Source organism: Lygodium microphyllum, chromosome 5 (assembly GCF_053477565.2).
Source record: "Lygodium microphyllum isolate KBCC chromosome 5, Lygodium_microphyllum_v1.1.10, whole genome shotgun sequence".
Taxonomy (NCBI): domain Eukaryota; kingdom Viridiplantae; phylum Streptophyta; class Polypodiopsida; order Schizaeales; family Lygodiaceae; genus Lygodium; species Lygodium microphyllum.
In genome coordinates, this window is record NC_141139.1 from 76,095,504 (window position 1) to 76,383,861 (window position 288,358).

General features: G+C 39.3%; 1 protein-coding gene across 1 annotated transcript; it reads right to left on the reverse strand.

Annotated features, from left to right (window-relative positions):
• Positions 1–266,129: 266,129 nt before the first annotated feature.
• On the reverse strand, positions 266,130–267,265 carry LOC148036009 (dirigent protein 19-like). The gene has a single exon (XM_087679057.1). It carries the CDS (start codon positions 267,222–267,224, stop codon positions 266,532–266,534), a length of 693 nt encoding a protein of 230 aa, XP_087535183.1. The 5' UTR covers positions 267,225–267,265; the 3' UTR covers positions 266,130–266,531.
• Positions 267,266–288,358: the final 21,093 nt, after the last annotated feature.

Genomic DNA, 288,358 nt, shown 5'->3' on the forward strand with positions numbered 1-288,358 from the left:
CCTTTATGGGTTGTTCACGCGCACTACTTTGAAGGAGGAATAGGGAAGGAGATTGAAGCAAATGATAATGGAGATTAATAGAGATGCTAAAGATTGATGTGCAGCATGGAATTGAGAGCAATGGAGGCTCCGTCCACTGGCCACACAGTCATTTAATGCATCTTGGGTTTCGTAGAAACATGGTATGACTATTTTTTATGAAGGAAATATTGAAGCTTTTTTGACATTTTATGATATAAATGATGTTCTTATGTGATTGAAGTGCTGGTTGCATCATGTTTAATTATTGTCTATCAAAAAATTCTAATTTCATAATAATTTACATGCGCTATTTAAATCTTGCAAAATCCAAAATGTGGTTTTTAAGGGTAAAATGATGGTTTTGTCGTTTTGGATGGGTGAAATGTGTTTCTATGGAAAAAAATGAAAAATAAAATTGACTTTTATTATATTGAAATGATTGGTATAATTGAAATCAAATAATTATAGTGATTATTATCAAATAAATGTTTTAAAAAGAGAATATATGGAAAAAATAAAAATACGCTTCATAAAAATTAAAAAAATGTAAAGAGTGTGAATGTATGGTAGTGGCGGAGCATGAGGTTTAGTCTCATTTTGTCCTATTTCTTTGTCAAAGTTCGTGATTTATCGCTTTTCATGCATTAAAACATGACAAAATAAATCCCTACATCTATGCAACGTTAGCACTACCTAAAAGTAGGGGGTGGGGTGTTTGAATGATGTGATTTGGGTGCTCTTTATTGCTAATTTTGCTTATGCATATCATGATATAGGGTTCGTAGTATTTTAATTAAGAGGATAGTAGCATGAGTGTTGTCTCGACGCTATCCTTACATCGTCTTAATGAGTTAGTAAATGAGCATTTGAAAGCCTGGTTATGCACCACACATTTCTAATTGAAAATTATGTTTGAGTACATTAGGATCATCCACTTTTTCATGTGCATATTAATAATGGTATCGGAATATGAAAAACTAGATGCATAGCACTTATTTTCCATTATGATGACCTACACTTGAGTGTGTGAGACAACCTAATCTGTAGGCTAGTCTATCGGTTTTGGGAATTATTTGGTAAGGACACATGGTATCTCTTGGAATACATTCAAAATGAAAGAGTGGAGCTTGTATCATGTGTACTTTATATTGGAGCAACACATCTTGGGGTCAATCTCCAAGGTGTAGGAGAGTCATAGTGGAGTCGCAGCAATCGGTCGAGAGGTGCTTCCCTATGTTTGTGCTACGAGGTATTATGCCTATATATTATGGGATCTCCCTTTGAGGAGAAGGGATGGTAAACGTTGGACTATAATCTAATACAAATGCAGAATTGACATTAGCATTTAGTGTAGAGTGAGTCTTAGATATGGCAGGTCGTGCATCAATAAGAGGCTATTTTGGAGGTAAAACGGTTAAAGATAGGGAGACTAGAGTTAGTCTTGTGGTTAGAAGTTCAGCTATTTTTCAAGTCATGCTTTCTCTTTCTTCTCTCTCTCAAGCTTTTGGTTGAAGCTTATATGGTAGCTACTACCAAGAAACCTCATCTCTTGCTTCTTAGTGACTTGATTCTTTCTTGAAGCTTGGGGCAAATGATCTTGCATGGTGCTCAACAAATGGAGTATACTTCATGTAGGATTAAACTAGGCATTCAACTAGTAGCATCCAATGCATTTTTTAAAAGCAATTTATGTTGAATTGTTGCATGCATTCTCTTCATCTTAGTTGTTCATGCTTCATTTTCTATTCATAAAGCTTCATTTGGCCAATTTTAGAAGGCAAGGTAGCTACTATTTGGTCCTCTAAAGTTTCTCTTTCATCTCCTTCAAACCTAGCTATGGCAGAATAGAGCAGTAGCTTCAATGGTAAAAAATCTTGACAAATCTCACAAGAGTATGGTTTTTCTTTCTCTGAGGCCTTGTTTTTGGATATGGAGCATAAATGGCAACAAGATTGACCCGTTTCTTTGTCTCTTTAAGCTTTGTTCACCTTTTGATGGGCTATAGACAAAAAGCTATCACTAAAACTCTTTTAATCTCTTAAGATTGTTAGAAAGAAGAGTTGCAGCATTGGAATGTGTGCACAAGAGGGAGAAAGAGGCTCAAAGTACAAGAACAAATTCTTGTTTAATAAGTTGCTCAAGGTACAACTTGGGTGCACTCTATCTCACACTTGATAGTGACCCATAGGCTGTTTATATAGCCTCTGCCAAGCTAGGGTTAGGGTTTTTCCTACCCCTAAGGCTATTCACACCCATCTGCCCTCATACTCCCTTGCTTATAGTGGGTTCCTATGCCTATCTTCTAACACCCCCCCCCCTCAATGCTAGGGTGGCATTGGATTACAAGGCATGTAAGATGTCCCCCCCTTCTTGGGATGCCTTTATGAATCAGGCTTACAAGAGTGTTTTAGGTAGATGATTTAAAGAGTCAAAACAGTTGATCTTCAGATGGATTGGAGGCATAGTTGGCCACCAATTCTTTGGGTACATCAAGAGTGTTGGGGCATTTACTAGTGATATGCCCTGTCTTCTTGCATTTTTTACATTTCATTTTCTCGGGATACTTCTTCCAACAGTTGTTTACAAGATGTCCTTTTTTTTTTACAAAAAGAACATCTAGTGAGAGTTGTATGTACCAATACTTGATCAGGGAAGTTGAAGATGCTTGACTGTTGCTGCTTTCTTTGTGGTTCCTCTTTTCTTCATCCAAACAAGATTGAATGGTACTTGCCAATGTAGGATCTGGAATGTTGGTGAGAGTGGTTACAAGAGTAGGAAACACCTGTTTTACAGCTTTTAGGAGAATAGCAATAGCATCTTCTTCATGTATTAGATCTTGTACAGAGGCAAGTTGTGCCATAAGTCCCTTCATGTGAGAGATGAATTTTCCCAAATCTTCTCCTGATCTATATTCCAAGCTAAAGAATTCAATTTTAAGGAAGATTTTAGTATTTTTACAAATGGCTCCATAGAGCTTTTCAAGCTCATCCCATTTTTCTTTAGCAATGTTTAGTTGATCAACATGATGAATCAAGGACTCATCTAAGTGTAACATTATGATTGCTTGGGCATGTTGGTCATCCTCTATATCAACCAAATTTGCAGAGTTTACAACTCTAGTGCCTTGAATGAGAGGCCAATACCCTCTCTCCATCATTTTGTACTTTATAAGTACCTACCATGGGTGGAAATATTTGCCATCAAACTTTCGAATTTGAGGACGGACATCAGCATATGTTGTGGCCATTGGGAAGGTCTTACCACTTGTTAGGACAAGGGCAGTGTCTAGTCCCTTACAAATTTTCCACTGAATGCGAAAGCAAATCAAACAATTGAAATCAAAGTTGCAATGAAGAGAAAGGCTGAAAATCATACAGATGTAATATTTCAAGGTATGACTATGGTGGTCCTTTCTTATGTGCAATCTTCTTCTGAGGTTTAATAGTCTTTTTAGGTTTTAATGAAGTAGACCTAGACTGGACTTTAGTCTCCTCCTTGTGGTGTGGCTTAGTGGATGAAGCTTGTGTTGGACAAGGTTGGTCTATGATCTCAATGCTTGTTGCTGATGATTCTGAGGAGAGTACAATGACACTCATCCTTTTGATTTCATTGACCAGTGTACTTGAAACAAAGTCACTCAAGATATCCAATACACTTCTAGTGTATGATGGTCTATGTGTTTATAATTGTACACATAGCCTTACAATTTTAAGCAGAGCACTTAGTTTTTTTCATTTCCTGATAAAAGCATTTAGATTGTGTAGGTATTAGCAACAATGATGATTTAAACAAAGTGCCTTAGTGCTTACAAGCACTCATTTGTAGCTCATGTTGCTAGAGATTGTAAATGTCAGTCTTAATGAGCTTAATGTTGACTCTTCGAGTAGAGGAACTTCTGAAATGAGATTCCCAGATTAATAACACACTCTGTAAGAGTTGACTCAGTGATTAAAATCATTGTTGATGACCAAACATTGAAAAATTTTGAAAATGGATGATTCTTGAAGCTCCTGGCTATGGCTGCCAGAGACCCATAGTTAGGGTTTTGATCATTGCAGGCTGTAGGAAATGAATTAGTAAAACCCTCTTAGGTGAGTATAGTCCTCTATAGGGGCTACAATAGCCCTAAGGTAGCTGGCATTATTGTGCCCTGAACCAGATGAACTTCAGCTCGAATCAGGTCACTGTGAAAACTGCGCCAGATCTGTGATTTCTACAATGTCAACCACCACGTCGACTAATTCCTGCCTTTGTTGTGCTAGGTTGAGTCGCCTTGAGTTGCTGAAGAGTTACTCAGAAGGAACCATGAGCAGAAACTTCTTCCTTCATTCTCCATGAGTCCTCCATCAGAGGTGGGTCTGGTTTGGCTATGGAGGTAAGAGGTAAAAGATGAAGATGATGGACAATCTTATGCACTTAATGAGGCTAAGGGTATAGGAAGCTGAGGGGATCATAGGAGGCTATGATACCATGTTAGAAAGAAGAGTTGCAGGATTGGAATGTGTGCATAAGAGGGAGAAAGAGGCTCAAAGTACAACAACAAATTCTTGTTTAATAAGTTGCTCAAGGTACAACTTGGGTACACTCTATCTCACACTTGATAGTGACCCATAGGCTATTTATATAGCCTCTGCCAAGCTATGGTTACGGTTTCCCCTGCCCCTAAGGATATTCACACCCATCTTCCCTCATACTCCCTTACTTATAGTGGGTTCCTATGCCTATCTTCTAACAAAGGTTACTCAAGAAATCTGTCATTCATGGCCAAAGGACATTACTCTAGCAAACATTGAGGTGGAAAATTGAAGATTTGAAGAAATTCTAGCATATTGAGCCTTTTAAAGCTCATATTGGAGATATATTTTGGGGCTTTCTTCAAGAAGCTTGAATCTTCAACATTCAAGTGTTCAAGAAAGCTCAGAGTATTGATTATTCGCGAATTCAATCTTATTCAAGGATGCATGGGTTAATTTTCTGGATTCATGGAGCTTCATGATGGATTCATGGTTATTGGACTGAAACTTGCATCAATCATCTTCTTCCAGCTTGATCAAGGTATTTCATTTGCTTAATCATTGAAATCTCTCAATATCCACTTGCTTTTAGGCTTTTGCACTTGTTGATGGGAGATTTTTGATTAATTAATTCTTTGAATTGATCAATAGATCAGAGATTAGTGCTCTTCTCATTGATTAGAACCTATTTCATTGAATTTCAACATTCATTTCAATCCTATTTCAATGTCTTCATGCATAATCTTGATTTCATTGTATGATTTTCTTTGCCCAAGATTGAAATATTGTAAAGAGTAAGTACTAGCAATTGGTGAGTCATTAAATTGCATTGGTAAGACCCTCAACCAATACTTATTTTTTCATTCCTTGATTAATCAACATCATATTTGGCCACATGACTAAAACTTGATCCATATTTGAAAGTGAGACTTGGGAAGATAGCTTATATAGCATTTAGGGTAGACTCCACCTTTAAGTAAGACAAAAAGATTTGACTATGTGATCAAATAATAAAAGTATTAGGGATTTCCAAAGTGCATGGAAATTTCTAAATGTTCTAATATAGTGTTAATCATGCATATCATTGAATGCTGAAATAATTTTTTAGTTATTCATTTCATCTTTGATTGACTAATTAGAATGTTATTTCCATGTTGATATTTCCACTGAGAAAAAAGATGGATGCTAGGGGAGATAGTGGGACAATAGAGAGGTGACTCTTTCCCACTATTAAAGATCCCAAAGGGGGGAAACCAATTGACCCGAGGGGAACTTTGTCCAACTCCCAATGATTCAAAGACTGCGTAGGGAGTCAGTCATGTTGTTATATCCCTCACCACAAGTACCACGAATGGAGCTATTAAATACATAAATATCTCAGATAGGGTAGCATTGTTTGGGACACTATTGACCAACCATAGGAATTACAGGTTTGCTAGATGAGGAATTTCAGCCATTATATTTCCTACAGTAAGGGTCAAGTGCATTAACTAGAAATAAGGCATTTAGGTTTTCATTTGGTGACTTTTTAGTCATCTATAGGCATTATAGGTCATTTCAAATTAGTCACAGGTCTTACAGAGGGTATCACACTCAAAAAGTGATTTCAAACCACTCTTGAAAGGTTTTTTACTTGGTTACATGTATTATATAGGTAATTTAGAGAATTTCCAAGACCTCTAGATGGTATTGCAGGTTATATTAAGCTCCTATAGGTCATACATAGGGTTGGGAGACCTTATCTTTGACTTAGGGAAGGTGGATTAGACAAACTTAGCACTTAGATTTCTATGCTTGCGGTAGCACAAATGGTAGACAAACATAGTAGAATAAATAGTCCTTTCATCCATCAGAAAATAATTCTCTATCATGTATTGTTAGAAATAAAGGGAAACCGCATAGCACTTATGAGATTGGGGAGACTTTTTTTAGAGCCAATAAATCAATTTTGAGCATTCACGTGTCAAATCCTTCTCAAACTACTAGAAATCAGGTACCTATTCCTCCATGCAAGTTTCAAACCAACTATCATAGGAGTGCCTCTAATATTTCAAACCCCAATGGTAGTTACATTGACATGCAACCCTAAGTAACTAATAAATAGCAAGGCTTTGTTGAGAGAAAATTCTATGATAAGATTGTTTTAACCAAATATAGTGGTCATTCATAACCATTGGTTGATTTGGAGGGGTGGACTTCCAAGTTAGAGTCCTATTTTTATATTTTCCCTAGTTCAGATGACCAAAAGGTTCATTTTGCTATTCTTCACCTAGATGACTTTGCTCATAAATGGTGGAGGTATATAAAGAGGAAAAATCAACATGTTGATAGTTGGGAGGAATCCAAAGCTAAGATGGCTCAAGTGTTTGTATCTCCTATTGAGAAAGAAAAGTTGGGAGGAAGATAGTATTAGTTGGACCAAAGAAGCCTATCAGTAGAGAGTGTGAGCCTTGATGCAAAGTTGCATACATATATCTATGGTCTAGAGAATGATTTTTCAGCTGATATTATGGCCTAGAAACCTACCATACTATTCTATGCTTTTGAGTTAGCTGAGAGGTATGCTCGTAAGTATATCAGGGGCATTCCTATGCAGTTTTCTCTTGGACAACAAAGGACTATTGCTAAATAGGGTAAATTTGGTAACATAATTTTGGTGAATTTGGGAACTTTCAAGTCCCATTTTGTATTATTTAGAACATTGGGACTCAGAAAAAATCTACCTTCAAGTCACCCAAAGCTACCATCTAATACATAATTGGAAACCTTATGAAAAAAGGAATATATTGAGCTATTGAACACATGTCTCAACACCTCCCCTTGGTGTCTTATTTGGATACTACAAGGTGGTCAAGTGGTCAAATTAGTAACAATGATTGATTATCCCCCCTCATTTGATGCATTCTATCGCTAGTCCTAGTAGGCGGTTGGGCTCTTTGCCTTCATGTCTTAAAAAATGGTGTCTTGTCTCTTTGTCTTGATTGTTTTCCTCCATAAAATTTGATTATCATTTGAACCTACATGCATCTTCATGATGTCCAATCTTATTATAGTGATTGCATTTAGGTTGGATTTGGGTAAGGTGTTTCAATCTACATTATGTGCTTATGTGTCCTTTTATTTATCACTAGTAGCATTACTTGGGATCCTTGTATGTAAAGAATACTTTGTCCTTACTTGTAGATAAGTTGACCTGCCCTTTCAATTCCTTCTCTTTCAAAATAATTGAAGATATACACCCTTCAAGGTTAAGCGTTTCATGTGTAAGGAGTAAATCTTTCAAGCATGCATATTCCTTAGGTAGGCTTACAAGTAGCATTGTTATTACATCCTTTTCAAGAACTTTAAGTTGGATAGCTTCAAGTTGGTTGATTAAACTTCTTAATTTTGATACATGTTTTACAAGTAGATCATTGCACTCATAATGCAAACCATAGAAATCCATTTTTAAGTACATATCCTAATTTAATGCTTTTGCACCAAAAATTTTATTCAATTTTTCCCACACTTCCTTGCTTTAGGTTTTGTTTTTCTCTTTTCTTAAAATTTGTTTTTACTTTAATTTTTTTTTCAAAATAAAAAAAACTCAAATCATCTCCCAAAAATATATATGTATTGTTTTCCTAGTTGTTTTATATTGTAGATACACATCCCTAGCACATTAGGTGTTAGTTGCATAGTTCATTACATGCATGGTTAGGGTAATCCTTTCAATGTTGTGGGGTCAAGAAATTTAAGATAAGTAGATGGTTGTATATGGGAGAACAGAACCACAATGGAGATACACAATGCTAGATGAAAAGAGTTTTCTTAAGGCACAATGTTGTAGTAAGGCAAAGTGAGTATTTTGGAGAATCAATTAATGCTTTTTCCAACTATCTTTTGGAGTTGCAACACCAATATACATATACAGGTTGTTTTGTGCCTAACATACACATAATTGTTTTTTCAAAATGAAAGGGAAGGAGAATGATCAATCTCATTAGTTAGAATTGCTTCTATTTGAAGAAAATGAAAAACTCAAAAGGAAAAAACACAAAAAATGAGAATTTTCATCAATAATAAAATTAAATACATTTGAGAGTCTACCCATGAGGGATGGGACATTAGCACTAGGAAGTGAAACACGATTGTAAACCTTTTGGATAATATTGTATCTCAAGAGAAACATTTGAAATATTTTGGAAGATTTCTTAAAAATTGGATATTTGCTTTATATATTTCAAAAAGGCATGATTTTGAGTTAATCAATTTCAAAAATGGCATGAAAACTTACAAATGTTTTTAAGTTTTATTTTCAACTTCTTAAAAGAAGTGCTTAATTTTGGCCATCAATATATATCAAATCTGAAGACAAGAGGTAACTTTATAGTGAATTTCTAATTTTTGGAACATTTTGAGAGTCTCAACCTAAACTTTACAATGAATTTTTTAGAATGGTTTAAAAGTTATACATGTGAAGAAAACACTTGAATTTTTCTAAATCTAATGTAAATTAAATGCAAGTCTCAATAAATGCACCTTCTAAGTTTGCTTCCAAAACAAAATAAAGTGAAAGATGCACTATAAAATATTGACCTTCAGTACTAAATTTTTTAACGTTACACCTAGTTGCCCTACAAAAATGGTATACCTATTTACAAACTTGATGCAATGCATTGAGTTGCCTTTAGAAAATGGTGAATTTTCACATGAACTTGATGCATTGCATCAACTTGCCCCAAGCAAGGCTACCTTTTCATACCAAGTTGATGTAGTGCATCAAGTTGTCATGCAAAAATGGTAAAGTTTTTTACTAACTTGATGTAGTACATCAAATTCCTCCATAAAATGAAAAATATATGATGATGTTCTACTTCAAGTTTTCCCCATAACCTTACTAACTTTATACAATACATCTAGTTTCCCCAAAAGAAGATGGTAATCTTATACTCCAACTTGATGCAATGCATCAACTCATCTTACAAAAAAACATGTTTCTTGGAATCACTTTTAAGATTCCCTTACGAAATACTTAGAATTTCTTTTTGATGTTGAAAAATTAAGAGAATTTCAAGTACTTTAAAAATCCAAACTAGATTTAAAAAATTATTAATATTATCAAATAGCCAAATTTTCTAGCTTACCAAAATTCTTATTCAAATACTTAAACATGAGACAGAGTCCAAAACCCTAAAGTTTTATGAGAATATATGGTGATGTTAAAACTATAAGCATAGATAAGTGTTGAAATTTAGACAATTTGAGTCTAACTCTTAGTTATGGCATTTCCTATTTCAATGAGACTAGAAAAAATACAATTTTTCCTTAATTTGACAAAAATTGATCTATCAACATGAAAAGTCATAATTCTATTCAATGTCTTAGCAACTCCACCATCCTTGTGTTCTTACGTTGTATGCAACCTTCTCCATTATGGTGACCTTTTACAAGCATTTAATGAATCACCATGTTTGTATGTGTGGTAAGAATAATAAAGACAATTATTCATCATCACTCTCTATGATGCAAATAATCCAACTATGAAAAAGTTCATTAGGTGGGTTTGAACATTAGAAAAATAATTATGAGTGCATAATTTTCTATGTTACATATGTTGTGCAAAGACTTTTGTAATAATTGATGATCATACTATAGTTGAAGGACAAAAAGAAATATTCAAAAGTAGAAAGATAAAGGAAATCCTATGCAATGTTTAATACTTGATATTGAGATCCAATTGAATATTTAATATAATGTAAAGGAAATAAAATGGAATATTTAATATTAATCAAATGATTAATTAGTGCCAAAATCAAGGGTTTACCACCATGATCCACTTGGACATGGTGTTGAACTTAAGATCAAACACCCCCAAATTCTATGTTTTGATCAAAATTGGCTTCTACCTCCGAATCTATGGCAGCCTCTTTGAAAATTTGAAGATGCAACTAGTGAAGAACATTAGTTCCAAGTCTAGAGATTTTATATATTTTTGCTCATTGCACTTCAAATTAAGGAAAATGGATTTTCATAAAATTAAGGTGGTGAATATGGTCTTTTCAACATTAGTCTTTCCCCTTATTAAGTATACTGTTCATCCTCCTCCTCATCATCATCATCCAAAAGTGCTTCTAGTTTCTCCTACTTCGTGCTCATCCATGGACCATAATCTCCCTCTTCTTCATTTGATACCATTATTGTCATCATTGGATATTGATCGTTGAGTTCAAGAAATATTTATTTGAATTAAATTTGGAGCTAGAAATTACATCTTATTCCATGAATTCAGCCAATTACAATGGTAGACCATGAGGTGCATTAAAAAAATTTCAAATTTGTTTCTTTGGGAGAGTGCTATGATACATTACATTAGTATTAAGCATCAAAGACCCCTATTTTGGAGTTTTTTTTCGTTCTATTTCATTTAGGAAAATATTTTTGGATAATCTAAGACACTCATATTTAAAAAAACACATTTTTCATCCTAATTTGATGCATTACATTGGCATTGAGTATTCGAGCTACTAGACATTGCAAAACCTTCCAAATTCATCATTTTTGTAGTGCAACTTGTCATTGCATCAAAATTGTGTGTTATAGTGTCATAAATCTATATTTTATATTTTTAAAAAATTACTAGCACACATGAAGGTATACAAAGAAATAATGATTATTCTATCTAGTACATGATTCTTTGCACCAAAAGTATTCGTAATTTCCTTGGCATCTACAATCTAAAAATCCTAGAAAATGTGGCTTCTACCAAATATGTAAAAAATAATGTCCAATAAGCATTCACAGTTCAACTTTGGTATTTAATATTTTACTTAAGGCATATATGTTTGGTTTAAGTATTCTAATATGTTTTGTTTTTAGTCTAAGACATACATCCTTGTAAATACTAAACTAGCTTTATATGCTTACTTATATTGCGAATGTAACGTGTCTGCCTAACCACTTGCGGGACACATCTTAGCAGCCCATCGGGAGAGGAGTCTAGAAAGCGCCACCTGGCACTCGCAAGGAATGTCACAGGGTTTGTGATCTAGGTCTTCCCGAGTCTGCCCCAAAGCAGAAGTATCCGACCGTTCCCACTTAGGACCGACCTGAAGTCAGGGTTTTCTTCCTATTAGCTAGGAAGTAGCTAGCGTCGAGCTCCAGATGACCCACTTTGAGTAGGAACAACAGAGTCGAAGCAGATTTATGCTGCACTTGGTTCATAAAGAATGGGAAACAAGAGAGATGCACCACTCAATCTCTCTGTGCGTAGGGCATAGCCCCATTCCAATCCCCTAAAACAGCATGAATCGGGTTCTAACTTAACAATACCTAAAGTAATCCGACGGTAAATCCTTGTGAGAAGCCTCCCAATTCTCTGGGACCACCCAGCCGTAGGACGGACCCGTTGGGGGATTCTGTCCACCCACTTCCCTTGATAGCTTTAGTTGTCTAATTAGGTCCTACCACATTTATGTGTGACATTTAAAATCAACTTCATTAATTAAGCCTTTTAGGGCACAGAGTTCATTCACGTAATTTACAACACATACACAAAAACAAAACAAGCAGTCCTTTTATCAAATAAGTTCCTTAACTTATCTTTAAGTTAATCTTTGTCTCCTGCCCATACAGGAGAATTATGTATCCCTTCTATCCAATAGAAGTACCCGATCCAAATCTCATGACACCGAAATTTCCATCCTTTATCTAGAATAGGGTCTTCCAACATCCCAAACATTGGGCTCACCGGGATCTCCAACTCCATTATGGACAAGCAAGGGGTGTCTAGAGCTCCACCTGACCCACAAGCGGTCTAGGAGTGAGACGTCATTTCCGTGGTTGGCCTTTTCACTACTCGACCATCGGCCTGTGAATCAAGCAGTGCCCTCTCGGGATAATCCGCGATTGGTGCCCCAAGAGGGACACCAAGGAAAAGGGAATTCTCTTGCAAGAAAATCTATCTTCTAACATCAACAAGCTTTTTTATAGGTTTTATATGATCACAATGAAGAAAAGAACACTAGGCACAACAAATCTTCATGCAGCATCATGTAGATCTCCCACGAATTTGATAGAATCAACCATATTCTTCAATATCTTCACAAAATCCATCAATATAACAAAGAAAGCAAAGGAATACACCATCTTTGAATGGAAATACATCACATAGTATTCATCTTCAATATCTTCATAGTCTTCTCTCTCAATCTCTCACATACAATCACTCTGTTTTAGTAGAATTGGCTATCTCTGACTCTCTCTCTCTCTCTCTCCATCAATAATACATCATCTCCTCACTAAAATCTCTCATAATCACTCTCAATAATCCTTCTTAGGTTGTGGATACCCCTCCCAAGAGGTATGTCTGATATGAAGAGTCACCAGAGCCACTACAGTGTCCTTTCATAGCTCACTACTATCACTTCACTTCAGTCTTCACTTGAGTCTTCAGCAGCTACTTCTTTCAGCTCTTTTGCACTTGTATTCACCTCTTTCCAAGGCTAGAAAACTTTCCCAAGCTACACTCTCATCCAACAGAATACATACAGAAGCATACAGAACAGTCACAGTACAGTACCAGAATAGCTACAGTATAGAGACAGTACAGAGACAGAAGCTCTATAGAAGACCTACAGAAGGTTACAGAAGGTCATCAAAACCTCATAACTCATACTCAAACCATTCCAAACTCTCAAAAACTATTCAATAAGCTTTCACAAGATCTCAGTATTCATCAATCAATACTCCATCCCTCCTTACAGAAGACAATCAGAACAAAACAGAAGCTATACAGAACTAATTAGAACCAATCAGAACATCACAGAACCTCATATCTCCACTAATAAACATCATGAACTTCCAAAACACAATCAATATCATCCAAAACACTCTCAAATCACTTTCAAACCAATCAATCATCTCATAAAATCAACCATTCAGCTCTCAAAAACAACAAAAATCAGCCAAAAAACAAGTCATTTCAACACTCAACATATCCCCACACTTAATAAGGAAGCGTCCTCGCGACCCAGGAAAAAGGAAATACAAGTTCATTCAAAAGCTCAACTTTGATCTTCAATATGTCTTCAAAAACAATCCATCCAACCACGACCCCAACTTATCACCTGTATCTGATATAAAAAATACAATGAAAGGAAAACCCTTTATACATTAATACTTCTTATCAAACTGAAAATCACAACAAACTTGTAAAGGATATAAGAGTTTTCTGCTTCTTCTTCTTCTTCTTCTTCTTCGTCAGCATCTTCAACTTTTCAGCACGACCCCATCACCAAAATTCTCCAAAAATGTAGCTCACACGAAATCCAATCCAATAGGAAACCACCACGTTCTGTTTACATAAATAAACTCACAACACAAAAACTACACACAACACAACCATCTGAATGACTCCTCCAAAAAGAGAGATTTTCATTAAAAATCATCCACCATACATTGGAAATGTATCAATGAAGATGATCCCTCTTGAAAGATTGATGATTTCAGAAACGATCCATAGACAAGGATTCATCTACAAATGTTTTGGGAGGATTCTAAAAAAACTGAAGACAGCACATCCTTTCCAACAAGACAAGGTATCTACTAGGCAAACAAAGGGCATGAAAATACAATATATCCAGTTGCTGGGAATCAATGCTCACATTGACATTCATGCACAACTTTGGAATAGGCTTTGAATCATTATGAGAATGCCTATGCATATACGCCAGATACCAAGCAAAGTGAGCAGTTAATCACACCGAAGGATTTGCAGACTGTGAATACTACTGAGCAAAATGAATATAGTTCCGATAAGCTTGACTGGCAGCTGTCCATTCTCCTCGAATTACTGGCCAGTTGATCTGAGGTCCTGTAAGGGAATCATTCGAGCTCCATCCCCTTCTTCTGGAAATCTGATGATCAAACCCGTCATAGTCACTAACCAACTGAGGTGGTTGAGATATAGAAGTGTTAGGAGAGGAAAGTGGAATAAGGAAAAGTGGATGAAGTGAGGGGTACGCAAAATCATAAAAGGAAGAATGATTTAAAGAAGGAGTGGCTGAAAATTGTAGGGAATCACTTAAAAAGGGTGTTAACTGATAAATAGGAAAGGTAGAAGGTACATGAATGGATGGAGAAGGACATGGTGGAGAAGGGAAAAATACTCTATCCTCAATAAAAGAATAGTATATAAAAATGGAAATTTGAGGGAAAGATGAAGGTTGGAAAAGAAGGGGTAAAATAGTTGTGGAATTAGTTTGACAAAGGGAAAGATATATATGATATCGGTGAGCCATTTGTTGGTAATACAGGAGGGTAGGAAGAGAAGGTCCTAAGATAGATCTTCTATGATAGGCATCAAAGAAGGTAGAATCAAACGGATTATGTTTGGAAAGATAAGCTAAGAGATCCACCCTCAGTTGATTAGTACTCTGGGCATAGGTAGGGGCTGTGTTCAGTCTTTGATTCAGGACCACAGAATCAATCATGGTATGCCAAGAATTATCAGGGCAATTAGCCACTTTGGAGGAGTAACTCTGGAACATGTCAGCTATACGCAACTCCAAATGGTTGACATACAAAACAGCTTGTAAAACCACGTCTCCCACATACCAAGCCATATCCACCTCATCTGGAATTAACAAGTCTCCTCGTAGATACATGTATAACATCAACATGGTAATTGTCGTGACAGAATCTTCAAACACCATCCTTACCACCTCTGTCATCAGCAACTCATCAGACCAAGCCCCACTCCATCCATCCTCTGGAAGAGGTAAATCCATCGTGGAAAGCTTCATGTAGAAGGCCAACTTCTGTAATTGGTAGTGGACAAAGAAAGAATGGTCCGAAGGAACATATTCTTGAAACTGCTCAAATGTAGACCATAGCAAATCCATCCTGGATTGCAATCTTTCCACTTGATCTTGGAAGAGAGGACACAAGGTAACCTGTCGTTGAAGAGCTGCCAGGTCCTGCTGTGAGAGAGAAGGGATCAAGGGAACATGAGGGCTTGGAGGAACAGACCGTGACTTTGCCAGTTGATCTTGCAACTGCTTGATTTGGGAGGCTTGTGATTCCACTGTGTCATTAGCAGTCTGTAAGGCTGAAAGTTTGTCATCTAAAAGAGTTTGGAACTCCTGAGCTTCTCTGGACATCCTCTCCTTCTCCTCTGAAAGGCTAGTAACCTCTGATTGAGCCTCTGTTAACTGAATCTTCAAAGAAGATATCTCATCTCTTTGGGTGGCAACCAGTTGGGTTTATTGCTCCATCTGATTAAACAAATCTGTTAGGGTATCCTTAGCAGAGGCTAACTCGGATGTTGCCTTATGCAACTGGTCCTTAGACTGCATCAACTCTTCATAAAAGGAAGCGTATAGCTGTTGAACACAGGCTGTCACTCACTGACAATTCAATGGAACTCTGAATGTCTTTACAGAGGAAAGGATTTGTATCTCCCGAGACTAGACTATTGAGTGAGGGTACTGATATATCCAACGAACCTTCTCGATGTGCTCTGAATAGGTTATTACAGGTGAGATACCCAGGGAGATCACTGCCAGAGGTAGCAGGAATGGGCACTGAAGGAAGAACTGAAGGAGCTTTATCCACTACCCGCTTCAAGCGTTTGCACTGTATGACCAAGGGAGGCGGAAAATCATCATCCTCTATATCAATGGGTTCAGACTCATCTGAAGGTGGAGGAGGAGGTACTAGATCTGATGGAGGAGGTGGAGGCACACTCTTCTGTAAACCTGAGTAGGTCAAGAAGGCAGACAAATACGATCCATAGATAACATTAGTAACATTGCCCCTGGTGACTTTCATGAAATGTTGATCCATTTTAGTGAGTAGATAAGTGCTCCAATCAATAGCTACTCCTTTCAACACCATCCTGGAAGCTGTGAAAAGCTCTTTGGACAAGTACTGGGATGGCGTTTTGGCAGGCATAAACCTGTCCTGGAGAAACTAACAGACCATCTTCCACACAAGATAAGTGATCATGGAAAAGAAAACTCCTGAAGAGTTGATCACCTTCTTAACATCCAGCATTTCCCTTGTCTGCTTTTGTAACAGCTTCAAAATCTCGTCATTAGAGAAAAGCTGGCGAGTGGTAACAAAGGGTTCACCTTTGGAGGGAAGAGACAGAGCTTTCCCTAGGCCTCGAGGTGTCAAAGTCATAGAAATACCCTGGACCAGTCCCGACTTCTTGCTGTAGGAGGCCAGAAACTCATCACACATCGATGGATCCTCTGGAAGCAATGGAAAGGAGGTAGCTACAAAAGCAGCGAGTCCCGCCTTCGTGAGAGGCTCAAAAGTGAGTAGGGATGAGTAATTCCTACTAACTAGTGGGACATACTGGATAGGGGGAGGAGCTTGAGAAGACGCCATTCAGATGGTTACACACACACCACAAACACAGACAATCAAGGAGAATGGCTACAAAGCAACAGAAAAATACCAAGGATAAGATAACAACCAATATGATAAAACGCGACTCGACCAACTATCCCCAAGCAAACCACAACCTAGAAAAAATTCGACATGACCTCGAGACATATGCGACCGAAAGCTTCATGTTATGCAACATGCAAACACCCAAATCCCCATATCAGGCAATTTAAAAAAAACTACACACCGTACCCTTAACCGTAACAAAGACACTGAACCAAAACATAACAACAACCCACACACATCCAGACCACAACTTTTAATAATCAGGGTTTGACCATGGAGAGAACTCCAAAGATTGCACGTACCCATCCCATGAAACCAGGTTCATTAAAAAGGGAAAATTAAGTGCAATGAGGGGGGAATTAATTTAATGAAATGTTCATTTTAATAAATTATTAAGAATGGGTGAATTTTTATTAAGTGATAAACCTTAGCAAGAAAACGGCGGTTCCTTGTTAAAAAGTTAATTACCAATTATTAGGTGAAAGCGGTGCTTTAATCCGAATCCCGGACTGCGATACCCAGACTGGGTCTCTAAATGCAAGTTCATTTATTAAAAATTAAGGTGATGTGGAGCGCTTTTTTGCCAGCGTATGCTCTTGTGACGGCTGGTTCATTTTAATTAAAAATATTAAAGTGCCTCTTTAGCGCACTTAGCGCGTGCTAAGTGAACGGCGAGTTTATTTTTATGTTTTAAAAAAATGGTGTGTATAGCGCGAACGCGCGTGCCATGGTGGTGTTTAGGGTTCATCATTCTTTTTTTTTGTGTTTTTTAAAGAAATTAATCGTGATGTTTGGGGGTAGCTGGAAAAAAAATAAAAAAATAAAAGGAAAAATACCTGGTAGTGGGTGTATGTAAATGCAAAGAATGCGGTCTCCTCAATCCAAAAATATCTGGATTTTTTCTCTGGAGGGTTAGTGGGTATGTGGATGAAAAATGATTTTTGATTTTAGTGTTGTTTTTGTATTTGTAATTTATTTATTTTTATTTGAATGAATTTAGGTGTTACATGAAGTAGTTTGTGAGCTTAGAAAATATGCCAAAAAGAAGTAAAATGTTAATGGAATTTTTAGAAATTTTTCGAAAATGAATTTGGAAATTTTTAGCATTTTTAAGGAATTGTTTTCATTTTGTGGGGTATTTTAAAAAGAATTTTGGAATTTTAAAATGGTCGAAAATGTTTTTTCTGAAATTTACAGGTTGAGAAAAATATGGCCATGGGTTGCATAAATAGTAGGAATTTTGCTAGATTTTTCTGTTTTTTTTTTTCAAAAATTTTAAATGGGTTTGTGGAATTTTACAATATTTGGTTTTGTGTTTTTTTTTTGTTTTTTTGTTTTTTTGTTTTGTTTTTTTTTAGTGTTTTTAAAAGGGTTTGCGGGTTTTTGAATAAAAAATCTGGGAAAATACCCAGAAATAAGCTACGTGGCAACTGCGTGTCCGCAACCAACGAACAAGCTCCTGTACCCGCGCACGATCAATCGCGACAAGCTCAAGCCCCCACACGCGCGTACACAACAACGCGTGTGTGGGCGTCTCGAGGGTGTCGGCGGGTGGGACGGGGGTTTATGGAGGGGGTGGGGTGAGCTGCTGCGGGTAAACAGGGGACTGACAGTGGGGTAGGGGAGTTTTGTGGGTTAACTGCGGGTGTGGGTTAGGATACGGTGTGAGTGTGTGACGGGGGGCTTGCACGGAGGTAGGTGTGTGCGGGTGTTGGTGGGGGGAAAGGGGGTGTAGATGGGGTAAGAGGGTTGGTGTTTGGTTGCAGGGGGGGAAGGGGGGGTAATGGGGAATGGGTTAGTGTGTGTTTATGGGGGGGAAAGGGGGCTTATGGGGAATGGGTTAGTGTGTGTTTATGGGGGGGAAAGGGGGCTTATGGGGGGGGAAGGGGGGTTTAGATAGGGGTAGGTGTATGTTTGTGGGGAATGGGGGGACAGGGGGGAGGGTGGTGTTTCGTGTGTGGCAGGGGGCCTAGGTGGGGATGGGGTGTTGGTGGTGGGAAAGGGGCTTAGAGGGGGGTAAGTGGGTGGGCTGCACGTGGCAGAGGGGAGAAGAAGGAAGGCAGCGGCCTGGCGGGAGACACGGCGCGCTGTCGGCGGGCAGTACGGCAGGGAGGAGAGAGCGTCGGCAGAGGCGGGGAGGAGCGCTCATGGCGGGCTGTCGGCGGGCGCAAAGGGCGAGGAGGGGGCTTGCAGACCACGAAGGCGGCACGACAGCGGGGGGGCATAGGAGTCGGCGGCGACGTGTCACGCAGGTGGTACGACGGCGCTGTCGAGGGCGGCCTGCACGGGGCGGAGGCAAGGGCGAGTGGGGGGCGCGAACGATGTCCACGGCGGCAGCACAAGCGGGGACCGTGCTGGCGAGGGCGGGCATCCAGGCGCTGCAGGCGGCGTGGGAAAGGGGAGAAGAGGGAGGTGGAGGAGGGGAAGGAGAGGAGGGGAGGGGAGAAGAAGATGGAGGAGGGGAGGGAGGTGGAGGACAGGCGGGAGAGGAGGGAGGTAGGAGGAGGGACACGTAGAGAAGGAGAGGGAAAGAGAGGGGGAGGCAGTTGGGATGGGGAAGGGGTCGGGAGAGGGGAGAGGGAAAGGTGGGGGTGGGTAGGGGTAATGGAAATGGGCAGGGTAGGGGTAGGGGTAATGGAAATGGGCGGGAGGGGTAGGGTGGGGGTGGGTAGGGGTAATGGTAATGGGCGGGAGGTCATATGGTGGGTAGGGGTAGGGGTAGGGGTAGGGGCCCAAGAAGGAGGCGTACCCCCGTCCCGCGCGCGTGCGCGGGGCGGGGTTAAAAAATTTACCGTGACGGGATTGAAAGGGCACCCGGATGCTGGGACGAGTCACGCAGACGCGATCAGGGCGTGTTAAGACGCGTAAAATCGAAAACGAGCGCGTCACGCGCGGGACGGGCGCACCAAAACTCATAAAAATAAAGAAAATTTAATAACTCCCAATCCGATCGTCAAAATGAAATGGCGTAAAAACAAAAAGGGGGCAGGACGATAGGGGGAAGACAAGGAAAATGTGCATCGGGAGTTCCGGAAGGGAAAAAGGGCGGTCATGTGCAAAAACGCAAAAAACGGGTCAAAAAATGCAATTAAAATTTAATATCGAAAGATCCATGCATCGGAACGAGGTGCAGGAAAAAGGAAAAATGTGCAAAAAGACGTGCCCGACAATCCTATCACATCAAAACATAGTTCTGACTAAGATAAGACGTGTTCACATGGGAAAAACCCAAAAAACTGACCCGAAAATGGAATCGGAAATGAATATTGGACGAACCGCTTGCCGGAATGACAGGCAGTAAAAAGGAAAAAGGTCCGCAGGAAGGGATCGCACAGGGTTATCATGTTAAAACGCAGTTTCGGTGGAAGTAGAAGGGGTTAACATGCAAAAAAACACCAAAAATACGCCCGAAAACACATTTAAAAATTAATAATAAAAAATCCAGAAGTCGAAAGAGGGTGGAGGAAAAAGGAAAAAGGTAGGGGAAGGCACGGGGGACACGGCTATCAAATCAAACTGGAATTTCGATGAAAAGAGGGTAGGTTCACATGGAAAAATGTCAAAAAGACGTACGAAAAAGTCTTTAAAAACCGGAAAATTAATATTGGACAAACCGTGCATCAGAATGACATGGAATATAAAGGAAAAATGTCAGGGAGAAAGTGGTTGTCAGGGCTATGATGTCAGATCATGTAGCGGAAGTAAGAAAAGTGCGTTCACATGGAAAATCAGCTAAGTTGCGCAAAATGCTTCAAAAATTAATAACTCGAAAACCGTGCACCGGAACAGGGGTAGGTAAAAAGAAAAATTGGTCAGTTCAAAGGGATGAATAGGGCTATAAGGTTGGATGTGGACTTCGGTGAACAACAAAAGCAGGGAATGAAGGAAAACTGCAAGGGAACAGCCCCAAGGGTGGATGGAAAATGAATGGGTGGTTGGGAAGGGACCCCATTAGGGTAAAAAAAAGTCATGGCATACAGGCATTAGCACGTTGAGGCATATACAAAAGGATACGCAATGTAGACACGCAAGGACGTGTCTCCACACTTAAGACCTTAACGGTTAGGGTTAACCGAACAACAGGGACCTAGGACCACCTAACAGACCATCCACTAACGTCCCCACACTGAAAACATGAACGTTACTAAGAAACAGAAGTGGTAGGGTTAGAAAAACTTGGCCCATGTTGTCGAGAATCAAGGTTGATTGTCGATGGCACGTCCTGTGTCGTTGTCGGCTGCTGGAGGTACTAAGGCATCTTCTCGGCACTCGTCCTTCATGGCAGGGACCACGTGGCAGCACCCAAGGAGGTAGTTGGTTAAAGCAATCGCAGGAAATTTGTCGCACAGTCACTCAAATGGAATGAAAGAACTGTCACTTGCCCCATGACTAATATCACTCGAGGAAAGCAGGATGAAAACCCATATCTCATACCTAGGTTAGGAATCGACAAGGGAATGGTGCAGAGGGAGTATGCCAGGGTGCACAGTTGATGGTGCATTAGTGCGTCCAACCCGTCTGGCATAAGTGCAAGGAGGAAGGCAAGGGAGCCTTACAGTGCAGTGTACAGAACAGGGTGACATGTCCTGTGATGACAGAGAGAGACCCACCCCGTGGGTGCATAGGGAAACGGAAATATACCTAACTCCAAGTGTCGTAACGTCCCTCAATCTCACCTCTCGGTAATTGATTGAAGAAATTCCAGTCACACTCAGCCCACCCTCTGTCTCACGCTCTATTGATAGATACAGGAGGGCAGCCTTTTCCTGAAACCCATTGATGTTATCCTCACAGTCACGTGTGCAAAGGTTGTATGCCTTGTGCGCATTTGATGGTGCAACTGTGCATCCCGCCCTGTGTCGGCATACGGTGTGAGAATGAAGGCCAGGGAGCCTTATAGTGCAGTGCACAGAAACAGATTGTGCTTTGTGCATTGAGAGGCCCATCCCGTGCGTGCAACACTTCATTCACACTACTCACCTCTCATTTGATTTGAAGGGAAAAGACTGGTCTCTCGGCCCACCCTCTGTCTCACACTCTGTTGATAGTTACAAGGGGCAACCATACTCATTTCCCCATCCGGTTAGGATGAAAGCTCGCGTCACTCGATTGTTTGTTGATGAAGATCGCGTCATTAGTTGTTGAAGAGGCGTACCCAGGGAGGTAGCCAACAAATCGAACGTTGTGTTGGATAGGACATGTCGTTATCTAGAGGACAGTTAGACATTCTACAGAGAGACCCAGGACATAGCGTACCAAGGGAGGCAGCTTCGGAATTGGATCCTAGGGATATCACTTGATGAATCCACTTTCTGGACTGCTGGGTGTTGCCACCTTTTCCACAGCCAGCTTCCCGCCCAAGGGTGTTTGCCACCTTTTCTTGGAACGAGGCCTACTATGACAGAGAATTGCTTCCTTTTCTCCCATAACAGATTTTTTTTTCTTTTTTTTTTCTTTCCTCTCTTTTCTTTTTCTCCTACTCCCGAGGGTGTTTCCACCTTTTCTCGAAGAATAGGTCGGCATGACAGGGACCGAAGTCCTTTTCTCCCATAACTGATATGTATATTTTTTTCTTTTTTTTCTTTTTTTTTCGATTAAAGCAAGGGAATGGTAGAGAAACCATTTGTCAGAACCCACCTCGCCACTACTGTTGGTGGAAAATAGAGAATAAGAGATCAGGGCTAGAAGGTGGGGCTGAGGGGACAGAGGGTTGCGTCCACTTCATGAGTGGCTGAAGAAAGGCTATCAGAAGTAGTAGCAAAAGAATGAGAGTGCCACGCCAATGAGGGAAAGGATCAGGTGACCGTGATTGTCAAGATCCCCAAGGAAGGAAGTACTTCTTCAGACGATATCCATTGATCAGGAAGGGATCATCAGAGGCATCAACGGTCTGCACTTGGACAGAACCATTAGGGTTGACGGCAAGTACCTTATATGGGCCCATCCACCACTGTTGAAGCTTGCTAGGGAACTTGCCAAATCGTGAATCATAGGCTAGGACCAAATCACCTTCGTTGAACTCCTTGTGCTTGATGAAGCTGTCATGGTAAGCCTTACGTTGAGCTTGCGTGGCTTCCATGCACTTTAGAGCCATCCTACGAGTTTCGTCCAAACATTCCAGGTGCAGGAGATGGCGTTGCAGTGAATCATCATCCCCCAAACGCTCTTTGATAGCCACTCTCAAAGAGGGCAATTCCAGTTCAACAGGGAAAACAGCTTTTGTACCATACACCAGCTGGAAGGATGTCTATCCTGTTGCTGCTTTATGGGAGGTTCTGTATGCCCAGAGGGCCTCTGTAAGTCGATCATCCCAATCATGACGATGTGCGGCAATCGTTCTTGTCAGAATCGAGCAGAGGATACAATTGGTGACTTCGACTTAGCCGTTGGCTCTGGGGTAATAAGGAGTGGACTTGCGATGGCGGATCCTATACAACTCTGTCAACTCTTCCATGACTTTATTAATGAAATGAGTGCCTCTGTCACTTACCAGCTCTAGGGGACTGCCAAAACGGGTGATGATATTCTCGTACATGAATGGGGCCATGATGTTACCATCGTCCCGCTTTAGGGATTTAGCTTCATACCACTTTGTAACATAATTCGTACATACAAGGATGTATCGGTTCTACTTCCTTCTGGTGGGAGGATCGATTGGACCTACGAAGTCGATGCCCCACTTCTCAAACAGCTTCAACGGAAGGATAGGTTGCAGTGGCATGGCACTTGTTTTGGTGGGTTTCCCCATTCTCTGACAAGCATCACATCTTTTACAGTAATCATAGGTATCCTTATGAATGGTAGGCCACCAGTATCCTGTTAGCAGAGCCTTCCTGGCTGTAGCTTCTCCTGCAAAGTGGCCTCCACACGGCTTGTCATGACAAGCCTTAAGAACAATCCCAATCTCACCTCTTGCAACACATCTTCTGAGCACTTCATCGTTGCATTTTTTGTATAGTGCACCACCTAGCAGGGTGTAGGGGGCTGATTCTAACATAAGCTTCTTCCTTTCCCGACTAGAAATGCCAGGAGGGTACTATTGGGTTGCCAACAGATTGGCAATGTCTGCATACTAGGAAGTTACAGTTTCTACCAAGAATAGGGAAGCATCAGGGAGGTCTAGATCATCCTGCTCCTCGTCTACAGTCTGTGGGATACGCGACAGATGATCAGCCAGAACATGGGAACGACCAGGCTTAGTAATCACCTCAAAGTCGAAATCCTGGAATAGAAGGAGCCATCTCATCATTCGTCCTTTCACATCTGCTTTGTTCATCAGGAAGGACATGGCCTCATGATCCACATAAAATTTAAAGTGGGTGGACAACAGGTAGTGGCGGAACTTCTCTAGGGCAAACACCATTGCCAAGCACTCAAGCTCTGTCACTGTATAGTTCCGTTCCCTATCAGTGACTTTTCGGCTTGCATAATAGATGGGTTGATCCAGCTTTGAGGAGCCCTTCTGGCAGAGAACTGCGCCTAAGCCTTCAATGGATGCATCAGTGTATACATGGAACTCCTTCGTTCAATCAGGAGGTTGTAGAATGGGTGCCTCAATTAGACATTGCTTCAGAGTGTTGAAGGCTTTGTCACATTCTTCCGTCCAAACAAACTCTGCATCTTTCCTCAGAAGCTTGTGCAAGGAGGTTTCCTTTGTTGCAAAATGGGCTATGAACCTTCTGTAGTAACCCATATGGCCTAGGAATCCCCTCAACTATTTGAGGTTGGTGGGTGCTGTCAGAGCTGCGATCTTTTCGATCTTTGCAGGGTCCATTCATATCCCTTGTGCAGAGACAATGTGGCCCAACAGAACTCGAGAAGAGACCCCAAAGATGCATTTGTCGGGTTTGAGGGAAATCCCATACTCCTGGCATCGGTCAAAACATTGTTCCAGGTGTCCCCAGTGTTCACGGATCAAACTATAGACACAGAAGTCATCCAAATATACCTCAATAAAGTCGTGCAGATGATTTTGGAATGCGGCCATCATGACTCACTGGAAAGTACCAGGGGCATTGCAGAGTCCAAATGGCATCACTCGGTAAGCGTAGGTCTCCCATTCTGTGGTGAAGGTTGTTTTGGACTGGTCTTCTTCTGCGATTTGGACTTGGTTGTATCCACTGAACCCATCTAGAAGGGAATAAAGCTCATGTCCTACCACTGTGTCCAACAGTTGGTCTGTGAAAGGAATCGGAAAGTGATCCTTCTTCGTCTTGGAATTGAGCTTGCGGAAATCCACACATATTCACAATTTGCCATTCTTCTTGGGTACCACCACGGTGGGTGAAACCCATTCACTATTTGCCACTGGATAGATGAACTCAGCTTCCAGAAGCTTCAGCCGCTCTTCTTTCACCAATGTGGAATAATTCGGGTTCATTCGCCTCTATCGTTGCCGTACTGGCTTGGCATCATGCCCCAAGTCAATATGATGCTAACATATTGTGGGATCAATCCCCTTTAGGTCTTTGTAGGACCATGCAAACACGTCCAAATTCTCTTTCAACAAGTTGTACAAGGTTGACAACTCCTCTTCTGGTAGGCTGCTACCCACCTTCAAGTTGCATTCAATGCCTTCTGTATCCACAAAGGTTAACTGCCTTTCACCTTTGCTTCACGGATGAAGGTTCGACAGACTGCTTCTGGATACAGATCCGACTCCTTCAAGGGAGTGATGTCCTCTTCGGATGTCCCACTAGAACCAACTTCTTCTTTTGGTGGAGACTTAGGTTGCTCCTTGAGATGTTGAAATGGGATTAGAGTCGTTTCGGGTTTGATTTCATGATTAGTTACCTCTTGGCTTGAAGACTCATCTTCTGATGACACATCCAGGAACGTCACATAACAGGGACCTTCTGATGCCTGTTGGGTTTGTGAGACTGGTGCTTGTTGGCACGGTGCATCATCATCATCTTTCTTTGGCAAGGATGGTTGAGGACGGCAAGAGCCACTGTTGAAAGATGGCTTGGTCTTCTTCAACCATTTCTTATAAAGATTTTGCATATGAGAAGATCCATTTACCAGACCAAATGGTACCATCGCCATTCTGTCCCATAGCATGAGCTCGTCTGCTTCTGATGCTTCTGGAACTTCTTCTTCAAATGTATCCTCTTCAAGTGGGATAGACTCTTCCATCTCGCTTTCATAACTGTCTTCTTCAATATCATATTCATCCTCTTCTGTCTCTGTCTCTGGCTCTAGCTCTGTCTCTGTAGGAGCTCTGTAAGAGAAGAACAGGTTCTCTGTTTCAGCTTCTACCTCTGTCTCTGGCTCTGCTATGGCCATGTAACAGGGAGAGTAGTACATCCATGCTTCTATCTCACTGTCAGAAGTGATTTCGGAAATCGTTCCTGGTTCAGGCAGGAAGTATTCTCCCATTGATAATGGCTTTGCATCTTTTGGGAGTTGGCTTACAGTATCCACTGTTAAGGAACGTGCCACTGTTTCCTTGGGAAGGATCTGTTTGACAGCATCTTCGTCTGCTGATATTCCATCTGTAGCCTCATTAGGGGAGTTAGAAGATAATTCCAAATAGGTGGATCCATGTCCTTTTTGAGAACCATATAGCTTCAGCACCACTTTATTAGGTCCTCTACCCAAGGTCAAGGTTCCTTTGAACCAATCCGTCCTTGCTCTGGCTTCAAAAAGCCATGGTCTGCCCAGTAACAGAGGGTAGGATGTACCATAAGAGTTTGGCTTCACCACCAGATAGGTTAGCCAATAATCTTTTCCAGCCACTGTAGTCTTCACATATGGGAGAATGCCCAAAGGCTTGATTTTGCTCTGATCCGCCAGTCTGATGAGCCATTGGGTTGGTTACACACCTTGTAGGCCTAGATCCTTCATTGTCACATCCATCATAATGTTCACTGATGAACCACCATCAATCAGTGCATTTGCAATAAAGCAGCCTTCTATCCACACGCCAATCTCTGGGGTACCTGGATCTAGGAAGGCGTTAGCTACATCCACTTCTTTTACAAGATCTGAAGCTTTGTTGGACTTTGTTGCTGTTGAGGGAGCAATCCTTAAGCCACATCTTCTTGTCAGTATACTTTTGAATTTTTTTCGGCAACTGGGAGACAACATCAACAATTGTCAGAATGTAAGGTTTGGTTTAAAGGTATCTAGATCTCTGACTAGATCGTATTCCTTAATAGGATCCACTAGCTTCTCTAACCGGTTAGGAAATGGGGCAACGCCCATTTTCATCTTCCTTGTTTCTTCCAACAGGGAAATCATGGGGACTTCTTCTGCCACTTGTGGCACCTCCTCCTCTTCTATCTCCTGGACCTTTGGTCCTGTCTCTAGAACTGTCTCTGTGACTCTCTGTGGCACTGTAGTGCTCTGTACGGCACTGTCAGGCTCTGTTCTGTTCTGTTCTTCTAGTGGAAGATTGAACTTCACTGTTATGGTAGGAGGATTGTTTTCTTTCTAGATAGGTGGTTCCTTCTTCTTTGCACGTGTGATGGCAGCAACTTCCAATTCCACTAAATTGGAGGTAGGCTCTTGGGCCTTGGCCGGATTATCAGTAGCACTATTTTTCACTGGGGCTGGGCTTGGATAGTCTTTTGCAGTGTGGCCTTCTCCTTTGCATCGACTGCATAAGGGCTTGTAATCCATTGACCTTCTGGGATTTGGACAGTTTGGTGAAATGTGTCCCTTTTCTCCGCATCTGTAACACTCCACTTCTGATCTCTGACCACCGCCAGACTGTCTTCCTCTGTAACTTTGGGATGGAAACCTTCTTGGACCGAAATTAGGACCAAACTCTCTAGGCTTGGGTCCAATATCCTGTGTTGTCATTTTGGATTCCAACAAGTTGAATCTTGCGTCTTCTTCCTTTCGTCTCCTATCATGCATCTCCTTCAGAGAGCAAATATCCTCTGTATGGTTCTTACGTAAACAGTAGGAACAGAAGGCTCCAGGGATGGTTGGTTTTCGTGTACATTCAGTGGCTAAATGGCCTGCTTGATGACACTTACCACACCAAGTATTTGACCGCATCACATCTCTTCTTGCTCCTGCAATGTTGGATATGCTAGCGGTATTCACTTTCAGCATCTGTAGATGTTCTGTAATCACATCTATTAACTCCTTTTTGATATTTGCAACTGAGTTGGATAAGTAATCCTTCAAGCTTTCTCCTCCTAAGGTACTGGCAGTAGGGTTTTGAGGAGTCTCTGTAATCACTGCATAAACAGATTGGGCTGATGAAGAGGGGTCTCTGTTCTGATTCTGATTCAGAGCTCCTGTTTGAACTGTTGGCTGTTGGCTCCAGTTGGTAGGGTTCCAATGTTGCAGCTGATTTGGCATTGGGGAAATTGGTTGGGACCATTTTTGTTGTGGTTGAACCATCATTTGAAGCATTGATTGTGGCCACTGTGGATTTGGTGCACTATACTGTGATACTGAGGGCATTTGTTGGTAGGGGTAGGGGACTGTCCCTGGGACTGCATTTGGTGGATACATCATTCATGGCATCAGAGGAGGTAGGACTCCTCTTCCTAGATTCATCGCTAATCTAGCTTCCACTTCATTGTACAGTCTTGCACCTTCTGTTGCAACTTGCAGTGTGGCTGGTCTTCGCAGCTCCACAAACTTACGGACTTCTGGTTGTAATCCTCTGAGAAACACCCCCTTCTGAATGCCATCATCTAGATTATGGTTAGTCCACCTCTTCAAGATGGATTCCATTCGTGAGACATAAGCTTCTACTCTTTCTCCAGAGGACTGACTTAGGTTCATAAATTCCTCTCGCATCCGCTCTTCAAAACCTTCACGCCTGAATTTAGTGAGGAAGGCTAACTTCAGTCGTCCCATGTGCCAAAAGTTCCTGCTGCTTGTCTCTCATACCATTGAAATGCCGCGCCCTTGAAAGTGGCAGGGAATATTGCTAGCCAATGCTCAGGGGTTCTGGCATTGTTAGCCACACATGCTACCATAAACTCCGCTACATGAAGATCGGGGTCTTTATTGTACTCTCCCTTAAAAACTGGCAATGGGACTACATTCGCTGGCCTGTCATCAATATTTCTAGGAAGGGCTTGATGTGCCATTGGGACTTCTGTAAAGAGTTTCGCAAGGGCGTCAAAGGCGGCTTCTGCTACGAGCTCGTTCTCGGCTCTGATTTTTGCTTTCTCTCTTCTCATGTACCTCTGGACTCGTTCTAACGCTTGCCTCTTTATTGCGTCATTCATCAGGGGGTTGGCTTCACTATGTTGTTAGTGCTCCACAGAGGGTTAACAGAAGGCTTCAGTCTCTGGAGGACTCTCTTGCCAACATTTCTTCTACTTCTTCCTTTTCAACGTCCCTGAATTCTACTTTCACACCACTGCACAGAGGAAGGTATTCGGTTCTGAAGGTATCAAAATGCATACGTCTGAGCATTGTGGTGGTGCCATCATCATAGTAATGCCAGCTTCTGATGGTTTCAACAGTGTATGTTGTGAAGAACACTCTATCTACCAACTTCCAGTGGGTTACTAATTGAACAAACATAAGATTATCACTGCACCAAGCATCCCATGTATCTTGCTGTTGAGCATCCACGAACAAATTCCAACTCTTTTCCTTCTTGTCTTTGTGAACCTCTATAGACCAAGACTCCTAAAGCTTCTTCACAATCTCCCACTTGATGATAACTGGAAACTTCTCAATGAATGCCAAATCTTCCATGTATGGTCATTCTCTCTGTTTCTTCTCTTCAGTTTGTCCCCAAACAGTTTGCCACCAAGATGCAAGTTTCTGCTGCTTCAACAGGAAGAGGAAACTGTCCACCACATAGAAAATGCATCATGATAGTGATGTCTTTCCGCCATTGTGGGATGAACTTCATTTGGAAAGTGGCTCTGATTATGAGAAATTCCAACTCTTCAGTGGAAGAAGGAACTTTAGAAACATCCATTGAATTCTTCTCTTCTTAGCAATGCCATTTCCTTCATTTTCATCCTCTTCTGGTGCTTGTTGATGGTAAGTTTCCCCGGCTGCACACCAAAACCATGGTGCCCCAAGAGGAACACCAAGGAAAAGGGAATTCTCTTGCAAGAAAATCTATCTTGTAACATCAACAAGCTTTTTTATAGGTTTTATATGATCATAATGAAGAAAAGAACACCATGCACAACAAATCTTCATGCAGCATCATCTAGATCTCCCACGGATTTGATAGAATCAACCATATTCTTCAATATCTTCACAAAATCCATCAATATAACAAAGAAAGCAAAGGAATACACCATCTTTGAATGGAAATACATCACATAGTATTCATCTTCAATATCTTCATAGTCTTCTCTCTCAATCTCTCACATACAATCACTCTGTTTTAGTAGAATTGGCTATCTCTGACTCTCTCTCTCTCTCTCTCTCCATCAATAATACATCATCTCCTCACTACAATCTCTCATAATCACTCTCAATAATCCTTCTTAGGTGGTGGATACCCCTCCCAAGAGGTATGTCTGATATGAAGAGTCACCAGAGCCACTACAGTGTCCTTTCATAGCTCACTACTGTCACTTCACTTCAGTCTTCACTTGAGTCTTCAGCAGCTACTTCTTTCACTTCTTTCAGCTCTTTTGCACTTGTATTCACCTCTTTCCAAGGCTAGAAAACTTTCCCAAGCTACACTCTCATCCAACAGAATACATACACAAGCATACAGAACAGTCACAGTACAGTACCAGAATAGCTACAGTATAGAGACAGTACAGAGACAGAAGCTCTACAGAAGACCTACAGAAGGTTACAGAAGGTCATCAAAACCTCATAACTCATACTCAAACCATTCCAAACTCTCAAAAACTATTCAATAAGCTTTCACAAGATCTCAGTATTCATCAATCAATACTCCATCCCTCCTTACAGAAGACAATCAGAACAAAACAGAAGCTATACAGAAGCTATACAGAAGGTATACAGAACCAATCAGAACATCACAGAACCTCATATCTCCACTAATAAACATCATGAACTTACAAAACACAATCAATATCATCCAAAACACTCTCAAACCACTTTCAAACCAATCAATCATCTCATAAAATCAACCATTCAGCTCTCAAAAATAACAAAAATCAGCCAAAAAACAAGTCATTTCAACACTCAACAGCGATGTGATCTTGGAGATGATCCACGCGTGCAAAATATCCTTCCTTAATTAATCCAATTAAAATTCAAGCACAATCAAAGAAATCAGCTCTAATATCATATTCTAGAAAAACATTCATTTATTCCCGTGGCAACTTGTCATTACAGACCCCTTCCATGCATTTGCCATCGACACAAGCCTTGGAATATTTATCCAAATCACAATGCAACAATCCCTTGATTGAAAGAAAAACATTTAGGGTGTTGTTCAATCAACCAACAAAACTAATTGTATTTTTCCCAAACAATACAATAATAGACGCGACAATAATTCCATCGCATATTCACTCTCCTCCTTGGGGCCAAAGAGTAGAATTTACTTAATATTCCCTCCTTTAGCCTAAGGCATATGCTAAAGGTTCCAATACTATACATGACATAAGTCCTATCATTCCAATGCAAATTAATCAATCTAGCAAGAGCATTTATACCTCTTCTCTAAGTGACAATTATCTTTTAGCATTTTCCTACTATGCAATATTTTTTCTTGGCTTTATCTTCCTTTCTCCTAAGGCAAGGAGTCGCATGTCATCGATATAAAGTTTACATAATCTCTCCCATGTATGTACCGTGTATATGCATTTGCAAACTTTAAACAATATTATCCTCAGTAAAGATTAATCAAAGACTCATCGATGCTCAATACTTTTGTGTCCCATATGTTGCTTATGCTATGCATGGATTCATCACATAGCAACTAGGTGCAATTTAACTCCCTTTGATACAAGCACTTCACAAACTTCATCTTTGAATATTTGAGATGTGATTTATCCTTTTCAATGACCTATTCTAGCACCACAAGGTACAAAGCCTAATGTATCTCTTGTGAGCATTAAAATAAGCACCTATTAATCTGAAAATACATTACTTATGACCGGTCCCGCAATTGGATTGATAGTGATGCCTTCGCCCGAAGCTCTGTTGCTGGTTGTAGGATTGTCATCCGCATGCGTCATTCTTTGCTTGGAGGCTATCGTCTGCAAGTAGACTCAAGAGATTAACAAGGGGGAATAGATTTGAGATGGGAGAGCGTAAGAGAAGATAGTTAAAACGAGGATCGAGATAGAGGGAAATTGTGCAGCCTCTTGGGGTAACTCTTCTCTCTCTCTCTCTCTCTCCCTCTCTCTCTCTCTCTCTCTCTCTCTCAAGATCTCTCTCACAATCCCTTGGAGGGGTATATTCTCTCTCTCCCTCTCTCTTGCAACCTTTCGGGGTCTCCTTTTGCTCCCTTGTGCCTCCCCATGCCTCCTATTTATAATGAATTAGAGAGGAGGGGATAAGTCTGAGAACAAGAGTGGAGGGGCTCTTAGAAGACTCGGTAATTTTATGCTCATATCATAAATCTGATGGTTGCATTGGCTCCAAAAGGGGGGTAAAACTCCAAGACACACTTGGTTAGAAAGCTCTTAATTCACTCCTTCTTCTTTTCTCTATTCAAAGTGCTGTCTACTGCCTATAGACTACGATCGCGGCGCGCGCGATTTTGTTAGTCACTTTTCTTTATTTCTCTTTTTATAAAATCTCCAAAACTAACTAAAACATCACTTGTCTTTTCTTTTAAATGACTTTTAGTTCTATCTTTTTAGGATAATATCTAAAATATAATAGTTTTTTTTCCCCAAGAATCTAATATTTTTGGACCATTCAAACTATACACATTAATACTAGTGATTAATATGGGTCTGTAATATTCCGATTTGCTAAAAGAAACACACGTGTGAACTGCCTCAAATGAAAATGAAAAGTGGATAAATGATTTTTTTTTAAATTCCCCCTTATCCCCCCAGCCGACTGACGAGCTGGAGGGGAAGGGAAATAGAAGGAGCAATTAAGCTCCTTGGTGGAGCTTGGAATGAGGGGGGAAGCATGCATGATGACACGCAGGGAGGGAAGATCCCCCTCCCCTCCCCTATTTTAATGAGGGGCTACAGGCTGAAGAGGGCCCCGGAAGATCAAGAGGACGAAGCTGCCGTGAATGTGTGAGGGTGGTCGTGAAGAGGGGAGAGCCAGGAAACGGCCGACGAAAGTAAAGGAGGGCTGCCAAATACCCTGTGCTGCTGCCATGACGAAAGGAGGGAGGGAGTGCCGCCATAATGTCGTGCTGTCAACGTGAGAGAGAGAGAGGGCCTGAGGGAGGGAGAAGCCGAGGGACATAGCCGTGCGTGCTGGTGAGGAGCCGCCATGATTTCTTGCCACCTGGACATCGCCGTCGACAGAGGCCCTGAAACCCCCCCCCCCCACGTGGCGTAGAAGCCTTAGAAGCTTCCTGGGGGAAGCTTCTAAGGGGCCTCTTAAGCCCCCTTTCCCCCTTAAGCCCTTCCTAGGCTTTGGGAACAAACCCCCCTCCCCCCCCCCCCCCCCCCTCGGTGTTTTATTCCCCTAAGCCCCTTTTTTTCACCCCCCCTCATAACTCTTTTTTTTTCCCACAACTCCCTAAGATTTCTTCTTAATCCCCCATATCCCCATTATTATTTTTTTCCCCCTGAACTTCAAAATCCAAATCATCATCATGGCCTCGGAGGATATCCCGTAAGGGAAAAGTAGCCGTGAGATAAAAGATAGGGAGGGAAAGTAGAGGGAGTGAAAAGAGGGAGTGAAGGAGGAAGAGTGGGAAAAGATAAAAGATAGGGAGGGAAAGTAGAGGGAGTGAAAAGAAGGAGTGAAGGAGGAAGAGTGGGAAAAAGATAAAAGAAAGGGAAGGAAGGAGAATAAGTGCTTTCTATTCCTTCTACCCCAAGTCAAAGTCCTCCAAGGGTTCTTGTGGTTGCAAAACCACACTCACCCATAAAGGCCTGAAGGAAGAGGCAGTTTCAGTTACCCCCGACTACCTGCCTAACCCTAACCAAGGGGGTTGTTCACCGCGCCAGGAATGTGGACCGAACCCCCGCGAGAGGTCTCTCCGTTGAGCTCTACTTGGAGTAGGAGGACGCTTGGGTGCCAGGGGGGGCTCTGGCCATAAATCCCTCGCCTTCCGGGTCCTGCACAAGAGGCTAACGTGACTCGGGATTGGATCTCGAGGCCCGCATACTAGTTTAGGGTAGAAGCTTGGAATAGTGATCCCTGGGGATTACTGGATAGCCTTTGGGCGGATTATGGACAAGCCTATAGGCGGAACTCCTTGTATTTCAAAGATAAAATGATGAAATGTAAAGAAAGAACTTACTTGATATTGTTTTTTTTCTATGTCACCTGATAAGATTACGTGAAGGAACCAGTGCTTAACGGGATTAATTAAAGAAGCTGATTGTTATATGTCAAATTAATGTGTTAGATAATTACATAACTAAAACAAACCGAGGAAAGTGCGGAGGATGGACCATGGGTCCGTCCTACGGTTGGGGGGTCCCGGTTAGCCGGGAACTTTTCTCAAAAATCTCAAAGAACAGCGGGATGATCATCAAAACGAATAACGAGAGCGATGACCTAGAGTTACGTCTTACCCGATTTATGTTGTTTTAGGGGAACGGAATGGGACTATACCTTATGGCAGAGAGGTTGAGCCTTGCATCCCTCTCGTTTCCCATTCTCCTTCAACCAAGTGCAACGTGAATCCGCTTCGGACCTGGCATTTCTGCATAAAGTAGTTCGCTCGGGTCTGACGCTAGTTGCTGTTAGCTAATGACCAATCAGGAAAACCCTAATTCCGATCGATCCTAAGTGGGGAACGGCCAGGATACTTCCGCTATGTGGCAGACGCGGAAAGACCTATTTTGCAAAACCCGTAACATTCCATGGAAGTGTCGGGCAGAGTTTTCTAGACATCCTTTCCGATGGACTGCTAAGACGTGTCCTGGATGATACTAGGGGACACGTTACAGTTGGTATCAAAGCCGACCAATAACGGAATTGCTTTTATAAAATCTCAATTAAATGAACTAAAGAAATTGCTGCTGTCCAAACATTTCCTTACCTTCAATGCTGTCTTGCAGAGTTATGAAGCGTGGAATAAATTTTTGGTATTTCGGGTCATGTTTATGACTGCAATGCATTCTCCACTTTATAGACAAAGAATTGGGATGATGAACATCCTGGAGCAGATTTATAATCCATCACCTTTATACATAGAACGAAGATGGACGGGGTCTTCAGGAATCTACTATATAGCCGCCCACCAGTTTGCTTATCTACAGACCAACCTAAAAAGGATCAAGTGGTTGGAAGACTTTAAAGTCGTGAAGCTGTTCATTTTTGTGGAAGCTCACGTAAATTTGACTTTACATATTCAAGGTCGGAGGGTTGAAATGAACTCATATGTATATGAGGAAGTAACCCGTGTAATCCCAGCCGACAGGATTAAAGTGTTGGGCCGCCATGAGAAGTATTGATTCCAACGGAAAGGGTATCCTGAACTTCCAATGAATTATCGATTCCTAAAGATCCATGACCCAAAACCCTACTATTACACAGTTCCTGTAGACAAATGCAATACAACGTTGTTCTCCCCAAACTAAATGTAATGATTGGATTATCATCACACGAAACGTATAAGGCTATGCCCATGTAAATACAAATAAAGACTTCTTTTTATCAATATCTGGCTCTGCATAAGAGTTGTTAAAAAGTTAAGTAGCTTCATTATTTATGAGATAGCTGAACTAAAAATGAAAGATAAGCTATCATCGATTATCATATAATAACGTTAAGAAAACTTTTATCCAGGCACAACCCCAGGTACAGGTTCCAAATTCGCCTCCTACATCAAGTACTGCTGTGACCCAGGAGAAGAAGTTCCTCCTCAAGCAGATAAAGCCACCCGAGTTTGACGGGAAAGGCAAATTCATCCAGGCTGATGCTGAAATTTGGATCGAATCCATGGAGGATTATTTTGAAGCAGCTGGTACTACACCTACCAATCAGGCCATGCTCGCCAAGTTAAAGCTCACCGGCGAAGCCAGACTTTGGTGGAAGCAATGGTGCAGGGATCAAGGGATTTCAAAGGGGTCCGTTACTTGGGAGAAGTTGAAGAAAGCCGTGCAGGGAAGATATTTACCACCTGCATATCGTACGCAGAAAATGAATGAGTTCTACGAGCTAAAACAGCTAGGACTCACTCTTGACGCATACTACTCTAAATTCGTCTCACTTTTAAAGTATGCGTCACAGATGGACATGACGCAGCAGGTGTCCAAATTTTGTGCGGGCTTAAATCCACCCATAAATACCCGTCTCAAATCTATGCGTCCATCAGATCTTCAGGATGCACTCAATCGAGCGGTGCCTATAATTCAGGAGGTGCAAGCTAGACCAAGGGGTAACAAAACTTGGTCCTATAGTGACCCAAACAAAGGAGCATTCAGACCTCAAATGAAGAGAGTTCAAGGTCACAATCAGGGACAAAGGAAGAAAGCAAGGACAAATAACGTCAACAACTTTGTTCCTACTCAAAGTAACGGCCGAAACCTCCGTTCTCCACTGCAACGAACCCGATCACTTCAAGAGGCAAAGTCCCAAGCTCAGTGGAGGACATCGTCAAACGCCTTTCCAAGGTGCAAGCCGCGGACAAGGAGCCGTTAATCGTGGAAGAGGAAGAACTGCTTGCATTGCCAATAGGCAAAGATGCGAAGAAGAAGAAGAGGAAGATCCGACTATGGAAGCTGAATTCGAAAAAGCGACAGTCCATGCCGCTTTACACAAGAAAGGGCCGAATCGCCAGTTTTCGGTAATTCAAACACCGTCAGACTATCAAGGTAAAGGTTTCAGAACCTTGATTGATTGTGGCAGTACACATTCCTTTATCTCACCAGCATGTGCAAAAAGTTTAGGAATAACCACAATAGAAGCACCTACCCTGCTTGTGGAATTGGCAAACGGTCGTGAGGTAACTTGTACCAGGCAAACTGCTAAGGTGGAATTCTTTCTGGGAGGAAAGAAGACCTCAATCAAATTCAGAGTCATGAATTTAGGTATCCATGAGTGTCTACTTGGGATGGATTGGCTTAAGTCTAATGACGCCCACATCCACTGTGGAAAGGGTCAAGTTTCCTTTCGAAACTCAGAAAGGGAATTTGTCACAACTCAAGGTGAGGCAGGAGTGCCAAGAATCCAATTAGCCAAAGTATCTCGGATCATAAAAGGAGTCAGAAAAGGATTACCCGTTTACCTGATCAAACTCAACAAGTTAGATCAAAAGCAAGAGTCTCATGAAGGACCTTCTTGGCTAAAGGAATACGCTGACGTATTCCCTGAGGAATTGATTGAACTTCTGCCTCAAAGAGAAGTAGATCATGAGATTAGGCTAGTGCCTGGAGCTGCACCAATTGCAAAGAGACCTTATAGAATGTCCATACCAGAAGCAATTGAGTTGAAGGAACAACTCAAGCAACTGTTAGATCAGGGTTACATCCGGCCTAGCAACTCACCATGGGGCGCTCCAGTACTATTCCAGAAAAAGAAAGATGGGACACTTCGACTATGTATTGATTACCGAGGGTTGAATCAATCAACAGTCAAGAACAAGTATCCTATTCCTAGAATAGATGAGCTTCTTGATCGTCTTCAAGGTGCAAAGATCTTCTCCAAGATTGATCTCAGGTCAGGTTACTATCAGATAAGCATCAAGGAAGAAGATATTCCAAAGACGGCCTTCAATACAAGATATGGGCAGTTCGAGTTCCTGGTTATGTCATTCGGGCTTACAAATGCACCTGCCACCTTCAATAGATTAATGCAAGATATCTTTAGACCATATCTTGATGATTTCGTGCTTGTCTTCTTCGATGACACTTTAGTCTATTCTAAACAGGAAGAAGATCATGAACCTCAACTTCGGATGTCCTTGAGACAATGAGGTCTCATAAGCTGTATGCAAAAATAAAGAAATGTGCATTCTTCAAGTGTCAGATTGAATATCTGGGATTCATAGTATCATCAGAAGGAATATCAGTAGACCTAGCCAAGGTCAGAGATGTGCTTGAATGGCCAATACCAGTATCCGTCAAAGAGATACGTAGCTTTCTTGGATTGACAGGATGGTATAGGGTCTTCATCAAAAACTATGCTTTGATTGCAGCACCTCTTACAGACTTACTAAAGAAGCAGACTTCCATTACATGGTCAACTTCCGAACAAAATAGATTCGACAAATTGAAGCAAAGTTTGGTATCAGCACCTATTCTAAAACTTCCTGACCTCAATAAGGAGTTCAAGGTAGTAACTGATGCTAGCATTCTTGCCTTGGGGTGTGTACTTATGCAGGAAGGTCATCCAGTAGCATACTCTTCAAGGAAATTGAAGAGTCATGAAAAGAATTATGCCATGCATGATCTAGAATTACTAGCTATCATCCATGCTCTAAAGCTTTGGAGACACTACCTGTTGGGTAACAAGTTTATGCTAGTAACCGATCATAAGAGTCTCAAATGGATTTTTACCCAGAACGAGCTCAACATGAGGCAACGTCGGTGGATTGAGGTATTGGAGGAATATGATTTTGAAATCAAGTACCGACCAGGGAAGGAGAATGTAGTTGCCGATGCACTCAGTCGCAAGGCATTCCTAAATTCCCTAATCTTGCAGAATCCATCAATGGCCAGATCTCTGGCTACAAACGTATCTATGCCAAACAACCCTATACTTGAACTAGCTAGAGAGGAAGCATGCCATGATTTGGCCTACCAAACAATGATAAAGGAAATATCTACCAAGGAGCAGAATCAGAAGTTGCAAGCTAAGTATCAGGAATTTTCCATTGATAATGGACTTGTCTACTATAGAACAAGGCTGTGTATACCAGCAAGCCAGTCACTTAAGCAGAAGATATTATGGGAAGCTCATGATTCTCCTTTCGCAGGACATCCTGGCTATGCTAAAACTCTTAATGCAGTTAGGAAGAGCTACCATTGGGAGAAGCTTAAAGGTGACGTTCTCAAGTATGTCACTGAGTGTTTGTCTTGCCAATGTATCAAAGCCGAACATGTCATGATGCTAGGGAAACTGCAACTGCTTGACGTTCCCCAAATGAAATGGGAATTCATCAGTATGGATTTTGTTGTGGGCTTACCCCAAGTCCAAGGAGGATACAATTCCATTATGGTTGTGATTGACATGCTTACCAAGGTTACAGACCTGATTCCAGTAAAGACAAATTATAAAGCCTCCGACATTGCAAGATTGTTTATCAAGGAGATATTCAAGCTACATGGGTTACCTAGAAGAATCATTAGTGATCGAGGTTCTCTCTTCACATCACACTTCTGGAGAGCTATCTTTGAAGCTATTGGGACTCAAGTCTGTTTTAGCACCGCCTACCATCCCCAAACGGATGGCCAAACAGAGCGAGTAAATCAAGTCATCGAGGATATGCTTAGGGCATATTACTGTCGAGAGCCGAAGAGGTGGATTCAATACTTGCCTTTGGTTGAATTTGCCTACAATGCTTCTTACCAGCAGAGCATTCAAATGACCCCTTTCCAGGCATTGTATGGTCATGATTGTCGAAGTCCCCTAAACTTTTCTAATCCAACCCTAAGAGCTGAAGCTTCAAGACAAATGTTGGAGGACATGGATGATCAAATAAGGTCAATAAGACAAGACATACAAGCGGCCAAGGATAGACAAAAGGCATACGCAGATTTGAAACGTCAAGAAAGAGTCTTCTAAGAAGGAGACATGGTCTTCATTCATGTATGCCCTAAAAAGAGTTCCCTATCCCTAGGAGAATGCAAGAAGCTAAGTCCAAGGTATTGTGGGCCGTACAAAATCCTCAAATGCCTAGGACCCAATGCTTATAGATTGCAACTCCCTCAGAATCTAAAGGTTCACAATGTATTCCATATCAGTCTCTTGAAAAAATATGTACCTAACCCTAATCATGTACTTGATGACCAACAAATTGTGATGCCTAGTCAAGGAGTCCTTGAACTAAGGCCGGATAGGATCTTAGATGTTAGGGAAAGACAGTTAAGATCTAGAACCTTAAGAGAATGCCTCATCCAGTGGAAAGATTATCCCGAAGAGGATGCCACTTGGATAGATGAAAGCTCTCTCAACCATCAATATCCCCAGTTTATCTCGAGATGAGGACATCTCGATTCCTCCAAGGGGGAGAGAATGTAATATTCCGATTTGCTAAAAGAAACACACGCGTGAACTGCCTCAAATGAAAATGAAAATTGGATAAATGAAAAAAAAAAATTCCCCCTTATCCCCCCAGGTGACTGACGAGCTGGAGGGGGAGGGAAATAGAAGGAGCAATTAAGCTCCTTGGTGGAGCTTGGAATGAGGGGGGAAGCATGCGTGATGACACGCAGGGAGGGAAGATCCCCCTCCCCTCCCCTATTTTAATGAGGGGCCGCAGGCTGAATAGGGCGCCAGAAGATCAAGAGGACGAAGCTGCCATGAATGCGTGAGGGTGGTCGTGAAGAGGGGAGAGCCAGGAAATGGCTGACGAAAGTAAAGGAGGGCTGCCAAATACCCTGTGCTGCTGCCATGACGAAAGGAGGGAGGGAGTGCCGCCATAACGTCGTGCTGTCAACGTGAGAGAGAGAGAGAGGGCCTGAGGGAGGGAGAAGCCGAGGGACATAGCCGCGCGTGCTGGTGAGGAGCCGCCACGATTTCTTGCCACCTGGACATCGCCGTCGACAGACGGCCCTGAAACCCCTCCCCCCCCCCCCCCCCACGTGGCGTAGAAGCCTTAGAAGCTTCCTGGGGGAAGCTTCTAAGGGGCCTCTTAAGCCCTCTTTCCCCCTTAAGCCCTTCCTAGGCTTTGGGAACCAACGCCCCCCCCCCCCCCCCCCCCCCCCCCCCCCCCGTGTTTTATTCCCCTAAGCCCCTTTTTTTCACCCCCTTATAACTCTTTTAACCCTTTTCACCCCCCCTCATAACTCTTTTTTTTTTCCACAACTCCCTAAGCTTTCTTCTTAATCCCCCATATCCCCATTATTATTTTTCCCCCCCTGAACTTCAAAATCCAAATCATCATCATGGCCTCGGAGGATATCCCGTAAGGGAAAAGTAGCCGTGAGATAAAAGATAGGGAGGGAAAGTAGAGGGAGTGAAAAGAGGGAGTGAAGGAGGAAGAGTGGGAAAAGATAAAAGATAGGGAGGGAAAGTAGAGGGAGTGAAAAGAAGGAGTGAAGGAGAAAGAGTGGGAAAAAGATAAAAGAAAGGGAAGGAAGGAGAATAAGTGCTTTCTATTCCTTCTACCCCAAGTCAAAGTCCTCCAAGGGTTCTTGTGGTTGCAAAACCACACTCACCCATAAACTTTTTTTTCCAAAGAGATGGTGGAATTCTAGAAGAAAGTGAAAAAGGCTATCTCACATTCGAACTACGATGCCGCCTAAGAAAGTCCAAGGTGTAGCTGCGGGAGGGTCATCTCCCGGTATCCATGTGGATATCTCACCCCAAAACCAGGTTTTTCTTCTTGGCTTTAATTCGATTTTAAGTCGATCATGCAAAGAGAAATTGTTAAGGATAGGAGATATTTGTTCGAGTTATTTGTAACGAAGGAGTTTAGCTTATGAATGATAATGTATAGAACTTAGTTTTCTTCAAATTGCATCAAGCATTATAAATTATGAGCAAGATTATCCATTTACTATAGTAGTATATTTTAGTTAAATCCTAAGGTGTAGAAATTATATCTTGCACCCTTTCGCAACGAATCATTGTAAATGGTTAAATTCATGAAAGGTTTCTTTCGATGCTCAAATTACTAGGAAGTTATCTTTGCTAATTGCACATCTTAGCAAGGCAAATGTTGTATTTGGCATGAGTTCATCTGTAAGGAAAACGAAGTTAAAATTAAACTGTATTGACTGGAAAGTAAATTGTCACAAGGATAGCAAAACCGTGACAAGACGATTAATATTACCTCCCAAAAATTATCCAAACCAATCTAAACATAGAAATATTCATACCCTAAGCACTTGACTATTTTCCTTATTGTAGGGTCAAACAAATTCGTAAAGATAAAGAACTAGGGCTATCCTCGAGATCCTTAAAAAGAAACCCTAGGCCCGACATACGTCAGCTTAAAGGATCTAAAACGGATTGCTCCATCGTAGGACTTGCATAGCAAGTACGAAATCATCTAGTTTTGTGATTAATTCACAAGGAGAAAGGGTAAAAACCCTCATCAAGGATGGCAGATCCCTACGCAAGTTATCTTGAAAAAGGACGTATTTTTGGATATCCTTCTAATTAAGGAAAGTTGTAAACCAAAAACTAGCATATCTAAGGAACTTTAGGGTTGACCAAGTTGGGTTAATAAGGTACGCCCTACACCAGAATGTAAAGGATCTTGCCAATTTACAAGACACCTTGGAAACGAGTGCTGATACACTCAAAAGGAAAGAACACTTCCTTAGCAGTTTGCCAAGCAACACGGTTGATTAATGGAAATGTTTGTGCTTGCTAGAGATTTTAGGGCTCTGTTTGAATTATGAATTACAAATTAAATGAGTACCTATACTTCAGGTTAAAGGCCTGAAGGAAGAGGCAGTTTCAGTTACCCTCGACTACTTGCCTAACCCTAACCAAGGGGGTTGTTCACCGCGCCAGGAACGTGGACCGAACCTGCCGCAAGAGGTCTCTCCGTTGAGCTCTACTTGGAGTAGGAGGACGCTTGGGTGCCAGGGGGGGCTCTGGCCGTAAATCCCTCACCTTTTGGGTCCTTCACAAGAGGCTAACGTGACTCGGGATTGGATCTCGAGGCCCGCATACTAGTTTACGGGCGGAAGCTTGGAATAGTGATCCCTGGGGATTACTGGATAGCCTTCGGGCGGATTATGGACAAGCCTACGGGCGGAACTCCTTGTATTTCAAAGATAAAATGATGAAATGTAAAGAAAGAACTTGCTTGATATTGTTTTTTTTCTATGTCACGTGATAAGATTACGTGAAGGAACCAGTGCTTAACGGGATTAATTAAAGAAGCTGATTGTTATATGTCAAATTAATGTGTTAGATAATTACATAACTAAAACAAACCGAGGAAAGTGCGGAGGATGGACCATGGGTCCGTCCTACGGTTGGGTGGTCCCGGTTAGCCAGGAACTTTTCTCAAAAATCTCGAAGAACAGCGGGATGATCATCAAAACGAATAACGAGAGCGATGACCTAGAGTTACGTCTTACCCGATTTACGCTGTTTTAGGGGAGCGGAATGGGACTATGCCTTATGGCAAAGAGGTTGAGCCTTGCATCCCTCTCGTTTCCCATTCTCCTTGAACCAAGTGCAGCGTGAATCCACTTCGGACCTGGCGTTTCTGCGTAAAGTAGTTCGCTCGGGTCTGACACTAGTTGCTGTTAGCTAATGACCAATCAGGAAAACCCTAATTCCGATCGATCCTAAGTGGGGAACGGCCAGGATACTTCCGCTACGTGGCAGACGCAGAAAGACCTAGATCACAAAATCCGTAATATTCCATGGGAGTGTCGGGCGGAGTTTTCTAGACATCCTTTCCGATGGACTGCTAAGACGTGTCCTGGATGATACTAGGGGACACGTTACAGGGTCATAAGTCCCCTTCACATTGTACTTTTCGTGAAGGGTGGCTACGGTCCTTATCAATCCAAGAAAAATGTCAAATTTATGACTCTTGATTTTTTAAATATATTTTTAATTGAATGAAAATTATTAGCTATTAATGCTAGTCAACTTTTACCTTAGTTAGTCTTTAGTTAGTAATCTTACTAACTTATTAATTGACTAACTAACTTTCGAACTAACCAACTAACTTTTATTGCGTGGAAATATTACAGCGAAGCTCATTTCATAAATATAGAAGAACATTTCAAAGTGCATTTTGAAATAATTTATACTAAAGAAAACTTAGTTCATAGTAGCCAAATTTTTGTCAAGGGCATTTACATGTTTGGCTAACAATAAAATATATAATTATGCACATGCCACCCCTTGGGAGTCCACCTCATAGAATATGTAAGATAACACATGAGTTCAAAGGAAAATGTATTTTATTTAGTAAAATTTATAGGTTAATATTTATAAAAGGGATTTTTAACTATAATTTGAAAAAAACCATAAGTTTAGTAAAGTAAAAGGGGTCATTTTATGGTCTTATAGCACGTAAAGAAAGGGTTTTTATTAATACCCTTTGAATGCATGTTATATAGATAATTTCTTATAGGTGCACCCCCCAAGATGCCACCAATCAAGTACCTTATTGTTTGCTAGTTATTTTTGTCTTGTACACTTCTACTATAACTTGGTCTAGATTATTGCATATAAGGGGTACAAAAGTTTCTTCCCAATTATGCCCATATCATGTTTTTTTATTTAGCTTCATAAAATTGTTCAAAACAAGGTTTAAATATCTAATGCAAAGGAAAGCTTTTAAAAACAAACATTTCTATGTGGTTGTTACTCATTTTTTAACAAATGTAAAGAAAAATTAAATGTTTTTTATAGATAAGTAGTTTATTATATCGATGTTTATAGCCAAGTAGTTTGTTAAATGTTCAAACTATATTTTCTACAAAACTATAGTTTATACTCCCCATGAGAAAGTTATAAATGCTTCTATGTTTTAAGTCTTTAACTCTTTAAAAACTATTCACATCATGGTTACTTATCTATGAAATAAAACAACTTTTTAATATGGTTTCTAAAAGAGCATTAAAATCTAAATGAATGTGAGCATGAAGCTTCGACACCATTTTTATAGGGATCAAATAACACCAAGTTTTGAATCATAGGTAAAACTGAACATGAGCACTGCATCCTATTATACCATGATTCAGTCTTTACAAAGAGCCATCATTTCAACATAGAAGTCATTCTGTAAAACTTAGAATTGGTAAAAAATTATACTCTTTCTTGGATTGGCCTTAAGAAAGTAGGTCATTACTTTTTTTAAAACTTGAAATTCATACTTTCTTCTAGATATGATGTGTTACATTTAGACCACTTTCATGAAACAAATCAAACTTGTTCGATTTTGGAGAGTCTCAAAGGGAATCTCCTAGGAGAAACATGCAAGTTACCCAAAAGATTTGCAATAGTGTTGTGAAATTTAGGGAATGTTATATGTGTATGACTTGGTGGATTTTTAGTGTATGCGTAACCAATTCAAAAACCAATAGAGCTTAATCCTTAACGATGTGGGATAGTTAACACAATTCTCTTTGCAAAACTTTAACAAGAGTTGTATGAATGAAATATGCTAATTTGGTGAGTATTTTTTCTTATGTTGTCTAAACATGGTGGATTGATATCATGTGTTAGATTAGATTCCTCAAATGAGGTTGCTAAGCTAAGATGACTAAAAGCTCAATGTAGTGATGCATTCGACAGACTCGTGAACCTTTTAGGTAATATTACATCTCAAGGGAAACATTTGTTTTCAAATATTCTCTAAAAAACTTACTAAATTCAAGGAAATGATGAAAAATCATATGTTTTTGAGTCATGTTTTTAAAAAAGAACCCCCAAAATATCAATTTTTTATAAATCACGACTTCTAAAATTTTAGAAAGAAAGCTAAACTTTAGCGCATTTTAGCTATTGGGTTGGAAACTAAGTTCACATTCTAAACTTTTGTTCCTTATTTTTTGTATAGTTACAAATCTAAGCATGAATTTTCCCTCCTTGAATGCTTTATCTATTCATTTTTTAATATTAGAAGGCATTGAATGAATAGTGTAGGCCACAACAATTGAGACTAAAGCACCTTACGTGTTGTAGTGTCCCCATTGAAATGTCCTCTAGCAATTTCATCATGGGATTCTATAAGCACATCATGCACCTCATGCTCACAGACGCATCTCCTCAATAGTCGATCTTGTCCTAATCGGTAGAGTTGGTCAGCAATTAATTGATAGGTTTGAATCTTGAGAATGATATATTCTAGCCTAGCTTTCTCAATCGGACATTTAGGCAATCCATGCTCTAGGATGTGGACTATGTTATCTACTCAATAATGTGTAAGGTCTACTCTAAAGAAATATCTTCCATCACAGGACATTCTAAACCGATGTGTATTAGGAATGCCTTGTCCAGTAGTTGCTTCTCTTATGGTTATGTGAGACATATAGTCTGCCATGTAATATTGTTTTCCCTTACATACTACCGCAAAGAAGTCAAATTCTAATAGCAAAAGTAACCATTGAGCAATGTGTCCTATTGCATAGGGTTTTTTCACTAGATAAAGCAATGATTGATGATCCACAAAGAATGCAAAAGGTGTAGCTAGAAGGTAATGTCAAAATTTCTTGACAACAAACACCATACTTAGTCCTTCCCTTTCTTGCAGAGTGATTTATTTCCATGTTAGTGAGTTGATTGCTTGCAAAGCTCACTAGGTAATCCAAGTTATGCTCTCTAGGAGGTTGGCACAATATTGCTCCAATGGCAAACTTTGATACATCAATGTGCACATGGAAAGTAATGGACCAATCTGGGGCTCGTAGAATAGGTGTGGTCGTAAGAGCCTTTTTTAGTTTTTCATAACCACATTGACACTCCTTAGTCCACTCAAACACAATCAACAAGTTGTAAAGTGGTCATGCAATGAGTGCGTAATTCAACACAAACCATCTATAGTAGCAAGCATGAAACTCCCTTGTAGTTGGTTGGTGGTGGTAAATTGACAATCACTCTAACTTTGGAAAAGGTAATAGCAATACCATTTTTTGAGACCACATGACCTAGGATACATCCTTACTTTACCTAGAATTGGCATTTTAAGGGATTCAGAGAGAGATTGTATTGCATACACTATTCAAAGGCTATGTAGAGTTTGCTATGGTGCTCTTCCCAACTCAAGTGAATACATAGTTCATCTACTACTAATACTTCTAGCCACTTTCTAAGTATGTCCTTGAAAATAGCACACATAAGACATTGAACGATAGTAGGCACATTACTCAACCCAAATGGCAGCATGAATCAAGGTTCTATCCTAACAATTTCTAAGGTCGAAGATGGTAAACCTTGTGAGAAGCCTCCCAGTTCTCTGGGACCACCTTGCCCTAAGACGGACCCGTCGGGGGTTTTGCCCACCTGTTTCCCTTAATAGCTTTAGTTTTCTAATTAGGTCCTACCACATTTATGTGTGACACTTAAAATCAGCTTCATTAATTAAGCCTTTTAGGGAACATAGTTCGTTCCGCATAACTTATAGCACAGACACGAAAACAAAGCAAGCAATCTTTTGACAAACAAGTTCCAACAAGTTCCTTAAATTATCTTCAAGTTAATCTTTGTCTCCTGCCCATACAGGAGAATTATGTATCCCTTCTGTCCAACAGAAGTATCCCTTTTGCCCTGTAGAAGTAACTGGTCCAAATCACATGGCACCACAAATTCAATCATTTATCTAGAATAGGATCTCCCAACATGCCCAGACATTGGGGACCACGGAGGTCTTCAACTCCATTCTAGACCTAGCAAGGGGTGTCCAGAGCTCCACCTGACCCGCAAGCTGTCTAGGAGCGAAACATCATTCCCATAGTTGGCCTTTTAACCACTTGACCTTTGGCCCATGAATCAAGCAGTTCCCTCTTTGGGTTAATCTACGGTGCGATCATGGAGGTGATCCACTCGTGCATAATATCCTTCCTTAATTAAATCCTTTAGGAATCTAGCACAACAAGGCATTCAACCCTAATATCATTTTCTAAGAAAACATTCCTTTATCCCCATGGTAACTTGTCATCATAGACCCTTGGCATGCATTTAGCATAAATCACAAGCACTTGGAACAATCATCCAAACAACAAACTAACAACTAGTTGAATGTAAAATCATTTAGGATGTTGTTAGATCAACCAACAAAAAATCAATTGTATTATTGCCAAACAATGCAAGAATATTCATGATAACATTACCATTGCATATATATTCTTCCCCTTGGGATCAAAGAGCGATTCTATGTAAAATTTACTTAACACTTGTATGCAAAATTTTTAAGGTCATGATTATGCCATCCATAACCCCTAACCAATTATTCCTTGTAATTGCTCTATCAACGAATAAGTCATATGCAACTAGGTGCAATTAACTTTCCTTAATACATGCACTTTGCAAGCTCGATCTTTTGAATATGTGAAATAAAATTTATCCCTTCCGATGACCTATACTCGTGCATCATAGTATGGGGCCTAACGTATCTCATACAAGAATCAAAACAAGCATCTATCAATTTGAAAATACATTACTTACGACCAGAACCGTAGTTGGATTAACAGTGATGCATTTGCCCGAAGCTTCGTTTCCAATTGTGGGATTGCCATCTACACGTTACATTCTTCTCTTGGGGGCCATTGTCCGCAAGTAGACTCAAGAGATTAAGAAGGTGGAATAGATTCGAGATGGGAGAGTGTAAGAGAAGATGGTTAAATTGAGGATCGAGATAGAGGGAATTGTGCGGTCTCTCGGGGTAACTCTTCTCTCTCTCTCTCTCTCTCTCTCTCTCTCTCTCTCTCTCTCTCTATCTCTCTCTCTCTCTCTCTCTCTCTCTCTCTCTCTCTCTCTCTCAAGCTCTCTTTCACAATCTCTTGGAGAGTATCCTTCTCTCTACCTCTCTCTTGCAGCCTCTCGGGGTCTCCTTATGATTCTTGTGCCTTCCCATGCCTCATATTTATAGTGAATTAGAGAAGAGGCTTTGTCATCTCATGCTTTGTCATCTCATGCTTTCCAAGAAATTTATTGAGCCACTTTGTGGGGCTTCTTCTCCTTGTCATTGGCAATACTCCATAAGCCTTTCTTCATTAAAATCAATTTGATTCTTGTTTGTTAAGTATGAAATGCATAACCTTTGAACTTAGTAGAACAACTTTCCCCATTAAAAGTCATGCCATTAATGGTGCCTTCAAATTAGTAAAGCAAAAAAAACATCAGTAGATCTGATAAGAGGAGTAATAGATCTATTAGGAGGAGTAGTAGATGTATCAAGCAGCCCATGAGAGTCTTTAGCATGCTTTGGGAATCATAGCAACTCATTTCCAATGTGTTTTCAAGATCTCCATAGTGTGTTTTTAGTAGCTACTCATATATTTCAATTCTATTGGAATAGTAGTAGCATGCCTTGACAACATCAATCATGATTATTACCAGTTGATACAAATCATATATATGAGAAATCAATCTAACAGGAGAATGAGCAGCATTAGGATAGATTGCATAGTCAAAAAATAGAAAAATCTCATTGATCTATAGGCATGATCAATAGTGTGATTTCATGGAAGCTCATTAATGAGCGCACAAAGCAACACATAGTAGTGACCATAGAGTAGCTCATTCTTGCTCATATTCAGTTGGAGTAACTTGAAGCTTAGTTTCTAGGATGAAGATAAGGATATAACCCAAAATTGACTAGCAAGAAGAGGGTAAATAGCACTAAATCCAAGCGATAGCTCCATATCTCCATTTCAATAAGCCATAAAGTAGCTCCTCTTCAATATCTATGAGGATGAGCAAGAAGAGAAGCTTGTGTAGTGGGTAATAGGAGCTCAAGGATCCATAACTATTATTGCTCAAGATACCATGTTAAGATTTAAAAAGAGAATGAGAGGGAAAGTACGGAAGTACAATGATAGAATGAATTTACAAAGCAAATGACTTGTTTATTCATGAAAGATGAGTACCCTTTTACTATAGGCATATAATAAGATGAATCAAGGTTTCCTAAGGAGATGAAGTTTATTGGCTAGAAAACATTCACAAAATGCAATGTGGGTGTAGGGAGACTCTCCCTTAATTGATGGGTACAAATCATATGATAAAATAAATTAGGCTAGCAAATGTGTGCCTCTTGTGCAACCTCCAAAGTACATCATGTGTTTTTGATTTTAAAATATAGTACACGAGCTCTATTTGAGGATGCATTTTATGTGTATGGTCAACAATATCCCTACAATTCAACCACATCTTTTTCCCAATTTGGATTCTTACCCTCAAGATGCTCATTATAAGAACATTGGAATAGCCCTTACCTTTTTTATCAATAGAGATTTACTAATTATCTTAATATTTGGTGTGGTATTCTCTTAAAATGTTAGGATGTTTCTAATCATTGATAATCAAATCATCAATATATATGTAAATTGTATAGGAAAATGTGGTGAATATTTCTGTATACACCCCAAAATTTAAAATGTTGGGGAAATTTTAGCATATTTCATTGAATTTTTCTTTCACATGAATGGCAAAGGAGCCTTCATAACTTGGATATGCCTTAGAAATGTGGGTGACTAAAAAATCTCAAAGTTATAACTCAACCAACTAAACTTTCAAAAATAAATTATAGATAGATAAAATTTAAGACAATTGCGAATATTCATGACTAAAGGGATCCCTAGCCCCTAAGAATACATCTAGTGAGGTAAGTATTTGTTATACATGTGATGGCATGAATGTATGTTATGAAATACATTCTTACACACAATTGAATGATATTGTAATGAAATATGGTTAAATATTTATTAACTTACACCCTTAGATTTGATATACTAGATTCACCTTTACTAAGTAATATGAAAACTTTTTCTAAAAGATATTTAAATCCATTATACTTATTCTCTTAGATTTGATACTCTAGATTCACTTTTACCAAGCAATGTGTGTTCTCTTATGAACAATAATATCTTGTTGGTGATATCATTGTAGTGTTGTTAACATAGTTTCTAGGTCTTTGTCTTGGAGACAATGGCTAGGGTGGACCAACCTTCAAGAAGACATGGACATGCTTCTTATTTACACAAAGTAAGATGAGTATCGATTCTTAAGGAAGGATGCCACCATGATGGAGTATTTTAACATTTCGTGTGATTTACCTAAAGTATGATCTAGAAGAATTTTCTATGAACTTTTCAGATGTACAATACCTTGTGATGTTACAAATGTAAAGGGGAAAAAGATTTGAAATTAATTTAAGGTATCAAAGAATTCCCTTAGCTTTAATTTTTTTTGACATTTCTTACTTTAAGGTAAGATGTTATTTAAATTTTGGAAAAAACAAATATCTCAGTATGAATGAGATGTTAATGTAATGGTTCAGTGTTCACCTAGGCTATCATATAGCACATGACTAACAAAAGCATAGTAAGCCTATATTAGACAACAAAATATCCTACATAACAATATCAATTATATTATCTAATGCCATTTTCTTTGTATGTGTTTCTAAATACTAACAAGAAGAGAGAAATACTAGAATGAGAGAAAGAAGGAGAGGGAAGCCATGAAATAAGCAAGAAAAGGAAAGATGAAGAGATTGCTTTGGTTATTGATGAATGATGAAAAAAATGCAAGTCCCTTACATCTTATACCTAGTCAATGTGACTTGATAATTTATTTTTCCCAAATATTAAATATTCTTAGTCCTTTACATTATATCCCTATCCAAAGGTTTTTGCTCTTCAAAGAAAATGTGGATTCATTACAATGGTTGTAATGATCATAGGTAAGGCAAAGTACTACTTTTTTTTAGTACAAAAGATACAAAAATATTTGGGAAAACTCAAAATATTTGTTGAAATGAAGACTAAAGTATAAGCCTCTTTGACGAACATATCTAGATGTCTTCAAAAGAAATTATTGGCCACAAAATCTTCATGAAAAGATATTTGCATCTAGTAGATAATGTGTTGTGTAAAACAAACCTTGCTAGACAAAATCAAGGATAACTTTTGATAAACCTATCTAAATGAGGTGTACTACATGTCAAAATGAAGTTCTTTTGTAGTACTTTTAGGATATGTAAGTTGCTCTTCACTCTAAGTCAGGGACGAATTAAAATCTATTAAAAAGTAAAATGTTGTCTTGGTACTATCAGTAGTATTACAAAGCTAGCTATAACTAAGTAGCAACCAATTTGTTCAATATGGATGCTGGCCTCCAAGTATCCTCCTCAAGTGGTAACCCTTCCATTTGATCAAATACTCAATGATAGATTTGGAGAAAAGCTTCTTTTTTTACTTCAACCATCCATCAAAGTGGAATATTGAGACTTAGATACTTTCAACAATACTAACTCACCTTCTTGACACTCCATAGGGCATCTCTTCTTATCACCATATAGCTTCAATTGATCTTTGGGATTTTTAAAGATTCAACTTGCATGGCTAAAGCAGAGCTTGCATAAGTTCTAACTCTTATGTTCCATAAAGATTAATCTTCTCAGTGAATAGAACTATAGAAAGGGACACTTTATAATTTTATAAGGCCTTAAGGGGAGAAACACCAATACTAGAATAGATAGATTTATTATAGGAAAACCCATCCAAGTGTAGCCATGAGTCCCACACATGCTATCTACATTATGAAAAAAATGCCTAAGATAAATTTCCAACCACTTATTGACTCTTTTGCCATAAATTTGAGGATGGTAAGCTATAGATGAAGCTAATTTAATGACCATTGAACTAAAATTTGCTTGCCAAAAGTTTGTCATAAATTTAGAGTCCTTGTCATGAATAATGACCTATGGTAATCCATGCAATTTAAAGATACACTCCATGAACTTATTGCCCACTTGTGATACAATGAAATGAGTCTTCATGGGAATGAAATGAGTTTCCTTGGTGAGTCTAACCACCACCACATAGATATTATTGTATCCCTTCTTAGTCCTAGGAAAGCTAGTAATGAAATCCATGGTTATGTATTTCCACTTTCCTTTAGGGATAGGTAAGGGCTGCAATAAACTACATGGCTTATGAGTGTTGTCTTTATTCTTTTGTCATGGAATGCACTCATAGTCTTTATCATCCTTCCATAATCCCTTCCAATGAAAACTCTTAGAAATATTATCATAGGTCTTGAATACACCACCTAAGTGTCTACTTGTTGATGAAGAATACATCTCTTTCATGATTTTCTACTTAAAACAAGAAGTGTAAGGGATGACAATCTTGTAGTTAAACCAAATGAGATCATTTCTAAACAAACAATGAGAGTTTTAATTATTTCTTGTTGGAATTTTTAAAATACATGATCGGGTTCTTGATCCAAAAGATAACCTTCTTGCAACCCTTTAATCCAATCACTACTATGAAGCTCAATAAAAGCTAAAACTTTACAAGCCCACATTTGAGAAAGAGAATCAACCACTATATTATCCTTGCCCCTCATATGGGTAATGTCAAAGTCAACATTCTATAGTGTAGCCATCCATCTATAATACTTAGAAACAAGATTTGATTGGGAGAGGAAGTACTTAAGGGCCTTGGAATTACTCTTAACTCTGAATTGACTACCATACAAATAATAGTGCCATTTGATTATTGCATAGAGAATAGTCAACATTTATTGGTCATTAATATTCATCGCCACTTTGTTTGTATAAGCTTCACACTCTCAAATTCAATAACTCCATGATCTTATAGTAAGATGCACCTATACCTCTTTCACTAGCATCACAATGGATGGTAAGCTCCTTAGATAGGGGTATAAGTAAGTAAATCCTCCAACTAGTTGAAGCTTCTAGGTGCAATGGCATCACAAAAGAAAGCTTCATTCTTGAGTCTACTAGCTAAAGGGGCTATAATAGTCACATAATTCTCAATAAATCTATGGTAGAATGATGATGATAGACCAAGAAGTCCACAAAAGGAAGTAGTATTTGTAGGTTGGTGGCCAATCTCTACCACATTACCTTTTTAGGATCAACCTTGATTCCCTCCTCACTAAGAATGTGTCCTATGTTCCACCTTTTTTTACATGAAAGATCACTTTCTCTCCTTAGCAAAGATCATGTGATGTCTCAACACATCAAATACCTTCCTCATGTGCAATAGATGATGTTCCAATGATCTACTCTAAATATTCCAATGATCTTCCTCAAATACCTTCCAATGAGGAAGGTATTTGATGTCTCGACACATCAAATACCTTCCTCATGTACAATAGATGATGTTCCAATGATCTACTCTAAATAAGGATATTATCAAACAATACCAAGATAAATTTGAAGAGGAATGGTTGCAGTATCTTATTCATAAAGCTCTAGAAGGTGGCTCGGCAACCCAAATGGCATAACCAAAAAATGGTAGAGCCCTTGATAAGTCATAAAGTCTATTTTAATCTCATCACCCTCTCTCATAAAAATCTAATGGTAGCCTAACCTCAAGTCTATGTTTCTGAAATACTTTGCCCCCTCCTTGATACTTGCCCTTTACTGTGATCGTATTGAGGTTCATGTAATCAATGCACATCATGAAAGGAACATCTTTCTTCTTGACCAACAAGACCAGTGAGGTATAGGGTAAAGAAGTATGTTCAATGGATTTTATCTCTAATAGCTCCTTGATTTTCTTGGCAACTTCTTCATGCTCATATTTGAATAACATGTGGATGGATTATTCATTGATTTTGAGTGAGGCTCCAAATCTATGGGGTGATCAAATATTCTTCTAGGAGGTAAAGGTGTAGGCACCTAGAATAAGACTTTGTACTCCTTAAGAAGAGTCTTTAATACTCAATTATTGGGTAATCCTTTGAATTTATCTAATAACTCTTTATTTAGGTGCAATAAAAATATTTTAGAGTGCTTTCTAAACTCCTTCTTGAGATACTTTGCAGTGATAGGTTGAAAATCAGATTTACTATGGATTCCCTACAAATGGATGAGTTGTCCCTCACTAACAAACTCTCTAGTAAAGCTTTGAGAAATCCATAATAATATTGCCCAATGTCATCAACCAATTAAACCCTAATACTACATCTATGGGGTCCATTTTCAAAGCAATCAAGTTCACTTATATATCATAATTTTTGGCCAAATATATGGGAACTTGTGAGCACACTTAAAAGTTGATTTCCTCTTCTCCATTTGCTACATGTATCTTAATGGGTTACTATAAATCAATGGAAAAAAAAATCTAATCTATCAATGGCTAATATATTTCACAAAGCTATAAAAAAATACCATTGTCTATCAAAATAAAGACATATTTTCAATGGATACTACCCTAAATTTGGAGTGTATTTAGGCTCCCACCTAGGTCAAAAGAAAAGCCATCCAAAGGGTCATAAAACTACTCTTGATCAAAATCCTCTTCATGATCTTCATTTTGCATGCATATAATAGTTGGATCCTCATTTTCTTCTTCTTCCACATCCTCAAGAACAATCATAATATAATTCTTTGCCTTTTTGTTCTTGTAGGCATATTTTGAAGCATTATGAGCTAAATATTTTTCCCTTCATTTAAAGCACAGGTATTTTTCTTTCCTCTCTTGAAAGAGATCCATGGGAATGAATTTCTATCTAGATTGGCTAAAAGTGTTATGTGGTCTAAATTTATATCCTTGCTTACTCTTCCTTTTGGGGTTGATTGCTATCGTAAAGTTGCCTTGCTATCTTGTTGCATTGAAATGTGGATATATAGGAACTTTAAGATTGCTAAATGACATGCTTGAGCCACCAAAGTTTCCTCCGAAGTGACCTTGCTTATTTGCAAACTTAAGTTATCCAAATGATAGCTCATATATTAACATTCTTTCTATATTTTGGAGCATACTGCTTAGCAATTCTATTGCCTAGAAGAGTGTGGCTCCAAACTATAGATGTACTTACGCAACTTGACATCATCCTTCACACTATCCATATACATTGTGAAGTTCAAAATTTGATTAGTATACTCTCCTACCATCATGCTTCTTTGGTCCAATTGGTACCATCTTCTAGCTATTTCTCCTTCTCAACTAGAGACATAAACACCTAGGCCATCTAAACCTTAGAGTCATCGCAACCATAAATATGATTGTTTTCTCTCTTCATACCTCCACAATGTATGTGCAAATCCCTCTAGGTGAAGTGTAGCTAAATGAATCTTTTGATCATCTCACCTCGAGTAATTTTTGAAGTAGGACTCAATCTCATATGTCCATTTCTCTAAATCAAGTGGGAAAGCTAACTGCCTAGGGTATTTGGTCAACACAATCTTATCCCACGAAGCTCTTTTTCAACAAAATCTTGCTTCCTTGTAGAAGTTTTTGGATGCTTATCCAAGTAACTTCCATTGTGGGGATTGAATTGTTAGAGGAACGCCTTTGACAAGTTGTCTAAAATCTCCATGTTGCTTGCTATATCCTTATTTATTGAGGAATTGTTGCATGGATACTTGCAATGGGCTCCTTATTTCTATGAGATAGTTCACCAATTTCATAATTGTTGTTAGGAATCCATTTTCCTCCAATTATTTCTATGGTGAGAATTTAAATTTAGAGGGTGAAATTATTGTATTATCTCATCCCTACTCTCTTTATTAGCCATTTGCACTACTATAAGTTGTGATATTTGAGGCGTTAGCTTATTCAAAGAGTCCTTTGTGGATTGGTCATGTGATTGATAGCCTCTTTGGATTGTACATTTGAATGAGCCATTTCTTTCATCATTTGATCAATTTTGGATACTAACTTAAGGTGCTTGACCAAATGTCATGTCTCATGGTTGCACAAAGTGGCATTATTTGCATTATATGTCCCATACTCTTGAGACTTGTAATTATAGTCCTCTCGTGAGTGCTCAACCATAGAATTTCTAGACTCTTTGATTCATTAATGAATGTAATAATTAGTATTATTCTTATCCATGCTTCTTGCAATTTTTGAGTGCTATCTAAGTAGACCTACTCTCACAAAAATTGCTACATCTTTTGATCTTGATATATAAACATGTACTTTTCATTCAAATCTAAGCCAAGGATGAGCTCCTTGAGATGATATATCAAACTATTGATAGAATTATGGGAATATTTTTAATGGATATTCAAAGTAGTCTTACAACTTGTAATAGCCATGGCCAGAGATAAAACCACTTGTAGGCCTTGTATAAAGTGTTGAAACCATATAACAAGTACTATAGGACTTGCATATGCTAAAGGAAACTTGGTATGACCTATAATCAATTTGCATGAATCCAAAATCCATGTACTACCCTGTAATGCTTGGGAAACACCTAAGGATGGCTTGAAATGCCTTTTTCCTTTAGTATCCACCTACAACCTATTATCCCAAGACTATGGTATCCTATAAACTCTCTACACTGATCACAAAATACCTTATTTCTTTATTTCAACTTGTTTCTTCAATGCTTCTCTTTTTGTATCTATGTGAGGGATAGGGTGACAATCAAAGGCTCCCTACATGGGCTCAAAATTACTCAAAGGTGGGCAAAGTTTCCCCTAGGTCAAGTTGCTACACCCCTTCAGGTTTTTTCCTTGTAAGGGAGGGTCACCTCTCTTTTATCACACCATCTCCCTGAGTATCATCAACATTTTTGCTTAATGGGAATTCTCAACATGGCAAGAGCATTCTAGACTAAGAAATCAGGGGTGAAATGCATTTCTTTGAATAAAAGCTTTTATTTTTTATGGTGTGCATGAGTTAAATTAGAATGCTATATTAGGATTGAGGTTTAGCCTTGCAATTCAATAACTCAATGATTTCTTAAGCTTACCCTTACAATTTATTTTGAGAATAACCAAGAATCCAAACACAAGATCAAGGTTATGCAATCCATGAACAATACTTGAAACAATAGCTTGATTAAATTGAAAAAGAGGTTGAGAATCGCTCTATGAGATTCTAATAATTATGGAAGATGTAATTATTTGATTAAGCATTGTATTCAAGCCTATGGATGGAGTAATCTCTCTTTATTAAGTGGATATTAGCTACAATAAATGGGATTAGAGAGATTCTCAACATTAAATTTGATAGATTACCTCTTCAATTGAGTGTCGAAGCTTGATAAATCAAGAAGTGTCAAGAAGAATCAATGTTCAGCCATATGTATCCAAGATATCTTCCCAAATGCTCCAATAGATCCAATGTCAATGGTAAGAAAGAAAGCGACAAAGGATGTAGTAATGAAAGACTTCTAAAATCCTTAGAGTTAGAAATCCAAATACCTTCATAACTTTCTTGCTTATTCCAATCGAATTGACATGGAAAGCCTATTCTAGTAGCTAGTAGAGGATGCAACTATATATAAAACATAGAAAGAGAAATAGCAAGAAAGAAAGAAAACATAAAAAAAGGCTTGTAGCAATTAAATACTTCTAAAACCCTCATAGCTAGCAATCCAATTACCTTCACATGTTTGTTGCTTCTTCCCTTTCAATTGACATGGTAAGTGTGTAACGTGCCTAATTGGCAAGCCCTCAATGGCATGATTTAGTGGTGCATCAAGAGACTTTTTCTAAGCAAAAGAACTTGTTGGTACTCCTTTGAATAACACGGAATTTTTTGCCTAGGCTCTCTTGACTCCACTTGCTAATGAAAGGCTCCAACTGTAATTAACCCATGAGGATCAACCTAAATCCAAGTTCCTAATTTGATAGTAGGGTCACCTATCACCTTTAACTAACATCGATCCTTGAGCCACTACATTCACAAGTCAAGTCAAGCCGAAGTAGATCAATACCACACTTGGTTCATAAAGAGTGAGAAACAAGGGGGAGTGATACATGTCAACTTCTCTACTTGTAGGATATAGTCTTGACTTCATTCTCCTAAAATGGCATTAATCGGGGTTGACAGCACACTAGGCAATCACACATTTGGCCACTTCTTAAGTCTATCACCTTGAAGGAAGACTGTGGGTGGATCCATCAAGGATCTCGCCCTCCCAATTTTCTCTCTACAGGTACTCATTGAGAGTACCCATCTGTAGGGTGGATCCATCAAGGATCTCGCCCTCCCAATTTTCTTGGGGGTTTATTTTAGTTATTTATTCAACCTAACACATTTAAGTTTGATATGTAAAGATATTTTTTCAATTAGCCATTAAAAACTAGTTATTTGACATGTAAATTATGTCACAAACACAAAGACAATGTCAAAGCAATCTTTTGAAAGCAGTAAAAAAAGCAATATACTTGACTCACACCTTCTCCAAGGTACAATGTCAATCCAGAATTTCATCCCTTAATCTAAGACTTGTGTCAAATCTCATGCACATGATCCACCAATCCATCCTTATCTAGCATCAAGGCCTCCTAGCAAGTCCTTCCTAGGTCATGCAAGGGTAAGGAGATTCCTAGAAGCACAAGGGGTTTAGTAGCTAGAGCCTTTCTGGCACCCTCACCTTCTCCTATCCAAGGGTTTCCTATGGAGTGACCTCTTGCATCTAGGGTCCTAACCTCCAACCTCGTCGAATAGCCCCTTGGTTAAGGGCTTCTACCATTAACCTTGGGGGAGATTTAGTGTGTGACTGTGTCAACCATGAGGGCACATTAGCTTTTGTGCAAACACAATCAAGCAATCAACTTATCAACAATAAGTAGGAAAATATTACTTTTCCATAACATCAATCCAAACAATCTCTTTGAATATTCCACAAAGAGATAATTTTCTCAAAGACAATTCAATAAACCACAAATAATATCCTTTGGATGCTTTGCAAAAGAAGGTACATTCCACAATATCCTATTCATCCTTAAGGTGCAATCATATAAAGTGATACATGTCACTCCCCTTAGGAACATGTTTAAGATAATACCTCACCAGCCTTTCTATTAGTCACAATATTTCACGTAATTTATTCTATGCTTTATTATGCACAACCTATGCATAACTTTCTTATGGCCTCACAAGGTATCTACCCTTAGGCACCTCTTCGTAGAAGTGTAACATTTCCATGTGCTTAATAACTAGGGTCTCCAAGGCCTTACCCTTGCAAGTATACTTACAAGTGGGGTTTTGGATTAATTTGTACCATGAGCAAGTTAATTCTGACTACAAAAGTAACCCATTGTTTCCTTAATATTTATAAACCAAAGAAACCTCCTATACCATCAATGATTGACCCTCCCCCATCACTATTATGCAAGTGTACTCACCCCTTTAGGAGTTTGAATTAAGGTTTATACCTTATCTTATTAGAAACAAACAGAATGTAATCCATTATGACCTGACAAAAAAAGTAATGATTAAGAGTGGAAGGAATTTACATAGCCCTTAGTTCATATTGAGCAAGAAATGAGGGGGGATACACGTTGATCCCTCTACCATAAAGTATAGTCTCAACTATGTTTTCCTAAAACTTAGGTCATCAAGACCACCCATCTGTAGGATGGATCCCTCATGGATCTCACCCTCACACTTTCCTTGTAGGTTTGTTTTAGTTATCCAATTATCCTAATACATTTAAGCTTGATATGCAAAGACAAATTCCTTAATTAGCCATTAAACACTAGTTCTTTCACGTAAATTATGTCACAAATACAAAGATAATGTCAAAGTAATCTTTTGAAAGTAGCTATATTAAGCTTGATATGCAAAGATAACTTTCTTAATTAGCCTTAAACACTGGTTCTTTCACGTAAATTATGTCACAAACACAAGATAATGTCAAAGTAATATTTTGAAAGCACTTATAAAACAATATACTTGTTCTACACCTTCTCCAAGGTATAATGCTAACCCAACATTCCATCCCTTCATTTAGAGCTCGTGTCCAATCTCAAGCACAGGATTATCCATTAATCTGCTCGGCTTTCCAGAAAGTCCATCCACCAGGCAATTCCTAGGAGCATTAGGGGTTTACTAGCCAAAGCTCCCCTTGGTACCTCGACCTCCTCCTACCTAAGGATTCCCTACAAAGAGAACTCTCACATCTAGGGTTTGTCTTAACCTTCAATGCAGTTGAGAACTTCCTTAGTGAAGGGATGTTGCCACTAACCTTGAGGGAGGTTTAGTGTGTGACCATAGATCTGCCCATGAGGGTACAAAACTTTTGTGCAAACACAATCAAGCAATCAGCTTATCAGCATAAGAGCTAGGAAAACATTCCTTTTCCATAACATTAATCCAAACAATCACTTTGAATATTTCATAAAAATATCAATAATTCAACAAACCACAAATTACATCCTTTGAATGCTTTGCAAAAGAAGGTGCAATCCACAATAACCTATTCATCCTTAAGGTACAGTCATACAAAGTGATCTCTCTCTCTCTCTCTCTCTCTCTCTCTCTCTCTCTCTCTCTCTCTCTCTCTCTCTCTCTCTCTCTCTCTCTCTCTCTCTCTCTCTCTCTCTCTCTCTCTCTCTCTCTCTCTCTCTCTCTCTCTCTCTCTCTCTCTCTCTCTCTCTCTCTCTCCTCCTCTCTCTCTCTCTCTCTCTCTCTCTTCTTTTGCCCGTCCCTTATTTTCTTCTCTTCCATTATCTTCTTCATCTATTTTCTCTTTTCTTCCTTCTTCTCCCCATTATCTCATCCTCTTCTTCTCTATCTTCTTCTCTTCTTTTTTCTCCTTCTCTTCTTCCACTTCTTGTCTCTCTTCTTCTTTTTTTCTCCTTCTCTTCTTCCACTTCTTGTATCTCTTCTTCTTTTTTTCCCTTCTTCCACTCCTCCTTTCTCTTCCTCCTCTCTTCTTCTACTCTTCCTATCTCCTCCATCTACATCACCCCTTCTCTCCTTCTATTTCACTTCTCTCTCTCTCTCTCTATATATATATATATATATATATATACATACATATATATATATATATATATATATATACATATATATATATATATATATATACATATATATACATATATATATATATATTACCTCTCTCCCTTCTCTTCTTGTTCTTCCTTACCTCTTCTTCTACTCCTCTTCCTCTCTTTTCCAATACATCCCCATCTCCTCCCACTATCTCTCTCTCTCTCTCTCTCTCTCTCTCTCTCTCTCTCTCTCTCTCTCTCTCTCTCTCTCTCTCTCTCTCTCTCTCTCTCTCTCTCTCTCTCTCTCTCTCTCTCTCTCTCTAATTATTTCAGCAGCATGTTGCTAGGCAAGAAAGGTACCAAGATTAGTTTATTAGTCTCCATATTAAGGCATGTATAGCCTTTCTTAACCCTTCATTTTTCCCTCATTCATTTTTCCATCATCTTGATGACTCTTGAGCGTGTGCATGCTACATTGGCTACTAGTAATAAGGACAAGAGCAAAGATGATAGTTGTAATGGTGCTATGACTTGTGCGTGGTGAGAGAAAAGGAAGACAATGATGATGAAGCATTCGATACCATCAATGATGTAGAACTATTCGTTCATGATGCCATTGGATTTCAAGTGATTGAAGGTGATGCTAATGCTAATTATAGTGGCTGACTTCTTCCTTTCATTTCATTTTTAAGAAAATTCAAAGGTTTATATCTATAAGATCCGCCCTCATGCCCCTTATCACATGTGGGAAGGGGCAGAGATATAGAGCAGGCAAATACATAAAAAGAGTAGGAGCAATAGTGAGAAAGAAAGAAAATAAAGAGAAAGGCATGTATGAATGAAAATTACTTCTACAAACCTTAAATTCTTAACATTCGAATACTTCCCAACTCTTTTTCTTCTTTCAATCCAATTGACATGGGATGATTTTTCTTATAGTGTATACAAATACATAAAAAGAGTAAGATTTCTAAAACCTTTAACAATGCATTTAAATAGAATTGATACCTCAAGCTTCTACTAATGATGCAAACATGATAACTCAAGACTCTTCCAATGGCACACAAGAACATAGAGAAAGAGAAGTGCTTAGGGGAGGAAGAGAATAAAGAAAATATGTATTCCTAAATATAAAAATAAGTAAAACTTGAAAAATGAGCATCTAGAGATTATGATCAAGTTTCTTTGAAAATGGGATGTCATTTTTGAGATCTTGATAAAAAATCATTTGGAATAAGATTATTAAATATGAAAGTAAATGGAACAAAGAAAGAAGGAATATGTGCCATAATTATTTAATGCTAATTTGACCCTAAAATTAGAGAAAAAAATTTAATAAGATGTCCTTATTTCTCTATTTTTATCTAAGTAAGATTTTATTAATAATTAATTTACATCCTTACAAGGCCCATTTTGACCTTGATAATTGTTCATGAGACTATATATGTACAAAGTCCACAATTAGCCCTAAATTTTACATTTGAGATTCTAAGGCATTATTCTCCTCAAAGGAGCAGCCCGCTACATATAAGCGGTAGTGGTTCTAATAACTTCAGTGTCACAAGCAGCCCTTTGAGTGCAAGAGGAAGTCTTAGTACTTCCCTTCTTCCAATCAATCGATCCACTTCAAGTGGGGGTGTAGTTTTACTTACACAAACTCCTATTGTCAATCCGGTTGTAGCCATGGCACAACCCATCGCAATTCCAACATGGACACCAGATTTACTGGCATTAGGAGCACCTTTGCCCATCTTCCATGGGTTAGCAGAAGAAGATGGATAACTCCATATAAGGAGTTTCAAATGCTCATGTTCAACTATTGAATCCAAGACAAAGGACACTTAATGATATTCTTCAATATGACATTAAAAGGAAGGGCAGTAGTATGGTATCACGGTCTAGAGGCCATAACCATAACTAGCATTGACCATATCTTCACGGCCTTCTGTAGAGAGTTTGCTCTTGAGAGGGGTGGAAAGTATTGGTTGCATGTCTTGAATGTTACACACCAAGAGCCAAATGAGAATGTCCAGGCATATGCCAAGAAACTAAAGCAAGTTCTTTGCAAACTTAATACTTGTATCCCCATTCCACCGGCTGCACAGTTACAATATTTCCTACATGGATTAGATTTCAACATCTGGAACACTAGGACACTTACTAGTGATATGCCCAATCTCAAAAGAGTTGGTCACCTGTGGATTGGGAGGCAACGTTGACGTCCAATTCCTTAGGTACTTCTGGAACACTAGGACACTTACTAGTGATATGCCCAGTCTTTTTGCATTTATTGCACTTCATTTTGTCAGCACATTTCTTCCAACAGTTGGTAACACCATATTGGGGAATATGGGAATTTCCCATAAGTTTGGGACACATGGTCAAATCTTTGGATGTCATAACTTGAACACTATAACTCCAAATTGAGCGCTCTATAGCTCAATAGATTCCATTTTTCAAGCGCTTTATAATGATAGGTCATATCATATGGTTTTGAAAAATTTATGGGCATGTTATCTGGGTGTCACCTTTTTAGTATTCACAAAATGGAAATTGGGAGATTCCCAAACTCACTAATATTGTGTTTGGTCACAATATGCCTCTTTTTGTGGCAAAAGGAGCACTTAGTAGAAGTTGTATATGGACTAACACTTGCTCACGGGAAGTAAATGCTGAAGACCCTTCAGTATGGTTTCTCTTCTCTTCATCCAAGCATGATTGGATGGTACTTGCTAAAGTTGGATTCGGGATTTTAGTTAGGGTAATCACAAGAGTTGAAAAAACCTTTTTCACAGACTTTAGCAGGATGACAATGGCAACTTCATCATGGATGGGTGCTTGAACAGAGGCAAGATGTGCCATAAGCCCCTTCATATGTGAAATAAACTTGCTTAGATCTTCTCCTTGTTTGTATTCCAAGCTAAAAAAATCAATCTTGAGAAATATCTTGGAGTTCTTCCCTATAGCGCCATAGAGCCTTTCAAGCTCATCCCACTTTTCTTTTGCAGTTGAGAGTTGGTCAATGTGATGAATTAAAGATTCATCTAAATGAATCATGATGATGGCCTGAGCCCGTTCATCATCTTCTACATCAAGGGGATTGGAAGGGTCAATTACTTTGGTCCCTTTTATGAAGGGCCAATATCCTCTTTCCATGATTTTGTATTTGTCCAAGACTTGCCAAGGATGGAAATATTTTCCATTAAATTTTTGAATTTGAGGACGGACATCAACATATGTTGTGGCCATTGGGAAGGTCTTACCACTTGTTAGAACAAGGGTAGTGTCTCGTTCCTTACAACCTTGCCATTGAATGCGAAAGTAAATCAAGGACACCCTTACGAACAATTGATATCAAAGTTGTAATGAGGAGAAAGGTTGAAAATCATACATATGTAATATTTCAAAATATGACTTTGGTGGTCCTTTCTTATGTGCAATCTTCTTCCAAGTTTTAATGGTTTTTTTAGGCTTCAATGATGTGAGCTTAGACTGGACTTTGGGCTCCTCTTTGTGGTATGGCTTAGTAGATGAACCTTGTGTTGGACAAGGTCGGTCTATGATTTCAATGCTTGTACAATGACACTCATCCCTTTGATTTCATTGACTAGGGTACTTGAAAAAACCACACATGATATGCAATACAAGTTTAGGATAGGATGATCTATGTGTTTATAGTTGTACACATAGCCTTACAAAATTAAGTGAAGCACTTAATTGTTTTAATTTTTTGATGAAAAAACTCAAATTGTGTAAGTACCAGTAGTAATAATGATTGAGCAATGTGCCTTAGTGCTTACAAGCACTCATCTCTAGTTTATGTTGTTGCTAGAGATGGTAGATGTCGATCTTGATGAGCTTGATGATGACCTTCCAAGTAAAAGAACCTCTAAAATGAAGTTCCAAGATTAGTAACAGACTCTAGAAGAGATGAATCAGTGATTAAAATCACTATTAGTGACCAAACATTGAAAATTTTGAAGGTTGAAAAAGCTTGAAGCTACCTAGCTATGGCTGCCAGGAGACCCACAACTAGGGTTTTGATCACAGCAGGCTATAGGAGATGAATTAGGATAAACCCTCTTAGGTGAGGATGGTTTACTATAGGGGCTACAATAACCCTAAGATAGCTGTCACGATTGCGCCCACTACAATCCGCGCCAAGAGCTAAGTTGGAGGCAATGAAATTTGCATTGGATTCATGATTTCTGGCAATGACGTCTTCCTGGCTGCCCAATCTCCGCATTTGAAGTACTTTTGCTGAAGTGCCTTGTGTTGGGGATGAAGTCTCTAGAAGGAATTAGGAGCTAATACTACCTCCTTTGCACACACCAACTCCTCCAAGGTTAGGGGGTCTAGCTGGATATGGTGGAAAAGAAGGTAATTGAGATGACAAGAGTTCTTCTTGTGCACTTAGCTATGTAAAGAGGGTGAGGGAAGATGAAGGATCAGAGATGTCTATGATACCATGTTGCAAATCAGAGTTGGAAGCATGAAAGAGTGCACAATAGGGAGAGAGAGAGCTCAAGTACAAGAACAAGATCTTGTTTAGTCAGTTGTTCAAGTTTAGTCAGTTGTTCAAGGTACAACTAGTACACTCTCCTCTACATTGAGTGTGTACTTTAGGCTATTTATATAGCCTCTTGAGGAGTTAGGGTTAGGGTGTCCCCTGTCCTCCAGTCCATTTACACCTAGCTACCCTTATTGTCTCCAGTGTAAGGAGAGTTCCTATGCTTATCTTTCAACAGGCCCAATAAGTGGAGGCCAAGAAACAAACTCGAATGTTGTCCCAGTAGGTCAGTGTGACTGATTCCCAATCAAGTGGTTAGGCCGATGGGAGGGCAGACAGACTATCGCGGCTATGAGTCGAGTGCCTCTAATGTCCTTGGTGAAGTTAAGGGCATGATGAAGCACTACACCGATATGATTTTGAGTAATATAGACAAATAGCTGTGGACATCAATTTCCTTAAGAAACAACAAAATTTGATGGGGAGCTGACGCCCTGAAGAGGGTGCCCCCTCAAGATTCAACTGTAAGTGGTGCAGAAGCCAACATTTCCCTAGGAATTGTTCGAATGTCAAATGCAATATTTGCGAAAAGTCTGGCCACTTAGCTACTACATGTTGGAGTAAGATCAGTTCTCTCCAACAAGGAAGTAAACTGCAATGTCTAGTTAACCATCACACACGAGAATAATCTCTAGCAAGATGAGGGACCAAGACAAATACTGCAAAGAGGAAAGGCTAATGTAGAGGAGTTGCCTCATGGCAGTGGAGTCAGCCTTATTGAGGCCGTACGTTTTAATGATGCTGAAACTTCTAATCTAAGACTCGTAACACGAGGTCAAAAGACTAAAGAGGGTAACAAAGGAACTATAAAACTTGTCGAGGGAAACCCTAAGTAAGATGTTAGGGGAAAGTAAGTTCTAAATCATCATGATATAGAAGGTGGACCTCTAAGGGCAGTTGATAGTAAAGTTGATCTCGATAAGGATAAAGGATTGCCAAGAAAAAAGGTAAAAGTTAAAAAAGAGGCACCAAAGCCAATCCAAAGACCAAAGGAGAGAATGGTTTGGCGAGAGAAGAGAACTTTGGCTAACTATCCCGACTTTGATCTAGCAAGTTCTCTTTGCGAAGTTAAACCTGATGTGAATCTCTTGCAATTGATTAAATTGTCTCCAACAGTACACAAGGAATTCAAGAAAATCATGTATATTGGGTATATTGTAGAACCCTTGGGCATAGCATGAGTGGGAGAAGATTGGTTCGATCATGCTGAAAAGCATTGTCCCACGGTTCCAGCGTAGCTGGATGGAATATTAGTGGAGCATGCTATCGTGGACACTAGAGACTCTGTCAATATCATGAGTTTAGACTTGATGGAGAGGCTAGGTCTAGAAATCCAAAAAGACAACTCCACACTTCTTAGGATGGCTGATGAACAGTTTAAAGAAACCAGAAGGTTGCATCACTAAAGTCCACATTACCGTTGCAAGTGTGAAATGCAATCTGGACTTTAGGGTGATAAGGTTTGTAAGGCGTTCTAGCTATCGAGTTTTGCTAGGCAGGCCATGGATTTTATGAACAGACTGTCAAATTGATATACCGCTAGTCGAGTGATTCTAGGCAGAAGTGCCAATCGTGTAATAGTGGATGCTTACCTTGAGTCTCCTTAGAGTGAGAGAGCTCCTTTATCCTCTACTAAACTAGAAACAGTAGATGATCCATCTAGTAGTGAGATGTCATTGAGCGATGGATCTAAAGAAGGGTCCACTACAGAGGACATTTATCAGATAGCATTGAATGAGCCAATAGAGCCTCAAGATCAAATAAGAGATGCAGACGTTATTGAGCTGGACCTTGGTATGCCAAACGATTCACAACCAATCAAATTAGGTTCCATGCTCAGTTCGAAAGAGAGAGAGAGCTATGTGTCCTTAATTCAAGAGTTCCACGACATTTACTTAGAGGCATTCCTCCCAATCTCTAGCTGTGCATACCATTCCTCTAAAGGAAGGAAGTTGGCCCGTACGTCAGAAAGTAAGGCATATGCCTTTTGAACTAAGGAACGGGCTGAAGCTTCGAAAGTTGCGAAAAGTGGGTTTGATCTTCCATGTTTAGCATATTGATTGGTTTTAACTAGTTGTGATTAGAAAGAAGAAGAATAATCAAATCTGACTTTAGAATTTAGAGAGTTGAATAAGTAGACTGTTAAAGATTAATACGCATTGCTATTTATTGACCGAATTTTTGATTAAATAGTGGGTAGGAAAATATATTCATTTATCGATTGCTTTGCAGGGTATAACCAAATGGCGATTGCTGAGCAAGACAAGCTGAAAATGACATTTATTATTGTCTTCAGTACCTTTGCATACCATGTGATGGCATTTGGTTTATGTAATGCACTTGGTTCATGGCAAAGAATAGCCAACAAGACCTTTGGTGACATCTCCTCAGAGGAGTTGAAAGTATTCATTGATGACCTGGGGGCAGCCACCACAAGAGAAAGGCAGTTGATTATTTTGTGGAAGTGTTTTGAGCATTGCAGACAATTTTGCATAGCTCTCAACCCCCGTAAGTGCATCTTTGGAGTGCCTTATGGGCTACTGTTAGGTCATGTGGTCAGTTCAGTAGGGATTGCGAGGATTTACCCTAAAAAGATCAAGGTCATAGTCGCCATGAGTCCGCCACATAATCCAAAGGAAGTGCATAGCTTTCACTCACATCGATAGGGTATCATCGAGGGTTTATCAATGCCCTGGCAAAAAGAACGTTGCCATTGACGAACCTATTATCCTTTAGTTGTCAGTTTGCATGGAGTGATGCTTGCAAAGTATCTTTTGACGATGTGAAGTAGGAGCTTGCCAAAGCATCTATTTTAAAAGCACCTAAAAGGAGCGAAATGTTTTATATATTTTCAACAGCAACCATGTATAGCATCAGTTGCTATTTGGCCCAAATTTGGGAGGAAAAGTGGTACCATCCGATAGCTTTTGTTAGTCAAAAGTTGGGCATATCAAAATTGGTGGTCATCCACCTTCTAGGATTCATTTGAGTATGTTAAGAGATGTGATACATGTCAAAGACATGACAGTAGAGAGAATGGGAAGCAGCCACTTACTCCGATTATGGCTACCCTTCCATTTGAGAAGTGGGGCATTGACTTTGTGGGTCCTATTACTCTATCATCTTCTACTCAGAAGAGATACATTATAGTAGCAGCTGATTACTTTACAAAGTGGTTAGAAGCATAGGCGACGAGGCAAGACAATGCAAAAGAGACTGCTAGTTTCCTACTTGAGCAGATCATATGCCGTTTTGGTTCACCAAAGGAAATAGTATCAAACCATAGAACTCACTTCCTAAACAATGTGATTAAAAGTCTGACTGAAGCATGGAAAGTTAAGCATAACAAGACGACTCCCTATAATCCGCAAGCAAATGGGCAAGTTGAAAGTACCAATAAGCAGCTTGTGGGTATCCTATCCAAGATAGTCTCCAAAAAGAAATGGGATTGTGATACAAAATTATATATGGCAGTATAGGCGTATAACCACGACGTTTAAATGAGCCACTGGCTGCACCCCGTTCAAATTAGTTTATGGGGAGGAGTGTGTCCTGTCCTTAGAAATTGAATTGATGACCATAAGATTCGCGATCAACATTATTTGGGTGATGAGGATGCCCTATTCGAGCGTTTTATGACTATAGCTTACTTAGATGAGCTCAAATTGTAGAGTTTGTTGCACCAGGAAGTGGCTAAGCATCAGATCAGGCGGTTGCATGATCAAAAAGCGAAGAAATATACATTTAAAAAAGAATAGTTAGTTCTATACTACGATGCACATAGGGAGCTATTTCCAGGGAAGTTGGAATCTAGATGGAATGGCCCTTACAAGGTAGTTAGGATAGGTAAAAATAAGTTTACGGCTTTATTGGATGATCTATAGGGAGTGGAATTTAAGAATAAGGTTAATCTTAATAAGATTAAACCTTATTATTTTTTAGTATGCTAATGCGCTAAATGCATTGCAGGTCCATGTTGGGGCTGATTTAAGACCTGAAGGAGAGCTTAAATTGGTTGATGGAGTAGTTGATCCCTTATTTGGAGCACCCATATCTAGAGAAAAGATATCATCAGGGGAAGCTTATCTAGTGGAGCAAAGGATACAAAGTGATTGAGCAAGAAGACGAAACCTTTGTGTGGGAAATCAAAGTTTTCTGCCATCACTGCTTACAAATTTTGACAAGCATCCTTGTTAAGTTTAATGAAGAAGGTGGAATGCCGTCAATCCATCCTCTAAATATGTTGAATTTTGACTATCATAATTACAAATAGAGGAGTTTATGATGGCTGGCTGTGTAAACCCATTGTGGACGTATACATTGTCGGAGGGGTTTTTGTCGAAAGGTCGAATCCACCGGGGATCAAAAGTAGAAGGAAGTAGAGATAGGAGATGGAAGAGAAGATAGAGAATACCCAAGTGGTAAACACTACAAAAACAAATCACAATGGATTGAATCAATATGTATTGAAAGAACCTAGAATCTTTGCATTACTCAGAAGCAATCTCCAGGCATTAGATCTCTTCGAGCTTCTTTGTAGAACAAAAAGTGCATAAAAATTAATCTCATTCTCTGCTGCTCGGAACCCAAATATGATGGCTCCGTTGGCTTTGAAATGGGGGTAAAACCCCAAGACACCTAGTCACGGATCTCCCAGATCACTTCTTCTTCTTCTTTAAGTTCAATCTGCAATTTTCAACCTGCACGCGATTTCGTCAATTTGTCTTTTTTATGAAAAATCTCTTAACTGGCTGAAAAAGCAACTTGCTTTTTGCATGCCATCCTAATCTAGAAGCTTTTCTAACTTTTTCAGATTTTTACAATAAATAATATCAAATATAGGCTAAAATTATCCAAAAATCCAGTATTTTTGGATAATCCATGCAACTCACACTAATACTAATGACTCAGATCACATTGACTCTCTTGATTAATAAGAAGTCGGATGATGATGCATTCCATACTTTTCACACTGTGTCCTCATAACATCACGACAATGTTATACTTTGATGGAGCATCCATGGACCCTAATAAAAAAGAGAGTGTTGGAATCATTATCCGAGATCCCCGACATAGAGTCACAATGAAATTAGCTATTTATCTCGGGGTAGGATTCACTAACAACATGGCAGAGTATAAAGCCTTGATTATGGGACTGAACATTGCCAAGAAAGGTGGTATTTGGTGATTGTTAGTAAAAAGGGATTCCCATCTGATCTTAAATCAACTAAATGAGACATAAATAGTCCAAAATCCCATCGTTTGCATGTATCATTGAATTGTTATAACCCTACTTGATGAATTTGAGAGTGTATCTCTTCAGTTGATTCCACGTTGTTGGAATCAATTTGCGGATTCCCTAGCAAATTTTTCTTATAAAGAGGACCTCTTCTTCAACTGTGGTCCTAGTCTAGATGTTGTTATTGACAATGAGAGAGGACCTAGTCATTTGTGGGGAGTTTTATTAGACCACACATTATATGACAGGCGATGGTTGATATGGGTAATTCGTAGAGTGGTCGAGACCCATCTACCAATATTATATTGGACCCATAGGTTGATCTGACGACATGTTATGCATACACCTCTTGCTATATATGCAGGAGGGATGGGTCACAACTTGATGCATTTAGTTTAGGGCTAAGAGCCCTATTTTCCCCTTAGAATGGAATGTATTTTCATATATCTGCCTTCTTCCAAGGAGGGCCATATATGCACTAGTTTGATTGATCTCATTAGGCCAAGAGGGCCAATTGCTTTAAGGTTTTAATGTTTGATTTCATTAGGCTAAGATGGCCAGTTAGTTTTGCAATGACATAATTTATTTCTTTAGGCCAAGAGGGCCATAGATCTATTTGGTGCAGGTATGTTTAATGGTTTTTTGTTTTAGTGATTGCATCATACAGGTTGACGAAGTCGCTCGAGGGAGCCTTTCCTATGGAGGAGCTTCTTGTGACCATTCCAAGTGGTTTCGTCCCCTTTTTTGAGTCTTTTCCCTTTTCCCTTAAGCAATTAATGATATATGTGTATGTAAGGGTGCTTTCTTTTTGTTTGTTGGGGACCGACGATCAAGGCATGAAGTCCCAGGTATAGGTTAGTGCAGGCAGTGAAAGACATTTCTTAAACGGGAGTTCTAGTGACCTTGTTCTGTTGACCTGCTAGGCGACCGTTCTAGGAGTTCCTACTAGTGTAAGGAAATTCAAAAAGTCTGCCGGACAAAATGATAATATAAAGGAAAAAACCCCTAAATATCTGAAAGGAAATATATGAATATATAGAGGTGTGTAAAAAGGGGTTCTAACCCATATAAATAGAAAAGAAAAAAAAGGAAAATCCTTGAGCAGTTGTTCATCGCCTTGTGAAGGCCTAGTAGGTTCTTGGGGACGAGACAAGACCCAGGGCTGATGCCTTGTTGTCCTAGGGGTGGCATCTAGCTGAAAGAATAAGAATAAGGAAGGTTGGAGCAAAAATAAAAGTGAGCATTAGAAAAGGATTAAGTGTCGCCTTGTGAGGGGTAGGTATTCTCCTTGGGTCACTACGCTCAGCTCCCTCCTTTTTACATGCTCAAGTATGGAAAATAAACGCCTAAAAGGCCAATGAGCTAAAATAGAATATTTCTTGATCAGGCTATAGGAGTCCTTGCCTAGGAGGAGCTCCGAGTTGAGTTGTCCTTCATTAGGTAGGTAGTTCAGACCACCACTTAAGATGACCTCTTTGGTAGTTCTTTTTAGCTTGGCCATGTTGGAGCAGTCAGTTAGTGACTAGCTTTAGACTCATTATCTGATTATGCTAGACCTACTCCTTGTGGATTTGATGCCTTGGTTTTGACAAAGGGTAGGGTGAGAGTTGTGATGTGTTTTGTTGAGTATTTTTTTGTATCAACTTGATGCTCTTTATGGTTGTGTTTATGTGCAGATCTATTTGTGGGATTCGATAGGCTGAGTCGCCCTATCCCGTGGTTGCTAATGACAGCTGATTTTTTACTTTGAGAAGTGCTTAAAATTAGCCAAAAAATCTAAATTTCAAGGAAAAGATAGATTTTGTCGAAGGCGGCATAGGCAATTGAGTTGATTTTAAGAAGCAAGCAGCCAATGGGTTCCAAAAGTGCTTTAAAGATCCACCGAGCGCGACGGTTGGAGTTCATAATTTCTCGGGATGCCAGAGTGGATCCCGAGAAGTGCCAGGCAGTGCGGGATCTCGAGATGGATATGGAAGATTTTTTGAACCTCGAATTGGATGTCGAACGATCGGGCAAATGACCAAATTGGTGTGAAGGGGTGGCCCAAAAACAAGAATTGAAGGGGGTGACCCTTGGGGCCACCCAAAATCAATTTTGCGGGGCGTGAGGGGGTATTTTTTTCTGCACGGCAGAAAAATAGTGCCGTACTCCCCTCCTCCATGAAAAATTGAGATGGGGGGCTAAAGAACAACCCCCCCCAGCAATTGTAGCAGTGATCTTGTGTCTTTCTTTGCCCTCCATCGACACTCTCCGCTTCTCCAATGGTTGCCTAGACATGGAGATCAAAAAATAGTCTTTCTCTCTCCTCCCTCTTTCTCCCCTTTATGGGTTGTTCACGCGCACTACTTTGAAGGAGAAATAGGGAAGGATATTGAAGCAAATGATAATGGAGATTAATAGAGATGCTAAAGATTGATGTGCAGCATGGAATTGAGAGCAATGGAGGCTCCGTCCACTAGTCACACAGTCATTTAATGCATCTTGGGCTTTGTAGAAACATGGTATGACTATTTTTTATGAAAGAAATGAAGCTTTTTTGACATTTTATGATATAAATGATGTTCTTATGTGATTGAAGTGCTGGTTGCATCATGTTTAATTGTTGTCTATCAAAAAATTCCGATTTCATAATAATTTACATGCGCTATTTAAATCTTGCAAAATCCGAAATGTGGTTTTTAAGGGTAAAATGATGGTTTTGTCGTTTTGGATGGGTGAAATGTGTTTCTATGGGAAAAAATGAAAAATAAAATTGACTTTTATTATATTGAAATGATTGGTATAAGTGAAATAAAAAAATAATAGTGATTATTATCAAATAAATGTTAAAAAAAGAGAAAATATGGAAAAAATAGAAATACGCTTCATAAAAATTAAAAAAATGTAAAGAGTATGAATGTATGGTAGTGGCGGAGCATGAGGTTTAGTCTCATTTTTTCCTATTTCTTTGTCAAAGTTCGTGATTTATCGCTTTTCATACATTAAAACATGACAAAATAAAATCCCTACACCTATGCAGCGTTAGCACTACCTAAAAGTAGGGGGTGGGGTGTTTGAATTATGTGATTTGGGTGCTCTTTATTGCTAATTTTGCTTATGCATATCATGATATAGGGTTCGTAGTATTTTAATTAAGAGGATAGTAGCATGAGCGTTGTCTCGGCGCTATCCTTACATCATCTTAATGAGTTAGTAAATGAGCATTTGAAAGCCTGGTAATGCACCACACATTTCTAATTGAAAATTATGTTTGAGTACATTAGGATCATCTACTTTTTCATGTGCATATTAATAATGGTATCGGAATATGAAAAACTAGATGCGTAGCACTTGTTTTCTGTTATGATGACCTACACTTGAGTGTGTGAGACAACCTAATCTGTAGGCTAGTCTATCGGTTTTGGGAATTATTTGGTAAGGACACATGGTATCTCTTGGAATACATTCAAAATGAAAGAGTGGAGCTTGTATCATGTGTACTTTATATTGGAGCAACACATATTGGGGTCAATCCCCAAGGTGTAGGAGAGTCATAGTGGAGTCGCAACAATCAGTCGAGAGGTGCTTCCCTATGTTTGTGCTACGAGGTATTATGCCTATATGTTATGGGATCTCCCTTTGAGGAGAAGGTATGGTAAACATTGGACTATGATCTAATACAAATGCAGAATTGACATTAGCATTTAGTGTAGAGTGAATCTTAGATATGGCAGGTCGTGCATCAATAAGAGGCTATTTTGGAGGTAAAACGGTTAAAGATAGGGAGACTAGAGTTAGTCTTGGTTAGAAGTTCAGCTATTTTTCCAGTCATGCTTTCTCTTTCTTCTCTCTCAAACTTTTGGTTGAAGCTTACATGGTGGCTACCAAGAAACCTCATCTCTTGCTTCTTAGTGACTTGATTCTTTCTTGAAGCTTGGGGCAAATGATCTTGCATGGTGCTCAACAAATGGAGCATACTTCATGTAGGATTAAACTAGGCATTCAACTAGTAGCATCCAATGCATTTTTTAAAGCAATTTGTGTTGAATTACTGCATGCATTCTCTTCATCTTAGTTGTTCATGCTTCATTTTCTATTCATAAACCTTCATTTGGCCAATTTTAGAAGGCAAGGTAGCTACTATTTGGTCCTCTAAAGTTTCTCTTTCATCTCCTTCAAACCTAGCTATGGCAGAATAGAGCAGTAGCTTCAATGGTAAAAAATCTTGACAAATCTCACAAGAGTATGGTTTTTCTTTCTCTCTGAGGCCTTGTTTTTGGATATGGAGCATAAATGGCAACAAGATTGACCCGTTTCTTTGTCTCTTTAAGCTTTGTTCACCTTTTGATGGGCTATAGACAAAAAGCTATCACTAAAACTCTTTTAATCTCTTAAGGTTGTTAGAAAGAAGAGTTGCAGCATTGGAATGTGTGCACAAGAGGGAGAAAGAGGCTCAAAGTACAAGAACAAATTCTTGTTTAATAAGTTGCTCAATGTACAACTTGGGTGCACTCTATCTCACACTTGATAGTGACCCATAGGCTGTTTATATAGCCTTTGCCAAGCTAGGGTTAGGGTTTTCCCTACCCCTAAGGCTATTCACACCCATCTGCCCTCATACTCCCTTGCTTATAGTGGGTTCCTATGCCTATCTTCTAACACCCCCCCTCAATGCCAGGGTGGCATTGGATTACAAGGCATGTAAGATGTCCCCCCCTTCTTGGGATGCCTTTATGAATCAGGCTTACAAGAGTGTTTCAGGTAGATGATTTAAAGAGTCAAAACAGTTGATCTTCAGATGGATTGGAGGCATAGTTGGCCACCAATTCTTTGGGTACATCAAGAGTGTTGGGGCATTTACTAGTGATATGCCCTGTCTTCTTGCATTTGTTACATTTCATTTTCTCGGGATACTTCTTCCAACAGTTGTTTACAAGATGTCCTTTTTTTTTTACAGAAAGAACATCTAGTGAGAGCTATATGTACCAATACTTGATCACGGGAAGTTGAAGATGCTTGACTGTTGCTGCTTTCTTTGTGGTTCCTCTTTTCTTCATCCAAACAAGATTGAATGGTACTTGCCAATGTAGGATCTGGAATGTTGGTGAGAGTGGTTACAAGAGTAGGAAACCCCTTTTTTACAGCTTTTAGGAGAATAGCAATAGGATCTTCTTCATGTATTAGAGCTTGTACAGAGGCAAGTTGTGCCATAAGTCCCTTCATGTGAGAGATGAATTTTCCCAAATCTTCTCCTGATCTATATTCCAAGCTAAAGAATTCAATTTTAAGGAAGATTTTAGTATTTTTACCAGTGGCTCCATAGAGCTTTTCAAGCTCATCCCATTTTTCTTTAGCAATGTTTAGTTGATCAACATGATGAATCAAGGACTCATCTAAGTGTAACATTATGATTGCTTGGGCATGTTGGTCATCCTCTATATCAACCAAATTTGTAGAGTTTACAACTCTAGTGCCTTGAATGAGAGGCCAATACCCTCTCTCCATCATTTTGTACTTTATAAGTACCTACCATGGGTGGAAATCTTTGCCATCAAACTTTCGAATTTGAGGACGGACATTAGCATATGTTGTGGCCATTGGGAAGGTCTTACCACTTGTTAGGACAAGGGTAATGTCTAGTCCCTTACAAATTTTCCACTGAATGCGGAAGCAAATCAAACAATTGAAATCAAAGTTGCAATGAAGAGAAAGGCTGAAAATCATACAGATGTAATATTTCAAGGTATGACTATGGTGGTCCTTTCTTATGTGCAATATTCTTCTGAGGTTTAATAGTCTTTTTAGGTTTTAATGAAGTAAACCTAGACTGGACTTCAGGCTCCTCCTTGTGGTATGGCTTAGTGGATGAAGCTTGTGTTGGACAAGGTTGGTCTATGATCTCAATGCTTGTTGCTGATGATTCCGAGGATAGTACAATGACACTCATCCTTTTGATTTCATTGACCAATGTACTTGAAACAAAGTCACTCAAGATATGCAATACACTTCTAGTGTATGATGGTCTATGTGTTTATAATTGTACACATAGTCTTACAATTTTAAGCAGAGCACTTAGTTTTTTTCATTTCCTGATAAAAGCATTTAGATTATGTAGGTATTAGCAGCAATGATGATTTAAACAAAGTGCCTTAGTGCTTACAAGCACTCATTTGTAGCTCATGTTGCTAGAGATGGTAAATGTCAGTCTTAATGAGCTTGACTCTTCGAGTAGAGAAACTTCTGAAATGAGATTCCCAGATTAATAACACACTCTGTAAGAGTTGACTCAGTGATTAAAATCATTGTTGATGACCAAACATTGAAAAAAATTGAAAATGGATGAAGCTTGAAGCTCCTGGCTATGGCTGCCAGAGACCCATAGTTAGGGTTTTGATCATTGCAGGCTATAGGAGATGAATTAGTACAAACCCTCTTAGGTGAGTATAGTCCTCTATAGGGGCTACAATAGCCCTAAGGTAGCCGGCATTATTGTGACCTATACCAGATGAACTTCAGCTCGAATCACGTCACTGCGAAAACTGCACCAGATTTGCGATTTCTACAATGTCATCCACCACGTCAACTAATGCCCGCCTTTGTTGTGCTAGGCTGAGTCGCCTTGAGTTGCTGAAGAGTTACTCAGAAGGAACCATGAGCAGAAACTTCTTCCTTCATTCTCCATGAGTCCTCCATCAGAGGTGGGTCTGGTTTGGCTATGGAGGTAAGAGGTAAAAGATGAAGATGATGGACAATCTTATGCACTTAATGAGGCTAAGGGTATAGGAAGCTGAGGGGATCAGAGGAGGCTCTGATACCATGTTAGAAAGAAGAGTTGCAGCATTGGAATGTGTGCATAAGAGGGAGAAAGAGGCTCAAAGTACAAGAACAAATTCTTGTTTAATAAGTTGCTCAAGGTACAACTTGGGTACACTCTATCTCACACTTGATAGTGACCCATAGGCTATTTATATAGCCTCTGCCAAGCTATGGTTAGGGTTTCCCCTGCCCCTAAGGCTATTCACACCCATCTTCCCTCATACTCCCTTGCTTATAGTGGGTTCCTATGCCTATCTTCTAACAAAGGTTACTCAAGAAATCTTTCATTCATGGCCAAAGGACATTACTCTAACAAGCATTGAGGTGGAAAATTGAAGATTTGAAGAAATTCTAGCATATTGAGCCTTTTAAAGCTCATATTGGAGATATATTTTGGGGCTTTCTTCAAGAAGCTTGAATCTTCAACATTCAAGTGTTCAAGAAAGCTCAGAGTATTGATTATTCGTGAATTCAATCTTATTCAAGGATGCATGGGTTGATTTTCTGGATTCTTGGAGCTTCATGATGAATTCATGGTTATTGGACTGAAGCATGCATCAATCATCTTCTTCCAGCTTGATCAAGGTATTTCATTTGCTTAATCATTGAAATCTCTCAATATCCACTTTCTTTTAGGCTTTTGCACTTGTTGATGGGAGATTTTTGATCAATTAATTCTTTGAATTGATCAATAGATTAGAGATTAGTGCTCTTCTCATTGATTAGAACCTATTTCATTGAATTTCAACATTCATTTCAATCCTATTTCAATGTGTTCATGCATAATATTGATTTCATTGTATGATTTTCTTTGCCCAAGATTGAAATATTGTAAAGGGTAAGTACTAGCAATTGGTGAGTCATTAAATTCCATTGGTAAGACCCTCAACCAATACTTATTTTTTCATTCCTTGATTAATCAACACCATATTTGGCCACATGACTAAAACTTGATCCATATTTGAAAGTGAGACTTGGGAAGATAGCTTATATAGCATTTAGGGTAGACTCCACCTTTAAGTAAGACAAAAAGATTTGACTATGTGATCAAATAATAAAAGTATTAGGGATTTCCAAAGTACATAGAAATTTCTAAATGTTCTAATATAGTGTTAATCATGCATATCATTGAATGCTGAAATAATTTTTTAGTTATGCATTTCATCTTTGATTGACTATTTAGAATGTTATTTCCATGTTGATATTTCCACTAAGAAAAAAGGTGGATGCTAGGGGAGATAGTGGGACAATAGAGAGGTGACTCTTTCCCACTATTAAAGATCCCAAAGGGGGGAAACCAATTGACCCGAGGGGAACTTTGTCCAACTCCCAATGATTCAAAGACTGCGTAGGGAGTCAGTCATGTTGTTATATCCCTCACCACAAGTACCACGAATGGAGCTATTAAATACATAAATATCTCAGCTAGGGTAGCATTGTTTGGGACACTATTGACCAACCATAGGAATTACAGGTTTGCTAGATGAGGAATTTCAGCCATTATATTTCCTACAATAAGGGCCAAGTGCATTAACTAGAAATAAGGCATTTAGGTTTTCATTGGGTGACTTTTTAGTCATCTATAGGCATTAGAGGTTATTTCAAATTAGTCACAAGTCTTACAGAGGGTATCACACTCAAAAACTTATTTCAAACCACCCTTGAAAGGTTTTTTACTTGGTTACATGTGTTATAGAGATAATTTAGAGAATTTTCAAGACCTCTAGATGGTATTGCAGGTTATATTAAGCTCCTATAGGTCATACATAGGGTTGGGAGACCTTATCTTTGACTTAGGGAAGGTGGATTAGACAAACTTAGCAATTAGATTTCTATGCTTGCGGTAGCACAAATGGTAGACAAACATAGTAGAATAAATATCCTTTCATCCATCAGAAAATAATTATCTATCATGTATTGTTAGAAATAAAGGGAAACCACATAGCACTTATGAGATTGGGGAGACATCAATTTTGAGCATTCACATGTCAAATCCTCCTCAAACTACTAGAAACCAGGTACCTATTTCTCCATGCATGTTTCAAACCAACTATCATAGGAGTGCCTCTAATATTTCAAACCCTAATGGTAGTTACATTGACATGCAACCCTAAGTAACTAATAAATAGCAAGGCTTTGTTGAGAGAAAATTCTATGATAAGATTGTTTTAACCAAATATAGTGGTCATTCATAACCATTGGTTGATTTGGAGGGGTGGACTTCCAAGTTAGAGTCCTATTTTTATATTTTCCCTAGGTCAGATGACCAAAAGGTTCACTTTGCTATTCTTCACCTAGATGACTTTGCTCATAAATGGTGGAGGTATATAAAGAGGAAAAATCAACATGTTGATAGTTGGGAGGAATCCAAAGCTAAGATGGCTCAGGTGTTTGTATCTCCTATTGAGAAAGAAAAGTTGGGAGGAAGATAGTATTAGTTGAACTAAAGAAGCCTATCAGTAGAGAGTGTGAGCCTTGATGCAAAGTTGCATACATATATCTATGGTCTAGAGACTAATTTTTCAGCTGATATTATGGCCTAGAAACCTACCATACTATTCTATGCTTTTGAGTTAGCTGAGAGGTATGCTTGTAAGTATATCAGGGGCATTCCTATGCAGTTTTCTCTTGGACAACAAAGGACTATTGCTAAATAGGGTAAATTTGGTAACATAATTTTGGTGAATTTGGGAACTTTCAAGTCCCATTTTGTATTATTTAGAACATTGGGACTCATAAAAAATCTACCTTCAAGTCACCCAAAGCTACCATCTAATACATAATTGGAAACCTTATGAAAAATGGAATATATTGAGCTATTGAACACCTATCTCAACACCTCCCCTTGGTGTCTTATTTGGATACTACAAGGTGGTCAAGTGGTCAAATTAGTAACAATGATTGATTATCCCCCCTCATTTGATGCATTCTATCGCTAGTCCTAGTAGGCGGTTGGGCTCTTTGTCTTCATGTCTTAAAAAATGGTGTCTTGTCTCTTTGTCTTGATTGTTTTCCTCCATAAAATTTGATTATCATTTGAACCTACATGCATCTTCATGATGTCCAATCTTATTATAGTGATTGCATTTAGGTTGGATTTGGGTAAAGTGTTTCAATCTACATTATGTGCTAATGTGTCCTTTTATTTATCACTAGTAGCATTACTTGGGATCCTTCTGTGTAAAGAATACTTTGTCCTTACTTGTAGATAAGTTAACCTACCCTTTCAATTCCTTCTCTTTCAAAATAATTGAAGATATACACCCTTCAAGGTTAAGTGTTTCATGTCTAAGGAGTAAATCTTTCAAGCATGCATATTCCTTAGGTAGGCTTACAAGTAGCATTGTTATTACATCATTTTCAAGAACTTTAAGTTGGATAGCTTCAAGTTGGTTGATTAAACTTCTTAATTTTGATACATGTTTTACAAGTAGATCATTGCATTCATAATGCAAATCATAGAAATCCATTTTTAAGTACATATCCTAATTTAATGCTTTTGCACCAAAAAAATTATTCAAATTTTCCCACACTTCCTTGCTTTAGGTTTTGTTTTTCTCTTTTCTTAAAAAAATTTTATACTTTAATTTTTTTTTCAAAATAAAAAAAATTCAAATCATCTCCTAAAAATATATATGTATTGTTTTCCTAGTTGTTTTATATTGTAGATACACATGCCTAGCACATTAGGTGTTAGTTACATAGTTCATTACATGCATGGTTAGGGTAATCCTTTCAATGTTGTGAGGTCAAGAAATTTAAGATAAGTAGATGGTTGTATATGGGAGAACAGAACCAGAATGGAGATACACAATGCTAGATGAAAAGAGTTTTCTTGTAAGAAGCTGGGAATAACAAATAAGTGTTAATAATGTTGATATATGCCATGTCACACTGACATTGGTATAAAAGGAGAGAAGATGTAATTTTTCTCATCTTTTTGACACATTAATACAATTACAAACTTTCTCTCCCTTCTTGCTCACAGCTTCTATGGCTTCCCCTTCTTTCTTGTCTTTCTCTCTCTAAATCTAGTCTTTCTCTCTCCTCATCACTCTTATTCTCTCTCTTCCTGCAGTCTTTCTCTCTCCTCTACAGTCTTATCTCTCCTCTTTCTCTCTCCTTGGTTCTCTCTCTGACAAGTGGTATCAGAGCTTGAGTCTTTGATCCATTATTTTCTTCCATTTTCAGTCCCATTTTCCTATTTCAAAATCAATTTCAAACAAAAATGGTACAAGACAGTGACTAGTGGAGTGCTGTAGGACACCTACAGTTAGCAAGAGACTACATCTAGAGATATCCAAGGTCAGATATGGCGGATAAATGCTTAAATAGCTGGATGTCATCAAATTTTATGCAAAAATGGAGGTAACTAGGGTAAAGGATGGTTAACCGGGCTTAGTTAGAGGCTAAACTACGGTTACTTTTCAAAAGAGAGCTTCTCTTCTCTCTCCTTCAAGCTTTTGGCTGAAGCTTTCATGGTGGCTGTCAAGAAAGTCTCAAATATCTCTCTCTACTAAACATCTCTCTCTGTCAAAGCATGGGGCAAAGAATCTATGTTGCATGAGCTTCAGGAGGAGTACCACAGTTGAGGTGTGTTGCAGATTTCAGCCAGACTACAGCCCAAAAATTGCGCTGAAAATTGCGCTGGATTTCCTGCTCTCTCTTCCCTGCTCAGCTTGCTCCACATCTTCAGCCATTGATCACAACTCTTGAAGGCTTCATCAAGCACTTGCTGGCAATAATCTTCAGCCTCTGAAGCATTCTGATAAGTCATTCTCTTGCTCAAACCCTAATACACAGCAAGGCAGCCATAGCCACAGACATGGAAGCTCAAATTTCTCAAAATTTTGGACCTTCCCGACCTCCAAAGCTTCTCTAAAGCTAAGTACAAGCTGGATAGACTCCAAGATTGAAGACATTGAAGAGATTTCAGCCCGTGCATGACATTGGAGCTCAAATGGAAGGATTATTTTAGGACTTTTCATCAAGGAGCTTGAATCTTTGAGGTTCAAGTGTTCAAGCAAGGCTGGAGCATTGATTCTTCAAGGATTTCATCATATTGAAGTTTGTATGGACTGATTTTATGGAGATTTCAAGCTTTATGACGGATTTATGATGGATTATGAAGAACTTTTGCATCAACGGGGTTGAAGCTGACATCCATCATATTCTTCAAGCTTAATGGAGGTATTTCCCTTTTACTAATCTCTGAAATCTCTCAATAATCCAATTACTAATGGCTTATCCACTTGTTGATGGGAGATTATTGATCAATTAATTCACTGGATTGATCAATAGATCAGAGATTAGTGTTAATTTTCCTCAATTTCAGCCTATTTCATTGAATTCTATTTTGATTCAAACCATTACTCATCATAGGTATCATTTGATCAGCTTGATGCATAACCTTAATTTGTTTTGTTGAATTTCTCTCACCCAAGCTGAAATATTGTAAAAGGGTAAGTACTAGCAATCAGTGAGTCACTGAATTGCATCGGTAAGACCCTTCTCCTATCTCAATTTTTCTAATCCCAATCAATTGCATCTCATGAAAGGCTGAATGAATATTTCAGAAATGCATATCATGTTGATTGCTTAGAACACTAGCCTCTGCCATATTGATATTCCCACCGAGGAAAAAGGTGGATGCCGGGGGAGATAATGGGACAAAAGAGAGGTGACCCTCCCTCAGTATCGAAGATCCCGAAGGGGTGCAACCAACCGACCCGGGGGAAACTTTGCCCACCTCCCGGTGATTCGGAGCCCATGTAGAGAGCCTGTCATGCCGTTTTATCCCTCACACAGGTACATCGAGTGGAGGATTGAAGATTGAAGACTTTCCAAGGACTCAAGTACCTATAGGACCAAAACAGGGTAAAACAGGGACATTTTGTCAAGAATGGAGCAGATGGTTTTATCTACTGATCAAACGAAGTCTTCCATTGATAAGTTGGTGGATTCAACTACTAAAACCAAGGCTTCCATTGATAAGTTAGTAGAATCTAATGCTCAACTTATGGCACAATTTTCTCAATTAATGCAGTTGCAAATGGGATCAAGAGAAGCCAATGAGAGGGCTTGTTCAAACAGTGGCCTTTCAGTCCTACTTCAGCCATCCAACCAAAATGGTCATGGAAATGGGATTATTGGAAGAAAAGGCATTCCAAATAGTCAGTATGAAGTAGGAGAAGCTTCACAAAGGCATGATGACTATTTGGGAAGTTTGAATGGGGCCAATACTCAAGCTTTTGGACTGCATACTCAAAATTCCAGGGGTACTTTACCAACAGAAAGATTACATAGTAATTCTCAGCCACCTGTTGGAAGATTTCAGTCTCAATTTGGAGGTTCTGTACTTGGTAATCCTGATTAGACAATTTTGGGACAGCAACCCTTTCATGAAAGAGAGTTCAAGGACAAAATTATTTTAGCCAAATTTAATGGCCAGTCATCTTCACCATCAGACTTACAGGAATGGACCTCTAAGATGGAGTCCTACTTTGATATATACCCTAAAACTGATGATATGAAGATTCACTTTGCTTCCTTGCATCTAGAAGGATTTGCCCATACTTGGTGGAGGTATATCAAGAAAGAGAATGTACTTATTAAGAATTGGGAAGCTTTCAAGGCACTTATGGCTGAAGTCTTTGTTTCGCCTCTTGAAAAAGAGAAGCTAGCACGGAGATGGTATGGTTTGGAACAAAGGGGCCTAAGTGTAAGAGAGTATACAAACCAATTCCTCAACATGACCATGTATGTGGAAAGCATCAGTGATGAGGCCAAGCTTCACAAGTTTATGTATGGTTTAGAGCCATCTTTGTTAGCTGATGTTATGGCGCAAAATCCTACTTCACTTTTCAAGGCTATTGAGCTTGCGGAGCGCTATAGAAGAAAGTATAGGAAAGAGTTTTCATTTCAACCAAGTTATGGACAGCCAAGGACTGTTTTAAAGCAGGGACAAGTTGGTAACATTTATGGTAGTAATCATATGCCTAGTGGGAGCTTACGGGTACCAACTTATCCTCCATTCAATGCTTCTAGGTCTCAAAGTAATTTCAGGACAGCAAACAGTCCAAAGGTTGAATTTAAGCAAAGTGACAATAAGCCTAAGTCCACTTCAGCTAATACAAATCCCAAATCTATTCCCATGGATCTTTATATAAGGAAAGGAAGGACAAGGGCTTATGTTTCAAGTATGGAGAAAAGTATACACCTGATCATGCTTCAAAGTGTGTATACAAAAATGTCAAGCCAAAGCTTCAGAGTATGCTAGTTTTTGAGGACTTTGAAGATGACATAGATGAAGCTAATGCAGTGGCAATCAATGCTGAAAATGAAGATCTTGAGGAGGACATTGGATAGGAGTACTTTTATGATCCAGCCGACTCTTTTCCTTTTAATCCAGGTGGAAATATTTCGATTGACCCTGGTGGATCTTGTGATGAGTCGCTTGCTGCCACAAATTGTTCTATTTCTATGGATGCTTGGACGGGATCTAAGAGCCCTAATACACTTCGTATGAAGGGAAGCATATGTGGAAAGCCAATGTTCATCCTGATAGACAGTGGCAATACTCATAGTTTTGTCAATAAGTCCATCATGGACAAGTTAAATTGTGTTCCCACAGACTTACAGCAGCCCATTAGAGTACAAGTGGCTAATGGTGAAGAAGAAATCAGCACACAAATTTGCCCATAGGTTTCTTTGCAGTTGGCTGAAAATTTTGAAGTCAAAGTAAACCTGATCACTTTGGAAATGGGGCCCATAGATATTGTAATTGGTTGTGATTGGTTGATGACATTAGGTAGGATCACTATGGATTTCTCACAGTTATATATGGAGTTTATCTCCAATGGACAGCTCATCCATTTACAGGGAATTCCTAGTAGATCTGATTTTCAGCTTATCACCATTCAACAACTCAAAAGAGAGTACAAGAAGCGCTCACAAATATTTGTTTTGCATTTGAACAAGGAAACACGGGATCAGCCCAATAATTCAGCAAATCATCCAGCCTTGACATCTCTTCTTGAGGAGTATAGAGATTTGTTTGAAGTACCTACTTCATTGCCTCCTAAGAGAGCGGTGGATCACCCCATTGATTTGGTGCCCAACTCAAAGACAATCAATAAGCCACCTTACAAACTATCAAAATGTGAACGAGAGGAAGTAGCCAAGCAAATCAAAGAGCTTCTTGAAATGGGATTCATTGAACCAAGTTCTTCACCTTATGCATCTCCAGTCCTATTAGTCAAAAAGAAAGATGGATCTTTCAGAATGTGCATTGACTACACGGATCTCAATAAGATAACAGTGAAGAATATGTATCCTATACCCAGGATTGATGATTTGCTTGATGAACTTAAGGGGGCTCGATTCTTCACGAAGATTGATTTGAGATCAGGGTATCATCAGATTCGCATGAGAGAGGGTGATGAAGTCAAGACTGCTTTTAGGACTGATCGTGGGCTCTATCATTTCTTGGTGATGCCATTTGGGCTTACAATCGCTCCAGCTACCTTTCAAAGCCTGATGAATAAGATCTTGCAACATTTCCTCTTTCAGTTTGTCTTAGTGTTCTTTGATGACATTTTGATCTATAGCAAGACTTTACAGGATCACTTGGCACATATGAGGAAGGTTTTTGATGTGTTAAGACATCATAGGCTTTTTGCTAAGGAGAAGAAGTGCTCTTTCATGCAAACTGAAGTGGAATACTTGGGACATATAGTCAGTGAAAAAGGAATACAGGATGATCCCAAGAAGGTGCAATGCATAAGAGATTGGCCAACGCCTACTGCTACTACCTCTCTTAGAGGATTTCTTGGTCTATCTTCATTCTATCGCCGATTTATAAAGCATTATGCGGCAATTGTAGCTCCTTTGACTGACAGGTTGAAGAAGGAGGCTTTCTTTTGGGATGCTCTTGCAGATAGCAGCTTCACCCAGTTAAAGGAACTACTTACTTCTGCTCCTATCTTAGTATGCCCGGATTTCTCCAAAGAGTTTACTATACAGTGTGATGCTAGTGGCCGTGGCATTGGGGCTATTTTGCTTCAAGAGCATGGAGTAATTGCATTTGAGAGCCGTAAGCTTACAGATAAGGAGATGGCCATGAATGTTTATGACCAGGAAATGTTGGCTATCCTGCATGCAATCAAGAAATGGAACCATTACTTATATGGCAGCCGATTCAGAGTACATAGTGATCACCGGGAACTCAAGTATTTCCTTACTCAATCAAATCTCACTCCAAAGCAACGTTCATGGGTAGCTACATTACAGAATTATGACTTTGACATCACTCATACAAGGGGCAAAGATAACATAGTGGCTGATTCTCTTTCTCGTATGTGGGCCTACAAAGTGTCAGCCATGACAGAACTACATGATGATTGGATTGAAGAACTACAAGAGGCCTATCTTTTAGATGAGGAATTCAGCCAAATCTTTCAGAAATTACAGCAAGGTCTTATGGAAGAAAACTCGCATTACCAGCTTAAAAATGGTCTTATTTGGTGAAAAGGCAAGATTGTTATTCCCTCTACTTTTTCTTTTAAGCGGAAAATTATGGAGGAGTTACATTCTTCGCCTTTAGTTGGACACTTGGGAGTTTTCAAGACTTATGACAGGATCAGCAAAAGCTTTTATTGGAAAGGACTGTGGAAAGATGTCAAGGACTTCGTTATTCTTCTTAGAAATCTAAAGGCCTCCTCTTCTCATCAGCATACATCTTCATTTGATCTTGAGCCTTCCTTAGATTCACCTTGCATTGCTGAAGAAGGGTCTGCATTCTTTCCAACTCCTCCTTCCCATGAGGATTGATCTTTTCATTAAAGATGACTGTGGGTAAGGGTACCTTGTAACCATACAAAGCCTCAAAGGGTGAAACTCCTATGCTCGCATGAGTGGAATTGTTGTAAGCAAACTCAGCCAGGTGTAACCAAGAATCCCATGAGGTTTGGACATCATAGCAAAAATGGCGAAGATAAGTTTCCAACCATTTATTAACTCTCTCTGTATGTCCATCAGTTTGGGGATGATAAGCCGTAGATGGAGCCAACTTAGTGCCCATAGATGTAAATACCGCCTACCAGAAGTTACTCATAAACTTTGAGTCCCTATCATGGACAATCACCTGCGGTAATCTATGTAGTCTAAAAATATGCTCCATAAACTGGTTGGCCACTTGAGAAGCACTAAACTGAATTTTTGTTGGGATAAAATGAGCTGCTTTGGTGAGTCTGTCAACCACCACATAAATACTATTCCACCCCTTCTCTTCTCTCTCCTTCAAGCTTTTGGCTGAAGCTTTCATGGTGGTTGTCAAGAAAGTCTCAAATATCTCTCTCTACTGAACATCTCTCTATGTCTTTGTTCATGCGCACACAAAGCATCATTGAGTAAACTGACTTCTCCTTGTTGTTGAAGCTCTTCAGGGTTCTCTTGAAGTGTGATATCCATCATGGAATCCCTGATTTGCTGAGCATAATCCTCCTGGACCTTATTTTTGCCTTTATGTCCTGCCATATTAGTTCAGTCCTGCAGTACCCCCTGTCAGTAAAATGGCTATAACTTTGGCTAGGAAGCTCCGATTTCAGAAAAAATTTTGTGCGAATCAAAGCTAAGATTTCCCTCTTCGAGATGAGCTATAGCACTCTATAACAGGTTTAGGACAGAAAATTATGTAGCTGGATTTCAGAGTCTGAACTGTCCAGTCCTGCACCCTGTCTAGACCTGTAAGTGCCCTGTTTTGACCCTGTAATGCAAGATAGTAACCCCAAATGGCTACCAAACCCTACAAAAGGGTATATAGGACCTGTGGGTACCCTGTAGTACCTGCACCTGTGCTTCAGCAATGGATGGTGTACCTGTAACCACCTGTAAATACCTTGTAAGTGAACTGTAAATTTCCTGTTTTACACTGTTTTGGTCCTGTAGGTACTTGAGTCCTTGGAAAGTCTTCAATCTTCAATCCTCCACTCGTTGTACCTGTGTGAGGGATAAAACGGCATGACAGGCTCCCTACACAGGCTCCGAATCACCGGGAGGTGGGCAAAGTTCCCCCCGGGTCGGTTGGTTGCACCCCTTTGGGATCTTCGATAGTGAGGGAGGGTCACCTCTCTTTTGTCCCACTATCTCCCCCGGCATCCACCTTTTTCCTCGGTGGGAATATCAACATGGCAGAGGCTAGTGTTCTAAGCAATCAGCATGATATGCATTTCTGAAATATTCATTCAGCCTTTCATGAGATGCAATTGATTGGGATTAGAAAAATTGAGATAGGAGAAGGGTCTTACCGATGCAATTCAGTGACTCACTGATTGCTAGTACTTACCCTTTTACAATATTTCAGCTTGGGTGAGAGAAATTCAACAAAACAAATCAAGGTTATGCATCAAGCTGATCAAATGATACCTATAATGAGTAATGGTTTGAATCAAAATGGAGTTCAATGAAATAGGCTGAAATTGAGGAAAATTAACACTAATCTCTAATATATTGATCAATCCAGTGAATTAATTGATCAATAATCTCCCATCAACAAGTGGATAAGCCATTAGCAATTGGATTATTGAGAGATTTCAGAGATTAGTAAAAGGGAAATACCTCCATTAAGCTTGAAGAGTATGATGGATGTCAGCTTCAACCCCGTTGATGCAAAAGTTCTTCATAATCCATCATAAATCCGTCATAAAGCTTGAAATCTCTATAAAATCAGTCCATACAAACTTCAATATGATGAAATCCTTGAAGAATCAATGCTCCAGCCTTGCTTGAACACTTGAAACTCAAAGATTCAAGCTCCTTGATGAAAAGCCCCAAAATAATCCTTCCATTTGAGCTCCAATGTCATGCACGGGCTGAAATCTCTTCAATGTCTTCAATCTTGGAGTCTATCCAGCTTGTACTTAGCTTTAGAGAAGGTTTGGAGGTCGGGAAGGTCCAAAATTTTGAGAAATTTGAGCTTCCATGTCTGTGGCTATGGCTGCCCTGCTGTGTATTAGGGTTTGAGCAAGAGAATGACTGATTAGAATGCTTCAGAGGCTGAAGATTATTGCCAGCAAGTGCTTGATGAAACCTTCAAGAGTTGTGATCAATGGCCGAAGATGTGGAGCAAGCTGAGCAGGGAAGAGAGAGCAGGAAATCCAGTGCAATTTTCGGCGCAATTTTCGGGCTGTAGTCTGGCTGAAATCTGCAACACACCTCAACTGTGGATGGATTATAAGAAGCTGGGAATAACAAATAAGTGTTAATAATGTTGATATTATGCCATGTCACACTGACATTGGTATAAAAGGAGAGAAGATGTAATTTTTCTCATCTTTTTAACACATTAATACAATTACAGACTTTCTCTCCCTTCTTGCTCACAGCTTCTATGGCTTCCCCTTCTTTCTTGTATTTCTCTCTCTAAATCTAGTCTTTCTCTCTCCTCGTCACTCTTATTCTCTCTCTTCCTGTAGTCTTTCTCTCTCCTTTGCAATCTTCTCTCTCCTCTTTCTCTCTCCTTGGTTCTCTCTCTGACATTTCTTAAGGCGCAATGTTGTAGTAAGGCAAAGTGAGTATTTTGGAGAATCAATTAAGGTTTTTTCCAACTATCTTTTGGAGTTGCAACACCAATATACATATACAGGTTGTTTTGTGCCTAACATACACATAATTGTTTTTTCAAAATGAAAGGGAAGGAGAATGATCAATCTCATTAGTTAGAATTGCTTCTATTTGAAGAAAATGAAAAACTCAAAAGGAAAAAACACAAAAACTGAGAATTTTCATCAATAATAAAATTAAATACATTTGAGAGTCTACCCATGAGGGATGGGACACGATTGTAAACCTTTTGGATAATATTGTATCTCAAGAGAAACATTTGAAATATTTTGGAAGATTTCTTAAAAATTGGATATTTGCTATATATATTTCAAAAAGGCATGATTTTGAGTTAATCAATTTCAAAAATGGCATGAAAACTTTAAAAAAAAATTAAGTTTTATTTTCAACTTCTTGAAAGAAGTACTTAATTTTGGCCATCAATATATATCAAATCTGAAGACAAGAGGTAACTTTATAGTGAGTTTCTAATTTTTGGAACATTTTGAGAGTCTCAACCTAAACTTTACAATGAATTTTTTAGAATGGTTTAAAAGTTATACATGTGAAGAAAACACTTGAATTTTTCTAAATCTAATGTAAATTAAATGCAAGTCTCAATAAATGCACCTTCTAAGTTTGCTTCCAAAACAAAATAAAGTGAAAGATGCACTATAAAATATTGACCTTCAGTACTAAATTTTTTAACTTTACATCTAGTTGCCCTACAAAAATGGTATGCCTATTTACAAACTTGATGCAATGCATTGAGTTGCCTTTAGAAAATGGTGAATTTTCACATGAACTTGATGCATTGCATCAACTTGCCCCAAGCAAGGCTACCTTTTCATACCAAGTTGATGTAGTGCATCAACTTGTCATGCAAAAATGTTAAAGTTTTTTACGAACTTGATGTAGTACATCAAATTCCTCCATAAAATGAAAAATATATGATGATGTTCTACTTCAAGTTTTCCCCATAACCTTACTAACTTTATACAATACATCTAGTTTCCCCAAAAGAAGATGGTAATCTTATACTCCAACTTGATGCAATGCATCAACTCATCGTACACACAAACATGTTTCTTGGAATCACTTTTAAGATTCCCTCACAAAATACTTAGAATTTCTTTTTGATGTTGAAAAATTAAGAGAATTTCAAGTACTTTAAAAATCCAAACTAGATTTAAAAAATTATTAATATTATCAAATAGCCAAATTTTCTAGCTTACCAAAATTCTTATTCAAATACTTAAACATGAGACAGAGTCCAAAACCCTAAAGTTTTATGAGAATATATGGTGATATTAAAACTATAAGCATAGATAAGTGTTGAAATTTAGACAATTTGAGTCTAACTCTTAGTTATGGCATTTCCTATTTCAATGAGACTAGAAAAAATACAATTTTTCCTTAATTTGACAAAAATTGATTTATCAACATGAAAAGTCATAATTCTATTCAATGTCTTAGCAACTCCACTATCCTTGTGTTCTTACGTTGTATGCAACCTTCTCCATTATGGTGACCTTTTACAAGCATTTAATGAATCACCATGTTTGTATGTGTGGTAAGAATAATAAAGACAATTATTCATCATCACTCTCTATGATGCAAATAATCCAACTATGAAAAAGTTCATTAAATTGGTTTGAACATTAGAAAAATAATTATGAGTGCATAATTTTCTATGTTACATATGTTGTGCAAAGACTTTTGTAATAATTGATGATCATACTATAGTTGAAGGACAAAAAGAAATATTCAAAAGTAGAAAGATAAAGGAAATCCTATGCAACGTTTAATACTTGATATTGAGATCCAATTGAATATTTAATATAATGTAAAGGAAATAAAATGGAATATTTAATATTAATCAAATGATTAATTAGTGCCAAAATCAAGGGTTTACCACCATGATCCACTTGAACATGGTGTTGAACTTAAGATCAAACACCCCCAAATTCTATGTTTTGATCAAAATTGGCTTCTACCTCCGAATCTATAGCAGCCTCTTTGAAAATTTGAAGATGCAACTAGTGAAGAACATTAGTTCCAAGTCTAGAGATTTTATATATTTTTGCTCATTGCACTTCAAATTAAGGAAAATGGATTTTCACAAAATTAAGGTGGTGAATATGGTCTTTTCAACATTAGTCTCTCCCCTTATTAAGTATACTGCTCATCCTCCTCCTCCTCATCATCATCCAAAAGTGCTTCTAGTTTCTCCTACTTCGTGCTCATCCGTGGACCATAATCTCCCTCTTCTTCATTTGATACCATCATTGTCATCATTGGATATTGATCGTTGAGTTCAAGAAATATTTATTTGAATTAAGTTTGGAGCTAGAAAGTACATCTTATTCCATGAATTCAGCCAATTACAATGGTAGAACATGAGGTGCATTAAAAAAATTTCAAATTTGTTTCTTTGGGAGAGTGCTATGATACATTACATTAGTATTAAGCATCAAAGACCCCTATTTTGGAGTTGTTTTTCGTTCTATTTCATTTAGGAAAATATTTTTGGATAATATAAGACACTCATATTTAAAAAAAACACATTTTTCATCCTAATTTGATGCATTACATTGGCATTGAGTATTTGAGCTACTAAACATTGCAAAACCTTCCAAATTCATCATTTTTGTAGTGCAACTTGTCAATACATTGCATCAAAATTGTGTGTTATAGTGTCGTAAATCTATATTTTATATTTTTAAAAAATTACTAGCACACATGAAGGTATACAAAGAAATAATGATTATTCTATCTAGTACATGATTCTTTGCACCAAAAGTATTCGTAATTTCCTTAGCATCTACAATCTAAAAATCCTAGAAAATGTGGCTTCTACCAAATATGTAAAAAATAATGTCCAATAAGCATTCACAGTTCAACTTTGGTATTTAATATTTACTTAAGGCATATATGTTTGGTTTAAGTATTCTAATATGTTTTGTTTTTAGTCTAAGACATACATCCTTGTAAATACTAAACTAGCTTTACTATGCTTACTTATATTGCGAATGTAACATGTCCGCCTAACCACTTGTGGGACACATCTTAGCAGCCCATCGGGAGAGGAGTCTAGAAAGCGCCACCTGGCACTCGCAAGGAATGTCACAGGGTTTGCGATCTAGGTCTTCCCGAGTCTGCTCCGAAGCAGAAGTATCCGACCGTTCCCACTTAGGACCGACCTGAAGTTAGGGTTTCCTTCCTATTAGCTAGGAAGTAGCTAGCGTCAAGCTCCAGATGACCCACTTTGAGTAGGAACAACAGAGTCGAAGCAGATTTATGCTGCACTTGGTTCATAAAGAATGGGAAACGAGAGAGATGCACCGCTCAACCTCTCTGCACGTAGGGCATAGTCCCATTCTAGTCCTCTAAAACGGCATGAATCGGGTTCTAACTTAACAATACCTAAAGTCATCCGACGGTAAATCCTTGTGAGAAGCCTCCCAGTTCTCTGGGACCACCCAGCCATAGGACGGATCCATTGGGGGATTCTATCCACCCACTTCCCTTGATAGCTTTAGTTGTCTAATTAGGTCCTACCACATTTATGTCTGATATTTAAAATCAGCTTCATTAATTAAGCCTTTTAGGGCACAGAGTTCATTCACGTAATTTACAACACATACACAAAAACAAAACAAGCAGTCCTTTTATCAAATAAGTTCCTTAACTTATCTTTAAGTTAATTTTTGTCTCCTGCCCATACAGGAGAATTATATATCCCTTCTATCCAATAGAAGTACCCGTTCCAAATCTCATGGCACCGAAATTTCCATCCTTTATCTAGAATAGGGTCTTCCAACGTCCCAAACATTGGGCTCACAGGGATCTCTAACTCCATTATGGACAGGCAAGGGGTGTCTAGAGCTCCACCTGACCCACAAGCGGTCTAGGAATGAGACGCCATTTTCGTGGTTGGCCTTTTCACTACTTGACCATTGGCCTATGAATGAAGCAGTGCCCTCTCGGGATAATCCGCGATGTGATCTTGGAGATGATCCACGTGTGCAAAATATCCTTCCTTAATTAATCCAATTAAAATTCAAGCACAATCAAAGCAATCAGCCCTAATATCATATTCTAGAAAAACATTCCTTTATTCCCATGGCAACTTGTCATTGCAGACCCCTTCCATGCATTTTCCATCGACACGAGACTTGGAATATTTATCCAAATCACAATGCAACAATCCCTTGATTGAAAGAAAAACATTTAGGGTGTTGTTGAATCAACCAACAAAACTAATTGTATTTTTCCCAAACAATACAATAATAGACGCGACAATAATTCCATCGCATATTCACTCTCCCCCTTGGGGCCAAAGAGTAGAATTTACTTAATATTCCCTCCTTTAGCCTAAGGCATATGCTAAAGGTTCCAATACTATACATGACGTAAGTCCTATCATTCCAATGCAAATTAATCAATCTAGCAAGAGCATTTATGCCTCTTCTCTAAGTGACAATTATCTTTTAGCATTTTCTTACTATGCAATATTTTTTCTTGGCTTTATCTTCCTTTCTCCTAAGGCAAGGAGTCGCATGTCATCGATGTAAAGTTTACATAATCTTTCCCATGTATGTACCGTGTATATGCATTTGCGAACTTTAAACAATATTATCCTTAGTAAAGATTAATCAAAGACTCATCGATGCTTAATACTTTTGTGTCCCATATGTTGCTTATGCTATGCATGGATTCATCACATAGCAACTAGGTGCAATTTAACTCCCTTTGATACAAGCACTTCACAAACTTCATCTTTGAATATTTGAGATGTGATTTATCCTTTTCAATGACCTATTCTAGCACTGCAAGGTACGAAGCCTAATGTATCTCTTGTGAGCATTAAAACAAGCATCTATCAATCTGAAAATACATTACTTACGACCGGTCCCGCAATTGGATTGATAGTGATGCCTTCGCCCGAAGCTCTATTGTTGGTTGTAGGATTGTCATCCGCATGCATCATTCTTCGCTTGGAGGCCATCGTCTGCAAGTAGACTCAAGAGATTAAGAAGGGGGAATAGATTTGAGATGGGAGAGCGTAAGAGAAGATAGTTAAATCGAGGATCAAGATAGAGGGAAATTGTGCAGCCTCTCGGGGTAGCTCTTCTCTCTCTCTCTCTCTCTCTCTCTCTCTCTCTCTCTCTCTCTCTCTCTCTCTCTCAAGCTCTCTCTCACAATCCCTTGGAGGGGTATACTCTCTCTCTCCCTCTCTCTTGCAACCTTTCAGGGTCTCCTTTTGCTCCCTTGTGCCTCCCTATGCCTCCTATTTATAATGAATTAGAGAGGAGGGGATAAGTCTGAGAACAAGAGTGGAGGGGCTCTTAGAAGACTCGGTGATTTTATGCTCAGATCATAAATCTGATGGTTGCATTGTCTCCAAAAGGGGGGTAAAACTCCAAGACACACTTGGTTAGAAAGCTCTTAGTTCACTCCTTCTTCTTTTCTCTGTTCAAAGTGATGTCTACTGCCAATAGACTACGATCGCGGTGCGCGCGATTTTGTTAGTCACTTTTCTTTATTTCTCTTTTTATAAAATCTCCAAAACTAACTAAAACATCACTTGTCTTTTCTTTTAAATGACTTTTAGTTCTATCTTTTTAGGATAATATCTAAAATATAATAGTTTTTTTTCCCCCAAGAATCTAATATTTTTGGACCATTCAAACTATACACATTAATACTAGTGATTAATATGGGTCATAAGTCCCGTTCACATTGTACTTTTCGTGAAGGGTGGCTACGGTCCTTATCAATCCAAGAAAAATGTCAAATTTATGACTCTTGATTTTTTAAATATATTTTTAATTGAATGAAAATTATTAGCTATTAATGCTAGTCAATTTTTACCTTAGTTAGTCTTTAGTTAGTAATCTTACTAACTTATTAATTGACTAACTAACTTTCGAACTAACCAACTAACTTTTATTGCGTGGAAATATTACAGCGAAGCTCATTTCATAAATATAGAACAACATTTCAAAGTGCATTTTGAAATAATTTATACTAAAGAAAACTTAGTTCATAGTAGCCAAATTTTTGTCAAGGGCATTTACATGTTTGGCTAACAATAAAATATATAATTATGCACATGCCGCCCCTTGGAAGTCCACCTCATAGAATATGTAAGATAACACATGAGTTCAAAGGAAAATGTATTTTATTTAGTAAAATTTATAGGTTAATATTTATAAAAGGTATTTTAATTATAATTTGAAAAAAATCATAAGTTTAGTAAAGTAAAAGGGGTCATTTTATGGTCTTATAGCAAGTAAAGAAAGGGTTTTTCTTAATACCCTTTGAATGCATGTTATATAGATAATTTCTTATAGGTGCACCCCCCAAGATGCCACCAGTGAGCCTTATTGTTTGCTAGTTATTTTTGTCTTGTACACTTCTACTATAACTTGGTCTAGATTATTGCATATAAGGGGTACAAAATTTTCTTCCCAATCATGCCCATATCATGTTTTTTTATTTAGCTTCATAAAATTGTTCAAAACAAGGTTTAAATATCTAATGCAAAGGAAAGCTTTTAAAAACAAACATTTCTATGTGGTTGTTACTCATTTTTTAACAAATGTAAAGAAAAATTAAATGTTTTTTATAGATAAGTAGTTTATTATATCGATGTTTATAGCCAAGTAGTTTGTTAAATGTTCAAACTATATTTTCTACAAAACTATAGTTTATACTCCCCATGAGAAAGTTATAAATGCTTCTATGTTTTAAGTCTTTAACTCTTTAAAAACTATTCACATCATGGTTACTTATCTATGAAATAAAACAACTTTTTAATATGGTTTCGAAAAGAGCATTAAAATCTAAATGAATGTGAGCATGAAGCTTCGACACCATTTTTATAGGGATCAAATAACACCAAGTTTTGAATCATAGGTAAAAGTGAACATGAGCACTGCATCCTATTATACCATGATTCAGTCTTTACAAAGAGCCATCATTTCAACATAGAAGTCATTCTGTAAAACTTAGAATTGGTAAAAAATTATACTCTTTCTTGGATTGGCCTTAAGAAAGTAGGTCATTACTTTTTTTAAAACTTGAAATTCATACTTTCTTCTAGATATGATGTGTTACATTTAGACCACTTTCATGAAACAAATCAAACTTGTTCGATTTTGGAGAGTCTCAAAGGGAATCTCCTAGGAGAAACATGCAAGTTACCCAAAAGATTTGCAATAGTATTGTGAAATTTAGGGAATGTTATATGTGTATGACTTGGTGGATTTTTAGTGTATGCATAACCAATTCAAAAACCAATAGAGCTTAATCCTTAACGATGTGGGATAGTTAACACAATTCTCTTTGCAAAACTTTAACAAGAGTTGTATGAATGAAATATGCTAATTTGGTGAGTATTTTTTCTTATGTTGTCTAGACATGGTGGACTGATATCGTGTGTTAGATTAGATTCCTCAAATGAGGTTGTTAAGCTAAGATGTCTAAAAGCTCAATGTAGTGATGCATTCGACAGAGTCGTGAACCTTTTAGGTAATATTACATCTCAAGGGAAACATTTGAATCTTTTCAAATATTCTCTAAAAAACTTATTAAATTCAAGGAAATGATGAAAAATCATATGTTTTTGAGTCATGTTTTTAAAAAAGAACCCCCAAAATATCAATTTTTGATAAATCATGACTTCTACAATTTTAGAAAGAAAGCTAAACTTTAGCGCATTTTAGCTATTGGGTTGGAAACTAAGTTCACATTCTAAACTTTTGTTCCTTATTTTTTGTATAGTTACAAATCCAAGCATGAATTTTCCCTCCTTGAATGCTTTATCTATTCATTTTTTAATATTAGAAGGCATTGAATGAATAGTGTAGTCCACCACAATTGAGATTAAAGCACCTTACATGTTGTAGTTTCCCCATTGAAATGTCCTCTAGCAATTTCATCATGGGCTTCTATAAGCACATCATGCACCTCATGCTCACAGACGCATCTCCTCAATAGTCCATATTGTCCTAATCGATAGAGTTGGTCAGCAAGCAATTGATTGATAGGTTTGAATCTTGAGAATGAGATATTCTAGCCTAGCTTTCTCAATCGGACATTTAGGCAATCTATGCTCTAGGATGTGGACTATGTTATCTACTCAATAATGTGTAAGGTCTACTCTAAAGAAATATCTTCCATCACTGGACATTCTAAACCAATGTGTATTAGGTAGGTCATCTAGAATGCCTTGTCCAGTAGTTGCTTCTCTTTTGGTTATGTGAGACATATGGTCTGCCATGTAATATTGTTTTCCCTTATATACTACCGCAAAGAAGTCAAATTCTAATAGAAAAAGTAACCATTGAGCAATGTGTCCTATTGCATAGGGTTTTTTCACTAGATAAAGCAATGATTGATGATCCACAAAGAATGCAAAAGGTGTAGCTGGAAGGTAATGTCAAAATTTCTTGACAACAAACACCAAACTTAGTCCTTCCCTTTCTTGCAGAGTGATTTATTTTCATGTCAGTGAGTTGATTGCTTGCAAAGCTCACTAGGTAATCCAAGTTATGCTCTTTAGGAGGTTGGCACAATATTGCTCCAATAGCAAACTTTGATACATCAATGTGCACATGGAAAGTAATGGACCAATTTGGGGCTCGTAGAATAGGTGTGGTCGTAAGAGACTTTTTTAGTTTTTCATAACCACATTGACACTCCTCAGTCCACTCAAACACAATCAAAAAGTTGTAAAGTGGTCATGCAATGAGTGTGTAATTCAACACAAACCATCTATAGTACCCAGTGCGGCCGAGCAAGCATGAAACTCCCTTATAGTTGGTTGGTGGTGGTAAATTGACAATCACTCTAACTTTGGAAAAGCTAACAGCAATACCATTTTTTGAGACCACATGACCTAGGATACATCCTTACTTTACCTAGAATTGGCATTTTAAGGGATTCAGAGAGAGATTGTATTGCATACACTATTCAAAGGCTATGTAGAGTTTGCTAAGGTGCTCTTCCCAACTCAAGTGAATACATAGTTCATCTACTACTAATACTTCTATCCACTTTCTAAAGTATGTCCTTGAAAATAGCACACATAAGACATTGAACGATAGTAGGCACATTACTCAACCCAAATGGCATGATTATGTGGGCAAACACACCCCATTCTATTGAGAATTCCATTTTATACATGTCATCTAGGTGCACTTGCACTTGGTTATAGCTAGAGAAGCCATCCAAGAAATTGCACGCTTTCTTTCCTGCCACTCTCTCGGGCATGTGCTCAGTGTATGGTAATGGATAATTGTCTCTCTTTAGCGCTGCATTAACCTTTTTGTAATTCACGCACACTGAAATCTTCCCGTTCTTTTTTAGGGCAAGTACTATGGGTGATACCCAGTCTATATGCTCAATCTCAAAAATGAATCTAGCATTCAATAGCTTGTCTATTTCCTTCTTCATTGCATGAACATGCTTTGGATTCATTATGTACGGTCTTTGTTTACTGGTGCCATGTTGGGGGTCATAAGAATGTTGTGAGTCACAATACTCAAGTAAATTCCTTCAAATTCTTCTAAGGACCAGCCAACACATCTAGATACTTCTACAAGACATTAATGAGATTATGCTCCTCTTGCTCAGTTAAATCATCGATTATGTACACGGGCTAAGGCTTTGTCCCCTTACCTTGCCAAGTTGACTTCCTTAACTTTAGTGAGTTCTTCAATGGGTTCACTAACCCATCCTACTCATTTGGCTCCTACTAACACCAATATGCGGTTGCCCTTCCTATACTTAGTGAAGTGTTTGGGTAACTCATATGGTTTCTTTTTTCATTCAACTTCTAAGGAATTGGACTATTTCCTTCTCTCTTCTTTGAGTCTCTTGCGCCTTAGATGGATTGGGAGGTCCCGTTTGGTGCTTTTGGTCCTAGGTGGTCATGGGATTTCTGGATCACTTTTAAAGTTGACTTCTACCTAAGAGTTGAAATCACAACCTTTACTAGAAGAAGGAGTTTCCCTTGGTAGTCATAGCTCTGAGATTGATTCTACTCTAAGTAGTGGCGTAGTGCCTAATCACACTAGTTCAGCTTGCTCATACTTCACCACGTGTAGGTACTCTAACCAAGAACAATCACAATTGACCTTGATAACTCCTCTTTCCACTCTAAAAGAACTATCCTTTTGGGGTTTGGAGTCCGCTCTTATATGCTCAATCACTTGTCCCTTTGTGTCGTATTCTATGGTTTTAGCTTCTTCCTCACTTTCCTCACCATTGGAACAATAGTCTTCATATTCCTCATCTGAGTTCTTTTACTCAGACTGTTCATTATTCCCCTGGCCTTCATTTGTAGGAATTTTTTGATCCGCAATGAGGGTCCAATTGTACAATAGATTTAGGTCATGTACCTTAATCCATTGCCACTCTGGGTTCTCCAGGAGATCCTTAAGAGGTTTAAAGTTTGCAGGTCAGTTACCAACTAACTCTCTAGTTAGATACTCAAGAATTCCATGGAGCTCAAGTTTATTAGTTGGCACATGGTAAGTAATAGAGATGATGAAACTATTGGTCATCATGTAGAGAGGCACTGATGGTGCGGTATCATTATTGGGTAACTAAGAAGCTATGACTCCCTTGGGTTTACTAACTGCTTCTATAGCTTAACTATATGTAAGATGCCCACCCATTGGTTGTCCAGGCATGATTTTAGCGGTTTGTCGAGAAATGAATCTAAGTGTCGCTGCCTGTCACTCCCATGGAATGTTCCGAGTTTTGTCACCTAAGGTTTCCTGAATCCACCTCGCAATGGAACGTTCATGGCCGAACCCACTAGGATCGACCTGAATTTTGGGCTCCTAGTGGCCAAGGTCTCCTAACAGCATTCTAGCGTCGGATACTGGATATCCTACTTTACACAGAGATATCCAAGCCGAAGTAGACCCGTGTCGCACTTGGTTCAAAGAGAATGGGAAACGAGAGGGATGCGCTGCTCAACCTATCTCCCTGTAGGGCATAGTCCCATTCCGGTCACCTAAAACAGCATGAATCAAGGTTCTATCCTAACAATTTCTAAGGTCGAAGATGGTAAACCTTGTGAGAAGCCTCCCAGTTCTCTGAGACCACCTTGCCGTAAGACACACCCGTCGGGGGTTTCGCCCACCCGTTTCCCTTAATAGCTTTAGTTTTCTAATTAGGTCCTACTACATTTATGTGTGACACTTAAAGTCAGCTTCATTAATTAAGCCTTTTAGGGAACATAGTTCGTTCCGCATAACTTATAGCACAGACACGAAAACAAAGCAAGCAATCTTTTGACAAACAAGTTCCAACAAGTTCCTTAAATTATCTTCAAGTTAGTCTTTGTCTCCCGCCCATACACGAGAATTATGTATCCCTTCTGTCCAACAGAAGTATCCCTTCTGCCCTGTAGAAGTAACTGGTCCAAATTACATGACACCACAAATTCAATCCTTTATCTAGAATAGGATCTCCCAACATGCCCAGACATCGGGGGCCATGGAGGTCTTCAACTCCATTCTAGACCTAGCAAGGGGTGTCCAGAGCTCCACGTGGCCCGCAAGCTGTCTAGGAGCGAAACATCATTCCCATAGTTGGCCTTTTAACCACTTGACCTTTGGCCCATGAATCAAGCAATGCCCTCTTTGGGTTAATCTGCGGTGCGATCATGGAGGTGATCCACCCGTGCAATATATCCTTCCTTAATTAAATCCTTTAGGAATCTAGCACAATAAGGCATTCAATCCTAATATCATTTTCTAAGAAAACATTCCTTTATCCCCATGGTAACTTGTCATCATAGACCCTTGGCATGCATTTAGCATAAATCACAAGCACTTGGAACAATCATCCAAACAACAAACTAACAACTAGTTGAATGTAAAATCATTTACGATGTTGTTAGATCAACCAACAAAAAACCAATTGTATTATTGCCAAACAATGTAAGAATAGTCATGATAACATTACCATTGCATATATATTCTTCCCCTTGGGATCAAAGAGCGATTCTATGTAAAATTTAATTAACACTTGTATGCACAATTTTTAATGTCATGATTATGCCATCCATAACCCCTAACCAATTATTCCTTGTAATTGCTCTATCAACGAATAAGTCATATGCAACTAGGTGCAATTAACTTTCCTTAATACATGCACTTTGCAAGCTCGATATTTTGAATATGTGAAATAAAATTTATTCCTTCCGATGGCCCATATTCATACATCATAGTATGGGGCCTAATGTATCTCATACAAGAATCAAAACAAGCATCTATCAATTTGAAAATACATTACTTACGACCATGACCGTAGTTGGATTGACAGTGATGCATTTGCCCGAAGCTTTGTTTCCGATTGTGGGATTGCCATCTACACGTTACATTCTTCGCTTGGGGGCCATTGTCGCCGCAAGTAGACTCAAGAGATTAAGAAGGTGGAATAGATTCGAGATGGGAGAGTGTAAGAGAAGATGGTTAAATTGAGGATCGAGATAGAGGGAATTGTGCGGTCTCTCGGGGTAACTCTTCTCTCTCTCTCTCTCTCTCTCTCTCTCTCTCTCTCTCTCAAGCTCTCTTTCACAATCTCTTGGAGAGTATCCTTCTCTCTACCTCTCTCTCGCAGCCTCTCGAGGTCTCCTTTGTTGAGGTATCGAGCTCCACTCGTGATATGCCAGGGTGACCGTTGTGCATTTATGTCATCGACTTGTTAGCTGCAGATGCAGTTGGTACACCGCCCATGAATAATAGCTAGATGACAGCTATCCTTATCTACTCTAGTTCGTGGCTCGGTTAGTATGCCACCTTAGTTAGTTGAGTTTGGTTTGAGACCCACATATAGGGTTCTTCTATTTCTTTTGTACTTGAGTTCTTTTGGCTTACACAACTAAGAAGAGGCAAACTGTTTTCAGCCTCCACCTATGTGTGTATTCCCCCATTGTGCAAGCAAGAAAGCTACAAGCGAGACTCCTTCCTTCTCTCCCACAATCTTGACATGGTATCACAGCCTTGTTTGTGGCAAGGAGCTCAAGAAAGCAAACCAAGTTCGTGGTGTTCTGGTAAGAGGACCAGTGTTGCTTTCATTTTTCTATTTTGGGAGCAAGTCTCTGCAGGTAGCACAGTCGGGAAGTGCAAGAGTGCATTGTCTCAGATTGAGACATCCTTCGCAGTGTAGCAAGAGGGAAGTATATGCTGCGGGACAAGGGGTTAAGCCCTTGGTTGCCCTGTTTTTTTGATTCGAGGCCATTTCGGGGCCTGTTTTGGAGGCGGAAGGTTTCTACACGCACTCAGGAAAAGGCCCAGTTTTTTGCTGTGCGACCACTATTCTATAGGTCGGTGAAAAGTTACTGTAGAAATTGCATTGTATGCCTGTGCGCAAAGACATTGGGAGTTACAAAATCATCCTTGTTGCCTGTTGATGCAAAATCGTCACTAGGAAGTGACTATGTGGTCAAATACCACTTTCGTCAGTTTTGCAGATTTGCCCTTGTGAGGCTGAAGCTGTGTTTTTTGCAGTGACAGAATTCTTTGTAGTGTTCTGTAATGGCGTCTAATTCTCTTTCACAGATTGTCACTGAGAAGCTTGACAAGAACAACTTCCAAGCATGGAAGTTTAGAATGACGAATTTTCTTATGGGAAAAGGATATTGGGAATTCGTTGCAGGAAATGAAGAAGAACCAGTTCTTTCTGATGTTTCCAATCAACAGCAAATGCAGACATATAAAGGATGGCATAATAGAGCCAGAAAAGTTATGTATTGGCTGTCTATTAGCATTTCAGACTCTATGATTGTGCATATTCAGGATGCAAGTACGCCAAAGGAGGCATGGGATACTCTGTCAAAAATGTATAGCACAAATACGCAAGCCAAGAAAATGCAGCTCAAGCAAGAGTTGCACAATGTGCAAAGAGAAAGTATGAGCATCAATGACTACCACATGAAGGTGAAGAAGATTGCAGATGCACTTGCTTCCATTGGGTCACCAGTGGAAGATGATGATTTAGTTTCTGTGACCTTGAATGGTCTAGGAAAGGATTATGTACAGTTCCGAACATCGATTTCCATCCGTGAAAGATTTCCTGATTTTGAGGAGTTGATTGCTCTTCTAATTTCTGAGGAGCAGAGAAATGGTGGTGCATCTTCTTCAGGAGGAACTTCAAAAGAAGCTGTCTTCTACTCAAATGCTGGAAGAGGTAGAGGCAGAGGTAGAGGAGGCCGATCTGGAGGCCGTGGTAGAAATTAGAATATGCAGCAAACTTAAGAAAACCAATCCTATGGAGGAGAATGTGGTAACTCTAGAGGTAGGGGGAGCCAAAGAGGTCGTGGTGGATGGCAAAGAGGCCAAAATGCAAACAGCAATGTTGAATGCTACTACTGTGGTAAAATGGGTCATATGGCTAAAGACTGATATAAAAAGCAGAATGACATCATGAATGGAAAATTGCAACAAGGGAATTATGCATCTTCTAGTAGACAGGGTGATGACAGAAATGAGCATTTGTTTATAGTGCAGCACATGATCAATTCTGTGACAAGTGCATAAGAAAGCAACGATGTGTGGTATGTTGACTCAGGTGCATCAAACCACATGATAGGTCATGCAGAATGGATGCAGGATGCAAGGAAAATGGAAAAACTAGGATTTGTGGAGACTGGTGATGATACTGCACATCCTATTGTGCAGATTGGAAAAATTCCTTTGTCTATGCAGGATGGGAAAAAGAAATACCTGTCGGATGTATTTCATGTCCCGAATATCACCAAGAACCTGGTTTCTATTGGTCAAATGGTTAAGCAGGGCTTGCAGGTCAGATTTAATTCTCATGGATGCTTTGTTGAGGATATGAAAAATAAAGGTCACTTGATCGCAAAAGGAAAGAAGAAGGGCAGAATGTTTACGTTGGATGCAGACATGCCTCAATTGAGTGCAGCAATGTTTGCACATGGGACCGGTGCAGTTGCAGATATTGATATCTGGCATAAACGCATTGGTCATGTTAATGTACATCAACTTAAATCAATGCAAGCCCAAAATATTGTTGCAGGATTGCCTAAATTCAAGGTTGCAGAAATTCATAAGGTATGTGAAGCCTGTCAATTTGGAAAACAGGCAAGGAAACCATTTCCTAGACATGTTCAAGAGAGTAAGAAGCCATTGGAATTAATCCACTCTGATGTGTGGACTACTAAAGCTGCATCTATTGGAGGCTATCATTATTTTGTCACTTTTATTGATGACTATAGTAGAAAAGTTTGGGTGTATTTTATGAAAAAGAAAAGTGAAGTTTTTGGGCATTTCAAAACTCTTAAAGCTATGGTTGAAAAAGAAACAGGCCTGCAAATAAAATGCCTAAGGTCAGATGAAGGGGGAGAGTACCTCTCAAATGAGTTTGCAAGGTTCTTGTAGGAGCATGGCATAAAGCAGAAATATTCATGTAGTCATACCCCACAGCAAAATGGAATTGCAGAAAGAAAAAACATGCATATTGGAGAGGTATCTCGTGCCATGCTCAATGAAAATGACCTACCAGATTTTTACTGGGCTGAGGCAGTTGCTACAGCAGTCTACATAATGAATAGGACTCCCACTGCAGCAATACATGGCATGACTCCAGAGGAGAGGTATACTGGTAGGAAACCAGATATTTTTCATTTGAAAATTTTTGGTTGCATTGCCTATGTTCATGTGCCAGATGAGTTGAGATCCAAGTTGGATCCAAAAGCTGAGAAGTGCATCTTTATTGGTTACTCTCTGCAGCAAAAAGGGTATAGATGCTATAATCCTTCTACTTGTAAGTTTACAGTGAGTAGAGATGTTGTTTTTGATGAGATGAGTAGCTTGTATAAACCAGTAAATGTGATTGATAATGTAGATGCACAAAAGGTAATGCTGCACAGAATTCACAGCAGCAGTCCACAAGATATTAGTGGACCTGGAGCGTCCTCTAGCAATGGTTCACATTCTTTGCCATGGACAGGCAGATTGAGATTAGGAGAATCTCCTCAAAACAATGCAGATAGTGGTATGCAGGTTTCACGAAAATGAAAAGAGAAGGTAGATCAGCCCATGGTTGATGTGAATGTAGGTCACTCTTATGTGGATGGTGAATCCAGTGGCTCAGAACAGAGCATTGATGATGAGTTGGGTATTCCTTCTATTGTTAGACCTGGAGTAAGGAAGACCAAGAATGTTTTGAGCACCTGGGAGTGAACCTACTTTGCGCAGATCTACCAGAGCTAGGCATCCTAAGGATAGGCTGAAATATAATGGATTTACAGCCATTCACTATGCCTATATGGTCAAAGTGATACAGGAACCAGAACCCACTTCTTTTGAGCAAGCCATGGGAAAAGAAAAATGGGAGAAAGCCATGGATGAAGAAATGGATGCCTTGGAAGCAAATGCTACATGGGAATTGGTACCTTTGCCTAAAGATAAGAATGCAATTGGTTGTAAGTGGGTTTATAAGGTGAAACACAATGCAGATGGTTTTGTGGATAGATATAAGGCAAGATTAGTAGTCAAGGGTTATGCACAAACATATGGAATTGATTATGAAGAAACATTCAGTCCGGTTGCAAGGATGGCAACCGTAAGAGCAGTCATTGCTATGATTGCATCAAAGGGATGGTCTTTACATCAGATGGATATAAAGAATGCCTTCTTGCATGGTGATTTGCAAGAAGAGGTCTATATGGAGCAGCCACCAGGTTATGTGCATGTTGTTCATCCTGAGTTTGTTTGCAGGTTGAAGAAAGTCTTGTATGGCTTGAAGCAAGCACCTAGAGCATGGTCTGACAAGATAGGACAGTATCTTGTCACTATTGGCTTTCAGATTTCCAGGGCAGATTTCTCACTTTATGTGAGAAAAACAGAGAAAGTATTATGCTACTTGTCATTTATGTTGATGATTTGATTATGACAGGTGATAGTGATGAACATATCCTTAATGTGAAAATGCTATTGAAGCAGAAGTTTGAGATAAAGGATTTGGGAGAGCTGCGTTATGTCTTGGGCATTGAGGTGATTAGATCACCAAGTGGGATACGGCTCTTGCAGAGGCAGTATGTATTGGACATGCTGTCCAAATATGGGATGACAGGCTGTAAGCCTATTTCAGTTTCTTTGGAGCAGAATGTGAAGCTGAGCGCAGATGCAGGTGAGCTTCTCGAAGACCCTACTACGTACAGACGCATAGTAGGAAGTTTGATTTATATGACTATTACTAGGCCAGATTTGAGCTATGCTGTTGGATTGGTAAGTCAGTTTATGCAGGCTCCAATGAAACCGCATTTGGATGCGGCTAGACACATACTCAGGTATGTGGAGTCCACATTGCAGTATGGACTATTTTATGAGACTGGGTTTCAGATACAGTTGCATGGATACACTGATGCTGATTGGGTTGGTAGTATTTCTGATAAACGATCTACCAATGGATATGTGTTCTCTTTTGGGAGTGCTGCAGTCACTTAGAGCAGCAAGAAACAGCCTACAGTTGCCTTGTCGAGCACAGAGGCTAAGTATAGGGGTGCAGCAATGGCTGCATGTGAGGTAGCTTGGTTGCATAAGCTACTTTATGATATGCATCAGTCTACAGATAGGCCAGTTGTCATTTATTGCGACAACATGAGCAGTATATACTTGGCAAATAACCCAGTCTATCATGCTAGAACAAAGCACATTGAGATGCATTATCACTATGTGCGGGAGAGGGTTTTACTAGGTCTTATTGATCTAGTTTATGTCAGCACAGTGGATCAGATAGCTGACATATTCATGAAGGCATTGGGCGCAAAGAAGCTGCGCAAGTTCAGAGACCTGATTGGTGTGCAGGAATTGGGATTGAGCTCGAGGGGGTGTGTTGAGATATCGAGCTCCACTCGTGATATGCCAGGGTGACCGTTGTGCATTTATGTCACCAACTTGTTAGCTGCAGATGCGGTTGGTATGCCCATGAATAATAGCTAGATGACAGCTATCCTTATCTACTCTAGTTCGTGGCTCGGTTAATATGCCACCTTAGTTAGTTGAGTTTGGTTTGAGACCCACATATAGGGTTCTTCTATTTCTTTTGTACTTGAGTTCTTTTGGCTTACACAACTAAGAAGAGGAAAACTGTTTTCAGCCTCCACCTGTGTGTGTATTCCCCCATTGTGCAAGCAAGAAAGCTACAAGTGAGACTCCTTCCTTCTCTCCCACAATCTTGACATCCTTATGCTTCTTGTGCCTTCCCATGCCTCATATTTATAGTGAATTAGAGAAGAGGCTTATGGTTGAGAAGAGGTTTATGGCTGAGAAGACGAGCTCTTTGTGGAGGGGGATCTTGGAGAAATCAATGATCTGATGCTCAGATCATAAATCTGATGGTTCCATTGGCTCCAAAATGGGGGTAAAACCCCAAAACACTTGTTAGAACGCTCTTAGCTCACTCCTTCTTCTTTTCTCTATTCGAAGTGTTGTTTTCTATTTGTAGACTGCGATCACGGCCCACACGATTTCACAAATCTCTCTCTTTATTTTTTCTTTTTATAAAATCTCTAAAATTAACTAAAACATCACTTGTCTTTTTTAAATGACATCCAGTTTTAGAAATCACCATATCTTTTTTTAGGATAATATCTAAAATATCTAAAATATACTAGTTTTGCCCAAAATCTAATATTTTGGGCCATCCAAACTATACACATTAATACTAGTGATTAATATAGCTCATAAGCCTTGTTCACGTTGTAACTTCAGTGAAGGGTGGCTACGATCCTTGTCAATATGAGAAAAATATCAAATTTACGACTCTCGATTTTTCTAAATAAAATATTTTTAATTAAATAAAAATTATTAATTATTAATGCTAGCTAGTTTTTACCTTAGTTAGTCTTTAGTTAGTCATCTTACTAACTTATTATTTGACTAACTACCTTTTGAACTAACCAACCAACTTTTATTGTGTGGAAATATTACATTCTTCTCCCCTTAGAGAAATCAAGATGTCCTCATCTCGAGAGAAACCGAGGTATCATTTTGGAACCTATGGGTTATGGGCCCACCATGCTTTTGCCGTGATCCTCTACTCAATCATATGCATGCGGTCTTTTGAAATAGTAACCTATTGTATTTGATATATTCGAGTCTTGATTACAAGATAAAATTTATTGTAGTTACATCTCATGGATATCTTCTAGATTTCCCCTAAGCATCTGGTATATTCTGGATCACTAGAGCTTGTACAACTCGATTTCTTGTAAGTTCAAGTTCTCTTCAAGTTTTGTTGGGACAATTGATGTAGTTATGTCCAATGTTGTGGCACTCAAAGCATCGATGTTTAGGGTGCTTTGGACATTCCCTTTTGAAATGACCTAACTCCTTGCAATAGAAACAGTGCGGAGCTTTATCACTTACGGTCACAAGGTTCTTGGTTGTCCTTGGCAGGAGTTTCTTCTTTAGATCAAATTGTCCTAGGATCCTTTTAGCATATTGGAGTGGTCCTTTATCTCAGAAACTATGTTCCCAGATTGTAATACTAAAGAATACTTCTAAGCTTCGACATTTTGGTAAGACCCAATCTATATTAGTTGAGAAGGAATGACTAAATAAAAATTCATTGCACATTATAACTATCATTCCTTGCCAAAGTATCTCTAATCATTTGCAAGTTCTAGGCTCAAAATAGATGCAACTCATATTACTCATGTTAACTATAGTTACAAGAGTAAAGTTTGTTCCAATACAAGTTGTATTTCATGTCGACAAAATTTCTAGGATTTCTAGTCATCTTGAAGAGGTGTTGTCAGTTCTAGGTCTTTGTCTTCATCTAATTCCTCTATATATCCATAGACTAACCTATGTAGCTTTGTTTTCTTGGAGACTCAATGTCTTTTGGACTTAGATCAGGCCAATCTGCTTGGATGTGTCCTAGCTCATTATAGTGGAAACATCGATGGTAGAGACATCTCCTACGGATGTGCCCTATCTCTCCACACATATGGCATCTCTTACCCAGATCTTGGGTGCCATCTTTGCTACAATTGCCCAATTTAAGTTCTTGGACGATTGGCTTTGCTCAGACTAATGCATCTTGCAAGCCCGTTGGATGCATTGCTTCAAGAAGGTGGTTCAGAGGAGTGTTTAGGCCATGGAAAAATTTGGATACTTGCTGCGCAATATCCATTGGTAGCACATATTTTAGTATGGTCACAAACTTTGAGTAGTAAGCTTCCAAGGTTAACTCCAGTTGCTTGAGCTTGAAAAATTCATTCATCCTCAAAGTCTGGTAGGTTGGCGGAAGGTATCATCCACGTATAGCATCTTTCAGCTGAGCCCAAGTGACAGCAGCTTTGAAAATACATTGATCCTTGCACCATTTCTTCCACTATAAGCGAGCTCGGCCAACTAGCTTAAGTTTGGCTATCATTGCTTGATTGATAGAAGTAGTTCGCGAAGCAGCAAAATAATCGTCCATCGACTCAATCCATATCTCTGCCTCTGTTGCAACGTCTATTCCTTCTCCATCAAACTCGGGTGCCTTAAATTGCTTGAGAAGAAATTTCTTCTCTTGCATGTTAGCATTTATGGGTCCAGGAGGTGCCTAACAATCAAGCCATTCCATTTAGGTTGTTCTATTTAGAATATATCTATGAACCATATATTTATCAATCACGCATCATTACGAAGTTTCGCTCTGATACCAACTGTAAGGTGCCCGCTGTCCAGGCACGCTTTTAGCGGTCTATCGAGAAACGAATCTAAGTGTCGCTGCCCGGCACTCCCATGGAATGTTCCGAGTTTTGTCGCCTAGGGTTTCCCAAATCCGCCTTGCAACGGAATGTTCACGACCGAACCCACTAGGATCGACCTGAATTTTGGGGTCCTAGTAGCCAAGGTCTCCTAACAACATTCTAGTGTTGGATCCTAAATATCATACTTTATGCAGAGATATCCAATCCGAAGTAGACCCATGCTATACTTGGTTCAAAGAGAATGGGAAATGAGAGGGATGCGCCGCTCTGGAGCCCCAAGAGGAACACCAAGGAAAAGGGAATTCTCTTACAAGAAAATCTATCTTGTAATATCAACAAGCTTTTATTTCATTCTTTTGATCATCAAAATAAAGAAAACAGCAATTCTTCACGCAGCATCATAGTAGATTTCTCCCAAGATTTGATAGAATCAACCATAATCTTCAATATCTTCACAAAATCCATCAATAGAAAAAAGAACACAAAGGAATACACCATCTTTGAATAGAAATCAATCACATATTATTCATCTTCAATGTCTTCATAGTTCTCTCTCTCAATCTCTCATATACAGTTACACTGTTTTGATAGAATTGGCTATCTCTTGCTCTCTCTCTCTCTCTCTCTCTCTCTCTCTCTCTCTCTATCAATAGTACATCGTATCCTCACTACAATGCTCTCATAATAACTCTCAATAATCCTTCTTAGGTCGTGGATGCACCTCTCAAGAGGTATGTTTGATATGAAGAGTCACCAGAGCCACTACAGTGTCTTTTCACAACTCACTACTGTCACTGTCACTTAGTCTTCTCTTTAGTCTTCAGTAGATGTTTCTTCCACTTGTTTTAGCTCTTTTGAACTTAGATTCATCATTTCCAAAGGTTAGAAAACTTTCCCAAAGCCACACATACATTCTACAGAACACCTATAGAAGGTCTACAGAACAGTCATAGTACAGCACCAGAACAGCTACAATACAATTACATTACAGAGACAGAGCAGAGACAGAGGCTCTATAGAGGATTTACAGAAGGTTACAGAAGGTCATCAAAACCTCATAACTCATACTCAAACCATTCCAAACTTTCAAAAACTATTCAATAAGCTTTCAAAAGATCTCAATCTTCATCAATCATCAATCCATGCTTCGTAGAGAAGACAATCAGAACAAAACAGAAGCTATAAAAAAGGTATACAGAACCAATTAAAACCTATCAGAACATCATAGAACCTTATATCTCCACTAATAATCATCATGAACTCCTAAACATAATCAATATCATCCAAAACACTCTCAAATACTTCCCTTACAACCATACATCACTCTAAATCCATCAAAAACCAATCATTCAGACCTCAAAAACAACAAAAATCAGTCAAAAATTCAGTCTTTTTTCCACTCTCAACATATCCCCACACTTAGAAAGGAAGCATCCTCGCGACCTAAGGAAAAGAATAATATAAGTTCACTAAAGAGCTCAATTTTTATTGTCTGCCAGATCTTCAATAATCTTGCTAAACCACAGCCCCAACTTATCACCTGTATTTGAAAGAAAAAATACTACTAAAGGAAAACTTCATTATCCATTAACTCATTTGATTAATCATTTAAAAGCCATAATAATTTTTTAAAGGATATAAGAGGTTCTCTTCAGCTGTCCTCCATAGGCTTTCCATCCACCAGCAATCTTTTGAAAATAGCTCTCGAACAAGTATTCACAATCAACACGAACTCATCACATATAATTAAGACAATACATACACAAACACTAACACAACCATCTGAATGACACCTCTAAAAAGAGATATATCATTAAAAAGCTTCCAAAATACATGGCAAAGGCATCAATGAAGATGATCCCTTTTAAAATCTTGGTGGTTTCGGAAGCGATCCATGGAGAAGGATTCATTTACAAATGTCTTTGGAGGATTTTGAAAAAACTGCAAGCAGCACATTCTTTCTAGCAAGACAAGGTATCTGCTAGGGAGACATAGGGCATGAAAGTACAGGACATCCAACTGGTGGGAGTCAATGTTCACATTGACATCCATACAAAGTTTTGGAATGGCCTGTTGATCATTATGGGAATGCCTATGTATGTATGCTAGATACTAAGCAAAATGAGTTGTCAATCTCACCGAAGGATCCAGAGACTGTGAATATTAGTGAGAAAAATGAATATAGTTCTGGTATGCTTGACTGGCAGTTGTCCAATCTCCTGGAATAATTGGCCAGTTTATCTGAGGTCCTGTAAGAGAATCATTTGAACTCCATCCCCTTCTTCTTGAAATCTGATGATCAAACCCATCATATTCACTAACCAACTGAGGGGGTTGAGAGATAGAAGTGGCAGGAGATGGAAGTGGAATAAGTAAAAGTGGATGAAGAAATGCATAGGCAAAATCATAAAAGGAAGAATAGTTTAAAGGAGTGGCTGAAAATTTTAGGGAATCACTGAGGAAGGGTCTTAATTGATAAATAGGAAAGGTAGAAGGTACATGAATGGATGGAGAAGGACAAGGTGGAGAAGGGAAAAATACTCTATCTTCGATAAAAGAGCAATATGTAAATATGGGAATTTGAGGAAAAGAGTGAGGTTGGAAAAGAAGGGGTAAGATAGCTGTGGAATTGGTTTGATAGAGGGAAAGATATATATCATAATGGTGAGCCATTTGTTGGTAATACAGTAGGGTAGGAACAGAGGGACCTAAGATAAATCTTCTCTGATAGGCATCAAAAAAGGTGAAATCAAATGGATTATTTTTGGAAAGGTGAGATAAGAGATCCACCCTCAGTTGGTTAGTACTCTGTACATAGGTAGAAGCTGTGTTCTGTCGTTGATTCAGGACCACAGAATCAATCATGGAATGCCAGGAATTATCAGGGCAAGTAGCCACTTTGGAGGAGTAACTCTGGAACATGTCATCTATTCGCAACTCCAAATAGTTGACATACAAAACAACTTGTAAAACCACGTCTCCCACCAGGCCATATCCACTTCATTTGGAATCAACAAGTTTCCTCGTAGATACATATATGACATCAACATGGTATCGGTCGTGACAGAAACACCATGCGGACCACTTCTGTCAGCAACTCAGGAGACCAAGCCCCACTCCAACCATCCTCTGGAAGAGGAAGATCCATTGTTGAAAGCTTCATGTAGAAGGCCAACTTCTGTATTTGATAGTGGACAAAGAAAGAATGGTCCGGAGGAACATATTCCTGGAATTTCTCAAATGTACACCATAGCAGATCCATCCTAGACTGCAATTGTTCCACTTTATCTTGGAAAAGAGGACACAAGGTAGCCTATCTCTGAAGAACTACCAAGTCCTGCTGTGAGAGAGAAGGGATCAAGGGAACATTAGGGCTTGGAGGAACAGACCATGACTTTGCCAGTTGGTCTTGCAACTCCTTGATTTGGGAAGCTTGTGATTCCACTGTTTCATTAGCAGTCTGTAAGGCTGAAAGTTTGACATCGAAGAGAGTTTGAAACTCTTGCGCTTCTTTGGACATCCACGTCTTCTCCTCTGAGATTCTAGTGACCTCTGATTGAGCCTCTGTTAATTGAATCTTCAAAGAAGATATCTCATCTCTTTGGGTTTCAATCAATTGGGTTTGTTGCTCCATCTGCTTAAACAGATCTACCAGGGTATCCTTAGCAAAGGCTAACTCGGCTGTTGCCTTATGCAACTGGTCTTTAGATTGCATCAGTTCTTCATAAAAGGAAGCGTACAGCTGTTGAACACAGGCTGTCATCACTGACAGTTCAATTGAACTTTGAATGTCTTCACATAGAAAGGGAATGGCATCTCCCGAGACTAGACTGTTCAGTGAGGGGACTGATATATCCAAGGAACCTTCTCTATGTCCTCTGAATAGGTTGTTACAGGTGAGATAAGCAAGGAGATCGCTGCCAGAGGTAGCAGGAATGGGCACTGAAGGAAGAACTGAAGGAGCTTTATCTGCTACCCGCTTCAAGCGTTTGCGCTGTATGACCAGGGGAGGAGGAGAATCCAGATCCTCTATATCAATTGGTTCTAACTATCTGAAGCTGGAGGAGGAGGTACTGGATCAGATGGAGGAGGTGGAGGCACACTCTTCTGTAAACTTGAGTATGTCAAGAAGGCAGACAAGTAGGATCCATAGGTGACATTGGTAACATTGCCCCTGGTTACTTTAACGAAATGTTGATCCATCTTAGTGAGTAGGTAAGTGCTCCAATCAATAGCTACTCCTTTTAACACCATTGTTGAAGCTATAAAGAGCTCTTTTGACAAGTAATAGGATTGCATTTTTGTAGGCATAAACCTGTCTTGAAGGAACTGACAGACCAACTTTCACACAGGATCAGTGATCATGGAAAAGGAAACTCCTGAAGAGTTGATCACCTTCTTGACATGCAGAATTTTCCTGGTCTGTTTTTGTAACAGCTTCAAAATCTCATCGTTAGAGAAGAGTTGGCGAGCTGTAACAAAGGGTTCACCTTTGTAGGGAAGAGACAGAGCCTTCCCTAGACCTCGAGGTGTCAAAGTCATGGAAGTACCCTGGACCAGTCCCGACTTCTTGTTGTAGGAGGCCAGGAACTCATCACACAGCGATGGATCCTCTGGAAGCAATGGAAAGGAGGCAGCCACGAAAGTCACGAGTCCCGCCTTCGTGAGAGGCTCAAAAGTGAGTAGGGAAGAGTAATCCCTACTGACCAGGGGGACATACTGAATAGAGGGAGGAGCGTGAGGCGCCATTCACATGGTAAACACACACACCACAACACAGACAGCCACAAAGAATGCCTGCAAAATAACCAACGGGCTATAAAAAAGGAACCAATCCAAAAAAAGGACACTCATACAAACATAGACGTAACTAACCCAGGTACCACCCTAGACAATACACATCCTGGAAAAATTTTGGCATGACCTCTACACATATGCGACCGAAAGCTTCATGCGATGCAACATGCAAGCACCCAAATCCCCGTATCAGGCAATAAAGAAAAAACTACACACCGTACCCGTAATCGTAACACATGGACAAATCAGACTACTAGAAAAACAAACAGCAAGACTGGACCATAACTTGACCATTAGTGTCAACTAATAGACTTTTACGCGCCCATCCCACGAAGCAAGTTTATTAAAAATGGAAAAAAAGAAGTGCAGTGAGGGGGAATTATTTTAATGAAGGGTTCATTTTAATAAATTATTAACAATGGGTGACATTTTATTAAGTGATAAATCTTAATAAAAAATGGCGATTCCTTCTTAAAAATTTAATTACAAATTATTAAGTTGAAACGATGCTTTAACGCAACCCGGACTTCGATGCCCAGACTGGGTCTCTAAATGCAAATTCCTTAATTAAAAATTAAGAGTGACGTGGAGCGCTTTTTTGCCAGTGCGTGCTCTTGTGAGACGGCTGGTTCATTTTTATTACAAATTAAAGTGTCTCTTAAGCGCACGTAGCACATACAAAGTGAACGGCTGTTTGATTTTTATTATTATGAAATTGTGTGTTTGGCTCGAATGCGCGTGAAAAATGTGGGTGAATAAAGAATTCATTTTAGCAATTAATTTGTGATTAAAGGGAAAATGAAAATAAATAAAGCACAGAAAATAAATACCTGGAAGGGGTATGTATGCAAGGCCTGAAGGCGCACGGAAGAGTCCCCCAAAAAGAATGAATCCAGTAAAAGAAAAGGAAAGACCACTGACGGAACAACAAAGACAAAACCTTAGTGGGTTTGTTGATTGTTATTATTATTTTTTTGTTAATTTTATGATTTTTTTTTTTGGGTTTTGAATTTTAGATATTGTGTATTTGATATTTGAGGGGTATTATGTGTGGTGGTTGGAGTTATGTGGGTGGTTCTCTGGATTTGTTTTTTAATAAATTATATGTGGTTGTGTATGTCTTTTTTTTTTCAAAAGGAAAAATAATTAAAGATGGATATGGGATGAAGGAAAAAAAAAATTTCAGCCAGTTAGGAAATATCTATAATTTTGGGTATGAAAATGAGATGGGGATTTTTATAGTGAAGTGTTATGTGTTGGCCTTTTTTTATTAAAAAAATTAATTGTCTTAAATAGAGGTACCATGTATACAAATATTTTAAAGTGAAAAATGAATGAAAAAATGTCAAGGCAGTTGGGTGGAATTTTTTGGAATTTAAAAAAAAAATTTATGTATTTTTACTAATTTTAAATGAATTTTTTACATTTTTTAGGTGCTTTTGGAATAAATCGTCAAATATGGAATTTTATAAAATTTTAAGGGTGAAAATTTACAGGTGATAAATTTTCAAAAATTTGCAAAAATCTAAGGAAATTTTTAGAAATTTTTTTGAAAATTTTCTAAATGGAAATAAATTTATAAATTAATTAAATCAGTTAAATCAGGAAAATCAGCTTAGTTTGGTAAGTAAGGTCAAATTAAGTCAGGTAAGTCCTGTTAGTCTGGATAAGTCATGTAAGTCAGACTAAGTTAGGTCAGGTTAGTCAAAGAGAACTAGGTTAGTTTGGGTTTGTCAAAGTCAAATAAGTAAGTTAAGGTAGATTCAAACTAACCTAGGGTAGACTAACTAACCTAGGGTTAGTTAGGTTAAGGTGGGAACTAACCTAAGGTGGGTTAGTGTAACTAGGCTAAAGTTAGTTTTACTAAGGTAGGGTTAGTTGACTAGGTTAGGGTTAGCCTAACTAAATTAGGGTTAGTTGACTAGGGGGGTAAACTAACTACAGTGGGGTTAAACTAACTAGGGGTTAGTTTAATGAGGATTAATTAAACCTAATTAAGAGTAGGGTAGTTTAATCTACTTGGGGTACTAGGGAGGAAGGAGGAGGAGGGGGAGGAGGAGGAGGAGGAGGAGGGAGGGAGGGAGTGGCGGCGGCGAGGGCGGAGGCGCCGCGGATTCGGCGGCGGAGATGGAAAACGGCGGCGGTGCGGGCGGCTCACGGCAGGCGGCTGGTCGGCGCACAACGGGCGGCAGAGCGGCCACGGCGGGCGGCGCTGGGAGGGAGGCGCTGAGGGGGGAGAAGGGGGGTAAGGAGGGTGAAGGGAGGAGGAGATGACGTCCTGGCGAGAGGGGCAGAGGGGGCGGGCAGAGGGGGAGTATGGCCAGGCGAGATGGAGGAGGAATAAGGTAAGAACGGGCGGCCCGGTGGGAGGGGCAGAGAAGGTGGGAAGGAGGGGGAGGAGGGGCAGGTGGAGGGTGCAGGAGGAGAACGTCCTTTGGGAGGGGCAGAGGGGGCGAGTAGAGGGGGAGGAAGAAACGAGGAGGGGGAAGGGAGGGGGAGGAGGGTGGAGGGAGGAGGGGATGGAGGGTGGAGAAGGAAGTGATGGGGAGGGAGGAAGATGGAGCGGGGGCGGGAGGAAGGGGAGGCACAGGAGGAGGGGAGAGGGTGAGGGAGAAGGTGAGGAAGGGTCGGGGAGAGAGAAAGAGGGGTAGGAGAGAGAAAGAAGAAGAAGAAGAAGAAGAAGAGAAAGGAAAGAGAGAGAGAGAGATGGTGGTTGGGATGCGGGGGGGAAGATGACCATTGGGGGGAGATAAAAAAATTAATTAATTAATTAAAAAAAGAATTAATTAATAAAGAAATAAATAAAGGGAAAAAGAAATAGTGAGGGAAAGATGGCACGCCCTGTCCCGCGCACATGCGCGAGGCGGGGGTAAAAAAATTTGCGGTGGTGGGACTCAACAGGGCAGGGACGTGGACACGCGAGTCGCGGATGCGATGGGGGCGTCACAGGATACGAAAAAATGAAAATGCACGCATTCATGCGCAAGGCGAGGCACGTGAGAACACGAAAAAACAAAGAAAAATTAATAACTTATAAATCGTTCATCGAAACAAAAGTCCGTAAAAAGGAAAAATGGGCCAAGAGAGGAGGGGAAAATGAGGGAAAAGTAAGAGGGGGTGTCCGGAGGAAAATGAGGGCGCGTTCACATGGGAAAAATGCAAAAAACAGGCCCGAAAATACATACAGGGATTAATATCGGAGAATCCGCTCGCCAAAATGCAAGGCGGAAAGAAGGAAAAAGGTGCAGAAGAACGTGTCCAACAATCTATCACATCAAAACACAGTTTTGACTGAGATAGGACATGTTCACATGGGAAAAATGAAAAAATGGCACTCGAAAACAAGGTCAAAAATTAATAACAAAAAATCGGTTCACCGGAACAGAGGGTAGAAAAAAGGAAAAAATGTGCAAGGGCCTTAAGGGGGTGCACAAGGTTGTCACATCAAAATTGAGTTCCAAGGGGATTAGGAGGGGTTCACATGCAAAAAACACGAAAAATGCATGAAAAAACGCTCGGAAAAATTAATAACTAAAAATTCGGCAGGTGGAAAAGGAGGGAGGAAAAAGGAAAAAGTGGAGGGAAAGGTTGGCAGGACACGGCTATCAAATAAAACTGGAATTCCGGTGAAAATAGGGCAGGTTCACATGGAAAATTGTGAAAAATAAGCACGAAAAAGACTCGAAAATCCTACAAAAATTAATAATGGATGAACTGTACATCGAAATGACACGGAGTAAAAAGGAAAAATGTCAAGGAGAGGGTTAGGACAGGGCTATCATGTCAGATCACCGTTCCAAAGTAAGCAAGACGCGTTCACATGGAAAATGGTTCAATTTACATAAAATACTTCAAAAATTAATAACTTGAGAATCATCGATCGGAACAGGGGTTGCTGAAAAGGAAAAAGGGTCAGTTCAAAGGGATGAACAAGGCTATACGTTTGGATTGGAAGTTTGGGAAACGTAGGGTGCGTTCACATGGAAGGACATCAAAATCAGGGAATGAAGGAAAACTGCAAGGGAACGGCCCCAAGGGTGGGTTAAAAATGGACGGGTGGGTGGGGAAGGGACTCCATCAGGGCAAAAGCAGGGCAAACATAGATGCATTATTAGGTTAAGGCAAATGTAGAGGGATATGCAATGTAGACGCGCAGGGATGCGTCCCCACACTTAAAACCTTAACGGATAGGGTTGACCGAGCAACAGGGACCTAGTACCACACCACAGACCAATCACTAACATCCCCACACTTAAAACATGACCATCATTGACAACAGAAGGTGTAGGGTTAGAAAAACTTGGCCCATGTTGTCGAGAATCAAGGTTGACTATCGATGGCACGTCCACCGTCGTGGTCAGCTACAGAAGGTACCACGGTATCTTCACAGCATACATCCTTCGTGGCAGGGACCACGCGGCAGCACCCAGGGAGGTAGCTGGTTGAAGGAATCGCAGGAAATTCGTCGATGACGAGGAATATTGCACCCAACTCACAATCACTCATATAGAATAAAAGAGCAGTAACTCACCCCATGACTAATATCACTCGAGGAAATCAAGATGAAAATCCATAGCTCACACCCGGTTTAGAAATCGACAAAGGAATGGTGTAGAGGGAGTATGGCAGGGTGCACAATTGATGGTGCATCGGTGCGTCCAACCCGTCTGGCATAGGTGCAAAGAGAAAGGCAAGGGAACCTTGTAGGACAGTGTATAGAATAGAATGATGTGTCATGTGTTTGATGGCAGAAACCCAGCCCATGGGTGCATAGGGAAATGGGAACGTATCTGACTCCAAAGGTCGTAACGTCCCTCAATCCTCACCTCTCGGTAATTGATTAAAGAAACTCCAGTCATCACAGTCAGCCCACCCTCTGTCTCACACTCCGTTGAAAGATACAGAAGGCAGCCATGTCCTGAAACCCATTGATGTAATCCTCATGGTCACTTGTGCAAAGGTTGTATGCCTTGTGCGCATTTGATGGTGCAACTATGCATCCCGCCCTGTGCCGGCATACAGTGCAAGAAGGAAGGCCAAGGAGCCTTATAGTCCAGTGCACAAGAACAGATCATGCTTTGTGCATTGAGAGGTCCATCCCGTGCATGCAACACTCCGTTCACACTTCTCACCTCTCATTTGATTTGAAAGGAAAGACTAGTCACTCACCCCACCCTCTGTGTCACTCTCTGATAGATATAGAGGGCAGCCCATCCTCACATTCCCATCCTGTTAGGATGAAAACTCACATCACTTAAGGGGTTGGTGATGAAGATCATGTCGACTGTTGGTGTTATCAGGATCTTGAAGACGAGCCGTACCCAGGGAGGCAGCCTACAAATCTCGTACTTCAATGATTGGTAAGAAGAGTCGTCTGTTAAGAAGGGCAGACGGATTGATATTGTAGAGACATCACACCAAGGGAGGTGGCTTCAAATTACTTTCTGAAGAGGTTCTGCTGGTGAGTCATCTATCCTGAACTGCGGGGTGTTACCACTTTTTCCACAATCAGCTTCTCGCCCAAGGGTGTTTCCACCTTTTCTTGGAACGAGGCCTGTTACAGGGAATTTCTTCCTTTTCTCCCATAACAATTTTGTTTTTTTTCTTTTTTTTTTCTTTTCGTTCTCTTTTCTCCTTTTCTTTTTCTTTTATTTTCTTTTTTAAATGATTTTTTTCTTTTTTTTTAAAAAAAATATTAATAAAGGGCATGGTAGAAATACCATATATCAAGATCAACCGCGGCACCGTTGTTGGATCAGACGAGAAGAGAACAATGTCGGGTTGAGATGTTTCTACGAGGGGGTAGCAAAACGAGACCGCCTCATGAAGAGAATCATCATGGCTATCAGAAGCACAACAAGAAGGACAGTGCGATGCCCAAAAGGGAAAGGGTAGGTCGACTGTGATTGTCAAAATCCCAAGGGAGGGAAGTACTTTTTCAGGCGATAGCCATTGATCAAGAAAGGATCATCAGAGGCATCAACAGTCTGCACCTGAACAGAGCCGTTAGGATTAACGGCCAGTACCTTGTACGGATCCATCCACCATTGTTAAAGCTTGCCAAGAAACTTGCCGAATCTCGATTCATAGGCTAGAACAAGATCACCTTCTTTGAACTCCTTGTGCTTGATGAAACTGTCATGATAGGCCTTGCGTCGCGTTTGAGTGGTTTCCATGCACTGTAGGGCCATCCGTCGGATCTCATCCAAGCATTCCAAGTGTAGGAGACGGCGTTGCAATGACTCATTATCTCCCAAGCATTCTTTAACTGCCACTCGCAAAGAGGGTAATTCCAGCTCAACGGGGAAGACGGCTTCTGTACCATATACTAGCTAGAAAGGGGTCTGTCCTGTAGCTACTTTATGGGAGGTTCTGTACACCCAAAGGGCCTCTCTAAGTCGATCGTCCCAGTCGCGATGATGTGCGGCAATCGTTCTTGTCAGAATCGAGCAAAGGATGCAATTGGTGACTTCAACTTGGCCATTGGCTCTGGGGTAATAGAGAGTGGACTTACGATGGCGGATCTTATACAGTTCCGTCAACTCCTCCATGATTTTGTTAAGGAAATGAGTACCTCTATCACTTACCAGCTCAAGGGGACTGCCAAAACGGGTGATAATATTCTCATACATGAACATGGCTACACTATTACCATCGTCCCGCTTTAGGGCTTTAGCTTCACACCACTTTGTGACATAATCCGTACATACTGAGATGTATCTGTTTTTCTTCCGTCTAGTAGGTGGATCAATGGGACCCATAAAATCAATCCCCCACTTCTCAAATGGCTTTAGGGGAAGAATGGGTTGCAGTGGCATGACACTTGTTTTGGTGGGTTTCCCCATTCGCTGACAAGCATCACATCTTTTACAGTAATCATAGGCATCCTTGTGGAGGGTTGGCCACCAGTATCCTACTAATAGAGCCTTCCTGGCTGTCGCTTCTCCTGTGAAGTATCCACCACATGGTTCGTCATGGCATGCTTTCAATACTATGTCGATTTCATTTCCTGAAACACATCTTCGCAGCACTTCATCTTTGCCTTTCTTGTACAATGCACCGCCTAGCAAAGTGTAGGGGACTGATTCCAAGAGAAGCTTCTTCCTCTCATGACTTGAGATGCCAGGAGGATACTGTTGAGTTGCTAGGAGATTGGCTATGTTTGCATACCAGGGAGTAAATGTTTCAACTAGAAACAGGAAAGCATTAGGAAGGTCTGGATCATCCTATTCCTCTTCTGCTGTTTGAGGGATCCGTGATAGATGATCGACTAGGACATGGGAACGGCTAGGCTTAGTGACTACTTTGAAGTCAAACTCCTGGAATAGGAGCAACCATCTCATCAGTCGTCCTTTAACATCTGCTTTGTTCATTAAGAAGGACAGGGCTTCATGATCCACATAGAACTTGAAATGTGTGGACAATAGATAGTGTCGAAACTTCTCCAGTGCAAACACCATTGCCAAGCACTCAAGCTTTGTTACTGTATAGTTCCGTTCCCTATCAGTGACCTTTCGGCTTGCATAGTATATCGGTTGATCTAATTTGGAGGGGCCCTTTTGACATAGGACAGCACCTAGCCTTTCAACTAGTGCATCTGTGTGCACATGGAACTCCTTCGTCCAATCAGGAGGCTGTAAATTAGGTGCTTGGATCAGACACTGTTTTAGGGTTTTAAAGGCTTCTTCACAATCATCCATCCAAAGGAAATCAGCTTGTTTTCTTAGGAGCTTGTGTAAAGGGGCTGCCTTAGTTGCAAAATGTGCAATAAATCTTCTGTAATAGCCCACATGGCCAAGAAATCCTCTCAATTGCTTGAGGTTTGTTGGTGCTGTTAAGGCGGCAATCTTTTCAATCTTTGCTGGGTCTGTTCCAATTCCTTGTGCAGAGACAATATGGCCCAAAAGAACTCCTGAGGAGACACCAAAGACACATTTCACGGGGTTGAGAGAAATCCCATACTCTTGGCATCTGTCAAAACATTGCTCTAGGTGTCCCCAGTGCTCACGGATCAAAATATAGACACAGAAGTCATCAAGATACACCTCAATGAAATCATGCAGATGATTCTGGAAGGCAGTCATCATTACTCGTTGGAAGGTGGCAGGAGCATTACAGAGCCCGAATGGCATCACTCTGTAGGCATAGGTCCCCCATTTTGTGGTGAAGGTTGTTTTGGATTGGTCCTCTTCTGCGATTTGAACTTGGTTATATCCACTGAATCCATCCAAGAGAGAATACAGCTCATGGCCTACCACTGTGTCCAACAGTTGGTCTATAAAAGGGATAGGGAAATGATCCTTCTTCGTCTTCGAATTGAGCTTTCGAAAGTCGACACATATTCGAAGTTTCCCGTTCTTCTTTGGTACTACCACAATGGACGAAACCCATTCACTGTTAGCCACGGGATAGATGAACTCAGCTTCAAGAAGTTTCAATAATTCGGCCTTCATTAGAGTAGAATAATTAGGATTCATTCGTCTTTGTCTTTGCCTTACAGGTTTGGCATCAGGCTCTAGATCAATGTGATGTTGGCATACTGTGGGATCAATCCCCTTTAGGTCTTTGTAGGACCAAGCGAACACATCTAAGTTCTCCTTTAGTAGGTCTCGCAAGACCACCAGTTCTTCTTTTGGAAGATTGAGACCCACTTTCAGGTGACGTTCAGTTCCTTCAGCATCTAGGAACATTACTTGTCTTTCACCTTCCACTTCGCGGATAAATGTTTCACGGATTGCTTCTGGGTAGAGATCTGACTCTTTCAAGAGAGTCGTATCCTTGTCTAATGTCCCACTAGAACCGGCGTCCTCCTTCTGAACAGATGATGCATTCATCTATTTAATTTGTTGGAAGGGTATCAAAGCTTTGTTTGCTTTTTTTTTAGTGGTGACCTCTTCCAGACTCAAGGCTTCATCTTCAAAGGATGCGTCTAGGAATGTCACATAGCACAGACCTACTAGAGGCCGTGGCTTTGAGGGTTGGGGCTTCTGTTGGCAAGGGGCATCATTATCATCTTTTCTTTGGACTGAACAGTCAGGACGACAAGAGCCATTGGTAAACTTAATTTTTATGCCTTTAATCCATTGCTTATACAGATTTTGCATACTTTGTGGTCCATTGACCAATCCAAACGGAACCATGGTAATTACATCCAGTACCCTGAGATATTCAGCCTCTTAGGTCTCTGTAGGGACATCAACAAGATCATCCTCTGTCAGAGGGAATTCTTCATCTGCACTTTCATAGCCTACATTTTCATCCTCATCCTCATCCTCTGGAGGCTCTGTCTCTGCTTCTGTAGAGGCTCTGTAGGAGAAGAACAGATCTTTGGTCTCTGCATCTACTTCTGCTTCTGTCACCAGTTCTGACTCTGCTTTTGCCTCTGGCTCTGGCTCTGTATCTGTTACTGTCTCTGTATCCGCTCTATCTCTGTTCTGTAGCCGCTCTGTATCTACTCTGCCTCTGTACTGTCTCTGCTCTGTAACTATACTGACTCTGTCTCTACAACTGTCATGTAACAGGGAGAACAGTACATCCATGCTTCTATTTCACTGTCAGAGGTGATTTCAGAAGTTGATTCTAATTGAGGCAGGAGGTATTCTCCCATGGTCAAGGATTTTACTTCCCTTGGCAGTTGGCTTACAGTGTCCACTGTTAGGGATTGTGCCTCTGTTTTCTTAGGAAAGATTTGCTTAACAGCTTCTTCATCTCCTGACATACCATCTGTTACCTCATTAGAGGAGTCAGTTATTACCTCAATGGATGTGGATCCATTGCCTTTTTGCGATCCATACAGCTTTAACACCGCTTTGTTGGGTCCTCTGCCTAGGGTTAGGGTTCCTTTGAATCAGTCCGTCTTGGCTCTTGCTTCAAAAAGCCAAGGTCTTCCCAACAACAGAGGGTATGAAGTCCCATAAGAATTTGGTTTGACCACCAAATATGTCAGCCAATAGTCTCTTCGTGCAAGGGTTGTTTTTACATATGGGAGGATGCCCAACGGTTTGACTCTACTTTGGTCTGCCAATCGGATAAGCCACTGTGTAGATTGAATTCCTTCCAACCCTAAGTCCTTCATTGTGACATCCATCATTATGTTTACTGATGAGCCTCCATCAATCAATGCATCTAAAATGAAGCATCCTTCTATCCATACACTAATCTCTGGGGTTCCAGGATCTAGGAAGGCATTAGCCACATCTACTTCCTTTACAGGCTCCGGGGCCTTATTGGTCTTGGCTACTGTTGAAGGAGCGATCCTTAGTCCACACCTTTGTGTCAAGATGCTTTTGAATCTCTTTCGACAGCTTGGAGACAGCATCAGCAAACTGCCGGAATGTTAAGTTTGGTTTAAAAGTATCTAGGTCTTTGACCAAGTCATAATCTTTAATAGGATCCACATGCTTCTCCAACTGGCTAGGGAATGGGGCTATACCCATTTTCATCTTTTCTTTTTCTGCTAACAATTGCTGCATCGATACTTCTTCTATTTCTGGAAGTGCTTCAATATCATCTATCTCTTGGGTCTTTGGTCCTGTCTCTGGGATTGTCTTTGTAGCCTTCTGTGGCACTATAGTGCTCTGTACTGTACTGTTCTGTTCTGTTCTGTACTGCTATGAACTTCATAGTCTTGGTAGGAGAGTCATTTCCATTCTGAACCACTGGTTCCTTCTTCTTAGTGTGCGTAACAGCGGCAACTTCCAACTCGACCAAATTGGAAGCAGGCTCTTGTACCTTCTGTTGGCTATTAGTGGCATTGGCCTTTACAGGGGCTGGACTAGGACAGTCCTTTGCAGTGTGGCCTTGTCCTTTGCATCAGCTGCATAAGGGCTTGTAATCCACTAATCGTCTAGGGTTTGGACAATTTGGGGAGATATGTCCCTTTTCTCCACACCTATAACATTCCACCTCTAATCTTTGACCACCGCCAGACTGTTGTCCTCTGTAACTTTGAGAGGGAAACCTCCTTGGACCAAAATTAGGACCAAACTCTGTAGGTTTGGTTCCAATATCATGTGTTGTCATTTTAGATTCCAGCAAGTTGAATCTTGCATTTTCATCCTTCTGTCTTCATTCGTGCATCTCTTTCAGAGAGCAAATATCCTCTGTATGATTCTTTCGCAAACAATAGGAACAGAAGGCTCCAGGAATGGTTGGTTTTCAGGTACATTCAATGGCTAAATGTCCCGCTTGATGACACTTTCCACACCATGTATTAGAGTGCATAACATCTCTTCCAGCTCCCGCAGGAGTGGATATATTGATAGTATTCACTTTCAGCGTCTGTAGCTGCTCCGTAATCACATCCAGAAGCTCTTTCTTGATACTTGCAACTAAGTTGGATAAGTAATCCTTCAGATTTTTACCTCTCGAAGTGCTTGTGGTAGGGTTTTGGGAAGCTTTTGTAATTACTGCATACACTGGTTGGGTAGATCCAGAAGGTCCTCTGCTCTGACTCTAATTCAGAGCTCCTGTTGAGACTTGGGGTTGTTGATTCCAGTTGGTAGGGTTCCACTGTTCTTGATTCGCCATTGGAGAAACTGTTTGAGGCCACTGTTGTTGTGGTTGAACCATCATTTGAGGCACTGTCGTCTGCGGTGACCACACTGGATTAGGTGCACTAGGGGAGGTAAGGCTCCTCTTCCTGGAGTCATTGACAGCCTTGCTTCAACTTCGTCATACAATCTTGCACCTTCCACTGCAGCTTGCAGATTGACTGGTCTTCTCAATTCCACGAACTTGCAAACTTCTAGTTGTAGGCCCCTGAGAAACACTCCTTTCTGGATACCTTCATCCAAATGATGGTTGGTCCATCTCTTCAGGATGGATTCCATTTGCGAGACATAAGCTTCTACTCTTTCTCCAGAGGACTGACTTAGATTCATGAACTCCTCTCGCATCCGCTCTTCAAAACCTTCACGCCTGAATTTAGTGAGGAAGGCCAACTTCAGGTCGTCCCATGTGCCAAAAGTTCCTGTTGCTTGTCTCTCATACCACTAAAACGCCATGCCCTTGAAAGTGGCGGGGAATATTGCTAAGCAATGCTTAGGGGTTCTGGCATTGTTAGCCACACATGCTACCATGAATTCTGCTACATGAAGATCAGGGTCTTCATTGTATTCTCCCTTAAAAACCGGCAATGGGACTACATTTGTTGGCCTGTCAGCAATATTTCCAGGATGAATCTGACTAGGAAGGGGACCTTGAGTTGCCATAGGGACTTCTATAAAGAGTGCTTTTAGGGCGTCAAAGGAGGCTTCTGCTGCGAGCTTGTTTTCAGTTTTGATTTTTGCCTTCTCTCTTCTCACGTACCTCTAGACTCGTTCTAAGGCTTGTCTCTTTATTGCGTCATTCATCAGGGGATTGGCTCCAACCAATTGTTTTGGACTCAACAGGATAGTGTCAGAGGGGGCTTTAGTCTCTGATAGATTCTCTGGCCAACATCTCCTCTACTTCCTTCTTTTCAACATCTCTGAATTCAGCTTTCAAACCACTACAGAGGGGAAGATATTCCGTTTTGAAAGTATCAAAACTCATTCTTCTTAGGATCGTTGTTGCATCATTATAATAATGCCAGCTTCTGAGGGTTTCAATAGTGTATGTTATGAAAAACACTCTGTCTACCAACTTCTAGTGGGTTGCTAATTGAACAAACAAAAGATTATCAGTGCACCAAGCATCCCATGTATCTTGCTGTTGAGCATCCACGAACAAATTCCAACTCTTTTCGTTCTTGTCTTTGTGAACCTCCACAGACCAAGACTCCTGAAGCTTCTTCACGATCTCCCACTTGATGATGTCTGGAAACTTCTCAATGAATGCCAAATCTTCCATGGATGGTCATTCTCTCTATTTTTTCTCCTTAGTTTGTTCCCAAACAGTTTGCCACCAAGATGCAAGTTTCTGCTGCTTCAACAGGAAGAGGAAACAATCCACCACATAGAGCATGCATCATGATGGTGATATGTTTCTACCATTGTGGGATGAACTTCTTGTGGAAAGTGGATTTGATAATAAGAAATTCCAAATCTTCAGTGGAAGAAGGAACTTTGCAAATATCCATTGAATTCTTCTCTTCTTGGCAATGCCATTTCCTTCATTTTCAGCCTCTTCTGATGCTTGTTGATGGCAAGTTTCCCCGGCTGCGCACCAAAAACATGGAACCCCAAGAGGAACACCAAGGAAAAGGGAATTCTCTTGCAAGAGAATCTATCTTGTAACATCAACAAGCTTTTATTTCATTCTTTTGATCATCAAAACAAAGAAAACAACAATTCTTCACGCAGCATCATAGTAGATTTCTCCCACGGATTTGATAGAATCAACCATAATCTTCAATATCTTCACAAAATCCATCAATAGAACAAAGAACACAAAGGAATACACCATCTTTGAATGGAAATCAATCACATATTATTCATCTTCAATGTCTTCATAGTTCTCTCTCTCAATCTCTCATATACAGTTACACTGTTTTGATAGAATTAGCTATCTCTTGCTCTCTCTGTCTCTCTCTCTCTCTCTCTCTCTATCAATAGTACATCATATCCTCACTACAATGCTATCATAATAACTCTCAATAATCCTTCTTAGGTCATGGATGCACCTCCCAAGAGGTATGTCTGATATGAAGAGTCACCAGAGCCACTACAGTGTCTTTTCACAGCTCACTACTGTCACTGTCACTTAGTCTTATCTTCAGTCTTCAACAAGCTGTTTCTTCCACGTGTTTTAGCTCTTTTGAAATTAGATTCATTCTTTCCAAAGGTTAGAAAACTTTTCCAAAGTCACACATACATTCTACAGAACACCTACAGAAGGTCTACAGAACAGTCACAGTACAGCACCAGAACAGCTACAATACAGTTACAGTACAGAGACAGAGCAGAGACAGAGGCTCTACAAAGAATCTACAAAAGGTTACTGAAGGTCATCAAAACCTCATAACTCATACTCAAACCATTTCAAAATTTTAAAAACTATTCAATAAGCTTTCAAAAGATCTCAATCTTCATCAATCATCAATCCATGCTTCATACAGAAGACAATCAGAACAAAACAAAAGCTATACAGAAGGTATATAGAACCAATTAGAACCTATCAGAACATCACAGAACCTCATATCTCCACTAAGAATCATCATGAACTTCTAAACATAATAAATATCATTCAAAAACATTCTCAAATACTTCCCTTACAACCATACATCACTCTAAATCCATCAAAATCAATCATTAAGACCTCAAAAACAACAAAAATCAGTCAAAAATTCAGTCTTTTTTCCACTCTCAACACACTCAATCTCTCTGCCCGTAGGGCATAGTCCCATTCCGGACCCCTAAAACAACATGAATCGAGGTTCTATCCTAACAATTTCTAAGGTCGAAGATGGTAAACCTTGTGAGAAGCCTCCTAGTTCTCTGAGACCACCCTGCCGTAGGACGGACCCATCGGGGGTTTCACCCACCCGTTTCCCTTAATAGCTTTAGTTTTCTAATTAGGTCCTACCACATTTATGTGTGACACTTAAAGTCAGCTTTATTAATTAAGCCTTTTAGGGAACATGGTTCGTTTGCATAACTTATAGCACATACACAAAAACAAAGCAAGCAATCTATTGACAAGCAAGTTCAAACAAGTTCCTTAACTTATCTTCAAGTTAATCTTTGTCTCTCCGCCCATACAGGAGAATAGGATCTCCCAACATGCCCACACATTGGGGGCCAGGAGGTATTCAACTCCATTCTAGACCTAGCAAGGGGTGTCCAGAGCTCCACTTGATTCGCAAGCTGTCTAGGAGCGAAACATCATTCCTGTGGTTGGCCTTTTCACCACTTGACCTTCGGCCCATGAATCCAGCAGTGCCCTGTTTGGGTTAATTTGTAGTGCAATCGTGGAGGTGATCCACCCATGCAATATATCCTTACTTAATTAAATCCTTTAGGAATCTAGCACAACAAGGCATTCAACCCTAATATTATTTTTTAGGAAAACATTCCTTTATCCCCATGGCAACTTGTCATCATAGACCCTTGGCATGCATTTAGCATAAATCACAAGCACTTGGAACAATCATCCAAATAACAAACTAACAACTAGTTGATTGTAAAGGAATTTAGGATGTTGTTAGATCAACCAACAAAAAATCAGTTGTATTATTGTCAAACAATGCAAGAATAGTCGCGGTAACATTTCCATCGCATATATGTTCTTCCCCTTGGGATCAAGGAGCGATTCTATGTAAAATTTACTTAACACTTGTATGCACAATTTTTAATGTCATGATTATGCCATCCATAACCCTTAACCAATTCTTCCTTGTAATTGCTCTATCAACGAATAAGCCATATGCAACTAGGTGCAATTAACTTTCCTTAATACATGCACTTTGCAAGATCGATCTTTTGAATACGTGAAATAAAATTTATCCCTTCCGATGACCTATACTCGTGCATCATAGTATGGGGCCTAACGTATCTCATACGAGAATCAAAACAAGCATCTATCAATTTGGAAATACACTACTTACGATCGGAACCATAGTTGGATTGACAGTGATGCCTTTGCCCAAAGCTTCGTTTCTGGTTGTGGGATTGCTATCTGCATGCTACATTATTTGCTTGGGGGCTATCATCTGCAAGGAGACTCAAGAGATTAAGGCAAAATAGACTCGAGATAGGAGAGTGTAAGAGAGTATGGTTAAGTTGAGGATCGAGATAGAGGGAATTGTGCAATCTCTCAGGGTAACTCCTCTCTCTCTCTCTCAAGATCTCTCTCACAATCTCTTGGAGAGTATCCTTCTCTCTACATCTCTCTCTCTCAAGCTGTCTCTCACAATCTCTTGGAGAGTATCCTTCTGTCTACCTCTCTCTCGTAGCCTCTCGGGGTCTCGTTATGCTTCTTGTGATTCCCCATACCTCATATTTATAGTGAATTAGAGAAGAGGCTTGTGGTTGAGAAGAAGAGCTCTTTGTGGAGAGGGATCTTGGAAAAATCAGTGATCTGATGCTCATATAATAAATCTGATGGTTCCATTGGCTTCGAAAGGGGGGTAAAACCCCAAGACACTTGCTTAAAAAGCTCTTAGTTCACCCCTTCTTCTTTTCTCTGTTCGAAGTGTTGTTTTATGTCTGTAGACTACAATCACGGTGCGCGCAATTTTGCAAATCCCTCTCTTTGTTTTTTCTTTTTATAAAATCTCCAAAACTAACTAAAACATCACTTGTCTTTTTTAAATGACATCCATTACTAGATATCTCCATATCTTTTTTGGGATAATATCTAAAATATCTATAATATACTAGTTTTTCCCAAAATCTAATATTTTTGGACCATCCAAACTATACACATTAATACTACTGATTAATATAGCTCAATATAAGCCTTGTTCACATTGTAACTTTCGTGAAGGGTGGCTACGGTCCTTGTCAATGTGAGAAAAATATCGGATTTATGACTCTCGATTTTTCTAAATAAAATATTTTTAATTAAATAAAAATTATTAGTTATTAATGTTGGTTATTTTTTACCTTAGTTAGTCTTTAGTTAGTAATCTTACTAACTTATTATTTGACTAACTAAATTTTGAGCTAACCAATTAACTTTTATTGCATGGAAATATTACACTATAGTAGTCATCTGAGAATGGCAAGTCAATGGTTGCCCAATACATGTATCCAATCATGCTCATCCTCAGTGAAAGGAATATACTTAGTTTAATATCCATGTTCATGCTTTCCTTGTGAGCCACCCTTTAGCATTGCAAAGATAGCATCAAGGTCAACTAGTGAGGTTTTCCAAGTATCCGTCTCTACTTAAACAGCTTTTGTTTTATTGCCCAAGAATATCAGACCATTACCCCAATCCTCTATCACTCAGGCATTTCTCATCCATATCCTGCCTAACACAATATCATAGTCCATTCCCTTCATATCTATGAAGTTAACAAGAATTGGACTCATGCTGTCTTTAGAGGCCAATCTTTTAGCACTCCAAATGATCTGACTTTTATTTCATTTGCTAGTGTAACATTAATCGTGTAGTTTTCACAGTTGGGTTTTCCCAAGCTTGTAAATTGGCATGTCTAAGCACACTACTCCTGCTCATGTAACCATAATTCTTTTCCATGTGGCATCTCCTAATGCAACAATAGGTAAGGCCCATTGGGTCCTTCTACTCACGGTTTCAACATCTACCATAATATGGGGTTTTGCCTAAGTAATTCTCTTAATGGCAAGGTTATAGGAGTTGATAGTAGTGTTGTGAGAAAATTGCCAACCTTTTCCTTTCCCTCTAACTCAAGGCTTTTTATCAATGTTATTGGGTAGTTTGTCTGTTTATGGTAGCTAGATTCTGCTTGTGCAGTGCTACATGGGGTGTTGATGTGCCTCTTGATTGCAAGTGTCTAGGGGAGACTGGTGGACTTATGTTAAAGAGCTCATTAATCTCATCCTCCATAACAGGCTTTGCATCCTGCACGTGCCCTTGAGCTTCTTTCACCCACTCCTTAACTTCGTTCACAACTTCTAACTGGAGTTTCGGGTCAAGATATTCCCCAACCTTGGCAATTCTCTTTTGCATTATCTTAGGAGCATATGTATTTGCCTCCACATCCCTAGCCTATTTCTCTTTGGTCACTGTGGTAGCACTATCCATTTTAAGTGTTATCTTGGCATACACTCTCTTTCTTCTCCTTTTCTAGCTCTTCTTTCCCTCATATATTGCTTCTAAGTTACTAGGTCCAAGTAATGAGATATCAGCGTGCTTCATTTGAGCTTAGGTCATGACATTGAGTGGGATTGGTGTGGCTTCATCATCAGATATTTTGACACTAAAATGTCCAAGTGGTATTTATGTCACAATTGCTATACTAGTGGAGGGTTTCCTTCTAGGGAAATCATCATATAAATCTGTAACTCCACACTTTGGGCATCCCAAGTTAGCCTTATTCGTATTTGCTTGCTCATTTTCAGAGCAATGAGATGAAATGTTCCTGAGATGACCATAAGTCCAATATGCTAGTGGCTCTTGGTTTAGGACTCCTCATAGACCTCTACCTCTTCCCCTACATAATGCCATAACCTCGGCATTGGCCATCAATATAGGGTTATCCTCCTCATCATAGGAGACATAGGGGTTCACATATGCTTCATCCTCCAGTGGCTCCTCTACAAGGTGTATTAGAGCATCACTTGGTGGATGGATCACTATGGATCAAGGTGGCCTTGGGATTCCCTTGGGGTTGATATCCATCCTAGGGGCAACTAGCTTCTAGTCATTGGACATTGGTAGAGCTAATGGAGCTCCCCTTCCAAATTTGGGCTGCCTATTCCTTGGATAGTAGGGTTGAGTATAGAGTTGTGGATATGGGAGCCTTCTTGGCAATCAATAGTGCATCACCACATCATATCAAAACCTATCGCAACTAGCACAAGGTGGTGATCTAGGGTTAGGATATTCAATGGGAATATGATTCCCACCACAATGCACACATTGCACGTGGGGTCGCACTGGCCTTCTTAATGTCTCTTGTAGCTTAGCCAACTCTAACTTCAGGTTAGCTATTTCCTAGTTTTGGTCTATGTTTTTCCCTTGATATTGTGTGCCGTGGCTTGATTTCTTACTAAGGGTTTGTTGAGAAATGTGCAATCACATCCACCATAGCCTCTTTGTATGGGACAAACAAGACAAAGAAATAAACTGCAAATAAAGCCTTAGACTAGGTCATGTAAGCACGGTTTGTTAAAACCATGGTTATTGAATACCATGGTCCCTTTCCACCTATCTCCACCTACTAATACCACTTATTTTAAGCCTATAAAAGGCACTCATCCCCACACTCATTCAATCAGTTATTATCAATCAGTTGTACTTGCATTATGCTTGGATAATATTAGTTGTTCTTCCTTGTCAATGCTTCTGCCTCATTATGATTGTCTATTTGCTCATCAGTGATCCTCCATAGCATGCATTCTCAGTATTTTAACATGATATTAAAGTGGGTTTTAAGTCAGTGAGTCATCAAGTCACTAATTGAGTCATTTCAGTTTGAATTTCTAGCTCTCTCCACTTTTCCTTGGATCTTTCACCTACCTCCATAGCTACCCACCTTCAGTGGAGGACCTGAAGCTCCCAATCCAGGCCATTTTAGCTCATGCTTCCTTCTAGACAAACCTTCTCTGACTCTAGGTGCTCCTCCCTATCACTTCAAAGGCCAACATTGTTGCTTCTCTTCTCCAGCATTGTGCCTGCAACAGATCGATGTCCAATTTGTGCCATTTGTAGTTCGTACCGTCAATTCAACCTGTATGTGCATCGATGCTGCCCACAACCATAGGGCAATTGAAGCCACACAAACACTCTATTGTGAGCTCAGAGGGTTTGTAAAATGATTGAGTCTACATGCTGGAATAAGAAAAAAAACCAGTCACCTATCAAAACCCTAAAGAGGGCAGTCATAGCTATCAAGCTTCAAGCTCTTGTTTTACTTCCTTCCCTCACTCTTGTGGCTCAAATCAAGTCATTGACTCTCTAATCTACTCCAACACTTAGTCTTCAGCAAGCATTCAAATTATTTACCAACAAGGAGAGGAAATCTTAACAAGATTCTCAAGCACTTCAAGAAAGAGTGTCCATGGACACTCATCTAGTGCTTTTAGCACTAATATCAGTTAACACAACCATCTTTGCCTCTAATCAAAACGATTTTTTGCAACTCCAACATCAAATCAAGGAGGGGAAGACTCAGACTTGCATCAGATCTTGAAGATTCCAACTTCAAGGGCATCATAGTCACTAAATTGCCTAGTATTTCTTGATACTAATCACCTAATGATTCACGTGTGCTCAACTAAAACTGGAATTGTTTGGAGCTGATTTGCTGTTGATCTTGCAATCTCAAAATGGGCAAGGATTCACAAACATCCTGATTCAATGGTGTTGGATTCCATACATGGCAAACTAGGATCAAATTGATCCTAATGAAGAAAGGCTTGCGGTCAATCACAAGTGGTCAAGAGAAGAAACCAAGGGAAGTTGCACTTTCAGTTGTATGGGATAAAAATGATGATAAGGCTCAAGCTATTATCAAGCTCAAACTTGATGACAGCTACATTCATCATGTTGATGATTGTGAAGCCTCTTACGTGACATGGGATCGATTAGAAACCTTATTTGGAGCTCATTCCAAATACTCAAAATATTGTTTACTAATTGAATTTTTTAGGCTCGACATGCAAAATAATAGTTCACTTGCAACTCATTTGAATTATATGGAAAGCTTGTTGACACAACTTGCAGGAATCAACTTGAAGATGGATGAAGACATTTGCATTGGAGTGCTTCTAAAAAGTCTTCCACCTGAGTTTGAGAATGTGTCTACCACATTAACCAACATGCCAAAGCCAAAACTTGTGGACATCAAAGCCATAGGAAAAGAAGATCAAGAACAAAGGAGAAACAAGCATCCCAAGAGGAGACTAACAACTCCTCTATGTGAAAGGGAAGAAGAGTGCAGTCTATGACTTTTGTAAGAAACCTCGGCATATTGAGAAATTTTGCTATGCTAAGAAAAAGTCTCAAAGAGCATATCTTGCTACAGTCAAAGAAGATGAAGACAACATTGAAGAAGAAGGAGAAGAAGAAACCCAAGATCAAAAGGATGAGACTCACCAGTCCCTCTTTTGTAGCTCATTTTCTGATGATAGACTATTTTGAAGTTCAACATGTGGACTTGCCTTATGTTCCCACCATAAGCTCCTAAACTCCTCATGTAGCCTCTGCACACTACAACCTCTATACACTTAGTGGGGCCTTGTAACAGCCTCTAGCTTTGTATGGTTGTTTTTGTTTCTTCCATGTCTACACTTAGCAAGGTCTACTTATGACTGCCTCTGTATACTCAGTGTCTTTTACAGTTGTGATTGAGGAGGGGTGTTGAGAAATGTGCAATCACATTCTCCATAGCCTCTTTGTATGGGAAACTGAAAATAAAGCCTTAGACTAGGTCATGTATGCATAATTTATTAAAACCATGGTTGTTGAATACCATGGTCCCTTTCCACCTATCTCCACCTACCAATACCACCTATTGTAAGCCTATAAAAGGTACTCATCCCCACACTCATTCAATCAGTTATTATCAATCAGTTGTGCTTGCATTATACTTGGATAATATTAGTTGTTCTTCCTTGTCAATTCTTTTGCCTCATTATGATTTTCTATTTGCTCATTAGTGATCCTCCATAGCATGCATTCTCAGTATTTTAATAGGGTTATGGTTCTCTCAATGTTTCTTGAAATGGTGTTCTCTTGTGGTATAACTCTTGAGCTTCTCTCCCTCAGCAAGACATCCATCGTATTGCCTCTTCAAAGACCCTAGCTAAGATGTCCCTTTGCAAGTTTGAATTATTTGCTAAGGCCTTATAGAGTTCTTTGTTTTGGATTCAATTGATAAACATGATGGAGACTACTCTTTCATTGGGTTGCTCCATTGTTGGTGAAATGCTCTTGTAGAGGCTTCTCACGTGAGTGACATACTCTGGGCTTTCCTCTTTGTATTTTTGGCTAGCATTCATCAACCTAATGATGAGTTGTTTGAGTATCCTTCTTTGAAAAATCTTTTAATGAAAACATCCTTTAGGTTTATTGAAGTCATTGAGCTCTCTAGGCTAGTAAACCATGTTCATCCCTTGTCTCTTGAGCAAAGTCCAAAAGCTTAAGCACGTTGAGCAAGGTTCATGAAGTTTGCCTTGCACACCTACTCAAACTTCTCAATAAAGTTATAAGGATCATTACATATATGATACTTCTCAAGTTTCTTTGTAAATATAGGTATCTTGGTCTGGCTTCTAGTGTTTGGGATGATCCCCAATCTAGCTAGGGATACTCCGCTTTGCTCTAGGGCAGTGTTATCCAACAATGGCTTTGTGAGAAGTTCACTCAATGTAATATTAGCCTCTAATTCTCTCTCCCTATTGACATTTCCTTTGACTCTATTTTTGGTTGCGATGGCTAGGACTCATTGGACTTGGTTAAGCTCTATTTCCTAGCGTAGTCTCTAAACACATTGCTCTTAATTGTAGTTGGCCAAGCATTGCAGGGAACTCTTCCTAGCCTCCTCTCCTCCTTGAGATTAGCTATGATTTCATGTGTGGATCTCACATGGTATGCTATTTTCATTTGACAATTGTATCATGATATGAGTTGTTGTATGTCAATTGAAAATTTTCCTAGGTCAAGGTCTTGGTTACCTATGTCTGTGCTAGCACTTGCCATGTTAGCAATGTCTTGAACCACTAAGGTGTCAATGTCAACTAAGGATGCATCTCTAGTTGTGGTTTGTTTCTTTCTTTACTCAGTTATTAGATTTGTTTTTGTGGTTCCAAGGGTTTTGCAAACCCTATTGGTGGGTTTGTTTCTTAGCTTAAATCCCCTTTAGTGTGTTCCTTGTTAATGAAATTACTTCACAAGTGTATGCTTACTCACACACTTGAATGGTGCAATGCAAGGTGAGTTGTGCACCTAAGTGACTACAATGTAATGTGCAACCTGCAATGAAATCATTCATACACCCACCAGACACTCAAATAGTGTCTTTTCTAGGTAGCAAGATATATAACTGATTAGCTAATTTGGTCAATTATTTAGCCTAACAGGGAAATTTTTGGTGTTGGTCAACTCTATGGTCACACTTGTAGGTTTGGGATCCAGCTAGGGTCACTTGATATTTAGCTCACATCCTTTGATATGTTTGGGGTTCTGAATAGTCCCTACAAAAGTGTTCTAGGTCAAGTAGTCTCCCACTCGGATGTCCAAGTTATAGGTCTTTGACTGTTTGAGTCCCAGGTTTGGCCATCCAAGGGGTGAGTTTGGCTTGTGTGAATGGTCAGGTGCGACTCAGACAGGGGTGCTCGTCCGAGCCCAAAAAAACGTATCTAAGTGGACAATTGGGCCATCCGAAGCTATCTAAGTGGACTTTTGGTGTTCTAGTGGATCGACTCGACCATCGAAATCCAAGTGGGGGATGTCTGAGTGGACCTAATGACTTGGCCATCCGAGTCCTAGTGGGGGATGTTTGAGTGGACCGAAGTGACTTAGTCATCCGAGTCTCAATTAGGATTCGGCCATCCGAGGCCTAGAGGATGCCATCCAAGCGATGGAAAAAACACACTGAATGACAAAAAATTGATGACAATGATTTGCTTAATCACACATATGCCTAACTATGATCCTATCCTCATTCATCAGTCACAACAAGAGGGTTTTGAGCATACTTGGAACCACCAAGGGTGAGGACATATGCATTTCTACTGCTCCTTTGGCTTGCTATTCTCCCTTGACCTATTGCTCTCTCTCTTTCAAATAAGCTTTCCCCTTTTTCTTTCCTTTTAGTGATCTCTCTCTGTCTTCCCTTACCATCTATTTCCCTTGCTAGATATTCAAAATCTGTTTTCCTTTATTTCTCTATTCTCCTGTTTCCTGGATTTTACAGAGACTTATCTTTTCCTTTTTTTAATAATTTTTCTCCAACCCTTAATGCCTCCTACTAATGAAAAACAGCATACCATTGATATAACTAATGCTCCTAAATCTTCCAACATCTAACCTATCAAGCAAAGGAGATCAAACATCCTTTGACTCCCTCACTTCCAACCTAAACCAAGCATTGTTTTAGAGGAAACCTCTTGCTCCATCACTCGATTTGGAGCATGCAAGAACTCAAGCTTGAATCCATTGGACTTAGAAATAGAATAAAAATATTCTTGCTATCACTAGCAACCACTGATACCCTACGAACCGCTTATCAAGTGAAGCGTTTCAAGCGAGTGGAAATGGCTACCTCTCACAGTTGTGAATGCTCCCACTTAAGGATGTAGTGAGCTTACCGGTGAATCCAATCATTGTAGTCCTCTTCCATGAATCCTTTGATAGCTCCAGAATTGAAGGCACTAGCTCAAATAAGTGCAATCCCCATGCTCCAAGCTCCAAGCTTCAAAAGAGAAGAGAAGAAGGAGAAGATGAAGAGAGGAGAAGAAGAGCTTCTTCACGGTCCCTCACTCTTACACACTCACTCTTCCTCTCTCACACTCCCTCTCTCATGCACAAGAAGGAAGCAATAGTCACGAGCGCACAAGAAAAGAGGAGAAGAAGGAGAAGATGAAGAGAGGAGAACAAGAGCTTCTTCACGGTCCCTCACTCTTCCTCTCTCACACTCCCTCTCTCATGCACAAGAAGGAAGCAAGAGCAAGAATAAGAAGAGAGCTAATTTGCACACACACCAAAATGAGATTATTCGTTCACTTTTTGGCTTTTATACATGCCCTTCTCCCTTTGCACACCCAACCCTTTTTCCATGATTCGCCATCTGGCCTTGGTCCTCTTTTCTACTTTATTTCCTATTCTTTTCCTATTCTCATGGCTCTTTTACATGCATATTTTCATTTATAACTTTGCATAGGAGGGAGCCTCGCACTTTTTTACAAAGGGAAAAAATGTGATTTATTTCTTATGTGTCTTATTCTTGATTTTTTAACATTTTTCCCATGCTTCTTGGTCTTCTTTTTCCAATAAGCTATCTTTTCATGCTCTTTCATAAGTCTCTTTGCAGCTTGTGATGTTTTTTTTGTGCCTTAGTGCCTTGTGTCATTCCAAGGGTTAATAGTAAGTCACCCAAGAAAAATGTCAATACCCATGGCATACCATGTTCGAATAAGAAAATTGGAATTGCATAGAATCCTTGAGTATCTAGCATAGAAGCTAGCAACAACCCTATGCCAACTTGAAACCTCTTAGAGACCTCATGAAAGAGTCATTGTACAATTGGGCTCTACTTAAGGACAACAAAAACCAGAAATTTGATGAGAAAATAGAGGACGGTCCCTCTGAATGAGAGGATTCTGATGTTGAATATGTAGATTGTGACTTTAGAAGTGAAGAGAGTGATGAGGAAGTAGAAACGATTGATTACAATACGTAAGGGTAGACAGTCAAAAAAATAATTATGAAATCCAAGCCCAAGGAAACTAATGCCTTTAGGCTAGAGAAAGGAGTCATAAAAGTGGACTGTGATTGGACCAGGTTGAAACACCTAGACATGGTGGACTATAAGCAAGTTGTGCTTACCTAACTAGAGTTAATTACACTATTTGAGACTCCTTTAAAGTAGGATCAACTTTAGGAATCTGACCACCCTGTGAAACCCTCTCTTCTAGCAAAGACTGTGAGTTCAACTCAGAGTCCGAGTTAAACTCGAATAGTAACTTGGAGATACCACTACCCTCAAAGATTTGATGCACCAAAGGGGACCTTCTAGTCCACCTAAGGTGTAGAAGGCTAAAGAAGGAGAGGAAAAAGTAGCCCAAGGACTCAGAAGCAAAGCATCAGAAAAAACCACATGAGCTAGTGAAACACCTCACAAAGTTTAAAAAACATGACCAAATAGTGGTGCTACTAGGAGCCAAAAGGAAAGGCCATGCTAGTGGGCCCATCGAGGGATCTACCAAGGTCAAAGAGATCAACGTGTCATAGGAAGAAGACAAGCATTGACTTGTGTTCATAGCTAACAATTTGACAGAGTAGGAAGAGATCACCAAGCTTATTTACCTTTTAAAATAATTCTTTGATGTGTTTATATGATCCATGAACAAGCTAAAAGACATTGATCTAAGTATGTGACTCATAACATCCATGTGGTTCTTGATGCAACATCAGCCAAGAAAAGGCCTTATGCCATGAATCCTAAGCATACTCATGAAGTGAAAGAAGCAATTGACAAGCTGTTTACCACCCCCTGGCCATCTCGACTAGTATGCAGCCACCAAGGGGGCTAAGAACCCCTACTGCCATGCATCCGTGAGTGGTGGGTGGAGTGAGGTACCACCACCACCCCATACTACCTCCCCCTCCCCCATTATAAAATCCCCACCATCAAAACAAAAGTGAGAGAAGGAATGCCATTGCACCTTCCTGAGAGAGAGAGAGAGAGAGAGAGAGAGAGAGAGAGAGAGAGAGAGAGAGAGAGAGAGTGTGTGTGTGTGTGAGAGAGAGAGAGAGAGAGAGAGAGAGAGAGAGTTCTAGAAGGTTTTTATTTCCCCTCCTTAGAGGGAGTCCACACGCACCTCCCCTTTTCCTCTTTTCTGTGAGCTTATTTCCCCCGTTTGCCCCTCTATTTGAGCAAGAGGCTTCTAAAGTTCCTATATGGGGGTTTCCCCTAAAAGAAAAGAAGATCGAGATTGGCCCCCAAGTGAAGAATGTCACATGTAGGTGGCAATACCACAACCAACAACAAAGCTTTAGGTGAGGGTATCACTATTAATACAACTAGTAATACATTTTGAAATTGTTAAATGCTTGCTTTGATTTCCACATGAGATACATTAGGTTCCATACTATATCACATGAGAATAGTTCATTGAAAATGATAAATTCCATCTCAAATATTTGAAAGATTGAGTTTTCAAAATGCAAGTATCAAGAGAAGTTAATTGCACCCACATGCTATGCGATAAATTCATATGTAGCATAAACAACATATAAGGTTGTAAAGTATTGTTGACTCCCCTTTCTTGCAAATAGTAGTTATGCTTTCACCACATTGAAGGTATATGTTGTAGCTTGCACACCTGATGGATTACATGGTAAGCAACCTGGTCTAAAAGAAATTCATTTTAGAAACTCTAGATCTTTGCCCAAGCTCTTGCTAATATCATGAACTAATAGCTCATGCTTGATAGATTGGGATCTTGATGATGTGCATAGTTAGTACAAGAAATGATCATAAGGATTAAAACTAAGATGCCTTGAGATCCGTCTAATAACTACTATTTTCATCAATCCAATTTAGAGTTTGGCTAGATACAAACAACAACTCCAGGCCTCAAAGGCAATTGGAGAGCTCAAGGATTGGAAAACCCTAAGTCGAAGGAAATACCAATACTTTTATACTTGTTGGAAAGAATGTTGGATTATTGATCAATGTAAGTGATCAATAGAACTTATATCTTTTATAGCTGTATGAGACCTTGACATACACCTTAGCCAAAGGGAAGGGAGTGTCAAGTAAAATTTTGCATAGTTTGCTCTCACATCCCAAGGGGGAGAGTGAACATAAGGGAAAAATGATATTGTACTTATTTACACACGTTTTGAAGAAATGCAATGGTCTTGATGGTTGAACAAACATCTGGCACAATAGTTGTGCTTTGAAACTAATTATTGGTTGTGGTTTTGGACAATTGTTCAAGTTCTTGATTAGTTATATAATTTCATGGTGGGGGTCTATGATGACAAATTGCTATGGGGATAAAGGAATGTTTTCTTGGAAGATAATATTAGGGTTGAATACCTTCATTGTGCTTAATTATTAAATGAATTAATTAAGGAAAGGTTATTTTCACGGGTGTATCACCTCCATGATCGCATCACCGATCAACCTAAAAAGGGCACTGCTCGATTCATTGGCCGAAGGTGGAGTGGTGGAAAGGCCAACCACGGGAATAATGTTTCACTTGTAGTTAGCTTGTAGGTCAAGGGAGCTCTAGACACCCCTTCCAGTCCTCCGTAATGGAGTTGAAGACCTCTGTGGCACCCCCAACATATGTGGCATTGGAAGATCCTATTCTAGATAAAGGATGGAAATTGTGGTACCATGTGATTTGGACTAGCTACTTCTGCAGGAGGGCATAAGGGACATATAAATTTTCATGTGTGGGCAGGAGACAAAGATTTACTTGAAGATAAGTTAAGGAACTTGTTTCTCAAAAGGACTGCTTGCTCTGCATTCATGGTGGCAGTGCTAGAAACTACACGAATGAACCATGTTCCTAAAAGGCTTAATTAAGGAAGCTGATTTTAAATGTCATACATAAATGTGGTTTGAACTAAGTAAATAACTAAAGAATGCCTATTGAGGGAAGTGGGTGAGACAAACCCCCTATGGGTCGTCTTAGGGTGGTCCCAGAAATCTCAGATGCTTCTCACAAGGTTTTACTGATGTCCACTAACCCTTCTCACAAGGTTTCCGTAGACCCTTAGAAGTTATTAGGTTAGAACCCCGATCCATGTAGTTTTAGGGGACCAGAATGGGATTTTGCCCTATAAGTAGAGAGGTCGACGAGTGACGCATCCCTCTTGTTTCCCATTATCTTTGAACCGAGTGTAGCATGGATCCGCTTCAGCTTGGGTATCTCTGTGAAAAAAAGGATGTCCAAAACCCGATGCTAGAATACTGTTAGGAGACCTTGACCACTAGGGATCCATATTTCAGGTCGATCCCAGTGGGTTCGGCAGCCAACATTCTGTTGCGAGGGGGAGTCGAGAACCCTAGGTGACAAACCCTGTAACATCCCATGGGAGTGCCGAGTAGCATCGCTTAGATTCGGACCACTAAAAATGTGGCTAGACAGTTGATAGGTAGGCATGTTACACTTGGTATCAAAGTGAAACTTTGTAATGATATATGATTGCTTAATGTATGGATCGTAGAAATATCCTAAATAGAATAACCTAAGTGGTATGGCTTGATTGTCAGGCACCTTCTACACCCACGAATGCTGACATGCAAGAGAAGAAATTCCTTCTCAAGCAAATTAAGACACCTGAGTTTGGTGGAAAAGGGATAGACATTGTAGTGGAGGCCAAAACATGGATTGAGTCAATGAATGATTATTTCTATGCTGTGGAAACTACTTCTGCCAATCAAACAATGATAGTAAAACTTAAGTTAGTTGGCTAGGCTCGGATATGGTAGAAGAAATGGTGCAAATATCAAGGTATTTCTAAAGCCGCTCTCACTTGGGTTCAGCTAAAAGATGTTATACATGATGATACCTTTTGCCAACCTACCAGACTTTGAGGATGAATAAATTCTTCAAGTTAAAGTAGCTAGAATTAACCTTGAAAGCTCACTACTCAAAGTTTGTATCCCTACTAAAATACACACCACCTATGGATATTGATGTAACGTGCCCACCTATCAGTTGTTCAAATATTTTTTTAGCGGTCCATCAAGAGATGAGTCTAAGTGACACCATGCGGCACTCCCATGGAATGTCACGGGATTTGTCACCTAGGGTTTCTTTAGTCCGCCTCGCAATGGAATGTTCATGGTCAAACCACTAGGATCGACTTGAAATCTGGGTTTCTAGTGGCCAAGGTCTCCTGACAACATTCTAGCATCAAGTCTTGGACATCCTACTTTACACAGAGATACCCAATCCGAAATTGACACATACCACATATGGTTTAAAGAGAATGGGAAGAGGGATGTGCCAATCAACCTCTCTACCAGTAGGGTATAGTCCCATTCTAGTTCCCTAAAATGAAATGAATGGGGTTCTAACCTATCAATATCTAAAGGTCAAATGACGGTAGAACCTTGTGAGAAGCCTCCTAGTTCTCTGGGACCACCATGTTGTAGGACAAATCCATCAGGGGTTCCGCCCACCCACTTCTCTCAATGGGCATTCTTTAGTTATCTAACTAGGTCCTATCACATTTATATGTGACATTTAAAATCAACTTCATTAATTAAGCCTTTTAGGGAACATGGTTTGTTTGCATAATTTATGGCACAAACACAAATATAGAGCAAGCAATCCTTTGACAAAAAGTTCAAAATTCCTTAACTTATCTTCACGTTAATCTTTGTCTCTTGCCCATACATGAGAAATTATGTATCCCTTCTATCCAATAGAAGTACCCAGTCCAAATCACATGGTACCATAATTTCCATCCATTATCTAGAATAGGATATTCCAACACCATAGATGTCTTTTTCAACTCCATTTCGGACTAGGCAAGGGGTGTCTAGAGCTCCACACCCCAAGCGACCTAAGAGTGAGACACAACTTCAGTGGTTGGCCTTTTCACCTTTCAACCTTCGGCTTGTGAATCGAGCAGTTCCCTCTCGGGTTGAAAAGCGACGTGACCTTGGAGATGATCAACCTGTGCAAAAATATAATTTCTTTAATTAATCGAATTAAGAATCAAACATAATCATGGAAATCAGCCCTAATATCATTTTCCAAGAAGAAATTCCTTTATCCCCATGGCAACTTGTCATCAAAGATCCGTGCCATGAATTTCCCAACAATCACAAGCACTTGGAATAATCATCCAAACCACAATCCGACAACTAGTTGATTGTAAAAGCATTTAGAGTGTTGTCCTATCAACCAATGAAACAATGGTATTCTTTCCCAAACATTGCAAGAATAGTCGTGATAACGTTCCCATCACACATTTGCTCTCCCCCTTGGGATCTAAGCAATTCTATGAAAAATTTACTTAACACTTCAGTTATGACACATGCCAAGGTCTCAAACAACTACGCAAGAATGTAAATTCTATTGAACAATTACATTGATGGACACCTTACCTTTTTCCCAACAAGTTTAGAATTATTGGTCTTTTCTTGGTCCTTCCTAACCCCTTGAGTTCTTCCCTTGCCTTTGAGGCCTGGAGATATTGTTTGCATCTAGCCCAACCCCAAATAGGATTGATAAATATAGTCGCAATTACACGACCTTAAGGCATCTTAGTCTTAATCCCTATGACCATTGCTTATACTACTACGCACATCATCAAGATTCCGATCTATCAAACATGAGTTATCAATTCGTGTTATTGGCAAAATCTTTGCAAAGGCCTAGAGTTTCGAAAATGATTTCCTTTAGGGTAGGTTGCTTACAATGCAATCCATCAGGCATGCAAGTTGTAGCATATACCTTTAAAGTGTTAATGACGCCCTACTATTGCGAGGACGGGAGGTCGACAATCCTTGAAGCCTTATATGTTGTTTATGAATTTATCGTGTGGCATCTAAATGCAACTAACTTCTCCTAATACATGCATTTGAGAACTCAATCCTTTGAATAATCGAGAAGAAATCTATCTTTTTGAACGAACTATTTTCACATGGTTTAGTTCGGGTCTAATGCATCTCATGCGAGAATCAAAACAAGCATCTATCAATTTGAAAATACAATACTTATGACTAGTATTGCAGCTGGATTGGCAGTGATATCCTCGCCAGAGGTTTTGTTGCGGATTATGGGATTTCCACATGCATTAGATGTTCTTTGCTTGGGGGTCATTTCTTGGTCTTGTTTGCTTTAAACGTGATCCCCACAAGACTTCACCTGCCTCTTTCTCAAATAGTGGGGCCAATTAGGGGGAAAATTAGGCTACGGATAACCCAATGGAACGAGGGGGAAGAAGAACACCATGTATGATCACCCTCTAAGGAGGGGAAGAGAAGGACCTTGGAATATTCCTTCTCCCTCTCTCTCTCTCTCTCACCCTCTCTCACCCTCTTCTTCTTCTCTCTCTTTTCACATCTTTTTCTTCTTCTTCTTCTTCTTCTTCTTCTTCTTCTTCTCTCTCTTCTCTGCTTTCTCCCCACCATCCTCCATGTTATCATCAACATTGTCCTTTCCCCCCCGCCACTCGTCAATGATGACAAGGGGGAGGGGATTTAAAAAATCAATTATTTTTGTTAGAGCGGGTGGCAATATTACAGTTGCACAGCAAGTATCCAAGTTTTTCCATGGCATGAACACTTCTCTAAACCACCATCTTGAAGTAATACATCCAACAGACTTGCAAGATGCATTATTTCGAGCAAAGTTAATCATCCAAGAACTTAAATCAAGCAATTGTGACAAAGATGATTCCCAAGATCAGGACAAGAGATCCCACATGTGTGGAGAGATAGGACACATCCGTAAGAGATGTCCCAACAGTCGATGCTTCCATTGCAATGAGCTAGGGCATGTCCAAGCAGACTGCCTTGACTTAAGTTCCCAGAAGATATTGAGTCTCCAAGAAAATGAAGCCACACAAGTGCAGTCTTTGGATATATAGAGGAATAAGATGAAGACAAAGACCTAGAACTCACTACACCTCTTCAGGATGATTAGAAACCCTAAATATTTTAACGACATGTAATACAACTTGTATTGGAATAAACCTTACTCTTGTAACTACAATTAGCTCGAGTAATATGAATTGCATCAATTTTGAGCCTAGAACTTACAAGTGATCAAAGATACTTTAGCAAGGAATGTCAATTATAACTTACAATGAATTTCTCTTAAGTTGTTTCTTCTCAACTAATATAGATTAGGTCTTATGAGAATGTCAAAGCTTGGTAATATTCTTTAGTATTACAAGAAAAACTGATTGTCCATGTATCTCAATCTAGATCTAAAAAGAGGACAATTTGGAAATAGGGTTTCCAAGATAAAGAACCATTTCAATCTGCTAAAAGGATCCTAGGGCAATTTGATCTAAAGAAGAAAATCTTGCCAAAGACAACCAAGAATCTTGTGACCCCAAGTGATAAAGCTCTGTGTTGTTTCTATTACAAGGAGCTAGGTCATTTCAAAATGGAATTTCCAAAGCACCCTAAACATCGATGCTCCTAGTGCCACAACATTGGACATATCCACGTCAATTGTCCCAACAGGACTCAAGAGAACTTGAACTTACAAGGAATTAAGTTGTACAAGCTTCTGTGATCTAGAATCTACCAGGAAATTATCAGACACTTAGAAAAAAAAAACTAGATGATATTCATGAGATGTAACTACAATGAACTTTTCTCTTGTAATCTAGACTCCAATATATCAAATACAATAAGTTGTTGTTTTAAAAGGCCGCATGCTTATGAGTGGTCAGAGTGTTGCAACGAATGCGTGATTGGTCCTATCCCACATGTTCCAAATTGAAACCCCTAGTTTCTTTTGAGATGAGGACATCTCGAGTTCTCTAAGGGGGAGAGGATGTATTAAATCCCTCCCCCCTTCATGTGTTCCATAGGAAACCCCCCAATAATTTTCTACTAAAACTAATGCAATTTTTTAAATCTCCTCCCCCCTGTCAACGTCAAACAGGTGGCAGGGGGGAAGATGAGTTAAGAAAATGAAGATAATAATGATGAGGGGGAGGCCACATGGCCTACCACCCCCTAGCCATCTCGACTAGCAGTCCCTGGGCACCTAGGGAGCTAAGAACCCCCACAGCCATACATTCGTGAGTGGTGGGTGGAGTGAGGCACCACCACCACTCCATACTACCTCCCCCTCCCCCATTATAAAATCCCCCCTTCCATCAAAACAAAAATGAGAGAAGGAATGCCATGGCACGGTGCTCTGAGAGAGAGAGAGAGAGAGAGAGAGAGAGAGAGAGAGAGAGTGAGAGAGAGAGAAGGTTCTATAAGGTTTTTATTTTCTCTCCTTAGAGGGAGTCCACATGCACCTCCCCTTTTCCTCTTTCCTGTGAGCTTATTTCCCTCGTTTGCCCCTCTATTTGAGCAAAGGCTTCTAAAGTTCCTATACGAGGGTTGCCCCTAAAAGAAAAGAAGATCGAGATTGGGCCCCAAGTGAAGAATGTTGTAAACGCCCCGAACAATGTAGTATGCTTAACAATTATGATATTTGCTTGTTTTCGAGATTTAATATAAAAGAGAATGAACACTTAAAGCTGAAAATGAAAATTACAGCCATGAAAATGTAAAAGTAATGGAGACAAGATTGAGGGTTGAAGATGGGCAACCCCCCCCCCCCCCCCCCGCCCCCCCCCCGAAGGAATGTATTTCTGCTCAACCCAAGTCCCTTAGGGAAGAGCTTAGTTACAATCAACCTGAGAGTGAGAAGAAGTAATTCTCACTCTCACAAGATCATGCAAAGATGTACAAACACACATGCATTATCTATTATGCAATGATAAGAACTGATTTCTTTACAGTATGAGAGAAGAAAAAGGGGAATTCAGCCTTTCTCCATCGTTGATCAGCAGTACATGGATAGAGCTTGCTTCTTGTAGCTAAAATGGAAGAAAGAGCTCAAGAAGGAGGTGCTGTAATGAATTTACAGGCTTGATGTCTTGTAAAACAACAGTGATAGAAGAGGGAATATGGAGGAATTTGATAATGGAGAAGTGGGGGATGATGATGGGGATGGATGGGGCTAGTTTCTGGCTATCTGTGGGTGCTGTACATGAGTTTACAGCAAAGAAAAATGATGTTGAATGAAGAAAAACGAGCTCTTATTTATAGGAGAGGGGAGAGCTAGTACAAAAGGGAAAAGTGGAGTAGCACAAGACAAGTGTCCAGCCACATGTCATGAGATGTGACAAGTGGTGGGACACTTGGAAACTTGTGTGACAAGTGTCTTGACACTTGTCTCTTCTCTATGGCCTTCCTTTTTGGTTTGAATACTGTCAAGAATAGAAACAACCAAATTTAGTAAGCACAGTCAGAGTAAAGAACTTACTATTTTTAGAATGACATCCCTATTTTTTAGGACTAGCATTTTTAGGCTAATTCGAGGCTCCTAAAATTTAGGGACCTCCTAAAATTTAGGGATCTCCTAAAATTTAGGGACCCCCCCAATATGGGTATCATATGAAAGCTTTTTCCGTGTACATCGCAAAAATGGTATCCGAATCTTCATGTGACTTTCCTATGCAAAGAAATGTGCATTTCAAGCTTTCAGCCCACACATGCACATTATACAAGCATTTCATGATCATGCCATCTTGTTGATTGTAAATGTCTGTTCTGGTGGATCTAGCCCACACTTCAAGGCATCAATCCTTTCTGTGTGCGAGTCTAACCCTGATATGCGTGAGTTCTAGTCACAGGCGCCCAATCGGGTCATATAGGTGGAAGTGTGAACTATCTTTTCTCTAACCCACCGTGTGGGTCCACCATAACCTGTGACCACTCACCAGTGGCCAACTCCAATGCACTTTTCTTTATATCTAATTAGTGCAAAGGAAATAAATTTAATAAATCATTATATAGACAAATTAATGAAAAAGGATACAAATTTTGTTTCTATAGAGTTGTGACAAATGTCACATGCATGTGGCAATACCACAACAAACAACAAAGCTTTAGGCGAGGGTATCACTATTAATACAACTACGGTACCAGATATAAGTAATACATTTTGAAATTGTTAGATGCTTGCTTTGATTTCCGCATGAGATACATTAGGTTCTATACTATATCACATGAGAATAGTTCATTGAAAATGATAAATTTCATATCAAATATTCGAAAGATTGAGTTTTCAAAATACAAGTATCAAGAGAAGTTAATTGCATCCACATGCTATGCGATAAATTCATATATAGCATAAACAACATATAAGGTTGCAAAGTTTTGTTGACTCCCCTTTTTTGCAAATAGTAGTTATGCTTTCACCACATTGACGGTATATGTTGTAGCTTGCACACCTGATGGATTGCATGGTAAGCAACCTGGTCTAAAAGAAATTCATTTTAGAAACTCTAGATCTTTGAACAAGCTCTTGCTAATATCATGAACTAATAGCTCATGCTTGATAGATTGGGATCTTGATGATGTGCATAGTTAGTACAAGAAATGATCATAAGGATTAAAACTAAGATGCCTTGAGATCCATCTAATAACTACTATTTTCATCAATCCAATTTAGAGTTTGGCTAGATACAAACAGCAACTCCATGCCTCAAAGGCAACTGGAGAGCTCAAGGATTAGAAAACCCTAAGTCAAAGGAAAGACCAATATTTTTATACTTGTTGAAAAGAATGTTGGATTATTGATCAATGTAAGTGATCAATAGAACTTATATCTTTTATAGCTATATGAGACCTTGACATACACCTTAGCCAAGGGGAAGGGAGTGTTAAGCAAAATTTTGCATAGTATTGGTCTTGCATCCCAAGGGGGAGAGTGAACATAAGGGGAGAATGATATTGTACTTATTCACACACGTTTTTAAGAAATGCAATGGTCTTGATGGTTGAACAAACATCTATCATAATAGTTGTGCTTTGAAACTAATTATTGGTTGTGGGTTTGGACAATCATTCAAGTGCTTGATTAGTTATATAATTTCATGGCTGGGGTCTATGATGACAAATTGCCATGTGGATAAAGGAATGTTTTCTTGGATGATGATATTAGGGTTGAATACATTCATTGTGCCTAATTCTTAAATGAATTAATTAAGGAAAGGTTATTTTCACGGGTGTATCACCTCCATGATCGCATCACGGATCAACCTAAAAAGGGCACTGCTCGATTCATTGGCCGAAGGTCGAGTGGTGAAAAGGCCAACCACAAGAGTAATGTTTCACTCGTAGTCAGCTTGTGGGTCAGTGGAGTTGTGGACATCCCTTGCCAAGTCCGGAATGGAGTTGAAGACCTTCGTGGCCCCAACATATGTGGCATTGGAAGATCCTATTCTAGATAAAGGATGGAAATTGTGGTACCATGTGATTTGGACTAGCTACTTCTGCAGGAGGGCATAAAGGGACATATAAGTTTTCCTATATGGCCAAGAGACAAAGATTTACTTGAAGATAAGTTAAGGAAATTTTTGGCAAAATGACTGCTTACTCTGCATTTGCGTCGGTGCTATAGATTATGCAAACGAACCCTGTTCCCTAAAAGGCTTAATTAAGGAAGTTGATTTTAAATGTTACACATAAATATGGTAGGAACTAATTAAATAACTAAAGAACCTTCATGGGTAGAGAGGTTGAGCCTATGGGTAGGACCTAATTAAATAACTAATGGTATTTTGCCCTATAGGTAGAGAGGCCGAGCGACACATCCCTCTTGTTTCCATTTTCTTTGAACTAAGTGTGACATGAATCTGCTTCGGCTTGGGTATCTCTACGAAAAGTAGGATGTCCAAGACCCGACTCTAGAATGCTGTCAGGAGACCTTGACCACTAGGGACCTAGGTTTTAGGTCGATCCCAGTGGGTTTGACTCCAAACGTTCTGTTGTGAGGTGCACTTGAAAAACCCTAGGCGACGAAGCTCGTAACATTCTATGGGAGTGCCAAGTAGTGTCGCTTAGATTGATGGACCACTAAAAACGTGCCTAGATAACCGATAGGTTGGCATGTTACAAAAAAGAAGCAAGGATTCAAGCAAGCAAGCAATGGGTAAGATGCTCTCCCATTCTTTCATTCTCTCGCTTGGATAATACTTGTGGAGGCATTGGAAGCAGGGCAAAGTGAAAATCTTAGATTGCCATGAGATTTGGTGTGCAATCAGAGCATTGTATTTTCTGCTCTATAGATAAGTCCTTTAGGGCTTGCCCCATGCTTTTTTGGGCATCTATGGTTGTTTTAGACTTTGTTTTAGAGCCACAAGGTTGTGGACAACAATTTCATGGTATACTGTGATTTCGGCTATATATTGACCAAAGGTGCGGACACAGGTTGCATATTTTGAATCTGTAATTTTGAGGTGTTTGCTAGGAAGAAAATAAGTTTTATCTACAAATAGGTTGTAGATTACATGTACTATTGAGCAATCAATGAAAAAGGTTACTTGGTGTATTATTGTGCATTGGTTGTGAAAGGTTGCAAAAGACTTGCTTGCTATTTTATATCATTTGTATAATAATGGCAAAGAATAGTGGAAATCCCATCATTGAGAAGGTGGATAAGAATAACTACCCTTCATGGAAGTTCCATGTGATGAAATTTCTCATTGGAAAGGGCATTTATGAGTTCATTTTAGGTGAAGAAAATGAGCGAGAGCTGAGTATCCCTATGACTCAAAGATGAATTAAAGGCGCACAAAGAATGGAATGCAAAAGGAAAAAAGGTAATGTATTGGCCATCTGTAGTCATTGATAATACTATGTTGGCACACATTAGGAATGCAAAAACTTCACATGCAGCTTGGAAATTTTTTTAGAACATGTTTTTAGTAAATGAAAATGCATGAAAGATTCAACTCAAACAAGAGTTCGATACCTTGAAGAAAGGGAAAATTTCTGTCAATGAGTATATTTTGAAGGTGAGGAGCATTGCAGATGCTTTAGCAATGATTGATGCAATTCCTGATGATGATGATTTGGTTTCATCTACTTTGTGTGGGTTTAATAATGAGAATGCTTGGAAATCATTTATCACTTATGTATATGTACAGAAGCCATTTCCAGATTTTGATGAGTTGGTCTCTCTCATGATTATTGAAGAAATCAATGTACAAGGTGACTCATTAAAAAGAAATGGTGAATAAATCCAAGCATTTTACTCAAGTTGAGGAACGAGACATGGAAAATCCTCTTCAAGACGCTGTGGTATGGGATGTGCTAGTGATAACTAGAAAAATAGGTTAAATAAGCAATTTGGTAAAATGTAAGTTTCAAGAGGTCTAGAAAATTTAGAGGTGTAGGGAAAGCTCTAGAGGAACATGTGGATAGCATAATAGAGATTTTGGAAATTCTGCTATTATTTGCCATTATTATGGTAAAATAGGTCATATTACAGCCCATTGTTATGTTAAGAAAAATGATATCCGCAGCCATAAATTGTGGCAAGAAAACTATGCATCATCTTCATGACAAAATAAAGACAAAAATGAGTGTTTGTTTATTATGCAACATATGATGAATGTTGTTATATGAGAAAAGGGATACATGATGATATATAGTATGTTGATTCAGGTACATCTAATCATATGACCAGTCATATTGAATGGTTTGGAGAGATATAAGACTTGCAAAATCTAGGTTATGTGCAAACGGGTGATGATTCATGCCACCCAATATCACACATTAGAAAGGTTTTCTTGTCCTTACATCATGGCTAGACAAAGAGTCTGTCAAATGTATTGCATGTGCCATCAATCACAAAGATTTTAGTGTCTATTGGCCAAATGATAGAGCAAGGGGTTGCAAGTTCAATTTAATACAAAATGTTATTTTATAGAAGACTTTAATGATAAGTGCAGATTAGTTGCAAAAGGAAGTAGAGTTGACTGCATGTTCACTTTAGATGTTGAAATTCCTGCAATGAATGCTGCTATGTATGCTTAAGGAAAAGAAGTGGTTGCAGACAATGAAATATGGCATAAACATATTGGACATGCAAATGTGCAAAGGCTGAAGTTAATGTAGTCCAAAGGATTGGTTATAGGGTTGTCTACTTTTAGAGTTACAGAATTTCATAAAGTGTGTGAAGCATGTTAGTCTGGTAGCAGGCAAGGCAACCCATTTTGCATGACAAAGATGTGAGCAGAGATATACTTGATGTTGTGCATACTGATATTTGGGGACCTACATAGAATGTAGCTCTTGGTGGTAGCAAATACTTTGTCATCTTTATTGATGATCATTCAAGGAAGCTATGTATATACTTTATGAAGAAAAATAGTGATGTATTTGAGCACTTCAAATCTTTCAAAGAGGCTATTGAAACATAAACAAGCTTCAAAGTTAAGTGCTTGAGATCATATGGAGGGGGAGAGTACCTCTCTAATGAATTTAGTGGCTTCTTGAGGTCTCATGGGATAAAGGGACAATTTACTTACAGGTATACCACATAGCAAACTAGGGTTGTAGAAAAAAAAAGGTATATTACAGAAGTTGCATGGACATTGATGGCTGAAAAGAATACACCAAATTTTTTTTGGTTTGAAGTTGTTCATGCTATTTTTTATATTATGAACACAACTCCCACAGCTGCATTTCATGGGACGACCCTCAAAGAATGCTTTATAGGCAAGTAGCTTGATGTGCCACACTTAAAAGTGTTTAGCTATATTGCATATGTTCGTGTGCTAGATGAATTGCAAAAGAAGCCTGATTTGAAAGCTGCAAATGTATTTTCATTGGATACTCTTTAAAGAAAAAAGGGTATCATTGTTATAACCCTGTCACAGGTGAGTTCAAAGCGAATAGGAACATTATTTTTTATGAGATATGTAGTTGGTATGCATCTATTGGTGATGTATTAGATGATGATAATGATTCATGATAGCTATGTGCAGAAAGAAAAGCAAGAATCACCAAGTCTTAATAGACCAGAAACATCATCTAGTACTACACCTACAGTTAGCCCTTAGACTAGGACACTAAGGAGTAGCCCCACATCTTTGAGTGGATTTACAATTTTTGCAAGTAAAGAAAAAGGAAAGAAAAAAGTGTTGGATGGTAATGATACATCTACTAGTCATTTGGGATTTGATGGAGATTCTAGTGATTTTGAGAGTTTGGATGATGAGCTTGGTATTCCTTCACTTAGGACACTAAGTGCACAAAGAGCACACAGTAATGTAAACACTCCACTGAGTGATCTAATGGTATGTAGATCTAGCAAGATTAGATACACTACTAAAAGATTTGGTTTTGAAGGTTATGCAACTCACCATTATGCTTATATAGTGAAGATTTTTTAAGGATGTTGAGCCCATCTCTTTTGAGGATGCTGTTGGTTATGCTCATTGGAATTTAGCAATGGATGGGGAGATGGTTGCATTAGTACCCAATAAGACTTGGGATTTGATATCCTTGCCTAAGGGTAAGAAGATATTGGCTATAAGTGGGTTTACATAGTCAAGCATAATGCAAATGGTCCAATTAGTGCGTATAATGCTAGGCTAGTTACAAAAGGATGTGCTCAAACATATTGCATAGATTATGAAGAGACATTCAATTCAATTTGCTAGGATGTCAACTATTAGATGCCTAATTTCCTTGGCAACAATCAAAGGTTGGAGTTTGCAGCAAATGAATGTTAAGAATGCTTTCTTGCATGATGAATTTCAAGAAGAGATGCATATGGAGCAACTAGCAGGGGTTATGAGGATTTAAAGCATTTCACATATGTGTGCAAGGAGTTAAATAAGGTGCTATATGGGCTGAAGAAAGTACCTAAAGCACAATTTGACAAGATCGAAGAGTATCTTGTCAATATTGAATTTTATATTTCTGATATTGATCACTCACTTTATGTGAGAAGAGGAGATGTAGATTTGGTCATCATAATCATCTATGTAGATGATTTGATTATTGCAGGTGATAGTGACAATGTGATTACTAAAGTTAAGGACTTGTTGAAAAAGTAATTTGAGATGAAGGATTTGGGTGAGCTAAGATACTTTCTTGGTATTAAGGTGATTAGATGTGATGATGGTATATCACTATCCCAAAGGCGTATGTCTTGGATATGTTATCCAAGTATGGTTTGACAGCATGGAAGCCTCTTTCAGTACCATTAGAGCAAAATGTGAAGTTGAGTGCTGACATTGGGAATGAGATAAAAGACCCTACTATGTTCAAGAGGATAGTAGGGAGTCTGATTTACATGACTATCACAAGGCTAGACTTGAGCTATGTTGTTGGCCTTGTCAATCAGTTTATGCAAATGCCTAGAAAGCCTCATTTGGATACAGCTAGTTGGACGCATATTGAGGTATGTGAAGTCCACTTTAAGGATGTATAGGCATTTGGATACACAAATGTAGATCAAGCTACTAGCGTATCCGACATAGAAGATCTACTAGAAAATTCATGTTTTCCTCTGGTAGTGGAGCAGTTACATGGAGCAGCAAAAAGCAACCTATAGCTGCTTTATTGAGTACAAAGACTGAGTATAGAGGTGTTGCTATGGCAGTATGTGAGGTGGTATGGCTATAAAAGTTATTGGGTGATTTAGATGTGCAGAAAGACGGTCTAGTTGTCATTCATTGTGGCAACATGAGCAACTAGCTAGGAACCCTATGTTCCATGCTAGGACAAAACACATTTATTCAAGATTAAGAGGGAGAGAGAGACTGGTTGTACCACTAACTGTAGTTTAGTTTGATCGACTCAGTTATTACAACACACATATAGAGTGACACGTAATACGACAGATTTCTTGATAAGGTCAGTCATGTCGGTGATACTAATCACGAGCTTGATTCTCAACACTCCCCCTTAAGCTCAAGCAAACTACTGTACTCCAAGTAGCTCCCTCAAATGCACAAACTTCTCTTTATGTAATATTCCCATTACTTACTTTGTTTTAATGTGCGTATACATTCCAAAGAAAATTGATTTATGTTGTACATTTTAAAAAAAAAAACTAGCTCTAATCATGAAACTGACTCTCATTATGAAGATAGTTATTATTATTAATGAGGTATTATATGCCAGTTCATGGAAGAAAGACTTGGGAGACCCTCCTAAGACTAGCTTATTAAAACTATATTTGTAGTATAGAACAACAAAAAGAACTAGCCTAGTGGATAGTCACTTGGCAATTAAGTGCACTTGGTTGACGACACTGCCGGGATGGGTGACCTCCTGGGAAGATTTTCCTACAAGCTAGTGGGAGCTTTCAAGAAAGCCTTCATATCCTATTGCCAAGTATGCCAAGGCCAAGATGCCAAGGTCTATACCTTAGTCACTGCCTTGCTTGTAAGCCTTAGAGTGATGACTGCCCGCTGATGTGTCACGCAATGCTCGCCCATATATTTGTAAATTTTTTTCTTCACGCTACAAAAATGGAGCTCCCTACTTGACATTGTCAATGATGTCATCAAAAGCGGTAAAAGAAAGTGTTCTCTCTTTGTCATCGATGACGTCATCAAAAAGCGCTAAAAAGAAAGTGTCCTCTCTTGTACCCCCTGCAAAACTATAAATTGAGGGCTTGGGGATGACCAAGAAGGGGAAAGAAGAGCAATCTTGACACAGATGAGACATTGATCGAGAAGGAGGAGACTCTATTCCGCAAGACAAAGAGACATCATTCCATTCAACCCAAGGAAGGGGATATGCAGAAGGTTTCTCATCCTCTTCTACTCTAATCCGAGAAGAGAAGACACTCAATAACTTTATCATATTCTATCAATCCGGTTATAAGTCATACCTCTACTCTTGTCCCTATTTCGTCTATTACAGAGAGAGAAGTATTGCTCTCCATGAGGCAAGAAGAACCATCCACGAGGCCTACATCATTGAATTCTACAATAATCATCATCATCATCGAGAGTCTTACACCCTTGCCAACCGGTATTATTGTCATGTTCTTCTTCTTCTACGAATCATATTTCTATCATGGCCCCAGAGAAAAAGGATTCAAAATCAAAAATTGCGAACAACCCTACTAACATGGAAGCAATAGTTGGAGCTGCGAGCATGGGAGTCACTAACAAAGTCATGGGCGCAGATAACAACCCTTTATCAATTTCGATACCATAGTTTTTTCAAAAAAAAATCTATCGAAATTCAATAAAAATAAGATAAGTCTCTTAAGAAATACTATGATCTTAGAGCATTCACTTGATAAATTATTAGAATATCTTATAAGCTAGAAATTGTTAGGGGAACTATGAAAACCTAGAACTCAAGAGAAATCATGAGGAATTTTAATGTTAACCCCATAGAAAAGAAGACTAGTGAATTTAAGACGAATTTTCTAAGAACAAAACCCTAAAGAAACTAGCCAAGGATATAGTTTTAATCTAGAAACTCTTATAGAATATTTTAAATAAGACTAAAATAAATCTAAGTTAAAGAAACTGACTTAAGGCCAAGAAACTTGGTTACAACAATAAATCTTAAACTGGGAAGTTAGAGACCCCAAAATCTAGATACTCTTAGTTAAATTCCAAGGGGAAGAGTTCATTATGTGAAATTCAAGTATTGATTGCTACTAGATTAATCATCACTTGAAAGTTGCATGATTGATTGAAGTCATAACTGCTTGAAGACATCAATCTTGTTTGTGATTTTCTAGATTAGATCGTGATTGAATTAAGTATTGGAACATATAAAAATTGAGAATTGAGAAGCCCTATACCTCCCCCAAGGATAGGTGTTGAATTTCCATACACCAAGAGGGGATGTTTTTACTGCCGAAGAAGCATGGACCGACTTCGATGGCAAGAGGTCTCCCAGTAGGGATCGTACTAAGTAGGAGGTGGTTAAGGTGCCAAGGGGGCTCTGGCTAGTAAATCCTTTACACACCTAGGAACTACTTAGTCCCATGTATGGCCCAAGTTCTACTTGAGACACCTAAAAATGCTAGCTATAGGTGGATTTGATCTTGGAGATTTGCAAATGCGTTGGATGAGGTAGCACATGAAATTGTAATTTTTCTCCCGTATGGGCGTGTATGGGTGGGAGAACACATATTATGGAACATAATCAATGAATTTGTTTTATTCTAATTGTATGTCAGTGTGAGTAAATTATGTAAACAAAAAACTTTGCAAAAAAGGATTCTTTTTAAATAATCAAGCTGTTTCTATATGTTTCACATAATGTGGTAAGTAATTAGATAACTAAGAACTTTCATAGAGAGAAGCGAGTGGATGGATTACTGATGGAATCTAGTCCTATGGCAGAGTGGTCTCAGTTAGCCAAGAAGTTTCCCCAAAATCAAACAATAGGAATAAAATCTAAGAATGGATGATTCGCTGACTTACCTAGGGTTTGGTCTCACAACCCGAACTGTAAATTATCTTAGGGGAAAGGTACAGCAGCTGTGCCAGAGCACTGCGAGGGATTTCATAAATCCTTAGTTTGCTAATGGAAAAAAGCATTGTACTCCATGAATCAAGGGTAATGGCAGTTACTCCTTTTAGACAAGAAGCCTCTCAAAGGACACCTTCGAATGTGAGCTAGTTGTTGATAGGTGATTGTTAAGTCAATTAGGAACCTTCAGGTCGGTCCTCCATGGGTAACGGTAGGATACTTCCTCTGCGGGGTGGACCTAGGGTTATATAGTGGAATAAAATCTGATCATTTTGGTTAGAGTACAGATGGTGACGGCTGGAAGGTAAACTCTGGGTGACTACTAAAATGTTACTTGTCATGTAATAAAGGTGGGTATATTACAAATGGTATCAAAGCCAAAAGAAATCAAACTTGGTAATTGTAACTTGAGATATGAGTTTTTTTCCCTTTCCTTACTAATATGTGTTTTTATGCTACCCAGAGAGAGGAAGATTAGGAGTGGTTCCTAGTCTTCTGAGCAATGTTTACATTGGAAATGCATTCTAGGGATTATGGATGGAGAATGCAAGTAATGTGGATTTTGGATCACATCCATGATCCTTCTCCACTATACTGAGAAAGACGCTGGATGATAAGCGGTGGATATTGTTATATCAATGCAAAACGTCTTGCATTTCTTCAAACCAATTTGAAGAGGATAAGATGGATGAAAAACCTTAAAGTTGTGAAGGTTTGTTTATTCCATGAAGCTAGAGTGAATTCAATGCCTTTATTCACTACAGGTCGGGAGGTTAAACTAAATTGATATATTTATGAGGAAGTGACAAAGGTCATCCTAACAGACCGAATCATAGTTGTTGGTCGCTCTAAACGCTGCAACTACATCAAATATGGACTTCCTGATCTTCCTTTAAAGTACCAAATTTTAGATATCAATTCTTCAAAGCCCAATTATTAACCAATGGATGTATCCAAATGCCATGCTTAGATTTTATTAAGGAAATTTCCTCTCCCAAATAACCAGCCATCCCAAAATAAACCACGTAAATTTTCCCTTCAGCAAAAGAAATTATTTTTTCTATCCATTGAATATGAAATTGGTTACCATTCTAGCAATTAAGAATTATGAGTCAATAGATATATTTGAAATCCATGGTTAGATTCCTTAAGTTAATTTGAAAAACTCTATCATGATGTAACCTTCTTTGAAAATTTAATATAAAGTATTTCTATCCTTTTGAAATGATTTCTCTTTTTGAAATGATACGAGCAAATTATATGATAACATTCGTAGAGCTGACTACAGAAAATCTTGCAATACCATAGGAAGCTGTTCCTACCCTTAATACTGCTAAGATCCAAGAAAAGAAGTTTCTTCTTAAGCAAATCAAACCACTTGAGTTTGATAGGCCAAGGAAAAAATGTCAAGGTTGAAGCAGAAATATGGGTCAAGTCCATGGAAGATTATTTCATTGATGCTAGAGAATTACCCCAGCTAATCAAGCAATGATCAACAAGTTAAAGCTAACAGGAGAAGCCCAAATTAGGTTGAAACAACGGTGTAAAGACCAAAGAATCTCCAAAGCGTCTGTTAGTTGGGACGTATTAAAGGATGTAGTGTGAGGCCGGTATCTCCCCACCAGCATACCGCATAAAAAAGATGAATGAATTCTTTGGTCGAAAACAACTTGGAATGACACTAGAAGCCTATTACTCGAAAGTTTGTAACACTTCTCAAGTATGCACCATCTATGGATATTGCACAGCAAGTATCCAAGTTTTGCCATGGATTGGATGATCCCCTGAACACACGGATTGAAGCAATGTGTCCATTTGACCTCCAAGACGCATTGATAAGAGCAAGACCGATTGTACAGGAACTCTAGTCCAAACCAAGAAACAATAAGCCTTGGAATAATAAGTTTCAAAATAGAAATATATGGATATTGGACAGCAAGTATCCAAGTTTTGCCATGGATTCGATGATCCCCTAAACACACGGATTGAAGCAATGCATCCATTTGACCTCCAAGACGCATTGATAAGAGCAAGACCGATTGTACAGGAACTCTAGTCCAAACCAAGAAACAATAAGCCTTGGAATAATAAGTTTCAAAATAGAAATATAACTATGGGCTATGCAAAAAGAGCCCAAGGTCAATTCTAATTTGCTAATGGCAAGAAGGCTAAGATGTTTGTCATGGAGAACTTTACTGGTGGTAATAAGGATACTTTCAAGTGCTATTATTGTAATGAACATGGCCACATCCAAAGGTGATGCCCGAACTCGGACAGAATGAACACCAAAGCAAGTTGCGTAACGACCAAAGCTAGAGGAAGAGTTGTCGGCATAACCCTCAAGGAAGTAGAAGATGATGAAAGTCCTACCTTGGAAACTGACATGGAGAGAGCGAGAATTCTTGCCTCTCTCAACAAGAAGGGACCAAATTGACAGTTCTCAGTTATTCAAAGACCATCAACCCTATAATGGTAAACCCTTTAAATTTTTGATTAATTGTGGAAGCACACATTCATTCATATCACCAAGATATGCTAGAAAGCTAGGCATAGACATAATGCATGCACTTGGGTTGATAGTTGAGTTAGCTGATGGAAAAGAAGTTTCCTCAACACAATAGACAAGTAAGGCGGAGTTTAATATGGGTGGGAATAAAACCAACATGCAATTCAAAGTGATGAACCTAGGAACCTATGAGTGTCTATTAGGAATGGACTGATTGATTCCCAATAACACTCATATTCATTGTGAAAAGGACCAAGTCACATTCTTGAATCTTGTAGGACAACAAGTGACCACATAGGGAGAAGTAGGGAAACCAAAGATTCAATTAGCGAAAGCTTCTCAAATGGCTAAAGGTTTAAGAAAAGGGTCACATGTATACTTAATCAAATTAAATAAGACCGAACAAGATAAAGAAGTCGAAGATGAACCGTTGTGTCTTAGGGAATATGCTAACATATTTCTTGAAGAATTAACTAAACTTTCACCACAGAGAGAAGTTGACCATGAAATTAAGCTAGTACCAGGAGCTGCACCAATTGCAAAGCGACTATATTGAATGTCCATTCTTGAAGCCATAGAACTAAAGGAACAACTCAAACAGCTCTTAGATCAGGGATACATTAGACCCAGTAACTCACCCTGGGGAGCTCCAGTGTTATTTTAAAAAAAGAAGGATGGGACTCTCGGTCTTTGCATTGATTATTGGGGGCTAAATCAGGTAACAATCAAGAATAAGTATTCGATTCCAAGGATCAATAAACTATTTGATTGACTACAAGGAGTGAAGATTTTCTCCAAGATTGATCTCAAATCAGGGTATTACCAAATTAGAATCAAGCAAGAAGATATCCCATAAACCACTTTTAGCACAATGTACGATCATTATGAGTTTATCGTAATTCACAAACGCCCCTGCTACCTTCAACAGATTAATGCAAGATATATTCAAACCTTATCTTGATGATTTCATCCTTGTATCTTTGATGACATCTTAACATATTCCAAGGATGAAGAAAGTCACAAGTTACAATTACGGAGAGTTCTTAAGACAATGCGGACTCACAAGCTATATGCTAAGAAGAAGAAGTGCACATTATTCAAGGAGAAAATCGAGTATTTAGGGTTTATAGTTTCAGCAAAGGGAATTTCAGTAGATTGGCGGCCAAGGTCAAGGATATACAAGACTATCAACCACTATAAACGAAGTTCGTAGCTTTTTGGGTTTAACAGGATGGTATCGAGTCTTTATCGAGAATTATGCCTTGATTACTGCACCCCTCACCGAACTACTAAGAAGCAGGTTGCCATTAAATGGACCCAAGTTTAATAGTCTAGCTTTGACCAGCTCAAGCTAAGTTTAGTCACAGCCCTGGATCCTCAAACTACTCGATCTTAGCAAAGAATTTGAAGTGGTGACCGATGCAAGCTCTCTTGCTTTGAGATGCATACTCATGCAGGAAGGACATCCAATAGCATATTCTTCCAGAAAATTGAAGACTCACAAGAGAAATTATGCTACTCATGACCTCAAATTACATGCAATTATCCACTCTCTAAAGTTATGGAGACATTATCTACTCGGAAAGAAATTCTCATTAGTAACTGATCATAAAAGTCTTAAATGGATCTTCACTCAACCATATCTAAATATGAGGCAACATCGATGGATCGAAGTCTTGCAAGAGTATGATTGTGACATCAAATATAGACTAAGCAAAGATGATGTAATTGTAGATGCTTTAAGCCGCAAATCATTTCTCAATGCGCTTATCTCAAAAGAACCTCTCAGAGCTCAAACACTAGCTACAATGATATCAATGCCTAGCAATCCCATCATTGAGATAGCCAAGGAGAAGGTGAATAATGATCCCAAATATCAGCAAATGCTGAAGAAAATTCAGAATAAAGAACAAAATTCTAAGCTTAAGAAAAAGTATCTTACCTTCTCTGTTGATGGACTTGTCTACTTCAGGACACGATTATGTATTCCTTCAAGTCAAGAACTTAAGAAGAAGATACTATGGGAAGCTCATGATTCCCCATTTTTAGGACATCCTAGCTATGCCAAAACTCTCAATGCAGTTAGGAAAAGCTATCATTGGGAAAAGCTCAAAAGTGACGTACTTAAATATGTAACCAAATGCTTGAGTTGCCAACGAATAACGAGTTAAGCTGCCAAGAAAGCTACAACCAATTGATATTCCTAAGATGAAATGGGAATTCATTAGTATGGATTTTTTAGTTGGATCGGCCTCAGTTCAAGGAGGATACAACTTGATCATGGTAATTATGGACATGTTGACTAAGGTTACCCACCTTTTTCTGGTCAAAACCAGCTACAAAGCCTCAGATATTGCCAAGTTATTTGTTAAAGAAATCTTTAGACTTCATGGACTGCCAAAGAGAATTATCAATGATCGTGATTCTCTATAATTCACTTTGCATTTTTGGAAGGGATTATTTGAAGCTCTCACTACACAGCTTTGTTTTAAAATAGCTTATCACCCTCAAACTGATGGTTGGGCAGACAGAGTGTGTAAATAAGGTCATTGAAGACATACTTAGGGCATATTGTTGCAAAGAACTTAGACGATGGATACAATATCTATCTTTGGTGGAATTTTCTTATGCATCCTATCATTAGAGCATTCACATGATCCCATCTCAAGCTCTATATGGGCAAGAATGCCTAACTTCGCTAAACTTCTCTGACCCTACCATGAAGGTTGAAGCTTCTAAGAAGATTCTTAAAGAGATGGATGAACAAGTCAAAACCATCAAGCAAGATATACAAGCTACTAAGGATCGGCAAAAAGCCTATGCTGACCGAGGGAGAAAATATCAAATCTTCCAAGAAGGGGACAAGGTTCTTGGACCTAATGCTTATAAGCTGCAACTTGGACCTAATGCTTATAAGCTGCAACTTGGACCTAATGCTCTTGGACCTAATGCTTATAAGCTGCAACTTCCTGAAACCGTAAAATTTTATAATGTATTCCATGTCAATCTCTTGAAGCTCTATGTACCTAATCTTGATCATATTCTTGATTATTAACAAGCTGTATCCTCTTCTACTCTAATTCGAGAAGAGAAGACACTGAAGAACTTTATCCTATTCTATCAATCCAGTTAGAAGTCATACCTCTACTCTCATCCCTATTCCATCTACTAGAGAGAGAGAAGGATTGCTCTCCATGAGGCAAAAAGAACCATCCGCAAGGCCTACATCATTGAATTCCGCAGAATAACCATCATCATCATCGAGAGTCTTATACCCTTGCCAACTGATATTACTATCGTGTTCTTCTTTTTTTACAAATCAAATTTCTGTCATGGCCCCGAAGAAAAAGAATTCAAAAGAAAAAATCGCGAACAACCCTACTAACGTGGAAGCAACAGTTGGAGTTGCGAGCACGAGAGTCACTAACAGAGCCACGGGCATGAATAACAACCCTTTACCGATTTCAAAACCACATGTTTTTTTTAAAAATTATCTGAATTTAATAGAAATAAGATAAGTCTCTTAAGAAATATTGCAATCTTAGAGTGTTCACTTGATAAATTATTAGAACATCTTATAGGCTAGAAACTATTAGGGGAACTATGAAAACCTAGAACTCAAGAGAAATCATGAGGAATTTTAATGTTGACCCCATAGAAAATAAGACTAGTGAATTCAAGACGAATTTACTAAGGATGAAACCCTGAAGAAACTAGCCATGGATATAGTTTTAATCTACAAGCTCTGATAGAATATTTTAAATAAGACTGGAAATAACTCTAAGCTAAAGAAACTGACTTAAGGCCAAGAAACTTGGTTACAACAATAAACGTTAAACTAGGAATGTAGAGACCCCAAAATCTAGATACTCTTAGTTAAAATCCAAGGGGAAGAGTTCATTATGTGAAATTCAAGTATTTATTGCTACTAGATTAATCATCACTTGAAAGTTGCATGATTGATTGAAGTCATCAATCTTGTTTGTGATTTTCTAGATTAGATCATGATTGAATTAAGTATTGGAACAAATAAAAATGAGGAGCCCTATACCTCCCCCAAGGATAGGTGTTGGACCCCCATACCAAGAGGGGATGTTTTTACTGCCACAAAAGCATGGACTGCCAACTCCGATGGCGAGAGGTCTCCCAGCAGGGATCGTACTAAGTAGGAGGTGGTTAAGGTGCCAGGGGGGCTCTAGCTATTAAATCCTTTACACACCTAGGAACTATTTGGTCCCCTGTATGGCCCAAGTTCTACTTGGGACACCTAAAAAGGCTAGCTATAGGTGGATTTGATCTTGGTGACGTGTAGATGTACCAGATGAGGCAGCACGTGAAATTGTAATTTTTCTCCTGTATAGGCGGGAGAACACACATTATGGAACATAATCAATGAATTTGTTTTATTCTGATTGTATGTCCGTGAGTAAATTACACAAACAAAAAACTATGCATAAAAGGATTCTTTTTAATTAATAAAGCACTTTTTATATGTTTCATGTAATATGGTAGGTAATTAGATAACTAAGAACTTCCATAGAGGAAAGTGGGTGGATGGATTCTCAACGAATCGAGTCCTATGGCAAGGTGGTCTCGCTTAGTGGAGAGGTTTTTCCAAAAACAAACGCTAGAAAGAAACTCTAGGAAGGACCAATTTGTTGACTCATCTAGGGTTTGGTCTTAGAACTTGAACTGTAAATTATCTTACGGGAAAGATATAGCGATTCTGCCAGAGCACTACGAGGGATTTCATAAATCCTTAGTTCACTACTAGAAAAAATCGTTGTACTCCATGAACCAAGGGTAATGGAAATCGCTCCTTCCAGACAAGAATCCTTGCGAAGAGACCTCCGGATGTGAGCTAGTTGTTGATAGGTGACTGTTAGGTCAATTAGGATTCTTCAGGTTGGTCCTCTGTGGGTAATGACAAGAGGCTTCCCCTACGGGGTAGAACTAGGGTTATAAAGCCAGTTTTGATTAGAGTACGGATGGTGACTACTGGAAGGTAAACTTTGGGCAACTACTAAAATATTACTCTTCACGTAATAAAGGTAGGTTTATTACACTTTACCAAGTGATTTGGTAAAGATGTCTACTACCTGGTCTTCTGTCTTCACATGGAGTCGATCAATCTTTCTAGTAAGTACCATCCCCCTAATAAAATGGTAATGAACTTCTATGTGTTTGGATCTAGCATGATAGATGGGTTTGCTAGCCAGCATCATACTACAAAGATTGTCACAATCAAATGTGCCTTTTTTGTCTAATTGTATACCCAAGTCATGTAGCAATTTCACAAGCCAAACTACTTCATATTCCGCTAAGGTTGCACCCCTGTATTTTGCCTTTCTACTAGATAAAGCAATGGTTGGTTGCTTCTTACTGCTCCAACTGATCATACTACTACCCAAACTGAAAGCATAGCCATAGGTTAACCTCCTATCATAGAGACAACCAGCCCAATCAGCATCGGTATAACCTATCAAGTGGAATGAATTCCCATGCTCATAAAATAGTCCATAATCAGCAGTACCCTTCATGTACCGTATAATCCTCCTAACTGCATCTAAGTGTGGCTTACAAGGTCTGTGCATAAACTGGGTAATCAGCCCCACTGCATAACTCAAGTCAAGACAGGTAATAGTAAGGTAAATCAAGCTACCCACCATCTATTTGTACATAGTGACATTTTCAATCTCAGTCCCAACATCAACTACAAGTTTGACATTCTGATCCAATGGTGTTTCCATGGCTTTACACTCCATCATGCCATATTTCAACAACATATCATGAGCATATTGTTTTTGTAATAGCCATATGCCTTGAGGTGTAGACACAACCTCAACCCCAAGAAAGTACTTTAAATCACCAAGATACTTGACTTTGAATTCAATATGTAACATTGCTTTAATTTCAGCAATCCCATGATCATCATCTCTAGTGATGATCAAATCATTGACATAAACCACTAGAAAAAAATAACCATGCTCTGTCTTCTTTGTAACAGGCTCTGATTTGCACGACCTTTTTGAAAACCAAGCTATTGCAAATAAGTGCTTATGCAAGCATTCCATGCTCTCAGTGCTTGTTTTAGCCCATATAAGGCATTTTTCAGCTTACACGAATAATCGGGGTGTAGATAACCCTCAAGCTACTCATATACATCTCTTCAAGCAAGTCACCATTCAAGAATGCATTTTTGACATCCATCTACCATAATTTCTAGTCCTTAGAAGCTACTAATGCAATAACTATTCTCATTGTTGCCATCTTGGCAACCGGGCTGAAAGTCTCCTCATAATCTAGGCCGTACTATTATGCATATCCCTTTGCAACCAACCGGGATTTATACCTTTCCAACAAACCATTTGACTTGCATTTCACTTTATAAACCCATTTGCAGCCAATGGGTACTTTACCTTCAGGCAAATGGATCAATTCCCATGTCTCATTTTCAGCCAATGTTGTTATCCATGGTAGCACACCAATTCTCATCTATAACTATCTCACTGAACTTCATAGGTTCTCTATAGACTAAAACTTTAGTCATATATGCATAATGTCTAGCTGAATATCCACAGTATGTCAGCCTATGAACTTTTTTTAAAACCCTTTCAGACCTCCTCAACTATGGTGCACTCTAGGCTTGCCTCTCATGAGGTGGCACATAGTTGCTTTGCCTTGCACGAGGCATCATAACTGATGGTATGCCCAATTCATTGTCAAGACTATCACTGCCAGGTGACTCATATCTAGATGCAAGTGGGCCAATCGCATTATCAAACATCATTTCTTTGCCTTTATCCAATCTTGCCCTCACTAACATATGCGTGTCAGTAGATGTAGTAGTACAACTGCGGAGTCATCCTATCCAAGAACTACTAGTAGATGAACCATCACTTGTCAGGCCATTGATAGATGTACTAGCTGAAGGATAATTTTCAGCATAAGTAGGGTTGGCTAGTCCATTAGAGACCACTATATTTGGATTACCACACCATGAGGTTAGCTCATCAAAAAACTACATCCCTGCTAATCAAGGTTTCTTGAGTGGATGGATCATAGCATTTATAAGCCTTTCTCCCCTGTGCATAGCCAAGAAAAACACTTTTGACAGCTTTCGAGTCTAACTTCTTCCTCTTTTCATCAGGCACATGTACATAGGCAATGCAACCAAATACTTATAGGTGACTAATGTCGGGGTTGTGCCCATATAGTTTCTCATACGGATTCAAATCATGAATCCCAGCTATAGGTGTTTTGGTCAACACATAAACTGTAGTAACCACTACTTCAGCCCAATAAGCATTTAGCAATTCTTTTCATTAAGCATTTTCCTGGCAGCTTCCATAAGTATCCGATTTTTTCTCTCTACCACATTGTTCTGCTGAGGTGTGTAACTACATGTGAACTGCCTTTTTATGCTATATTTAGCAAGGTACCTATCTAACTCTCTAGATACATATTCTCCACCTCCATCAAATCTCAAACATGAGATATAATAACCAAGTTCATTTTCAACGTGCTTCTTAAAGTCCTTAAAGGCATCGAGCACCTCATCCTTGTGCTTCAGAATGTATAGCCATGTGTATCAGCTGAAATCATCAATGAAGGACACATAATACCTGGCACCACTAAAAGACACATTATGGGTAGGACCCCATACATCCGAATGTATTAACTACAAAGGCCGAGAACTATTTCTGACATGTCTCACGAATGGAAATCTTGCTTGTTTCCCAAACTAATAAGCAAAGCATACATGTCCAAGATCACTGTACTTGAACTTCGGCAAGCCAAGTACAACCTCTTTCTATTGCATATTTTTCAATTTCTATACATTAACATGACCAATCCGTTTGTGCTAGATTTCTACATCCTGAACTACTCCATTATCATGGGCAAACATGGTTGCCTTCAATTACGGGATAGATGCATCCAAAGTAAACATTCTGCCATCTCTCTTACCTTTGGCAATCAATTTATAGCTATTTCCATATAAAACAACAATCCTTGTTGAATTTGACTTGTAGATTCTATTTTTCCATCTATCAACCGATAGTAAATTCTTGGTAATAGAAGGTATATGTAGTACATCATGTAGGCACTTCTTTCTCCCACAAGCATGAGCAATGGAACCACACCTGTATGCTGAATGTCATGCTGCGTATCATCCAATACATACAAATCCATGAGACCTTGCTACTAACTCATCAAACCATTTTCCATGAGGAGTCATATGATTGGATGCTCCTGAGTCTATGTACCATTTCTCATCTTTGCCTTGCTTAGACATATTCTTTGATACATGTTGCATAACAAACACTCTATCCCCTAGTTATCCTGAGTACCACTGGAAGATGCATTATGTCCATGTTGCCTACCTTTTGCCTTCATATCAGCTTTCTTTTTATGACAATCCTTCACAATATGCCCATATCTTCCACAATAATGACAGTCTTTATCCAATAGTAGCTAGCTAGTCAACTATGGTCTTTATTTCCATTGTGTATGATTGAATGCTCCTAGCATTCCTAGACATACTGGTGCTTCAATTGTATCTTTCTTGCATGCGTGACATTACCATAATTCTTCATGAGTGTATCCTAAGCATCCTTCAGGGAATAGCAATTGGTAATCTGCATAGCCATCGCATCAGAAATGCACAAAGAAAACCAATGCGCTACTTTACCACCTCTTTCTTACCATTATCGATGAGCTCTCCACTATTCTTGTGTAGGATTCCATTTAGGCAATTCAAGTTCTTAACTTTAGCCCTCATACATAAATCCCAATAACCTTTGCCAATAAAAAAGTTTTGCATCTTGAAATTCCATAGAGCAAAGTTTTTGTTATCAAGCTTCTCTCCCACAATTTGAGTGATATTTTCAGTGCCTTGAGCCTTTTCCATATTTGCAACTAAGGTATTCAATGCTTTATGTAATCTGTAAGTGCTTGACTCCTTGCAGTTTAGGAAAAGACTTTATGCAGTTTAGAAACAGTTTTCCTACAGTTCAGGAACATAATTTCTGTAGTTCATAAATAGTCTTTCTGCAGTTTAGGAACAGACTTCTTGTAGTTCAGAAACACTCTTTCTACAGTTCAAGAACAGTTTCTTGCAATTCAGGACCAGTTTCTTGTAGTTCTTCAGGTAGAGTTTCCTGATGACCTGCTTGCTATAAATTGTATTCCAACAATGAAAAAACACAATCAATTGAGCAAAAACCAAGATCAAATTAGTTCAAAACATTCTATGGTAGTGGCAAAACATCCCATCAACAAACTATGTCCATACAAGCATCAATAGATGCATAGAACTGATGTTGACATTCACTAGACTTTCCTATAGTCTATTACAAGCAAGCAACCTATTATGACTAGCAGCATAAACTCTACAATAATTAGGGTATTCTCAGCTCAAAAATATCCTCAAACCACAATAGACATGTCCCAGTACATTTGGGATTCAATATGTGACCAAACAAGCATCAATGTTTGTACTGTATGCAAGTAGCAATGCCAAATACTTGAACCACAGATTGTTTACAGCTCATGCACTGCTATAAGTAGTAGTATTTTCTTTGCTAAAACAAGAGTATTCAAACCTCAAAACATCTGCAAAAAATCTCATATAGTTGCCACTCTATGTAAGAGTTGATACATGTCCAATCGGTCAAAATAGACTGCATGTATGTCAAGTGAAGATGATAGGTATCCTTCTTGCAGAAAATAACCAGTCAACACCCCAGTATAACCAGCAAGAAATCAATCCAAACTTTGGGCTTTCAGCACTCACAGTATCCCGAAAATCATTTACCACTCAAATGGTATGATCCAAGCATTTTTCAGTAAGCAAATAAGCATCATAGATACTTCAATCCTATATGTATACTGTTTCCAAATTCAGGACAACAACTAGTTCACTATTTCCAGCCTATAAATAAGCTCCAAACTAAGCATTTAACACTTTAGAACCATGCTCAAATGCATGAGAATAAGGGCATATACATTGTTAGGATGAAAGCCACCAATGCCCTGTTACCACCTGCTGTTTACTTCAGTAAAGAGCCAGCAGTCTACATAGGTCAGTGCTAAATATCTCAAAATTTGTGAAGAAATTGAAAAAACTTTCTCGTGCAAAGTTGTAGACCATATCGAAACAGTCAAGCGGTGATGGCCGTTTCTCCAAAATCCATCTCTGTAGCAGGATATATATTTTGCAAAAAAACGGGTTGTAGGCATAGTCTCCTTTGATGACGTTTTCTTCAGATATGATGTCTTGATGTCAAATGAAAACTGCCAAGCCTTCAAGCTTTAGGCATTCAGGCTCTGATACCATGTTCAAGTTTAAGAGGGAGAGAGAGACAAAGACATGGAGCTGTAATAGACAGTAGTGAACACTCATTGTTCTTTTCTTCTCATTCTTCCATAATGCTTACTAAAGTCTAATCACACAACTAATATACACACTAGGTCACTAATTGATCGTACCACTAACTGTAGTTGAGTCTGACCAACTTAGTTATTACAACACATATGTAGAGTGACAGCTAAGATGACAGTTGTCTAGATAAGGTCGGTCATGTCAGTGATACTAATCACGAGCTTGATTCTCAACAACATTGAGGTGCACTACCACTTTGTGAGAGAGAAGGTACTTGCAGGAGAGATTGACTTGGTATATACCAGCACATAGGATTAGATAGCTGACATTTTCACAAAGGCATTGGGTACAGAGAAGCTTTGAAAGTTTTAAAGCTTACTTGGAGTTGTAGATATAGAGTTGGGGTTAAGGGCTAGTGTTGCGAAATATGTGCGGACATTGATGATGGGCCACCTGGCTAGATGGGTCCACACATCTACACTTAGCACATTAGTGGTCACTATGATCCTCATATGGCCAGTCACTTATCACTTATTATATTTAGTTTGTTGTACCTACCTATAGATGGCCTAGTTATAGTGCTAGTCGATTAGTATAGTCAGTTATAAACTATTTGACTTAGTAGGCCACTTTCCTTTATGTTGTATCTAATCTATACTTTGTGTACATTGTATGGTGTGTGGAAGAAGAAGTGAAAAACCAATAAAAGAACATTTTTTCCTCTATCTCTGTTCTTGTATTCTTGAGTAAGCTTCCTCTTGTGTTGTGTACAGTGTGTGTTTGGTGCAATAGCTTAAGCAAGTCCCCCCACCACACGATTCTTGACACTAACAAATGAAATCTATGAGTTTACGTATGGTCAACTTGCTATCTCGGCCTCTCATTACATGTCTTCTTCTTTTGCAAACACATCAAGAAATGGTAGGATTTGACAAAAGGGTGGTTCATGAAAGGCATAGGAAGCTGCAAATCCTTTTTATAGATGCAAAATTCGCCAAATTTAACAAGAATGAAAACATCTTGAGGAATGGATACTTGAGGTATAGGCAAATCCAGAACCTTAGATAGGTCATAGATAAGGAGCAAAATGCCCAAACTAGTGGGGATATATTCCTTGGTCAAGTATGTGGAGAAGTTTGGGGGAAGAGTTAACCATCTTAAATGTACTAAGTTCCTATGACTAACTATGATGTGGACAAAAGGACAGGGACTATGACTCTAAAAATAGAGAGGGACTTCAAAATGTGAAAATTAATTTCTCAGTGGAACTAGTGTATTGAGCTCCAGGTTTGCTAGAATTCCCTCAAAGACCAAAGGAGAAAATAGTCGAGAAACAGACGCAGTGGCAAAGTTCCACTTCACAAAGAAAGAAATAGGTAATGATGGTATAAAGATAGACGCAGTTCCTGAACCAGACTTGTACAAGCGAAGTTAATACACATTCTATTCTCTAGCACTCACCACCACAATGTCACAATGATCAGGATTCACTTGGCTATGTTCAAAGACTTTACTATGGGGCATTTGAAGGATATGGATCTGAATACATATACAAGAAGCACAATACATATAGAAGCCAAGATAATTTGTGAGACTGAGTCTAAGGAGGTCATTGTGGGAAGCATGAAACCTAAAAGGGGAAAAGCTATAGGAAGAGTTGCCATGGTTGCATTTGGAGTTGTGTTGATTTCCATTGTTAAAGAAGCTTTAATTGACCCAAATATAGCTAGTTAATTAATAATAGGCACCCACACAAGAGGACACATCAACATCCTCAATACAAGAAGTGACCTCAAAGGAAATAACAAAAAGTAAGACAAGATCCAACACATAGGGAAAGCAAATGCAAACACAAGAATAGGAGGGTTTGCAAATGACCCAAACTAGGTTAAAAATACATATGTTAAGGGACAAGAAGAATGAAGAAGAGAGAAGGAAAAGAGAAAAAGGACACAATGGGTGAAGTTAGAGGGCATCCAAAAATAGGAGGATAAAGCTAAAAATGGAGAAGAGGCTTAGAAGGATGCCCAAGAGAAAAGTAAGGACAAAGAAACTACAAAAGGGAGGAAGAAGAAAGATGCTACAAAGAAAAATGTAAGGGGGATGAAGCACTATCAAAGGAGAATGATACCCTTGAAATGGCCATGGAAGAATCTTGCAAGGTAGAGGAAGAACATGAGGTGAAAGAAAGGCAAGAGAGTGAAGACCTACCATCATGCCATTAGAAACTCTATAGAACAGATAGGAGGGGAAAGAAGAGCATAAACTGAAGGTCCACCTAACCCACCCCAACCAAGAGCATGCTTGAGTAAGAGTGTCGAGAAAGCACGGAGCTCAAAAAATGGGAAATAGCATAAGATTGAAGGTAAAGGGAAGGAACTGCCCAATCATTACCACCATCATTTCCCCCACCAAACCAATAGGTGGAAAGAGCTACCCTACCACTAAATCTACCATCCCTACCACTACCCCCATAGGCAAAGAGAGAAACTAGACAACATTGGCAGCATAATGGCATGATGCCATATGTTCATTACTTTTTAAAAGTAGATCAAAAGAACAAACAGCCATAGGGTTGAATAGATTGGCCATAGAGGAGGCAAAATTAAAAAAAAGGGAGGTAAGAAAGTTCCAAGGCTAGAAGAAATATCATCTCACATGAGTCTCATCACTCAAGGACTTGCACAATATTTTGATGGTCTGCTGAAGACCCTAGAAGAGCAAAGAGACCAAAATGAAAAAGAAAATAAATAATTAGTGATGGCACTAGAGAAAGAGAAAGAAGCCTACGTTACCTTGCAATAGTAGTACATGAGGGATGTGTATGCCCTAAGGATGGAGATAGCAACATTGGCTAAGAGAAGAATATACAATAATAAGAACAAGGAAGTATTGTGGCAATATGCACAAAAGAAGGATATCAATGAAAGAAGGGAGGTGCATTACAAGGAAGCCACGGCCACCATGGCCCAATGAGAAGAAAAGATGAAGCGACAAAAAGATCAAATTATTCAGCTATAGTGGGACAAGGATGAGACCATACAAATGAAGGATAGGGTGCTCCAGTTGGAGGTGTAATAGGTGGAAGGCACTAAAAGCTAAGAGAGCCTTAGGCAAACAATAGAAGAGCTAACTAAGAGAAGGAGAAACTCTAGCAAAACATAGGGGAGAAAGTTGCCACTCTGAAAGCCTTGACCAAGTGGCAAGATAGGGGATTGGAGATAGCCCAAAAAATTTTGAGCATCTAGAAGAAAGAAATGAAGAACCCATGCATGAGGAGCTAGTGCGGAGGCTTGCAAATGCAAGACATGACAAGGAAGTGGCCTTGGATAGGACTGAGGTGGTAGAGAAAATAATGAAGATTCAATAGAGAGGCTTCAAGAAAACTCTTATTGAAGTCATGGAACCCACAGAGGAAGACATAATGGAAGGTCTTAAGAGGAAACTTTAGATGGCTAGAGAGGCACTTGGGAGCACTTTACGACCTCTACCTCAGCTACAAAGTATGAGCCTACAAGAAATGAGGTAGTACACTAGCTTAGATGAAATAATAATTAGGTCGGTCTTCGTGGAAATAGACACCCATTGTCGTCACCTTTGCCACAAGAAGTGGATGAGTATGGCATGACGAATGCTAAAGACATCACTTCTCTTGACCAGCCTATTATGGGAAACTTGTCAAATCAATCCACTTCATCAAAGACACAGAGGAATCCAAAGAAAAAGAGTCTGTCAAGAATAAATGAGCTCAAAGAATGGCACAAAGTGATACCCCAAGAGGTGTCAAAAGCCCCCTTACAAAGGATGAGAGAGACAATCACAATTTGTTGGGAGGAGGAGAAGAGTATCTCTAATCATTTGCAAGCTCTAGGCTCAAAATAGATGCAACTCATATTACTCAGGTTAATTGTAGTTACAAGAGTAAAGTTTATTCCAATACAAGTTGTATTTCATGTCGATAAAATTTCTAGTATTTCTAATCATCCTGAAGAGGTGTTGTAGGTTATAGGTCTTTGTCTTCATCCAATTCCTCTATATCCACAGACTGCACCTATGTAGCTTCGTTTTCTCGGAGGCTCAATGTCTTCTGGACTTAGATTAGGGCAGTCTGCTTGGATGTGTCCTAGCTCATTATAGTGGAAACATTGATGGTAGAGACATCTCCTACGGATGTGCCCTATCTCTCCACACGTATGGCATCTCTTACCCAGATCTCGGGTTGAGTAAAAGGACATGCCCATACAATTTGAGTTAATATGATATCTAGGAAACTCAAGGTAACACTTCCTATCAGTGTAATGGAATAGGTAATACAAATAGGGGAAGCCTTGAGAAAGCGCTAGATTGATTAGAAACTACATGAACCAAGGTTGTGGCAGTATAAAGAGGAAGACTATTGGAGTGACAAGGTTGGAGAAGTGACCAAAATAGTTTGGAGATTTTAAGCACAACTAGCCTAGCCTACATCCATCTTAGAGGGTAGCAACATGGCATGAATGGCCTTTCACAACACTACATTGGCAAAGAGATAAAACCTCTCTTTCCTACCTTACCCTAGGAGGCATGAGATTAACTATGACCTTGACATCCATGGGAAAAATCACTTCCCACTCATCTAAAATTTTAGAGCCATAGGGCCATATGATTGCCTCAAATTTCAAGAAAGAGTATTGGTATTGATATTATATGATTTGTGGATACCTTGTAAAACAAGCAGACCCAACCATGCTACTGAAAATGCGGCACTATTACAAATATAGTGAGGGAGAGAGAGGCATGCCCCTTCCCTCTCCAATTCTATAAAAGCCTCAATAATTAAGGCACTTAGAAATATTAATTTTCTTATGTGCACTAGTTGCAGCACACCATGAGAGAGAGAGAGAGAGAGAGAGAGAGAGAGAGAGAGAGAGAGAGAGAGAGAGAGAGAGAGAGAGAGAGAGAGAGAGAGAGAGAGAGAGAGAGAGAGAGAGAGAGAGAGAGAGAGAGAGAGAGAGAGAGAGAGAGAGAGAGGGAGGGAGGGAGGGAGGGAGTTAGAGGGAGGAGGAGATAGGAGGAGGAGAAGAAGGAAAGAAGAAGAAGAGGAGATGAGGAGAGGAAGAGGAAAAGGAGAATAATGGAAGAAGAAGAGGAGGAGAAGAGGAAAGGAAGAGAAGAGGGGAAGAGGAGGAGGAGGAGAAGAAGGGAAGAGGAGGAGGAGAAATAGGGGAAGAAGAGGAGAAGATAGGAGGAAGAAAAGAAGAAGTAGATAAGTAGAGGTAGAGAAAAAGAAGAGAGGAGAAGAGGGAATTAGAAGATGGGAAGAGAAGAAGAGGGGAGGGGAGGAGTACAACAAAGGGAATAGAATAGGAGAAGAGAGGAGGAAAGAGAGAGCTTGCTTGTGCACCATGCACTTAAATTCACTTGAACATGATTTGAAATTTGAAAACATATAACCTTTTTTAAAGAAAGTCAATGGGAAACCATTTGCCAAAATCATGGAAACTAGATTTGGCAACAAATATCAAGATTTAGGGAATGAAAAAAGTAGACCAAAAAATGAGACATCCAAGTCAACTAGAGAAAATCTAGGACTCATAAACATCAGTGTAGGTGCATGCCTTTGAGAAGTAGACTTGAGTTTCTGTCTCCCATAGTGAGTAGAGATCCTAGTCTTACTAGGCCATTTGATATTGAGAATGTCCCTATTTGCAATCTCATAAATCAAGTCATTGGACTAGTCAGCCTAGAGAGTATGAGCACCATACCTAGCATAATGAAAAGAACCAAAAAATTTAGAGGGGCCTGAATCAACTTCTAGGCTACCATTGATACCTTCCAAGGTGGTACTGACTCGACATCTCAAACATGATCCCCCATGCTATGGAATGGAAGCTTATAGATTTATAGAGCCAAGGTGTAAACACTCTTAATAATTAGCTGATGGGCATTCACAACGATACAATACAATACCTTGCAACCATGCAAGCAAAAATGGAGGTCACAATTTTTGTTATCAAATCTTATACAATTATATCTATTTGACCGCATAGACATGCTTCAAGTAGGAACTCACATTGCCCAAACCCTCTTAATTGGGGTGGAAAAAACACTAAACTAAGGATTCAGAAAAGATCCTCTTCTACCCAAGTAATTGGATAAATATTGGATTAAAAATGAGCATTATAGCTTTGTTGAGTGGTTTGAGCAAGTTTGCAAAGTAGAAAATCTTGTGGGTGATGCTAACCATGCACTAGTATTTAGATTGTGCCAAGGAGAGAAGTGAAAAACTTGGTTCCCTAGTCTTGATGCCATCAAAAAAGTTAAATTCATGTTGCTCTTCATGAGGCACTAGTATTTAGATTGTGCCTAGAAGAGAAGCTGAAAACTTGGTTCACTAGACTTGATGCCATTTAAAAAATCCAATTCATGTTGCTCAAGGATCTCTTCATGAAGCACATTGCAAAAGCTAGTTACAGTGACAATCTCATCATCTAGCTAATGAAAATTGAGTAATAAGAAGATGAGAGCATGCGAGACTATGTTTCAAAAGTGAGATATCTTTTTAAGAAAATTGTAGTTGCAAAGATTCCCACTACCAAGTCCATGACATAACTTCCATCAAGGTATCCTTGATGAGACTATTTACAAGAACTTAGCAAGAAACTCGTATCTTAATAAATCTCAAATCAATGATATATTAGAGAGGCCATCCACATTGATAATATGCATATGGAAAGAAGCAAGAACAAGCAAGTCATAAGTATTTGATAGCATGCTCAATTGGATTCATTCGAGGTAAGGTTGATACAGATTATACATCATATCAATAATTGTGTGGTGGGGGGACTTGCTTGAGCTATTACGCCAAGCACACATTGTATACACAAGAGGAAGCTCACTCGGGAACAAAGAAGAGAGATGGAGGCCAAAACGTTTTCTTGTTGGTTTCTTTTTCTTCTTTCACACACAATACAATAATGTACACAAAGTATAGATAAGATGCAACATAAAGTAAAGTGGACTACTAAGTCAAATAGTGCAAACTCACTACACTAGTCGATTGGCATTATATCTATGCCAGTTGTAGGTAGGTGTAACAAACTAAATATAATAACAGTGGCCATGTGAGTATCATAATGACCCCCGATGTGCTAAGTGTAGACATGCAGACCCATCTAGCCAGATGGTCCATTATCAATATCTGCACATGTTGAGCTTGCCATCTTAACACTTCCCCTCAAGCTCAACTCTATCTCTGTAACTCCAAGTAAGCTTCAAAACTTTCAAATCTTCTCTACACCCAACGCCTTTGTGAAAATGTTAGCTATATGATCCTGTGTGCTTATATATACCAAGTCAATCTCTCTTGCAGGTACCTTCTCTCTCACAAATTGGTAGTGCACCTCAATGTGTTTTGTCTGCATGGAACATTAGGTTCCTAGCTAGCTATATACTGCCCATGTTGTCACAATGAATGAGAACTAGGTCATCTCCTTGCACATCCAAATCACCTAATAACTTTTGCCAACCATACCACCCCACATGCTGCCACATTAGCACCTCTATACTCAACCTCTATACTTGATAAAGAAACCCTCGGTTGCTTTTTGCTGCTTCATGTAACTGCTACATTACCAAGGAAAAACATGAATCCATTGGTAGATCTTCCGTCTAACGTGCTACTAGCCCAATCTACATCTATGTATCCAAACACCTATACACCCTTACTTGCCTCATTAAAAATTCCATAATGTAAGATCTGCTACATTTTACTCTTTTCCATCATTGCCAGGGTATCAACTCATCAGCCACCACTGCTATGTTTGCTATTTTTAGCCTCAACTGCTCCATCATACATTGATCTAACCTTCTTGAGCCATGTTTACTACTGCATGACATCTCTGGATATTTTTTGTTGCGTTTCGGGATCCGTCAAAGTATGACACACTCTTCAACTCATACTCTTTGCCTTGGTCCTCAAGACACAAGAGTTCAATGTTTAATATTCACCCTACATAGTGTGTTTGTTGCATTGAGAATGATATATATATTCATCTTATAAATTGTTGAATGGGTGTTTGATGACATCAATAGCCATATGTCCTCCAACAAGCATGCAACTAGTAGGGCAGTGTGTGTCGATAGCAAACACGTACAATAGCTCCAAGTTGATGCAGTAATTGCAAATGTTGAGAGTGCTAGAGGTAGTAGGTAGACCATGAATGAACTAGGCAACAATTAAATAGGCATGCAACAGCTCAAGAGTGTCCCAAACCAACCAAGCAACAATTGTATACCAAGAATAACAGTAGGATAGCTGGTAACACGGCCAGTAATCAGGTCACCTAGCACTGTAATAGTTGTGGACAATAGGATAATACTTCAACAAAACTCCACGAACTGGCAATGTCCTCCCAAAGGAGTGAGGCTAGTAGTGGACATCAGAGGGATGAATGATAGCTAGATAAAATAAATAAATAATCTATAAATAGACTCCTATTTATAGAGTATTTGAGATGTAATCTACTACCAAAAACAAACCATTTAATAATAATAAAAGAGCACGGATGTGCTTTTGGGGTTGGTTTAAGGAGTCTTAACCATGGATTACTAGAAACCCTAAAATTAGTGGCTAAACAATTACTCCATGGCTACAACACCTTTCCATGCCTCAGTAAGTTACCTAGATGTGGCTAGAAGGCCAACCATACAAGCAAAGTGATCTAGAGTAGGTGTCATGCTGTGGTCTTTATGCATTATCTTGAAGTACTTCACCCAACGGGACTAAGCTAGCATGGACGCATGCACCAAGCACACAAGTATGTAATGGAATCTACCTTAACACTTTGTTGTGGCATGTGCTCAAAGCAATGTCTGAACATTTCATCCTCTTGGTTTTCACCATAGGTCTTAATCATTGTTGTCCATGCCACCACACGTTGGGAAGGCATCTTGTCAAACATTCCACAAGATTTTCCTATCAAGCCATACAAAAAAAATCATTGTCTAGAATTTCCATGACCTCTGTTGTCATGGCATGTTTCGACAGTTGCTAAGGTGCTACAAGATTCAAGCAAAGAACATATGTGGGAGGATCTGTAGACATGCCTACAAATTACATAATCTAAAACAGTCCAGCACCTCCTTGGCACACCCCTATTCGGAGTACCTTGCAACTGACAAACGGTTAAACATATTTCTTTTATTGACAAACCACTAAACATAAGTGAGCCACATTGGTGAAGTGGGATTGTGTAAAAGGATGTCTTAATAATGATAATAATGGTTGGAATCTTGAATGACGGCACCAATTTTGTGGAGTTCTTCCATCTACACTATTTTAATAAAGGAAAAAAGAAATAAGGGTCCCCTATGCTATACAAATCTTCAAGGATGTAGCATGAAACTCACATCTTCAAGGAAACTTATGCTTATTCAAGGTAAATTTGAAGGATGTAACATGCAAGAGTGCATTAAAAAGAAAACTTTGATTACCTATCATAGAAGGATGGACAAAACTATGTATCTTGGAAACATTTGGTTTCTATTGCCAGCAAGGTCACAAAACTTGCTCCTCCTCGTCACCATCACCATCCTAATTTGTCTCATGATCACAATATCGGCTGTTGTTTCTTTGCTTTACTAGATCCCTTGCTTAGCTCTCTACAAAAGCCAATCAATAAAATTTGAGGTGGAATCTTGTGGGTGGCTAAATGCATGGAGACCAACAACAGCTACAGCAAGTACAATACATTTACTAGATTATATGATAACATCTTATACCACAGCAACTACAGTAAGTAGGTCTACAACAACTACAACAAGTAGAATATATGATTGGAGCTAACAGGACTTGACTCTTCATCCAAATTGTTCCTTTTCATGGAGAGGAGATCTTGCCCTGGTCTACATCCTTGCCCTGGTCTACATCCAATCAATTTGAGAAATGTGGACAATACCCTATTTGCATTCACGAAATCCGGAGGTATGTACAAAGTAGCCATTATCCATGACCCTAGAAACCCTGCCACAGTACAGAGAAAAAAACTCTACTCTCTCCATTCTTACAGCTTCTATCACCATCCCAATACTCATTATTTATGTCATGGTTCCTATGATGATCTTTAGCAGTCCTATCATAAGTATCATGGTGGTCATGTTTTTTATCATTCCATTTGGTATTCCTATCTCCATCTCTATCCCTATCCTTGCACCTATCCCTCTCACTATACCTTCCCCTATCCCTGTCCTTTTCTCTGCCTCTATGTCTATCCATGTCCCTGTCTTTTTCTTTAACCCTGTGCCTATCACTAGAAGCCTGAGTAACTGCATGCATTGACCATGCAAACAAAGCCACTTGGGTTTGGAGACACGCCCTTACATTGCATCTGTTCAAAATAGTCCAACACATCTACACTACGAGCATGAGGTTGTATACCTTGCAATTAGAGCATTCCAAGAGACCACAAGACTTCAATCTCCTGTGCATCCTCTTATATCCCAGTTGCAACATAAATATTAGCCATATAGATGTAGGTTGAAGTAGCTATTTTATCTATCTGAAGGAGACAATCAAAAGCCAGTCTCCCAAGCCTCACATTCTTCCGCTTCTAATAAGCACCCAACAAAGCCATCCAGACTGGTCGCCAAACCGTGATGGAAACTCTGCAAAGATAGCGACAACCTGGACAAGATTCTACTGACCTAATTGTACAGCTTCCATTATTAAACCTATGCAATATCATTTGGCTAGCACAAGCTTTCTTTGGGTGATTCAATCTTATTATTCTACAGCCAAGGCTAGCCTCTAGTCTTACACAGAAGACACAAGGGCAAGTGCTCTCTTTTCCAAATGCATGTCAAGCTTATCTGCAACCAAGGCAAATAACAGCAGCTTTAAATAGAGACTTGGGTGAGATGAGTAAATGAACCTGTATGGCCATAACAGAATGTACTCCCTCCAAAAATAGCGACAAATTGGATGAGATTCTACCGACCTAATTGCACAGCTTCCATAATCAAATTTGTGTAATCTCGTCCAAGTAGTATGAGCTCTCTTTGGTTGGTTCACTTCGGTATTAGTTTACCTTCTTATTCTATAGCCTCGGCTGGCCTCTAATCTTACACCACGTAAGCTTGTCTTGTTACTTTGCCAAAGGTGCAGTCCTCATGAATATCTTCTTGAAAACTTTGCTTGCTTTGTCTCTCTTATAGAGAAGCTTTCTGATATCGTCTTGAAACCTCTTTCTTGCCTTGTCTCTCTTGTATAGAAGCTTTGTAACATCAACTTGAAACCTCTCGCTTGCCTTATATCTATTGTACAGAAGCTTTCTATAGAAACCTAATCCAAAGAAAGGTTTTCCTTGTGTGATCAGGTTTTCTCTGCCAATGAAGGAAAGGGGGCAGAAAGCTTGGTGAACGTGATGAAGAAGGCGATGCACCAAGCCCCACTAGCATAGACACTTGGAGATGGTGGTCGATGGTGGGAGCCAGGGAGGAAGACCACAAGAGTGTCAAACCCTATTCTTGGCATTGGAGACCCTTTACACATGGTCAAGTCTAAACTTGGAAAGGGTTTTTGGGAGGGTCACCTGATGGGACCTGAAATGGGCCGGCACTGGCTATAGCACTAGCCGGACCTCATGCTCATGACACACAAACACCCTCACGGCCTCGCGGACCAAGAGCGTCAATCTAATGCTAAAGGACAACATGCGTTTATAGTTTATAGTCCAACGTTCCCTTAAACTCCTCGAAGGGAGAACCCATACTTATTGGCAATGCCACGATCATACACATATAGAGGCAACCTCATGATAGAAACACCGCGGCCCCACTGTAGCTCTCCTACATTGCAAGGATTGGCCCTTTGATGCGCTGCTAAACATATAACACAAATGAACACAAACTCCTCTATTTTATATTTCTCGTATTTCCAAGAGATATACCATGTGTCCTCACTGCACTTTCCGCTTAGGACCCAACGACTAACCTACAGCTTAGGACATCCCCTCACGCTCATCATTGGTCACAACCTAAGGAAAATAGGTGCCATGCATCCAGGAGGTTTTTCTGATACCTTTTAATTATTATGCTTAATGCGAATCGTGTGTGACTATGTGCTTAGACAAAAGAAAGATTAGCATTGTGAATGGTGCATAAAGCATTCTTTCCATGAATCTTACTAGCGCATGCTGCGTTGAAAGGAGGCAACGAGCCATATGCTCATGCTACCATCCTCTTTATTCAAACCGTTTCCTATATGCCAAGTGCAATGCATAAATCAAATATTTTCTTTATCTTTCAGTATTTCAGCCCCTCTTCATCCAACTCTTAGCATTTTTCATCGTTGATCGGTTAGATAGGATTTCTATGCACTTTTTTCTTTTTTAAAAGAATGATAAATACTTACAAAACATAGAAACGGGGACAAACTGAGGCCAACCTCATGCTTTGCCATCGTTATACATTGCAACAACATAGATATAATTTTCCATAGTTTTTCCTCAGCCCGTTATCTATTTTTCCCTAATTTTAAACCCATTTTTCCCATTTTTGGATTTTTTTCCTATTTTTCTTCAATAAATAATGACTGAAAATGAAAATTGATTATGGGTTGTGGCCCTTAGGTTCATTAATAGCAAAAACTCAAATTTAGTTGGTGTGACATATCATATTTCTCATTTATATAGCCAAACTCCCAATTTTACCCTTAAAACGTGTATTTTGCATGTATTTTTGACACTAATTTCGGCCATGTAACCTTATATTTTCTGATTTTCAAGTTGCAAACAGTTAAAACTCATGGAAAACAATATCATTATGAACTTTCATCCCCTATAAACAAGGTTTCATAAAGCAAATAACATTAAAAAAATCATTTTTCTTTGTAAAAATAGCATTACCGCTTATTTTCGGGTTTCGGTTTTTTGTTCTTGGTTACGGGACTGATTTCCAGCATGCAATTTGTGCACATGATGACCCACAATCAGCAATCTTCATCCCTCCTTAACTACAGAGCAATCCGATCTTCGTCCGGCAAGCATCCGCCATCGGTTCTTCTTCTTCTTTCTTCACGCATGTATCCACCCTTAGAGAAGAGAGAGGGAGGAGGGAGAAAGACTGATTTTCTCTCTCTCTCTCTACAATCAGCCATTTGAGGAGCGAAGAGTGGCGATACGGAGCGAAAAGATTGTGGATCAGCCCTGTGTTGTCATTGCCATGGCTTGCTTTCAAGCCAAAATCCACATCGTGGGGAGGGGGGTCGTTTTTTATCAGCGCCGCTTGATAAAAAACAGCTGCGGCTATTTTCATAAAAAAAATGGGGGTGGGGGTTCCCAAGAGGCACCCCTCTTGACCCCCTTCATGTTCACCTTTTCATTTCTATCCTTTCCCGCATCATTGTCCGAATTGCATTCCGAAAATTTTAGGGCATCCGTCTCAGCATCCTGTACTGGCCGGCAGCTTCCCTGACTCGCACAGGCACAGGATAAAATTACTAAAAATCCGAAAGTGTCGCATGGGCGCCTTCCCAGTACTTGACGCTTAAAATCTTCCTAGGTCGAGCCGCCGCCTTCGTCGTTGAATATTTTTCCGCTAAAGTCCACATTTTTCCGTAATTTTTAGGCCCATTTGTCACCCTAAAATCTAGCTTTCATTGGCGACCACGGGATAGGCCGACTCAGCCCGTCGAATCCCACAATAGATCTGTACAAAACAACCAAAGGAAGCATCAAGCTGATATAAAATAGATACATACTAAAACACAGCACAGGGCTCACCCTACCCCCTGACAAAACCAAGGCATGACATCCACAAGGAGTAGGCCTAGCATAATCTGATAGAAGGTCCGAAGCTCGTCACTAACCGACTGCTCCAACATGGCCAAACTAAAAAGAACTATCAAAGAGAGTGCCCTAAGTGGTGGTCTGAACTACCTACCTACTAAGGACAACCCAACTAGGAGCTCCTACTAGGTGAGGACTCCTATAGCCTGATCAAGAAGTATTTTCTTTTAGCACATTTTTTTAAGGTTCTTTTTTTTTTCCCCCATACTCGGGCATGTAAAAAGGAGGGAGCTGAGCATAGTGACCCAAGGAGAACAGAGCATCGGCCTCAGGTCGTGTCTCGACACCCAAGAACCTACCAAGCTCTCGCAAGGCAACACTTAATCCTTTTCTGACGCTCACTTTTATTTTTGCTCCAACCTTCCTTACTTTCTTCTTTTCTAGCAAGAAGCCGCCCTTAGGAAGACAAGGCATCGGCCCCGGGTCTGACTTGTCCCCAGGAGCCTACCAGGCCTTTGCTAGGCGATGATCAACTGCTTATAAATTTTCCTTTATTTTCTTTTCTATTTTTATAGGGGTTAGAACCCCTTTTTACACACCTCTGTATATATTTATTCGCTTTTAAGATATTCAGGGTTTCTTTTCCCCTACCATCATTATTTTCCTTCTAGCAGGCTTTTCTAACTACCTCACAACTAACAAGAACTCCTAGAGTGGCTGCCTAGCAGGCTAGCAGAATAGGGTCAGTAGGACTCCCTTCTAAAACAGATCTTTTGATGCTTGACAATGTCTTCACAGGAGGCAACAACTACTCAGACCTCCCTCAGACATACCTAACCTAAACCCTTGGACTTCATGCCTTGGTTGCCGGTCCCCAACAAGAAAAGAAAATCCCCTACAAGTACATAGATATATATAGCATAAAAACCGCGGTACTCATAAAGGAAAGATATCACTTGGATAGGGTCACGATAAGCTCCCCCGCAACAAAAGGTTCCTTCCAAGCTCTTCTTCCGAACCTGTCTAGCACAAAACTAAAACAAGAAACCATTAACTGCACCTGCACTAAACAAACGACTGGCCCTCTTGGCCTAATGAAATAAAGCACTTTACCACAAAACTTGATCGGCCCTCTTGGCCTTATGAAATAAAACATTCAAAACCTCGCCAAACTGGCCCTCTTGGCCTAACAAGATCAAACAGAATAGCACCTACACATCCTTCCTTGAAATAAGACAGATATACGATAATATGCCCCTTTCCAAGGAGGAAAAACCCCAGGGCTCGCAGCCCTAAACTAAATGCATAAGGTTATGACCCATCCCTCCTGCATATATACCAAGAGGCGTACGCATAACATGTTGTCTAATCAACCTATGGGTTCAGGATAATAACGGTAGATTGGTCTCGGCTACTCTTTGCATCACCCATATCAACCATCGTTTGTTGTATATTGCATGCTCTGATAACATTCCCCACAAGCGACCGGGTCCTGTTTCATCATTGATAACAATATCCAGACTAGGACCACAGTTAAGGAAAATGTCTTCTTCATAAGCAAGATTTGCCAATGAATCCGCAAACTAATTCCAATAATGTGGAATCAGCTGAAAAGACACTCTCTCAAACTCTTCAAGTAGGGTCATCGCAGTTCAATGATACATACAAAGAATGGGATTCCGCACTGTGTATGTCCCATCGAACTGATTCAGGATCAACTGGGAATCCCCTTTTACTAACAATCGACGAATACCACCTTGTTTGGCAATATGCAGTCCCATAATCAAGGCTTTATACTCTGCCATATTGTTAGTGAATCCTCCCCCAAGATAAGAAGCTAACTTCATCGTAACTCTACGTCGAGGATCTTGGATTACTACTCCAACACTCCCTTTTTTATTAGGGCCCTTGGACGCTCCATCAAAATATAATGTGTACATCCACAATGGGTTTACACAGCCTACCATCACAAACTCCTCTATTCATAATTATGATAATCAAAGTTCAGCATGTTGAGAGGATGAACTGACGGCTCCATCCCACCTTCTTCATTGAACTCAACAGGGATACTCGTCAATAGTCATAAGCAGTGATGGCAGAAGACTTTGATCTCCCACACAAAGGTTCCGTCTTCTTGCTCAATCACTTTGTATCCTTTGCTCCACCATATATGGGTGCTCCAAATAAGGAATTAACTGCCCCATCAACCAACTTTAAGCTCTTTTGCAGGTCTCAAATCATCCCCAGCATGGACCTGCAATGCATTTTCTCCGTGTTAGCATACTTAGAAATAATAAGGTTTAATCTTATTAAGATTAACCTTATTTTTAAACTCTACTTCTTGTAGATCCGCTAATAGAGCCGTAGACCTATTTTTCCCTATCCTGACAATCTTGTAGGGGCCATCCCATTTAGGTTCCAACTTCCCTGGAAACAGCTCCCGACGTGCATCATAATATAGAACTAATTTCCCTTTTTTAAAGGTATACTTCTTTGCTCTAAGGTCATGCAACTGCTTCATCCGACGTTTAGCTACCTCCTGGTGTAATAAGATCTGCAACTTCATCTTATCTAGGTGGGCTATGGTCGTGAAACGTTCAAAAAAGGGAATCCTCATCTCCCCAAAGAGTGGTTAATTGCAAACCGTATGGTTGGCAACTTGATTTCAAGGGGTAACACACACTCTTCCCCATACACTAATTTAAATGGAGTATGGTCGCTAGCTCGCTTAAACGTTATATTATACGCCCATACTGCCACATACAACTTCCTGTCCTAGTCTAGTTTCTTCTCAGAGACTATTTTGGACAAGATACCCACAAGCTGCTTATTAGTACTTTAGACTTGCCCATTTGCTTGCGGATTATAGGGGGTCGTTTTATTATGCTTGATTTGCCAAGCTTCAGTCAGGCTTTTGATCACTTTGTTCAAAAAATGGGTTCCACGGTTCGACACTAATTCCTTCGGTGGACCGAAATGGCAGATAATCTGCTCTAAAAGAAAACTTGCAGTCTCTTTTGCATTGTCCTGCCTCGTCGCCCGCACTTCTGACCATTTTGTGAAATAATCAGTTGCTACTATAATGTACCTCTTTTGAGTAGTAAACGACGGGGTGATAGGACCCACAAAATCAATGCGCCACTTCTCAAATGGAAGGATAGTCATGATAGGCGTAAGTAGGCGTTTCCTATTCTCTCTGTTATCATGCCTTTGACAGGTATCACATCTCTTAACGTATTCAAAGGAATCTTGGAAGATGGACGGCCACCAATATCTGGCTCTTAAAGCTTTCTGTGCCGTCAACCGCCCAACGAAGTGCCCTCCACATGTAGAGTCATGGCACTCTTCTAAGATAAAAGGAACCTCGTCAGGCATCACACATCGGCGATAGATATCATCAACACCCTGCCGATATAGTGTCCCTGCGATCAAGGAAAACTTCAAAGCCTGTTGTTTGATTTTCCTCTTTTCTGACTTTGATAAACCAGCTCCAATCTCTCCTGTTGATAGATAATGCGTAATAGCAGCATACCAAGATGGGATAGAAGCTGTATCAATTTTAAACATTTCCTCAATATCACTTCCTTCAGCCAAAGTCTCTTTCGGCTCCCCGAAATCCACAAGGCATTCCACAATACCCAATAGCCTTGGTGGCTTACTCTTAATCTCATAATCGAACTCCTGCAAAGTGATTAACCACTTTGCCAAACAATCAGGCGGTTGCAGCTTGTTCATAAGCAATCTAAGCCCTTCCACCTTTACATAGAATACTACATTTTCATAGAGGATGTAGTGCCTGAATTTCTTAGTCCCAAAGACCATCGCAAGACACAACTTCTCCATGTAGGTATAGTTAATCTCTAAAATGCCCAATTTTCGACTAGCAAAAGCTATCAGATGATACCACTTTTCCTCCTAGATTTGGGCTAAATAGCGGCTTATACTATGCATGGTGGCTGCTGAAAATATATAAAACACCTCGTCTCTTTTAGGTGCTTTTAAAACGGGTGCTTTTACTAACTCCTCTTTCACATCCTCGAAAGCTACCTTACAAGGGTCGCTCCATTCAAATAGACAGCTAAAGGATAATAAGTTTGTTAATGTCAACGTTCTTTCTGCCAAGGCATTTATAAACCTCCAATAGTATCCTATCGATGACAGAAAGCTATGAATCTCTTTTGGAGTGCATGGTGGACTCATAGTGACTATGACCTTGATCTTTTCAGGGTCAGTTGTTGCGATCCCTACTAAATTGACCACATGGCCTAGCAATAGCCCATAAGGCACTCCAAAGATACACTTCCATGGGTTAAGAGTGATACAAAATTGTCTGCAGTGCTCAAAGCACTTTCTTAAAATAATCAACATCCTTTCCCTTACAGTGGCTACCCCTAGATCATCAATAAATACTTTCAACTCATCTGGGGAGATGTCACCAAAGGTCTTCTCTGCTGTTCGTTACCATGATCTAGGTGCATTGCACAAACCAAAGGTCATCACATGGTACACAAAAGTACCAAAGTCAGTAATAAAAGTTGTTTTCAACTTGTCCTCTTCTGCAATTGCCATCTGGTTGTAACCCACAAAGCAATCCATAAATGAATATATTTCCCTACCCGCTAATTGATCCAAAATCTGGTCAATAAATGGCAATGGGTAGTAATCCTTAACCATCTACTTATTCAGCTCTCTAAAATCTACACATAGTCAGATCTGGTTGTTTTTCTTCTTCCTGATAACAACTGGTGAACACCACTCTATGTGTTGTGTAGGAAAGATTAACCCAGCTTTCCGTAACTTCTGTAACTCCTCAAACAACCCGTCCCTCAACTCAAAAGGCATACGCCTTACTTTCTGACGCACAGGACGACTGTCTTCTTTTACAGGAATAGTATGAACAGCCAGGTTGGGAGGAATGCCTCTCAGCTCGTCATAACTCCAAGCAAAGATGTTGCGAAATTCTTGAATCAAGGACACATAGTCCTCCCTTTCTGCTGAACTGAGCTTGGAACCTAATTTAATTGGCTGCAAATCATTCGGCGTGCCAAGGTCTAACTCAATCACATCCGTGTCTCTTATACTATCTTGAGGCTCTATCAGCTCATTTAAAGTTATTTGATAGATATCCTCTGTAGTGGACCCCTCTTTAGATTCATCAATGGATGATGTCTCACTACCAGATGGATCGTTTGTTGCCAAAGCTCTCTTTTCTTGCCAAACCATCCTCTCTTTTGGTCTCTGGACCGGCTTTGGTGCTTCTTTCTTGGCTCTTGCCTTCTTTCTTGGCACTTCCTCATCCTTTTTAGGGCCGACTTTCTTGTCAACGGGCCTTAGAGGTCCACCTTCCATGCTAGGACTCTGGATTTGTGTCCCCTTATCCCCTTGCTTAGGGTTTTCCTCAACCGGTTTTGCATTATCTTTGTCAACCTCTTTAGCCTTTTGGCCTCTTGTCACGGCTCTTAAGTTAGAGGTTTCAACATCATTGACTCGTACAGCCTCAATAAGGCTGACCCCATTGCCTTGTGGCAACTCTTCTACAAAGGTCTTTCTGTTAAAGATACGGGATCTAAGACATGGCAGTGAGTTATGGTGGATGGAAGGAGAAGTGTGGACTCATGATGGAGAAGACAAAGACACTGTTTGTTACCCAAGTGAATTAGGTTCCAAGATTGAGACTTGGACTCATAAACACAATCTTGTGTATGTGGACAATGACACTGACACTTCATTGAAAAGAAAAGAGTACTATAATTTCCTTAAGAAAAGGAAGCAAGTACAATGCTTTATAGGAAAGTAGGAAACTGCAGTAGGCACCACTGTGCATATGGGATAGGTAACCCTGCATGTCCTTGGCCCTGAAGCTCCATACAAAGAGGCTGTCAATGAGTGTGATTGTTGAATCTCAACATCCCTCCTCAATCACAACTAGAAAGGCACAAAGTGTGTAGAGGTTGTAATGAGAACCACCTGCAAAGTGTGGGCACACCACAAACATGGTAGACACCAGAGGCTGTCGCAGAAAAGGCTAAGTGTGGGCACCAAAACATGATGGACATCGAGAGGCTGTAACAGGGGCCTCACAAAGTGTACAGGGATTGTAATGCCAAGTTACATGAGGAGTTTACAAAGCTTATGGCAGGAAGCATTTAGGGCAAGGAAATACAAAACTAAAAAAGTCTATCTGAATAGAAGGACTGATGAGGTTTGTCCTTCTCTTGGTGGTCTTCTTCTTCTTCTTCTTCTTCTTCCTTTGCTCCATTTTCTTCTTCTTCTTCGACTGCAACTAGATAGGCCTTTTGCGATCTCTTTCTTGCGTGGTAGAACTTCTCGGTGTGTCCGGTCCTTTTGCAGAAGTCACATAAGAGCTGATCCTTCTTGCCTTTGTACCTGTTGCCAACATATAATGCATGCTCATCTCTAGAGTTACTTGGTTCTTCCTTAGCTTTTAGCTTCTTTTCCTCTTCTAACAGTGATGCCTGGATATCAACAAGTTCAAGATTTGGCATGTTGATTAAAGTTGTTGATACATTATTATATTCAGGAGGCAAACTCTTAAGTAGAACACCGATGCAAACATCTTCGTCCATTTTAATGTTGATTCTAGCAAGTTGGGTTAGGAGTCCTTCCATGTAATTTAGATGTGTGGCAAGTGATGTGCTGGAATTCATTTCAAGCCTGAAGAACTCAATCAGGAGACCATACTTTGATGATTTAGATTGTGCATCGAACAAGGTGTCAAGTCTCTTCCATGTATCCTGTGAGGTCTCACAGTTATCCACATGGTGGATATAACTGTCGTCTAGCTCCAGTTTGATAATGGCCTGGGCTCTGTCATCATTCTTTTTCCAAGTAGTTGCAAGGTTCGTGTCCCGAGGTTTCTTCTCTTTGCCATTTATGATGGCCTAGAGACCCTTTTTCATCAAGATGAGCTTGATGCGGGTTTGCCAGGTGTGAAACCCGATCCTTTGAATCGAGCATTTGGAGAGTCTTTTCCCATGTTGAGGTTGCAAGATCAGCAGCAAATCAACACCAGAATTCTGAGATTTTATCAGTAGAAGAGCAGATTGCAATGTGTCAAGAGACACAGTTAATGACAGTGTGAAAACACACTATGTCAGTGTTGATGTTGAGCTTGATTCTTCTTGTTCGGGATCGTTCGGTTGTTCTTCAATCTTCTCAGGTCCTTCCCCTCCTTGATTTGGTGCTAGAACAGTAGATCAGAGTGGCAGTGGGTTTCTCCAGATGGCAGGAGAGAAAAAAATGATGAGATTTTTGAGCTTTGATGAAACTGGCTATGGCTGACAGTTTAGGGTTTCAGATAGGGGCCTGGTTTTTTGCAGATTGCAGGAGCTGTAGTTGATCATTTTGAAAACTTCTTTTATAGAAATGAAGCTTACTTCAAGCTCTTCAAAAGCCCTATCCTACTCGTCAAGATCGCAGCATGTACGATGCATGCAGAGCGGACGAACAAATCAGGCGCAGATTTCATCAGCAGCCACGAATTTTGACAATGCCGTGTTGGTTGATCCTCAATGTGGTCGATTTTTGTGCCAGCAGGGAGTGGCCTAAGTAGAGGAAGATATGTTTAGAAGAGAGTTCATGAAGATATGCTCTACAGAGAGAGATATGAAGGCTCCATGAAGGGTATGTCCTGTAGGTCACAGTTGAAGACTATGGCAGTGACTGGGAATTTTCACAATGCTGAGCTTCAGATAGCCAAATGTCATGGATTGATGTGATACAGGGAAGCTTTGTGAGTTGAGAACACTTTTCCAGAAGGAAGCTCCAAGAGATTTGACCTGTGGAGTGAGATATAAGCGACTCAATCTGACAGGGTGCTGCTGGCTATGGCTGCCATGGAAGCTCAAGTAAGGATAGAGTTGGGAGATGAAGTCATGGGATGAAACTGAGCTGACCAGAGATTAACATGTACTGAGAGAGGGCATAGGATAGCTAAGCCGAGCTGAACCATGCCCGACTGGGCTCTAATACCATGTTAGAGTTATGGGATCTAGGACATGGCAGTGAGTTATGGTGGATGGAAGGAGAAGTGTGGACTCATGATGGAGAAGACAAAGACACTGTTTGTTACACAAGTGAATTGGGTTCCAAGATTGAGACTTGGACTCATAAACACAATCTTGTGTATGTGGACAATGACACTGACACTTCATTGAAAAGAAAAGAGTACTATCATTTCTTCCATGCCTTTAATTCATATGTAGTCAGAGGGATACTCAGCTCTGGCTCCTTGTGGCAAATAAGAATAAAAACTTTACATTGTCAAGAACTTTCACATAAATTGAAAACCCCTAAAAATACTTTAGGTAGGTAGGGATTTTGTAGCTTAGCCATTTGTATAACTGTTTGTTTTGTTGTTTTGTAGCTAGATTTTTTGTGTTTGTCTAGATTAGGAAAATTTTTGTCATTTTATTTGGATTTTTAAGAATGAAAACTTGATAGAATTTTTCGAGATTAGTATATTTCTGGATAGATTAGAGCAGGACTTTGAATAAAGTAGTTGTTGAACATCTTGAAACATGTATCTTTTCTTACTGATATTATTGCATGTTACACAGGGATTATGGGTTCATGAGCACTTCAAGTTGCACTTGTTTAATACACTACACTCGAGGGTCATCACTTGATTTGATCAATTATTTTCATGCCATGGGTTGGATTGATAAACATTTTGCACCATCGTTGAGTACTAGCATGGAATGACGCCCACTGCAGCTATATGTAGTAAATTTTAGATGCACCTGCACTTGAGAGAGCACTTTCATTGTACAAACACTATTCTTTACATGCATGAGTGTTGGGATATTCATCACCAACTCAGGAACCGTTGTATGAGTGGGAAAGGTGGATGGGTGAGTTTTGAGGATCATGAAGGATGCCTACAATTGTGAGATGGGTTGTCTACTTGGTCAACATCATGACCATTAGTTTTCAGAGTGACTATGAAATATGGATGGGTGGAGTGGAGTACAATATTTCTTTCATTGCTAGGAAATGAGAGGTGAGATTAAGGATTTGATCTAAACAAAAAATTGTGTTTGCATCTTGCATAACACACATGCACTTATAGACAAGGCTAGCCACTACATTTTTCAGTGCATCCATCTTTCTATGTATGGCATTGTTTGTGTGATTGCATGGTATAAATTCAGCCTTTGCATTTCTTCAAAATACATATGTGACTGAGCATTTAAGTACATTCTCAAAGCATATTGTTTTTTTCGAATAGGACACATTGAATAAGCTCATGGCAACAATACTTGAAGCTTTACCATCTAGTGTGATAAATTATCCTTGGCATGGAATGACTTGTGTAACCTGCACATGTAGGTGACCACTTGCCTTTCAATTTCAGGTTTGCCAAATAGAGTAATACTGTACTTATGAGGTGGTTTATGGAGATGGAGGTTCCTCACAAGGAATTTTGGTTCAAGATTCCTTTCATCCCAAGAAAGTTGTTGGAAACAATTCTCTGAAAACAAACAACACAAGAGTTGTCTTTGGGTGTGCCAGTACACATGTGGGAGGGTATTCATGTGTGTCTCATCATGTTTATAATTCCTCGCGGGAGTGTGGAGGTGAAGCATGACTATGGGAAGCTGCTAATGGATCCAGATACAACAAAGAACAACGCTGCATTATTACATCAGCCGCCATGGGGCACACAACGACGACAAGAGTTGCATGATCAGCGAATGCTTATAGACAACAACGCCTTATTCAAGTAGCCACTGAATAGTACAATCTATGAAGCACAGCATGAGCACAAGAAATTTGAGGCTGGCCAACGAGGTTGCGAAGGAATTTTACGCAGGGAGTCGGACCTCGTTCGCGTCTAAGTTGGCAGATCAATTCTAAGCTCTCCAAAGGATCAGCTAGCGTCTCCATGCAGGTGGCCATGGGGGAAAAGTGAAAAGGTGATGGCTTAAAAAGCCACATTTGTTTTAAAGGTTTCAACTTTATATAAGCTTTTAAATGAAAAGGAAAAGCAATAATGCTTTTCATTAAACACAAAAGCTTAAAGCTTCTCAGTTTCAAAAAGAGACAACTATATAAACCCCCAAGAATTAGAGGAAGGGGCCAGGCTTCTCATGAGTTTGTTTTTTGTTGCCTCTTATTTGAGAAGAGAGCCTGAGGGTCACATGTAAGCTATCGTAGTTTAGTATGCGTTCATTGAGCTTCCACAAGCCCGATGGTTAAGGATCGATGCATCACCACAACCCCAATGAGGTATGAAGATTGCATGCAGTTAATTTTTCTTGAGCTCGCATTCTTAATTTTGTTCGAGGTTGTAGATGTTCTACATTGTGTATATATGTTCTCGGAGTGTTAGAGTCTACACGAGGTATAGTAGTTATTTATTTTGGATCAGGTTCATTGGTGTTTGGTCATGAATTATCATGGTTTCAAATTGAGCTGAGCAAAGGCATACACTTTACTGGCACTCCTTGTCATCTCGTTTTCGGGTTGTGTGAGAGGATTATGTTCGATCACCGCTCGTCAAACTTTTTTTTGTGTGTCCCCCACTGAGGAGTGCCAAAAATTGACTTTGTTTGTGATTTGTGATTTGTTTTGCTTGAGACGGTGTTTCAATGGCGAGTTCTTTTTTGGAATTTTATGGTACGAAAGGAGAGGATCCATCCTTAGCAATTCCTCAAAAATTTAGAGCTTGGATGCATCATCCAATGAATAACTGATTCGACCTTGAAACTTCAAATTTTAAAATTCAATTGTTGTGGATGAAGGTAGAAATTGGTTTGAGAATTATGAAAAATATATTAGATCATTGAGGAATCCTCCTATTCCTATGGTATATGAAGCCACCAAACAAGTGTTTTGTGACTGTCATAAAGAAACAAAAACTTCCCAAGACCTTTTGGTGAAAAATAAATATTTGCCACAAAAAAGAAGACCAGACCATAGAAAATTTTTTCACCCTAGAATACACTTGACGTTGGAAAACATCCCTAGGCCTAGGAGAGAGAGCGCTTGAAATGAAAAAATAAAAACATTTTGTAGAAAAATTATAGGGAGAGATGGGAACAAAATTAGAAATTAAGGAACCAAGCACCTTTGAAGAAGCAATGATGATTGCCATAGAAAAAGAAAGAAATTTTGAGAAAATAGAAAAGAGAGAACCATTTAGAACATCAAACATTGAAAACAAAGACCAAACTTGGTAAGGAATGAACAAAATTTTCAGATTTCAACAAGACAAAATGCTCAATTAGCTCTGAAGGTTGAGGATCAATTATCTAGGAAAATGCAAAACATGAGATTAGGAGCATTGAGGGGAAGACCTTGGACAAGAGGAAGTGGGGGACTTGTAGGACAAAATAGCCAGGAAAATTTAGGAAGTGGAAGCAGAGGAAATGGAAGAGGATATTTTCAAAGATCAATGGTGACTTGTTTTTCTTGTGGAGAGATAGGTCATATAAGCACAAATTGTCCTTATTCACCTAGAGTAGGAGGGGATATGCATTATTTACCTCAAAACCTTTCGAATAGACAAAATGATTTTTGAATGGAATTAAAGCATCATTCCACATCCCAAGCACCAAGGTCATTAGAAGAAGAGAAAGGGAAAAGTACCATTAACTGTACACTTCTAGAAAAATAGAGTGAGGGAAATAAGACATTAGATGTGATGCTCGGAATAAAAAGGAGGAGAGATGTAAAAAGAGACGAACTCAAGACTAGTGAATGGAATAGAAGAGTTGGAGTCATGTTTTGTTGAAGAGTCGAGTAGTTTGAATGGGCGTCTTTGAGAGGCCCTATATTTTGATGAGTTTGGTCAAGAGATGACTTAGTTTGATATGAATGATAGTGTGATTAGGTGTTTTGTAGTAATGAAAGATTTTTTTCTAACTTTTTCTAATGACTTCTCTGATTGTTTGGATGTCTTTGTGGATGGAACAAAATTTGGCAACAAAGAAAGGGTTAAAACCTTATTCAAAAACTTTAGAGTTGTTATGATTTCTCTAAAGGAGGATTGGAGGGATATATGGATTGTTGTAGATGATGTGTTTTTCATTGATAGTGTGGGTTGTTTTGAGGGTTTTGGATTTGAAAATTTTATTTATTTTGAAGAGAAGTTTGTGGACCATTTTTGTTTTTACACCGAGGAGTTGCTTGAGAGAGACATGACCTTGATCTTATTGGATTTTGAGTTTTATGAGAGGAGTTCCGGGATAGATTGTTGGATTTTATTCTTGATTGGCTTGTACATGTTTCATCATTTTTTGAAAGCAATTACTATGCATAAATGCTTGCAAACTAGGGGGATGTCTAAGTATACGAAGCGCTTTTGCATCAACTGAAAACCCCTAGTAAAGCCTTAGGTAGGTAGGATTTTTGTAGTGAAATCATTTGTATATTGTTTATTTTGTTGTTTTGTAGCTAGATTTTTTGTGTTTGTCTAGATTAGGAATTGTTTTTATCATTTTATTTGGATTTTTGGGCATAAAAACTTGATAGCCTTGGCTGGCATTATTCTAGACAGATTGGAGCAAGACTTTGATGGTAACTTCACTGAACATCTTGAAACAAATATATTTTATTGATGATATCCTTGCATAACACAAGGATTATGGATTCACAAGCATTTCATGTTGAACTTGTCTAATACATTGCACTCAGGGATCATCTCCTAATTTGATCAATTATTTGGGTTTTTTGGTTGATGCGTGTTTTGCACCATTGTTGAGCACTAGCACGATATGATGCCCGTTGCAGCTATATGTAGTAAATTTTAGATGCACCCACACTTGAGAGAGCACCTCATTGTGCACGCATAGCTCTTTGCATACATGAGTGTTGGAATATTCATTACCAACTTAGGAACCATTGGATGAGTCGAAAATGTGGATAGGTGAGTTTTGCAGGTCATGAAGGACACCTACAATTGTGAGATGGATTGTCTACTTGGCCAACATCATGAGGATCAAGTGACTGTGAGATATGGGTGGATAGAGAAAAGCACAACATTTCTTTCCTTACTCAGAAATGAGAGGTGATATTAAGGATTTAATCTAATCAAAGATTTGTATTTGCATCTTACATAACTCCCCAGGTTGTTTCTATCACATACATGGGAGAAGAACCTATTAAAGAGCTCATAAATGTTGAAGAGGAACATTGAGTGGTGGTAGAGCAAGGGTTGGCTCTCATGGTGCCATCTTCTTTAGAACAGCCACAATTCGATAAACGCAATCTTGCCTCCTTGACACCCATTGAAGTAGATGGTGTACAATACCTGCTTTTATATTAGATGTGCTGCAATACTTGGAAATGAAGGAAGAAGAGTTGTTTTCCATCCTAGTTAGGGATTCGAGGACGTGATTGATTATGATAACATGGATGTGCATCCGACAATGGTAGAGATTGGAAGATATAATGGCACAAGCTTAGATACAGTGAGTGCCATCATAGCAGCAAAGGAGTACATTACCTCGGTTGAAGAAGATTACCTTGTGTCGGATGCTAAATTTGAAGCACTACAGCATGATCTTTTCCGACCAAGGCCCCAGTTTCCTACCAAGGAGTTTGTAGATTCCTCTACCCAAAGAGGTGCCTTGTTGACACACGAGGAAATGAAGATACAAGATGATCTAAAGAAGTTAAGATTTGTAATTACTATATATTTTTATGTGACAAAACTTGATGGTAGGGTGCATCGGGTCCTTGGAGTCCACCGATGAAATCTTGGCAAATACTGATGCCTACAGTTGCCCTATCCGAAGTCTGATGGCGTCTGGGGTCACTTTCTAGCCAAAAAAATGATACATACAGTTGCCCTATCGGAAGGTGTTTGGGGCCAAGCCAGAAAGTTGCCCCAAATGCTAGTTTTCGGACATGGTAGCTACATGCATCATTTTTTTCCAAGATTTCACTGGTGGACTCTTGGGAACCCCGTGCACCCTACCGTTAAGCTTCGTCACTTTCCGATAACTCTAGGTTTGTTGCTAAATATATTATTTGATTTGACTTTGTCATTCAAGACATATTGTATATAGATGAGTTTAAGGCAAGGAGGATAGACTGAAGGATTCAGCTCTGAAGGAGTACATTTGTAACCTTGTTGCAGACTTGGTGGTCTTCCATAAGAAGTGCTCACCATGAGGGCAAGAAACAATCATGAAAATTTGAGCTTTGACTAAGTTTGGATCTTTTCAAGCGATACCTGTGACATCTAGCTCTAAGAAGGTGGTGCTAATCAAGTGGCCAAAGCTTCTTTACTTCTTTGACCAAATGCATGGTGGAGCAATGTGTGTGCTTGCTACATTAGGTGACCTTGCTAAAGTGTCAGATATGCTTCTCCTGGAGAAAGAGCTAAAAGGGAGCGTATCATTTTTGAAGCAAAGAAGGAACTTCTGTTTTCATCTGAAGCTGGTCTCTCCTCTCCACCAATGAAAAAACCAAGGAACGAATGAGAGTTCTTGTTGGCTATCGGCTTTTTGTATCTACCATCACTATCAGTCATCGCATGTATTTTTCATGATGAATATAAGATATTTAACTTTGTCCCTATAAATAAACATTTATTGAATAAATGTGTGGTTTATGTAAATGTGACAATAATGTGTGGTACGTGAATGATGCATTCACATACGTTAACATAATCCATGACTTTTATCATTCAGCTTCGACACGGCAAGGGGAGTCCTCCAAAGGTTATGAGATTAATGATGCGAGGTTTTGTAACTAGTTTTATAGCACCATAGCATCTTAGAAGGCCAAAAAAATTTGTATACTCAGTTACATTGGAATATATATATATATATATATATATATATATATATATATATATATATATATATATATATATATATATATATATATATATATATATATATATATATATATAATATCTCATGCGATGTGTACTGAATTCAAATAATTGAGTAAAGTTGTTTTGTTTTGTTTCTTGAAACACACAACTCTTAATTTTTGTTTAATGTATGCACGCATCGAAAGGTAATACGTATGGATACGAGTTACGTTATTGCTTATGCACAATCTCAAGTGCAGTACTACACGTTGACATAATTAGACAAGGAGGATGTTGTGCCACCTTTCTAGATTGAATCCCATCCCTTCTACCTTCAGTCCCCTGTAAAAATTGAGACTCTACTCAATTTCTTCTCAATTCCTATTATGACCATCTCCATCAATCCAATTGAAATGATCCATAGCTCTATTATCGACGTCTTTGCAATTCCATGATCGAAGACCATGGTCACGACTTAAAAAATTGCAAAGGCCACAGAAGCAAGAGTTGCTAATAATGTTGTGGGTGCGACCACTACGAACGAAATGGAAAGTGCCAAAATTAAAAATGAAACTGCAAAAACCAACGACAACTAAGCACTTGTCGTAAATCCCTAGGTGCCATATTTGACTATTATTTTAAATATTAAAGACGAAAAATAGATCACCATCTCACACGGACTGGTGTCGAAAACTTGCATTCGTAAGAGCGAAATTTTTTCATATAATCTCATGCATAGAAAATTCTTATTCGAAAATTCAAAGGATTAATTTGGATTACATGAGATGTATTAGGGATAGGACACAATGAAGATATTGCACTATCCAAAAGAATTTATGGTTTTTAAAAAACAAATAGGAATTTAGCAAGAGCTAGATCCAAGGAGTATGATTTTTGCAATAATAAATATTTAAGTAGTTAAAATTTTGAATCCAATTTGTATTAACATGATAGAATCTCTGATTGATGAATACAAATGCTTATTCCTTGAAAATATTGAGATGGAATTATTAGAATACTTTTTGTAATAAAATATCCAAGGGTTTTGAATCTAGTGAATTAATGCTAGAGAAAGACCTATAGAATTCTATTAAGGAAAAAGAAAAATATCATCATGGGAGTCTGCTCTCAAAGATGGAAGTTTTGGAAAAATAAAACTCTTATTAAAGGTTATATTCGACTAGATCCTAAGGGAAAGAGTAATCCAAGAGGATTATTGGAAGATATTACACTTATGCCTAGTTTAGTCCTAATACCGTTATTCTAGGAAAAGGGTTTGCCTTGGAAGGAAATTCATTAAAATTGTTGTGTATAATACATTTGAGTAAGCTATTTGTGGTTGTAAATTAGATTCTAATTTTTCTTAAAAAGTCTAAGGATAAAGATGGATAATCGGGTACAGATCACCGATGACCGAGGCAATGTACCATTGGACACAAAATGCTAACTGAGGGAGTGTTCCTTGATAGTGCTAGATCTCCCCAAGGCCAATATAAATAAAACCTAATCCAAGGGTTTTTGTTTTTTGCATCAATAAGTATGGACTGATCATGATGCGAAAGGTCTTGTCGTAGGAAATTCTAGTTGGCAAGAGAAGATGAGGATACCATGGATGCTCTAGTCACAAATTCCTTAGACTCTTACAAATTGTCAATTACTCTTTGAACCCAGACCCAATACTAGTCTAGGGATTGAACTTAGTGGGAATAATTCCATTGGATTGATATTATGTCTAGCCAGGATAGGAAACATTGTAAAAAGATATTTTTCTTAAAGAAACTATTGAGAATGAATTGCTTTACACTGTCTTTGTGTTGTGAAATAAAGACATGTAACAAATCTGTATTAGGAGATAATCAAAGAAGTTATTTTTATATGCAAACCTAAAGTGGTAGGTAATTAAAAATACTATATCGAGGGAAGCGAGTGGATGATCCCGGACGGGGTCCAAACCTATACTTGGGTAGTCTCGATTAATCAAGAGCTTTTCTAAAAGGAAAAATTACGTTAGTGAATAGGAAAGCAAATGGCCACTAGATATTAGGAAAAACTTGACTTGCATCATTTTAGGGGGCTAGAATGGGATTTTACCCTATGGGCAGAAGGGTCAATGCGCTGCACTACCCTTTGTCTCCCATTCTCTTTGAACCAAGGGGCAATGCAAGTCCGCTTTAGTTTGAGTAATCTTGTGAGAAGTGGAAACTTGAATATTGATGCTAGTTGACCAATAGGTGACTTGACAAATAATAGAAACCTAGAACTCAGGTCGATCCTCATGGGAATGGCCAGAACTTCCATTGCGAGGTAGACTCAAGTGAGCCTAGATAGCAAACTTCAAGATATTCTGTAGAATCTAGGATAGCATTGTCTACGATATCTCTTGATGGAGTACTAAGAACATGCCAACATGGAAATGTCTCAGGCATGCATGTCACATTGAGATGGAGGAGGGATACAATGCAATTGATGCATAGGTAGTGGGCAGCCCATGCAAAAATAGGGGTAAATTTGACCCATTTGTTGGGTGGTCATCACATTTGGCTTGTGGAACGCCACCCATTTGGCACACCACACCTAGGTGCTTGGCCAAAGACATAAGTCTTATCTAAAGGCCATAAGATCTCACACTAGGCCTCTTAGAAAGTGACCACTTAGGCCATTGCCATTTGGCCACTAGGCGCTCATCTTGGGCTTTATTTAATAGTAGCCAAACACCACCCAATTGGCCCTCATCATTAATCACCAGTTAGGCACTCATGCATGGAAACATAACCATATGCACACTCATACTCATTCTCTTCTCACAAACCATAGGCCATGTTGGACTTGGCCTTAAGAACCATTGCCTAAGACTAGGGCTTGAGCCTAGTGTAGAAAATCTACATGGGGCTAGCTTGAAGCCAATTGGTTTTCCTTGAGGCAATGTGGACATGCATTGTCTAGTCCATCGTCCACTTAAATATCAACTCATTTGATTATGCCTCATTCAAACAAGCACTCCATTGACACATATAGCCTTGGAAGCTTGACCCTAGTTGTAACCAACCATTATCATCCCCATAGTCCATATTGCAAGAGAATCATTGACATAGAAGAGTGGCAACAACACATATGGCTTAGCCAGACAGCCTTAATCTTTGCTCATCCCACCCAATAGATTCACCAAATCCAACAAAACCATTTCTTGAGAGCTTGAATGCAAGAATCTAGGTCAATGAACTGATAATAAGAGGATATTAATTCTAAAACCTTTTATCATGGGGCTTGGTAAGCAAGGTAAGAGGGAAAAAGAGACGTGATTGCAAAAATCAGTTACTTTTTAAAAGGTGGATACTTCAAGGGATCTAATGACTTTTAGTTGATCTTTACTCATTGAGTGAATGAACATGAATAAACTCCATTCATGACCTCCAAATGATAGAGGAATTGCTAGTAACCACATAGCCATGTACTAAAGCTCAAGATCCACAAAACCCAACTCTTTCCACCAAGGAGGAGCCAACAAGATTTTTGCAACATTGATTTGCTAGGATTTCCTAAAACACAACTTTCTTATGATCATACTTCACCTTCTATATGTAGACATCATCCTTGCTTTCATGGTAGTGAATGATCACATGCTTTTCTGAAGGGTATCATAATGTCCTTATTTTATGACTATTGAAACACTTGAAACTAAGGATACAAGAAAAACCTTGTGCAATTGAAATGCAACATGATTTTGCACCCACCAACATACCTCCACTATCCTTTAGAATAGTTACAAGAGTATTAGAAAAGGCATAGATGTATTGATAAGCTTCCCAATGTGATTTCCTTGAGCAACAAGTTCGAGAGTATTGTTCACACAAAGAACCCAGGTGATCCCTAAATATTGAATAATAACGTGTTACTATGTGCTCTTGTATTTGGATACATAATTTGAAAATGATGGTAATGAAATTCTTTGGACCTTCTAATTTTACAATGGATCATGCAATTACTTTCTTTGGACATCCTAAATTTACACTGGATTGAAAGCAATCAATCTTCCTTGAAAAGATGCATTGATGACTTTTTGCAGTACCTTACATATAGAGTTACCACATTAACCAATATCTCACATTGATTATTTCTCCAATAGTCCAATGCAATAGTGTAGCCATATGAAGCTTCAAATGAGATACTTGGCATCTTAGGTTGAGCTTAGATCCAAGGCCTCTCACCATCAAATACAATTGCAATCTATTGGATAGATGTATTGACGACATGCTTTTGAAGATAGCTCCATAAAATCCTTAGTCACTCTTGCTTTTCTACATGATATCAATTGTTCATATAGATATGATGTCCCTTTGCTTTAATTCAAATGATGTTTTGTTAGTGTCTCTCCCACCCAAGCCTTGCTGAAAACCAATAGTGCTATACATTTTGAATCTTATTCACCAACTTGAGGACTTAAAGCATGTAACTTCTTATCTTGGCACTTTCAAGGCTCATATTTTCCAAAAAATGGCTCAATTCTAACATGTAAAAATGGGAATTATAGCTTCTTCACACGGTTTGTCTCCTGAATGACAATTATACATCTACTTGCAATAGATGATGCACATTAATGTAGCTCTCTAGTAATAAGCTAGTAGGTTCTCTGTCAAAAATCTCTTCCTTATCCTCTAGGACAACACTAATGCACCCCTCTTTACATAGGTTTTAGTAGCTTTCTCCTCACCGACAACCCTTAATGTCAATGGCCTATCCTTGTAATCAAGTAACTTCTAGCTTGTAAATAGTTCATGGCAACCCCATATATATGTCCTACTAGCAAGCTTGATATGGATCACCTTCAATAAAACCCTTTAGATCATATTAGAGCTTGTCACTTTAGAGATTGTAGCATCATGGAATCATCCATCTACCAAAGCTTTCTAGATTAATATACTTAGATTGCTTCCAAAAACCCCCAACTAACTCGAAAGGAGGATATTGTTGCCTCATCTTGGGCTTGAACCTTGCTCTCTTTTGATTCCCCATTTTTCTATCTTCTTTGCCTAATGGAACTTTTTGCCTTTGGCTTTGAGGGTGCTTTGTATCCCTTAAAGTCTTATGTTCCATTTCTATGTACCCTATTTTCTAGTTTGAATGTTTCCAATAGTATCACCTTGAAGTTATTCATTTTTTTTTGACATTTTTCCATCTCAAATATAATAACCTATTGTTGACTTTTTCCTTTAAGTTTAAAGTCAGATAACCTATTGATCTTATCCTTGATGGTCTTACGTAGAATATTCATTGCAACTTGCAATATGAAAGGGAAATTTGACATGGTCCCATGTTTGGGAAGATTGGTCTTCTTTTGTTTTATGGAATCACTAATAACTACAGCAATTGCAACACTAGTTTTCTATGTCTTGATGACTAGTGAGAATAGAACTAGAATAGAAAGAGATAAGTTCTAGAGCAATATAGATTAGTGGAGAAAAAGTACTAAGTTGGCCTATTGAAGGTCAATATTGGAGATCCAAAGAAGAAGGATATCCAAATACTTGTACATAAAATTCATTAATAATAAAGAAGTACTCCAAGGGATGCAAATGTCTAGTCCAATCTTTATTTGTGTACTGGTGTAGAAGCATTCTAGCTCCATAGCTTTGTTTTCTTTTCTATTGCTAAATTTCAACCTCAAAGATTAAGTGCTTGCAACTTCAAGTGTACTAGCCTTTAGCCTATTTCAAAACTAGTTTTACCTTTTCTATAGCTATGGAGACAATTTCATGAATCTTTGAAGTGGCCATGTTTTTGGACAAGTTACGCTTCTTGCTCTCTCTTTTTTAGGATCCCCTCATCCACCATGATATTTTACAGGGGTCTTATTTCTTTTTCTTGAATACTTGCATAATAAAATCATGCCAATGATAGAATCTTACCATATTTTGGTATACAAACACAAATAAGAGCCACATGGCACTTTTTTTCTCACTAGATTGTCTTTTCCCCCCAATTTTGTATATGTGTCCATAGACTCTCTTGAACACTTAGTCTTGTAAATCTTATACATTGATACTTCACAATACACTTGGTCTATATTATGAATTTGTACAATCCTAATACAACATTTGACACTAGGCATGGCTTTGACTTCTTAGGCATAATCATCAACAGTACCCTACCTTGTTTCATCTCCTTTGATTGAGACAAGATTGAACAAGCATTTGTAGGTTGCCTCATACTACAAAAGATATCGTTGGGTTTGGTACCATTGGATTTTCTATTTGGGTTCATTTTGGGCTTTGTTTGCATTATTCTCAATACTATGCAAGCCATTTTATCATTTTGTGCAAAATTTTTAATAGCTTCAACTTTATTTTAATTCCATCTAGGTATTCTATATTTACATTTATTATGACTTTGCAAAGTAAATCCCAACATTTCTATCAACATTGAAGCATCCTAGAAAATTAAAGATAGAACATCCTAGAGCACCAACTCATCACCTCAATGCAATTCACGTACCTATTAAGCACCACCCATACCAACCTAGGAAAGCCTTAGGATAGAATAACATGTAGAATATTGCATACAATCAATTAGGACCATATAGCACTATGCATAGTGCATGTGTGCACATGTGCACAATGGAAATATACCTAGTGCACATGTGCACACATACATAGATTATCCACACATATACATTGTCCACATCACCTTGCACACTCAAAGCACACTTGGACTTGACACAATTGCACAAACATTACACTCATTTAAGTTAGTGCACACATTTAATATTGTGCACAAATCTCATCTCCATGCAAGTATGCACTCCATAGTAGGCACACACTATACAAAAAGGCCACATAGTATCGTAGGACTAGCACATGCACACATTTAGTAAATAAACCAACCAATCAAACGAAAAAAAAAGCTTAAAAAATACAAGGCAAATAAAGAGGAGCAAGACACTACAAACAAGAAGTATATTTAAATAATAATTGGGAGTTAGAAACTCAAGTTGGAGACAACAAATTAATCAACTAATTGTAATATTTCCACGCAATAAAGGTTAGTTGGCTAGTTTGAAAGTTAGTTAGTCAGTTAATAAGTTAGTAAGATTACTAACTAAAGACTAACTAAGGTAAAAACCAACTAACATTAATAGCTAATAATTTTTATTTAATTAAAAATATATTTAAAAAATTGAGAGTCATAAATTTGATATTTTTCTCCGAATGACAAGGACCTAGCCACCCTTCATGAAAGTTACAATGTGAATGAGACTTATGAGCCATATTAATCACTAGTATTAATGTGTATAGTTTGGATGGTCCAAAAATATTAGATTTTTGGGTTTTTTAAAAAATTAGTATATTTTAGATATTATTCTAAAAAGATAGAATTGAAAGTCATTAAAAGAAAAGATAAGTGACGTTTTAGTTAGTTTTGGAGATTTTATAAAAAGAAAAATAAAGAAAAGTGACAAGCAAAATCGCACGCCGCGATCGCAGTCTACAGGTATTAGACAACACTTCGAATAGAGAAAAGAAGAAAGAGTGAACTGAGAGCTTTCTAACCAAGTGTCTTAGGGTTTTACCCCCCAAGTGTCTTGTTAAGTGTCTTGGGGTTTTACCCCCCTTTTGGAGCCAATGCAACCATCAGATTTATGATCTGAGCATCAGATCACTGAGTCTTCCAAGAGCCCCTCCACTCTTGTTCTCAACCTTATCCCCTCCTCTCTAATTCATTATAAATATGAGGTATGGGGAGACACAAGGGAGCATAAGGAGACCCCGAGAGGTTGTGAGAGAGAGGTAGAGAGAAGGATACCCCTCCAAGAGATTGAGAGAGAGAGAGAGAGAGAGAGAGAGAGAGAGAGAGAGAGAGAGAGAGAGAGAGAGGAGTTACCCCAAGAGGCTGCACAATTCCCTCTATCTCGATTCTTGACTTAACCATCTTCTCCTACACTCTCCCATCTTGAATCTATTCCAACTTAATCTCTTGAGTCTACTTGTGGACAATGGCCTCCAAGCAAAGAATGTCGTGTGCGGATGGCAATCCTATAACTAGCAATGAAGCTTCAGGCAAAGGCATCATTGTCAATCCAACTATGGTTCCGATCGTAAGTAATGTATTTTCTAAATTGTTAGATGCTTGCTTTGATTCTCACATAAGATACATTAGGCCCATGCTATGACATACGAGAATAGGTCACGGGAAGGGATAAACCTCTTCTCACATATTTGAAAGATGAAATTTGCAAAATGCATGTATCAAGGGAAGTTAATTGCACTTAGTTGTGTATGTCTTATTCGTTGACTCGAGGGGGGTCACTCATGAATATATGTATATATAACATGAGTTCAAAATAAGGGGTTTTTAAAACACCATTTTTATACATTTTTTACATACAGAAGGGTGTCATATAAAGGGGTTACTTACAGATTGAATAGAAAAGGGATGTGTTTTATTCAAGAAAAAATCACAGGTTAGGATATTTATAAATAGGCCATGAATGCACGTTATATAGAGAATATATATATAGTGAACCCCCTGAGTTCATTGATAGAGCAATTACAAGGAGGAATCGGTCAAGGGTTATGAATGGCATAATCATGACATTACAAATTGTGCATGCAAGTATTAAGTAAATTTTGCATAGAATTGCTCTTTGATCCCAAAGGGGAGAGCGAATATGCGATGGAATTATTATGGCATCTATTCTTATATTGTTTGGGAAAAGTACAATTAGTTTTGGTGGTTGATTGAACAACATCCTAAATGTTTTTCTTTCAATCAATTGATTGTTGCATTGTGATTTGGATATACTGCGGATTACCCCAAGAGGGTATTGCTCGATTCACGGGCCGAAGGTCGAGTGGTGAAAAGGCCAACCACAGAAAGTATGTCTCACTCCTAGGTCGCTTGGGGTCAGTGGAGCTCTAGACACCCCTTGTTGCTGAGTGCGGAACGAAGTTGTAGAATGTCATGAGCCCAACGTCTGGAGGCATTGGAAGATCCTATTCTAGATAAAGGATGGAAATTTTGGTGCCATGTGATTTGGACTAGGTACTTTTGTTGGACAGAAGGGATACATAATTCTCATGTATGGGCAAGAGACAAAGATTAACTTGAAGAAGATAAGTTAAGAAACTTGTTTGTCATTAATGAAGCTGATTTTAAATGTCGCACATAAATGTGATAGGACCTAATTAGAAAACTAAAACTATCAAGGGAAGCGGGTGGACGGAATCCCCGATGGGTTCGAGGGTGGTCCTAGAGAACTAGGAGTCTTCTCACAAGGATTTATCACTGGGTTGACTTTAGGTATTGTTAAGTTAGAACCTATCTCATGCCATTATAGGGGACCAAAATGGGACTATGCCTTACGGGCAGAGAGGTTGAGTGGTGCATCCCTCTTGTTTCACATTCTCTTTGAATCAAGTGTGGTATGGATCTGCTTCAGATTGGGTATCTCTGTGTAAAGTAGGATGTCCAAAACCCGATGCTAGAATGCTGTTAGGAGACCTCGACGACTAGGAACCCAGATTTCAGGTCGATCATCCTAGTGGGTTCGACCGTGAACATTCCGTTTTGAGGCGGACTCAGGAAACCCTAGGCGATAAACCCCAAAACATTCCATGGGATTGCCAGGCGGTGACGCTTAGATTCGTTTCTTGATGGACTAAAACATGCTTAGATAGCCAATAGGCAGGCACGTTACAGTTGGTATCAGAGCAAAACTTCATGATGATGTGTGATTGATTAATGTTTGGTTCATAGACATATCCTAAATAGAGATAACAGGAGTGGTATGGCTTGATTGTCAGGCACCTTTTGCACCCCCAAATGCTGACATGCAAGAGAATAAATTTCTTCTCAAGAAAATTAAGGCACCCGGTTTGATGGAGAAGGAATAGATGTCGCAGCAGAGGCGGAGATATGGTTTGAGTCGATGGATGATTATTTCTCTACTTTAGGAACTGCCTCCATGAATCAAGCAATGATTGGAAAAATGAAGTTAGTTGACTAGGCTCGGTTATGGTGGAAGCAATGGTGCAAAGATGAAGGTATTTCTGAAGCCACTGTTACATGGACTCAGTTGAAAGATGCTGTACGTGGACGATACCTTTTGCGAACCTACCAGACTTTGAAGATGAATGAATTCTTCAAGCTCAAGCAGCTGGAATTAACCCTGGAAGCTTACTACTCAAAGTTTATAACCTTACTAAAATATGCACTACCTATGGATATTGCACAGCAAGTATCCAAGTTTTGCCATGGCCTAAATACTTCTCTAAACCACCGTCTTGAAGCAATGCATCCAATGGACTTGCAATATGCATTACTCCGAGTGAATCCAATTGTCCAAGAACTTAAATCGAGCAATTATAGCAAAGATGACTCCTAAGATCATGGTAAGAGATGCCACATGTGTGGAGAGATAGGGCACATTTGTAGGAGATGTCCCTACCATCATTGCTTCCATTGTAATGAGCTAGGACACATCCAAGCAGACTGTCCTGATCTAAGTCCAGAAGACATTGAGCCTCCAAGAAAACGAAGCTACACAAAATTATTATCTATTAACGTTAGTTAGTTTTTACCTTAGTCTTTAGTTAGTAATCTTACTAACTTATTAACTAACTAACTAACTTTCAAACTAGCCGACTAACTTTTATTGCGTGGAAATATTACATCCTCCTCCCCTTAGAGAAATCGAGATGTCCTCATCTTGAGAGAAACTGGGGAAGACAAGCATTAATGGGGCTTACGGACTGTGGGTTAGGACCCACCATGCATCCGCTACACTACTCTTAATGTTTCAAATAGTGCATTCATATTATTCCAATTAACCATTGGTACAAGAGTAGGACTAATTCTCAATTGTGTTACATGTCGATTAAGCTTCTAGGATTTTTAGTCATCCTGAAGAGGTATTGTAGGTTCTAGATCTTCATCTTCATCTGATTCCTCTATATATCCAAAAAATATATTTAAAAAATAGAGAGTCATAAATTCGATATTTTTCTCAGATTGACAAGGATCGTAGCCACCCTTCACGAAAGTTACAACGTGAACGAGACTTATGAGCCATATTAATCACTAGTATTAATGTGTATAGTTTGGATGGTCCAAAAATATTAGATTTTTGGGTTTTAAAAAAACTAGTATATTTTAGATATTATCCTAAAAAGATAGAACTGAAAGTAATTTAAAAGAAAATACAAGTGATATTTTAGTTAGTTTTGGAGATTTTATAAAAAGAAAAATAAAGAAAAGTGACTGGTGAAATCGCATGCGCCACGATCGCAATCTACAGGCAGTAGACAGCACTTCAAACAGAGAAAAAGAGTGAACTGAGAGCTTTCTAATCAAGTGTGTCTTGGGGTTTTACCCCCCTTTTGGAGCCAATGCAACCATCAGATTTATTATTTTAGCATTAGATCATTGATTCTTCCAAGAGCCCCTCCACTCTTGTTCTCAGTCTTATCCCCTCCTCTCTAATTCATTATAAATATGAGGTATGGGGAGGCACAAGGGAGCATAAGGAGACCCCGAGAGGCTGTGAGAGAGAGATAGAGAGAAGAATACCCCTCCAAGATATTGTGAGGGAGAGCTTGAGAGAGAGAGAGAGAGAAGAAGAGAGAGAGAGAGAGAGAGAGAGAGAGAGAGAGAGAGAGAGAGAGAGAGAGAGAGAGAGAGAGAGAGAGGAGTTACCCCAAGAGGCTGCACAATTCCCTCTATCTCGATCCTCAACTCAACCATATTCTCCTACACTCTCCCATCTCGAATCTATTCCACCTTAATCTCTTGAGTCTACTTGCGGATGATGGCCCCCAAGCAAAGAATGTCACGTGCGGATGGCAATCCTACAACCAACAATGAAGCTTCAAGCAAAGGCATCACTATGAATCCAACTGTGGTTCGGGTCGTAAGTAATGTATTTTCTAAATTGTTAGATGCTTGCTTTGATTCTCGCATAAGATACATTAGGCCCATGCTATGACATACGAGAATAGGTCATGGAAAGGGATTAACCTCTTCTCACATATTTGAAAGATGGAATTTGCAAAATGCATTTATCAAGGGAAGTTAATTGCACTTAGTTGTATATGGCTTGTTCTTTGATAGAGCAATTACGAGGAATCAGTCAAGGGTTATGAATGGCATAATCATGACATAAAAAATTTTCATGCAAGTATTAAGTAAATTTTGCGTAGAATCGCTCTTTGATCCCAAAGGGGAGAGCAAATATGCGATGGAATTATTATCGCATCAATTCTTGCATTGTTTGGGAAAAGTACAATTAGTTTTGTTGGTTGATTGAACAACACCCTAAATGTTTTTCTTTCAATCAATTGATTATTGCATTGTGATTTGGATAAATATTCAAAGGCTTGTGTTGATGGCAAATGGATGGCAGGGGTTTGTAATGACAAGTTGCCATGGGAATAAATGAATGTTTTCCTAGAAGATGATATTAGGATGATTGCCTTGATTGTGCTTGATTCCTAAATGGATTAATTAAGGAAGGATATTTTGCGCGGGTGGATCATCTCCAAGTTCACACCGCAGATTACCCCAAGAGGGCACTGCTGGATTCATGGGCCAAAGATCAAGTGGTGAAAAGGCCAACCACGGAAAGTGTGTCTCACTCCTAGGTTTCTTGGGGTCAGTGGAGCTCTAGACACCCCTTGTCGAGTCCGGAACAGAGTTGTAGACTGCCGTGAGCCCAATGTCTGGAGGCGTTGGAAGATCCTATTCTAGATAAAGGATGGAAATTTGGGTGCCATGTGATTTGGACCAAGTACTTGTGTTGGACAGAAGGGATACATAATTCTCCTGTATGGGTAGGAGACAAAGATTAACTTGAAGAAGATAAGTTAAGAAACTTGTTTGTCAAAAGGATTGCTTGCTTTATTTTTGTGTCTGTGCTGTAAATTACACGAGCGAAGCCTGTTCCCTAAAAGGCTTAATTAATGAAGATGGTTTTAAATGTCGCACATAAATGTGATAGGACCTAATTAGAAAACTAAAGCTATCAAGGAAAGCGGGTGGATGGAATCCTTGATGGGTCCATGTCCTATGACAGGGTGGTCCCAGAGAACTAGGAGGCTTCTCACAAGGATTTATCACCGAGTTGACTTTAGGTATTGTTAAGTTAGAACCTGAATCATGTTGTTTTAGGGGATCAAAATGGGACTATGCCCTACGGGCAGAGAGGTTGAGTGGCACATCCCTCTCGTTTCCCATTCTCTTTGAACTAAGTGCGGTATGTATCTGCTTTGGATTGGGTATCTCTGCGTAAAGTAGGATGTCCAAAACCCAACGCTAGAATGCTATTAGGAGACCTTGATGACTATGAACCTAGATTTCAGATTGATCCTAGTGGGTTCCAGCCGCGAACGTTCCATTGCCAGGCGGACTCGGGAAACTCTAGGCGATAAACCTCGGAACATTCCATGGGAGTGCCGGGCGGTGACGCTTAGATTTGTTTCTTGATGGACTGCTAAAACATTCTTAGATAGCCAATAGGCAGGCACGTTACACTAATGTTGTGAGTTTTAATCACACCACCACAAACTATTTTGGAAAGTCTATTTGTGCACAATAAACCAAAAATTTATAAAAAATTGAAACAAGAAGTTGTTGCTTTCTAGTGTTTTGAGACATTAATAATACTTGACGAGTATAAGAGAGCTAAATAATGCAAAAATTGAAGCTAAACCAAAAGAAGAAAGCCTAGGGCTTGGACCCATGACGTAGGTGCATACGCTTGTGGAGTTAGCATGATCTCTGGATCCACAAAACTAGTCAAGACCTTAGTCCTAAAACTACTCTTTTGATATAGAAAATACTCATCTTCCTTAATTGATTAACCAAGTAATTTAATGAGTCAACCTAGACACCATGGGGATTATACTCGAGCATGATGAAGAGATCTGAAATATTGAGAGGAGCCTCGGATGATTTCCAGGCTATTGTCAATAGCTTTCGAGACTGATTGCTAACTTCCACATTTCAACCATGACCCTAGAAGCTATGGGAGACAAACTCACAAAACTACAAGGGCAAGGAATTGCCACTTTAAAACAATTTCTTGACATCAACAATGACACTAAGAAATAGCTTGTAATCAATATCATTCAAAAAATGATGTTGAATGTTGAAGCTATAGGATCCTTAAAAGATTTGCTATAAGATCTAATGTAGTGATGCCTATTTGACCACACCATTATGCTACAAGTAGCCATGCATATATCTTAGACACTCTTGATAGGAATGTGAAATACACTGTTAAGTTAAGACCAATATAAAATCCCATTAGTGGCTAAACCACTAGATAAATATTGAGCCAGGGAATGACCTTTATAGCTTCATTGAAAGTTTGAGCAAGTTTATGAGGTGAGTAACCCCATGGTTGACACAAAAAAGACACAAGCCTTTGGACAGTAGTATAAAGCCTTTTTAAACGAATACAAATCATTGATAAATTGACTCTCAAGGTTGTAACTAAACCATTATTCAAAGAAATTTGAGATGAAAAGATTTATGAAACTGTGGTAGTAGGTAACTGAGGTCTCAATCTTTCTAGCATCAATGATGTGCTTGATGAAGCAATCTCATTGATGACTTGTAGCATGAGATAAATTGAGACATTAATTAAAGTTGTAGGTAACCATCAAGTGCCTCAGCTACTAAGGCACAACAAAGCTAAGGTGAATGATACACAAGACCTTATGGTTTATGTGAAAAAATAATAGCAAGAGCTCTTAAAAATGGTAGAGAACATGAATTTGTCCCAACCTTATTGATAGAATATGCAATGCATACATTGCAATAGAGACCATCTTCCTTCTGAGTCCTCAAGAGTAGCAGCATACACTTGCACCAATTCTAGACACTTTGGGCATGGAGCTGCCTACTATAGAGCTCCACAAGGGGCTCTCCCCCTTAAGGAACTTGAGCCTATAGACCTATAGATTTAGGAATGTCCTCAATGAGATGTCCAAGATGAAATAAATATATTGTAGTGCTAACATGATGCACCACCTACTCACATCCAAAAGAAAGATCACCTCATTGGGAATTGGGCCACCACCTATAGATGCTTTATGCCCAATCATGGGGGAGGAAAGCCAAGTGCTCTTTCTTATGGCCAATATCCATAACCACCATTATGTTGGTGTTTCCTTAGCAAACCATCACCATGCTTCATCATTGCATAATGAATGGTTATGGTTCAATGGACTGTACCTAAGATGAATTTTCTTAGTCACCTTTGTTGAATTGAAAATCTTTTGAAATTTATCAACCCTTTCTCCACATATTTTATTTGTAAAATTATTGAATAAAAAAAGGCTTTAGCCTTTTTTCTTTCTCTATGAAAGAAAGCAACAAATTTTGAGTTAACCAATAACGACTCAGAGCATTTGTCAACTCACTCTAAGGGCTTCCAAGACCTAACCCCACCAACTTTGGCTATCCCTAATATAACTAGGGTTTCAACTATCCAAGATAATCATAACCTCTAGCCATGCTAGCTCCCTCTACGAGCAAAGACAAATTGCACAAAAGAGCTAAAATCAATCCCTTTGGAATCCCAATATAATTGGGGTTTCAAATATCCAAGATAGTTGAAATCTCTAGCCCTACTAGCTCCCTGAGGGTAAAGACACATGCTAGATAGAGATGAAACCAACCCCTTTAGTATTCCTAAACCACCAAGACTCATCTGCTAGTGATGCAGTCATCCACCAAGACTCATCTACTAGTGATGCACTCATCCACCAAGTCTCATCCGTGGATGCACTCATCCATTATGTTAAGGAACTGGTAGAAAACGGGGAGTACACTTACCCCTTTTTTCCTATGACAAAGCGGATCATCCTATCCTGATATGGATTATATGCATGTTCCTATAATGATTTTAGGACAATGAATGATCTAGCTTAGGGAGATAGTAGCTTGTGGAAATTTCCAAGACACATACCCTTGCATTAGCCATAAATATATGAATAACAAAATGAGAAAAAATCAAACCAACGGTTCCTTGAATGTGGATAATCCACATATATTAGGATTGCGTGAGATGGAAGGCTAGTAGTAGCAACACAATTGTATCCTTGGTGCCCTTGAGTCTCTTTATTCTTGAAATGATCAAGGACAAAGATACCCTTCCCATTCTAGTCAACACTATTACTTGAACACAAAGGAAAAAATGTTGAAATAACCCATTGATGGACCAAACATAGTAAAAGGGTCAACAATAGGTAAGAACAATGCCAAAAAGAGATAAAAGTGCACTAAAATAAAGTTGAAAAGCAAAGATTTAACTAGTTAATAAGGCACAACTCATGTATTGAGTATAGAAAGCATAACATCTACACCTACAACATATAAAGTTATGACAACAAGCATAGGATAATATCTCGACCCTAAGTAGCAATGGGCCATGATTGATAAGGTTAAGGAATGGGTGGAACCATCGCAAAAATGACTACCATTAGAGGTAGCCTTGGAAATCATAAATCTACATTTCCTCTCTAACTCTACACAGAAGTCTCTACCTACCTAACACTTGAACCTTATGGATTCCACAATTGATCCACTCTATTTTGGCCAACAATCACACAAACATGAGACTGCAATTCTACAAAATATAAAGGAAGTCATATTGCATTTTCAAGAGATATAACCTAGTGCAATCTCAATGTTTGCAACCACCAACCTATCCATTCCACTTGGAGTCTTGAAAAGAAGCCCCACCATATGGTAGGCATTCAAACATTGGATGGATGGCACAAACTCTGCACTATTAATTTGCAATCCATAGCCTACTAGCTACCTATTTGCACTTACCCTTGGAGCCTTAGGGATTAACATCTACTACGAAGGGATAAAACATCATGTGATACTTCTAACAAAAGGCCTCTAGGTCTCTATCATGAAGGGAATCATGGACAATAGAGCCAAAGTTAGCACTGTTAACAAAAATGTGCTTCACACCTAAGTGAATCCTCAAGCAAAGCTATTCACTTCAATATGACTAGTGCCAATGGATTCAAGGTTTCCCACATTGAGTATTAAAAGATTATCCATTCAAAATAGTTGGAGGACAATTGTTAGTTAGCTTTGTCATCATGAAAGGGGTCAACTACTACAATTTGTTGCTTGGATGTCCTTGGATGCAAAATGCATGACATAAAGCATTGGGGAAATGGTCTAGCCTTCCTTAGGAGTAGGAAGGATGCAATATGGATGCAAATGGGACCTAGAGAAACTTCTCCAGTCAACTCAGATGCTCTTTTGAGTATGTTGCAAGAAGATGCCAATTGTTCTCCTATCCAATAGTCTCACATGAATTGCATTATGTTCCCCAAAGAGACAATTAAACATACTTGCTACTCTAGGGCTATCATTCATCAAGGAGGAACCTAAATATGAGAAGCCCCGGAATGCTTGAGCATGAGACCCTACTATTCAAATAGTCAAGTTAGACTATATCTATGTGTGTTTCTTTGTGATGGATCTTGACTTAGTGCCACAAATTTTCACCAAGGGCCATCCAATTCTAACAGATAGGCTCGAATTACACAAGTTGTTGAGACAATGGCAGCTATGCTTTCATGATAGACAAGAAGAAAATATCATACTCTTCAAAGAATTGCTCAATAGCCACACCAAAGGTTTTATTTAACTATCACAATGACCTCCTTGTCTCATAATGTGCGGGAAGGGGGTTGACATCAAGAAAGTGAAAAATCTACAAAGGATAAAGAAGACAATGCCATAGACAAGTCATCAATTGACTATGATACCAATGTGTTGGGGTAAAAGCACGTGTGCCTATGCCACCCTTTATTTACTATACACACAGTCATTGCTCACCTGTACACTGTAGGTGGTGGGGACCCATCACTATCACTTTATTCTTTATATTCTTTTAGTGACTATTGAATATGGAAACGTTGTTCACACATTGTGACTATTGGAGTTCCCACATCTTGTGTGTCTCTCTCTTGCTCTCTTGCTCTCTTGCTCCATCCACCATAGATCCAATCTCTCTTGCTTTTGCTTGCTCATGTTGCTTTCACTCAAGTTTCACCCTTCAAGTGATATTAGAGCCTCTACCATTTGAGGAGCTTCTTCATCATTCCTTTAGCTCATGACAAAAGCTTTAGCTTGAAGGTTTCATGCCAGTTCAGTCCTCTTCTTCCCAAGGTATGCATTGTGCTCTTGCTTCTTCATGGTTTGTTCCCACCTATTGAGGCTTTCTCTAGGGTTTTAAAGAAACTTATTCATCATTTCTTAGGGCTCAGTAGAGTGAGTAGTAGGATTAACAAACATAGTAGGCAACACTGTTTGAGCTCCATTGATGCTCATACACCCATGTATTGATGTTGGGATGCTTGATGCATGTACATCATGTGCATTCAAGGCCTATTTATAAGTATCCTTATCTGTGAATTTTTCCTAAACAAAACATGACCCTTTTCTATTCAATTTGTAAATAACCCCTTTATATTACACCCTTATGTATGTAAAAAATGGTATTTTAAAAATACCTTATTTTGAACCCACTTGATGCACACATATATTCCTGAGTAACTTACCTGAGATTTAAAGTAGGGTTCTTTGCTATATAAAATGTGGACAAGCTTTTAATAGCATGTTTTATGCATTTGAAGTCTACATGCTCTACATATATGCCTCTTCAATTTGATGCTTAACATTGATGTGTGGATCCGGATATGATTATGGAATGCTTTGGGACTCTATTTTGAGCTACATTTGATGACTTGGAGCTTTGGCTACCCAGTTCAGTCTCTTTAGTGATTGGTATTTCATGGGTTTGAAGACTTATTGGATCTTATGCTTCCAAATGTATTGGTTGATGTCTATGGACACTCTAATGTTATGTACTTGATGTATTGATGGGCTTTTGACTTAAAACACTCAAGGGACTCATCTAGTAATCCAAAAAACCAAGATTTTATGAATATTCAACGATAGCATCAAAGAAATCATGGATTGTTCTCTCTTGAACTCTATGTATATTAGAGTATTATGAGTTTCTATGAATATCTTGTTCAATAAGGCTTCTAATCATGGGGATTTTCATACACTCCACTCATAGAAGGTGAAGAAAAGGTGAATCTATCATCCTTTAGCCAAGTATTAAAGAAAATTGCTAGGATTTTGGAGTATTCTCTTCTCTTGTATTTTTGGAGGCTTCAAGAGGATTTCCCATTACCTATTATGGATGGGATTTGATCAAGCTCAGCACTCTTCTTCATCAAGTATTGAAAAATGTATTTCATATAATCTTTTCTTATCTCTCCATTTCCATATGTTGCTGATGCATAGCCAATTGATAAATGAGATGCTAGGTTGAGTTTACCTTAATTGCTTAATTAAAACCTCTATTACTTTATTGAATTCTTGATTGAATAAATTTTGATTCTCAATCATTGGAGATTGACTTTCAATCATTATGAGAATGGTGATTCAGCCTATGAGCTTGTTTGCTTCCATCAATACTTCCAATGATTGATTCCTATGAGCTTGTTTGCTTCCATCAATACTTCCAATGATTGATTCCTATGAGCTTGTTTGCTTCCATCAATACTTCCAATGATTGATTCATGAACATAAGAATGGTGATTCAGCCTATGAGCTTGTTTGCTTCCATCAATACTTCCAATGATTGATTCATGAACATAAAAATATTGGCATCTAAAATTTTAAGAAATTTCTTGCCCATGTATTGACTAATTGTTGATCTTTGATCTTTTCTTGATCTAGTATATTGATAAACACCAAGAAATTGTAAAAGATGAGTTTAGTAATTCAGTGAGTCACATTGATTATTGAAGGTAAACCTTTCTCAGCCCTCATTGATCTTTCAAATTCTTGCATATAATTTAATGCCCAAAGCTTTTGATTTAGACATGCATATCATTCTTATTTTTGAGAACACTAGCACTACCATGCATATGCACCGATTGAGAAAAATGGTCAAAGCCGAATGAGATAGTAAGATGAAAGAGAGATGATCGTCTTTTGCTATTTAAGACTCCGTAGGGTGCACAACCTCTCCCAAAAGGAACTTTACATACTTTCTAAAGTCTTAGAGTCCATTTCTAGTTTTATCCCTCACCACAAGTGTTGGACCATGGAAGACTACTTGGGAAAGAGTGGAAAATACTTAAGGAGCATTGGTACTAAAACAAGGAAAAACAAAATAGTGGGCATAAAGAATTATAGGGATTTACAAGTTTACAAGTCATATACATGTAGTCAAATGGTACTTGGAGGGTATATAGGTTGATTTTTAGTAAGCTGAGAAGTGTATCATGATGGTCTATGGTTATATTTGGCAAAACAAGGCTAAAACAATGCTTTCATAGTAGGTATAGATAGTTGTTTCATCCTGGATAGACACAAAGAATTGATTGTAAAAGTAGATATATTGATTGTAATCTTGTGTTATTTGAAGAGAAAAAATTTAGCTTCGATGCTAGTAAAATTTTTTGGTGAATGGACATGTGGATCAAAAGTTATGGTCTCTTCACTAACATGTGGTCATATTAGATAACTCCTCGATAATAAAACATTGTCTAGTGTTTTGACTTGGATCTGCCTCATACTTATCTCTAACTTGGTATTTTAGTTATGCTACCTTACCACCACATTATAAGCTTTGTTGGGAGAGCCAAAAACCAAAGCAATAGGAAAAGTATAACTCAGTTATATCACTACAAGGATTTAAGCCTATAGCGACGGCGGGTAGCGATGCAGGTACTGGCATCGCTATTTGCGTTGCTTTTTGCAACGCAAATAGCGACGCTCCACAGGGAAAAAAATAGGCCGAAACCGAGCATGGGTTTATTTCGCATTTTTGCATCTTATGTTTTGAGAGTGAGAGCGAGAGAGAGAGCGACTGTCGTGAGAGAGGGAGAGGAAGAAGGCTTGCCGCCACCGCCGCCGCTGCCGCCGTTGTTCGCGAAGGAGAGGAGGAGCCTTCATCGCGAAGAGGAGCTATCCCACAGTTGCCATATCTCATCGGTGAGTCTATCCTCTCCTTATTTTGCTTGTTTAGGGTTTAAATCACTTTCTCTTTTGCTTGTTTAGGAGAGGAAATGAGAGAGAAAGAGAGGGAGAGGGAGAGGGAGGGAGAGAAAGAGAAAGAGAGAGGGAGAGAAAGAGAAAGAGAAAGAGAAAGAGAGGGAGAGGGAGAGGGAGGGGGAGAGAAAGAGAAAGAGAGGGGGAGGGAGAGGGAGAGGGAGAGGGAGAGGGAGAGGGAGAGGGAGAGGGAGAGGGAGAGGGAGAGTGCATTCTCTCTCTCCCTCTCCCTTTTGCTTTTGGAGAGTGTTAGGATATATTGTGAGAGGGAGAGGAAATGAGAGAGAAAGAGAGGGAGAGGGAGAGGGAGGCGGAGAAAATGAGAGAGGGAAAGAAAGAGAAAGAGAGGAAGAGGGAGAGGGAGAGGGGGGAGAGTGCATTCTCTCTCTCCCTCTCCCTTTTGCTTTTGGAGAGTGTTAGGATATATTGTGAGAGGGAGAGGAAATGAGAGAGAAAGAGAGGGAGAGGGAGAGGGAGGGGGAGGGGGAGGGAGGGAGAGGGAGAGGGAGAGGGAGGGAGAGGGAGGAAATGGAAGAGGTTGTGGGCAAAACCTTCATGGTATGAAGGAGATGCTCTCAATAAAAGGCCATCTTTGTCTCTACTTTCTATATCAGTGCTATCCATGTCTTGACATCTAATTGAGAAAGGTCTATTTTTATGACTTGAATGTACTATTAACCACCATCATCTTTGTCTTCCAAAGGTTCATTATTGATCCTCTATGCATATAAAATGTTTGCAATGCATCCATGTATCTTTAAAAGCCCTCAAGAGAGTCTGCAATCAATACCACATCATTTGCATACAATAAAATGGATATCAATATGCCTACTAATTGGTCCCCCCAAACTATACACATAATCTGAGAGCTCATCATCATAAACACAAAATAGAGTAGGTGAAAGTGTGCACCACTCCTTCATTTGGATGCAACTATCCACCATATCAAAAATCCCTCCTAGTTCATGTATCCTCCCAATCACTAAATCATACAAGGCATGAATCCCCACTATAGATCTTCTAGTGTGCCATTATCCTATGGTTGCAACTTGAGCCTAGCACAAGACACATGTCAAATGCATTGCAAAAATCTAGAAAATAGCAATAAATCCTCTTGCAATGTGTCCTACCCTCCTATATAATAGCTTTGACGATCAATACATGATCAAGCATAGTGAACCCTCTCCCAAAGCCTACATGCACAGGGGATTCACTAGTAGTAATAAGGATATGTCACATGTGTGCAAGAAATATATGAAAATACCCCTTATCTACCCCCTATTTATGGGACCTTACCTTATAAAATCTACCTTCCTTCCCTTAAATAACCCCCTCTCTTACACTCACGTGATACCATACGATAAACCCTAGTGGACCCCCCGAGCCTACATGCCCCATGCTCTATTCTCATCTCTCTTTGCCCATGTTCCAAGCTCATATTTCTACTTAGGCACACTAACCGATTGTAATGATTTACTTTTGACATTTTACTATAACTAATTACAATTCAATTATGTTATTCTATATATAATTCTTGTGAAAAGGAAGTTTTGCTCTTCTATCAATGTGTTTTCTTTGTAATAATATTTTTAATTTAGTAAAAGTATAACATTCTACCTCTTGAGAATGTTGGGGTTTTGCACATAATTACTTAGTGCATCATTTGTACAAAACAAAAATTATTGTATGTTCTTCTTTTATGAACAAAGAGAAGTAGATGCATGATAATGCATGAGCAAGATGTAGACTCACAACTTCACAATAATACAAGTAGCCCCAACAAGTGCTACTAGGAGATCATCTAGTGTGTTTATATCGTATACGTATACCCATTCTTATGTTTATATAATGGCAAGTACCTTTGTCACTAAAAATTTCAAGGGCACTAAATGAGTTTTTGAGTTTGTCCACAAAAAATGGCATCAGATGAGTGTTGACAAGAAATACTACTCCTCCATTGCTGCATTTGTCCTCTCCTTATGGATGCATGTAGGGGAAAAGGGTAGGAGGTGACCTCCCTCAACACTCAAATTCCAAGTCACTTAGGATGGTGGGAAATCGAAGCATAGTCATATGCCACATAGGTAAAGGAAAAGAGTATTGATGTCGAAACTATTTGTAACGCCCTCTTCTTTCATAGGAACCAAGAAGAAAGACATAAAATTTTTAGGTAATCTAAAGCAAGAATTCTATGTCAATGGAAGCTTTATGCACTATTGAAGTTTTTTCTACTTGATGGGGAAGGTGCTAATAGATCCAAGACAAAACATCAAACCATCCTACGATAGGGGTATTGCATCCAATGAGTATCAAGAGAGCATGTACATGTCACAATTAGTCCTATTGTCTCACTATAATATATCTAACAAATGGCTCATGTATCATCCAATGATAAGAGGCATGAAGTGTCTTAAATTAATGCTTGATGTGAGAAGTGACAGTCAAACTCAATGAGACTAAGCTTCAATCTCAATCCAAGTGCATTCTAGAACCTCCAATAAACAATGAGTGTAGGGTTTTCCCAAATTGTATTACAAGTCATTAAATTATTTGTTGTAACATAGACAAGATGGAAAACAAAGAAGGTCCTGTTGTTCAAGATCGCGAGGCGTATCTTAATCAGCGTGTCCCATGTCCTTGCTCTCAATGCAAGTTGGCAATTAGATGAAAACGTCGATTGTCTATAGAACACGTACGAGGATTTGGCGAGTTTCAATCTGAGATCATTGATCAGGCGATTGCGGATTTTCAGCAAACGATAATTTGAAGTTAATATCAATCGTGCATTGTACTTGCAAGCTAATTGAATACCATATACAATAAGATTGGATCTTTCTGGAAAATTTTCTATCCAGGGAGGTGATGTCTCATCCCAAGGGGGAGTGCACCCTTTGCGGCCAATTAGAAGAGTATGTGGGTGTGCGATGGATGGAGTGCAGGAGCCAATCCACCACTCGAAAGGCAATCTATACCGTCAATACCAGAGGAGACATGCAACCTTCCAGATTAACCTACAATCTTGGAGCGTGAGATGGAGGCAATGATCAATGCATTGATTCCCATGGATGTCGAGACTTCTAATCCGCTTAGAGAGGAAGTATCCATACCATTATATGATGGGTGCCGAGTATCTCGGCTGAAGACACTGCTTGCACTCTTAAGTGTGCAAGAAAAATACGGGTGGAGTGATACGAGTGTGATTGAGTTGTTCAGGTACCTTGTACATACGTTTCATTGAATTTTTTTTTCGGCACTATTATTACAAACATTTGTGCTTTTTCAAGGTGTTTTATGATTTTTTTCAAGTTATTGAAATATCATATATTACCACCTGCAAATACCATGCCTGAGTCTCGTGATGATACACGACATGTTTTACGGAAGCTTGGCATGGACTACAATAACATCCATGTATGTATCAAGGATTGCTGTCTGTTTCGAGGAGAATACGAGACTATGGAGACATGTCCAAAGTGTGGTGCTCATAGGTATCGACAGGACTTGTAAGGGCAAACCATCCCTCAAAAAGTTCTCAGACACTTTCCGCTCATCCCCTGCATAAACCACATGTTTCGTACGTCCGGCATGGCGAGCTTCACAACGTGGCATGCGCAGAATAGGTCCACGGATGGAGTTCAACGAATATCAGCGGATTCGCGTGCATGGAGCCACATTGACTCTACCTTCCTAGGCTTTGCTCGAGAGCCAAGGAATCTTCAGCTCAGTCTCGCAATGGATGGCGTGAACCCATTCGGTCTGCGCTCAACTTCTTACAGTGTGTGGCCTATAGTCCTTGTCAACTACAATATCCCTCCATGGCTTTCTACGAAGAAAGGACATCTCATCCTTAGCTTGCTCGTCCCAGGCCGCTACAAAGTAAAAAATATGGATGTGTATCTTTGTCCATTAGTTGATGAGCTTAAGATTTTGTGGGAGGAGGGGGTCACTGTGCAAGATATGAGCAGGCGCGATGGTCGGCGGTCAGCCAATATTCGAGCCATTCTCATGTGGATGATGCATGACTTTCCGGGATTGGGAGAGTGCTCAGGTGAGCAGGCCTCTGTTCTCGCTGGTAATATCTATATTTTATCTCATTCAATCAAGTATTCACTAGGTCATGGTGTTGGAATAGGTCTGGTTACCTCAGGTTATCATGCATGTCCATTGTGCGGGCCACAGTTAGACTCCCGAAGGTCACAAACCATGAAGAAGGTGGTATATCAAGGACACGCTGCTTTCTTGTCGGAGGATCATGAACTCAGGGAAGGTTTCCTTGGATGACCTCCAACACGTATGCATGCCGCAAGATGGTACGAGCTGAAAATGGTCCACACGGAATCACATCCAAATGGAATGCGGCGGTTCTCAGTTTTCTACGAGTTGCCATATTGGACCCACTTATAGGTCAACCACTTGTTGGATCCCATGCATATTTTCAAGAATGTGGGCAGCTTGTTATGGGACCACATCACAGGAAAGAGAGACACTATAGGGGCACGAATGGATTTGAAGGAGGTAGATAAGATGGAGGCGCTTTGGCCGCAGTCGAGTGTTGATGGTTGCATGCAACTTCCTCGCGCTCCTTGGGTTTTTTCCACTAAAGAAGAGCGCATTGTGAAGCAAGTAATCAAGTCTATCCGCACTCCGACGGGTATGATGCATTCTCTCAGGTCTGCATTTTCTAAAGACGACCAATTATCAGGGCTAAAATCCTATGACTGGCATAAGATATGTCAAGTTTGTACTACGAATGGATTGTAATTAGCGTAGGCATTTTGATATTTGGAATGTAGCCATTATTCATAATGCTTTCTCATTTGTGGTAGTTTGTACTATCGATCGCGATCGCAGGATGTCTTACTCCAGAAATTTGCGGGGCCATTTACAAGTTCTCGACTTTGGTGCAATGGATCTCACAGAAGGAGATTAAGACGTCCTCTATTGAATCCGCAAGGCGGGGAGCAGTGGAGACGGTCTGTCTCTTTGAGAAATACCTGCCCACCAGCATGCTCACGATACAAATCCACCTTCTTATGCATCTTGTGGATGAAGTGGAGATTGCTAAACCTGTCCATACACGGTGGATGTTCTTCTTGGAGCGCTTCATGAAAACCTTGAAAGGCTTTGTGTGACAACGAGCTCGGCCAGAAGGTAGCATGGCCGAAGGTTTTTTTTTTCAGAATCGTCAAACAGTTTGACACAAAGGTAGTACTTGGAGGAGCTAGATTCTGAAAAAAAAAGGACGGATTTGCGCAACACCTTTGTGTTGTCGGCCCATTGTGAACATGTGCATGGAGTCATTTGCTTGCTAATTGTATTACGGCATGGTTTATGTCACAATGGTTTGAACTCTCTTGTACGTGTTTGTGAACGGGTAATCTTCTATCCAAACCCCCGACAACCTCGATGGTGGTATGTTATACCTTCAACTCCCCGAAGTGCGAGAGTATATGATCAAAGCGATGTTCCGAGCATAGATAAAGATAATATGCAAATAGAGGGGTCGATATTGCAAGGGGTGGAGGCCGTCGAAAGCTTGGAGCCAGCATCGGCTAACAATGATGGAAATACAAGAGTCCAAGAATTCTTTGAGAACGAGGCGGACTCATTCTTTTGTGGTGACATGTCTATCGACCTTCCAGTGTATGCGAAGTTGTGTCAGGAGATTAATATGGAACCATAGGATACTTCATACTTGGAGCATCCACTTACTCAATTCGTTGACCAATCGCTTATAAGAGTACATAAGATATGCATTTTAAGTGATATTTTTTTTAAATGATTTATATTACTGTGCTTTGTATGATTTAAATTGATTATTCTAACACCATTTTTTGTCTATGCAGGTGACATTTTCAAGATGAGTCGAGGGATGAGCGATGAGGAGTTACAGGACATCTTCGCACGCATGTCTCCAGACCAGATCGCCAGATTCAGAGAGATGGCAGACCAGGAGCTGTCTCGTTCTTCGTTATGGCGCTCTACTAGATCTGCTTCAGCGTGATCGGATGTGGGTTTATAGACAAGAAAATAGGGTTCCAAATATATTCAATAAGATTTGCACTTATCCTACAACATATATATCTAAATAAGGTAACAACTTTAGATAAAATGTTGAACCAAAAGGAGATTTCAAGAGAGCTGATAGTGGAACTAAACAATTACCTAATATATCAATAGTAAGTCTTTTTTCAATGATAAGCTAAAAGGATTATGTTTTAAGTGCAGTAAAAAATGATCTCCTAACCATAAATAGAAATGCAAAACCAATAATGCTAAGTTTAACATGGTAATCATGGAAGACTTTGATAAATATGAGACACATGAGAAAATTTTATCATAGATACATGTTGTTCTTACTTGTGATGAGACACATGATCATGATGATGAAGACACTCAAGAGGATTTAGAGCTTGTTAATAGGTTTCCATTTGATCGAGGTGGTTCATTTCACCCTAATGGATTGTAAATGGATGACTCTTCGACTACATCATGTTTGCCCATGTTATGTTCCACATCCCAAGATGCATGGATGGGAAGTAAAGGAGAGAATAAATTGCCTCAAGAAATGGACTCTCTACTAAAGATATTAATTGTAAATGGAGCTTAAGAGTCGAGAAAGAAAATATACCTAGAGACTCCAATTGAGTTATCTTAGTCTTATACCATTATCATAACCTTGGTGATTCTAAATATGGATACTCTTAACATCATTATTGGTTGTGATTGGCTTTAAAAAATCATCAAATTTTACTTGGATCTTAATCGTATGTTTATGGAGTTTACTTGGAATGGGCAGCAAGTAACACTCAATGGTATAAAGAGGAAAAAAATAGAAATAATTGGTAAGAAGAAGTTGAAGAAGGAAATCAATGCTATGTCTTGTATTTTCACACTTATCCTTTCAAAAGGTGGATGAAAATCAGTAACCTTCTTCATCCAAGGAGAAACCTCCATCTATATAAATAGTTAGATGAGTTTAAGGACATATTTTAGCCTCCTATATCATTACCTTCTAAGCGAGATGTGGACCATCCTATTGAATTGGCACCTAACACTGAACCTACCAGTAAACCACCTTACAAGTTGTCAAAGTATGAGAGAGAAGAAGTGGAGAAAAAAAGTTAAAAACTTTCTAAAAATGGGGTTTATTCAGCCTAGTCATTCACCTTTTGCCTCCCCCATATTACTTATTAAGAATAAATATGGTTCCTTTATGATATGCATTGATTATAAAGACCTTAACAAGAGCACCATAAAGAATAGGTACCCAATTCCTTTCATTGATGATTTGTTGGATGAAGTCAAGGGTGCAAAAGTATTCACCAAGGTTGACTTGAGGTCAAGATACCATCAAGTAAGGATGAAGGAAGAATGAGTACCAGATTGCTTTTAGGACAGAAAGGGGCCTCTATCACTTCTTGATTATATCATTTGGACATTCCAATGCACATGCAACTTTCCAAGCTCTCATGAACAAGATCTTAAAACCATTCTTATATAGATGAGTCCTAGTATTCTTCGATGATATTCTCATTATATACCAAGAATAGGGAGGATCATTTGCAGCATGTTGAAGAAGTTCTCCTAACATTAAGAAGACATAAGATTTTATTAGATATACTCAATGCCCCACCCTCATAAGGTGTCACCAACGATCCATACTCTAAGTTACAAGGCTCCCATTATGAGGATGTAATACTTTCATGCAATTAAAAATTAGTTGGTTAGTTCAAAAGTTAGTTAGTCAATTAATAAGTTAGTAAGGTTACTAACTAAAGACTAACTAAAGTAAATCTAACTAACATTAATAACTAATAATTTTATTTAATTAAAAATATTAAAAAATTTAAGAATCGTAATCCGATATTTTTCCAAGATTGACAAGGGCTGTAGCCACCCTTCTCAGAAGTTACAATGTGAACGAGAATTATGAGCCATATTAATAATTAGGGTTAATGTGTATAATATGGATGGTCCAAAAATATTAGATTTTTGGGCAAAACTAGCGTATTTTAGATATTACTTAGTGTAAATATCCTAAAAAGCTATGGAGATTTCTAGAACAGGATGTGATCATGTAAAAAAAACAAGTGGTTTTTTCAGCTTGTTTTGGAGATTTAATACAAAAAAAAGAAGGATTGGTAAAATCGCGCACATTGCAATCACAGTTTACAGGCAGTAAACAACACTTTGAACAGGGAGAAGAAGAATGAGTGATCTTGAAGATTTCTAACCAACTGTCTTCTTGGAGTTATACTCCCCTTTCGGAGCCAACAGAACTATTAGAATTGTGATTTGAGCATTAGATTGCTGATTTTTCCAAGATCCCCTTCATAAAGAGCTCTTCTTCTCAGCCACAACCATTCTTCTCTTATTTAGCTATAAATATGAGGCATGGGGAGCAGTTAGGAAAAGCACAAGGAGACCCTGAGAGGGTGCGAGGGAGAGGTAGGTAGAAGGATACCCCTCCAAGAGATTACGAGAAGGAGCTTGAGAGAGAGAGAGAGAGAGAGAGAGAGAGAGAGAGAGAGAGAGAGAGGAGTTACCCGAAGAGGCTATGAGGGAGAGAATTCGCTCAGATCCCCCTATCTCGGTCTTCTACTAAGCCATCTTTTCTTATGCTCTCCTATCTCAAATTCATTCCTCTTTCTTTATTTGTTGAATCCACTTGCAGACGATGGCCCCCAAGCGAAAGATCTCTCCAAATGTTGAAACTCCCACGACAACCAATGGGACCGCAACTATGGGAAACACATCTCTTATGAATCAGGTGCACCCCATTGTATTAGGAAAAATAAATTGGGAAAAAAGAACGTTTATATTAATTATCGTAACTTAATTGAGCATGTTTCGAGATAATGAGTGTACTAGGAAAATTTATTCATTGCATCTTAGGTGATCAATTGAAATTACACTTAGAAGCCATTAAATTTCACATAAATTGCATGGAAATTTCAGGCTAATATATATATGAAAAGTTTCAAGAATACACATTAAACTGCAATTAAGCCATATAGATTTTATGCATCCGCATCCATTTGCTTGGTTGAAATAATAGGAAATCCTATTACATCTCACAAAACATAGATTGAACCTATGATAGAATACGTAGGGTTCCTAGGAAGTTGAAAGAATTTCAAACCCGAAAGAGTTGAAGGATTCTTCTCAAGGCCCATCTTGCTTGAAGCTGAAAGGAATTCAAAGTCCTTAAGTAACTATATGAATTATGCAACAAACCCTAGTACAAATGAATACATAGGGTTTCGTTGTAGGGAAGCCAATGCCCCAAATTGCAATCAACATTGTAAGGATACTCCTTCATTCAAAAGAATGAGGAAATTAAATTAGGTTATCTTTAGAAATCTCGGATGATAACGGGGATAAAGCTAAGACTAGATGCTATCGCATCAAATCAAAATTTCCTTCGACAAAGAGAACAAAGAATTATCTAGTACATATTGTGCACTTCTGCTTGTGTTTGTACTTAGGAATACCTATTTGGAAAAGAAGTCATCTAACAAAGGAATTGATAAGAAGAAAATATTTCAAATTGGATTCAGGTTGAAACACATGGAAAAGGTGTGTTGAGCACCCCCAGCTAGCCGCCAACCCTATCCAAGGGGGTTTTTGATAGCCACGTCGAGAATGTGAACCGAACCTATCTTGAGAGGTCTCTCTATAGAAATCTCTATTCGTAGGAGGATGCTTGGGTGGCAAAGGGCTCTGGCTATACATCCCCTGCCTCTCCGGGTCCTACTCAGATGGTCTACGTGACTTGGGAAGGAATCTCGATGCCCTGTTACTACTGCAAGGGCGAGAACTTGGAAGAAAATAAGATGCATCCTTACGGATTGCGGGAATCCTCGCATGGATGGGATTTATATCTCAATTGAAATTTTAATATAAAATTTACTTTCAAGGAAATTTTTTGATCTGTTTTTTTGTCAGTGCATAAAATTACGTAAAGGAACATGTGACTAATGGGTTAATAAAGGAAACTGCTTGTATGTGTTACCACTAATGTGCCCTTAGGTAAGTAGGAAACTAAAGCTATCAAGTGAAGCGGGTAGGCGGAACTCTCGACGGGTCCGTCCTTGGTGCGCAGATCGGACGCAGGTAGCTCACGTAGCGAATTCCCAAAGGTCCCCAAGAACAAAGCACTCTACTTTTTAGCACAAAAACCAATGAAGAAACAAGCACGACATGAGACAAGAGACAAATTGGGTTGAATCTCCCCCATGCCTTGTGTGAGCGCTTCACAAAGCATGTATTTAATATATATTTCCAATCTTTTTGCTCAAAAATAGCCCAATTACAAAAATATGACAAGCTTTTAGCTTTTGAGTTTGCTTTCTACCAAAAATAGGAAAATAAAGCTAATGGACGGTGCCCAAAGAGTTTGGCACGCCCAATCTCAATGTCCAAATAAAAATAACATATCCAGGCGCATAAGCGCATACAAAATAATAATAAATAGTCGATGTCTCTATAGACATAATCAAAATATAGGCGTGGCGCCTATCAAAATATAGTCCAAAGATCGGAAACCCGCTAGACTCCAATGCTTTCCTCTGCCACTGCTGCTATCTCTACACATCAACTGAAGCATTCACAATCGTTAGTAAAATAACACAATTAAACCGACAAAAGTGAATACCTAGCAGTCTTCAGCTACATAAATAAATCAACTGGTTAGAAATAAATCCTAACCTTAATTTATTACGAGTGCGCACTCTAAACTCATAAACGTTTATTAATTTAATATGTATTGTGCGGAATCACCCGCTATGGAATCACCCATGTACACACTAAATTAATGAAACGCCCGAAAAGGACAGGCGTCCCCATCAACTTCTCGCACAAAGAATCCTCTTTGCGTATGAGCCCCGGTCAACTAAGTTTACGGAATCCACCGTAAAACCTCACGGAATCCACCGTGGAATATGCCTCCTGGCATCATACCCCCGGGGTGGGATAGCAATTGACCTCAATTGCTATTAGCTCAATGTGGAGCTAACAGAGTGGGGAAAGCATTTAAGTCTCTAGCGTCCATCCATTGTGCTTCTTCTACAGGATGGTTCTTAAATTTCACGAGATATCTAGAGTACCTTCGGCCAGTTCTAGTGGTCATGTAGTCAGTGTCTATGATGGCTTCTGGTTCAAGTATTTCAGTCTCTTCTTCTAGTAAAGGTGGGTTTTCATAGACAGGGTGGATAGGTAATTGTCCTCTAAATGGTCTCAATAAACTAATATGAAAGGTATTATGAATTTTCCAATGAGATGGCAATTCTAACTTGAATGCATTGTCATTAATCTTATGAATGATTCTAAATGGTCCGTAGAATCTAGGGGCTAATTTAACAACTGGATGTCTATCTACACTTTGCAGTCTACGTTTCTCTATTCTAAGCCAAACATAATCATCAATTTTGAAATTCATGGCTTGTCTTTTCTTGTTGGCTTGTTTGGTATATGATTGTTGGGCTTTAGCAATCATATCCTTTACTTCATCAAAAATAGTGTTATGCATAACAGCAATATCATCGACACTTTGTATTCTATTAGACAAAGATGCAACAGGTGTAGATAATCTATATCCATAAATAACTTCAAAAGGTGCTTTCTTTGTAGATGTGTGCGGTGTATTATTGTAAGCAAATTGTAATAAATGCAAATGAGTATCCCATGTTTGAGGTTTAGAGATAGTGTATGCACGTAAAAGATCTAAAATAGTGCTATTTGTGGCTTCTGTTTGTCCATTTGTTTCTGGATGAAATGCAGATGAGAAATCAATCTTTGTGCCTAGATTTGCAAACAGTGTAATCCAGAAATTATTACAAAATCTAGAATCTCTATCTGAAATAATCACTTTCGGCAATCCATGGTTAGTAAAAATAGTTTTCAAAAATAACTGTGCTGCTTGTGATGCTGTTAAAGTTTTCTTACATGCAATGAAATATGCTTGCTTACTAAATCTATCTACAATTGTCCAAATCATGTCATGGTTAGATTTAGTATTTGGTAAGCCAGTAATGAAATCCATAGATATATGTTCCCAAGGTTTAGATGGAATAGATAAAGGCATTAATAACCCATACTGTTTACCATGATGTCTTTTTATTCTTTGACAAATCAGACATTCAGAAACAAAATTAGATACATCTGCATCCATATGCGGCCAATAAAAATCTTCAGTTAACATGCGTAATGTAGAAATGATACCTCTATGACCTTGATATGGGGGACAATGAATTTCATTTAAAACAAAAGATCGGAATGGAATAGTAACACACAGTCTCTTTTCAAAGAACATGAATCCATCATTATATGACAATGAATCAACAGGAATGAAATTATTTTGAACTAATTTTTGCCAATCAGAATGAAAAGTAATATCCTGGTGATATGTGTCTTTCATAGCAATCAAAGAATCAAAAGATATGATAGAAATGTTATGAATTGCAGGTCTTCTACTCAATGCATCAGCAACTACATTTTCTTTTCCAGGTTGGTATTGAATGATAGGATGGAAACTTTGAATGAATGAAGCCCATTTGATATGACGGTCAGAAATTTGGGGTTGGCTAAGTAGATGTCTAATGCTTTGCTGGTCGGTCTTTATCATGAATTCTGAACCCATTAAATAATGCTTCCATTGTTTCAATGCTTGGACAACTGCTAAGAGTTCCTTGTCATAAGTGGAATATTTAAGCTCAGAAGGTTTCAGCTTAGAACTAGAATATGCTATTGGATGGTTGTCTTGCATAAGCACAGCTCCTATTCCTGATCCGCTAGCATCAGTCACAACTAAAAAGAATGGTCTGTTAAAGTCAGGTAATTGTAGGACAGGGGCATTGGTCAATGCACGTTTAAGTAAATCAAAGGATTTCTGCTGGTTTTCAGTCCATTGATAAACAATACCTTTCTTAAGAAGTTTGGTCAGTGGTAAAGCAAGTAATGAGAAATTACGTACAAACTTCCTATAGAAACTAGCAAGACCAAGGAATGAGCGTAATTCATGTACATTTTTAGGAATAGGCCAATGCAATATTGCGTCAATTTTCTTAGGATCAACTTTTATTCCTTCTTTTGATACAATATGACCTAGATATTCTATTTCTGTCTTAAAGAATTCACTCTTGTCAGGATTTGCAAACAATTGATTTTCTTTCAGTAATTGAAAAACTAATGATAAATGCTCATAATGCTCTTTTTCACTTTGACTGAATACTAAAATATCATCAAAGAAAACAATCACACAATATTGATATTTTAGAAAAATACGGTTCATCATTCTACTGAAAGTGGCAGGTGCATTAGTTAATCCGAATGGCATAACTAAGAATTCGTAATGGCCAAACTGTGTCCTGAATGCAGTCTTAAATATGTCGGATCTATCTAGCCTCACCTGATGATATCCAGATTTAAGGTCAATTTTACTAAATATAGAAGATCCTTGCAGTTTGTCCATAAGGTCATCAACTCTAGGTATAGGATACCTATTCTTTACAGTGATCTTGTTTAATGCTCGGTAGTCAATACACATCCGATAAGTATTATTCTTTTTCTTGACTAAGAGCACAGGTGCACCGAATGGAGAACTGCTAGGTCGAATTAAACCTCTATTTAGTAATTCTTCTACTTGACTCTGGATTTCTTTTTGCTCTATTTGATTGTGCCTATATGGGGCTTTGCAAGGTGGTTGTGTGCCAGGTATTAGGTCAATCTTATGGTCTTCTGGACGTGATGGAGGTAAACCTGGTGGTAGATCTTCTGCAAAACAATCCTTAAAATATGCAAGAAATTCCTTATGCCTAGGGTGCATATGAGTTTCTTTTGCGTGCAATTCATTCACCCAAATGAGATATGATTTAGTATTCTTGCGTAGTGCACGTTTTGCTTGAGTATGCGAAAGCAGTGGAAACATATGAGATGCATGCATACCAAATAATGTAATAAATTTTCCTTGAAAATTTATATTCATTGTGTGCGTGGAATAATCTATATTAGGATTATGTTGGTGTCTCCATGGCATTCCTAGAATAATGTCGCTAGATTGTAATGGGACAACTAAGAAATTTCTTCTTTCAATATATGGACCAATTTGAATTTCTAAATTTTGAACTTCTTGTGTGCCATTGTACCTAGTGCCTAAAAATGCAGCTTTTATGCGATAATGCGTAGGTACAGTATGCAATTTCAATTCCTTTACCAATTTTGCTGAAATAAAATCATGCGTACTACCGTCATCATGCAATACAGTTCTTTCTTTTCCATGCACCATACATTTCATAGTCAACAATGAATGTAAAGTAGGCATACCTGGTAAAATATCGGAAGTAGTAGTAGGATCATCTTCTTCTTCAGTGAAGTCCGGTATATCCTCATGCTCGTCTTCGTCCATAGCTCCAAGGTAGTTGATATGTGCTGATGGCTTCTTTGAATGACAATTTGCTGCGAGATGGCCTGGCTGGTGACACTTGTAACATACGATAGGCTTGGCTTTGGTCACATTATTTGCAATGGCTGGGAGTCTGGGTATATTTGGATTTGCTTGTGGAATAGGTTTAGAATTTGGATTGACAGTGGATGGTAATGCAGGTGGTTTAGGCCAATTCTTGCGGAAAGATGGTGATGAAAAACGACCTGGATTAAACCTTCTGAAATTGGAATTGAATTGTTTAGATCCATAATTACCGTTTGCTTGGAATGGCTGTGGTCGTCGATCTCTTCCACGTAACTTATCTTCAGTGTCGTGAGCTAAGGAGATAGCATCTTCAAGGGTAGCAGGCTTGAACATATTCACCTCAGCGTAGTAATGTCCAAGAAGTCCAGACATGTACTTCCGCTTATGTGTCGTCTCTGGTACGTCTTCAAGCATGCGTAGCTGTAGAAGTGCATTCCAAAAACGCTCTGTATACTGTGGTATAGGCTCACGGTCGCGTTGTTGAAGTAAATCCCATTGCTTGATAGCCTTCTCATGAAATTGCGGTGGTAGAAAATTTTGCATAAACTTCTTCTTGAAATCTTCCCATGTAGCAGGACATTCTATGCTCTTGCGGACGACAGTCCACCAAAGTGATGCTCTATCTATCAGATGATTAGTAACACACTTGATTTTATCTTTCTCAAGATAAGTTTCCTCATGGAAATAGTCATCAAACTGGCTAATGAATGATAAAACAGTCTTTCCCTCTCGTATGCCATTGAAAGTGCGAAACTTGAAACTTCGTTTACTTATCTTGGATTCCTTGCGAATGGTTTGTGCTTCAAGAGTGGCGTCGATGGTACGGCGTATCAAATCTTCAGCTTGAGGTTCTTCTTTGTCAGTGGACGCTCCTTGTAGCTTTGTCAATTGCGCTTGCAAGGCTTGCCTAGCTCTTCGCTCTTCGTCTAATTGTAACATGATAAGATCCAGCTTTTGCTCCATGGTAGGCTCGGGTAGATCGTCTTCAGCCATAGGATCATCCATAAGTGGGGTAGTCATCCTGTAAAACTCAACAAACCTTTCTCACTAAAAATCAGTTAGCGGGATGAGCGTAGCTCAAATTTGGGGTTACAAGGCTATGTATTTTTGGGTATTTTCTTCTTCAATTTTCAGAAATTCTGAAATATTTCTGTCGATGTTTACTGAAAGTACTTCAACGAACTTGCAGATAGGTAAAACAGCTTGCTGCGAACAACTTTCCAGTTTTGAGTTTTTGCAAACGAACAAGTCTTCTAGGAGTTTCAAGCGTTAGTCAGTTCTGATTTAGTCTGACTTGCAGAGTTGCAGACTTAACAGACTTGCAGGGTTGTGAACTTGCTGAACTTAGCTGACTTGCAGGACTTGCAGTACTTGATTAGTGTCGACTTGCGAAACTTGTCTTCTGGAGTGCGTGACCGAGAGTTTGCAGACTTATCTGCCTTCACTGACTTGCAGAGTATAGAGGTAACTTAAGCTTAATTAGTTAAGCTTAAGCTTAATAAGCTTAAGTAATGGAGAAATAGGCCGCCGTTTTTCAATCGTGGGGGGGGGGCCGTTTTTGATTCCGCCGAAAATTTCGGGGGTCCTCCTCTTGATCACGACTTGACGATTTGTTGCTAATCAAGCTTCTCTTAAGTTCTTAAGCTTTGTACTTAAGCTTTGTTAATGAAGAAGATAAGAAATTTCTCACTGTTCATCACGACTTGTTCATGGAGTTGAGGGAGTGGTCCTCCGCCGACAGAGAGTGGTCCTTCGCGATCTGACAGTAGAAATAAGGGTTCTTGATCGCCAGAAGTCTGCCTGTATCGACGGTTCGCGACGAGATTGACTGTAGAGGCCGTTTGTTCCTGGAGCTCCGCCTTCGCCCGAGATTGGTAGCGATTGGAAGCCCTTGATCTCTGCTCCGCTCTGATACCACTGGTGCGCAGATCGGACGCAGGTAGCTCACGTAGCGAATTCCCAAAGGTCCCCAAGAACAAAGCACTCTACTTTTTAGCACAAAAACCAATGAAGAAACAAGCACGACATGAGACAAGAGACAAATTGGGTTGAATCTCCCCCATGCCTTGTGTGAGCGCTTCACAAAGCATGTATTTAATATATATTTCCAATCTTTTTGCTCAAAAATAGCCCAATTACAAAAATATGACAAGCTTTTAGCTTTTGAGTTTGCTTTCTACCAAAAATAGGAAAATAAAGCTAATGGACGGTGCCCAAAGAGTTTGGCACGCCCAATCTCAATGTCCAAATAAAAATAACATATCCAGGCGCATAAGCGCATACAAAATAATAATAAATAGTCGATGTCTCTATAGACATAATCAAAATATAGGCGTGGCGCCTATCAAAATATAGTCCAAAGATCGGAAACCCGCTAGACTCCAATGCTTTCCTCTGCCACTGCTGCTATCTCTACACATCAACTGAAGCATTCACAATCGTTAGTAAAATAACACAATTAAACCGACAAAAGTGAATACCTAGCAGTCTTCAGCTACATAAATAAATCAACTGGTTAGAAATAAATCCTAACCTTAATTTATTACGAGTGCGCACTCTAAACTCATAAACGTTTATTAATTTAATATGTATTTTGCGGAATCACCCGCTATGGAATCACCCATGTACACACTAAATTAATGAAACGCCCGAAAAGGACAGGCGTCCCCATCAACTTCTCGCACAAAGAATCCTCTTTGCGTATGAGCCCCGGTCAACTAAGTTTACGGAATCCACCGTAAAACCTCACGGAATCCACCGTGGAATATGCCTCCTGGCATCAGTCCTACGGTAGGGTGGTCCCAGAGAATTGGGAGGCTTCTTAACATTCAAATTGTGATGATGTATTGACCTTAGATAATGTAGGGTAGAACCCTGGCTCATATCATTTTAGGGGACCAGAATGAGAATTTACCCTATGGGTAGAGAGGTCGAGCGATGCATCCCTCTCATTTCCCATTCTCTTTGAACCAAGTGCGATATGAGTCCGATGCTTTGCACAAACTAGATCGTTTGAAGACCGACGCTAGAAGTCTATAGAATGACTTGACCATTAGAAACCTAGGAAGATTCAGATCGATCCTAACTGGGTTGGCCAATACATTTCGTTGTGGAGTAGACTCGGGAGTCACTATAACTGACAAACCATGTGACATTCTATCGGAGTGCCAGGCGACATATTTTAGATCAGACTCCTGATGGACTACTAAAACGTGTCGTGACCTCGGTACATTACAGAAAAGCCATGTCTGAGCATGGACACTAGTTGGGTCCTAATTTGCATGTCAGACGAGGTCTATGTGATTGGATGTCAAAAAGGTGACCTTTGTGAATCTAGCCTTTGGGTTGGATAGAGTAGTTATGCTAGTAGCAATGTGAGGCAAAATGCATCGAGTTGCACGGTGTGGGAGTTATCAGAGATCCCTATTTTGGGGTTTGAGGGTAGCACCCGTGACTAGAGGATAAAGAAAATATTTCCTAGATGACTAGGGAAGATTCAAAATACAATCAGACATGTCGACCGGACTAACTTTCCAAGCTATAAAAGGAAGGCCCCTCTAAAACCAGTGTCAATCTATCTTTCACCTAGTTAGAGTTCTTTCAGCTACCCTTAAAAGCTCTTTTCCTATCATCTATTCGGATCACCGTCTAAGCTTCATAGTGAAAATGCACGGGTGGACAGAGCCCTCTTTGTATCAATTTGCTTGAAATTAAAGCAGTCTTTGTTATTTTAATATTTGATGTGTATTCTCTACTCCTTGCTCAAATTCAATCCATTGTGCCATGTAATTTTTATAGATTTTTGCAAAAGAAAGCAAGTGCACTTTTATGGCCAATGAATTAGAATATCAGGGTCACATAATTGGCGAGAAGGGGATCATAGTGGATCCAAAGAAGGTATAAAGCATCAAGGATTGGCCCATATCACAGAATTCTACTTCACTGTTACGAGAATTTATGGGACTATCCTCCTTTTATCAAAGATTCATCTAAGAATTATGCCCATGTAGTAGCTTCTCTCAGTGATAGATTGATGAAAAAAGCTTTGTTTTGGGATGCTATAGCCAACGAACAGCTTCAATGAGCTGAAAAGTCTTCTTATTTTAGCACCTATTTTAGTGTACCTTGAATTTTCCAAGGAGTTCACCATATTTGCTGATGCTAGTAGTTGTGGTATTGGGTTTTTTTTATATCATGATCATGGTGTTATTGTTTATGAAAGTAGGAAGGTAGATGATAAAGAAAGGGAACTCCATATCAATGAGTGGAAAATGTTTTCCATTCTTCATACCATTAAGAAGTGGCACCACTACATTTATAGTAGCCATTTCAAAGTTAAGAGTGATTAGTGCACGATACTGAAGTTTTTCTTTCATAGCCTAATCTTTCTTCCAAACAAAGAAGCTAGTTAGCTACACTACAAGATTATGACTTTGAAATTTTCTATATAGTAAAAAAAGATAATGTAGTGATAGATGTATTATTTAGGATGTGTGCATGTTCTGTTTCTACTATTTCTACCCTACACAAAGATTGGATCTAGGATATTTAGGGTGAATATTTGTTGGAAGAGAGCATTGCCGATATAATGAGGAAATTACAGCAAGGCAATGAATTTGAATTTCTCAATTTTAAGTGGCAAAATGGACTTCTTTGGTTCGGAGGAGGGAGAGTGTACTTGACTCTTGAGATATCATTTAAGCAACACATATTATAGCAGATGCATTCTTCTTCTTTGGTAGGGCACACTGGATTGTTTGAGTGTACTCGACTCTTAAGATATCATTTAAGCAATGCATATTATAGGAGATGCATTCTTCTTCTTTGTTGGTAGGGCATAGTGGATTGTTTAAGACCTTTGATCAAATCCATAAATGTTTTTATTGGAAAGGAATTTGGAAAGATGCCAAGGATTATGTGACTCAATGCTTACCATGCCAACAAAATAAAGAATCCATTTTTTTTACCTAGTGGTTTAATTCATTCATTACCCATTCCACATGGTAAATGGACTCACATAAGCATGAATTTTATTGCACGACTGCCTACCACTAACTAGGGTTGGAATACTATTTTTGGTGGGGTTGATCATCTTACTTCTTACCAATATTCAATCAAACAAGTGGAAGATTAGTTAGTGGAAGGAATTTTCAGATTTCGTGGGTTACCTATGAAGATTGTCTTTGACAAGGATTATAAAATTCATGGAAAATTTTAGAAAAAGCCTCCTTTCATGGAAACAAAGTTAACTCCAAGAACTACTTATCATCTACAGATAGATGGGAAAATGAAAAGGGTCAATAAGTGGCTAGAGATCTATTTGAGATACTTTTGTTACCATGACGCGCAAAATGCATGGGATCATTGGATTCATCTTGTAGAGTTTTGTTATAATAGTACTTATCACATGAGTATAGGCATGTCCCCATTAGAGACATTGTATGGCTATAAGATCCAAGTACCTTTGATATTTTTTAATGATGAAGTGAATCCTCTTGCTAAAAAAGAGTTAGAAAAGATGGAGGCCTTAATGAAGCAATGCAAGAAAAATGTTAGAAATGCACAAGAGACTATGAAATCCTATGTGGATGATAAATGAAGGTATATGGATTTTGAAGAGGGAGAATGGGTGTTTTTGAAAGTACCTAAGTATTTTTATTCATATCTTAAGGGAGGACATAATAAGCTTGCTCATCACTATTATGTCCCACATCAAATTATAAGGAAAGTTGGAAATCTTGCTTATTAACTTGATTTGCCTTCAACCACATGCATTTACAGTGTCTTTTATGTCTCTAACTAAAGAAGTATATTGGCCCTAACATTCAAGTTCTTAAAGAATACCTCCCCTTGATGAGGATGGTTTGATACTTTATGAGCCCAAAAGGATTATTAGCAAGAGGAAGAATGTTCTTAGGCACTGTATTGTCATGGAGTATCTTGTTAAGTGGAAGGGTTTGCCCATGAAAGAGTGTTCATGGCAACATACTTCATATTTGGATCAATTTCCATGGCTTCTTAATGCTATACATTTTTGTGCTGAAAATAATTCAGCATATTGACATCAAAATTGACTTTTGATGATATTAATGGATACATGATGAAAATAAACTTTATTTATATGCCTCATATGCACCAACCTAACATTTCTATCCAAAGTTATGGGACATTTTTTATAGCTACCTTGCTTAGAACAACATTCTAGACTTTCACTTTTTTGAACTTTTGATGGTGTTTCTTTCAATGGAGGATACTTTTTTATTCTTCAATAGAGAAATTCTACAATGATATTTCAATGTTGGACTCTCATTTCTTCACCATCCATTTACCATTTCAATCTTTCAAGTTTTGAGGATAAAACATTTGAATAGGGATGGATTGTAATAACGAAAATTCCATACCCTTTTAGTTTGGTTAATTTTCTTATTTTAGGTTAGGGTATAAAAGAAAGAGGGTGCCAATGTAACATATCTTTTCACAATCATTTTTTAACTTTTCTATTCTTAGACCTTGAGGATTTCATACCTCCTCACCAACATTGAGGGTGGATATTCAATGCCAACCATTGCAAGAGGTGGATTTCTTACAATAACTTTTCATATTGATTCTCATTGTATTTGATTCAATTCAACTATGGCTACCTTGTGCTATAATTTGATACAAAGTTTAGCTATGACATGGCTATGGCTAATTGTCTTATAAATGATTTCTTGTTTTTCCTAGTTTTGAAGAGTATTTCAATTCAACTTAGGCATTGCTCATTTCATGTAAGAAGGAACCCTATAGCTCATCTTGAAGAAGGCTCACCAAGCTCAAAGCTACTATTGGGAATGCCCATTCTTCCTAAAATGCCTTGAGAATTTGCATTGGCTGATGGGAAGGTGGTTCTTTTAGCATGTGCATGTGATCGATCTTCTTACTCTTTTCCGTTTAGTTGAATCTCCAATAACTTAGAGAAATTGTCATTAAGTGTGTCCACAATGGCTCTCATTTGACACATTTCCTTCATCATCTCAGCATTTTTTTTTTTTTTTGTCGCTATACTTGCAAGTACAGCCTCCTGTCTTTCCAAAATAGCCTCATGTATTTGATTATGCCTTCTCTCATGCCTGCATAGAGTGTCATTAAGAGCACTGAGGCTTCCAATGTCATGAGGATACTCATTGTAATCCATTTCAGGGTTTTTCTCAATCATTGGTTCTCGTGCATCCTTGATTTGTTGTTGAGCAGCTTGATTGGCCTTGGTTTTTCCCTTGTTCCCTGCCATGGTTAGGTGTAGTCCTGTTAGACCACCTATCACTGTTTTGTCCATAACTTGAGCTAGAAAGCTCCGATTGACCTAATTCTTTTGCTCAAGTCAAAGCCAAGGATGCCCTCTTTGAATTGAGCATAAGTATGCACTCCCAGGTTTTATACAGAGAGTTCTGTAATAGGAAAAGTGTTGTTGTACTATGAAATCAAGCACCTTGTCTACACCTATAGGAGGCCCACTTTGACCTGTAAGTATCTTGTAGGGTCCAACTAGAGCTCCAAAATTGATCAAGGCCCTTAGTAGGACATGTGGGTACACTGCATGACCTGCACCTCAGTTCTTGGGAATAGTTATACTTCTGTAAATGCTAGCAAATTGCTTACAGCACCCTGCAGGGGTTAAGAAAGGGGTTGCAAGGAATCAACTTGTCAATGCATGACTGAAAGGTCATCCACATGGCATAATACATTTCCAAAATATCCAAATTCACTATTTGCAACCTTATTCCAGAACTGAGCATATCATAAATATCTCTTAACACAATTTCCCCATTCATAGGCATCTCCCATACATTCCAAGCATCGTATTCACTGCCATTAACTGCATATGTATTCTCATATCTGCAAATACAATGTCAGTAGTATTTTTCCATACATTTACAACCAATAATAAATCCATACATTAGCAAATACATCTCATATATCAATGCCAAGTCAATATCTTGGTTCTTCAAGAGGGTACATGCAAAGCAACTTCAGGCTCTAGATAACTGGAAAACACCAAATGTTATAGCTCCATCAATGATGTATCAAACATGCTCAAGTGTTGCAAAGTCTAATTCACATAAGACTTCATATTTCTCACTTGATCAGGATAGTCAATAGGGCACAAAAATTACTTTTCTACTATATTGCTCAAGTACAACAGATGCAAAAACTGTATTTGTAGTATGATACCCGACCACTCAAATCCCAAAACTACTCTCTGAAGTCCACTCCAATAAACACCCAAAACTACTCTAAGTTGTAATCTAGCTTGCTTGAGCACAAGCTCTTTATGAGACAAATTGGAAGCAAAAGTGATGCCTTGACTGATTTAAGAGATCTGCCCTCAAATTAGAAGGTTTTGGATGGCATGCCTTCAAAGAGCAGAAATCATATGTTTCCAAAACCCATTCATAGCATTAAAGGTAACTCATGTACATTTCTCATGTTAATACTATGGTTTCAGCAACCCAAGCACCTGTAGTTGAATATGATCAATGCCCTTGATAGCAATCTTCTCAGATTCCTTGATGAACGTGAAGCAGTCTTGGGAAGAGCTCCAATTGTTCCAATGTAGATGATGCTTTATTTAGCGCAACATTTGAAGACAACACTATGGCAAGGTCTTCTGCAAATCCAGGCTTGCCTTTGAGAGTAATAGAGGTGACACTAGGAAATCTTTGAACAAGCCTTTCTGGTGTTACAACATAATAGTTCCCCTATCCTTTTATTATGTTTTCTTCCCCTTCTCCTCTTCTCTTCTTTTCCTCCTTCTCTTTCTTGTTTCTCCACCTCTTCTCTTCTCCTCTCCCTCTCTCTCTCTCTCTCTCTCTCTCTCTCTCTCTCTCTCTCTCTCTCTCTCTCTCTCTCTCTCTCTCTCTCTCTCTCTCTCTCTCTCTCTCTCTCTCTCTCTCTCTCTCTCTCTCTCTCTCTCTCTGCAAATTGGTGGGTGATAGTAAAAGCATTAGCCTATGGTAAGGCTAAGGCTTTATAGCCTTTGGCTAAGGCTATAACCTTAGGCTATTAGTTTACTCCTCTCCTTGTCTTGTCGTCATGGAGCTCTCCCTCCCTCTCATTGATGCATCTAAGGTTGATTATGCAATATCCAATTGTGTAACTAATATAGTGATTAGTCCAAGAGAAAATTAATTATGGCAATGAGTCTGACGGTGATGATAGTGATCTATCTCATGGTGGCGGCTTGGTTTGTTTGACATTCTATTTATTAATTTTTTTTTCTTCTACTAAGGTGAATTTCTCCCCCTTATATGCCTCTTTCATGCGTGGTCTTTTTAAGGACGTCATATCCTCTCCCCCTTAGAGAAATTGAGACATCCTCATCCGGAGAGATCTTAGGGGTTATTGGTTCCTAACAAAAGCTATATTGTAGAACTCGTGGGTTAGGAGTCATAATGCTCCTACTATGCTATTCTAACTACATGCATCATTGGAAGTTTAAGATCATAGAGACAAGGTAGAATAGCCATTATAAGATAGTTCTTATCGCAAGTGTAAGGTTTATTATCTCTCATTAGGTACTTTCTAACATTTTATTGGGTCTTAGTCCTTTATTACAAAAGAAACTGGGAATGTTGTTTACATAGGGTATCCTCGTCCATCAAGTAGCATCCTCCTTAGGATAGTCTTTCCATTGGATGAGATATTCCCTCATGGTCATGCTTCTAAGGATGCATTCCCTTACATCCATTATTCTATTAGGTTGGAGCTCAAGGATTCCTTGGCTTGGCATTACAACTTGTTGATAATCAAGAACATGATCAGGATTGGATACATAACCTTTAAGAAGACTAACATGAAATATATTGTGAACTTTCAAGTGTTCAAGAAGTTGTAGCTTATAAGCAATGAGTCCCAAACATTTGAGAATCTTGTATGGCCCATAATAACTAAGCTTAGCTTATTGAATTGTCCTAAGGATAAGGAACTCTTCTTAGGATGAACACAAATAAAAACTATCCCTTATTCCTTGAAGATCCATTCTTGTCTTCCTAGATCAACATATGCTTTCTGTCAATATCCTTGGCGGCTTGGTAGCCTTAACTTGTTCATCCATCTCTTCAAACATCCCTTGGAAGATTCTACTTTTAGGGTAGGGTCAGAAAATTTTAGTGGGGTTAGGCATTCTTATCCATACAAAATTTGGAATGGGGTTGTCTAAATGCTTTGATGATAGGATGCATTGTAAGAAAATTTCACCAAAGATAGGTATTGTATCCACCACTTAGGTTCCTTGCAATAGTAAGCTCTAAGTATGTCTTCGATAACTTGGTTGACTTGTTCAGTTTGAGAATTATAGGCAGTACTAAAACAAGACTAAAACAAAGCTAGGTACCAATGGTCTTAGATAAACTCTTCTATAAAATGAGAAGTGAAAAGAAAATCATTATAATTGATGATTATTTTAGGCAATCCATGCAACCTAAAGATCTCCTTCACAAAGATCCTTGCAATGTTTGAAGCCTTGTAGTTGGTTTTAATTGGCATAAGGTGAGAAACCTTGGTTAGTATATCCATAATGATTAGGATTGAATTGTATCCTCCTTGGACACAAGGTAACCCAAATATAAAATCCATGCTGATAAATTCCCACTTCATTTGCAGGATGTCAAGTGGTTGGAGCTTCCCTAACATCTTAATACATTCATCTTTACCCGCTAGCAGCTCAGGCATTCAGTGGCATATTGAAGCACATTTCCTTTGAGCTTTTCCCGATGAAAGCTTCTTCTTACAATGTTGAGATCTTTGCATAGCTCGAATGTCCTGAGAGAAAGGAGAATCATGGGCTTCCCAAAGTATCTTCTTCTTGCAGTCTTGGCTTCTTAGGATGCACAACCTTGTCTTGAAGTTAACAAGTTCTTCTTCTGTGGAGAAGTTCAAATACTTGAGCTTGAACTTAGGTCTATTTCCTTGGATAGGAGTTCTTTTATTATCTATTGATACCTTGGATCCTTTCTTGCTTTCCCCTTAGCCATTTCTATGATTGGATTACTAGGCATTGACACCATTGCTATTAGAGATCTTGCCTTGGAGAGTTCTTTTGAGATAAGGGCATTGAGAAATGTTTTGTGGCTTAGGGCACCTGAAACAACATTTTCCTTACCTGGCATGTACTTGTTCTCAAAGTCATACTCCTACAAGACTTCAATCCATCATTGTTGCCTCATGTTTAGATCACATTGAGTGAAGATCCACTTAAGACTCTTATGGTCAGTAACTAATGTGAACTTTGTGCCAAGAAAATAGTATCTCCATAATTTGAGAGCCTGAATTACAACAAGTAGCTCCAGATCATGGGTAGCATATTTCTTCTCATAAATCTTTAGCTTTCTAGAAGAATATGTTATCGGATGGCTTTCTTGCATAAGCACACAACCTAATGCAAGAGAGCTTGCATTAGTGAAAACTTCATATTCTTAGTTTAAGTTGGGTAGTTTTAGAATAGGAGATGTGATCAAAATCTAACATCACAATGAGTTCATAAAGGCCGTACCTTATGTTAAATGCAGTTTTGGAATGTCTTCTTCTTTGATTCTTATTTGATAATAGCTTGATCCTAGATCAATCTTTGAGAAGTTCTTTGCACCTTGAAGATAGTCAAGTAATACCTTAGAATTGGGTATTTGTTCTTCATTGTTACTTAGTTTAACCCATGGTAGTTGATGCAGAGACATAGAGTTCTATCCTTCTTCTTTGGAAGAGCATCGTGGCTCCCCATGATGAATTACTTGGTTTTATGTATCCTTGGTCCAAAAGTTACTTGAGCTGTTCTTTTAGCTCAACAGCTTCTAGAATGGACATAGATAGGGTCACTTTGCTATTGGCGTAGCTCTTGGTATTAGTTTAATCTCATGATCAACTTTTTGATAGAAGAAGTTATGTTAGCTATTTAGGAAATACATCTGCATATTCCCTTAGCCAAGATGGTTCTTCATCAGCTTCCTTTCCTTTCTCAATATTATTTAGTTTGATTAGGTAAATACGTAGTTATTTTCTTAGTTCCTTCATGATCTGAGAAGCTTTTTCTAACTAGATTCTAGAGTTTTCGGCTTTACCTTGGGTGGTTACTAACTCTCATTTTTGATCTAGAAATGTGGTTTGACCTTTTTTACAATGAATATGAGCATAATTGGGAATTAGCCAATCCATCCCTAGCAAGAACTCATAAGCTCCTAAATTTATAAATTTGAATCCCATGTTGGAAAGATTGCCTCCTAAGTGAAATTCCACTCTTCTAGTTTGTTGAGTAAAAATTCTCTTCTAGCTAATTCTACTCACAACTTAGATGCAAGTTTAGTGTTTATTCCTAGCCTTTTTACACACTTCGATGAGATAAATGAGTGGATGCTTTCACAATCAATAAAAATCTTAAAGGTTTTTTTACCTTAGTAGGTTGCAGGGTTCTGGATTACTAAGAATTGGCAATTGGGGCTCTTCTTGTTGAGAGCAGCATGTATTGTTGCTCTCTCCATGTCCGCTTCTAAAGTGGACTCTTCACCTTTGTCTATTTATTTTTTTCTCCCTTTGAAGGTTATTCTAGCAACTTTCCCTTTGGTGGTTGTAATTTCTCAATTCTAGCCACGAAATTGTCCTTGTCGAATTGGTTGACCTAGCTTCATCCATTGCCTTTTGAAGTGGTTGGGTTCATTGAAATGGAAACATATTGGTATGTCCTTGTTGCCAACAACTGGTACAAAGTTTCCAACTGCACTTGTGTTAACCTTCTTTCTTTGATCGATTTGGTATTGTCCTTGGATCCTTTTGATGTATTCTCACCGTCCTTTGTATGGAGAGATTTGTTCCCAAAATTTGCCACTCTTGGATGTTGATTGAAGTTATTGTATAATGGGCTTTTCTTGAATTAATGCATTTTGTAAGTTGGATGGGTACATTGCTTTGAGATGAGTATCTGATGGAGGGTTTAGCCTATGACAAAACTTTAACACATGCTGGGTGATGTCCATGGGTGGGGCATACTTCAAAAGGGATACAAATCTAAAATAGTAGGATTCCAAACTTAATCTAGATTGCTTCAAGCTAAAGAATTCACTCATTTATGGTGTGTAGTATGCCAATGGGAGATATCGTCTGCGTACAACTTCCTTTAGCTTTTCCCAAGTAATGGTTGCTTTCACAAACCCTTGGTCCTTGCACCATTGCTTCCAACAAATTCAATCTTCACCCATCAACTTTAATTTAGCTATCATTGCATGATTAGGAGTATTATTTGTAGTAGCAAAGTAATTATTCAATGATTCAATCCAAATTTCTGCTTTAGACTTGACATCATTTCCTTTGGCATCAAACTTAGGTGGTTTGATTTGTTTGAGAAGGAATTTATTCTCTTATGCTTCAGCCAGAGTAAGTATAGACATGGGAGATACAATAACTAGTGTCTATTCAACCAGAGTAATGAAGCGATTCTGCCAATTGAAATCAAGGGAATCATTATAAGGTAAACATTGCTTGGAATACTAAGAATTTTGACCAATCTTCATTGCTTTGAAAGAGATTCCACCGATTGTTAGAGGGTGAATCATTTTTGTGTCAAATGTTTCCTTAAACATGGTTACAAACAAATCTTCCTATACATTAATTTCATTTTGCTTTGATACCATGTGTGATTTTCCCACTCCGAGACATCCTTAGTGGCAACATTTATTGGTCCATCAAGATGATTTTTTAGGTGACAATACTCGATACTCTTTTGAATACCACAAGGTTTGCTGTCTAGACTCTCTCAATCCCACTTTGCAAAAGTCTTGGCCATTCCCACGAGAATCGACCTGAATTTTAGGTTTTAAGTAAACTAAGGGTCTCCTATGTCAATCTTCGAGTAACTACTTGTGCTAGGTTGCTCGAAGCGAAGTCGACTTGTATCACACTTGGTTTTAGGAGAGTTAGAAATGAGAGGGAGTATGAGTACATCGATGCCTTTGCTCGTAAGATAAAGTCTCACTTTATTCCCCTAAAACGATACATAGTCAATGTTCTAATTGATTCTATGGGTTAATATTTTTTATATTCTAATGTATCAAATTTATAAAGAAGTTGTCTATTTACTGAGATCACCATGACTTTGGGCAGATTCGTTAGGAATCACACCCTCCCGCTTTTCTTGGTTGGATAGTTTTAGTTATCTACTTACCTAATGCATTTAAGTTGCACACATAAAATCAGCTTTCTTAATTAATCCTTTTAGTCACAATGTTCATTCAAATTAATTTAAATCACAACATACAAACAATGAAAACAATCCTTTAGAAAATAGCTTCTTTACTTAATAGATCCAAGGATCTCCCTATGGAACTACCTTTTGCCATCAAGGTCAATCCAAAATTTTTGAGATGGAAAGCTAATCCCTCTTGGAAAAGGGACATGCAACTAGCCTTGGGGAATGTTTAGTGCACTTTCCTTTTTATCTTCTTGCAAACTTGGTACATTAGGATTTTAATTCAATTCAATCAACTTCCTAAGTGCATCATGTTAAACTTATATGCACCGTTACAAGCACAAGTAAATTTTCCTCAATCAATATTTTTACACAAATAGGGAGCCAATCAAAGAAAGATCTTAACTTAGTGGTAATTCTTTCCAACTTGGTCCTCTTCTTAGCTTCTTGAATCTCTCTTAATTTTCCTTCAAATTTTTCTTTTCTAAGTTCTTTTTTTGAGATCTCATTAGTCTTTGTTCGTAATCTTGTTTGTAGCCCTACTTCACCTTATTACAAGTCTCGAATATTTTTCTTGACTTCTATACATGGGAAAATAGCTAACATTTGTCCTAATTTATAGACCTAAGTTGGAACCTTTGAATCACAAATTTTTCTTGGAAATCATGTAAGTCAACAAGGTGAGTATTTTTCCTAGGAATTTTAAAATTTTCTATTTTTTAAAACTTGGAGAATTATATCATCCTTTTGGATACCTCATGACATAACACTCGTATTTCACTTTGTTATATTGGCAAAGTGAATTGGTTCGAATATCGTAGATTTGAAAATAGTTATATATTCGATTTAATACTTTTCAATGAGCTATATAGACTATAATTTTGACTTAATTAATAATGGTGAAATTTTTCTCTAAAGAGAGTTCTTCTAATCAATACTTTTTAATCACCTACTTTAATTATCTTGATTCACTTTCAATGAGTTATAAATTTAAAAACTAGTTCTTATATTTATATGATTTACAAACACTAAAAATTTTCAATATTTAGGTAATTGATAAATACTAAAACAATTATTCTTGATATAAAATTTATCTTTTTTTACATTTATACAATTTATAAAATACTAAAATAAATATTTGTTATTTAATTTTTATTTTTTCCTATATTTATATACTTTTTAAATGCTAAAAAATATTCTTGATATAAATTTTTACTTTTTCTTACATCTACATAATTTACAAATACTAAAAGGAATATTCATCATGTAATTTTTTATTTCCATAGATTTTTCTAATAATCCTTCTTCTTGAAAGAAAATTGATTTGTTTGATGCACTTTGTTTATAAGTAGCTAGAGAGGAGTTTATTCAATGCATGGCAATATCATGCAATTTATCCTACTATTTATAATTTAAAAATCTAAATTAATAGCCCCTACTTGTTCTAATCATTTCTTTCCTATTGAGTTCTCATTTTTGTTAGACTATAACTTCTTCATCGAATATTGAAGCTCTTTTATTTATGTTCCTAATCATGTATTAAATGAATATTAATATATGAAAGAACCTAGTTTTGTGTTGTGTGTGATGGCATGTTGACCACATTTGTGATTGTATTCGTAACTCCCACGCTTCCCACTTCGGAATACCATCTCGTCATGGCCATCACGACTAGGGAGTTCACGTATGCTAGCTTCAAACTTGGTCTTGATTAGAACTCCAAACACTTAGGTGGGCTCTTTGTGAGATAGAGACTTTGTAGAGAGGAGAAGGGGCTTCTTTTACGGGTACTAGAGGCACAAAGGATATACGAGTCTGCCAAGTGGTACTCTCTTTTGTAGTTGATGATGGCCTCCTCTTGCTCTTCTTTGTCTCACTCTCTCTCTTCTTCTTCACTCTCTTCTTCTCTTCTCTTCATCCACCTCTTCCTTCTTCTCTTCTCATCTCCTATCCTCTTATTTTCTTTTCTTCCTCTTCTCCTCTTCTCTTCTCTTCTTCCTTCTCTTCCTTGTTTCTCCACGACCACTTCTTCTTCTTCTTCTTCTTCTTCTTCTTCTTCTTCTTCTTCTTCTTCTTCTTCTTCTTCTTCTTCTTCTTCTTCTTCTTCTTCTTCTTCTTCTCTCTCTCTCTCTCTCTCTCTCTCTCTCTCTCTCTCTCTCTCTCTCTCTCTCTCTCTCTCTCTCTCTCTCTCTCTCTCTCTCTCTCTCTCTCTCTCTCTCTCTCTCTCTCTCTCTCTCTCTCTCTCTCTCTCTCTCTCTCTCTCTCTCTCTCTCTCTCTCTCTCTCTCTCTCGGTGGCAGCAACTGACGGGTGATAGTAAAAGCATTAGCCAATGCTAAGGCTAAGGATTTATAACGTTCGACTAAAGCTATAGCCTTAGGCTATCGATTTACTCCTCTCCTTGTCATGCCATTGTGGAGCTCTCCCTTCCTCTCGTCGATGCATTCGAGGTTGATTATGTGACATCCAATCGTGTGATTGATATGGTGATTAGTCCAAGAAAATCAACGATGGCGATGAGTTAGATATGGTGATGATAGTGATCCATTTGGTGGTGGCAGCTTGGTTCATTCGATAGTCTGTTTACGAATTGTTTTCTTCTACTAACGTTATTTTCTCCCCTTATGTACTCCTTTCATGCGCCATCTTTCCAGGGGTGTCACATCCACCCCAGATAGGCTAGGATACAATGATCATGGCCAAGTCGAGTGGGGAAGAAGGAATAGGGCCTATTGCAATCAAGGCACAAAGTTTTGCCTTTGGGTTACCTAGGAGGATTGAAGATAGTTAGCCTTGATGTATTCTTTTCAAGCATTGGTTGGTGATCTCAACTATTAAGGGAAAGGTGTGGCTTGGGGTTAGTTGGATGAATTACATGTGTTGTCCTAGTTCAGAAATCAAAATTCCAACCTCATCTACTACTCAAACCCTTGCTTGATGTTGGTAGGTTACACTCCAAGAAGCTAACTAGTCTCTAGCCCTTCCTGGGAAAGGAGATGCCTCCCTTGGCCTTTACATTTGGGTTGTGCCCTATGCTTATAATTTGCCTTTGGCCCTTGTGTGGACCATGATCCAAGGATGTCCTACTACCCAAGCTTGAGGGGCATTACCAAGTGGTCTGACCTATTGGACAGTGGTTCAAGTAATTGAGGATAGTTTCAAGTTGACCATGGTGGAATCGCGATGTTTGCCAGACATACTAGTTGATCAAAGAGAGGATTGGCCACCCACCATCAATGATGGACACTCCATCTAGATGGCTTCATTTACTCACTGGTCCAAATGATAAACCCTTCTCCTTATCTACCGAATCTAGGGACTTTGTTGTGTACTAGCCAGTTATTGTCATGATATCTCACGACAAGTGGAGGAAGTTATGTCCTTTTGCATCTATGGACACATGGAAGAGGAGACTTAAGAAGATGTGGAAGTCCACCCCCTCCTTTAAGCAGTGTCTTTGGATGGCAACTAATGTTGAGGTCCCTACCCCTTCATGTGGGGCTGAGCACTAGGATACCAATCACTCCTCTATGTCCCCTATGCATGAGAGGAGGAAATTGAGAAGCATCTATTCTAGGATTGTTGCCATGGTGTAGGAGTGTGGAAGAAGCTTAAGCATTGGCTCAAGGCGGCAGATTGACTTTGGATTACAATGGAACTTTTGGATGACTCTTCATGGGGTCTTATCTCTGTCATTTAGGCTATCACACTCAACATCTAGCACAGGAGGAATGAATTAGTTTTTTGTAGGAATAGCAAAGCCCCCCTTGAATGTATCAACATGCTTTGCATCGATCTGATTGTTATATTAAAGTTTGAGAGTAGCAAAGATTGGATTTGTAAGATTTTTTGTAAAAAGCTAGTGACTATTAGTTAGTATTGGGTTGCACCAAGGGTGTTATATATATTACCTCCTTTTTCTTAATAAAACCACATTATAAAAGACTTTGAGATATTGGAGTTGAAAGGCAAGAAAAATGAAGATTTGAGACCTTATAAGATTCTAAAAGTTGCAAGGAATTAGTTGTGGCCATTCATATCAATGGCACCCCCAAGTGGATTGTATATGAATCTTGAGTTTGTCGCTTTGTCTTATATGCATTTGAGACATCTTAGATAGTGTTAATCTTTCTCTCTCTCTCTCTCTCTCTCTCTCTCTCTCTCTCTCTCTCTCTTTGTGGGAGCTTTCGCTCAACCGCCAAGACCCACGGACCGCTTATTGTTTCAAGCGTTCCAAGCCGAGCACTAATGGCTACCTCTCACATAACCAACGCGCCATCCATATCTACGGGTGTAGTGAGCTTACCTCCATGCCGTTCGAGTTACCTCCTCTCCCGCGCACTCCGGTAGCTCCACGATCCAAGTGTAAGCTTCAAGCAAGCTCCATCCTCAAGCTCCACGCTCCAAGCTCCATTGCCGCGAGCAAGACAAGAGAAGAGAAGAGAAGAGAAGAAGAGAGGAGAAGATGGAGAGCTTCTCCTCCTCGGTCCCTCACACTCACACACTCACTCCCTCACACTCTCACACTCCCTCTCTCAAGCACAAGCTCAAGCAAGCAAGAAGAAGAAGAAGAAGAAGAAGAGGAGAGCTACTTTTGGCCACACACAAGAATGAGCTTCTCATTCACTTTTCAACTTTATATACAAAACCCTAAATCCCTTTTGGGCGGTCATCCCCTTTTCCCCCTTTTTACATGGCCGGCCGTAGCCTAGGCCCTTTTTCCCGTTGTCCTTCTATCTTCCTAGCTTTCTTTCCACCGCCCCTCTATCTTTACAAATTGCACGGGTGAGAGCTCGGCGCTCCTTGAATTAAACCATGATGCGCTTGCGCTTTTTTACAATAGTTTGACTTGCGCTTTTCCTCGTGCGCCTTTGTCTTCCGTTTCTCTTTGCCTTGGCCTTTGTCTTTATATTCTGTTTTAGCTTTCCGAATTTTCCACCGCCTGGCAGTCTTTTACAAGATTTCAGGGTGCACCTTTATATTTTAAAATGCGCCTTTCCCCTTTTGCATTTCCCTTGGACTTTTGAGGTTGCCCTTGCACTTTTGGCCTTTTCTCCTCTTCTTTCTTCAGTCGAGCTACCTTTTTTCCGCCTTTGACCTGCATCTTTTTTATTTCCTTTTTCTTTCTTCGTGTTGGGGTTAACATTACCCCCCTCCTAGACGAGTGCCAGTCCCATGGCACTCACCGTCGTAGGTAGCAGGCTGTAGCATGCACCGAAGACGTGGGTGACAAGGACGCCTGTGGTTGCCATGATGGAGTGTTGCTAGTGGTAGGGAGGAAGGTCATTGGGGGCACGTTGGTGGGTAAGTGGTAGGTGGTAGGGCAATGGGAGTTGGTGGTAGGGCTGTTCTTTGAGGAGGTTGCATTGATGGAGTACAAGTGGTAGTTTATTTAGGGATTCTGTACATGATGATTCTTGGCAGGCTTACAGGTTGATAAGGATAGGAATTCAGAGTTAAGTGTTGATGAAGAGTGAATGACACCTTCATGGGAGTCTTCAATACCTGTAATTGAAAACCTCTCATGTGGTCTCTCCCTAAGGGGTAGTGCTAGTCTTCTTATTGTGCACAAGACATAGTTTGATTAGTTTGGGAGACAGGCCGAACTCTACTAGCAAGCAGAGAGTATTGTCCTGCACTTGAGGACCCAAACGGTGTAGATACTTCGGTGCATATATTATGTGAGTGTTCGTGCATACTTAGATACTACATAGTTAGAAGACCGCGGGCTAGTTTCTCGTAACAATGCGTGGATGAAGAAAAGTTGTCCATGTTGAGAAGAAGTACAAAAAGGTATATGAGACATCCTTTGCATTGTGACTGCACGACGTATCATAAGTGAATACAGGGACACCGCACTTTTGGTAGCTAGAAGCTATTGGACTCGCTAGATGAGGACGGTGTACTTTTCATGGCCAATCGTGCGGTGCTTACCACCACTGATTGCAATGGTACTAAGGTAGAGTGCCAGAGAGAATTGTGCAAGTGGGTCAGGGTGACAGGTCTAACCATAGGCGAGACAAGCTCCCTAGGTATGTCCTGCCCTTGATGTGCCTTGAACAATTGTGGGTGATGCTAAAGGGCTAGGGGACTAGGGACGGAGCCAGTCGATCAACGTCACTGGACGTCCCTAATTTGAGAACCCCTAGGTGCTGTGCTTGTGATTGTGGGTGCTTCTTTTCGTTCATTTCTTTTCTTTTTCTTTTCTTTTTTTGGGTTTCTTTTTTTGTTTCTTTCTTTTTTTTTTCCTTTTTTCTCTTTTTTTTTGACTTGCCTGAGTACAACCATTGCAATATGTTGAGGTTATCAGCCTTTCAGTGGATTGGAAAATGTCAAGCTTCGAAGGCTCAAGAAATGAATATTATAGTGATGATTGAGCCCTAGTCTCATTGTTAGAGAAGCAGTTGTTGAGATGGGGAGATACACTTGAGACATTGCAAACCTCCTTGGGTCACACGCGATGTTGGTACGATTGAGGTAACGATTGCCGTGAGCCAACTATAGAGCTTGACCCAGAAGGGGAGCGTGACCCATAAATGTGCTTTGGGCCATGTGATGTGGGCGGTTGGCAGCATGGCTTTGCCACGGCTCCTTGTGGGGTCGATGGTCTTGCGGTGATCGGGCATTGAACACTTTCATGCAAAGACCTGTCTCATCCTGTATCCACTTGTCGCTTCATGAGAGCACATGCATGGTCTTTGCCGCAGCTATAATAAACCAGTGTAATGCAAGGAGACATCATTTATCTAAATTCTATGGTGTTGACTTAGACATTTATCACCTGCGCTTGATTAGCTTTTCTTTTGCTAAAGAAGTGAAATATATTAAACGCAGATATGAAAAGTTCGTACAATTTGGGAACATGTCAACATTTAACCTTTTAAAGACAAAAATTTATGGCCAGGTAGTATTTGATAAGCCCTTTATACAGCGGGCTACTCTATTTGTACAAGGCGGGGTGAGTCTGGGTGGCCGGATGATTGGGGCTCTACTGGTGTGGGGCTCCTGTGGGGTTGGATAGGGAACATGTCGGCCGGGACATGAATGGTGTAGTCTCGGCCCGCTACTGTCTCCAGAATGTCTTTAAACAATTCATTAAATTCTTCTCTTTCCCGAGCTACCCTTTCTGCCCTTGAGCATTTGGGGCCCAAGCGTGAGCTGGGGGTTCGTGCCACTAGTGCTGCCACTTGTTGCACGTTTTGAGTCTCGACTTTCCTGACTCGAGGATTCTTCGGCCTTCGCCCTGGACGGTGTCGCTTAGGGCCTCGCTTCTTGGAATACCTCTTGATGGTGGGCACATAGCGCTCCAGTGGAGGGGCGCGTGCCACATGCTCCCGTCTTTTGCGAAGAGCGTCCTTGCATGCCAGGTGTCCATGGTTCTCCATGTGTTTCGTCTGGAAGCCTGCAAGATGCAACCCAAGGGTTTAGACCTTGATACAGGATACAACTGTTCGTAGAAAGGGATTTTAGAGTGGGTTAGCAAGCGCATATGACAAGAAGGGGAGGGGTGAGGCAAGCAGTGTTTGTTGTAGAGGGATGGCCCATGTTCGTTTTGCCACCAGTCATTAGCAGATATTGGCTTATGGTAAGTTGTGTGGACTGGCTATCATGGAGTCGGACAGGGCACATCCTCGAAAGGATAGACCAAAAAGGGAAGAAGGTGTATAGAAAGGGGCTACACCCTGTCTACACCATCAAAGTTGTTGGTCAAGGCTTCCTATGGCAGCAATGTGGGTTCCATGCCCTTCACTTGGAGGTGGGGCTGGTCACACGGTTTTTGAATGTGTGATGAGAGGAGGACTTGAGGAGCTTATTTTATCTGACCCCACTCTTCTCCCTGCGCTTGACTATCATTGCTTGTGTGTGTTGACATTGTTTATACACGGTGACACAAAAAGCAGTGTTTATTTATATACATATTTATGAATCCATGTCACTTCACGAGGATAAGAAACAAGTGTAGAACTCGGGGTTGTACCGGAGCGTGGCACACGCATCTAGTATTTGCGGCAGCTTACTTAATACTGATTTTTCCACGTCGAGTAGCATGGAACCTTGACCGAGTCTACTGGCAATATGTAACTCCTCCTCAGTGAGAACCTTATCAATCAAAGGGCCCTGTAGCCTAGTTCCAGCTAAGTCCATACCCCGAATGTCAGTCAGCACACTCGAAGGGAAGTTGGTGCCACATAGGTTGGGTCTCTTTGAGACCACCATTTGGCCAATCGCTCTTCTGAGACCGTCATGATCTGAGCCCCTAGTTCGGCCATTACAACACGGCTTTCGCACCAACGCTGCTCAAATTGACTCTGGCCTGCTGACAGTCACTTTAGTTTCTCTATGTCTACGAGATTCGGTCGGCAGAGCATTTCATTGAACGTGACGATTAAGCGCAGTTCGTCAGCCTCCTCGTCAGGGATGAGTCGCATGCGTTCATGCAGGAGCCTGTCGTAGTGCCTGTTAAGATGTTCTTGTTCTTCCCATGATAGAGGAAAGGTCAAGTAATCTCCAAGCTTCTCCTTGGGGATTGTGCCCATGTCCGCAAGGACATAGACACGTGCGACCACTTTGAGCTTAGCATCCAACTCAGTTAAGCATTCTGTGACACTTCTATGTTCACCAGGGCTTGCTCGATTGCTATCTCATGCAATGTTCTAAGAGTTTCCTTAGGCTTCAGCATGGCTGGGGGCTTAGGCCTAGATGAGCAAGATTGGTTAGCGCTAGGATTTCTTATGCTCTTGGGGTTCTCACGTTTCTCCTGAGGTTTTGCTGCTATTTTGTCATGGTTCTTCTCAGATGTGACTGGTGTAGATTTGTCACCCTGTTGTGACGACGTTGTATCCACTGTTGATTGGTCAATGTGAGTTCTATTGTCAGTGGATAGAGTGTTGCAAGCAACTGTTGATGGCAACGGTTGCTTTGGTTTTTCAGAGCACACAGATGTGTCTGAGGTTTCACCACTATTAGGAGAGGCATCAGTGGGCTCATTGGTGGATGGACTCGATGATTTATTCATCAGCTCTCCAGCACTCTTCATCCCAATGTCCTTGGGGTCCACAACCACCTGCAATTGTTGTTGTTTTCTCTACTTTCTCCTCTTTTTCTTGGTCAGTAAAGGTGCCTCTCTCAACGACTCAGGACCCTGGACTAGATCAACCATTGATGTGCTTGGTTGGGCCTCAGCCTTCTCTTCCTCTAGTGTGTCCTTACGGGACATGGCCATGGCCTGCTGAATAGCGTTGTTAGGTTGTGAGAACCCAATTACCTCCCGTTTCGGAGGGTCTAGCTCTTCTGCCAACTCCCTTGAGTTTAACTCCTCCAGCCTAGGCTTTAGGCCCTTTGAAAGTGCTAGAGTTTTCAAGGAAGTTGGTTGTGACACCTCTTCCATAGGTGAACTTCTAAGGACACGTTCCACATAGGGTATTATCACGGCCAAGGGCTGTGACTGATGTGATCCCTGATTGGAAGTAGTAGAAGCTAGTTTAGTGGGCTGGCTATCCTTGGTGGATTGCAGTGTCAGGTCCTTAGGACGATCGGAAGTGGTCGCATCCTCTGTTGCCCTTTGAGCATTTGTCAGTGTAGATCGGGCATGAGTTGATCTGATCACATTGGGTTGCACAGGCATATACTTGGGCCGAGAGCTACAGATGGTGTCATGTCCCACCTCTTGGACATTTGGAAGCTTAGATGGAGATGAAGATTGGGATTGAGCAGCCACCCTTGACGACTGCTGTTGTGCTTCCTGTGTCCGTTTGGCAAAAGAGGATGTAGGAGATTTAGGACTCTTAGGTAGACTTGGCACTGGCCGAATGATTTGCTCAAGGCTATTAGGCGATTGTGCCATTTGTTTTGTTGAGAAATTAGCCACCTTACAAGTAGCATGGTGCCCCTTATCCTCTTGGGAAATCAAAGGCTCTTTGGGCACTAATGGCTTTTGTGCACGCTCAATGGCTACATATGTCATCTGCTTATTAAGCATGCTAGGTTGAGGTTTTTTCTTTCAAACACTCGTGTTTGCTTTCTTTCCTCGAGACCTAGAGTTTCTCTTAGATTTCATCTTGTGCTTCATTGCTTTTGATGCACTCTAGCCTTCAGTCGACCACGGAGGTTTAGCAAGGGGTTTTGGTACCCAAATCCATCAGTTACCTGCGTAGTACCCTTGAGCATGTAGCAAAGCTTTGGATATCCATCGCGGCGTTGTGCTGACCCTCCATCGATGCCTGCATCTATAAGGCTTGGGCTTCTTTTGGGGTCTTCTACGATATTTGTAAGTCCAAAGCCCAACCATCCTTGGCATTGTCTATTGACCTTCTTGTTCTAGGCCTAGCCACACTCACTGGTTCTCGTTGTTCGACATGTGCTTGTATTAACTCTTCCAACAAGTCCTTGCTCTCGTCAGCAGGCTTGGCTGTTATGTCAGTAGCTTGCTTGCCTTTCCCTCGAGGTTCAATGAGGTCACCCTTGCTAAAGGTTGTGACTATCCTCACACCCGATAGTGTCAGGTGTATCCTCTGAGCTGCGTAGTCAGCCTCACATTTGGTCGCCCTTTTGAAGGGTCTTCCTAGGAGGGTTTCTTTCCCGCAGCTAACACTATTTGGAGGAACATGAAATAGGATAGGCAAGCTTTCCATTTCAATTGTCGCAAGGAGTTTGCACTTCCCTATGAGTGCTTGTGGGTGTCCCCCATAAGGGCTAAGAGTTGCACTAGTCGATGTGAGCTCTGGTTGGCCTAGTAGGGTCCATGATTCATAGGTCAAGATATTAAAATCTGCTCCTTCATCAATTAGAACATCGATAGTATGATCTTGTTTCGCGGTGAGTTTGACCCTAAGGTAAGCAGGTGGTACTATGTCTTCATCTTCCGGGTCTTGGCTTGTAAATTTAAGCCTTCTAACAGATGCCTTTGAGTGCCTAACTGCACAGTCAAACGTGGATTCTCCATTGCTATCTTGGATCATTAGTGCAGTGCTATTCAAGGTACATCTCTCGTCGAGAGTGTCATGTCTAGCCATCTTCGCATTTGTAGCTTGTTGATGTTGCATTTCGCTCTGACTAGACATGGTATGAACACAATGTCTTTGTGTTCTCGTGGTGTGGCCTTTTTTCCCTTGATGGCTAGATTGGCCCATTGAGGTTCTAGGGTCTCTGTTTGTCTCTATTCGGGTATGGGCTTTTGGTTGCTCTTTTGCAAGTGAGAATCCATGCTCATGTAGAGCCATTACTACACTAGGGTCCAATTTGGAGGACCTGTCACGGTGCACGTTTTCTCTTCAACCTACTTGGGGGAGGTGCGGAGGGGGATCTGTGGGGGTCCGGGGGGGGGCAGTCCCCCCCGGCCTGCAGGGCCGTTACGGTAAAATCCATGCACAATTTGGAGGACAGTCTATAGTCAAATTTTGAACTATTTGCTCTAAGTTTCAGCCTAGTGATCGATCTATGATATGGTTTCGGCTTTGTATGGTTTCTCGGTTAATTTCACTGTCTTCATGTTAAAATTTGAGAAAATCTGAATTTGGCCCAACGGGTCCGAATCGCAGGGGCCGAATGCCCGATTCGGACCGTTCGAGGGCCGAGTAGGAAGGGCCGAATGTGACTAGTCCGAATGTCAAATTCGTCCAGTCTGAATCTAGATGTCCAAAAGCAGAGTCGGCCGGGCCGAGTGGGTCACACAGACGGGCCGAATGAGTTTTTTGGGCCGAGTCGGTCGGGCCGAGTGGGTCGTACGGATGGGTATTTCCTCGGACGGTCCGAGCCCGACTAGGGTTGGCCGAGTGGACCAGGTGGTCTGAGGGCCGAGTCTGGGCCTCGGACCAGAGTTGACATGACTCGGACGCGCCGAACGCCACGCGTGTTTTTGCCGCCACTCGCTAAATTCGACGTGCGGGGCGCTGGGGGTCTTCCCCCTTGTCGTACAACTCCAGATTGGTCCTACTACTGTAGGGGGAGGTGTAGAATTACCTGGGCTAGCCGAAGATCTCCCTGATGCCAAGATTGAAGCGGATTTCCTCGCCAAGCTTCCTCTTCTCTCCTACTAACCTGAAACCCTGCAATGCACAATGTGGCCTTTCTTGCCACTTCTGGCCCTTATACCCTCTTCGAGGTATGGTATTGGCACCCCCAATCTCACTTGCCGACCTTAGGCATCACAAGTAAGTTTTTTACCCCTTTTGCACGATTCTTGCCCTGGTTCTGTGCCCTATTTTGCAACAGTAACCCTAATGCTTATTTTCGTTGTTTTTCTTTGTTTTCTCCTACTCTAATGCATCCAAATCACAAACTAAATACCTACACTACTCCATCTCACAACATAAATCTCAAGAAAAACAACAAACCTACTTACCAAGGAGATCGAATACCATCTTCAACCCCCTCGCTCCTACCTATCTCAAGCACCGGTTCGGGGAAACCCTTACTTTGATTCTCGATTCGAAGCGCGCAAGCGCTGAAGGCTTGAATCCGTTGGTCCTGGCAACGGAACCAAAATGTGGGAGCTTTCGCTCAACCGCCAAGACCCACGGACCGCTTATTGTTTCAAGCGTTCCAAGCCGAGCACTAATGGCTACCTCTCACATAACCGACGCGCCATCCATATCTACGGGTGTAGTGAGCTTACCTTCGTGCCGTTCGAGTTACCTCCTCTCCCGCACACTCCGGTAGCTCCACGATCCAAGTGCAAGCTTCAAGCAAGCTCCATCCTCAAGCTCCACTCTCCAAGCTCCATTGCCGCGAGCAAGACAAGAGAAGAGAAGAGAAGAGAAGAAGAGAGGAGAAGATGGAGAGTTTCTCCTCCTCGGTCCCTCACCCTCACACACTCACTCCCTCACACTCTCACACTCCCTCTCTCAAGCACAAGCTTAAGCAAGCAAGAACAAGAAGAAGAAGAAGAAGAGGAGAGCTACTTTTGGCCACACACAAGAATGAGCTTCTCATTCACTTTTCAACTTTATATACAAAACCCTAAATCCCTTTTGGGCGGTCATCCCCCTTTTCCCTTTTTTACATGGCCGGCCGTAGCCTAGGCCCTTTTTTCCGTTGTCCTTCTATCTTCCTAGCTTTCTTTCCACCGCCCGTCTACCTTTACAAATTGCACGGGTGAGAGCCCGGCGCTCCTTGAATTAAACCATGATGCACTTGCGCTTTTTTACAATAGTTTGACTTGCGCTTTTCCTCGTGCGCCTTTGTCTTCCGTTTCTCTTTGCCTTGGCCTTTGTCTTTATCTTCTGTTTTAGCTTTCCGGATTTTCCACCGCCTGGCACTCTTTTACAAGATTTCAGGGTGCGCCTTTATATTTTAAAATGCGTCTTTCCCCTTTTGCATTTCCCTTGGACTTTTGAGGTTGCCCTTGCACTTTTGGCCTTTTCTCCTCTTCTTTCTTCAGTCAGGCTACCTTTTTTCCGCCTTTGACCTGCATCTTTTTTATTTCCTTTTGCTTTCTTAGTGTTGGGGTTAACACACACACACACACACACACACACTCTCTCTCTCTCTCTCTCTCTCTCTCTCTCTCTCTCTCTCTCTCTCTCATTTGTTCTTCCTTAAGTTGATTCAATATATGAGGCAACCTAGCATAGTTTTGAAGCAAACCCAATACCACACATCCATGTGTGTATCAAAATTAGAATCCCACTATGGTTTGTATCAATGTGGCAAATAAATTCCCTTGAAACATTTTGATTCCTTTAGTGCTTTGATTTTATGTTGTGCGTCTTCAAACTCCAAGGTTAAATTAGTGCATGATGAATTACCAACCAACCAAGGAGTTCTCTTAGGGGGTTCATAGGTCGGAAGGATTGGCTTGTACCTATACATATATATATAATTATAGTGCATGATGAACCAACCAACGAAGGGACTTTTTAAATAGCATAGTCTAATTTGAACGCAATCAAAATTGATAGATCATATATTATTGTTTCAATGAGAAATTAATGGCATGAAAATTGGGTTGAATATTTTTGTACAAGAGCTTAAATTATATGTGGTAACGAGGGTGAGGAGCAATCATTTTGTTTTAATACAATATCTGAAAGCCACTTAGGTTGAAGCACTGGGTATTTAAACTGTTTTGGTGTAATTAGTTTATTTCTTAGGCCTAAGCGTGGGTGCATCTAATCATGCTATAAATACTTACTTTTCTCATAAATATTATGTGTGCGGATTATTTTTGAAAAAAGGCCCTTACAATGGTGAGAAATAGTGTTAGGATTTGAGATGCATCCCTAGTTTTCATGGGACACTTTCTTTTAGACCTTGCCATTTCCATTGGCATGGCAAATTCAAACATTGGCAATCCATAGACAATCATCATAAATTTATGTTGTTTATGCTATTATGATATATATATATATATATAGATGTAAACCATAATTAAAATTGAAAGCACTAAGCATATATGTCTTATACTAATGTTGGTATTACTTTATCTCATGGTATGAAGTAGATAACATGACAAAAATATCCAATAATTACAAATAGTGTATCATTTTCTCGATATGTGAGACTATATGATCTAAATTACTTTTAGTTTCAAATAGGTGTTCCGTGTTATTGCCCATCCATAGATGTTCAACCAAAATCTTTAGGCTTTGTATAGATTGGCAAATTTCTAAGTTGTTAGTCCAGTGAAAAGTTTCATATTATTTTGCCATTTGTAGGATGGGTTGGAGACCCTTGGATGGGTGGACGTCCATCAAATGCTACCGTGAGCAGTGAGTACTCATTTTCAAGCTGGAAATATGTGTTGGTGTATATTGAACCAACCAAAGCAATGATGGGTTACTCATAGCAGCCCGGAGAAAGATGACGGATGATGATAAGCTCGCTAGAGGAAGCGGATGTCATGGTGGGCGACATGGGTGGTGCCGTTGTAGAGGATGGAGCTGATGAAGCCGTAGCCACGGGCTCCACGGAAGCTGCCGGTGCCGCCGGTGACGGCGATCTCGTTGGTGACGCCCTTGACGAAGCGGATGAGGCCCTGGATATGGAGGGTGCCGTTGTAGCGGCCGTAACTGTAGGCGCACAGCTCCACCTCCAGGAGGGTGCGGTGGGGGCCTGGGTTTGGCAGGTAGCTGGTGTCGATGGCGAAGCCCTGTACGTGGCCCACCAGCGGCGACGTCGCGTCCGGCGTGAGGGTGGCGTTGAAGTTGAAGAGCTCCCCGGCCCCGAACTGCCCGGTCTTGTTGGGGTTCAGCGGCGGCAGCAGGTTCGTGTTCAGACTCGCATCCCCCACCGCCACGTGTACGTAGTACTGCAGTCGGCTGCGCCTGAACCTCGGCGGCGCCTTGTAGGGCTGCTCCTGCAGCTCCAGCTGCGGCTGCTTCTCAGCTCCCTCCTCCTGCTGATATCGCTGCTGCTCTGCCCCGATCATCTTCCTTGTGCTTATCCCTGGCGGCCTCCTCGCTAATACATTACCCCCTGCAACGGCTACAATAATCACGTCCCCCTGCACAATCATGAGAAGCAGTAGCAGCAGCACCGTCATCCATAACAACAATAGCTGGGCCCGAGTTCCCATATGCTCTCTCTCTCTCTCTCTCTCTCTCTCTCTCTCTCTCTCTCTCTGCGATCTTGTATATGATGCTTGCTCGCTAGCTATCCCTTGGACTAACTCCCTTCCCTCGTCCACAACAACAAAGCTCCACTTTGAGTGCCTCTCAAGCCAACTCCACACGTAACAACAAAGCTCCACTTTGCGAGCCTCTTAAGCCAACTCCACACACCAATTAAGCATGACATCTCTCTCTCCTCACAAAGCATGCACACTTTAGTTTAGCTAGAGCACTCTTCACGAATAATATTATCGATCCTATTAGGGGCGAAGCCTATATAAATGCAATTTAAGACAAACATATGTGTCAAATTAATTTAAAATTTCAGGTATTGGCATCGAAACCAACACAATAACCGTCGGGCAGGGTTCAGGAAAAAAATTTTGAGGAAGAGGAAGTAAATCCTTTTCATCATCATCTGAGAAGGAAGTAACCCCCATTGAGACAGTATCTTATACATATATTTAGCAAATATAACTATATTTTGAGAAATTTGAAGAGGATTTATTTCCTTCTTCCAAATAATTGAGAAGGATTTTTGTCAAGGTGAACAAGTTCTAGGTTAGAGCGAACTCGTCTTTTCCCGAATCTTGCCGTCGGGATAAATATTGATATAATACCAACATGCATTTCGACACGTGCAATAAAAGTTACCAACACAAATATTGATGAGAAAAAAAATTTAAAGCAAGGATCTATGGCCCCTTAAAAGGCCACATTCCCCACTACCTATCTTTGCTAGATTCTTATTGATATGAATTACTTATTTTCTTGTAATAAAAGTAATGAAAAATAAATAAAAAGCTTTATCCAATTGACATGAAAAGGCAAATATTATAAAGATGATGATCATAAAACATTTACAAGTTCAAATCCCATAGTTCGAGTTCTTAAATTTTATGAATACTATGGACCATGATCAAGATCCCCATGCAAAGACATACAAAATACGTGGAGTGAGAAGAGTGCCCTCCAAGTCTAAACACTTTTCTATATGTGCTTGTGAAGTCGGCTAATAATACAAGTCAAAACTCCACTAAGCAAGATTGCTCGCCCCAATGACATTATATATAAGTACTTGAGTCTAAAACTCCACTAAGCAAGATTGCTCCAATGATGGTATCTATAAGTACTCAGGTCTATGCACATAGAATATGCTAAACATATATAACTTTCTTAAAAAATTAAAATAAATACTAAATATAGATTTAGAGCAAGCATATGCTAAAATTAAAAAAAGATAGATTTAGAGTAATCATACATTAAGTTTTAGCTAAGGGTATTCTAAGTGTAGGTTGAGCATATGCCATACTAATTAGGGTACGCTATGATGTACTACACTATGTATAATGTTAAGCATATGCTTAGCCTACACCTAGCATATCATTAGCATAACATACATGTGGTGTAGACTAAGGATAGGTGTGTACACTTAACCTATGCTTGTGTACGCTTAGTCTACACAAGGGGTTTGCTATGCTAATAATATATAGACTAATTAGCAAATCCTTAGCGTATGCTTGACATATGTTTGCTAATGCTAGGCGTATGCTACATGTATGCTATGCCGAACGTATGTTCTCTCTACCTCCTCTCTCTATCTCCTCTTCTCCTCTCCTTACTCTTTTTTGTCCTCTCTACTCTCTCTTCTCTCTCTATCTCCTACCCTCTCTCCTCTCTCTACTCTCTCTTCTCTCTCTATCTCCTACCCTCTCTCCTCTCTCTACTCTCTCTTCTCTCTCTATCTCCTACCCTCTCTCCTCTCTCTACTCTCTCTCTCTCTTCTGTACTAAATAAAAATAGTAATTAAAAATATGTATTCAAAACATACATTGCCCTTACATTCATTTTCTAATCTCAAATGGCAACGAGGAGGGAAAAAATATAGTAGGGTTTGCAGGTATACCTGTAAGCTCAATTGCATCGAAATGAAGAACGCGAAAAACACTCAATTTAGGTACTTTTTACTAGCATTTTATACATCTCGGAATATTCATCAAAAATTGTTTTTAAATTGTGTCATAATAAGTGTTAGAATGTCCTATGCTTTTTTTCTAAACTACTAGCAATGATTATTTCGATACACATATCAATGATCAGTGTCTTACATATTGATGCTCATATTTTTTCCAGAGGTGTGTCAAAAGAATTCTTGATAGCTCTATATTTGTCTTAGTTTGAAAAATATTCACAAATCCCATTCAATACTTCTCAAAGTGGAAAATCAAGCATTTTGAATATAGATTTATAGAGATTTGTAGTTTTTTGGAAATTACATTTACAAGCTAAAATCTTTTTATATTTAAGATTAATAGGAAATTGCCAAAGCTAACCAACTCTATGATGAGCTAAGATACTACTTTCATAAACAATCCTTTAGCAAGATCCATTACTACTTCTCATAGGAAGACAATTTTTAAAGCATCACTATACTTCGTTTACATAATAGACATTCAAGAAATGATACGCCCCTAAGCCCAACCCAAAACTTATCAAACTTTTGAACTTTGATCAAATAGACTATATACAACAGAAATGCATATATAGCTATCAACAACTTTGTCATCATAATAACCTAGTCACAAAACCAAATTTCTTAGGATACTAGTTGTTGTAACCAACTTTCTTACGACACTAGTTGTTGTCACTATAACAACCTAGTCACAACAACTTCTCTAAGACATTTCTTCTCAAGATCACATCTTTTATATTCAAATCATTATTATTTTCCATTAAAAGGTTTCAAATACAACTAAAAACATATTTTCCTAAATTAAGGCTTATTAGATACTTATCCCATGAAAATTGTTTATGGTATGAGATGGGATTTCCAAAAGTTTATGTCAAAATTTCATTTGTTCATTGATTTGTTTTCAAACTATGAAGAAGTATATACTTACTTCTCAATGCATTATGGCAATGCATTCTTGTTCTCTTTTGAATGGATCATTTGATGTTCCTTCATTGTGATCATTTTCCATGATCACTTTTTCCTTCTATTTATTGATAAGGAAAATAAATGATAATTTTTTTAATAAATATATCCTAGTAGCTAAGGAGGAAGAAAATGCTAAAAACCATGTCAGCTTCTTCATTCAAGCACACTTCTTGTTTTGATCTTGCCGAGGGAAAATGTTTTAAACCCTTTCTAACTAATATTTTGATTCAAATCAAGACATGCTAAATTTGTGCATGCTAACTTTTCCTAATATGTTGTGTGTGATAAAATTGTGCATGCCAATTTGTACTAATACTTTGTTTGCTATTTCATAAAGGATCAACTATGCATGCTTGGGCTTGAGGTTATATCTAGTTCAAAACTTCAACAAGTGTATTGTTATTGCAAGTGAATTTTGTAACCAATAAGATAAAACCACAAAAATAGAAAATTTACACTTGATCTTTGAAAAACTGTAGTCATTATCTAATTCTATACTATAATTGATATCCTAGTATATAAGAAGTTTCCTCTAAGGTAGCATGCATGATAGTACATTTTTGGTGATGTGATTGTATGCATAAATTCATGCACAATGAGTGTGAAATTAATCATTATTTATAGCTACATTCTCATTTCTTACATGAGAGAAACTTTATTTTTTCTCACTACTACAAAGTTTTGGTTAATAGTTAATTTCTTGGAGTTTAGACTTTACATGCTTGGTCTAAAATGTTATACGTCAAAATCTTAAATTTTCACCTAACTTGCCCTTTGACTCCATGGATGGATATCTATATTTATTTAGCATGCATATCATTGAGTTACTATAAGAAATCATTCCTATAACTAAATTGCTACAATGTCAGCATGCCATTCTACAAGCTTGTTGACAATTTTCATTTTTGCATTTATTATTTTCCTCATAAAAGTTTAAAGAGTTGGAAAAACTATAAACTACGGAAAGGGAAATTGAGGAGGCGATTGAGGATGTGAAAGCTTATCTTAGGATACTTTATAGGGTACATTAGATATCTTTCTTAATACTACATTATTTTGGTTGTAGGTTTGAAAAGCTCAAAACCTCCAGAGGGCTTCTTGAACCTACAACCTTTTCCAAACCTCCCTTTTCTAATTAAAACCCCCTCCCCTACATGTTCTCTCATGTGCAATCTCTCATTTTCTCTTCCCCCTCCCCTTCATTAAAAGCCCCCTTCCCCCTCCCCCCTCTCTCTCATTCTAGGGCCTAGGCTCTCTCTCTCTCTCTCTCTCTCTCTCTCTCTCTCTCTCTCTCTCTCTCTCTCTCTCTCTCTCTCTCTCTCTCTCTCTCTCTCTCTCTCTCTCTCTCTCTCTCTCTCTCATTAAAACCCCCTCCCTTCTCTCACGTTTAATCTCTCTCTTTCTTTTCCCCCTCCCTTTTTAATTAAATTCCTCCCCCTTCTCTCTCATGTGTAGGGCCTAGTTCTCCCTCTCCCTCTCCCTCTCCCTCTTTCTCTCTCCCTTAATTAAATCAAACTTCTTTTTAAATCAAAAGTCTCTCTCTCTCTCTCTCTCTCTCTCTCTCTCTCTCTCTCTCTCTCTCTCTCTCTCTCTGTGTGTAAGGTTAAACTTTTTCATTTAAAGAAGGAGAGAGAGAGAGAGAGAGAGAAGAATAAGAATAAGAATAAGAAGGATAAAAAAAGATGGAGAGGGGGGAAGAGGAAAGAGAATAATATTTTTAAATTAAACCTTTTTCTTCCTCCCCCTCCCCCCTCTCTCTCTCTCATGTGTAGGGCCTATGTTCCGTGTGTGTGTGTTAAATTAAAAGACCCTCCCCTTTCTCACATATAATCTCTCTCTTTCTTTTCCCCTCCCCTTTTTAATTAAATTCCTTCCGCCTCCCCCCTCTCTCTCTCATATGTAGGGCCTAGGTTTTCTCTCTCTCTCTCTCTCTCTCTCTCTCTCTCTCTCTCTCTCTCTCTCTCTCTCTCTCTTTCCTTTAATTAAATCAAACTTCTTTTCATTAGGGCCAAAAACGTTTTAAAACAACACTTGTAAGAAAATGATTAAGTTACTAATTAGAGGAGGTTTAGAAGAAAAAACCCTCCAAATTTGGCTACATGAATGTGATTAATGAGAGAATGTATGATTCATTTAAGAGGTTAGGTATTAAATATCTTCAATCTTTAATGGACGTTAAGTGTCACATTTTCAGTCTTATTCTCTTGGAAATGGCAAAGTCTTGTATTTTTGAATTTTCGCACCAAAAGACGCCGCTCATTTGTTTCTCGACGTTCATTTTCTGCACCTCTCTTTCTTGTGGTTCTATTTCCTTCTCTGTGATATTATTGCCCTGTTTAGGGTTCCCTACCAAAATGTTGACCAATACCTCTTCTAGCAATACAAGCGCAGGCCCACCACGCAAGTATAAACTTACTATTCAGTTAGATCCTGTTTATTTATCTTGGAGGAGTATACACCATCGAGCATTGTTGGACAAGGATGAAGCTAATAGGTTGCGATTACAAGGAAAGAAGCATGTAGACTTATGGATAGATGGAAATATTTATCCTCTGGACACTTCAATAGGTAAACATCCTCCTTTTTACAATATTCACAACTTCATAAGGTATGTTGGAGATGGTTGTGATGGGATGCTTGGCTATTGCATGAGGTTATGTTTTGTATCTTTTACATTTAGAGAACAAATGCATAAAATAAAGGAAGCATTAACATTAGCACAAAAAACTATTTCTGAGCTAATAGACAAGGTTGATAACCTAGAAAACTCTAATCAGTCATTGCAAGAAAAAATACTATGCTTGAAAGCAACTCCAATAGGATTTAGACAGAGAAAAACACTACTTGAAAATATAATGAACTTGTGTAGTTGGGTGAAGAAAAGGAGACTAAACCTTGCAAAGAGATGTGTCTCTAATATTTCAGGTATTAATATTCGAGAGAACAATGAGAGGATTAAGGTTATTAAAGAAACCATGACAAAGAAGGACATTATAAGGATTCTTAAATCACTTGAAAATGTAGACTTGAGAAGCCAAACTCAGAAAGAGTTGGTGAAAGATTTAAAAGGGACAGTTAAACCAAATGCAATAGTGGAGACATGTGATAGTATGGGTATCAATCGTAGAGGTTATCATGCTCTCTCTAAATTGTGGTTTACAAATCTTAAATATAGAATAAGTGCATTTGGTTTGCCTCTGCCTCTTGCAATTTCAATTACTAGGACAGCTATGAATCGTAGGATTCTAGATGTTTTTGGGATTGTATATTCATATAGAAGGATCTATGTCCTATGAAAAAAAGAAAACAAAGGTCTTTTTTTAATACAACATATCTAATAATATTTGGATTGATATTAAAAGAGTCCAGATTGCAGTGGTCCATATGTATAAATTTATTGTCCAAGAATGTGGTGGTATTTTGAAGTTTGCACTAAAATTGGATGAAGCATAGATTCAAAAGGGACAAAAGATAGAAAGAGTCTGCATCTGTATCATGAATAGGGCATTGGATTACAATATTGGTAAGGGGCAAGAACAACAGTTTAAGATACAATTCAAGATGGAGCTTTGGTGGATTGGTGCGGCCCAAGTACTGAAAGTCATGAAATCTTGAAATGGTTATTCTCTCATATAGGTATTCCTGATATTATAAAGTCTCAAAGTGAAGGTGAAATGTTAATAGTCGATGGTGTTGGTAGTTTTAATGTTGAATGGCATATAAGTGCTAACTTAAAAACTATCAAATGTATTCTTGGAGTAAGTAATGGGTCCAATGCAAAATATCATTGTATTTATTGCATGAAGAGTTTGGGATCCAAAGAATGGAGTACTTTGCAGCTAGCAAGAAGAACCCCAACTCGAAACTCTATATATTTGAGCAAGTTCAAAAGCGTGAATGGCTTATGGGATCCTATTCTCTCAATCTCTCTAAGGAACATTCATATTTGTACATTACATGTAGAGATTAGAATAATTGATAAGTTGCTTAGATTGCATCTTGACTATGCATATTCAATCAAATGAGTATATTTGTCAGATGAGTGCATTGATAAATGTGAGGCTTTACTATCAAAAATGGGTTTTCATGGAGGTTAAGTTCACCTAAGAAAGGATCCAATAGCCTTAGGGAAAACAAGAGAGGTCTTAGTAGATGTCTCTATGGGGGTGCAAAATCTAGATAATTTCTAAGAAATCATATTGGTAAACAAATGAACGCATTGTGGGAGTGCTGGGGAGAGTTATGTGCAATCACAACAAATGTGGCTAGCACACCACGAATTGCATTCCTAAGAATGGAGGTTTAGAGACCCCTTGACATATTTTTAAAAATGCTTAAGAAACAAAAGATAACATTTAACTATTCGAAAGAGTACAAATGTTCAATTGTGAATCTTGTTCGAGCAATTAAGGAATTAGCTTGGAGAGAAAAGGGTATTACTTTCTACTTGGTAAGAGAAACATAAATTTGAACCTTTCTGCTTTGAAAACAAGGTTTAATGATTTAAACTAATTATTGCTTGTTGGGTTGTCATAGCATATTCTTTTTATTCATGTGCCTTATTTTGTGGAAGAGCAAGGGTCCCTAGTAACTTATAGTAGTCAAGGTATGGAGAAAACTCACTACCAAGCACGTATGTGTTTCTTTCGAAGCACTAGACATGGAGGACGAGCAACAAAAACCAATGCCCTTTAGGAGTTATTCAATTGGTTTTTTTAAAGACAACTTAAAAAATGGAGAATACAATAAATGCGGTGGAATCTAAAACACCGATACTATATCAAAATATTATATACATGGTTAGTTTTTAAGAGCCTTTACATCCTCGTCCTCCTCAGGCATTTTTTCTCTATAATGTAAAAACTTTCTTCTCTTATATCCAACTATGGATTTGATATCTATTTTGTTTGCTGCGAAAACATAAGATGAGTATGCAAGGAAGTATCCAGCCCTAGAGGCAGAGAAGCCAGGACCATAACCAAATATTCGGATGGTTGTTGTCCTTTCCAAAAACATAAATTTGTGCGCATTGTACTATAAACCTGAGTATCCAAGAAGCCTTGTAAGTGCTTTAACATAGACAATTGGCCATGAGGCCTCCTCTGAGAAAGTGCTATGCAAAACCAACAGAATATTGGGATCAATCCTCGATACGTAATGCCCAAGTGCAACATCCTTTAGGGAACTACCATCAACTCTCAATCCTTTGGCTTTTCCCAAGAAATTATCCTCATCTACAATCTCCAACTATAAAAGCAACAATCGGAACGAAAAAAATGAAAATATATATGTGGTTCCACAAAAATAAAAGAATGCATTACCATTTGATTTTCATCACTCTCAAGTTTGCTTGGATTCCATAAGCTAATTGATGTCTCATTAATATCCTTGAGCTCCTTTACATATTCTAACTCCTCCCTTCTGAAATTGGAGATTCCAAGCTTCTCTTGAAATTGGTCAAACTCTTTGTTAGCAGCCCTGTAACTCTCTCTCAACATCTTTAACCTTGCTTAAGCATAGGGAAAAATAATTTGATGCATCTAAAAACTTATCACAAGACATTTGAGTATCTAATTTAAGTAAGTCCTCCTTGGACTCATTTTCAACATCCACTTGGCTTTTGCATCTACAGATGCCTCCACAATAACTGCCAAGCCATAATCTTCTCTCAAATTGAAAAGAATTTGGTGATCAGACTAGAACATGTACTCCTTGTATTTAATTGGGAAAGTAGGCAAAGATGGAACGATAAGGCTTGAAGGAGTGTCAGATGGCTCATCAACCTCTATAGTGGTCTCTTCAATTATTGTCTCTGCTTTGAATTCAGCAACATCCACGTCCTTTGCAACTAATGCTTTCATCTGGGTGTCTAATTGCTCCTCAACATCAACTTCATCTACTATCTCTTTAAGAAGGAAATAACTAGATAATTTTGAGGTTTCTTTATGCTTTTCATCAGATTTTAGAGGGTATTTCACAAGGGCAAATAAAATGAATGCAGTAGACCTAAGCATAAGCTTGCATTTTTTTGGGTGTAAAGAGCATAACTCAAATGCATAAAATATATCAAGAGAATGATAACCACATTTCTTGGTAAATAAGGACTTTGCAATGCCTGACCTTCCAACATGGGTGTGATCATACTCCTTGGAATCCAACTGAACAACAAGATATGCCAACTCTTCAAACTTTGCAAAATCTTCCTTGCAAAGGTCCTTTAAGAAATTAAGAACTTGATCAAGGTCCCACTCTGGAATGAAAATCTCCCTAGCTGTTGGATAGAAAGCAATGCCAATATTGTTTTCTATGAGAAAATCCAAAAGCTTCTTAGAGGCTCTGATATCTGTAATTTAAGATAGCCCTGGGATCCTCAAAGGAGACTTTGAAGCCTTTCCCTTCTTTGAAGCCTTGCTTGAATCTTCAATTGTCACTGACATATGAGATGCTATTGAAACATTTGAGGCAACTGACTCCTTTGTCATTGTGGGCTCAAGGACTCTTTTCCTCTTCATAGATGTGGAGGCAGACATGTGTGGCATCTATGTACCAGACATCTTCTTGAGATACAATAGCTCTGATTTAGACTGCTTTTCTATACAACGCGAGTATCAACGTATAAGCCTCTTGAAGTGCAGCCCTTGCTTTTTGTTGGATGAGTAAGTAATACTATGCGAATAGAAGCATTTATAAATCTCCAAATACCATCATTGCACTATTTTGGCTTTGGAAGTTGGTTGAGATTCTACACTAATATGACTAGTATGCAAATCGGATGTTGTATGCATGAGTAGTGAACATCGGAAGGTCCCCAAGAACAAACAACTCTACAAAAGCTCATAAAGCAAGAAGAAAGGTTTGCACAACATGAGACAAAAAGACAAATCGGGTGCAATCTCTCCCCATGCCTTGTGTGAGTGCTTCACAAGGTATGTATTTATAAATTTATTAAATTTTAAGCTAAAAAATAACCCAATTTACAATTAGAATGATTTTAGCTTTTGTGTTTGCTTTTGCCCAAATAAAGAGTAAAGCGTTTGGGCATCCAAAAAGTCGGGATGTGCCCAAATATAATGTCCAATAATAAAATATTTAAACCAAGCGCCTATGCGCATACAAAATAATAAATGTTGGTCAAGTGCTTTAATAAATAAGCATGCCTAAATAAATATTGACACCACGTCTTTAGTGATAAGACGTGTGCCCATAAAAAATAATAATTCTTCATGATAATCTGAATACACATCATTGCCCAATGCTTCCCAATGCCAACGCTACCTACTCTACACATCAACTGAAGCATTCACAATTGTTAGAAAATAATAAGATAAAATCCACAAAAGTGAATACCTAGTAGTCTTCAACTACAAAATAAATAAATAGGTTGGAACTCGATCCTAACCTTAATTTAATACAAGTGCACTCTAAACTCATAAACGTTCATTAATTTAAATATGTATTTTGCGGAATCATGTGCCACGTGGAATCACCCACGTGCACATTAAATTAACATGACACCCAAAAAGGACAGGCATCCTCGTCAACTTCTCGCACAAGAAATCTACCTTGTCAAAATGTTTTCTTGCTGGTTTCTTCTTCTTCTTTCACACTCTTTACAATGTACACAAAGTATAGATAAGATACAACATAAAAGGAAAGTGGCCTACTAAGTCAAACAATGCATAACCGACTACACTAGTCGACTGGCGCTATAACTATGCCAGCTGTAAATAGGTGTAACAACCTGAATATAATAAGTAATGAGTCAGTGGCCATGTGAGAGTCATAATGACCACCAACGTGCTAAGTGTAGACGTGTGGACCCATCTAACCACGCAGTCCATCATCAATGTCCGCATGTGTTGAGGTTGTCATCTCAACAAATGTGGAGCGAGCAATGAGGGGTAAGCACTTAGGTTGCAGGCGTGTATCCATTGGGCCTCTTCGACATGATGATTTTTAAACTTAACCAAATATCTAGAGTATTTACGACCAGTTCTAGTGGTCATAAAGTCAGTGTCTAGAATAGTTTCAGGTTCAAGAATTTCAGTTTCTTCTTCTAACAAAGGAGGGTTTTCATAGACAGGGTGTCAAGGAATTGGCATCTAAAAGGTTGTAGTAAACTGATATGAAAAGTATTATGGATTTTCCAATGTTGGGATAGTTCTAATTTGAATGCATTGTCATTGATATTGTGAATTATTTTGAAAGGTCCATAAAATCTAGGTGCTAATTTAACAACAGGGTGTTTCTCAACACTTTGCAATCTTCTCTTTTCAATGCGTAAGCAAACATAATCATCAACATTGAAACTCATGGCTTTTCTTTTCTTATTAGCTTGTTTAGTGTATGATTGCTGGGATTTTGCATCATATCCTTAACTTCAGTAAAAATAGTAGCATGCATATTGGCAATATAATCAGCAGCTTTAACTTTGTTTGACAATGATGTAATAGGTGTAGCAATCTATGTCCATAAATGATTTCAAAAGGTGCTTTTTGAGTAGCTGTGTGGGGTGTATTATTGTATGCAAATTGAAGTAGATGCAATTGTGTATCCCATATTTGTGATTTTGAAATTGTGTATGTACGCAAAAGATCTAGAATGATACTGTTAGTAGCTTCAGTTCGCCCATTAGTTTCAGGATGAAATGCAAATGAGAAATCAATCTTAGTACCCAAATTAGTAAACAAAGTAGTCTAAAAATTGTTACAGAATCTAGAATCACGATCATAAATAATAACTTTTGGCAAACCATGGTTAGTAAAAACAGTCTTCAAAAACAATTGTGCAGCTTGAGATGTAGTTAATGTTTTCTTGCATGGTAGGAAATATGCTTGTTTGCTAAATCGATCTACTATAGTCCAAATCATATCATGATTATCTTGTGTGTTAGGCAAACCAGTTATAAAATCCATTGAAATATGTTCCCATGGTTGTTCAAGAATTGGTAAAGGCATTAACAAACCATATTGCTTACCATGGTGTCACTTGACTCTTTGACAAATTAAACACTCAGAAACAAAGTTAGAAACATCATATTTTATTTGTGGCTAGTAAAAATCTTCAACCAATGTTCTTAAGGTGGAAATAATACCTCTATGGCCTTGATATAGGGAACAATGAATTTCATGCAACACAAATGATCTAAATGGAACATTGACACACAATATTTTCTCATAAAACATAAATCCATCAGAATAAGACAAAGAATCAATTGAAATCCAGTTATTAGCAACTAATTTGTTCCAATCAGCTTGAAAACTGGGGTCATGGTCATAGGTATCCTTCATAGGAATAAGGAAATCAAAAGATAGAATAAAAATATTATGGATACTTGGTCTCCTACTCAATGCATCGGCAACAACATTCTCTCTTCCAGGTTGATATTGGATAAGTAGATGGAAACTTTGAATGAAAGCAGTTCATTTGATATGACGGTCAAAAATTTGTGGCTGACTAAGGATATGTTTGATACTTTGTGGTCAGTTTTGATCATAAATTAGGATCCCATTAGATAGTGTTTCCATTTATGTAAGGATTAAACTACAACTAACAATTCCTTATCATAGGTAAAATACTTCAGTTCAGAGGGTTTAAGTTTGCGACTAGAATAGGCTATGGGATGTGAATCTTGCATGAGGACATCTCCTATTTTTGATCTGCTAGCATCAAGACTATTAAAAAGAATGGTCGATTAAAGTCAAGTAATTACAAAATAGGTGCATGTATTAAGGCATGCTTCAATAAATTGAAAGACTTTTGCTGATTGTCAGACCAACGATGGAGCCACTGGTAAAAGTACTAAAATCTTCCTTAAAATTGAATTCTTTAGCTTGGAATATAGATCTGGAGAAAATTTGGGAAAATTTATCTCTCACATGAAGGGACTTATGGCACAACTTGCCTATGTACAAGCTCCAATACATGAAGAAGATGCTATTGATATTCTCCTAAAAGCTGTAAAACATGTGTTTACTACTCTTGTAACCACTCTCACCAACATTCCAGATCCTACATTGGCAAGTACCATCCAATCCTATTTGGATGAAGAAAAGAGGAACCACAAAGAAGGCAGCACTAGTCAAGCATCTTCAAATTCCCGTGATCAAGTATTGGTACACACAATTCTAACTAGATGTTCTTTCTGTAAGAAAAAAGGACATCTTGTAAACAACTATTGGAAGAAGTATCCCGAGAAAATGAAATGTAATAAATGCAAGAAGACAGGGCATATCACTAGTAAATGCCTTAACACTCCTGATGTACCCAAAGAATTGGTGGCCAATTATGCCTCCAATCCATCTGAAGATCGATTGTTTTGACTCTTTAAATCATCTACCTAAAACACTCTTGTAAGCTTGATTTATAAAGGCATCCCGATTGTTTAAAAAGGGGGGGGGACATCTTACATGCCTTGTAATCCAATGCCACCCTGGCATTGAGGGGGGTGTTAAAAGATAGGCATAGGAACCCACTGCAAGCAAGGGTGTATGAGGGTAGATGGGTGTGAATAGCCTTAGGGGTAGGGGAAACCCTAACCCTATCTTGGCAGAGGCTATATAAACAGCCTATGGGTCACTATCAAACTTGAGATAGAGTGTACCCAAGTTTTACCTTGAGTAACTTAATAAACAAGAATTTGTTCTTGTACTTTGAGCCTCTTTCTCCCTCTTGTGCACACATTCCAATGCTACAACTCTGCTTTCTAACATGAGGCAAGATATTCTAAAAACCTCATCATTAGGTTGATAAACATCAGTCAAAAGGACAAGGAGGATATCCGAGACTATGTCACCCATGTGCGGAGTCTCTTTATGAAGAGAATCCCAACTATAGAGCGACCTAGTAAACAAGCGGTCTCCACTGTGTTCATAAGCGAGATCCAAAGTGAAGAGCTTTACAAGGCCTTGGTAAGAAACTCAACCTTGCAAAGGGATGTGCTAGCTAGGGTCTTTGAAGAAGCCATACGAGCGGATGATCTTCTTAAGGAGAGGAGCTTGAGACCCACAACCCAAGATATCACTATCTCTAGAATCTCAAAAAGGGCTACAACCATTGGTGAAAGATCTAACCAGAGCACCCAAGACAAGGGAAAGAGTATAGACCAGAGCTAGGAGTTCGCAAACGTGAAGCTAGAGTCAGCTAGGCTTCAAGAGATGATGAGAAGGCCCACATGACCTCATATGCAATGCATGCAATTGCATAGCAAACCACCTTCCGACTAAGTGCATGGATCCTAGATCCCGACCATGTGCCAATTGTGGTAGGTTTAGCCATGATGCAATGCATTGCCAATTACCAAGTCTATTGCCATACTCACAGCCATACAATTAGCCTTACTACCTAGGGAGGAGTATACCGCTATATGTTGGGGGGGGGGGGGGGGGCGGGGGGGGGGGGGGGGGGGGCGGGGCTCCACTAGCTCTTCCAACACCCAACGATTCAAAGCTAGCCATCCCACATGGATATCTAGACCACCTGGACCCATTGTGACTCATCCATCAAGCGATGCTCCGATACATTACATAGTAGAGGAGCCAAATGAGGATGAAGCATACGTAAACATTTGCGTCTCATATGACAAAGAGCAAAATCCCATCTTGATGGATTTTAGACCAATTGCCAGTGATGACATTGGGTAGGGGAAGAGGTAGAGGTCTAGGAGGATAGAACCAAGAACCCATCGCATGCTAGGACTTGTGGCCACCCAAGACACATCTCATCTCGATGCCGCAAAAGGGAGCAAGCCAATTGAGACAAGGTTGACCTGAGATGCCCTGAATGTGGAATAACACACTTGTACACCGAGTGCCCTAGGTGGAAACCTTCCACTAGTTTTGCTCTTGTGTCATACATACCATTCGGACTGTTTGGAATTCAAACACTTGATGACAAAGCCAAGCCAATTTGGCTAAATGTCATGATCCGAGCACAAGCAAGGCAGGCTGATATTTCATTACCATGACCTAGCAAACTTGACGCAGCTTCAATAGGAAAGAAAAATCGTAGAAGAAGGAAAAAGAGGGTTAAGACGAAGATTACATTTAAGACAAACAATGCCACCAACAAAAATCCGATTTTAGGTCAAAGAAAATGTAGGGTGCCTGAAAATCAAGCCCATGTAAAAAATCAAAAAATATGAATGGAGGAGACAGAGAGAGAGGTGTGAAGCTATTTGCCTCTTCATTCTTCTTTTACTTTCTCTTTTTCATGGAGTAAGCTTGGAGAAATTGGAGCTATGGACATGGATCACACATGAGGAGCATTGATTGATTCATAAAGCCATCAATAAGCCTTTTCAAATTAACTACAACAAAGAGTTAAATTGGTGACTTCACTATAGTATTTGTGAGAGTATGCAATGGTTATGTAAGAGGTAGCTATAGTATTTGTAAGATTATGCAATGGTTATGTAAGACGTAGCTATAGCCTCATTGTTCAAAGCGATTGAATCAAAAAGTATTTTCAAGTCGGTCATCAAGTTTAGACATGCTCTAAAATTTTGGTTCCATCGTTGGGACTAATAAAATTGAACAATCAATAAAGCATACACTTTCTATGCCAAGCACTGAAATAGGAGCCCGCACTCTAAAACTTTGTAGGGATTAGTTTAGGATGAGCAAATCAGGAGGAGATCGATTCATTGTGTTTGAACTTTTGACTTCATCTATGTAGGTAGCCTCAATTTCATAGAACAATAAAACCTCGAGGAAACCAAAGTGTAATGGTTGGAAATCATAGAAAATGAGAACTTTTGAGTTTTTGTAGTCCATAGAAGAAGAAGCATGAAAGTAGGGGCCTTGAAATAAAAGTAGGGGGTTTAAAAATGAAGTCTATAGCTTTTAATTTCATAAACTTTTCTTTTTTTTATTTTTGGGAGTGGATTGCAATCTCAGTAGAGTTGAAAGAAGAGGATAGAAGAGGGAGGGAAGAGATAAATAAGTGAAATTGTAGCTTATAGAGGAAAGTAAAGGAGACAAAAGGATGAATCAATTCCAATGAAGGTATTCTCTAATCCATCCTTGATGAATGAATAGATATGGGAGTCTCAACTCTCATTGAACAATCATATTGTCTTGTTTTTCTTCTTGTATGGTGTCTCCCTTATACACACACTCTCTCAATCCATCAGCTTTTCCTAATTGATCCAAATGTTGACATCTAGGCCCTCCTTCTGTAGCATTGACCTTGCACTAGGGCTCAACACTCTCTTATCGGCCAATCGTGGCTTTTCTACACCCCTTGTCGCACTCCACATACTTGCATGAGCCAACTACTCTTAACCTTGCAGGATGGCCAAGTCATGAGGCCTGTGCTAATGGTTACTTGGCCTCAGATGGCTACTCGGTTGCCTAAAAAATCAGCCACAACATCTCCACCTTAGTTTTTTCGTCTCTTCCACCCCCCCACAAACACTCAAACACAATAGCTTGGGCTCAAAAAAAAGTCTTAGTCATGACAACTTGGCCACCTAAAAGCTTGCCATAAGTCTCATCCAATTTAACACTCAATCTACCTACTTGCCCTATTGGACAACCTTAGACCTCAGCCATCAATACGCTCAGATGTGGTTTGAGTAGGCCTTATTGGCCTCAAACTCACCATTGCACTCACCCACCTCCACTATCACTTTGGACAATTGGGTCAAAAAGCCAACTCAAGCTGTGCCCTCTACTCACCATTGCACTCACCCACCTCCATTATCACTTCAACCAATTGGATCAAAAAGCCAATTCAAGCTCTGCCCTCTAAAATCATACCTCACCACCTAGTAGCTATTCAACCATCAACCACCTTGCCTTGGATAGCTAAATTACATGATCAGATGCTCCACTTCAAACTTGACCTTGTGGGCCTTGAACACATGACCTTCTTCCACATAGCTATTTATCCTTGACTATTTTAAGGCCATGATCACCTCTAGTTGCTTGCATTTGGGCTTGACATTTGGGATTGGCCATGTGGGCTTGGCTACAACAACTTATTCTTGAAGGCTTGTGATCATTACATTGATTGAGTATAATGTTTCAACTTTCTCGGCTTCCCATATTTAAGATTTTAATAGTTTAGACTATCAAAAGTGGGATCTCGAATAAGATAATAGATATCTTGTATCTCGACACCTTTTGGGACCAATATGGCTGCAAACACCTCTACACGAGAATTTACATGTGCATGGTGGTTATGACAACTAAGTCCCCCGAGAGATAGAGCAAACACGTTTAATACTTAAGCAATTCAAGTCTTGACTTGCAAGAGATGAAGGCCAAGAAAGAAAAATTCCTTAATCTTTTTAAAATCTAAATAAAAGGAGGAGTCGTTGACCAGATTGCATCGCCCCCTCCCCTTGAAAAACAAATTTGTTGCCATCATCTTCTCCCCCCCTAAATGCAAAAAATTGACAGACACAAAAAAATCTTTAGATCTCCCCTCTCAATCTTCTCAGCAAAAAACTCCAGCAATCTCCTCCTTTTCTCAGTTTGACAAGGGTCCCTGATTGAAGCGAGATCATCCAAAAGCTAGGTGAATCAGTCGTGGCATCTCTAGCAACCTCTCTAGACCTCAAAGATCAGATCGCCAATATCATATTGCATCTTGAAAGATTCCAGATAACTAGATTGGCAAGATACCCTCCATAAAGAACTCCTCTTCTTGGCTACAACTCATGAGACCCCCCTCCCTTCAATTTAATATAACTATGGGGCATGAGGAGTCATTAAGGTGTAATATTTCCACACAATAAGAGTTAGTTGGCTAGTTTGAAAGTTAGTTAGTCAATTAATAAGTTAGTAAGATTACTAACTAAAGACTAACTAAGGTAAAAATTAACTAACATTAATAACTAAAATATTTTATTTAAAAAAATCAAGAGTCATAAATCTGATATTTTTCTCGGATTGACAAGGACCGTAGCCACCCTTCACATAAGTTACAACATGAATGAGACTTATGAGCTATATTAATCACTAGTGTTAATGTGTATAGTTTGGGATGATCCAAAAATATTAGATTTTGGGCAAAACTAGTTTATTTTAGATATTTTAGATATTATCTTAAAAAAGATATGGAGATTTCTAGAACTGTAAAAGAAAAGACAAGTGATGTTTTAGTTAGTTTTGGAGAATTTATAAAGAGAAAAATAAAGAAAAGTGATTTACGAAATCGCGCGCACCACGATCGCAGTCCACAAACAGAAAACAACACTTCGAACAGAGAAAAGAAGGAGTGAACGAAGAGCTTTCTAAACAATTGTCTCAGAGTTTTACCCCCCTTTCGGAGTCAATGGAACCATCAGATTTATGATCTGAGCATCAGATCACTGATCTTTCCAAGATCCCCCTCCACAAAGAGCTCCACTTCTCAGCCACAAACCCTCTCCTCTAACTCACTATAAATATGAGGCATGGGGAGGCACAAGAAAGCATAAGGAGACCCGGAGAGGCTGCGAGAGAGAGGTAGAGAGAAGGATACCCCTCCAAGAGATTGTGAGAGAACTCTTGAAAGAGAGAGAGAGAGAGAAAGAGAGAGAGAGAGAGAGAGAGAGAGGAGTCACCCCGAGAGGCTGCACAATTCCCTCTATCTCGATCCTCAACTTAGCCATCTTCTCCTACACTCTCCCATCTCGAATCTATTCCTCCTTCTTAATCTTTTGAGTCTACTTACGGAGGACAATGGCCCCCAAGCAAAGAATGTCACGTGCGGATGGCAATCCATAACCAACAATGAAGCTTCGGGCAAAGGCATCATTGTCAATCCAACTGCAGTTTCGGTCATAAGTGATGTATTTCCAAATTGATAGATGCTTATTTTAATTCTCTTATGAGATACGTTAGGCCCCATACTATGATGCACGAGTATATAGATCACTTCATCTCACATATTTGTAAGATGGCGCTTGTGAAGTGTATATATCAAGGAAAGTTAATTGCACCTAGTTGCATGTGGCTTATTCGTTGATAGAGCAATTACAAGGAAGAACGAATGGCATAATCATGACATTAAAATTTGTGTATGCAAATGTTAAGTAAATTTCATATAGAATCGCTCATTGATCCCAAGGGGGAGAGCAGATATGCGATGGAAATGTTATCGCGACTATTCTTGCATTGTTTGGGAAGAATGCAATTGGTTTTGTTGGTTGATCGAACAACATCCTAAATGCTTTTAGATTCAACTGGTTGTTAGTTGTTATTTGGATGATTATTCCAAGTGCTTGTGATTTATGGTAAATGCATGGCAAGGGCCTGTGATGACAAGTCACCATGGGAATAAAGGAATGTTTTCTTGGAAAATGATATTAGGGCTAAATGCCTTGTTTGTGCTTGATTCTTAAAGGATTTAATTAAGGAAGGATATTTTGCACGGGTGGTGAAAAGGGGGCACTGCTCGATTCATGGGCCGAAGGTCAAGTGGTGAAAAGGCCAACCACGGGAATGATATTTCGCTCCTAGATAGCTTACAGGTCAGTTGGAGCTCTGGACACCCCTTGCTAGGTCTAGAATGGAGTTGAAGACCTCTGTGGCCCCCAACATCTGGGCATGTTGGGAGATCCTATTCTAGATAAAGGATTGAATTTGTGGTGCCATGAGATTTGGACCACTTACTTCTACAGGAAGAAGAGATACTTCTGTTAGACAGAAGGGATATATAATTTCTCATGTATGGGCAGGAGACAAAGATTAACTTGAAGATAAGTTAAGGAACTGGTTTGAACTTGTTTGTCAATAGATTACTTGCTCTATTTTGTATCTGTACTATAAGTTATGTGAACGAACCATATTCCCTAAAAGGCTTAATTAATGAAGCTAACTTTAAGTGTCACACATAAATGTGGTAGGACCTAATTAGAAAACTAAAGCTATTAAGTAAACCGGGTGGGTGGAAGCCCCAACAGGTATGTCCTACGGTAGGGTGGTCCCAGAGAACTGGGAGGCTTCTCACAAGGTTTTACCGACGTCCACGACCCTTAGGAATTGTTAGATTAGAACCCTGATTCATGTCGTTTTAGGGGGACTGGAATGGGACTATGCCCTACGGGCAGAGAGGTTGAGCAGTGCATCCCTCTCGTTTCCCATTCTCTTTGAACCAAGTATGACATGGGTCTACTTCAGTTTGGGCATCTCTGCGTAAAGTAGGATGTCCAAGATCCATTGCTAGAATGCTATTAGGAGACCTTGGCCACTAGGAGTCCAAATTTTAGGTCGATCCTAGTGGGTTCGGTCGTGAACGTTTCGTTGTAAGGCGGATTCAAGAAACCCTAGGCGACAAAACCCAAAATATTCCATGGGAGTGCTAGGCAGCGACGCTTAGATTCGTTTCTCGATAGACCGCTAAAAGCGTACCTAGACAGCCGATGGGCGAGCACCTTACATGAGGATATTAGCATGAATCAAGAGGGAGAGACTCTTCTCAAACACACACACACAGAAGCTATAAGCGGAATGGCAAGTACCAGAATTACAAACAAAGCCACAAATACCAACAACAACCAAGCACTTATCATAAACTCCCATATGCCATATTTGACTATTATTTTAAATATTAAAGATGAAAAATAGATCATTACCTCATGGGTTAGTAATAAAAAACTGTATCCATAAGAGTAGGATTTTTTCATATAATCTCATGAATAAAAATTTCTAAGAAAAATCTTAATTGCAAATTCAAAGGATTAATTTGGATTACGCGATATGTATTAAAAATAGGACACAAGGAAGATATTGCATTGTCCAAAAGAATTTATGATCTTTTTGCATTAAATAAGTCTTTACCAAGAGCTAGATTTAGGAACTATGATTTTTAAAATAAATTTTTTTAAAATAGTTAAAATTTTGAATCCAATTTTTATTAAACTGATAGAATCTCTTATCAATGTTGAATACAAATGCTTATTCTTTGACAATCTTGAGATGGAATTATTAGAATACTTTTCGTAATAAAATATCCAAGGATTTTGAATCTAGAGAATTAATGCTAGACAAGGACCTACAGAATTCCATTAAGGAAAGGAAAAATCATCACGGAGCCTACTCTCGAAGATGGAAGCTTTAGAAAAATAAAACTCTTGGTAAAATTTATCTTTGGGCTAGATCCCAAGGGGAAGAGTAATATAAGAGGATTACTAAAAAGTATTGCCACTTATGCTTATTCTAGGAAAAGGGT

Excerpts from the sequence above, each read along its gene's own strand:
- LOC148036009 (XM_087679057.1), bottom strand. The coding sequence starts at position 267,224 with ATGGGAACTCGGGCCCAGCTATTGTTGTTATGGATGACGGTGCTGCTG.